Source organism: Onychomys torridus, chromosome X, assembly GCF_903995425.1.
Source record: "Onychomys torridus chromosome X, mOncTor1.1, whole genome shotgun sequence".
Lineage (NCBI taxonomy): Eukaryota > Metazoa > Chordata > Mammalia > Rodentia > Cricetidae > Onychomys > Onychomys torridus.
In genome coordinates this window covers 92,701,326-92,989,683 of record NC_050466.1, presented here as the reverse complement: position 1 = coordinate 92,989,683, position 288,358 = coordinate 92,701,326, and the positions used below count along the sequence as shown (strand labels likewise).

At 38.6% G+C, this 288,358-nt stretch overlaps 2 protein-coding genes and 2 pseudogenes across 4 annotated transcripts in view; all 4 read left to right on the top strand.

Annotated features, from left to right (window-relative positions):
* The window catches only part of Abcb7 (ATP binding cassette subfamily B member 7), a 147,180-nt gene extending 124,727 nt beyond the window's left edge, over window positions 1-22,453 (top strand). The window contains exons 10-16 of the mRNA XM_036174684.1: window positions 519-676; window positions 1,608-1,771; window positions 1,929-2,058; window positions 6,704-6,875; window positions 8,045-8,148; window positions 10,422-10,529; window positions 19,129-22,453. Of these exons, the coding sequence (XP_036030577.1) occupies window positions 519-676; window positions 1,608-1,771; window positions 1,929-2,058; window positions 6,704-6,875; window positions 8,045-8,148; window positions 10,422-10,529; window positions 19,129-19,344 (1,052 nt within the window). The 3' untranslated portion in view covers window positions 19,345-22,453. The remainder of the gene's footprint in view (window positions 1-518; window positions 677-1,607; window positions 1,772-1,928; window positions 2,059-6,703; window positions 6,876-8,044; window positions 8,149-10,421; window positions 10,530-19,128) is intronic.
* Window positions 22,454-36,283: 13,830 nt separating this feature from the next.
* LOC118574743 lies at window positions 36,284-37,142 on the top strand (annotated as a pseudogene).
* Window positions 37,143-115,539: 78,397 nt separating this feature from the next.
* On the top strand, window positions 115,540-261,660 carry Nexmif (neurite extension and migration factor). Of its 3 annotated transcripts, none has more exons than XM_036174413.1 (5): window positions 115,540-115,669; window positions 242,903-242,951; window positions 254,261-254,386; window positions 255,059-259,427; window positions 259,998-261,660. In XM_036174413.1, exons 3-5 carry the CDS (start codon window positions 254,308-254,310, stop codon window positions 260,089-260,091), a joined length of 4,542 nt encoding a protein of 1,513 aa, XP_036030306.1. In that variant the 5' UTR covers window positions 115,540-115,669; window positions 242,903-242,951; window positions 254,261-254,307; the 3' UTR covers window positions 260,092-261,660. The 3 variants fall into 3 exon arrangements, with proteins under 3 accessions (XP_036030306.1, XP_036030308.1, XP_036030307.1); XM_036174415.1 differs by lacking the exon at window positions 242,903-242,951 and adding an exon at window positions 197,610-197,673; XM_036174414.1 differs by lacking the exon at window positions 242,903-242,951.
* Window positions 239,205-241,528, top strand: LOC118574742 (annotated as a pseudogene).
* Window positions 261,661-288,358: the final 26,698 nt, after the last annotated feature.

Genomic DNA, 288,358 nt, shown 5'->3' with positions numbered 1-288,358 from the left:
TGCCATTAATTTGCTGTTTAGTTCAAATGTATTATTTTATAATTCAGTAGCCTTTTAGTAGGTTTTTTTCATTTACAAGTAATATCTGTGCCTGGTCTTCATTCATTCAGTTGGACATTAATGTGAGATGTATCATCTTTCTTGGTTATTATAACCATTCACTCCAATTTTTAATATATGTGCTTTTATAAATTTTCTTTTTTATACTGTATAAGAAGTCTTTGCTTATGCCCTAGAGGAAAAAAGGAAATATTCTTAACCTTCACTTCTATCATTACTTAAATCATTCTTTTTTGTGTTTTACACATAGTATGTTAGGTGTGCCTTTCCCTTTCCATGCAATATACACAAGGTTCCTACATTACCTAATTCATCCATTCATATGCTGTATAACTTGTGTCAGCTTAAATGTTGCTGATTATGTACATTTAGAACTATGTGTCAGAAATTGGCTATAAAACTCTATCTTAAGCTGGAAAGCTTATACGTTTTCTTTCTTTTCCCAACTGCATAATAAGGTGCCCTTACAGTTGGAGATCTAGTAATGGTGAATGGACTGCTTTTTCAACTTTCATTACCCCTTAACTTCCTGGGAACTGTATATAGAGAGACAAGACAAGCACTCATAGATATGAACACCTTGTTTACTCTGCTCAAGGTAGACACACGGATTAAAGTAAGTATAGTGTATAGTAGCCTTTTCTTTTCTTTTTGTGTGTATGTGTGTTTTCGAGACAGGGTTTCTCTGTGTAGCTTTGCGCCTTTCCTGGAACTCACTTGGTAGACCAGGCTGGCCTCGAACTCACAGAGATCCGCCTGCTGCTGCCTCCCAAGTGCTGGGATTACAGGCATGTGCCACCACCGCCCGGCAGTAGCCTTTTCAAAAGAACATGGAACACTGTCTTACTAATAGTGGGTTGTGCGAGGACAGTGGTTCTCAACCTGTGGGTCATGACCTCCCACAGTGGGTCGCATATCAGATATCCTTCATATCAGATATTTATATTAAAGTTCATAACAACAGCAAGATTATAGTTATGAAGTAGTAACAAAAAATAATTTATGGTTGTGCTCACCACAGCATGAGGAATTGTAATAAAGGGTCGCAGCATTAGGAAGGTTGAGAAGCATTGAGCTAGGAGAATATTCTTATATCACTAGTTTAGACAGTTTCCTCACTGTCATCTCTTCCCCAACTCCTCACCAAGAAAATCTTCCCTGGGTGGTCACAGCGCACACCTTTAATCTCAGCACTCCAGCACTGGGCAGGCAGAGGCAGGCAGATTTCTGTGAGTTCCAGACTAGTCTGGTCTACAGAGCAAGTTCCAGGATAGTCAGAGCTCTTGCTACACAGAGAAGCCCTGTCTTGAAAAACCAAAAATATAAAGACAGAAAGTCTTTCCAGCAACCAAAATATATAGGAATTTCTCACCTGCTCATTTTTATGCAGTGAGTAATGAAAAACCATACTTGGAAATGGCCTTGTTTCATTTGCATAAACCTCCTTTCCCATATTTTTCCTTGTCTCTCTGTTATTTAAAAGCATTGTCTAAAGAGCTTACTGTAAGTATTATGTTAAGTTGTTTTTCTTTTACCTTCCCTTCTAGGACAAAGTGATGGCATCTCCCCTTCAAATAACACCACAGACAGCCACAGTGGCCTTTGATAATGTGCATTTTGAATACATTGAAGGGCAGAAAGTCCTTAGTGGAGTATCTTTCGAAGTCCCAGCAGGAAAGAAAGTGGCCATTGTAGGAGGTAGTGGATCAGGGTAGGTAATTTAGTTATTTATAAAATTATACATTATCGACTGATAATTCTGGATGTGAATTTTTTATCATAGTGAAATAATTACTATACTTAAATGATACATCTCATATACTAATGATGGCAGATGCTGATTAACCTTTCCTCATCTCCAATTTCAGAAAAAGCACAATAGTGAGGCTGCTGTTTCGCTTCTATGAGCCTCAAAAGGGTAGCATTTACCTTGCTGGTCAAAATATACAAGATGTGAGCCTGGAAAGTCTTCGGAGGGCAGTGGGAGTAGTACCTCAGGTATTTTTTAAAAAAATGTAATTGTTAGAGGGTTGGTGGATATATTACTATAATAATTTGAATCAACATGTACTAATGAAGTGGGTAATGTTAGACCTTTCAAGTGAAATTCTGCTACCAAAAGGAATTGTTTTGAGATAGCATCTCACCATGTACATGGAATTTACTATGTAAACCAAATTGTCCTCAATCAAGCAGACATAGCTCCAAGACAAATCAGTTCTGTGGCACTAGTCTCATTTCCCTCATTTCTAAACTAAAGATACTATTTATAAGAAATAGTTACTGTAGAGAATACACATACACATATATTCAGCAGACATAATACCCACAATATAAATGTTCAGAAAATGAAAGCTAATAACTTTGAATAGCTTTCAACAGATACATTTATAATTACAAAGTAATTTATCTACCAACTTCAAGTTTTATGCCTTATTTGCTACTATGTTCTCTTTACTATTAGACATATAGTGTCTGACTTATAGTAATCATTCAAAAACTTTTGATGATTGGCATTGGAACAGGGAAGTAAATTCAAAGTAAAGCCTGAGAAAACAAGAAGTAGTCTTATAGCATGTATGGTTTTATCTTGAATGTCTACAAAGGAGTCTGAAGCTGTACCTTAATGATAGAGTACTTGTCTGATGTCCACTGGTAATGTTGATTCATGAAACCAGTATCAGATCTCTGGGAGAACAAATCATATGAGGAAGGAGCAGGAGGAAACCTACAAGAAAGTCATCAGGAAGGAAATGGTTACCACACCTGTAATCCCAGCACTTGGGAGGCTAGGATATGATAATTGACTTAAGTCTGAGGCAGCTTGGGCTATAGTGCATTCCAGGTAGGTCTGGACTACAGAGTGAGAGTCTATATTTTAAAAAGCCAAAACAAAAAGAGTGACCAGACAGGGATATGCCAATTATAAAAGGTCCCTAAGTATTCTAGTATAATCCTGTTTTTTACTGAGAATCCCAAATTTTCGTGGGTCTGAGTTACCTAGGGAGACTGTGAAAATTTCATTTCTGTTCCTTATGGAGTACATTGTGAGCCCAGAAACCTGTTTTTTTAAATATGTATCTTAGACAATTCTGATAGATGGTTTCTAAGACTGACTATATGTTAAGAAGCACTGACCTATACTGTTTGCCAAGTAAACTGCATTCTAGATTGTGATTTCATATTATTCTTTGTTATAATACATGTAAGTCTTATTTCTGCCATTCTGTTGGGTTATATAATGGTTTCACTCATCCTCTTGAAAAATAAAGCATTAAATTCATGAATGAAGAAAAGCTGTTCATCTTATTGGAGACATTAGTAATATAAATTGTGAAAATGAAATAACACTTCTACCTATTATATTGATAAACATAGTTGTTTCTTTTTTACTCTATGGGGGGGGCTGCCACCTAGCTCCCAGATAATCACACAGAGACTTATTCTGACTTATGAATACCTGGCCTTAGCTTGGCTTGTTTCTCTAGCCAGTTTTTCTTAAATTATCCCATGTATCTTTTGCCTCTGTGCTTTTGCCTTTTTCTATTTCTGTATATCGCTTCTTTCTTTCTTACTCCATTGCTGGTTGTGTAGGTGGGTGGCTGGCCCCTGATGTCCTCTTCTCTTCCTTTTCTCACTCTTTCTTCTCTCTTTTCCTCCTTCTATTTATCTGCTTCTCTGCCTAGCAGCCCCGCATATCCCTCTCTTGCCTAGCTATTGGCCATTCAGCTCTTTATAGACCAATCAGGTGTTTTAGGCAGGCAAAGTAACAAGGCTTCACAGAGTTAAACAAATGCAACATAAAAGAATGCAGTACATTTTTGCATTATTAAACAAATATTATACAGCATAAAAGAATGTAACACATCTTTAACTAATATTCCACAACAGATAAAGATTCTGAAAATCAGAATATCCAATTTAGACATAACCCTATAACATGGTCAGCGTTGATCTTCTGAGGGAAGAATATGGCTTGCAAGTTGGCAATACATATAAAGTTCTGGGAAAGTATTCTAATAAGTCTGGCCCTAGAAAATTTTAGTAAGAAATTGAAAGATACAAACATGGGTCTTTATATACAATGTTAACGACAACATTATTTATCATAATGAAAGGTGGATGCAATATAAATATTCAATGATAATTGAATGCTTGAAGTCTTACAGGATCAAGTGACATGTAGTCATTTTTTAAGCATTAAGCTTTTTCAAATTATATTATTATTGTTGTTTAACATATATGGGTATTTTGCCTGCATATAAGTCTTTGTACCCCATGCATCTTGATACTTAACGAGACCCAAAAAGGGATTTGGATTTCTTAAATCTGGGCTTACAGATGACTGTGACTGTGTACTGGGAACTGAACCCAGGTTCTCTGGAAGAGCAGCCAGTACTCTTAACCAGTGAGCCATTTCTCCAGCCTAGTATTAAAGTTTTAAAGAATATTGAGTATCATGAACAGTATGTCAATACAAAGTTTACTGAAAGAAGGATTGTTGTGGAATATTACTTTAACTGTGTAAAGTAATTGCTTTGTAAAGTGTTGCATTTGTTCATGCTGCATTGTCTAAGTATGTAAGGATGCATTACATTTGTTTATCATGCATTTGTTTAATGATAATAAAGATGTGTTGCTTTGCCTGCCTAAGGTGCCTGATTGATCTAATAAAAAGCTTAATGGCCAATAACTAGGCAGGAGAGGGATAGGCAGGGCTGGCAGGAAGAGAGATTAAGTAGGAAGTGGAATCTAGGCTTGAGGGGAGAGAACGAAGCAGAAAGAGAGGGAAACACTCAAGGCCAGCCAGCCAGGTAGTGAAAGTAGGCATACAGAATGAAAGAATGGTAAAAAGCTCCAAGGCAAAACATAGATGAAGACAAATAGGTTAAATTAAGTTATAAGATCTAGTGGGACAAGCATAAGCTAAGGCCAAACATACATAACTAGTATTAAGTCTCTGTGACTTTATTTAGGTGCTGGTGGTCTTAAGAAACCATGCTACAAAGGATATCAAAGTTTTCCAGCTATACAACATAGATTAATACTTCCAAGTAGAGAAAAAGATGGAATAAATACCAAAGTATTAATGTTTTTTTCTAAGTTATAAAGTTAATACATTATTTAGTTTCTTAAAGTTGTGAACTGTGCGTGTGTGTGTGTGTGTGTGTGTGTGTGTGTGTGTGTGTTACACACCATGTTATATCATACAGATAGTTCTGTGGTTATTTAAACTAAATTAACAATTGCATTATTTCACATAATTACCTGTATTTATTGTGTAACAAGAGTCTTTAGCAAAAGTCTTGGAAAAAGATCATTTGTGTTTTGTTTTAGGAAATAGGGTTTCACTCTGTAGTGCAGGCTAGCTAGCATCAAACTCATGATGCTCCTACTACTGACTCCCAAATCCTGGGATTTCAAGGGGAGGCCACCACCCCTGTTTACTTAATTTTTATTTTATCCATTTTTGTTGTATTTTTCTATTTTTCAGTTAGCATTTATTATATTTTTACAGACTATGAGATATTGTAAAGTAGTTCTGAGCATAGAATTTTGAGCTTATTTGCCACAATCTCATTATGAGAAATTTATGTTAGTAGTAGATATATAAATGATCAGAATATTACTTGAAATAATATCTGAAATTCTGAGCCTGAAAATTATGTAAAAGAAGACCTTTACTGGGTCTCCTGGTGAACATTAACAATTAGAGCCATTTTATTTCCCCTTACTTTCAACCATTCAGACTGAAAAAAGAATAGGAGATGAATGCTCACTTGAAATAAATTATCTTTAGTATGCTATGTCAGAACAAGGTGAATTATCAAATGAAAGCTTGCAATGAACTTCCTGTAATAAATACATACATGATACACAAATTCTGTATTTGCTATTTCAAGTCCAAAGTGAAAGCTTCTTATAAACACAGGGGAATATATTTAACCTCATCAGTAATTAAGGAAATGCTAATATAAACAAAAAGTACATTTCACTCTAGAAGTCACAGATGAAAATGAGTAAAACTATGGAGCTCTAGCACCCTTACATGCCACTAAGTCAAACATACTCATACATTACTAGCTGCTGTTTTTCCAGGACAACTGAGCAATAATATTGCAGAATAAGTATAAACTTATATTTTGATCTATCAGTTAACATCTAAGACTTCTTACATAAATACTTACTTGTTTAAAGCCATTTATATAATGCTATTTTATTTCAACATGTTAATTATATTAATGTACATGGAGGAATAAGTTAATTATGCCTATAGTATGAAATGTATAACTATTAAAAGAATGAAGTATGTTTTTATTATCCAGAATGGACAATCTCCAGCGTATGTTAAATAGAAAAAGCCATTTACAAAATAGTATGTATAGGCTGGGTTCCCTTGTATTGGAAAAAAAGCATATGGGTAAGCATATAAATGTCTAGAAATAAGTCTGGAATGAACATAACAAATTATACATGGTATTTAGCTCCAGAAAGGGACCCCAAGACTGCAGGACACTCATCTAATAAAAGGGATTGTCATGGTTGCTATTTACTATTACTTTATGTCTTTATATATTTTACATTTTGTATAATGACTACATATATGCATACATACATGTGTGTCTATACAAATCTGTTTCAGGATGCCGTCCTCTTCCATAACACTATCTACTACAACCTTTTATATGGAAACATCAATGCTTCACCAGAGGAAGTATATGCAGTAGCAAAATTAGCTGGTCTCCATGATGCAATTCTTCGAATGCCACATGGATATGACACACAAGTAGGGGAACGAGGACTCAAGCTATCAGGTGAGCAAAGATTGTAAATCTTCTGCTTGTATAATCTCTTCAAACCAATTGTTGGACTGTTTATATTATTTGTGGGATCTCAGGTATACCAGTGTTAAAGTATAATCCACAACCTTTATATTTAAGGAAAGCCAAGACTGTTACCTGGAATATGAAAGTAGAGTTAAGTAGTTTAGTACTGAATAGTGAGTGTATTTCTCATCTCATTTCCTAGGTGTGGTTCAGTTGTCTAGATATCCTTACACTTGGTGCTGTTCATTTTCTTATCCTTTTAGTTAGCTCACTGGTGAGAGAAATTTTGAAGCTGGTATGTTTCTATGTAAATGTTTAATCATGAGATGGTATATTTAATAATAACCTTAAAATGACTGAATTTTTAAAGAATTCATTTATTTTATTTACAAGATTTATTTACACTTGCATGGCTCCTATGCCAAATTATTTATGAGTAGTTGGGCCTGCTGTCAAGGAATTTGTGGTCAATTACACATTTTTATTTAGGTTAAGAATATTTTAAGCAAAGATTTTTCCAGTTTAGTTGGTTTGTGATCAGTTTCGTCATAACTTTGTAATAGATGTTTATCATTTCAGTCTACCTTACAAAGGTTTATATAATTTGCCATTGCAGTTAAAAGAAGGTAAAATGTATCAAGTATACATTCTTATTTTGAAAAATGCTATGAAATAACAGCTTATCTCAAAACATTCTTAAATATTAGTAGGTTGGGACCTTTTTTATGTTGTTATAAATTAGATATTCGTAGTTTCATGTATTTAAGTTTTTTAGTTTCAGATATTGGATTTGTCTTTTGCTTTGTTGATTCTTTGCTAATGAATTTTTTTTCTAAGCTTGTTACATATTTGAAATATCTGTAATAGAAAGTAACATGATAAACGTTTCTGGTAAGAACAATTGGAGAATCAAAGTTGTTACTTCTCATTTTTATTCATTTCACTGACATCAATCAGAGATTCATTAAGATTGCATTTGTATTCCATGGACTATAATTTGTCAAAGGATACCATATGTAGACTTAGACTGAACAATTTAGTAAAATGAAGAGTGATAAAGAGTACAAGTATAACTTGATACTTGTAATCAACAGAAACACTAGAAACAGAATATTATGGTATTATGTTTCCTTAAATTAAAAAAATTTCTTTTGCAGGAGGAGAAAAACAGCGAGTAGCAATTGCAAGAGCCATTTTGAAGGACCCTCCAGTTATTCTCTATGATGAAGCTACTTCATCGTTAGATTCAATAACTGAAGAGGTAAATGACAATGAAAATAACAAAACAAACTTCTTTCCTTGGAAGCTTCAGTACAATGTCTTCATTATTAGAGCCGTGGCTCTCAACCTTCCTAATGCTATAACCCTTTAATACAGTTCCTTATGTTGTGGTGACTCCAACCAAAAAAATTATTTTCATTGCTAATTCATAATTTTGCTACTTTTATGAATCGTAATATAAATATCTGTTACACAAGATATCTAATATGAGACTCCTGTGAAAGGGTCATTTGTCCCCCAAAGGGGTTGTGACTCACAGGTTGAGAACTACTTACTGACTTAGTGTTTTGAATAAATTTCACTAGGAGGTATTATAAAGCAAAATACCTAACCCCTTTCTTCCAAATGGCAAGTGTTAATGAATACTACAAAAGCCAGGTTGCATTGAACCAGATAATACACTGTTAAATCTGTTCACAGATGTGCTTCCTTTTGGAAGTATGTGATACCTTATGCTGTTATTACATTACTCTTGCATCTTGCAAAGCTGTACATATTACCCAACATGCTAGTGAGAGAAGAAAGTTTTAATAACTGTCTTGTCCTTAATAGAAGTCATGTAAGTGACTCTGACACAGTATGTACCAGAATGCCTTTCACTTAGTATTGAAGTGCAATTTAGGCACATACAACCCTTAGGTTGGTGCCATTTGTGTTCATTCACAAAATTGTTGTGTAACAGCAAGAGTTTTGTGACAATGATGTCATGATATTACCCCAACTAGTTCATTGCATCTTCTAACATCTCATTACATATAAAAGTTTTAGCAGCAATGATAATTTCATGTAGATTAATCTACAACTAAAAATTGGCAAATGCTACTTTTCACTGAGTATGTAGTATAAACCTAATGTTAAGGTAGAGGTCTACTTTCAGCTTTACAAGTAATGTTTCAGCTTTACATGTAGTATTTACATGTTTGAGTTAAATTTTAGGGAACATTATTATATTATTAGCAGCCTACTTAAAACAATTCAAAATAGATTCATTTGAGAATTATACATTAAACAAGACTAGATCCCACAAGTTACAAGCTAACAAGATAAAATTTGTAACAGCAGTTTTTAAGTCACATAACATTATGCCAGAGAATATAACCCATTAAGCATTTACAAAGAATTCCTCAGAGGAAAAAGTTGTGATGGATTTCAGTGAGCCTTTTTAATAGGTTCAGAGAAGGCAGAATTTAAATTTTTATAGGTAATAAAGGAGAGAGACTTCTACAAACATCAGGTTGATCATTTGTCTGTCCTTTTCAGAAAACTGTCTGCTGCCAGTAATTTTCTGCTTTTAAAACATGAAATGTTTAGAAATACTTGTGGGAAGCCAGTGAGTACATCCCCATTACCCACACTGTTTCTTTAGCCAACTAGCTCTAAAGATAAGTGAACACATATGTAACTGTCTTACACTTTATAGGCAGTAAACAAAATCTGTTTTCTAGAATGCATTAAGAACTCAAAATATGAGCCAGGCAGTGATGGTGCATGCCTTTAATCCCAGCACTTGGGAGGCAGAACCAAGCAGATCTCTGTGAGTTCAAGGCCAGCCTGGGCTACCAAGTGAGTTCCAGGACAGGCACCAAAACTACACGGAGAAACCCTGTCTCGAAAAACCAAAAAAAAAAAAAAAAAAAAAAAGAACTCAAACTGTGGCCAGGCATACCTTTAATGCCAACAGTTTAAGGCCAATTGGATCTACATAGTAATTCTTGTACCAGCTTGTCTCAAAAAAACAAGAACTCAAAATGCTTTTGGAAAAAAAAGGGGGCTTCCTCAAGTTAAAAGTACTTGGATCTGTTTTGCCTTTGAACTAAGGAATAACAAATGTTCCTGCATGCTTCCAGACTCCTGTCTTTATTTGAGATTTTTTTTGTATTTTCTCTGTGTCCTATCACTTGAGTACTTCCTCATTTTAGTTTTGTTCTTATTGATAAGATTATATATGACTATGCTCCTCATATCACCAGAGTTTGTCTTTTTTAAAACATAGAAAATATATCGTTGTCCCAGGTATTTTAGTGACATGCTGCCTATCTAAGTGATAATTTTTTATTACAGTGTACTCATGTTTAATTACCAATTTTCATTGTCTTTTGTCTTCTTTTTATTTATTTCAATAAGTATTAGAGGTGAAATATTTAGTGTTGATATAAATTCCTAAGTTCCTTTAGGAAATATATGATTGTTTTAATTTACATTAACCTAATGAGAGCTCTGGTTTGGTTTTCTCTGCTCTTGTCAAACTTGTAGACTATTCTTGGTGCCATGAGGGATGTGGTGAAGCACAGAACTTCTATTTTCATTGCACACAGATTGTCAACAGTGGTTGATGCAGATGAAATCATTGTCCTTAGCCAGGTAAGAGATGAACTTTAAAAGTTAGTATTCATTGCTACTCAGCCTTAGTTAGGGAAGTTTCTCTCTGCAATGATAGGCAGTGAATTTAGGGATTCATGGCTGTTAAGGTGCATAAAATAACTGACAGTTGAGTGTTTAACCCTAATCAGCACATTTATACCATTCCCTCTAATGCTTACAGGACACAGAGGAATAGGTCCGGGGGTGGCGGGGGTTCGGGATAGGGGATAAAGAATCAGAAGATAGGAAGGAAGGCTGCGAAATGCTGTTTTCTGGCCATAACACAAACATTGTAATCATAATCTTACAGCAGCTGCAGCTACCTGCAGTGGGTTTGCACAAGACTGAGCTAGTCAGCAGTCCAGTCATGAATACAGGAGAGAGTCACAGGGCCATATCCTTCCCAAGGAACTATTGACTACTTGTGGATCCTAGGGGAGGGCAGTCATTGTCTGCATTGTGTACCCAAAGGTGAACCCACCAGACTCCACTGGATATTCCTAAACCAATGTTCATATAGACTATCCTGGTAAAAAAAAAAAAATCAGTGGATCACAAAACAAAAAGACATGAATGGAGGAAATGCACTTATAGGGAGGAGCGGGTGTAACAGGGGTGAAAGGAAGACAAGAGAAGGTAGGGGTAAAAGTAATCAGTAAGTTAATTTATATATGTATATACACATATATGACCTTATCAAAGAATAAATTCAATAGAAGCTATAAAAAGGAAAAATGATAGTATTTGAAGAATATTGAAATAGCTATAGCTAACTGAAATTTAATGATTGTATCTAATAAAATGTTACAGAATTTGTGTTCTTTAGATGAGACTGAATCCTAATAGTATTCTGGCTTTAGTCACTTTTGTATGAAATTTCCAAGAAGGATAAACTATATTAACTCACTCTTTATTAAAGAACTAAAAGCAAATGTTTGATCAGGAAAGTATTAATTCTTCAAGATTGAAGCATATTTTTCAATGACTGTCTATATAAAATAATTTTTCTGCATTCATTTTTGCCCTGAATAGATTTTTTTCACAATGTCTTTGATGTACTTTTATTGTTCTAATGCTATATAACCTTAATGTCTTAAAAATTACAGTAAAATAAAAATGATCTTTTTTAAACACAACCACTTATATTTTTTGTTTTCTTTATAGGTAAAGTAAAAAAATCCTATTTTATCACTTTTGAGAGAATTACTATCCACGCTTACTATCCATATGTTCTCAGCAATCATTGTTGTGATTGGCAGACTTGACAATTTTTAATAATTGTCCTCTACTCCTTTCTGTAAAGATCTCTTTTCCCTCACCTCTTACTTAGCATTTGATTATTTCTAACACTGTTCACTTTTTCATATCACATTCAGAGCCTTTTCATCATTATCTTTCTGTTCTGATCAATACTTCTTTATTGTTTTAGAAGCTTGCATACTGAGAGTTAAGAGACAGGAAGCAATTGTGTGCTTTCTATAGTTTGAGTTATTAAGATGGACTTTTTTGTGATGCTGCAGATTGAACGTAGAGCCTTGTACATGCTAGCAAGTGTTCTACTGGTGAACTGTATTCCCAGCCCACAAGGGTTTTTTTTTTTTTTCATTCCACTAATACTTATACAGTATTCAGTATTGTGATGTCTATACCCTTTGCTCTATAAGGGATGTGTTTGCTTGTGACTTTAAACATGTTAATTTGTTCATAAATGTTTACACTCTTTAGAAAATAAGCTGTTTTTCCCAATGTAGTTTTACCAGAATATCTTAAATGGTAACTTAACCTTACTAAAATCTGATATTTTGTGCCTTTTAAACTAAGCTTACAAATTGTATGCAGTCATGCTCTCAGAGCTTTTACTCAGTAATAAAAAATGTTGAAATTTCTTAGCAAATAATATATTTACATATGTCCATGCAGATATGTCACAACATTGCCCTGTGGGTTTTGAATTACAATTACAATTAATGTATTAGTGGTCATAGCATTTGTTTCTATATAAACCTTCTTGGTACTTTTGTTTGTTGGCTCTCTAATTACTTAATTATGTGACCTCATTTTCAACTGGTGATTTTTCTGTCACCTCGGGCATTGTCAAAATTTGCTTATGATATTTCTGTTTAGATGGCATGTCTACAAGTCATTTGATTGAGTATGGAAGATTAGACACACTTACTCTCCTCCTCCATCCAAACTAAAATGAAAGTGAAGGAATAAAATGAGTGTAACTACAAATCAACAAAGATACTAGAAGAGGAATTAATACTGGACAAAGAATATCAGCAAATGTGGGGAAGATGTTAAGTAGATAGATTAGAAGGACTGAGAAATTTGGATACTATGATGTGCCAAAATAGAGAGAAAACAATTTAAAAAGTGACTTGATTCACACTGTAGAAACCAGAAATGGCTCAGAATTGGAGGCATCAGGGTATTATGGAAAGTGAAAGCTAAAAATACCAGAATTCATGTTTATGTGAGAAACAGAAGCCAGGCCTGTTGACACAGCTCGTAATCCCAGGTGCTAGGGAGGCTGAGCCTGGGCAGCTTAGTAAGACCTTGCCTCAAAATAAAAATGTAAAAGAGGGCCTGGGATATAGCTTAGTGATCTCATGTGTGAAGCCCTGTGTTCAATTCCCACTACTGTAATATAGTTTCAAGGTTTTTACTTACCCCTTATAGCCTGGTGTTTACCCCCTGCCAGCCTTAGCAAGAAGTTTACCAAACAGTTATTTCCACCATTACCTTCCTTCATCAGCAAATAATGGGAGGATTCTTCTCTAGAGAAACCAAAGTAGCCCCTCAAAAAGAATATTAATTTTAGTTGGTTGTCTTATTACTCTTTACTTTTGGGGGGCCTGCCACCCAGCTCCCAAATAAATACACACAGAGGCTTATTCTTTCTTATGAATGCCTGGCCTTGGCTTAGCTTGTTTCTAGCCAGCTTTTCTTGAATTATCCTGTCTATCTTTTGCCTTTCTCTATTTCTGTATACCTTTCATTATTTCTTACTCCATGGCTTGCTCTTGTTCTCCTCCTTCTTTTCTCATTCCTTCTTCCCTTTTCCCACTTTTCTCCTTCTGTTTATTCTCTCTGCCTGCCAGCCCTGCCTATCTTTTTTCCTACCTTGCTATTTGCCATTCAGTTCTTTATTAGACCAATCAGGTGTTTCAGACAGGCACAATAACACAGCTTCACAGAGTTAAACAAATGCAACATAAAAGGAATGCAATAAATCATTGTATCATTAAAACATTTGTTTATACTGTGGAATATTTGTAACACATCTAAAAATAATATTCCACAATAATTAATGTTTGGGGCTGCAATAAGATGGCCAGGTATCCAAATGATCACCCAACCACAATACATGCCAATTGAGAAAGCCATTCCCATGCACACAACCTCCAGATAGCCTTTTAATGTTCCATTCTTTGGTGTTAGAAGAGAATAAAGTGTTAAAAGAGAATAAATGAAGATGTTGAAAGCAAACAGAATGAAAAGGGTTCAATAAAATATATGAACAATGCAAAGAGCTGTAAGAAATATTTTCAAATATAATATCCCTAGAAGTCATGAAAAACAAAACATTTCTAAAATAATGACAGGTGCTATTCAGAAAAGGAAAGGAAGCATATGGCATGATTTCCAGGATATAGGATTGAATGAAAAAAGTGGAGTGCAAATGACATGTTGTATGCCATCTTTTGCAAGGAGGATGAGGGAAAGAATGTATGTTTATGTGCTTATTCTTCCAAAGAGAAATTCAAGAAGGATAAAATAGAAACTGAAACAGTTGACTATCCATAGAATGGAGATGAAAAAGGTTTGCAAGACATGAGAAAATAAGATTTTCCTGAGTATATGTTTATGTTTAGTTTGCTTTTGGCCTATTTTATATATTAAATAATTTTATACACACATATCTATGTATGTATGTATGTATACACATTCCCGAACATATTGATATGGTGTGAAAGCTAAAGAAACTACCATTTGATGGCCTGAAAAGGACTAGTTGGAGAGAAAGAATGTGGAAGAGAGTAAGATACATGTGTTAACATGTCATAGTGAAGCTCATTATTTTGTGTACTAACTAAAAACACAAAAATAAATCAAGGATACAAAAACATAAAAAATAGAACACATTTTAACAGGAAGCAAAACTGTAACATTGATAACCACACAAAAAAGAATAGAACCAATCCAAGTAAATTTTTAACGCAATACTCCAATTATGTACTCTTATTAAATGTCCTGATTTTCTTCTCTGTTACTATGATAAAACACCGACCAAAACCAACTTGGGGGAGGGAAGGATCTACTTGGCTTACAAATTACAATCTGTCATTGAGAGAACCTAAGGCAGGAGCTGATGCAGAGGCCATAGAGGAATGCTGCTTACTGGCTTGCTCCCCTTGGCTTGCTCAGCCTGCTTTCTTATACACCTGAGAATTATCTGCCCAGTGATGGTACCACCACAGTGTGCTGGGGTCTTCCACATTAATCAATCAAGTAAATGCCCTCCAGACTTGCCTACAAGTCAATCTTATGGGAGCATTCTCTCAATTGAGGTTCCTTCTTCCCATATGTGCCAAGTTTGTGTCAAGTTGACAAAAAACTAACTAGGATATTAAATATATCTTTATTATATTTATTATATCATATAACCAGGATATAGTTCTAATCTACCTACTGAACTACTTCCTCATGTATTATATAATATACAGGTGTATTATAAGGATAAATAGTCCAAAGGAAAGAGTTAGTAATTGTTTTTTGGTTTTGTTTTTTTTTTATTTCCTAAACAGGGTTTCTCTGTGTAGCTTTGCGCCTTTCCTGGAACTCACTTTGTAGACCAGGCTGGCCTCAAACTCACAGAGATCCACCTGCCTCTGCCTCCCGAGTGCTGGGATTAAAGGCTTGCACCACCACTGCCCAGCAAGAGTTGGTAATTTTATGGAAGTACCCATTTTGAAATTATTCTGTGTGTAAGACAACAGCATATACTGAGTAAATATGCTGCTCTTTGAACAGAGATCTTATTGGGAGAAGAAAGTTGCAAGTAAAAAATCATCAGAGGAGTGGAAGACTCTCACAAGGTTGTGCTTTAACAGAATTATCCATATAAGTTCCTTATACAAAAAGTATTCTAAGTCTGTCTACCGAAAAAGCCTGGGAGCAATGAAAGTCTAAAAGTAATGAGCATTCCCAGCACACAGATTTGGGGCACTAAATTACTATTTCTTACTAAAAGGAACCAACCCTTCTTCGATAAAAGCTGATCTGGGGCAGGCAAACTAATGAACACGTGTCACAAGGACATAGGAACCACTTGGAATGCCCTCCCACTGGCCAAATGTGGGATAATTAGAGCAGGAAAATGAATAATGGCACTAATGAGTTGTAACACACTGAATAAAAAACTAATTTCTGCATCCATGATAATACTTTTAAAACAAGAAGTGCCAAGGGAAAAAGAAAAGCCCTTCTTTAAGAATACTGTCAGCCAGCTGTAGCAGGAATGCTATATTTAGAAAATCAGATTTTGCAACCACAATTGTAATAATTGTTTTAGAAAACAGCCATCACTGGCTGATAAAACTATCAAGGAATAGATTGTTCAATCAGTTTGAACGCAAAAGCCATGGATTACTTCTTAATTACAAGGATAAAACTTGATGGTTAAATAGAGAAATTTTGTAGATACCCACAACCACAAGATCAAATTTCGTATCAGTAATGGAACAAACTAACTTCCTTACCTCCTCATGTGATGATGCATAGAAGACCTATTACCCTTTTAAAATTTTATTTTTACTTTTAATTATGTGTGTATGTGTAGGTCTGTAGGATAGGGGACTCTGCACATGAGTTTAGTGCCAGAAGAGGCCAGAAGAAGGTCTTGAATGCCTGAAGCAGAAGTTACAGACCATTATGAGCTGTCCAAGGTGGATACTAGGAACCCAGCTCAGGTCCTCTGAAAGATGAGGAAGGACTCTTTTTTTTTCTTTATGCATATGCAGCTTTGTTTGTATTGTATATTAGTCAATGGAGATTAATTGCTAATTATCCAAACATTTCTGTGATAGTATTTCAAGCTCTCTTGTAGCAGATGTGGCCTAAACTATATTTGAAAGAGAGATGATATTATCTTTCCTTTTTTTCATTATTATTATTATTATTAAGATATTTTTCTATTCATTTTACATACCAACTACAGATTCCCCTGTCCCCTCTCCTCCTTCCCCCTCCAGCCTACCCCCCCAACCCACCCCACATTCCCTCCTCCTCCAAGGCAAGGTCTCCCATGGGGAGTCAGCAGAGCCTGGTACATTCAGATGAGGCAGGTCCAAGCACCTCCTCCCTGCACCAAGGCTGCACAAAGTATCTCAGCATAGGCACTAGGTTCCAAAAAGCCAGCTCATGCACTAGAGACAGTCCCAATCCCACTGCCTGAGGGCCCCCTAAAAACAGTTCAAGCTAAACAGTTGTCTCACCTATCCAGAGGGCCTAGTCCAGTACCATGGGGGCTCCTCAGCTATTGTTCCACAGTTAATGCATTTCCACTAGTTTGGCCAGTCATCTCTGTACTTTTTCCCATCATGGTCTCCATGTCCCTTATTCATAGAATCCCTCCTCTCTCTCATCGATTGGACTCCTGTATTTCACCCTGGTACCCGGCCATGGATCTCTGCATCTGCTTCCATCAGTCACTGGATGAGGGCTCTATGATGACAGTAAGGGTATTTAACCATCTATCTGATCACCAGAGTAGGCCAGTTCAGGTACCCTCTCGACTATTGCCAGTAGTCTACGGTGGGGTTATCCTTGTGGATTCCTGGGAACTTCTCTAGCACCCAGTTTCTCCCTAGTCCCATGATGTTTTCATTTATCATGGTATCTCTTTCCTTGCTCTCCCTCTCTGTCCCTGTTCCAGCTCAAATCTCCCATTCCCCTATGTTCTCATCTCCATCCCTTGCCCTCCATTACCTGCCTCACCCCCAGTCTGCTCATGTAGATCTCATCTATTTCTCCTTCACTGGGTGATCCATGTGTCGTGAGGAAGAACTCTTAACAGCTGAGCCATCTCTGGCCCCACATAACCTAATAACCAGGAACAAATAGATAAATCCAAACTGAAGGGCATTCTTTATAAAAAAAACTATAAACCATTTAGACCTGGACATTTAAGAAATGTCAGTGCCACAAAGAGAGAGAGTAGGACACTGATAGAAATTCCGTGTGTAGATGCAAGCAGTATTCTTGTTAGTGCTCAGACCACAGCTCCTTTGTGTTGTACTCAATAACCTCTTCTTTAAAAAGTAAAACTATTTAAATTCAATATGTTAGTTTTCTTCAGATCCTAGATGGAAAAAAATAAAGGGCATTATTGTAATAATTGCTGAAGGTTGAAAATGAAGCATGTTAGATATGAGTATGTCATTGCTAAATTTATTTTAAAAGATATATATTAATTAAATATTTAGAAGTATAATGTAATCAGTATGTACAGCTCATTCTCAGATTGTTTGACCAAAAAAATAGTATGATTTTATGTACAGGTAAAATATCCTTATTGCATATAATATATGAGAGAGAATAAGTATAACATGAGACAAAGCAAGTATGGAAAGCAAATGAGGCAGTTACCAAGTCTAGGAAGAAAAAAACTATAAGAAAATATATATAAAATGCCAGTATCTATGTGATTCAATGGGAAATGCATAGTCTTAAAGTAAACAACACAAAACACTTGCATAGTCATAACAAGGTGATACAAGAGCTTGTTAGTAGAGTGAAGAATGCAGCAGAGGAAATGAGTTGATAACTAATGCCAGAAATCAATAAATCAAGAGGCAGTATAAATGAATATGTATATAGCCATATATGTGTACAAATCCAGTACTTGGGCATTGGCACATACAAACTTCACTCATATTACAGAGAGAGTATATTTGGAAAATCTTGTCAATAGGAATGCCCGTGAAAGTGACAAATTCTTATTGTGTCCCATCTTGTTTACTAGTAACCATCAAGATACAAATTAATTCTGGATCAGAGTTTGGAATACATACCAAATCAATGAATGCTGTGTTTAATAGGTATTGTTAATAAAAAGAGCTACTGGAAGAAGTAAACTTCATTTTCATGAAGTCTTTATTTCATGAAATTTTATTTCAAAATTCACATGGATTTAACAATATTGTGTTTAAATCCTTTAAATCCCTGCATAAATAACAATGCTTTTGATTTGAACATTTGCTGATTACAGAAAATATCACCTTTTTAGAATTGTAATCTTCCCTTTATGCATTTCAGAATGAAAAGGAAAACAGTAAAGCTTTATTTCTCTTTCTCTAAAATGGTGTTTGTGGTACTGGAAATCTTATGGTTTTGTTTACTGAGTCTGGGTGGTTCAGCAGTGGAGAAGCATTCCTATCTCAGTTTTTCCCGCTGGGGCTATGGATGAGGAATTAGAAGAGGTATTTAATGACTACAGGTCCTTCGAATCTTTCCTTATAAATTACTGTCTAGTTTTAGGTATTATGCTGGTTAACTGACCTTGCTCCACATGTACATTGTGTTTACTTTTTAGGGGAAGGTAGCTGAACGTGGTACCCACTATGGTCTGCTTGCTAACTCTAGCAGTATCTATTCAGAGATGTGGCACACACAGAGCAGCCGTGTGCAGAACAGTGATAACCTCGGATGGGGTGCAAAGAAAGAAGGCCTCTCCAAAGAAGAAGAAAGGAAGAAGCTCCAAGAGGAAATCGTTAACAGTGTGAAAGGCTGTGGCAATTGTTCCTGCTAAGGCACAGAAGACGTTTTCTTGTTTTTCTATTTGTTGTCTTGTTTGCACTGAAGCAAAACTAGTTCATAAAAATGTAAATCATACATACATTCCCATTCCTTTGATCCTATTAAATAAGATATATTTAAAGGAGGGTTTGATTCTTATATCTTTCACCATCTTTTGAATGTGACATCTATAATTATCCCCAAATGATTTTCTTGTTCTTGCCCCAGTTGTGCTCAGTGTATAATTTTTGTTACTATTTGATTTTACCCTATAACTTTTTTGGAGTCTGATATCCATTTATTATAGATAACGAGATGAAGTAGAGTGGTCTGAATTTATGTAGTTTTTAAAACATCCTTTATGCTGACAAGTTATAGGGAGGGTGGTTTTTTTCTCTCTTAAAATTAAAACAGGAATAAAAAGAGAAGAGTGTAATTTTTTTCTCCTCTTTCCTCCCTCCAATTATAGTTCCTTGTCAATCTGAAATTAGTTTGCAAACACATTTAAAGTTGGAGCTTAACCAAAATGAACTGTGTTTATACTTTGGGCATTTTACTTTTGGACACTTATAATAAGAGTTTTTATTATGCCCTTTTGGGTGGAAAACTCATATTGGTGTATTGAATATTATTGTTAATCACCACTGCAACTCTTCTCTAGTGATTGGACCAAAATTTCTTAATTTTTTTTAAAGTCTCAGAAACCCTGATGTCCTTTGAGAGTTATCATACTGGGAATGATCCCCAAAGCTTAGGGAGTTAATAGTTAATGGTCTTTCCTATTTCTGTCTTAAATGCACTGCTTTTTCTATCTGAAGTTATACAAAGAAATAAGTAAACAGGATGTTGTACATCCACAGATGTCCATGTCTGTGTATATGCTAATACATGTATATAAATCAGTGTCCACTTAAAATTATTAAAAACATTTGGTAAATAGGAAAGGTTTCCATATATAGGTATACTCTTTAGATGACCACATCTCTTAATCTATATTGACACTTCAAAATTACTATGTTTATTGTAAGGCTTTTCTTACTTATTCATAATTTAATGAGTTCTGTTAAGTGTAATGTAAAAAAAGAAACTAAGTGATATGGTAAAGCTTTACTTAGAAAAAATTGAAAAACATTTTACCTGTAAGAAATAATTATTAAAATGAAGATACACATTCACTTAAAAAGATGTTCTCTTAAGCTAGGCATAGTAATATGCACCTAGAGTCCCAGCATCAGGAAGTTGAGCCTAGAAATTTGAGGCTAGCCTGGGCAATAAAACTGAAAGTTCTTCTCTTGTTTCAATATGAATTTAATTTGTTTGATAATACTCTTTCATTTTGAAACACGTGTGTATCTCATGAATGGCCACATAATCATATGTAATGTGGAAAAGTCCTAAACTGCTTGTAATATCATGGTTTTAATGTGTTTTAAATGATAATTTAGTGTAGGAGACATTAATTTTTATTTGTATTATTGGTACTGGTGAATAAATATCTTCTGTTTATATAATAGTGTGCTAATCTGAGGCCAATATTTCAGTTAATTTTTGGTACCAGAGTAATTTTTGCAGAATCTTGCTTTTTAAATTAGAGGTAACACTGAAAAGTAGGTTTTTGTTTTGTTGGTATTTCTTGCTATCAATATGTAGGGATCAGTGCTATTCTCAGGAAAGAAGCACATCCTTTGAATAAATCAGTTACATTACTGCAGCTGTGATTAAAGTTAGATCAAAATTTTATATTGCTGTTAATTCTTACATTTGCAGCAATGCTGATGGAAAATGAGGAAACTCAGTTACACAGACAAGCAGAGTGTAATAATCATTATTAGGAATTCTTCTTGAAGTGTTCATAGCAGTGTTCAAAGTAAGTTTTTCTGTGATATAGGGAACAGTAAGAATATTTTCAGGGTAGGGCTAATATTCACACAAAGATTTTGAAACTATTTTTTTTTCATATGATTGCAGGTGGTCACTAGGCAATAGTAGTCATTAACCTATCTTTCAGCTAACAAAACTTAAATTATCTGAAAGTAACAATTAGTGTCGAGGCAATAACTAAGTCTTAAAGACATCTTTTTTAAGACTATTTCATCTTTAGGTGGTTCTTTAGAGGGAAATAATAGACAGATGAAGACGAAAGAGACGCTCTCTGGAATGATTCAGTCATGGGAAATGCCAAGAAAAGGGCATTTAATTATAATGCACTAATTTCACATCACAATATTACATAATTACGCAAAAGGATAATGTGTATAAATTTTAAAAGATCAGTGTTGCAGCAATGTTTTTTAATGTATTGGGAGGAATAAACTATAGTTTTAAATTTTGAGCTCTGATAATGGGGGTTCATTTCTTACATCTCTTTATTCTAAGGTTTAAAAAATTTATTTTCTTCCTAAGGAAATCCCAGTTTACAAAAATTAACTTGAAGCCAAGGTAATTTGGGAATCATAAAAACTGGGCCAGATGCCTACTGACATAGAACTGTCACTGTCTTGTTGTGTAGATGGGCTCATTTGGAAATTTTTAACAGCTCAAGCCAGGGTCACTTGTGATAATCAAGGAAACCTTCACATCTGAACATGAACAGTCTCGTGCACACATCTGCAGGGATTTGCATCTTTTATATACCTTAGGATGAATACTCTGACTTTCCCTTCTGTTGACAGATCTCAGTTTATGAGGATGGCTTTTTAAAAACTTGTCAGACTCTTTGTTTCTAGATCATTTTTTCCACACCACCATCTTCTTTCTATCCTTCCTACTTGCTGAATATATCACCAAGTAGCAACCTTTTCCATATATATCCCTAATTCCCTCATCTTGTAACTTGATTACATGATATTCTGTTCTGAATTAGCAGTTAAGAGTGTTTAAATATGTTTGTAATTACAGTTGGTTTTTAATTATAGAAAAATTCCTTCTTGTCCCTTCACTGAGTGTATTGCTTTGGAATGTAAACTGTATGGCAAATCCCAACATTGAGTGAGACGTTCTGGATAAAGCTGATTAAGACAAAAAATCTCAGCCAAGGATTTATCTTACCACAATTCTCATGTTTATAACAACCTGTGCAGATGATCATTACTGAATAAACATGCTGTCTTTATGCCTAGAAATGAGTGTCTAATGGAAATAACTTTTCTGCAGTGCTCAGGGAAACTGACATTTTGTCCGTTATACACTTGGAATAAATACAGGTAATTACTAAGCTCTCTGGGAATATGGCCTTGCAGCTCTAGACAGCAGGTAAAAACTTGGCATTTTTTTCAGTAGGAAAGTAAATGTTTGCAGAGTTCATAATGTAGGTAAAATGGTGGCAAATTATAGTGGTTTTATTTAGCATTGAGCTGTCATATTTTTGATAGCCAACCAGTGAGAAGTCCCTAGTTTCTTACTTGTCCTCAGTTTCTCAATTGTAATGATTAGGAGGGAAGCCTTGGGGTGGAGAAATGTCTTGCCTGTGTTTTGATTAGCTAGGTAGAATTGGAAATGAAATGTGTGTTCTAATTAAAAACAGATTCGAACTTTTTGAAAAAAATACAGATTGTTTCCCTATTTCATGTTCTCATATAGCCACAGTAAAATGTTCACTGGTGTTTTTCTGTTTCTAGTTCATAAAATCATAGGGCTTTAAAGCTGGAAGGGGTTTAAAGGTCATTTAATACATTTTTTCTCATTCTATAAATGAGGAAGCTGAACTTCCATAGAAACTACTCCACTGGAGGCTAAGCGGGGATGAAAACCCCAGTTCCTTATAGTCCGTTCTTGTGTTATACCACATTTCCACTCAGAAATGACATTTGAAAATAAATTGAAGGGTCATAATTGAGAATGGAGAATTAAGAACCTCCACAGGCCCACTCTCCAACAAAGCAACAATTTAACTGCTTCTTTTAAAGTGTTTCTAAGGGCTGGAGAGATTGCTCAGTGGTTAAGAACACATACCTACTCTTACAGAGAACTCAAGTTCAAATCCCAGCACCTACATCAGTTAACTCCAGTTACAGAAATCCAACACCCTCTTCTGGCCTCTGAAGGCATTTATACTCATGTGTACATACCCACACAGACACACATGCATGCATGTAATTTTAAAATATAAATAAATCATTTTTAAAGTTACTTAAAAGAAAAAATAGTCTATTGAAAATGTCCTAGGGGCTTATAGGAAATGGAGAAACATTTAAGACAGTCTGATCTTAAGAACAGCAAGAGACTGTGGCCTTTAAGAAATGCTATGTCCCATATGCTCTGTGCTGGAAGCTCTACCCTGGGCATTCTGCTCTGAGCAGGTGTGGTAAAGACATGTAGTGGGGGTACATGGGACTTCCTCATCCCCAGTTCCCAACTTGAGGCTGCAGTTTTATTCTGTCATTGAGAGCTGCCAGCAGTTTTTATCTACATCCTGTCTCCCCCTCCTCTTTATGTGTGCTGTAACCCATTTTCTGCTGCTATAGCAAAATATGAGCAAGTAAGCTATAAAGATTTGAATTTTATTTGGCTGTGGTGCTAATCATATGGTGCCAACATCTGATCGGCATTTGATGAGTGCCCTTTTGCTATGTCATAGCGTGGTAGAAGGTACCGTAGGGGGGAACAGGAAGCATGCTAGCTCATGTCTCTTATAAAGTCAGTAGTACCATCATGGACACCCCACCATCATGATCTCATTTTACCTCCCAAATACCACTACCAATACCATTAACATGAACTTTTTTTCAATACAGGAAAATTTGGGGTGTACATTTAAACCACGGTTGAGTAGAAGCTCTTTTCCATATGTAAGAACAATGAGATGCTAATTGTTTTCTTCTCCAACTTACTCATGGGGTAGAAATTTCACTTAATATTGGCCTTGCTCCAGTGCAGTTCAGTATTGCAGAATGTCTGGTCAAGGGAAAATGCATATGATTAGGGAAAAGAACTCCATGGCCACCTGTGGGAACTGACTTTATTTGAAAGATGGAAAACTCCTTTAGTAAAGGCATTATCAAAAGTAGTGGAGGTCTTGGAAAAGTTCAATTAGGACAGGACCTTCCTAATGCTGCAACCCTTTAATACAGTTTCTCATGTTATGGTGACAACCACCCCCCAAACATAGAATTATTTTCATTGCTACTTCATGACTCTACTTTTGCCACTGTTGTACTGTAAATATCTGATAGGCAGGATATGCAACCTCTGTGAAAGGACTGTTTGACCCCCAAAGGGGTTGTGAGCCACAAGTTGAGAACTGCTGCCAGTTAAGAGGAGCTGGCAGAGGCTCAGTCAAGAATATTCTAGCCAGATGTGTCCACTGGCATAGTAGAGACATGACTTCTATGGAGGTAAACAACTATCTTATAATTCGACTTAAGGCTCATTCCATGAGAAGAAATTCATACCAGATACTGTAAACTTGTACAAAAGCCCATAGCTAGTTGATATCATAGGCCCTAGGGGGAGCTTACTGTTATTGTTTTGCTAAGTGGATATTCTGTCAAATTGCCTTCTAGGTATTTCTAGATATCTGTGGTGTTCTCATCCTTGGTCAGAGAAGCTTCTTTTTACAGTGGTTAGTGGTTGATAAGAAGACTCATAACTAGTCATAATGCTGAGAATAAGTGACTGAGTGCTCATCTTTAAATGGGACATCTAAAAAAAACTCCACCACCCTTACACACACACACACACACACACACACACACACACACACACACACACACACACACACATGCAAGGCTCAGAGAACATTGTGGAAAGGGGCTTGGAAAGAATGTGAGCTGGGAGATGAGTGCTATGCAATGCTCTTCCACAAATGACATGACCGTTGCTCTCATAAACTCATAGAAACTGGTGACCTTCATAAGATCAAGCCAGTCCAAATTCCCACGTGGATGCAGGAGGGGATCCTGAGGCCCTAACCTAATCAGTGAGCTATTGATAATGGCTGCTGGAAAAGGAAGAGTAAGTTTCCTTGGGAAGTGAGGCTACTGGTAGGTTGTCCATGCTTCTGTGAATGGCCTATATCCATGTGTATATGGGAAGTATTAATTAGAGTTGGTGTGTTATAAAGAAAAAGACATGAAGTGGGGACGGGGCGGGGGGGGACTGGAGGAAGGAAATAAATGCATTGAATACATGCATGGAATTGTCAAAGAATAAAAAGACAAAATATTACTTGTAATTTTACCCAAAACTATCATTTGAAAATGAAGATGAAATCAGTCCAGACACCTTGCATTAAAATATATTGTTAATAGACCTGCAAGAAATACAAATGAACATTTTCAGGTCCAAAATGAGCAGCCCAGGGAGTAATTTAAATCCATAGGAGAAAAACAGCACCAGTAAAGGCAGTCTAGTAGGTTCTTAAAGAAGATAGTATAACATATTTCTTCTTTCCTTGATTTATAAAGTAACTATATAAAATAATCTATATCATTCTTTGGTTGGAGTGAAAATAAAGCTGTCTTAGAGTAAAGGGCTATTAATGGTATCTCAGAGCTATAGGAACAGGTGGAGAGAGTCATAAATCTTACATAGCAAGTTAATATCACAAGCCTATCTTTACCTTTCTTGCTGCTTTTTTAAAAAGTGCTGATTAATTGTATTGATTTTTGTGAATGTTTAACAATAATATAAAAATGGGAGTGTGTAAAGGAGCGATATAGGCATGCGTTTTGTTTTATTCAGAATACTTAGTGTAATCATGAAGTGCATTCTCAAGTTATAGTGTATATTAGAAGTCTGAGAATAGAACTAAGAAAGTAATTATAAGCATATATTTAAAACACCATTAAAGGGATAAATTACTATACTGTCTATGGAATAGTAGAGAATTCTATAATTTTTTAAAAAATAAAGCATATAGAAAAATAAAAATAAAAGTTTAAATGTTTACTCAACAATGTCAGTAACTATTAAGTCAACAATTAAATCAAAGGATAGATATTACCAATTAGTTTGAAATATCAAGGTCCAACTATATGTCATCTTTAAGAGATGCTACCTAAATGTGTTAAAGGTAAAAGAATAGGAAGGTGTTCCATGTAAATACCAACCATAAAAGTCAGAGTGGCTACCCTAATATCAGACAAAAATAAAATAAAATATATTTTACAACAATAACCAGAAGTAGTGACTTCATAATCTGAACACTGTATCAACTAACTGAACACTCTACCCCAAGCCAAGAAATTCCATCATCTCATGCACATGGAACATTCTTCTGCATAGGGCATGTGGTAGGACATAAAATAAACCTCAGTACATTGAAAATAATTGAAAACATACAAAAAATGTTCTGTGACCACAATAAGAATGAAATTAAAAATCAGCATTACAGGGAAACTTGGAGATTTCTGAAATATATTGAAATTAAACAATGTACTTTATAGGCCAAAGAAGAAATGGCAAAAAAGGGCGGGGGAGACTTTAGAAAATACTCCAAAAGTAATAAAAATGATCAAATGTAGCAAGAGTTCTTGGTTCAGGAGAGTTCATAATTTTGAGTGCCTCTGTTTTTTAAATTTAGAAAACAAAGATGACTAGACTGCTACACAACTCCAGGGAGGCTACCTAGAAAACGGGACCCTAGGAAAGACACAGGGCTCACCCAATGACAGAGAAATGGATGAGATCTACATCAACAAATAACCTGGACAACAGTGGGGGTAATAAAGGGCAAGGTTCGAGGGAAAGAGAGCTTAGGGGAGCAGGAGATCCCAACTGGATCAAGAACAGAAAGGGAGAACAAGGAATAACAGACCATGATAGAATGAATAAACTTCCATCTTAAGAAACTGTATATTACAAAATGAGCAATCATAAATGAATTATCAAATATTAGAGCAGAAGTTAATGAAATAGAACAGAAACCTACTTAACAAAACCATGAGTTTTTTTAAACTTCATGATGTATATTTAGGTTCTGCTATTTGCTGTAACATGAGTGAACTTACAGAACAACAAGATGCTTAAATGAATCAGAAACAAATAAAAATATTCCATGTTCTCATGTGTGGAATTTTAATGAATGACAAAGAATAAAACTAGTGGACACAGTCAGGAATGATGGGAAGAAATGAGAAGGTATAGATCAGAAGATACTGATGCAAGAAGAAATATCCAATATGAATAGATCTATACCAAATGGAGATTGAGTAATGGAAACTACCCACTAAGAAAAACAAGGTCAAGGCAAGCTTCACCACTTAGTTCCACCAAATGTTTAAAGAAGCAATAACTAGTACCAATACTTTAAAAACTTGCCCAAAAATACAAAAGAGGAAACTCTTCACAATTCATTTTGTTATTCTGATACACAACCAACGAACACACACAGAATAGTGTCTCTAACAATAAGTAAAGAAATTTATGAAAAAATACTATCAAATGAGCCAGTATTACTTTTGCATTGTTATGCGTAAAATAAATTACAGAAACAAGAGCTGAAAAGTGAATTTTTGCTCACAGTTGCAGTTGGTTTCAGTCCATTGTGCCAAAAGGCTTACATGACTGCTCACATCATAGCAGAACAGAACTCCAGGTCTGGAACAGTGACTAGGCTATAATATTCAAAGGCTGGCTCCTAGTGACCTGAAAAATCATATGTAACAAACGATGTTAATAGAATAAATGACAAAATTTATATGGTCACTTCAGTGAATTCAGAAAAAGTATTTAATAAATATAACACCCTTTCATGAAAACAATGCTTAATATACTAGGCATAAAAGAATTTTTTCTTAACCTGATAAGGATCATAAAAACATACCTAAAAACTTTTTAAGATTTATTTTTATTACTTATGAGTATGTATATGCCACATGTGTGGTTGCTCACAGAGGCCAGAAGAGGGTTTTGGATTCCCTAGAGCTAGAGTGGCAAGTGGTTGTCAGCCACCTGATGTGAGTGCTGGAAAATGACCTCTGGAAGAGCAGCAAGTGCTTTTAACTGGGAGCCATCTCTCTAGCCCCTGGAGTTTTATTTATTTATTAGTATTGAGTTTGTGTTCATGATGAGGGCAGAGGAATGCATAAAGAGGGCAGAGAACGACTTTGTGGAGTCAGTGCTCACCCATATTTGCATAAATTCTAGGGATTTCCAGGCTTGAATGACAAGCACCTGCTGAGCCATCTCTAGCACTCCATCTTACTTTATGGTGAAAAGCTAAATTCTGAGCTCCTAAGTTGGGAGCGAGACAGGAGTGTTTATTTCTACTTAACCATTTCTATTAAATATTTTCCTGAACATTCTAGTTACAGCATTTAGAGAATGAAAACATGGCTGGAGAATGCTCAATTCCCAGTTGGAAAACTTACTCCCAAAATATGGTATTGATGTACAGCTAGAAATATAGAAATTACTGTAATAAAATGTGGAATCCAAAAATAAACCCTCACATTAATTGTAAATTTGATTTTTGATAAAGTTGTCACAATCATTCAATGAGGAAAAAAATGTGCTTATCTACATGCAAACGAATGAGGGTAAAGTCAACATAATATATGAAATTTCATCATCAGGATAGATCAGAAACTAAAATGTAAAAGCCAAAACCATAAACTCTTAGAAGAAAATGTGAGTAGATATTCCTGACCTTGGGTTAAGCAATGGTTTTGGGGATGTGACACCAACAGTAAAATTTATCCAAAAGAAAAATTAATGACCAAAATTAATTTTGTGTATTCATTAATGTAGTCCATGTGTGTGTTTGGGTGGGGAGGGCGGGTGCACATGTTTGTACAGGTACATGTGGTAGCCAAAAGAAAACTTAAAGTGTTGTTCCTAAGATGGCATCCACCTTCTTAGTTTGGAGCAAGGTACTTTGTTGGCCTGGAACTTATTAAGCAGGCTAGTCTGACTAGCCAGTGAACCACATGGACATCTGTGTCTCCATCTCCAAGACTTGGGATTGCAAGAGGGTACCACTAACTGTGGCTTTTTAAAAACATAACTGAGGGTTGAACTCAGGTCATCATGCTTACAAAGTAAGCACCTTACTGATTGAGTTGTCTCTCCAGCCCCACAAATAAACTTCTGTGCTTTAAATGATACTGTTAAGAATGGAAAAAGACAACCCCAGAAATGAGAAAAAGTTATAACTCATATGCTATGGGATTTCTTTCTGTATGCTGTGAATATATGTTGTTATGATTGGTTAATAAAGAAGAGGCTCTGGCCTATGGCAAGTCAGGATAAAGCCAGGCAAGAAATCCAAGAGAGAGATGGGAAGAAGAAAGGCAGAGAGAGAAGAGATACCATCCCGCTGTCCAGGGATCAGCTTATAATGGCACACAGGTAAAGCCACGGAACACGTGGTGACACATAGATTAATAGAAATGGGCTGAGTTTAGTTATGAGCTAGCTAGCAAGAAGCTTGAGCCATAGGCCATGACCATACAGTTCATAATTAAAATAAGTCTCTGTGTGCTTATTTGTGTCTGAGCAGCTGCGGGACCAGGCAGGACACAGGAAAACTTCAGACTACACTCGTGTGTGTGTGTGTGTGTGTGTGTGTGTGTGTGTGTGTGTGTGTGTGTAAAATACAAGATTGCATATGCAATATATAAATGATGTATAAAAGAACATTATAACTCTAAAAAGCCACATGTCCCGATTAGTCTTGTCAATTTGACATAAGAAAGAGTTACCTGGGGAGAAGAACATTAATTGAGAATATGTTTCCATCAGATTCCCTGGAGGCAAGTCTGGAGGGCTTTTTCTTGATTAATGATTGATGTGGGAGGGCCCAGCCGACTGTTACCCAGGTTTCTGCCTTGAGTTCCTCCTGTGATGGACTGTGTTATGGAAGTGGAAGTGGTAATGGAAATCTCACAGCAATAGAAAGCAAACCAGGATTTCACCCAAGAAAAATGGGAGAAAAAACTGAATAGGAATTTTCTAAAGAAGATATGTAAATAGCCAATAAGCACATGAAAAGATGTTCAGCATTATTAACCATTATGGAAATGCAAATTAAAACAATAGTGAGTTGCTACTTCAGGCTCACTAGGATGGCTATAATCAAAAAGCAGATAATGAGAATATTGGCAAGAATGTGGACAAATTGGAACCTTTATACACTGCTGGTGGGAACAGAGAAGTGCAATTGCTTTGTTAAACAATCTCAAAAAAATTAAATGCAGTTATGTTACAACCCTACATATAATTATTTGATAATAGAAAAAGAATGGATCACAACCATGCAACACATGCTAAATCAAAGAAACTAAGCACCATTGAAATGCAGCTTTCTAACAGGTCCAGTTCTTATCAATCTTGGAGTCAGCTTCCAAGGTCACCTGTGTCCCTGCTTTGCCCAGCCTGGCTGGCAGAGCTGCATGCTTCCATCCTTTTTGATTCTTTCATTTAATGCCACAGTTAAATCAAAGACATTTTCCCTTTTTGTTGTGTTTCAGCTGTCTGTTCTCCAGCTGTGCCAAGCTGCAACCACGGCCACTGTCATCTGGCAGGGCCACTTGTGGCTCAAGGTCTCTGGGGCTGAGGGAAGCTTGGGCTCTTTGGTTTCTTTATGGCTTTTGCTAATGGAAAGCAGCATACATGTGTTTTAAAGGTGTCAATTGTTTTGAAAAAAGAGGAATGTGTAATTTTGTTCCTTAATACTTTGGTCTAGCAACTTGTGGTACATAAATGGCAATTCTGTGATCTTTTCTAATGTATGTACAAGTTTTTATATCATTTGTAATTGACTCATACATACTCATCTTGTATAGTTCATAAAGACTGTGAAGGGGACATACCCCAGGTAGTTGTATGGCTCCTGGTCCTTCAGCCAGGCCTGGGTAGTGCTCCCATGACTTTTCATCTGAGTAGTGTCTTTCCATTTGGATTTGGGTCTGGCTAACCCTCTGCTCACTCCACCGTTTGTCACCATGACTATTCCCATCCTCTTGGAATGGAAAAACTTCCTTATCCCCTGCCCACAGCTACTCAAAACACCCTCAGTCACAGCCTAACATGTACTGCTGCTGGAATGCTGGGACTAAAAGAAGAAAAGGAAGTGAGAAAGAAGGAAGGAAAAGCCAGCCACAAAAACCCACATCCTGTATTTTTCTAAAATTCTAAAATATACAGATCTATGGAACTGGAAGATAGCTTAATGCTTACCTCTGGCTGGGGATTGGGTTAGAGTGTGTTGTGGAGAATGGAGAAATTAGTGCTAGTGTATATGATGGCTTACTGGCCCATGATGCAAAATATGTTTTGTGCATATCCTGATACTGTAATGTTGTTACTATTTCTTTTAAAAGTCATGCCATTGAAATAAGAAATCAAAGTTCCCAAATAGGTTATCCTCCTTATTTTAATCATAAGAGTCTCTAGATGCTACATCATGAGGTTTGTTCACAATGCTTAAAATTGTCATATAACTGGGTGTATGGTGGTGGTGGTATGGGGCAAGACAGTGCAGAGGTTCCTCCATCTTGTATTCTTGCTGAAGCTGTTTCTATCCAGGTTTAACTGATCTCCTTGTTGGATAATTCCATGGAAAACTACCCAACTCTATTCTAGGATGCCCTAGCTAACTTATCTTAGCCTTCGTTAAAACTGCTTGTTTGTGCTGGCCCCCTCCAGTTACCTGTTATTCTTAGCTGCTTGTTTGTTAAAGAACTTCCTCCAACTAACCTCCACCTAACCTCCAGCTAACGGCTTATCTTAGCTTCTGTAAAACTGCTTGCTTTAAACTGTTTATACTGCAATGTGTCCCCTGCAGCTGCCATGCGAGATGCCTGGGTGTGGTCTCTGCCCTTAAAAACCAATGGGCCACACCGAGGTCCCCAAACACTTGGGTGTGGTCCCAGCCAGTTAGAATAAAGACATTGTATATGAGTGGTCATCTCTGGTGAGATCCCTGTAACAGTGTGTACCTGTGATCCCAGCATTCAGGAAGGTAAGACAGGGCCATAGCTAGTGTGAAGATAACCTGGCTACATAGTAAGACCCTGTCTCAAGAAACAATTAAGATCAGAGTATAATAGCACACACTTTACAGATCTTTGGAGGTTAAGACAGGAGGATTGTGAATTCAAGGCCAGTTTGGGCTATATAAACAGTTTGTGACTAGCCTGAGTCACATAGCAAGACCCTATCTCAAAACAACAAGCAAAAAAAGAAAAGAAAGAAAGTGTAAGATGATGAGGGGTATATGAGAGAGTTTGGGCAGAGAAAAGGGAAGAGGGAAATGATGTAAGTTTATTATTATAATCTCAAAACTATAAGAAGTAATAGAAAAAAATCTCTAGAGATTTTTTTAAATCATACCCTTTTTACAGTAGTCATGAAAAATGAAGAACAAAGCCAAGTTGTCTGTAAAGGAGAGCGATTGCATAAATTAGAAACAAATTTTATGCATAGAATGCAGTTGTAAAGTATATAATATTTGCATAGTTGTGTAAACTATCACAGTAGGAAGAAATCTATGATAGCTTAGTTAAGGGCTCAAAAACTTCTGCTAGAAGGGAACAGGTAATACTGAAGCTTTACTGACCAGCTAGCTGGTCTTTTCCACAACTACTTGATTCTGCCTTTATAGTGCAAATGCAGTTGTAGGCAGAGTTTTTCATTGGGACCACAATCAACTCTGTTCCACCAGCCACTTCACAAATAACCACTCAGAGACTTACTATTAATTATAAATCCATCAATAGCTCAGGCTTATTACTATCTTAAATTAACCCATTTCTGTTCATCTATGTGCTGCCCAAAGGCTCATGACTTTTATCTCTCCTACATGTCCTGCTTCCTTTCTGTCTTGCTGGTGATTCTTCCCAATCTGTCCTCTTCCCAGGATTCTCTCTGCCCCAAAATCCTGCCTAGCCATTGGTCAGTCAGGTTTTATTAACAATGAGAGCAACATATATTTATACTGTACAAAGATTGTTCCACAGCACAGTTATAAACAATATAGAAATGAATAAAAGTTAATGTATTCCAATAAAACTTAATTTACAAAACACACTTTCAAATACCTTCAAAGCCCCCACTTCCCTTTTTAGGAAACAAAGGCAAATAGAAGAGAAGTATACTTCAACCCAGGTCACAAAGGAAATTGAGAGTGTAAGTTCTCTTGGAATCCCTTGGCAGAGGGCTGTTATAAATGGAGCAAGTCTGGCCTCTGCTTCCTATATCAAGGTGGAATCTGATGACTCCAACAAAGGCTTCCACCACTGCCATCCACCATGATATATCACACATAAGCTTCCTCCTCAGTACTGAGGCAATACAACCATCGTGCCCTTGAACCTCCCAAACTGTGAGCTAAATAAACCTTATATATTTATAGAGGTCACTGTCTTCATTAGAGGCCAGTATTTCATTCTAGTAATGTAAAACTGACTAATTTGGAACATTTAATGAGAAAACTTTTTGTGTTTTTAATAATAAAAGTAAGTAACTTGCAGTAGTATTTTGGACCTTGGTAGTGGGTTTCTCCACCGATGCAATAAACCAAATGTAGCCAAATTAATAAAACCAAGTTTAATCTGAACAAAGCACTCCTGGGTGATCTCAGGGGAAGGAAGGAAGAGAAATCACATGGCAAGTCTATGAACCAGAGCTTAAATACCCTGTAGGTGAGGTATTGAGCAGCTCCTGGGGAGGAGCTGCCTCTTGGTGGGCTTTCTGAGGGGCAGGGTTTGGAGGGGGTGGAAGTGAAGCTTCCAACAGAACAGTTTGTCCTTGCTGTCCTGTTATATCTTGTCAAAGCTTTCAGATATTATACTAAGTGTAAGTACTCACGGCTGTCACACTCAATTTTACACCCTTTAAGATGGGGCTAAGTAAGTTATTTCCAGGTACTGCTTAATTGGCATCAAATTAATACAGCCTAGGTGCTTTTTACCTATTATAAATGAATCTATTTTCATTAAAAGTTACTAATGTGCAACACTGAACACTATTGTGTTATGAATATATAAGAAGCCTGATTGCCTCCCCCTTTTTCTCTAATCAGATTTAATATAAAAAGTACTTATCTTTATCTAATGCTTTTCTCAGAACATAATCTGATGTCTTATTTGTAGGAAACCCATCCAAATATATAATGCCATGTTTATCATCCTTATAGCTTATATGTCTTCTAGCCATACATGTTGTTTCCTTTTAATGTGGTATCTCAAACATTTATACAGTAATAGTGATTACAAAAGCAGTTATCAGATGAATTCATGATACTTAAGAATCCTGAAAGACACATGAAATTTATAAATAGCGATTAAGCTTCATTCACCAATCAGAGTTACTAACATAAAAAAACTACTTCCCCTTCCTGCCTTGTTTTTGCTTGTTTGTTTGTTTATTTGGTTGTTGTTGTTGTTGTCGGGTTTGCCCATTGGCAGAAGTGGGCTGCACAATGACCAAACATCTAAAATCTAGAGAAAAAAGTTGAGGCATTAGCAACCTGGGAATGGAACTTTTATTTATGCAAATTAGAATTTCCAAAAAGAAACTTTACTTGAGCAAGTTGGTTTCTCAGCAGACATCCCCACCTGATAAACCTCTGCTAGTAAGGTGTTCTTAAGAAGATATACTTTGTTCCAAATGTAGACTTGTTAGGTTGAGTACTTAAAAAAAATGTAAATACCTTTCTAGATTTATTGATGAATGTTCTTTTCTTTTTTTCTTTTTTTCATTTTTCTTTATTAAGAAATTTTCTACTCACTCTACATACCACTCACAGAACCTCCTCCTCCCTCCTCCCACCCTCTAGCCCTCCCTCCTTAGCCACCCCACATCCCCACATCCCCCAAATCAAGGTCTCCCATGGGGAGTCAGCAGAGCCCGGAACACTGAGCCTAGGCAAGTCCAAGTCCCTTCCCACTGCACCAAGGCTGCACCGGATTCCAGAAGCCTGCCCATGCACCAGGGACAGATCCTGATCCCCCTGCCTGGGTGTCCCCCAAACAGTTCAAGCCAAACAAACCATCTTCCATATCCAGAGGGCCTAGTCCAGTCCCATGGGAGCTCCACAGCCACCAGTCTACAGGTCATGGGCTTCCACTAGTGTGGCTGGTCATCTCTGCATGTCTTCCCATCATGATCTCAATGTCCCTCGCCTGCAGAATCCCTCCTCTCTCTCATCAACTGGATTCTCAGAGCTCAGCCTGCTGCTTGGCCCTGGATCCCTGCATCTGCCTCCATCAGTCACTGCACAAAGGCTCTGTGATGACAGCTAGGTTATTCGATAGACTGGACACCAGAGTAGACCAGTCCAGGCACCCTCTGGACCACTGCCAGCAGACCAAGGTGGGGTCAACCTTGTGGATTGCTGAGAGCTTCCCCGGTACCCTGCCTCTTCCTATTCTCTTGATGTCCTCATCTATCATGGTATCTCCCTCCCTTCCCTGCCATTCTTTCTCTGTTCCAGACCCTCTGCCCCCCCCACTCCCAGTCCACTCATGTAGATCTCATCCACTTCTCCTTCACAGGGTCATCCATGTGTTGTCCCTCCTAGGGTCTATCTCTGTTAGCTAGCCTCTCTGGAGTTGTGGGTTGCAATCTGACCATCCCTTCCCTCACATTTAGTATCCACTTATGAGTGAGTACATACTATGTTTATCCTTCTGAGTCTGGGTTACCTCACTCAAGATGATATTTTCTAGTTCCATTCATTTACCTGCAAATTTCATGATATCATTGTTTTTTACTGCTGAGTAGTACTCCATTGTGTATATGTGCCACATTTTCTTTATCCAGATGAATGTCCTTTTCAAAAGTCATATTTTAGTGCAGAATTTTGGTTTTCCTACAGTCCTGCCATTTCTTTCAGTCTGAGTTTAGGAAAAAGAAAAAGTAAGAAGTATAATAACATGTTCAAGTGAAGCCTTTCAATTAATTTCAAATGGTCATCTACAAAAGTCTTAGAGGTCTTATATTGCTCTTCATATTTTAAGATGACTTAAAATGCATTAATTTCTCTCTTCCCCTTGAGCTTGTCATCGATGACTGACACTGTCAGAGGTGATGCTTTGTTGGCCAGGAAGTTGCCATCATTTGTATCCTGCAGGTGCAGCTTCAAGCCCTTGAGCATCTCAAGCTGCACCAGGTTGAGGTAATCTGCCTGGCTGAGCACCCCAGGCTTCAGACTGCACACTAATCCCTTCAAGTTGCCATTGTCCACAGTAAAATAAAAGCTCCCAGAAGAACAACTTGGCTGTGGCTGGGACAGCGGTCCTGGACTTCATTACTTATTGACAACATGATTCTGCTCATCACAAGCAATTTTCACACTGGTGTTCAATTGCTGAACTTGTGCCCAGGTGCCACAGACACCTGCAGAGTTCTAGAGTGACATTCTTGCCGACACACCCCTGGCAGCTTTTTTCCAGGACTATATCTCAAAGTAAGACCTTGATGAGATGAGCAGGATCTATCTTGAGTTCTACAAATTCTGTAGTTTATTGGATGGGACCAGAGCTGATGCCATATGTCATATCTTAGATTTGAAGACTACCACACCTTCATCATCACTATCTACTCTTTTGACATAGAGCTGTTTAAGAAAGATCGTCCCAACCACTTTCCACACTGTGGCCGACTCTGCCCTGAGGGCTTGGCTCAGCTGGCTCGGGCTAATGACTGTGAACGGGTCAAGAATGTCACTGGTTACTACCCAGAATACAAACTGCTTTTTGAGGATGCAGGTAGCAATAAGAACCTGGGGGACTGATTCTTTGAGCATGGCTGAAACTGAACAAGTTGGTTTTCCTGAACCAGTTCCATTTTGCTGTCTTTTATGCCTTTGTAAAGCTTAAGGAACAGGAATGCACAACACTATATCTCCATCTTCTAGCATTCTAACCCAAGGTTCCCAAATGCACTATGTGTGTCTTTGTGTGCTGTGGTGAAGCCCGTAGCTCACTTGTCTGGCCTGGTGAGGTATAGCACATTGTCCTGTGGTTGCCCAGCTTCCATGACCACCTCTGGGACTGCTCTCAGGCCTAAAAAGGAATTAGGGACCTCTCCTCTGATGAAGAATTGTCAAAGATCCCCTCCAATGCAAAGAGCCTCCCAGCCCTCTGTTTACAGCCACTGACATTTTTAAGAAATATGTCACTTGCATGTCTCTGCATAACCTGAGAACCCCTGGGGCAGTTTGAGCCTTCTTTCTTCTCTGTGAGTCATCCCCAAAGCCAAGGCCCATGGGAAGAAAAGAGTACGTGTGTCCTTGGAGTATGGGAGAAGTAGCTTTGCAGCCCTCTCCCTCAGCTCTGCTCCTCTGTGACAGTAAAATTGCCCTCTTTTAAAAGGCCAAAAGACAAAAAAACAAAAACAAAAAAGAAATACATTAATCTATAGCTCAGAACACAACTTGTTTGTGTTGTCTTTGCATCTCTCTTTATAGCCATTTTAATTTAATGTTTGAAATTGTAATTAGTAGTCTTAGAAGTGATGGTTAACATTTGACTCTTTAGAATATTTGTGCAAATTAAGTGTCATACTAATTTTATTGACTAGATACAACATGAATATGGTAGAGATTTCCAATAAAATTCTTCCTGATTAACTATGAGCTGTTTTCATACTCTAGTAATGGGGGCTTTTGTGATGACTTTTCAGTAATATCTCTCACTTAATAAATATCATGGAGGAAAAAAATGTAAAGATAAACACAAGAAATGCCTGTGGCTATGAAGAAGCTGAGGACATAAGGTCTTGTTCCTACACACACCTTGGCTTTGGAGATTTGACAGACTAGAGGTCGAGAGTGATTAAGTAACAAGCCCAGAGCCAGTCAACTCACACTAAGGAGATGCAGGATCTGTTCTGCATTTCAAGTGCCCGCTGGACCTTGAGTTTTGTAGGAGTCACAGAATGTTTTTCAGCTTCTTAATTCAAACTACATAGCTGAAGAATCCAGGAAGGGTGAGAAATCTTGACCTAATGTTAGGTCAAGATCTCTCAAGATGTGATGAAGATGAGAAGAAACCACTTGAGGATTCATTCTGTTCAGATGGAACCAAACCACAAAGCTAACTAGGTTACATAATTACTAGGATATGAGACTATCAGTTGGAATGAGTGATCTATTATGCTCTCTTGGGCTTTATTTCATTGACTATTTTGGAGTAATTACTAGCTTATACAATTTAGCTGTCCTGTGACAATAAAGCTAAAAACAATCCTAACAACATCCCCAAAATTCCACGCGCAACTTTTCGTCTATTTTCATTTCTCTTACTAAGGCCATGTGGGAACTACTACCCCACATCTGACAACATGAAGTCTTTCTTCTATTGTAGTTTTGATTTGTTATTGTTTTGAAACACTATCTTACTATGTGACTCAGGGTAGCTTGAGACTTGCTATGTAGGCTTCCCTCAAGCTCAAAGTCCTCCTGCCTCATCCACTGAAGTTCTGGGAATATAGTTATGCTGCCACCTCAGACTCATAGGATCTTTATGTCAGGTCCAAGAATTACAATGAAATTCATCACACTGTGTATTTGCAGAGGACAAGAAATCCATAAGATTTACACTGACCAAGTAACATAATGAATCCTAGTTGGTCTCATCTATGTTCAAATTTGAAACAGGTTTACTAACTATGTGTGATGTTTAGTCTTGAGTGTCAACTTTAAAGGAGCTAGAATCATCTAGCAGACAAGCCTTTGGGCTTGTGAGGGAGTTAAATGTTATGGGATAATCCTTTTGTACATTGTGAAGATATGTTTCTGCCTAAGGCAACTTATGATTGGCTTAATAAATAGCTGAATGGCCAATAGCTAGGCAAGAAGAGGTAGGCAGGACTTCTTGGGAGAGAGAGGGGGGAATCTGGGAAGAAGAGAGGTGGGATTTCAACAGCCAGACACAGAGGGAGTCAGATGTACAGAAATGAGGAGAGGTAAAGAGCCATGTGTTAGAATGCAGATTAATATAAATGGGTTAATTTAAGTTATAAGAGCTAGTTGGGAACAAGTCTAAGCTAAGGCCAAGCTTTCATAATTAGTAAGACATCTTTGTGTCATTATTTGGGAACTGGCATTACCAGAGAGACTGGCTACATTTAAGATTGTGTTAGTGGAGGTAGGAAGAGCTGTAGATTTGGGATGCAGCATTCAATGGACTAAGGTCCCCATCTGAATAAAAAGGAGAAACCAAGCTAAGCACCAGTATTCATATAGTCTCTTCTCTCTCTCTCTCTCTCTCTCTCTCTCTCTCTCTCTCTCTCCCCTTACTGAATACAGATGCACAGGACAAGCTTCTCCATGGTCCTGCTGATAGGCCATCTGGCTATTATAACTGTCCTCATAGTACTGAAGATATTTAAAGAGACCCTCGTGCCCCAACTTTTGATTATAAGATTATTGATCCAATGGGCCCAAGAAACTGGAAATTCCTCCGAGAATTTCACGTTGGGAGAAAAAAAAATTCTGAGGCCCTGGGGTCACCAGGCTGACTTTGTCTCCTGGAAAAAAGATTTATAGTTTGTCAGATGACCTTTCAGGAGAAATTAGAGCTGAGACAATGGTGACAGGTGGAATCACACTTTGATCTAACTGCTGAGTTATGCATAACTCTGTGTCTTATTTAAATCTAAGCCTCATGTTAACACCCTGAATATGGACTTGGGGGTTGACTACTGGGCCTCTTTGTTCCTCTTTGTTCTTTATGTGGCCACGTTGAATAAATCCTTTTCTGGTTTTTACTATTGTGTCTTTAATTGGCTTAAGGAGGACAGATACCTGCTTATTCCTTACTATACTGTCATTCCTCTCTTATTGAATGGAAATCTTTACTCTGTGACTTGTTTTTGATGCTTGTAAGGGCTCACAGTTGATACATTTCTGAAATCTTAGAAGAAATGTGTTGGAACTGTTAAATACTATGGGGACTTTTGAAGTAAGACAATGTAGTTTTTGTTTGGTTTTGGTTTTGGTTTTTTGAGACTGGGTTTCACAGTGTAGCCCTGGCTGTCCTGGAACTCACTCTGTAGACCAGGCTGGCCTCAAACTCACAAAGATCTGCCTGCCTCTGCCTCCCGAGTGCTGGGATTCAAGGCATGTGTTACCACCACCTGGCTTAGACAATGTGTTTCACTCTAGAGGTTGGCCATGAGCCTATGGGACCAAGGAGTGGAAGTTTATGGCTTAAAAGTGATATGTTTATATGTTAAGTTGACAGAGGATGGAGTCATAATAGCTGATATTGATTGTCATCTTGACAGGACCTAGAATCACCTACGAGACAAGCCAGGGCAAGTCTGGGTTCATTGAGATGAGAAGACCCACCCTAAATCTAGACAATAATTCCATGGACTGGGGTCCTGGATTGGATACGAAGGAGAAACTGACCTGAATGCTAGCATCCTCTTTCTCTGGCTCCTAAATGTAACTACCATGTGACCAGCTGCCTTGTGCCACTGCCGCCATGCCATCTTGCCACAGGAGACTGTCCTCAGACTGGGCGTCACCATAAATCCTTTCCTCCTAAGCTGTTTCATTAGCTCTTTCGTTATAACATCATGAAGAGGAAAAAAAAAACCAGCCTGTGTCACTTGTTTCCTGGAGTCAGAAGGTAGCTTCCCTGTGGTTGTAAGCAAATCAGGAGCCAAGAGAATAAAATTATGAAAAAAAATAGAATCATCAAAAGTACAAACCAGGCATGTTGTCTCATGACTGTAAATCCCAACATGGAGGCAGAAAGGGTGCCACAAAAGCAAGGCCAGTGTAAGATACATAGTTCCAGCAATGATGGGATAAATAGTAAGATCATGTAGAAAAGAAAAAAAAAAAAACAGAAAAGAAATTTACAAAGAAAGTATGATCTAATTGCCTTCAGCAATACTATGCATCAGCAATAACCAACACCATGCAAATTATATCCTTTTATTTGTTTACTTGTCTTGAGGAAGGGTTTCCATATATAGACCTAGCCTGGAACTTTCTATGTAGATCAGTTCAGTGGCAGTCCTCCTTTTGCCTTCTAAGTGCCAGAAACATAGGTGTGCAGCATCATGGTATGTTTTGTTTGGTATTTGGAAGCAAACTCTGTTGTTGAAGAGTTTCTCTCCCGGTCCCACCAAACCCCTGAAGTCCTGCAGCCCACTTATAAAATAAACACACAGACATTCATATTATTTAAACTGCTTGGCCATTAGCTCAGGCCTACCATTGTCTAGCTCTTACTCTTATATTTAGCCCATTTCTATTAAAATATACTTTGCCACATGGCTTGTGGCTTACTGGTATCTTTACATGTTGCTTCTCATAGCAGCAGCTGGCAGTTTCTCCCCCCAGCCTTCCTTTTCCCAGCCTTCTCCTCTTCCTTGTCCCACCTACCCTATCCTTCCTGCCTGGCTACTGGCCAATCAGCACTTTATTTATTTTAACCAATCAGATCAACACATTTGACATATAGAACATCGCACAGCAAAACTCAGGGTTCCATTTATGATAGATAAGCACTCTAGGAACTGAGCCACAAATTACATCTGGAAGTATAAAAACTGATAAGGAACTGATCCTTAACAATTTTATACTCTAGTCCCTTCCCTACTTGTAGATTGGCAGTGATACTTTTTCTTAATTTTAAAGTTATATAAAATAATGGGTTTGTGAGATTTTCATTCATATGTCATTACATTTGTCTTTATCCATCCCACTCCCTCTGTACACTCCCCAGCCCTCTTTCCAGCTACAGTTATCTGCTCTTCCCTTGTCAGTTCCAATGTTTTAATTTTTTTTTTTTTTTACAATCTCAATTTCCTTGCTGAATTGTTATTCTATTTTACTGACTGATACATACTGCTGATCTCTCATCCCTTTTTCTTCACTTTTCTTCTATGTTGCTAACCTTCTTCTTCAGGTCCTGGATTGAATTCATCTGCTATTTTTTAAGGTCAGTGATGATTTTGACTAGCAAACTTTTGAAATATTTACTCAGCATCATATCTATTTCAGAATCTTTCAATTTAGTAACTGAGGCTTTCTGGTTTTATGGGAGAGTCATGTTACCTTACTTTTTCATGTTCCTAAATTAAAATTTGCCTCTGTTTGTTTGTTTAGACATTTATTCTTATTTTGTTTATTATGTTGGTATTGAGCATCCTACACTTGAAGGCTCAGTTTTCAGTATGATCCTGAGAGGAGAAACTGCTATAATAGCAACATTATCCATGCAATTTGTAGAAATACACTTAAATTGATTAAAGCCCACCAATATAATACCTTAGATCATAAACCAAATATGGTGAAGCTAACTCAAAGTGACCTGTGGGATTAAAATTTGTTTAGTATAAAAATGGAAGAGAGATAAGGGTAAATAATAAGTGATCGGAAAAAGAATAGGAAAGAAGAATGTTTTGGAAAGGAAAAGGAAAGAGCAAGAAGTTAGAAAACAGAAGGGTTTTTCCAATAATGAAAAAACATGGAAACCAAATTAGGTAAATGCAAGAAGGGAATAAACAAATTAAAATGTGAGGGTTTTTTTTTTGTCTTTTTATTTTCTACTTTATGCATGTGGATGTGCTGTGTATATATGTGTATGCATTTTTATGTGTATGGGCAAGTGCATATGTGCACATGCATGTAGAGGTTCAGGATTGAATGTCCAGTGTCTTCCTCAATCACTCTCCACCTCATACAGAGCCTCTCACTGAATCTACCGCTCCTTGATTCAGCTAGTTTGGCCAGCCAGCCTGCTACAGAAATCCAGTTTGCGTCCATTGCAATTGCAAGTGGGCTGCAATCCCACATGACTTTTTCTGTAGGGTGTGGGGATCTGAACTCCAGATTGCATGGTTGCTGGGCAGGCACATTATCAGCTGAGCCTTCTCCCCAGCCAGCTCCCCATAAAAGTTTTCTTAAATATGCAAAATAAGAACATGAATATAGTACTAAATTTATGTATAGTAGAAAGAACAAAAAGTGGAGAAATCTGGAGCAAAAAAAAGGGAAAAGAAAGAAAATTATGCAATGATGAAAATATGTACAGAAATTAAATGACCGTAGGAGGGGGAATAAAATTAAAAGACAAATTTTAGTATGATAAAGAAAATTTAGTATGATAAAAAGAATAATGGTGGGAGGGTAAACATAGAAAAAGGAAGAAGAAAATGAAGTGTTGGAGAAGCTGTTTTTCCCGTGTTCCCAGCAAGTAGAGACTGCCCATTATATGCTGGGCACAATGTAATCGACTGGTCTTGTGGATACCTGTCTTGAGAGTGGTATATGTTGTTTTATGAGACTTTATTTCACAAGTGTCCCATGTCTACTGAGCTATGCTCATTTTATAAACGTCCCTTCTTTGTGTGCCAGGGGCCTCTGCTGGTCACAGTTAGCTTTGCAGTCTATGGACTGGGCAGGTGATCTCACCCTTCAGAGACCACAGATCATACCATCTGGAGTGCTGAATTTTCCAGCTGGAGTGATGTCTTGTAAACCCACTGGAAATGTGGGAAGCAACCAAGGAGGTAAGATCTGTTCAGGTAGGAGGAGAGCTGACAACATTTGGAAGAGCTCACTAGTATTTATCACCATTCTGGGCATGCAGTTGAAGTCTACAAGGCTGCTGGGGCTAAAGTGGTCTTGGGCTCTGCAAGAGATCTACAAGTTCTTGGACTCTAGACTCAGGTTCTTGGTCACCCAAGCCTCAATAGATATGAGTCCCATCTCCTGTAATGGGCCTTAAGTCAATTCAGATATTTGTTGATTACTCCCACAGCTTTGTGCTACCATTGCACTAGTATATCTTGGAGGCAAGACACCATTGTAATTCCAAGAGTTTGTAAATGGGTTGGTGTGTACCTTTCTCCTTTGGTAGCATGAAGAGTACCTTCTGGTACCAAGAACACTAGCCAATAAGGGTAAAGGTTATAGGCAGGCACCAGCTCAACTTCTCCATGTTCAATGAGTTATATAGGCGTTGTTTTCAGCTTAAGGGCCTTGCCATCAGTTTGTGGAGAGCAACTTTATAGTCTTGGCAACAGCCTGGGTTGTTTGGGAGTTCACATGAGACCCCTTTGGCCAACAGCTTGATCAGATGTAACCCATTCCCAGTACTGAAACTTCATGTGGTAATGAGAGATGTCCAGTTGGGGTTCTGTCTCCTCCATTATTTTGGTGATTTCATTTAGGTGACCTTCATATATGTATATATTTTAGGAAGCTTCCACTGTAATAGGTTGCCATACAACACTTCAAATGCCCCTTAATTTTAGATGTCCCTCTCCATATTTCCTTCTTCCCTCCGTGTGCTCACTTCATCTGACTGTTCCAGTCCGCACCCTTTGTCCATTGATAACTATCTATTTTATTTCCTCTTCCTATGGAGATCTGTCCCTCTCCGAGTACCTTATTCTTTACCTAAAAGCTGTGGTTTTTATGGACTGTAGCTTGCTTATCTTTGACTTAACAGCTAATATCAACATATAAGCAAATACATATAATATTTGTATTTCTGGGTCTGGGTTACCTCACTCAGTATGATTTTTTTTCTAGTTCCATCCATTTACCTGCGAATTTAATTTTTTTAAATGTTGGAGTAAAATTTCATTGTATTTTTTATCTATCCATCCATTGACAGACACCTAGATTATTCCCAATTTCTGACTATTATGAACAAAACAGCACTGAGCATGGTTGAGGAAGTGTCTCTGTAGTAGAATGAAGCATTCTTTGAATATGTATATACGATTAGTGCAACTGGAACTTGAGGTAGATCAGGTGTCATCATCCTGAGTTACTACCATACTTATTTTCATAGTGGTTGTACAAATTTGCACTCCTACCAGCAACAGATGAGTGCTCCCCCACTCCATGTAATGTCATTTATTTTATTGATCTTGGCCATTCTGACACATGTAAAATGAAATATCAAAGTAGTTTGGATTTGCATTTCCCTGATGACTAAATTTAGGATGTTGAACATTTCTTTTAGTGCTTCTCAGCCACTTGAGTTTCCTCTTTTGAGAATTCTGTTTAGATCTGAACCTAATTTTTAAAATTGGATTATTTTGTTCTTAATATTTATTTGATATCTTGAGGTTTATTTGAGTTCTTTATATGTTTTCAACATTAGTCCTCTATGAGATGTGTAGTTGGTAAAAATCTTTTCCTATTCTGTGGGCTGCTGCTTTGTCTAAATGACAGTATCCTTTGCTGTGCAGAGAATTTTCCGTTTCATGAGGTTCCATTTATTAATTGTCCATCTCAGTGCCCGTGCTATTATTGGTATTATATTCAGGAAGTGGTCTCCTATGCCAATGTGTTCAAAACTATTTCCTACTTTCTCTTCTATCAGGTTCAATGTTACTGGATTTATTTTGATCCATTTGGAGTTGAGTTTTTGCAGGGTAGTAAGTACAGATCTATTTGGATTCTACAGGCAGACATCCAGTTTGACCAGCACTATTTGCTGAAGATGCTGTTTTTTTCTGGTGTGTATTTCTGGATTGTTTTAATCAAAAATCAAACGTCCATAGGTATGTGGAATTATGTATATGTCTTCAGTACTATTCCACTGATCAACATGACTGGTTTTTTTATACCAGTATCATGCTGTTTTTATTACTATAGCTCTGTAGTACAACTTGAAATCAGGAATAGTGATACCCCCAGCAGTTCTTTTATCATTTGGGATTATTTTAGTTATCCTTTGTGTGTGTGTGTGTGTGTGTGTGTGTGTGTGTGTGTGTGTGTCCTCATACGAACCTGAAAACATTTCTTTCAAGATCTGTGAAGAATTGTGTTGGAATTTTGATGAGGATTGTATTGAATCTGTAGATTGCCTTTGGTGGATAGGCACTTTTATTATGTTAATTCTACTGATCCATGAGCATGGGAGACCTTTCCATCTTCTGATATCTTCTTCAATTTCCTTCTTCAAAGACTTGAAGTTCTTGTCATGCAAGTCTTTCACTTGCTTAGTTAGAGTTACCCCCAAGATACTTTATATTATTTGAGGCTATTGTGAAAGATATTGTTTCCCTGATTTTTTTCTCAGTTCATTTTGCCATTTGTATAGGAAGACTACTGATTTTTGTGACTTAATTTTGTATCCAGCTACTTTGCTGAAAGTGTTTATCAGCTGTGGGAATTTTCCAGTGGAATTTTTAGGGTCACTTACATATACTGTCATATCATCTGCAAATAATGATACTTTGACTCCTTTCATTTCAATTTGTAACTCCTTGATCTCCTTTAATTGCCTTATTGCTCTATCTAAGACATCAACAGGTATGGAAAGAGTGGACAATCTTGACTTGTTCCTGATTTTAGTGGAATTGCTTTGAGTTTCTCTCCATTGAAGTGGATGTTGGCTATGGGCTTGCTGTCACCTGCCTTACTATGTTGAGGTATGTGCCTTATATTCCTAATCTCAATGGGATTTTTATCATGAAAGGTGTTGGATTTTGTCAAACGTATTTTCTGCATCTAATGAGATGATCATGTAGTTTTCTTATTTGAGCCTGTTTATATAGTGGATTACATTTATCAATTTACATAGGTTGAACCATCCCTGTATCTCCTGGATGAAATCTACTTGATCATGGTGGACCATCTTTTTGATGTGTCCTTGGATTTAGTTTGTAGTTATTTTATTGAGAGTTTTTGCATATATGTTCATAAGGAAAATTGCTCTGTAATTTTCTTTGTTGTTTTTGTGTGGTTTGGGTGTCAGGGTAACTGCAGCCTCATAAAATGAATTGGGCAATGTTCTTTCTGCTTCTATTTTGTGGGCTAATTTGAGGAGTATTGGCATTAACTCTCCTTTGAATGTCTGGTAGAATTCTGTGCTAAAACCATCTGTCTCTGGTTTGTTGGTGTTGGTGTTGGTGTTGGTGGTAGACTTTTAAAAAAATTTTTAATTGACTTTTTTGAGATAGGGTTTCTCCGTGTAGCTTTGGAGCCTTTCCTTGAACTCACACTGTAGCCCAGGCTGGCCTCAAACTCACAAAAATCTACCTGCCTCTGCCTCCCGAGTGCTGAGATTAAAGGCATCTACCACTTGGCTGCTGTTAGTAGACTTTTAATGACTGCTTCTATTTCACTAGAAGTTATAGATCTGTTTAAATTGCTTATCTGATCTTGATTTAACTTTAGTAGAAAAATATCCATTTCTTTTATATTTTCCAATTTGGTGGAGTACAGGTATTTAAGGTAAGTCCTAATGATTCTCTGAATTTCCTCTGTGTACATTGCTATGTCCCCTCTTCATCTCTAATTTTGTTAAGTTGGATGTTATTCTCTGCCTTTTAGTTAATTTGGCTAGGGAATTGTCAATATTACCGATTTTCTCAAAGAATTCTTTGTTTAATTGATTCTTTGTATTGGTTTTGTTTGTTTGTTTCTATGTTATTGATTTCAGCCCTAAGTTTTATTGCTCCTTGCCATCTACTTCTTTTGGATGTGATTTCTTCTCTTTTGTTCCAGATCTTTCAGGTGTGCGCTGGTAAGTTCCTAACATGAAATCTCTCCAATTTCTTGATGTAAGCACTTAGTGCTACAAACTTGCCTATTAGAACTGCCTTCATTATGTCCCATAAGTTTGGATATGTAGTGTTTTCATTTTCATTCAATAATTGAAATATTTTCATTTTGTTCTTAATTTTTGTCTTGACCTATTTTGTCTTTGACCATTCAGTAGTGAGTTGTTCAGTTTCCATGAGCTTGTAAATGTTTACTGTTTTTGTTGTTGATATCCAGTTTTAATCCATGGTGGTCAGATAGGATGCACAGTGTTATGTCACTTTTCTTGTATCCGTTTGAGACTTGCTTTGTGTCAAAGTATGTAGTCAATTTTGGGAAAGTTCCATGAGCTGCTGAGAAGGTATGCTCTTTTGAGTTTGGGTGAAATGTTCTGTAAATATGTGTTAGGTCCCTTTGGCTTATGATGTCAGTTAACTAACTCCAGCATTTCTTTGCTTAGTTTTTATCTGGACAACCAGTATATTAGCAAAATGGGACATTGAAGTCACCTGCTATTCCTGCAAGAGGGTCAATATGTGCTTTAAGCTGTAGTAGTGTTACTTTTATGGACTTGGGTGTTCTTGTGTTTGGTATATAGATGTTAAGAATTGCACCATCCTCTTGGTGGATTTTTACTTTGATGGGTATGTAGTGGCCTTCTCTATGTCTTCTGATTAGTTTAAAGTCTATTTTGTCAGATATTAAAAATGGCTATGCTGGCAGGGCAGTGGTGGCGCATGCCTTTAATCCCAGAACTCAGAGGCAGAGACAGACAGATCTTTGTGAATCCAAGGCCAGCCTGGTCTACAGAGCGAGATCCAGGAAAGGCACAAAGCTACACAGAGAAACCATGTCCCAAACAACAACAACAACAACAACAACAACAAAATGGCTATGCTGGCTTACTTCTTGGTTCCATTTTCTTAGAATATCTTCCCCCATCCGTTTACCCTGAGGTGATATCTATCCTTGATGCAAATCTTACCAACAGAATAGAAGAAATGGAAGAGAGAATCTTGGTTCCATTTTCTTTCTTGGGTGCAGCAGAAGCCATAGGTATTGAGAGTTATCAATGAGTAATGTTTGGGGAATTCCTGTTATTTTGTTGTTATGGTTGCCCCCCTTTGATTAGTTTGTTTGGGATTATTTATTCCTTGTGTTTTCTTGGGTGTGATTAACCTCTTCAGGTTGACATTTTCCTTCTAGTGCCTTCTATAATGCTGGATTTGTAGGTATGTTTTGCTTAAATTTGGTTTTATCATGAAATGTCTTTTTCTCCAATTACTATGATTGAAAGTTTTAGTGGTTATAGTAGTCTGGGCTAGCATCTATGGTCTCTTAGAGTTGCCATTGCATTGTAATACAGATATCACATCACTAAATTTTAATTGAATCAAAAGCAAGTTGTATTGAGAAAAAAGTAAATCTGGGGAGTCTGATGAATAATATATATATATATTTCAAGACAGGGGTTTTTTTTTGTAGCTATGGAGCCTGTCCTGGACTAGCTCTGTAGACCAGGCTGGCCCGAACTCACAGAGATCTGCCTGCCTCTGCCTCCCGAGTGCTGGGATTAAAGGCGTGCGCCATGACTGCCTGGCTGAATAATCATATTTTTAATCATTCACTTTCATGAGGTTTCTAAGCAATTTCAGAACATGGCTAATTTTTCATTTTACCTATGAAATTCACTTTTGTTTTCACAAGTATACAGTGAAATTTTGCATAAGCTACATGGTAAAAGATGGTATAATTGTTCTCATAATGTTTTCTAGAATTTTCTAAGGATGATAGGTTTAGATTTATGGTTCAAATATGGATAAATATGGGTATAGTCATATATATATATATATAATTCCATTTTTCTTAGCATATTTACTATTTTATTAGCAGATACCTATAGTTATAACTATAGATAATCTATAATCTTTTAACCTCCTTAATAACTGAATCAGTGGTTTAAAATTTTTAAATTCTAGTTTCTCTCATATTCATGTTGACATATAAGACATACTTTGTGGGTTTTTTTTTTTTTTTTTTTTTTTTTTTTTTTTTTTTTTTTTTGTCGAGACAGGGTTTCTCTGTAGCTTTGGAGGCTGTCCTGGAACTTGGTTTGTAGACCAGGCTGGCCTTGAACTCATAGAGATCCTCCTGCCTCTGCCTCCCGAGTGCTGGGATTACAAGCCTGAGCCACCACTGCCTGGCTACTTTGTCTTCTTTTACAGTAATATTCTTTTGATTTTTTTCAAAAACTCTAAATGCTTGCATTTTAGCTGAAATTATTTTAGAATTTAACACTATTTTATGCTGTTGTAATGTTTTATATATACATTATTTTCTTATATTTATGTATAGCTCTCTTGCTTACTAAAGTAGTCAAGAAGAACCAATTTCCTAATCCATAGCTGCAACCAACAACTAAAAATGTTTTTAAAAAACTGTTTCAGGGCCAGGCAAGGTGGTGCACACCTTTAATCCCAGTACTCAGGAGGCAGAGGCAGGAGGATCTCTGTGACTTTGAGGCCAGTCTGGTATGCATAGCAAATTTTAGGTCAGTGAGACATGTCTACCAAAACTGTTTTCATCTCACAACTGATATATTAGAATACAGTTATTTGATTCAAGTAATAAAGAAAAAGAGAAAGAAAAAAAAGAAAGAAAATTATGAAATTGGAAAAAAGTATAAATTAAATTATAAACACCATATTTTTCTATTGTATTTTATACAACAGAGTATTTTTAGATAGAATTATTATCCTAGTTAAATTTGATATCATTTTGAGATTAGCCACTTGAGTTTATAGAAAAAAGAGTAAATTTTTAAGACAAGGTCTTATTCAGCCTCAAACTCATTAAGTAGCTGTGGTTGATCTTGAACTATCTGATCCTCCTGTCTCTATCTTTAAGTGCCAGGCTTTTAGATGTGTATCACTAGATCTGGTTTATGTGATACTGGGTATTGCACATAGGGTTTTGTATATTCTAGAGGCAACATGAATGAGAAGTTAGTAAGACATTTTTCGATGATACAGTAACTAATCCAATTGAACATTTATCCATGAATATGAAGAATGACATCCAAAGAACCCTTTTCACTTACAAATGGAAAAATCCAAAAATTATCTGAAGTTGATGTTACTGCTTGGACATAAATACACATGCTGCTGGAATATGAATGGTGCTGAACTCTTTGAACCTTATGGTTTATCCTGGAAGAACTATGTTATCATTGACAGTATGATGATGCAAAAGCAGCGGTGGGAAATTTTCTGGTCCTTTAGTCAAGACAACTGCCCCACTGTATTTTTCACCCCCATGCACTTACAGCAAAAAAATTTAAATTATAGTTTTGTTCAATAATGTCCTTGATAAAAACAATAGACATTTGTGCTGGTTAGTTATTGTTCAGTTGACACAAGCTAGGGTCATCTGGGAAGAGGAACCTCAATTGAGAAAATGTCTCCATCAGACTGGGCTGTAGGCAAGACTATGGAGGCATTTTCTTGACTAATAATTGATATGAGTGGGCCCAGCCCACTGAGGCCAATGCTACTCTGAAAAGGTAGTGCTGGGTATTATAAGAAAAGCAGCTGGGTGGTGGTGGCGCACGCCTTTAATCCCAGCACTCGGGAGGCAGAGGCAGGCAGATCTCTGTGAGTTTGAGGCCAGCCTGGTCTACAGAGTGAGTTCCAGGAAAGGCACAAAGCTACACAGAGAAACCCTGTCTCGAAAAAAAAGAAAAAAGAAAAAAAGAAAAGCAGCCGATCAAGCCATGCAGAATAAGCCAGTAAGCCAATTTCCCCATCACCTCTTCCTCTGCTCCTATCCTGTCATCCTTCAATGATTGACTGTGATTGGAACATGTAAGCCAAATAAACCCTTTCTTCCCTGAGCTGCTTTTGGTCATGGTGTTTATCACAACAATAAACCAAATTAGGACAATGCTATTTTATTAAGTCTTTACCTTTCAGTAAATTAAGAAAAAAAATCTGTGGGATAACACTTTTACTATGTACTGAAATATGACATAGATCTTATAAAAAGCACTTGTTTGATCAGAGAGCTGAGTGATAGCCACATTTTTTTTTCATGAAACACCATTTTCATTTGAACAGAGAACTGGCAAAAGAACCATGACTAGTCAGCAGGCATTGCCTCAAAGTTGAATGATGTAGCCATGTTACCGTGCGCCACCACCCCCCAGCTGCTTTTCTTATAATACCCAGCACTACCTTTTCAGAGTAGCATTGGCCTCAGTGGGTTGGGCCCATTCACATCAATTATTAGTCAAGAAAATGCCTCCATAGACTTGCCTACAGCCCAGTGTAGCAAGGAAAAGAATGGGCAATATTTGTCACTAATGATAACATTTAAACTTTCAGGGAAAAGTGGAACTTTGAAAAACCTGGATCTACCTCTGTGAGTCTGACTTTTTTTGAAGAGATCAGTGATGGTAACCATATGATATTCTAGATATTTTACAATGGAATGCATCAGAATTTGAAAGACCTGTCCAAAGCCATGAAATATTTTCTATACTATGAAATATTTTCCATATAGTTAATGTATGTCATTCCAAATTCACATATGGTGGAAGTTCCACTTAAGACACAAGATAGACCAATGTATTGAATTGTAACAGAATCTGAACCATGCATTGATGGGATATCAGAGTTCATGCTGTAATCTTAATTTAAAAACCATTACCAATTGCTAAGTTTGTTACGGAATCAAAAAAGAATACCCAAAATTATTAGAAAAAAAGCTATTATAATATTTCTCCCTTTTCCAACCATATAGTCATTTAAATCTAATTTTTCTTCAAGCAAAACAGGAGGTTATAGTGTGGAACATTAGGTGGAGATGTGTTACATTCATTTATGCTGTGGAATATTTGTTTAATGATGCAAAGATGTGTTGTATTATTTTTTTTAAAGATTTATTTATTTATTATGTATACAGAAGAGGGTGCAAGATCTCATTACAGATGGTTGTGAGCCACCATGTGGTTGCTGGGAATTGAACTCAGGACCTCTGGAAGAACAGTCAGTGCTCTTAACCTCTGAGCCATCTCTCTAGCCCATGTTGTATTATTTTTAAGTTGCATTTGTTTAACTCTGTGAAGCTGTGTTACTTTGCCTGCCTAAAACACCTGATTGATCTAATAAAGAGCTGAATGGCCCATATCTAAGCAGGAGAGGGCCAGGTAGGGCTGCCTGACAGAGAGAATAAATAGAAGGAGAAAAAGAGAAGAAGGAGGAGCGAGAAAAGAAAGAGAGGAGGATGCCAGGAGTCAACCACCCAGCCACACAGCCAGCTACAGAGAAAGAAGTAAAGGTATGAAGAATACAGAAAGGTAAAAGCCCAGAAGCAAAAGGTAGATGGGATAATTTAAGAAAAGCTGGCTAAAAATAAGCCAAGCTAAGGCTGGGCATACATAAGTAAGATTAATTCTCTGTGTATTTATTTGGGAGCTGAGTGGTGAGCCCACAAAGAGTAAAAAAATATATATATAGAAAGTTGAATTCACAAGTAGACATGAAGTTAAGCTACACATTAAAAGATATTTGAAAAACTGTAAAACACTAGCACTCTTCTTACTAATATGTTGTAAATGATCATTTTCCCATTAAAATGTCATGTTTAAATGTTTAAAAACACTGTGTCTTTGTTAGATTATAGATGTACTAAAATTTTAGGTAAAGTAATAAACAGAGGTTAAGTTTTCTAAAATTCAATTTCCAATACAAACAATATTGATCTATCTATACAATCAAGTGCTGTTTGGGATCTTCAAGAAGACTTAAGACTATGAAACGGGTCCTGGGTACAAAACATTTGGGGACTGTAAGATGCATATTTGTGACTTGAAGCTCCAAGCCTTGTTAGAAAGTTAGCCTCTTGTCCAATGTGGCAGAGACAATTATGGTCTCAACTGGGACTTTGAGTATCATGTATGAGTGCTGTGTAAATGCAAGCTCAATCTTGAAAATAAGTATATTTTCCTATTCTTACATGGCTTCATCATTTTATGGCAAAACAAGAGTAAATATAATTCACTTATACCAGGAAAGACATATCATTAATAATATAAACATTTGGATAATTTAAGATCCACACACTAGTCTTTTATCTATATAAGTATAGAGTGTATACCTCTTCTAGAGAAGAAAAAAAAACCAAGAAAACATATACTTATTCTCCTTCTTACTTGGAATTACTACTTGGTTCCGTTCAGTCTTATTATGTCTGTGCTTTACCAATATAATCATTAGAAATAATATTTCAAGTATTATTCAATTGTACTTCAATTCAATTTCAAGTATGCATATTCAATTATACATATGCATATATATACCTATAAACATACACAAATTATAACCATGAACACATCATGTTCAAGAACTGGCAGCCTAAGAAAGGGTCAAATGTTCAGTAACCCAGAGGTAAGTTTCCTATTCCTCTTTGATTACTTGTCTCCTATCCAAGTTATAATTTCTATCATGCCCAGAAGGTAATAGAAACTCAATTTGTTGTCTGAGTGAGTAGTCTCATAGGAGCATGACCAACAAAAGCATCTGGACAATAATTCCCTGCATCAAAATGGGATCCAATTTTTAAGGGAAAACAGCTGTTAAGGTCAGGTTTTGCCCTGCCCTTCAGTAAATTCACAGAGAGTGTCACACACCTCAGACTTTTAAAAGTCCCTGTTAATAGTGGAACTTGTTGAGAATTTAGACTATAGACTTTGTCAAGGCTGCTGAGGCTCAGGTACCCGCTTCCAGTGAATTCTGAGGTAGTATCTATCTTTTTAACTGTTTCTGGAAATTTAAAGGTTTGGAGCAAATCAACTGTCCTAAACAAATTAGAGTCAAGAGTTCATAATGGCAATGGTTTGACTTAACTTTTTAAAAGTGTCTTCTACAAACATAATGGAAGTGGATTTTGAATTGGGAGTGAAGAAACGTGCATTCCAGTCCTGGTTCTGCTGTTGATTGTTTCTGAGGATCCCTGGAGAGATGACTTCATTGCATACTCTGGATCGTGTCTGTTTCCTGGAGCCTTACAGAACTGGCATAAGAGAGTGAGAATGTGTGCAAAAGCATATTGAGCTTCTTAAGATGAAAAGTTTAATGATCCAACTAGACTGGAGAATAAAGTTCTCTCTTATTTTCTGATACATAATTTATTTTCTTTACATAACTTGAGAGCTATTCAAATAAAGTATAAAGTTTAAGGCAGTCAAGAAAGTATGGCTGTATACCAAGAGAATCAAGTGATCTATATGAAAAACAAATGGAGCTTTTTTCTTCTCTCTATTAAAGCATCAACCGCCCTTCCAGTTTTCCAAACTTGCATGCTGCATTTTCTATATGTATTGTTTTGTCCACTGCTGTACCATCTTGTAAGGCCCTTGCTATGGCAGTCAGTAAATGCATGTTACATGAAATAGGTTCCCAGTGTAATATTGATGGTAGAGTTCCTTACCTTTTAATTCTTGTAACAGCCTGTCAAGTGGCTTCCCTACCTCTAGTGAACAAATAAGGCTCTGACCTGTATTTTAATTCCTGTTCTCTTTCCAGCTTGTTCTCTTTATTGCTATATTTAAGCTTAAGAGATAGTCAGAATTTTACTCTCATAAATTGCATGGAGAACTGTTTTAAAATATTCAAACTTAGCAGAAAATCATCCTGTGGAGTAATTGTAAAATGAAAGATTTAAGAAAAACCAAGAAGTGCCTGATTAACACTGGTATGAAGCTTGTCTTATTTCAAACTCTAGTGCCTCATGTTACTCCACTATTGTCCAAAGACCTGTTCAGAACAGGACATATTTGGAACTCTGAAAGCAATGTTTTGCATTAGATATGTGAATGATTCACAAGGCAATTCCTTCCTTTATTTTTGACTTGGTTAAAGTCAGCCCCATTGTCCCACTCTCCTTTAGACAGCTTCAAAATCACTCAAAACACAGTATTTTGTCAAAGTAGTCCATTAAATGAGCCTTGCTTATTCATTCAGACACTTGCTCTCGGGAGACCTCCAGTTTGTCCTTTCCTCTATATTCTCATTGTGCTTCCATAATTTAAGCTCTTGTTAACTGAAACCCTGAACTACATTCACAACTTTTCAAGTGGAAAAATCCTGATGTAGTTCCTACCTCTTCTTCCTTCTTCCTTTAGAAAATTGCAAACTAAATATAACAGAGATTTTATTTCTTTTTAGGATAAGAATGGAGAGAATCATGAAAGCTATATTCAAACAAAACTTACTTTAAAAAATAAAGAGAGACAAAGATAATCAAAAGCTGGTCTACAAGAAATGCTAAATTCAAATCTGAATGAGACATTAATGAATAAGAATGAAATATAGGAAAACAACAAACAATATTTCAGCAATTATAAAATGTCTGTTACTTTTCCATTGATGTGACAAAATACCATGACCAAAGCATTTAATTTGGGTTTACAGTTCTAGAGGGTTAGTCCATGGCCATCATGGTGGGGAACATGACAGCAAGCAGGCATGGCATTGGAGCAATAGCTGAAAGCTTACATCTGATATACAAGTAAGAGACAGAGAGTGTGTTAACAGGGATTGTGGAAGGCTTCTGAAATCTCAAAGCCCATTTCCAGTGACACACCTACTCCAACAAGGCCACACCTTCTAATCCTTCCCAAACAATTCCACTAACTGGGAACTAAATATTCAAATAAATGAGCCTATGGGGGCCATTCTCAATCAAACTACTACAGTAAACAATATCTGTCATTAGTAACCTTAAATGTAAATGGCCTCAAGTAATCAATAAAGAAATGCAGACTGGCTAGCTGGATTGAGAAAACTAGATCCACCATAAAACAAACACAAATGGGTGTAAAATGTCACATAAATCCTAGTACAATAATCAGGGGTGACTTTATTACTCCACTCTCATCTCTATTTAGGGATTCAAGATGGTTCAGTGGGTAAAGGCACTTGCCACACAAACCTGATGACTTGAGTTTGATCCCTGGAACCCATGTAAAGGTGGAAGGAGAAAACCAAATACAAAGCTGCTTTCTTTTCTCCACATGGAAGCAGTGGCATGGCTACCCCTGACACATCACACACACACACACACACACACACACACACACACACACACACACACACACAATTTAAATAATTTAGAAAATCAAATGAAAAGTGAAAGTAGAGTTTACCAGAACTCTGAAGTACAGATAAGGCATTTCTAAGAGGGAAGTTTATAGCAATGAATGCTTGCATTAAAAAAATAAAATTCAGAAGCAAGACTTGATGGTCCATGCCTGTAACCCCAGAACTTAGAAGACAGAGACGGGATAATAGGAGCACAACCAGTTTTGAGGCCAGACTGGACTGCATGAGATCCTGTCTCAAAGAAACAAAAATCAGTTAGATCACAAACAAAATGTAATAATGTATTTGAAGGTCTTACAAAATTAAGAAGAGTAGATGAAAAGAATAATAATACCAGTGCAGAAATTAAAATGGATTAAAAGAGTAATAAATAAAATCAACTAAGCAAAAAATATGGTTCTTTGGAAAGATAAACAGTAATATATAGTTAAACTAATCAGAGACAAGAGAGAGAATACCCAAATTAATAAAATTTCCTTTTTGACTCAAAGTATTTTGTGTTTGTCATTTATTATAAACAATTTTTAAATTTCTTTTTTAATTGAACAAGTTTAGAGATTTAGAGATTTATTTATTTTCATCTTGTGTATATGAGTATTTTACCCATGTGTATGTATATGCACCACATGCATGTCTGGTGCCTGTGAAGGCTAGAAGATGGCACTGAAGTTACAGTTGGTTGTAAGCTACCATGTGGGATCAGCCAGTGCTTTCAGCCACTGGGATAGCTCTCCAGCCTTTTTTTTTTTTTTTAACATTTTTCTCTCTTCCTCTCCCTCTCTCTCTCCATGTCTCACACCCCACCCTTGTGTATGCATGTGTGTGTGTGTGTGTGTGTGTGTGTGTGTGTGTGTTTGAATGGATGTACCATGTTTGTACAGGTATCCATTCAGACCAGAAGAAGGCATTGGAGTTTTCCTTTGTGATGTATCTGTTGAGGTTGCTGGGAACTGAACTCAGGTCCTCTGGAAGAGTAGGAACTGCTCTTAACCACTAAGCTACATTTTAATAGGTTAGTTTATGGTGTTTATCTTTATAACTGGTTATTCTTTCCTATAACTACTGACAATTTAGTATATTAGTTGTTGAGCTGCTGTGTCTTCACTTATATCTCAACAGAACAGACCTTCATGATTGTACCTCACCAAAATATCCTCTCCTCTACTTCCCTGTCATCATAGTATTAATGACAAATACCACTGTGTTTTTCTCGTTTTTCTTTTCCTCTACACACACACAAATCCCTACATAAATACAACCTGATCTGTCTCTATGATGCTACTTGTTTTCAGAGTTGACCATTTGGTACTGGACAACCAGTTGGTGTACTCGTCTCTGGGAAAGACTATTTTTTCCCAAGCTCAGCATTCTTTAGTTGCCTACAGTTCTATGTCTAGGATTGAGGCCTCTGAACCTTCCCCTGCCTATGTTAGCCTGCCTATGTTAGCAAGTACATTGATGTTGTCCTTGTTCAGGTAAAGTTTAGGTAACCGTATCAGTTCATGTATGAAAATTCTGACATTTCTAGGAGATAAAATTTCACAGCAAACTCCCTGTTCCTCTAGGTGTTTTTTTATGTCCCTTTTTAAAATAATAATTGTAGGAGTTGTGTTGTAGATGTATCTATCCATTGGGACTGGGCTCCACAACTTTGCATTTTGATTAGTTGTGATTTTCAGTAATAGTCTCCATCTGTTTTTAAAAAGTTTCTTTGATGAGTGATGAGAACCACACTTACCTGTGGGTATAAGGAAAAGTAATTAGATGTAATTAGTGATTATGCTGGTTTCATCAAGTGGTGGTTGTAGGTTCTTATCCAAGTTCCATAATTTCACTAGCCCTGGATAGTTGGCTAGATTTCTAGTATCAGGCATCATTTCTTTCTTGCTGAGTGAGTCTTAAGCTCAATCAGAGAGCTGTTGATTACCTTCAAGGTATGTGTGCCACTCTTGCCCCCTTAAGGTTATCATGCCATGCCAATAATTGTTGTGATTCATAAGCATCATAGCTGTATAGGACTATTGGTTGCTTCCTTCCTTTGGAAGCTTATATGGTACCTTCTGGTGCCATGAAATTGAATCGTCAGGAAGGAAGCTTTCAGGTTAGCTCCAACTGTAAGCGTCTGGGCCCTGTGTCCAAAGCGTATAATGTCTTCAGCAATAATGACTTACTTTCCACATCTGGGGACAACCAAAGACAATAGCAATAGCCTACAATGTTTTGGGAGTTTCCTGGACATTCCTAACCAACAACTCAAAAGAGAACTCCTCATGCCTACTGTTGGGGATTATGTTATGTGATCTATTGCTTTGTGGGGGCTGGGGGGGATTCATTGTCAGCCCAGATGGGAAAATTTCATTTAAACTATGTATGTCTATTACACACTGACTCACATGTATTATAGGTATTAAAGGTAGATTGTTAATAGTATGATTCATTATGAAAATTTTAGACATCCTTAGTGTTATTTTACCTCATCCTTGCTTATTTTTTTCACTTATTCCCCCTTCCAATTAGCTCTCCTCCATTCTTCCCACTTCCTGCTTCAGATGACTTGTGCTAGGCTGTTCCCCTCTCTAGTTTCTCCTCCTCCCAGAAATAGTCCCCTTTTCTTTCCTGGTTTCTGTAGTTACTCCAGGTCATGTAATCACGTCTGAGCATTTGAAGCTAGGAACCTCAGATGAAAGAAAATATGCAATGTTTATTTTTCTGTGTCAGGGTTACTTCACTCAATATAATCTTTTCTAGTTTTATAAATATACCTGAAAATTTCCTTATTCTTTATGATGAGTAGTATCCCATTGTGTATACACACCACATTTTCATTATCCTTTTGTCAGTGGAAGGACATTTTGGTTGTTCCTATTTCCTAGTTATTCTGAATAGAGAATACATGAACATGGCTGAGCAAGTATCTGTGGAGTAGGATATTGGTAATCTGGGCACATGCCAAGGAGTGGTATATCTGGACATAGGCTAAATCTAGTTTTAGCTTTTTAAGGATTATCTAAACTAATTTTCATAGTGAATGCACTAGCTTGCAATCCCACCAACAAGTCAATGAGGATTCCCTTTTCCCCAGGTCCCCTCCAGCAACTCACACACATCTTAGTATGTAGCCGGAAGGTTCTTCAGAGCCTGCCTGGCCCGCGGTCCTTCAGCTGCTTATAAAATAATCATTCAGAGGCTTAATATTAATTACCAATTGCATGGCTTATGGCAGGCTTCTTCCTAGCTAGCTACTATAACTTAACCCATTTCTATTAATCTATATGTTGCCATGTAGCCGTGGCTTACTGGTACTTTTACATCTTGCTTCTCCTGGCAGCAGTTGGTGTCTCTCTCACCTCTCCTTTCTCCTTTCACTGTCTCTCTTGGATCTTCCCACCTGGCTCCATCCTGCCCTGCCATATACCAATGCAGCATTATTTATCAACCAATCAGAGCAACACATATTCACAACGTACAGAAAGACATCCCATAGCACTAGTATGTTTATATTCTAAATAGTACCCTGCATGTTTGAGGTATGTTGAATATCACAATAGCATGGACTCCAATAGAGAGATATCAGATCTAAGTTCTTAGCATATTTCATATTGGTTTGAATAGTTTGTTTTGGTATTTTTCATGTCATGCACACATGAAGTGACCTGGACCCAGAAAGACTAATGTCACATGTTCTGTCTCATCTGAAGTTCCTAGCTTCAAATCTTTAGATATATGTGCATAACCTGGAGTAAACACAGAAACATGACCTTTTCAATGTCATGCACACATAGGAAATTTCAGTATTTTCACAGCTTCCCGAAGTGTGTAATGCAGATTACAGTTTGCTCCTGGCTTAGGAGTTCATGTCTCTGCAAGTTCTGATCCATGTTCCCAAGGGCTGTAAGCGAAATAACTTTTGTGGGATCTTATTTGTTACCTGTTGAAAGCATCTCATGGGAAGCTATGTTATGTTTTGTTCACCTTTCAATCTAGATGGAGAATTAGCTACTCAAAGGATTTAAAAAAGCTGGCTTTGTAATAATAAATTTCTTTAATCTGTTTTTAACATGGAAAGTTTTTTTCTCCTTCCATTGCTTTAATTTGGGTATTAATAGCCTAGATTGACAGTTGTGGTCTTTCAGGACTTAGAGTCCATCTTTCTAAGCCCTTTTGGCTTTAAAGGTTTCTGCTGAATAATCGGGTGTTATTCTAATAGGCCTGCCTTTATAAGTGACTTGACCTTTCTCCTCACAGCTTTCAATAACATTTTTTATTCTGTGGTTTTAATGTTTTGACTACAATATGTCATGGGGAGTTCCTTTTCTGGTCCTGTCTATTTGATGTTCTGTAGGCCTATTGCAGCCAGATGGACATATCTTTCTTTAGCATTATTGAGGCCAGGAGCCTATGGCTAGACAGATCATAGGTCCTAGAGAAGAATCTACTACTATTATTCTGCTAAATGGACATAGTATTAAAAAGACTTCTAGTGCCATGTCATTATACCCATAAATTAAATGCATCCATCAACCTTCAACAAAGAATTTTCTTTTTGCAGTGAATGGCGATTAACATAGAGACCCATAAGTGGTCAGGGTAAAGAAAATAAGAGACTTTGAAATTCTCAGCCCTAAATCAGACATCTGTATCACACCCCTCCTCCCAAAGTTTAAGATCATTGTGGGAGAAGGTGTGAGAAGACTGTAAGAGCCCAAGAAAGTGGCTGATTACAAGAAAACAATTTTTTTGGACATGAGGGCAATTGCTTATATGAATTCATAGTATTTGAGACAGCATACACAAGACTGGTAGAAGCTGAAGCCATACAAAATTCCAGTATGGAGACAGGAGGAAGGACCTTAAGTCTCACCCCTATCTAAGGAACTATTGACATTGATATCAGCTGTGAAAGGGAAAGTCAGATTTCCCTAGTGAAGGCCAGACATCCAAGAGTATAGAGACACTATAAGTTGGACTCGATGGGTCTAAAAAAAAAGGATACAGTTGGGTGGGATGGGGAGGATGGATCTAGGAGAAGTAGGGGATAGGGTGGGGCAATGTGATCAAAATGCATTATACAAAATTCTCAAAGAACTAATAAATGAGAGATGGGGAAAGGATTTAAAAGGAAAGAAAATGTTGGAGTATGGCGGTGCATACCTTTTAATACTAGCACTCCAGTGCCAGAAGCAGGCAGATCTCTGTGATTTCCAGGTCAGCCCAGTATACATAGCAAGGATGTATATCGGGGTTGGTTGCTGTTCCCTTCAAGTACATATCATATATAAGATCTCCAGAACTTGGGAAATGATAAATCTTCCTCTTGTGATTGGGTTATAATCATGTGGCACATCTGATTTTAGGATAGGGAGATAGTGGGCCTGTCTTAATTGTTTGAATGCTTTAAAAATAGTATTTTCTCAGACTGGGGGTAGGAGGGTGAAGAAGTAAAAAAGATGTGTTTCATCTGGCCTGGAATAAAACAACCATCTATATTTTGAGTTTCTAATGGAGATGGACAGCCTGAAGGAGCTGGGAACATTTCCAGCTTACAGCTAGCAGGAAAATATGGACTTCTGTCATACAGCTGCAAGGAAATGAATTCTCCAATAACCTGAATGAGCTAAGAAGCAAATTATTCCCTAGAGTCCCCAGAAAGGCATGCAGCCTGGCCAACATTCTTATTTCAGTCTCATGAGACTCTGAGCAGAGAAATGCAGCTCCCCCATGCCTGGACTTCTATAAATCTAGGAAGTGATAAATAAGTGTTGTTTTCAGCAGTTAAGTTTGTAGGATTTTGTTGCTGTTGCTGTTGTTATATTGCAAGCAAAAACTAATTTAGTCTTTTCTCCTGCAGTTTAAGTGTATAGAGAGGAACTTCTTAGTGATAAACCAGTGAAGACATGCCCTGCAACTTATAGTCATTATTACTTCATGAAAGTCTATAGTAGGAGAATTTAACATAGCCTTATGCCACTACTATATTAATTACTACTAGAGGCTTCCCCGACAAAATAAGAATATTGGTTATGTTAACCACCACTTACTTAGACTAAAAACTCAAATGAGAATCCATACCTATTTAGGATTAGAGGTGTGAGTACTTGATGGAAGAATAGAAAGAAAGGAACAGTCGTTTCACAAATAACAGGAGATAGATTGGCACCTTCAGAGAACAATTAAGCTGCCAAGTGTCTAAGAAGTTGTAAAGGCAGAAGGCAGGGACTGAAGGACAAAGATCTAAGAAAACAGACTAGACTGTCAGACACAGCTTGAGATTCTTGTAAGCAAGTTAACTAATGTGAAATGAGAAATAAGGTCTGCAGAAGCTTGACGTGTGTGTGTGTGTGTGTGTGTGTGTGTGTGTGTGTGCGCACACACACGAGTGTTGTATTTTATTGTCTTTGTATTCATCCTTCATATATGTTTTCAACTCTTAAAAATATTAAACATTTATTTTACATATTTTCTAAGGCAAACCAAACAATGAAGAAACTGTTCCCACTTGTGCCAGGGACATAAAGGAAAAACCATGCTCTTCTAGAGGCCAGCTATGGCTGTTTAAACTAGGAACATAGCTTCAAGGGAGTATTTCCTGATGGAGGCCACCACATCAGAGAGGATAAAACTTGGTTCAACTTGAGTACTCCTGTTGAACCTGTTTATAAGAGGAAAGGAGGCTTCTTTCTGGTGATAAAATGGTTTTTGTATCCTGATAATGATGATAGTTACATGGGAATAAAATTTCATTTCTAAACTAGAGCTCCAAGGGTAACTGGTAGAATACTTACTATTATGTGTGAAACTGTGTTATAGTCCCAACATTTTAAAAGAAATATACCCCATCCAATCAATCTGAATGATGTCTATAGTTTAGTTAGTAGTACTATGCCACTGTCAATGTCCTGGGTTTGATTATGTCCTATGGTTATGTTATTATCGAAAAAAGATGGGGGAAGGGTATGACATAACTATTATTTTTGAAATTCTGTGTGAGCCTGGATTTATTTTACAATTAAAAATATTTGGTTGAAAAAATCTGAATACTCTTAGATTTCCATACCAGAAATTGCTAGCCTGATGAAGATGAGAAAGCAAGTGAAAAGTGTTTTTACAAAGTTGTAACAACTATGAGACACCCACTAAACCCCAACCCTGTGAAAGTAGCACAGGGTACTTAGCTGTATCTTTAACTGCTTTGTCAAGATCAGGGCTGTGGACATATTCTGAAGAAACCCTAACAAAGTCTCTCAGTCTTCTAACTCATCTTTCCCTTCCATCCCTAAACCAGTCTACTCTGCTAGGGGAATTTATACTCAGAAGTGCAGAACAGACTGTTAAGAAAAGACCACCAGATTCATAATTGAGCTGATTGTAAGACAAAGCCTTCAGGCCTCTGATTTACTATCCTGCTGGTACATGGCTTTGCTTATTATCATCTCTCTTCTAATCATCTGGGTGACTTTATACTATGATATACTGTCTCACAGGCTACTGCATGAGGTAGAAACAATGAGAGAACCAAACAGCAGAAGGCTTTGTCTGCAGTAAGCAGCTGTTTATGAAGTCCACCTCCCTCCCCTGAGAGAACACAGACACCTGACAAACCAAAGTGCGCCAGTATCTGCAGATGCCAGCATTTTCTTCTTCCTTAACTCCATTTGTGTCTTCTTTTCAAAAGAAAGCAAACCTCAAAATACTATCCTTGCTCTTCCAAGAATCCCAGCAAGCACATCATTCACCTTGGGATTTAAGCAAACACAAATGAAAAGTGCATCTTAAAGGAGGACCTGGGTGATATCAGTAAGAACCTTTTGCCTACACAAGTATCAGTGCAAGGTATGGGTTTTTTCCCCTTTAAAAAAAAACACAGCTTGAGTTCTAAACTTAACCAGATGGAAATGTGCCTGCTGGAGAGTTGGAACTAATTCAGAAAAGATTGTTAGCCAATAGATGAGCCAATTTAGACCAGCATATGCCAAAAATGGTCAATCAAGTTGTCCCAAGTGTGACTCCCCCATAGCAGATGTCACTGTCTCTCTAAAGGGTTTTGAGTGCCATCCTCTAACAAGGAGGTGGTTTTTATACTTGCACACATAGACATAAATAAAACCTGGGCTTGTAGCCACTCTTCATTTTATAGCATTGTGGCCTTATCACTCAAACAGCAAAGAGCATAAGCCCTTTTTTCAGAGTTTTTAAATGAACACAGATTTTTAAATTAAACACAAGCTAGGAGTTTACATACTTAATTCTAAGAAACTGTTTTCACTGTTCTAGTCATTATGTTTCTCTGTCATAAAAACAATAGAAATTTAAGACCATGATTGCTTATGCATCAATTAAAAATTCAGTATTTTGTTTGACTACATTACCTTCTACTATTTGCCTCTTTGCTTGTTCAATTTTGACATTTCTAGTTTTTTTAAATGTACATGAAAAATAGAAATTTGCTCATCTGAAAATAATCCCATCTTCAAATGTATCTACTTTGCTAAACAATGACGGCACAGTTTAAAAAAAAAAAAAAGCTGGCAGGCTGATAGAGCTTTAGGAAACCAACTAAAGTACAGGCTCTATTGTTTTTTTCCTGTCCCTGGCCAAACCATCATAAAAGCGCTTCCTGTGCCAAAGGTCAGTATGAAGAATCTTAGATACACAGAGAAGGCTGAAGTCAATTCTAAGCAAACTGAATGACATTTGAATTGGAACTCAGAGGATAGGTAACATTTGGACCTGTTGAGGTAGCAGGAAAGAAAACAGAAGGTATCACCACCAAGACAGAAAGTTAGGAAATTATTTGACATAGCAAACAAACTGTTGGCTGAAGCACAAGATTCATGAAGATAAAGCCTATGGAGCAAAGCTGGGGCGATAGGCTGGAACCAGATCATGGACACTCTCAAGTGACACATTTTTTTTTAGTAGGCAATATAGTTTTTAAGAGGAAAAACATATCATAGAAATCCCTTTCAACATTTGTTCTGTCACCAACTAAAGATGTGGCTTTTATCCCTAATCTGGGTACACTGGTATTTACCACTTTAAAGGCTATGAGACTTGGGAGAACAGAGCCAATAAATGAGGCAGACTAAAGTCTCATGCAGTAGCCATCTTTACTCAGAGTATCATACAATTTATACTCTGAAGAGTCATGTGAGTAAAATGTACAATCACGGTAGGCAGTGGTGGCACATGCCTTTAATCCCAGCACTCGGGAGGCAGAGGCAGGTGGATCTCTGTGAGTTCGAGGCCAGCCTGGTCTACAGAGTGAGTTCCAGGAAAGGCGCAAAGCTACACAGAGAAACCCTGTCTCGAAAAACAAAACAAAACAAAACAAAATGTACAATCACAAGGACAAAGCAGCACATGGCAGACAAGCTTCATGTGGAAAAACATGTTTTCCACAGAGGCAGATAAACAAATAACAATAGCCAGTTGTAATGAATAGTCTGGAGTAAACTCACTCCTGTCTGCTACACATGGGAGGGGCAGGGAAGCACATTCCAAGAACAATTCCATCTTTTGAAGAAACTGAGATCACAAGGCTCTTGTCTTGGTTTCTTGGAGTTTTCTCGCAAGCACTCAGAATTCTCCTCACATGACTCCATTCTTGCACCATGTTCCAACATCTTCCCCCTGCCTTTTTATTTTTTAATAGAAAGATACTCAGAATGACTTTGATTTGAGATGCTGTAGACAAATCTAGTTGTCATTAAGCTTGTGTGTAATACTCTGCCACCAAGAACAGAGATACAAACTATGTCTGGTTCTATTGGTTACATTCTTATAGAGAATAGCTTGAAAAGAAACCCATATGATTAGTAGTTCTGGTATCTTGTAGAATGTAATCCCATATTTGCCTTTAATAGGAGCACAAATGTTATGATGTCTTATGCAAATGGGAAGTGATTAAAATACTAAGGAAAGGGCTGGAGAGATGGCTCAGAGGTTAAGAGCACAAACTGCTCTTCCAGAGGTCCAGAGTTCAATTCCCAGCACCCACGTGGTGGCTCACAACCATCTGTAATGAGATCTGGCGCCCTCTTCTGTATACATAATAAATAAATAAATAAAATACCAAGAAAAATTAGATGCAGTCCCTTCTTCAGATGAACGAATGAGTCTATTACAGTCCCAAGGTCCAGGCATAAACACAGGGTCATTAATAAAGATAACAGGAACTGGATCCATCCAATCTTCAAGTTGAGGCAAAGGAGGATGAGGAACATGAGACCAATACACATGCCCAGAGGCATTCACTGCAGATGAACGGTCAAAGCAGCTAGCATCACCAGAATGAGATTCTCGTGTGACATAGGGCTCTGTGTGTTTCATAGAATGATTTCTCCCTTGGAGCATAGGGCCCAGGTGGGCAGACTTGACTTCTGATGATATGGTCCATATCTCTTTTTGCCTTTTGGCTGGAGGTTTGCTATCTTTCTGGTGACTTCCACTGTCTTTTCATCCTCCACTTTTCATTCTTGATGGCCTGAGGTAGGAGGAGTCAAAGAGGAATCCATGATGTTTCAGTGGATCCATCTGCAATGACAGATGCACACCCCTTCCCAACCTTCCTCTGAAGAAGTAAAAATAGGGCAGGTTAATGAATGTATTTTATGGCCTTGTGGTATACATAAATCTATTTCTGTAGGAGAGAATTTAGTGGGAAAAATTAAGGACCCATAGGATACACAAATGATTCCTTTAGTTGGAATTCAAAATAGAATCTTCCCCCTGCCTCTCAAGACAATATTTGAGGACTGTCCAATGCTGCCTCTCTTAGAGTTTTAAATAGATTGGTTACTGCATAAAGTTAGCTATTTTATAGGCTTTCCTAAGTCCTCATCAGGAAGCGGAGGGAATTTAAGATTAGATTGAATATCAGATTTCTCACCCCATGCTTCAGGGTCATTTTCAGGCAATGGAGGATATGTATTTAAAGGAGGCTCCAATAAAAGAACTAAGGGAGTTGTCACCAGAATAGTTATTGGTGGTACCGTTTTTTGCTTTCAATTTTGCCTGAATGGGGAAAGCGTTTTTGCCTCTTTTACCAAGTTTAAAGTTTGATTATCCAGTTTATATTTATTCAGTGAATTAGCCATCTCTTCCTCATGATTAATAGCTCCTTATCTTCCTTCAGTATTTTAATAACTGTGGATTAATGCCCAAGTGACCCAAAATTGAATGAGAATATTTTCCCCTTGTTTATATGTCTTTACTATATTCTTTTAGACTCTATTCCATAGTTATTCATGTGAATTTCCTTCTTTTGGAAACCAAGATTAAAATCATAAATAACTTGCAAGAAATCGAATAGTTGTGATTTTAATACTTGTGCCCCACCTTTTTTGAAAAAATTGTGCACAAGTTTGACATAAGGCAAACCTTCCCTGGTTTCTGCTTCCATTATTCTCATTTGGCTCCTTCTCTGAGGGTCCCCATTCCCCTATCTCATAGCTGACTTTGGGACACCACTTGTTTACTGCTCTAAAGGGACCTGGGAGAATGGTGCTGATAATTGAGATGGACTACAGTCTCATGCAATAGTCAACTTTATTCAGAGCATCAGACAATTTATATTTTGAAGGTTAAAAAGAGTCACACCAGTAAAGTGTACAAACACAAGAACAAGTTGCACATGGCAGACAAGCCGCCCATGGCAGTCAAGCTGCACATGGCAAAAATACATTTTCCATAGAGGCATATAAACAAATAACAATAACCAATGGTGATGAATAATGTGAAGGAAACTCACTCATATCCTCTATGCCTGGGGGGCCTGAAAGCACATTCCAAGAACAATTCTGTACTTTTGAAGATGTCACACAACTCGTCTTATTTTCATGGAGTTTTCTCACAAATACTCAGAATTCTTCTCATACAACTCCATTCTTGGACTGTGTTCTGACACACTAGTACTTACACTAGGAGGTTACCATGGGGATTAAATACGACAATGCACATCAAGCCCTTCAGACAGTGCTTGACATACAGTTCACAATCAGTAAACTTTACCTGTTACAACAACAGTTCATCTCTGTCATTTGGTTGGCTCTGTTTTCTCAACTCTAAAGTGAGAAAGTAGGACTATACAGTTTTAATTCCTAGAACCCTTTGGTATCTTCAATATTGTTTATCATCATCATCTTCTTGAAGTCTCCTGTACTATACTATACAAATCCTACCTTTGAACTGGTTGGAATTTTGTCTTTCATATAGAGGAAGGTTAGAAGTAATTCCTAGTCTCTTAAATATTTCATTCAGATGTGCAAACTGGAAGCCTTTAGCCAAAAGTCTATAAGCCCCATTTAGGCTACTCACAACCTCAATTTAATAAAGAATATACCTATTTATGCTGGGCATAGTGATGCATGAATTGAATCCCAGCACTTGGGAGGCAGAGTTATGTGAATCTGAGTTTGAGGCCAGCTTTGTCTATATGGTGAGTTCCAGGCTACATAGTGAGCCCTTGTTTCAAAAGAGAGAATAGAATTAATTTAGGTAAGAACATAAATGATATTTTAAAACATCTGATAAGAATTAATGTCTAAAATATATAAAGAACACAACTCAATAGCAATGTCTTAGGGGTTTTATTACTGTGAAAAGACACCATGATCATGGCAACTCTTATACATAAAACATTTAATTGGGGTGGCCTGCTTACAGTTTCAGAGGTTCAGTCCATTATCATCATGATGGGGAGCATGGCAGCATGCAGGTAGATGTGGTGCTGACTACATCTTGACCAGAAGCAGGACGGAGGGCTAGGGAGAAACCTGGTGCCAGGCAAAGTCTCAGGAATCCACAAGGATGATCCCAGCTAAGATTCCTAGCAATAGTGGAGAGGGTGCCTGAACTGGCCATATACTGTAATTAGATTGGTGACTACCCTAATTGTCATCAGAGAGCCTTTATCCAGTAACTGATGGAAGCAGATACAGATATCCACAATCAAGCACTGGGCAGAGCTCTGGGAATCTTCCTGAAGAAATGGAGGAGGGATTGTATGAGCCAAGGGGGTCAAGGTCATGATGGAGGAACCCACAGAGACAACTGACCTGAGTTCATGGGAGCTCATGGACTCTGGACCAACAGTTAGGGAGCCTGAATGGGACTGACCTAGGCCTCTGCATGTGTGTGACAGTTGTGTAGCCTGGTCTGGTTGTAAGACTCCTAGAAGTGAGATCAGGACCTGTCTCTGGCATGTAGATGGCTTTTGGGAACCTGCTCCCCATTCTGGATTACCTTGTCTAGGCTTGATGCAGGAGGGCTCGGTCCTACCTCAACTTGATGTGCCATGCTTTGTTCAAGCCCATGGGAGGCCTGCCCTTTCTGAATGGAGATGGAGGAGGAGTGGGTGGATGGGGAGGAGGGTAGATGAGAGTGGGGGTGGGAAGTGGAGAAGAAGAGGGAGAGGAAACTATGGTTGGTATGTAAAATAAAGGAAAATGTTAATAAAAGTAGATAAATAAAAATAAAAAGCAGAATAGTTGTAACATGGGACTTACGTACAGTATAATGGCTATAGTAATCATTTACACTTGGTTATTGCTAGAGAGTAGTCTTTCAATGTTTTCCTCTCAAAGTGAGAAAAAGCAAAACTCTGTGAGGTCCTGGATAAATTGGCTTGATTTTGGTAATCATTGTATAACATATGCATATATAAAAATATCACTTTGTATAATACCACATAAACTCTTTCTTTGTTTCTTTGTTTCTCTCTCTCTCTCTCTCTCTCTCTCTCTCTCTCTCTCTCTTTCTTTGTTTATCAAGCATATATAAATAAAATCAGGGCATAAGCCAATGATCGCCAAGTGTGCTAGGGTGGAGATGGTCAGCTTACTCTAAAAATCAGAACACTTTCAATCTCCATACATAATTGTATAGACTATGAGGAACTTTCATAAATTTAGTCTCATATCAACTCTATAAAATTAGTATCACTATCCCAATTTTGTTCTTTTACTTAATTAGTATAGTGTGTGTATGCATGTGTATGTGTGTGTGCTGCAATGTGGATTCTTACTGATCTTTGTTTTGAGGCAGAGTCTCTCTTAGTCCTGTTATTGAATTGCACTTTCTAGGTTATTTGGCCAATGAATTTTCACCTGATTCCCCTGCCTCTGCTTCCTGTCTCACTGTAGGAGTGCTGGGGTTACAGATGTGCACCACTGCATCCAGGTTTTTGAAGGGACACTAGCCCACTTGAGCTTGTGGCTCTAATATGTCTTGCCCTTCTCCCCCATCCCTTCTTTCTTGTTAAAAACCCTTAGATTACATCCCTGAAGCTAGCCACCAAGGTCTATTCCCTTATTCGGCCACTTCTTTCTCCTGAGACTGACTACCAAAGTCCAGCAATCAGAAGCCCCCTTTGACTAACCTAATTAACATGTCCAATTAAAATTAAAAACCTTGGGCTGGAGAGATGGCTCAGTGGTTAAAAGCACTGGCTGCTCTTCCAGAGGACCCGGGGTTCAATTCCCAGCAACCACATGGCAGCTCACAACTTTCTAACTCCAGTTTCAGGGGACCTGACATCCATAGCAAAACACCAATGCATATAAAAATAAATAAATTAAATTAAATACCTCATCCTAACATGGGGTTTCACTCTTTACCTTTGTAAACCAACATTTGCCTATGTGCCATATCTGTCTCCTCTCTATCCAGAGCCAGTCCTTTGTCCCTTCAGACAAAATCCCTTCCCCTTTCCCTTGTCCCCTTCCCCTTATCCCTCATTCCCTATCTCCTTTACCACTGCACACTATCCCATTCTAACACAAACCTCACTTTCTCCTCTTAAAAATTATACCTGCAAAGTCATTTGCTGATATTTTCTGCCTGAGTTAGAAAGCAGCCACCTTAACTTTCTTCCCTGAAGGGTCTCTCTGTGAAAACAGGTGTTTGGGTGTGGTTTGTGCCTCATCCTGGATCCAGGAGGAAACTTCCACTGTTTGAGATTTTTTTTCTTCAGTTTTCATGTGGGTTCTGGGGCTCAAACTCAGGCTGAATGGTTTGTCAGGCAAATGCTTTTATCTACTGTGTCATCTCAGCTGGTTAGTGATAGAATTGGTACTTAAACTTATGTCTCCAATTCTGTGTTTGCCTTTTTGTAGCAAAACTCACCTTTTTGGCCATTCAGAGACCTAGAAATGTGTTAATATGCTCAAAGTAATAAAAAAGAGAGGAATACTAAACCTTCCAGAGAAATGGAACACTGTTTGGCTCTCTGTTGAATAATAATGTTTAGCAGAATTTTGTGTGAAAGCATTTAAAACCACTACAAAAAATGGGACACTGCTTATTTGAGGACTTTCTGCTTTCTTCATTAGCATGGAAGACTAAATTATTTTTGTTTTTAAGTAGATGGTAGAGAAAATTTAGGTCTTTAGTTAGGATGGACATTTTAAATGAAACATTTAAAGAAAACCTTTGCTATGTCAAAAACTATTTCCAGACAGTAGGAAAATTTGACCATTCTTTGTGGTTACTCTGTTTGTTGTTCAACACATAGGAGCTGCCATTTAGTAGTGTTTTCTTATCTCACACTTCATTGAACTGTAGGATGTTTTAGAGTAGAAGGGGATTTTTTAAATATTTGGGTCTTCTGTAATAGGAATCTGCCTTGCACTTAAAAAATAATAGGTACAATATTTGCATAGCACAGACACAAATTGAATAACTACCCATCCAGTGAATTAGCTGGCTCTTTTCTTAAGAATGAAAATTAGACTAGAGAATTTCATCCTGTTTTCTAGTTTGGGATATGTGAAATGAGGTTATCTTGTGTAGTTGTAAGTTTTCTCAAGTCCAGCCTGGCTCCCACGGCCCCATAGTCCCGCAGCCGTTCAGACCCAAATAAACACAGAGGCTTGTATTATTTACAAATTATATGGCTCAGGCTTCTCACTAGCTAACTCTTACATCTTAAATTAACCCATTTCTATAAATCTATGCTTTGCCATGTGGCTTGTGGCTTACCAGTACTTTACATCTTGCTTCTCCTGATGGTGGCTAGCAGCATCTTCTCTGCTCTGTCTTTCTCCTTTCTCCTCTCTAGTTAGAAAGTCCCGCCTAACCCTATTCTTCCCAACCATTGGCCAAACAGCTTTATTTATCAACCAATCAGAGCAACAATCTGGCACCCCCTATAGTGAAAAGCAATCATATGCTGAAATTTGATTTGTAAATCTAGGTGATCAGTTAACATCTCCAGAGGCTCTAACTGAGTATCTCTTGAGATCTTTAAAAAAATCCCTGTACTTAGAGGTCAGTGGGTGTAGCTTATGGTCAGTAGGAGAGCATTTACTTAGCTTAGAGTTCTGTAATGGTTTCCTCCCAGATCAAAACACTCCATCCTGTCTGGAAACTCTGTAAGACAGAAAGTAAAAAACTCAAAATGTCTTCAGGAAGTCCCTGGAATGAATTAGATTCACTAGGTGCTTGCCTTCCCAGGAGTAAACAAAGAGAGTTGAGAGTTAGTCTTAGACAAGTCAAGCTGCAAATAAGACTCTGAGACCAGACTTGCTACCTAGAAGAAGCAGAAACTAGCCCAGGAGCCCAAAGGAAGCAGAGATCAGCCAAGCTGCCTGAAAAGATGGCAGACACCAGCTGAACTGCTTAGAAGAGGCTCAGACAAACTGAAGCACCTGGAAAGGACACTCTCCAACCTGTTGAGCTGCCTGAAGGCTGTGAACTGTGCTCCAGGTTCCAAGCTTTTGTGAGCTGGGGTGGGCTTTGGTGATGCAGCTGTCTTAGTTTTTTTTTCTGTTCCTGTAAGTTATACCTCACCCACATTTCTGTAAGTAACTCCAGTAAAACTCATTGGTTTACCAAGTTGTGGGATCTGTACTTTGGTCTATTGTGGGTTTCCTGTCTGTGGTGAATAGGAGTGTGTGTGTGTGTGTGTGTGTGTGTGTGTGTGTGTGTGTGTGTGTGTTGTATTTCCCTAGGAAAAAGTCTGTCACACACACAAAAATGACTTTAAAATCCCTATCCTTGTAGCAGCTTTCTTTTGGGCCACCAACCAGCTCCCAAATTATGACAAAGAGACTCATTATTAGTTGTGAATACTTAGCCTTATCTTATGTTTGTCCCACTAGTTCTTATAACTAAATTTAACCTGTTTCTCTTCATTTACATTTTGCCTCGGGGCTTTTACCTTACTTTCATTCTGTATGTCCTACTTTTCCTGCTTCCTGTGTCTGGATGGCTGGTTTCTGGTGTCTCTCTCTTTCTCCCTTGTTCCCTTTCCATTCTACCTCTCTTGTGTAGAGATTCTTCCTCCAACATATTCTCTCTGCCCGCCAGTCCCACCTATCGTTCAACTGCATAGCTGTTGGCTGTTCAACTTTCTATTAGGCCAATCAGGTGCCTTAGGCAGGCAAGGTGAGACAACAACACATCTTTACATGGTTAAACAAATACAGCATAAACAAATGTAACACATCTTTCATAATTAAACAAATATTCCACAACAGACCCTATTTTGTTTTCTCTTTATGCTAGAACAGGAGGCAAAGTTTCTGCATGAAAAAGTTAAAAATGAAAAAAAATGTAAATTAAAAGAGCATTGATGAGAATTTCAAACAGCTCTGTAAATTAATGATCTTATGTGTACTACACCCAAATAAATACTGATCACATTATTTGAAAAACAAATAATTTCATTTAATTCCCACTATAATCCAGTTTATAATTAATGAAACTGAACTTTAGTTAAATTAAGGAGCCTGCCTAAGACACAGGGGACTTTAAACCCACAAGATAATTATCAAAGCCAGTGAACTTGACAATGAATTGTGCTTCTTAAAGCTTTGCTCAAGACAATTTCTATGTCTAAGACAAAAGCATCACGAAATTATCTCTAAAAGAAAACATGAACAAGGGATGACCCTTTCAAAAAGTGCCCCGACTGTATTTAAAAAGAAGGTAACTTGAAGTTACAAACACTTTGAAAATCATTGCCTGGGGTAGGGGTGGGGTGTTGATATGACTTCAATTTTTGGAAACCACAACCATAATCCTACCCATATTTTGGCCTTAAAAGTATATTTAATTGCTTTGTTGATATCTAGTTTCCTGTGTTCTTTATGTATTTTGCAAATCAGCCCTCTGTAGGCTGACGTTTTGTCCCGTTGATAGTGTCCTTTGCCTTACAGAAGCTTTTCACTTTCACGAGGTCTAATTTATTGATTATTGATCTTAATGCCTGTACCATTGGTGTTATATTCATGAAGTAGTCTCCTGTGCCAATGTGTTCAAGGCTACTTCCCACTTTCTCTTTTCTCGGGTTCAGTGTATCTGGGTTTGTCTTGAGGTGTTTGATTCACTTGGACAGGGTGATTGTGCAGGGTGATAGATATGGATCTATTTGTATGCTTCTACATTTCGACATCCAGTTAGACCAGCACCATTTGTTGAAGATGATTTCTTTTTTCCAGTATGTATTTCTGACTTCTTTATCAAAACTAAGGTGGCCATAGGTGCATGGATTTATGTTCTGGGTTTTCAGTTCGATTTCATTGATCAACCTGTCTGTTTTTATTCCAATACCATGTGGCTTTTATTATTATAGCTCTAAAATAGAGCTTGAAATCAGGAATGGTGATACCTCTGGAAATCCCTTTATTGTACAGGATTTTTTATAGCTATCATGGATTTTCTGTTTTCCATATAGAGTTGAGTATTATTCTTTTCAGGTCTGTGAAGAATTGTGTTGGGATTTTAATGGACATTGCGTTGAATCTGTAGATTGCTTTTGGTAAGATTGCCATTTTTACTATGTTAATCCTACCTACCCATGAGCATGGAAGATCTTTCTATCTTCTTATATCTTCTTCAATTTCTTTCTTCAAAGACTTGAAGTTCTTGTCATCCAGGTATTTCACTTGCTTAGTTATAGTTACCTTCATATATTTTACATTATTTGTGGCTATTGTGAAGGGCGTCCAATTAAAAGTGGAGTACTGATCTAAACAGAGAATTCTCAACATAGGAATCTCAAATGGCTGAGAAACACTTAAAGAAATGTACAACATCTTTAACTATCAGGGAAATGCAAATCAAAACTGCTTTTGATATTCCATTCTTATACCTGTTAGAATAGTTAAGATTAAAAAACACAAGTGACAGCTTATACTGGCCAGGATGTGAAGCCAGGAGAACACTCATCCATTGCTGGTGGGAATGCAAGCTTGTATAGCCACTTTGGAAATCAATGGCAGATTCTTAAAAAATTGGCAATCAAGACCCAGCAATACCATTATTGGACATAGATCAAAAGGATGCTCTATCATACCACTATGTTCATAGCAGTTTCATTCATGATAGCCAGAAACTAGAAACAACCTAGATGTCCCTCAACCAAAGAATGGATAAAGAAAATGTAGTACATTTACACAATGGACTATTACTCCCCTGTTTAAAAAAATGACATCATGAAATTTGCAGGGAATGGATTGGACTAGAAAAAAATCATCCTGAGTGAGGTAACCCAGACCCAGAAAGACAAACATAGTATGTACTTCCTTATAAGTGGATACTATCTGTAAAGGATAAGTAAAGGATAATCATGCTACAATCCACAGACCCAGAGAGGCTAAGTAACACAGAGGACTCAAGAGAGGATGAATAGATCTCCCTGGAAATGGGGAATAGAATAGATTTTGCAGGTGGCCTTGGGGTGGGTAAAGATGGGAACAGGAGAGATCAGGTGTGGGGAACAATGGAGGGAGACACTACTGAAATTGGGGGCATTTCTGGGGTGAGGTAAAAACCTAGTGCAATGAAGACTCCCTGGAATCTATGAGGGTGACCCTGGTGAAGACTCCTAGTAATGGGGGATAGAGATGCTGAACCAGCCATCTTCAGTGGGGGACTGGGGCACCAACCCAGCCACAAAGTTGTTGTCCTAAAATTTGTCCTGCCTATGAGATGTGCTGGGGTAAGGGTGGAGAAGAACTTGTGAGAGTGGCCAACCAATGGCTGGTCCAGCTTGAGACCCATGCATGAGAGGGAGCCCATGCCTGGCACTGCCTGGAGGGCCAGGAACCAGAAGCTGCATAGCTCAGAGACCTAGGATAGAACCAAACATGACTGGCAAAAAAGTCAATGAAATGATTCCTAATGATATTCTTCTATACTCTTAGATCAATTATCAATTTATCATCAGAGAGGCTTCTTCCAGCAACTGATGGGAGCAGATACAGAGACCCACAGCCAAACATTAGACAGAGCTCAAATAACCCCATAGAAGAGGGAGAGGAAGGATTGTAGGCACCAGAGGGACCAAGAACATCACAAGAACACAGACCACAGAATCAATTAAGCAGGGCTCATAGGGGCTCACAAAGACTGAATCAACAATCATGGAACCTGTATGGATCTGAGCTAGATCCTCTGCATATACCTTATGGTTATGTAGCTTGGTGTTTTTATGGGACTACTAATAGTGGGAGCAGGGGCTATCTCTGACTCTTTGCCTGGTTTTGAGGCCCTTTTCCCCTATTGGGTTGCCTTGATATGAGGTTTGTGCCTAGTCTTATTGTAATTTTTGCTGTGTTTGGTTGATATTTCTGGGAGACCTGTTCTTTTCTGAGTGGAATTGGAGGAGGAGTGGATCTGGCAAATAGGGACACTTACAGGGATCTGGGAAGAGTGGAAGGAGGGGAAAATTTGGTCGGGATGTAATGTTTGAGAGAAGAATAAAAAGGTATATTTACTAGGGGTGGAAAATGGTGATATACATGTTTAAACACAGCAGTCAGGAAGCAAAGGCAGGAGGATGTCTATAAATTTGAGACTAGCCTGGTCTACACTGAGTGTTCCAAGCCAGCTAAATAGTGAGACTCTGCCTCAAAAACATTTATATACTAGAGCTAAATAATCTCTGAGCTGGTGCCCCCTTTACCAATGTATGATACCACTTGTACTCTTTTCTTTTTATTTTCCTTTTTGTACCTTATTTTTCTGAGACAAGATATCACTGTAGTCTAGTCTGGCCTGGAATTCAGTAGGTAGCCCAAACTAGTCTTGCACTTACAACAATTCTGCTGCTCCAGGCTTTGAGATACTGGTAGTATAAGCCTGCACCATCATGCTCAGCTATGTTTCTACCTTTTTACCTATGTGGATAATTATCAACATTTTATCAGAAAAATGGTCTTCAGTTCCCACTTTTAGCTCTGTAATTTTAAGAGTTCCCATATGTTTGTGTGTGTGTGTGTGTGTGTGTGTGTGAGAGAGAGAGAGAGAGAGAGAGAGAGAGAGAGAGAGAGAGAGAGAGATGTTTGTATGTGTTCCTGTGTGTGCATATTTGCATGCAGATGTATATAAGTATGCATGTGCTTGTGTGTTGAAAGGCTAGAGGTTGATGTTGAATGTCTTTCTTAGTTTCTCTCCACCTTACATTTTGACTCAGAGTCTTCCACTGAACTTAGAGCTCATCTATTCAGCCAGATTGTCTAGCACATGAGATCCCTGCCCCAGTGTTGGGGTTACAGATATGTCAACCAGACTAGCCTTTATGTAGGTGTGAGGATCCAAACTCAGGTCATGGAAAATACTTTACCAACTGAACTGTCCCCCCAGTGCCATATTTTTTCCTGAGGCAAGGTTTCACTCTATAGCACAGGGTAGCTTGGTTCTCACTATGTAGACCACATAGGCATCAAATTTGAGGTGATCCTCATTTTGCTGCCTCCCAAGTGTGTAAGATGAATTGCTCAACAGTCTTATTAATAAAAAAGAAAAACACCTGGAGCCAGATATTGGGGTGAAAACTGAGAGATCAGAGAAGCAGAAAGAAGCAAGCCATGTTCTTAACGCTAGGAAAATCTCAGCCAAAGAGAGAGCTAGTTCCTGTATACTCATACTTATGCCTTTCTGTGTCCTGCCTTCTATTCTTCTCTCTGCCCAGCTACATCACTTCCTCTTTCTGCCCAGCTCTATCACTTCCTGTCTGTCTGTGCAGACCTCCAGACCTCTATGGTTAACTAGTGCTGGGAATTAAAGGTGTGTGCCACCACTGCCTGGCTCTGTTCCCAGTGTAGCCTTGAACTCACAGAGATCCGGATGAGTCTCTGCCATCCAAATGCTAGGATTAAGGGCCTGTGCCACCACTGCCTGATTTCTATGTTTAACACAGTGGCTGGCTTTGGCCCTTGATCCTCAGGTAAGCTTTATTGGGGTGCACAAATAAAAATAACACCACACAAGTGCTAGGATTACAGATTGGAGCCATCACACCTGGCATGTGTGTTTTTTAAGACAGAGTCTCTCTGTACAGCTCTGGCATGCTTAGTACTCATTGCATGTAGTCATAAACTCGGAGATCCTCCTGCTTCAGCCTTCTAAGATCTGAGATTATAGGTGTGTGCCACTGCATTCATTTCAGTGTTCTACATTCATCAGTGTATATTCTTGTGTGTGTGTGTGTGTGTGTGTGTGTGTGTTTTGCTGGGTATGAAACTCTCTGCTATGTGCATGCTTGCCAAGTGTTATACCACAGAGATCTCCCCCACCCCCACCAAGGCCCAGTGTGTGCTTTAAATTTGTCATTTGGTTCTAATTCCTCTTATTATGAAAAGCATCTTTGGTTTTAGTTTTGTAATGAAAGACATTAGAAATGTGATTTGATTAGCAAATACAGTTTGTGGTAAGGCAGATTTTATTTAAAGTAAATATATTTAAATCACAGGTTAGGAAGATTTGATTTTATAGACCATAAAATACTGGCATTGAAATGGAAATTAGAGGTCATTGAGACCAACCTTCAGTCTGACTCATGAATCAGATTATTAACTCCAACAGTCCTGACATTTTTTCCTGGAAAAGTGCCTTTTTGTTGTTTGCCTTAATGCAGGTTCTTCACCTCAGTGGTAGATGCAGGCTTCATTTTAGAAGGTACAGACTAATACACCTTAAAGCAATGACTCATTTTTTATTCTTTTCATATTAATTTCACATCTACATAAGGAAAGTAAATAATGAATTTTTTTACAAAGCTAATTGAAGCAGATACTTGTGAGGTCATCCAAGGAAAATCAGCTACTATTCAGCAGGTTAATAATGAATAATGGTGAAGGGTTCTTTTGCCAGACTATATTTAAAAAGAAAATTAAGATATTTCATATGATCAAAACAACCAACTTATTATGGAGTTTTTTTCTTTGCTAAAACATATATAATTACTTTAACAAGATATGAATATGAACTCTCAAATTGTTTACCTAGTGAGAAGTATGTGTGTAGTAACCATAATTTTGAATAAATCAAGTTCCTTGTAATCCCTCAAATTAAAAATATTTTATGTAAAAATTTCAGGGCTCACCCACAGCTTTCTTTTTTGTATATTTGAAGGAATGATTACTATTTTTCTATTTTTTCAAAAGAAATTATCAGTTAAAAATAAGTTTCTCAGTCGGGCGGTGGTGGTGGTACACACCTTTAATCCCAGCACTTGGGAGGCAGAGGCAGGTGGATCTCTGTGAGTTCAAGGCTTGCCTGGGCTACACAGTGGGTTCCAGGAAAGGTGCAAAGCTACACAGAGAAATCCTGTGTCAAAAAAACCCAACCAAACAAAAAAGTTTCTCTGAGCAAGATGTTGTAGCCCATGCTAATCCCAACACTCTGAGGTAGAGACAGAGGCAGAAGTACACGAGACTATATCTTTTAAGAAACATTATGGGAAATGTGGTAGTTTGAAGGAGAAGTGTACTCTATAGTCTTGAGCATTTGAATTCTTGGCCTCCAGCTATTTGGAGTAATTTATGAGGTGTAGCCTTGCTTGAAGATACATGTCAGTGCAGTTGGCTTTGAGAGCCTAAGGCTTTGGCTTACTCTTAGTATGCTCTCTCTGCTTTTTGTTTGCAGTTCACAATGTGAGTCCTCAGTTTCATGTTCCTCCTGCCTTCATTCTTCCATCATGGACTCTTATGCTTCCTCTTTTAAAAGTTGTATTGGTCATGGTGATTTATCACAGCAATAGGAAAGTAACTAAAGCAGGGAAATAGTCCCTTTATTTATATATAAAATTTCCTAGTATTAAATCCTGTATCCATCACTGTGGGCATCTGAAAACAGGTGTTCATGACATGTCCATCCATTTGCCAGTGTAACTTTGTTGAAAACCTTAACACGACTGTATTAGTGAAGGATTGAACATCAACAAGTATTTTCAGGGTATCTCATCTTTAGTGGCCTGGTGATGTGAAGATTATTTCAATCTGGATCCACTCCAAAACACTGAGTTTAGTGAAAGTGTCAGATAAAAAAACGATGATACAATATATTATCATTGAAATGTATGCAACCTAAAAGACAAATTGCCTACTTCTTCTGCCTTAGGAAATCATGAAGAAACTGACTTGTGAATTGAGAGGGTGGATAAGTAGGTCTTCACTAGACAAAAAGAATGGAAAGGGCATTCTGAGCGAAGAGAACAAAATGTGGAAAAGCATAAGGACATTCTGAAATATATAGCCATAGATAAGAGATGTATGAAAGAGGAAAAGATGATTCTGGGGTTTCAGGAACACAGGGTAGAATTGTAACAAAGATAACAAATGCAGTCTGGTATGTTTGTAGGAAACAGGTAAAGAGTTCATGTTGGTATGTTTAACTGGTTCAGAAATACATTTGAGGTAGTGTTATAGCAAGTACTCACAGATGTCAGTGCCAGAGTCTGTCTTTCACCTTTGCTAGGATAAACTATTCAGAAAGAACAAAAGATAAATAGAACCAGCCACATGTTCCAATACTTTACAAACTTTTGAGAACTACTTATTTGTTAAGAAAGTATTCTAATTTGTTCCACTTTAGATAATTAGAAACTATCATTTGTATTCCATGAATCTTAATACACAGTCAATGCATGTACACTGGTTAGCAGTGGCCATGAGGTAAATGCCTACTCTTTAGTCCAGGGCTTGAAAGGGTGCAATAGGGACAGAATTAAGATCTAGTCCTCCAATTGATCAGGACTTATTTAAGATATTTCTGATATTCTCTTAATCACTGAAATCATATTTTTATTTTTCTGGAGTTTTGCTCTGTTTTAAAGAAAGGCTGGGTTAGTTTTGAAAGGCAAAGACCATCACCTTTTTGTTTTAATTTAAGTTCACACCAAGGTAAAATTTTCACACATAAAATCTTTGGCTTCATCAGATTATTTTGAAAACTCAGTACAATGTACACCGAAATCCCCTAGGGACTCATCTACTTGGTGAGGACATGGGGTCCCTCTAGTTCTTCCTGATGTCAACTAGCCCACCTCCAGTCCTTTTTTACTCCACAAACTCATGGAACTTCTTTTTGACCAGGGATCCCACAACCATCACACTTGACTATGACTCAGATTGGGCAACAAAAAACAAAGAACGGAACACCCACACCTAAGGAAAGATCAAATATCTTTACCAAGAAACACCTCAAACATCATAACTCCAGATGTACAGATGTAGTACAAAACATCATAAGTCCAAATGCAGTACAAAAGCACATGAGCAACCAAGACAATATGTCTCTTCAAGAAACCAGCAACCATACTGCATTAGGCCCTGAGGAAAGCAATTTAGTCAAAACACAGGACAATAACTTCAAAATAGCATGAATATGTTCAAAGACTAAGAGTATATTAATAAATGCCTTAATGAAGACTGAAAACACAAACAGTTGAGTGAAATGATGAGAACAATTCAAGACATGAAAGTAGAAAGTGGAATTTAACAAAGAAATAGAATCACTAAAATAAACCTGAATTGAAGTGGTAATGAAAAGTTCAGGATGTCAAACTAAAACTTCACAGTAAGCCTCACCAATAGATTACAAGATATGGAAGAAAGAATTTCAGATATCGAAGAGAAGGTAGAATAAATGAATAGCCCAGTCAAAGATTAAACCTGAAAAAATTCCAGGCACAAAACAGCCAGGAAATCTGGGACACTATGAAAAGCTCAAACATGAATAACAGGTATAGAGGAAGAAGAAGAAATTCATGTCAAAGGCACAGAAAATATTTTTAACAAAAATCATAGAAGAAAATTTCCCCAATCTAAAGGAAGAGATGCCTGTCTAGGTACAAGAAGCATACAGGTTACTAAGTAGACAGGATCAGAAAAAAAAAAGCTCTCATGATACAGAAGCCACTAAATGTATAGAACAAAGAAAGGACATTAAAAGCTGCAAGGGGAAAAGACCAAGTCATATATAAAGGCAGGCCCATTAGAGTAATACCTGACTTTTCACTGGAAAGCCATAAGATCCTGAATGGATGTTCTACAGCCTCTAAGAGATCATAGATGCCAGCCTAGACTACCATATCCAGCAAAACTATTGATCATAATCAACAGAGAAAGAAAACCATTTCATGATAAAAACAAATTTAAGCAATTTTTGCCTATTGATGCAGCTCTACAGAAGACACAAGAAGGAAACTTTGTTCTGAAAACAGGATTAACTGTACTCAAGAGGACATAAGTAATAAATAATCCCAGAATGCTGTGGGATATTGTTCTGTATGCTGTGAATATGTGTTGCTCTGGTTGGTTGATAAATAAAATGCTGATTGACCAGTAGCCAGGCAGGAAGTATAGGCAAGGTGAGCAGATGAGAAGAATTCTAGGAAGAGGAAGGCTGAGTCAGGAGTCACTATCCAGACAGAGGAAGCAAGATGTCAAGGCAGAACTGAGAAAAGTTACCAAGCCATGTGGCTAAACATAGATAAGAATTATGGGTTAATTTATGTATAAGAGCTAGTCAGTAATAATCCTGAGCTAATGGCCAAGCAGTTACAATTAATATAAGCTTCTGAGTGATTATTTTATAAGGAGGCTGCAGGAGTGTGGGGGCCTGGCAGGACCAGAGAAAACTTCCAGCTACAAATGGCACCCAGATGTGGTGGCAAGAGTTTCCACCTAAAACCTGAGAGAGCTTAAGAAGAGATTATAAATGCAGCTAAGAGCACCTTCCTAGTTCATGTCACTCATGGCGGGCTGAGGTATGTGTCTCCCCCACCCCCATGTGGCGGGTTTGCAGCATGCAGGCTGGAGCTACTGCATGGCAGATTCCCACCAAGTTACACAGAGGCATCTCCAAGCCATGCAGCACACTGCATGGCAGATTTAGCTTTTGCTAGTACAGACAAAAATAATGGTCTCTGTGTTACATGCTGCTTTGATGAAGGCATAGACCCACTGCTTCCAAGAGTTGGTGGTGCACATGGCTCCCAGAGCTGGCAGTAAATATACCACTGCCATATTTGGAAACTGAAGTGGGTGGAGTCAGCAGCCAAAGCTTCTGCTTCAGTACTAGACACTGCAGTTTAAAGCAATAGATTCACAATAAGGCAGATTCAGATGGAATAAGACTTTAAATGGCTCACAGTGTGTGTAAAAATATATGTAGGCTTGGAAGAGAGAAGAAAATGAATATAGACAGTTATATAAAGAAATAGTTTTAAAAAGTCTTTAAAGAGACAGTAAAGGTAATATAAAAATAAGCCACATAAAGATGGATATTACACAGAGAGTCTGGATTATATTGTCTTTGGGACTGCAGAAAGATATTTGATTGTAAAGGTTGCTGATTTAAATCAAAATATATATATATATATATTTTTAAAGGTATCTTGACTTCAAAATTTGTGTCTAAGGATGTATTGCTTTGGAAAAGAGGTTCTGTTTTTGTTTCCACAGCAGATGAGAACCTATGGATTGCTTCCAAGCTAAGATGGTTTGATCAAGGAAGACCCCCTGAGAGGTCTCCAGATGTTCCAACATCCAGATCAGCTTCAATGCAACTGGCTCAGACAATGCAGCCTTACAGACTACTCCAGTCATGACTTGACCATAATTCTTAATTTTCTCAGGATCCCCATGAGATTGCCAGCACCCCCATTCAGCAGGTAGTAGTATGAGAAGCTATGCCCAAATTCCCAAAATATTGTTTACAAATGTTTATTTTTATTTAAAGGGGATGATTATAAATGCAATCTCTTTCTAAAGAAGAAAAGGGGATAGCATAGATATGATAGGGTAAAAGAGTAGATTAATGGACCTACTTTTAAAGAGTAACAACTTGTTTAAAGTGTTTTACATTGCTATGGATTTTAGTTTATTGATACAAATTTAAAGTTAATTTTGTTATGCCATATGTATGTTTCTACTCTTGTTTAAAGTATTTTGTTTGTGCAACTAATTTGAAATTATAGTGTATAGTTGAGAAATAGAGATTAATAACTAGTCATCTATGGTAATCAAACTTATAGTCATGTTAGTTAAGTTTTCTAGGTGTGCACAGATATATTTCAATTAGGTAGGTAATCTTCCAACACTTCAAAGACCTACAGAATATGGCATTTAAAATGTTTTAAAAGCAGACTTTCCTGGTCAGTGAAACATGTCTGCTCCTGGCAACACCAATTTACTTCAGAGAGGAAGATGGGCACTGAAGGCACTCCATATAGAGTTTACCTTCTCCTTGGCAAAAATAGCCATTTGGTCAAGAATGTTCTTGCATAGACTGTGTGACAAAAATGTATCGAGTGAACATGCAGGACCCATAGGAAGGTGATCACTGAACTTTGCAAGACAAGATGGTCCTTCAGGTTCCTGCTTCACAGAAGAAACTGCCAGATATTCTACAGGACACAGGAAGAAGCAATGGAGAGACTCTAGACCTGTGGGCTGAAGATGGATGTCCCAACATTACAGAGGAATGACTGTTCAGGCAGACGGCTGTCTCTATCAATTCCAAAATTTTGAAAGTTGCTTACAATGCTCTTCCTCTTTACTTAGGCAATATTATATTATATCTTTCTGGCATCTTTGATGTAGTTGAAGACTAGATAATTATAGTTTTCCTTGGTTATGATAAAAGATAAATTAGATATGAAACTTTAGACTCACAAATGTAGGATAGATGATAGAATATTTTATTTAATTTTGCCAAATACAAATAGACTAGATATTATAACTGTAATTCTTGCTTGATAATTGTTATATGTAATTTTACTATATTAAAGTTAAAACCTTTCCTTTCGATTAGACAGAAAAGGGGACGTGCTATGTGCTGTGAATATATGTTGCTCAGATTGGTTAATAAATAAAGCTGTATTGGTCTATGACAAGGCAGTTTAGAAGCAGATTAGACAAAAAAGGGGAAGTTCTGTATGCTGTAAATATATGTTGCTCAGATTGGTTAATAAATGAAGCTGTGTTGGTCTATGACAAGGCAGTTTAGAAGCAGGCAGGAAATATAAGCAAATAGACAGGAAGAGAAAGGCAGGGTCTGGAAGGAGACACCAGCCTGCCACCCAAGAAACAACATGCTACCAGACCGGTAAGCCAAAGAACATGTGGCAAAATATAGATTAAGAGAAATGGGTTAATTTAAGATATAAGAGAAAGTTAGCAAGAAGTCTCAGCCATTAGGCCATCCAGTTAGTAATTAATATAAGTCTCTGCATATTTACTTGGGTCTGAGTGTCTATGGGATGGGGGTGGGAGAGATTTATCCTGACCACGGGGCCAGGCAAGACCTGTGAAACCTTCTGACAGTTAGTCAAGGGGGCACAACACAATACAATAACAAGAATTAGCAAACAGCTTATTAACAACTCTTTATAATAATGGTTTCAGTTTCTTAATAAAAATACATAAGCTAATATGTTTGGTTAAAAAACAGGATCCTTCTTTCTGTTGCATCCAAGAAACATACCTCACCATCAAGGACAGGCATCACCTTAGGGTAAAATGACAGAAAAGGATATACTAGGCAAATTAAAGGAAGAAGCAAGCCAGTGTAGCTATTTTGATATCTGACAGAATAGACTTCAGACCAAAACTAATCAGAAGAGATAGGGGAGGGTACCACATATTCATTAAAGAAAAAAAAAATCCTCCAAGAAGATACTGTAGTTTTAAATATTTGTTCCCCCAAAACAAGGACTACTACAGCTAAAGTCACATATTTTCCTTAATACAGTGATAATGAGTGACTTCAATACCTCACTCTTCCTAATAGATAGGCCATATAGACAAGAACTAAAAAGAGAAATGTTGGAGTTAAATAACATCATAAATTAAACAGATATAACATACATCTATAGAACATTCCACCCAAACACTAAAGAATATATTTTCTTCTTAGCAGAACATGGAGCTTTCTCCAAAGTTGACCACACACAAAAAAGTCTAAGATGATATTTTAAAAAACTTCAGTAGCACCCTATATCCTATCTGACCACCATGGATTAAAGCTGGATATCAGCAATAGAAACAGTAGCAAGCATACAGATTCATGGAAGCTGAACAACTCACTACTAAATGAAAATTGGGTCAAGACAAAAATCAAGAAGCAAATTAAAAACTTTTTGGAATTAAATGAAAATACAACATGCTCAAACCTATGGGACACAATGAAGACTGTTTGAAGAGGCAAGTTCATAGCACTAAGTGCCTACATTAAAAAAATTGGAGAGATGGCTTATTAATAACTTAACAGCATACCTGAAAGCTCCAGAATAAAAAGAAAAAATAACAGTCAAAAAGATTAGATAAAGAAATAATCAAACGTAGGCTTAAAATCAATGGAATGGATGAAAAAGAACAATACAAAGAATGAATGAAATCAAGATTTGATTCTTAGAGAAAAATCAACAGGATTGACAAACCCTTAGAGCAAAAATCAACCTAAAAAACAGAGAAAGGGGCTGGAGAGATAGCTCAGTGGTTAAGAGCACTGGCTGTTCTTCCAGACGTCCTGAGTTCATTCTCAGCAACCACATGGTGGCTCACAACCATCCGTAATGAGATCTGGTGCCCTCTTCTGGCCTGCAAGCATGCATGTAGGCAGAACACTGTATACATAATAAATTAAAAAAAAAACTATTAAAAAAACAGAGAGAGAAAATCCAAGTTAATACAATTAGAGATGAAAAATAGGCCATTACCAAAGTCACCAAGTAAAACCAGAGAATCTAAGGACATACTTTGAAAATCTGTACTCTTGCCGGGCGGTAGTGATGTACGCCTTTAATCCTAGCACTTGGGAGGCAGAGCCAGGCGGATCTCTGTGAGTTCAAGGCCAGCCTGGACTACAGAGTGAGTTTCAGGAAAGGCGCTAAGCTACACAGTGAAACCCTGTCTCAAAAAAAAAAAAAATCTGTATTCTGCCAAATTGGAAAACCTAAAAGAAATGGGTGAATTTATCAATATATGCAACCTAGAAAAGTTAAATAAAGATGAAGTAAAGAGTTTAGATAGTCCTATAACCCCTGGTGAGATAGAGGCAGCAATTTAAAATCTCTCAACTAAAAACAGCTCAGAGTTTTATGGATTCATTGTAGAATTCTACCAGATCTTCAAAGAAGAACTAATAGCAATATTCCTCAAATTATTCTGCAAAATAAAAACCGAAGGAACACTTCCTAAATAATTTTAAGACATCACTGTTACCCTGATACAAAAACTACACAAAGCCCAACAAAAAACAGAAGTTATGGAATAATAGATCAATATCCCTTATAAATATAGATGCAAAAATTCTCAATAAAATACTTACAAACTGAATCCAAGAACACATCAAAAGGATTATCCACCATGTAGAAACCTGGCACAAGTGAATCCTCCAGGAACCTACAAGGATGATCTCAGCTAAGATTCCTAGCAATGGGGTATACATAGCCTGAACTGGCCATCTCCTGTGACCAGGCAAGATTTCAAATGGAGAAACTGGGTCACCAAACCAGCCACATTACCTTCAGCCTATAGTCTGCCCTCCCTATTGGATGTGCTGGGGTAAGTGGCCTAGAGATTAAGAGACTGGCCAATGAATGAATGATCTAGCCTAAAACCAATGCCAGGAGAGTATGGCTACCCCTGATACTGCCTGGAGTGCCAGTACTCACAGGCTGGATGACCCAGAGACCTTGTATAGAACTAAATGTGACTGAAGAAAATAATGTCAACATAATGATGCCTAACAATAGTCTACTATACTCATAGATTGGTGCCTAGCCTAATTGTCATCAGAGAGGCTTCACCCAGTAACTGATGGAAACAGATGCAGAAACCCACAGACAACATTAGGCAGAGCTCTGCGAATCCTGCAGAAGAGGGATAGAAAGGATTGTAGGAGCCAGAGAGGTCAAGGTCACCACAAGAAAACTCACAGAATCAACTAACCTGGCCTCATAGCAGCTCACAGAGACTGAACTGACAACCAGGGAGCCTGCATGGGACTGACCTAGGCTCTCTGCATATAGGTTACAGTTGTGCAGCTTGGTCTTCTTAGGAGACTTCTGACAGTGGGACTTTCTCTGACTCTTTGGCTGGCTTTTGGAACCAGACTCCTCATGCTGGGTCTCCTTGCTCAGCCTTAATACATAGAGAAGTGCTTAGTCGTACAACTTCATATGCCATGTTTTGTTGATATCCATGAGAGGCCTGACCTTTCCTGAACAGAAATGGAGGAAGAATGGATTGAGGAGTAGGGACAGAAGGGAAGTGATGGGGAGGACCTGGAAGGAGAGGAGGAAGGGGAAACTATGGCCAGTATGTAAAATAAATAAATAATAAAAAAGATTATCCACAATGGTCAAGTTGGCTTCATCCCAGAGATATAGAGGTGGTTCAACATACTTAAATTAATAAATATAATCCACCATATAGACACACTCAAAGACAAAACCACATGATTATCTCATTAGCTGCAGAAAATGCCATTGACAAAATCCAGCATTCTTTCATGACAAAAGTCCTGGAGAGAACAAGAGCACAAGGAACATAACATAATAAAGGCAATTTACAACATGCTCATGGACAATATTGTCACAGAGGAACTCAAAACATTTCTGCTAAAATCATGAGCAAGACAAGGATGTTCATTCTCTTCATACCTCAACTCCAAATGGATTAAGACCCCTATGTAATACCAGATACCCTGAACCTCATAGAACAGTGGTTCTCAAATGTGGGTCACAACCCCTTGGGGGGGGTTGAGCAACCCTTTCATAGGGGTCACATATCAGATATCCTGCAAGCATATATTTAAATTATAATTTATAATAGTAGCAAAAATACAGTTATGAAGTAGCAATGAAAATAAATTTCTGATTGCGGGTCACCACAACATAAGTAACTGTATTAAAGGGTCATAGCATTAGGAAGGTTGAGAACCATTCTCATAGAAGAAAAAGTATAGAATAGGCTTGAGCTCATTGCCAAAGGAAAGGACTTTCTGAACAGAACTCTGATAGTACAGGCATTAAGAACAACAATTAATAAATGAGACCCCCCATGAAACCAAAAGGCTTCTGTACAGTGGAGGATACCACCACAAAGCTATCACTATAGTTCTTGAAACCTTAGCTAGAGCAATAAGACAACAGAAGGAAATCAAGGGGATAAAATAGCAAGGGAAAAGTCAAAGTATTTTTATATGCAGATGATATAATAGTATACATAAGCGACAATAAAACATCCCCAGGAAACTTCTACAGCTGATAAACACTTTCAGCAGAATAATAGGATATAAAATTTATGCACAAAATATCCATAGCCTTTCTATATACAAATGTCAAGCATACAGAGAAAGAAACCAGAGAAACAGTACATTTATAATTGCCCCCAAAATAGCTTGGGATAACCATAACCAATCAAGTGAAAGACTTGAACAGTAAAAAACTTATAAGATATCAAAGAAAGAAATTGAAGAAGATAAAGAAGATGGAAAGATATCCCATGCTCATGGATATGTAGCACTAATATACTGAAAATGGATAACTTACCAAAAGCAGTTTACAGATTCAGCACAATCCCCATGAAAATTCCAACACAATCTTTCACAAAATTATAAAAAAACCTCTTCAACTTCATATAGAAACACACACACACACACACACACACACACACACACACACACACACCACCCCCAAAAAGCTGGATAACAAAGACAATCCTGAATAACAAAAGAACTGCTGGAGGTATCACCATCCCAGATTTTACATTGTATTACAGAGCTACAGCAATCAAAACCAGTCACTGGATTGGGGATTTAGCTCAGTGGTAGAGCGCTTGCCTAGCAAGCACAAGGCCCTGGGTTTGATCCTCAGTTTAAAAAAAAACCAGTCATGTTGATCAACAGAATAAAAAGGGTACATAATTCCACACACCCATGGACACCTGATTTTTGATAAAGAAGCAAAAAAAAAAAATACATACTGTAGAAAACACACCATCTTCAGCAAATGGTGCTCATCAAGCTGGATGGCTGTATGTAGAAGAATGAAACAGATCCATTTCTACCACACTGCATAAACTCAACTCCAAATGGATCAAATACCCCAATGTAATTCCTGATACCCTGAACCTGACAAAAGAAAAAGTAGAAAAATGGCTTGAGTTCATCGGCAAAGGAAAGGGCTTTCTGAACAAAACACTGATAGCACAGGCATTAAGACAAACAATTAATAAATGAGACCCCATGAAACCAAAGAGCTTCTATATAGCAAAAGACACTTTCAAGCAAAGGAGTAAACTAAAGAATGGGAAAAAAAACTTTACTAAGCATACAGCTGATAGAAGGTTCATACCTAGAATATATAAAGAACTAACACCCCCTTGAACTTCAAGAAAACAAATAACCCAATTTAAAAATGGAGTATAGAACTAAACGGTTATCAAAAGGTGAAACACAAATGGTTGAGAAACACTTTAAAATGTTCAACATTTTTAGTCATCAGGGAAACACAAATTAAAATTACTTTGACATTTCATCTTATCCCAGTCATAATGGCCAATATTAATAAAACAAATGACAGCACATGCTGGCTAGGATGCAGAAAAGGAGGAAATTTATTCATTGCTGGTGAGAGTACAAACTGGCATAGCCACTATGGAAATCAATGTGGCAGTTCTTCAGAAAGCTGGAAAAAGGTCTATCCCGAGATCCAGCTTTACCACTCTTGGGCATATACCCAAAGGACTTTACATATTACTACAGAGATGGTTGCTCATCAATGTTCACTGCTGCTCTATTTATAAAAATAAGAAATGGGAATAGATTAGATGTCGATCACTTGATGAATGGATAATGAAGATGTAGTGTATTTACAATGGAATATTATCCAGCTACTAAGAAAAATGAAATCCTGAAACTTGCAAGTAAATGGATGGAGCTAGAAAAAACATCCTGAGTTAGGCAAATCAAACTTGTCCTAAAATACAAATATGGTGTGTTTTCCCTTATATGTGGATGATGGTTTTTAAGCTTCATATATGCATGTTTCAATACAAATAACCACAGAAGTTAGGTTACAGGGAGAGGGAAATATGGGGAGCTTCCAAAGGAAGTGGAAATAGAGTGTAGTTTTATAAAGAGATAAAGGAGAAACTAAAATAGGGGACTTAAATGGGGAAGAAGATGGGATTTCATGGTAATGGAAGGAATAACAGAGTGCTCTTTGAAAAGCCATAAAGAAAATTACTACCATAGAAGCTTCCTAAATACATATGTATATGAAAGGAATTTAAATGGAGTCATCATATAGTAAGAGAAATAATTCCTAAAATTAGGTATCTTTTGCTACAAAGTAAAATCCCCAGTAGTAGGAATGTGTTACATCTTGTGGAGTTGTTGGTCAAAGGAGTTTAATAGACCACTCCCCCAAACATCACAGGATATTGCCAAGGTCCTGATGGTAAGGCCCTACTACTGACTCCAAAACTTACTTATGTCATCAAACAAATAGAAATCTAGCTGTTGCCCAACTGTAAAGATTCACCTCAAAAGACTAACACTCATGGTGCTGGAAGGTAGTTAGAACTGTACTGGAGTAATCATCAGTTTCACTGAGGTACAAAACCTGTGATCTACATAGAAACTTGTCTGCAAGATATTCTGGTGCAATATTGGATTTAAGGCCCATATCATGAGATGTAATCCCCACATTACACTACTAAATTGGCCAAGAACCTGAGACAATATACTTCATGTGCCTACAGAAAAGCCTACTACTATTATTCTGCCAAAGGAACAGCAATAAAATGACTCTTGATGACATATTGTTATATCCATAGAGCAGAACATTACTCAATCCTCATCCAAAAGATTGGAATTAAAAAGAGATCCACAACTGGACAATATGCAGAGAGTGACAGACTTTGGATCAATCATCTCTAAATGAGATGTCTTTATCAAACCACTCCCCTCAGTGTTCTGAGATTTATGCAGAAGAGGAAGTGGAAAGATTTGAATACCTAGAGGTGGTGGATGACCCCAAGGAAAATGTCTTTCATGCACAACAGAAATGATGCGCATGTGAATTCACAGAGACAGTGAAAGCACAAACAAAACCTGCACAGGCTCACACCAAACAAAACCTCAGAAGTGAGAATGCGAAGTGGACACAAAGCCCCACATCTAACCAAGAAACAATCTGTAGAATGGGAAAAGCAGTTTTCTCCAATGAAATGTCACTGGATATATCAACCATTTTCAAGGGTAGGCACTATGGAGTAGCTGGCCAACACTGGTATTTTTGTGGACTTTATATTTTGTTTTGGAGTAGATGGCATAATTTGGATGAACCTGGAATATATAGTTTTTTTTTTTTTTTTTTTTGCTTTTTTTCTTTTTTTTTTTTTTTTTTTTTTTTTTTTTTTTTTTTTTTTTTTTTTTTTTTTTTTTTGCTTTTTCAAGACAGGGTTTCTCTGTAGCTTTGGAGCCTGTCCTGGACTAGCTCTGTAGACCAGGCTGGCCTCGAACTCACAGAGATCCACTTGTCTCTGCCTCCCAAGTGGTGGGATTACAGGCATGTGCCACCACCGCCTGGCTGGAATATATGTTAAATGAAAGAAGAAAGTCACAATATAGCATGATTATCATGTAAAAAGTGTTGAATAGGCAAATCTACAGATTCAGACCCCACAGATTCACACTTGCCTAGATTATGTGTGGCCAGAGGACAACTTTTGGAAGTTGGTTCTCTCTTTCATTGTGAGATCTAGGGTTTGTGACTTTGCAATGGAGACTCTGAAAGCCAGAAGGTTCTGGACAGATGTAATGCAGACACTAAGATACCACAGAAGGCAGCCCAGACTACTATACCCAACAAAAATTTAATCACCATAGATGGAGTTAACAAGACATTCCAAGACAAAACCAGTTTTAAACAATATCTATCTACAAATCAAGCTCTACAGAAAAAACTAGAAGGAAAATTCCAACCTAAGGAAGTCAGATGCACCCACAAAAACACAGGCAATAGATAACTCCACAGCAGCAAATCCCAAAGAATGGAAATACAAACACTATCACCAATATAACAGGAATTAACAATCATTGGTCATTAATATCCCTTAATATCAATGGACTCAATTCACCTATAAAAAGACACAGGCTAACAGAATGGATACGAAATCAGAATCCATCCTTCTGCTTCATACAAGAAACACACCTCAAATTCAAAGACAGATACCTCCTAAGAATAAAAGGCTGGGAAAAGACTTTCCAATCAAATGGTCTAAAGAAACAAGCTGGTGTAGCCATCTTAATATCCAGAAAAATAGACTTCAAACTAACATCAATAAAAAAAAGATTCGGAAGGACATCAAATATTCATCACAGGAAAAATCCACCAAGATGAAGTCTCAATTCTGAACATTTGTGCCCCAAATACAAGGGCAACCACATATGTAAAAGAAACATTACTAAAGTTTAGATCACACATCAAACCCCATACATAAATTGTGGAAAACTTCAACACACCACTCTCAGCAATAGACAGATCTGCCAGACAGAAACTTGACAGAGAAATAAGAGATCAAACAGATGTTATGACTCAAATGGACTTAATAGATAACTACAGAACATTCCACCCTAACAAAAAAGAATATACCTTATTCTCAGCAACTCATGGAACCATCTCTAAAATTGACCACATACTTGGTCACAAAGCAAATCTCAACAGATACATATATACATACATACATACATACATACATACATACATACATACATAAAACAGCCTCCTGATTTTATCTGACCACCATACCTGAAAGTAAGATTTCAACAACAACAAAATTACATAAAGTCTACAATCACATGAAAACTGAATAATGCTCAACTGAATTATCAATGGATCAAGGAAGAAATAAAGAAAAAAATTAAAGACTTCTTAGAATTCAATGAAAATGAGTGTACAATATACCCAAACTTAAGGGACACTGTGAAAGCAGTGCTAAGAGGGAAATTCATAGCACTAAATGCCCATATAAAGAAGTTGGGGAAATCTTACACTAGTGACTTAACAGCACACCTGAATGCTCTAGAACAAGAAGAAGCAAACTCATCCAGGAGGAATAGACACCATAAAATAATCAAATTGGGAGATAAAATCAATAAAATAGAAAAAAAATATAATACAAATGATCAATGAAACAAAGAGTTAGTTCTTTGAGAAAATAAACAAGATAGACAAACCATTATTCAAATTAACCAAAAGGCAGAGAGATAATATCCAAATTAACAAAACCAGAAATGAAAAAGGAGACATAATAACAGACAATGAAGAAACACAGAGAATCATCAGATCATACTTCAAAAACCTGTACTCCACAAAACTGGAAAATCTAAAAGAAATGGACAATTTTCTGGATAGGTACCACATACCAAAATTAAATTGAGACCAGATAAACAATTTAAATAGACCTATAACCCCTAAGGAAAAAGAAGCAGTCACTGAAAGTCTCTGAACCAAAAAGTTCCAGGACCAGATGGTTTCAGTGCAGAATTCTACCAGAATTTCAAAGAAGAGCTAATACCAATACTCTTCAAATTGTTCCACACAATAGAAACAGAAGGAACATTACCAAACTCTTTTAATGAGGCTACAGTACCCCTGATACCTAAACCACACAAAGATGCAACAAAGAAAGAGAATTACAGACCAATCTCCCTCATGAACATTGATGCAAAAATATTCAATAAAATACTGGCAAACTGATTCCAAGAACAGATCCAAGAAATTATCCACCATGATCAAGTAGGCTTTATCCCAGAGATGCAAGGATGGTTCAGCATAAGAAAATCTGTCAATGTAATACATCAAATAAACAAACTGAAAGAAAAAACACATGATCATCTTATTAGATGCTGAAAAAGCCTTTGACAAAATCCAACACCCTTCATAATAAAGGTCTTGGAGAGATCAGGAACACAAGAAACATACCTAAACATAATAAAAGCAATTTACAGCAACCTAACAGCCAACATCAAAGTAAATGGAGAGAAATTCAAAGTGATTCCACTAAAGTCAGGAACAAGACAAGCCTGTCTGCTCTCCCCATACTTATTCAATATAGTACTTGATGTTCAAGCCAGAGCACTAAGACAACATAAGGAGATCAAGGGGATACAAATTGGAAAGGAAGAAGTCAAGCCTTCGCTATTTGTCGATGACATGATAGTATACATAAGTGACCCCCAAAATTCGACCAGGGAACTCACACAGCTTATAAACACCTTCAGCAAAATAGCACGATACAAGATTAACTCAAAAAAATCAGTAGCCCTCCTATATACACATGATAAATGGGCTGAGAAAGAAATCAGAGAAACATCACCCTTTACAATAGCCACAAATAATATAAAATACCTTGGGAGTAACTCTAACTAAGCAAGTGAAAGACCTGGATGACAAGAACTTTAAGTCTCTGAAGAAAGAAACAGAAGATATCAAAAAAATGGAAAGATTTCCCATGCTCATGGATAGGTAGGATTAACATAGGAAAAATGGCAATCTTACCAAAAACAATCTACAAATTTAGTGCAATCCCCATCAAAACCTCAACAAAATTCTTCAGAGACTTGGAAAGAACAATACTCAACTTCATTTGGAAAAACAGAAAACCCAGGATAGCTAAAAGAATCCTGTACAATGAAGTCACCTCTGGAAGCATCACAATCCCTGACCTCAAGCTATACTATAGAGCTATAGTAATAAAAACAGCTTGAAATTGGCATAAAAACCAGCAAGTGGACATATGGAATTGAATTGAAGACCCTGAAATTAATCTATACACCTATAAACACCTGATTTTTGACAAAGAAGCCAAAACTGTACAATGGAAAAAAGAAAGCATCTTCAACAAATAGTGTTGGCATAACTGGATGTCAACATGTAGAAGATTGCAAATAGATCCATATCTATCACCATGCACAAAATTCAAGTCCAAGTGGATCGAAGACCTCAATATAAAATCAGTTACACTGAACCTGATAGAAGAGAAAGTAGGAGGTAGTCTTGAATGCATTGGCACAGGAGAGTACTTCCTAAATATAACACCAGTAGCACAGACACTGAGAGCAATAATTAATAAGTGGGACCCCTGAAACTGAAAAGCTTCTGTAAGGCAAAGGACACTGTAAATAAGACAAAATGATAGCCATATCTGACAGAGGGCTGATCTCCAAAATATATAAAGAACTCAAGAAACTAGACATCAAAATACCAAATAGTCCAATTAAAAAACAGGCTACAGAGCTAAACAGAAAATTCTCAACAGAAGACTCTTAAATGGCCAAAACATTTAAGGAATTGCTCAACATCCTTAGTCATCAGGAAAATGCAAATCAAAACAACTCTGAGATGCCATCTTACACCTGTCAGAAGACAGCTTATGTTGGAGAGGATGTGGAGCAAGGAGAATACTCCTCCACTGTTTGTGGGAGTGCAAAATTGTACAGCCTCTGGAAACCAGTATGGCAATTTCTCAGAAAATTTGGAATCACTCTACCTCAAGAATCAGCTATACCATTCTTGGGCATATACCAAAGGAATGCTCAACCATACAACAAAGACACATGCTGAACTATGTTCATAGCAGCATTACATGATGAACTATGTTCATAGCAGCATTATTCGTAATAGCCAGAACCTGTAAACAACCTAGATACCCTTCAACTGAAGAATGGATTAAGCAAATGTGGTACATATACACAATGGTATAACATCATGAAATTTGCAGACAAATGGATGGAACTAGAAAATATCATTCTGAGTGAGGTAACCCAGACTCAGAAGGACAAACATGCTATGTACTCATTCATAAGTGGATACTACATGTAAAACAAAGGATAACCAGACTACTACCTACAGCTCCAGAGAAGCTAGCTAACAAGACCCAAAAAGGGATGCATGGATCTCCCTGGGAAGGGGAAGCAGATGAGATCTCCATGAGTAAACTGGGGGTTGAGGGGTAGGCAATGGAAGGTAGGAGATGTTAGATGAGAGCATAAGGGAATGGGGTGACCAAGCTTTAACAGGGATGGAGTGGGAAAGCAATGAAAGAGATACAATGATTGATGGAGACATCATGGGGATAGGGAGAAATAGGGTGCTAGGCAAGTTCCTAGGAATCCACAAGGATGACCCAACCTTAGACTACTAGCAATAGTGGAGAGGGTGCCTGAACTGGCCTACTCTAGTAATCAGATTGGTGAATACTCTGTCATCATAGAGCCTTTCTCCAGTAACTGATGGAAGCAGATGCAGACACCCACAGCCAAGCACCAGGCAGAGCTCCAGGAGTCCAGCGAAAGAGAGAGAACAAGGATTCTATGAGCAAGGGACATCAAGATCATGATAGGGACACCTACAGAGATAACCAAACCAAAAACTGGTGGGAACTCATGAAATTTAGACCAACACCTTTGGAGCCTCCACAGGACTGGACTAGGACCTCTGTATAAGTGAGACAGTTGTGTAGCTTGATCTGATTAAGGGGCCCCCTGGCAGTAGGATCAGGATCCATCCCTGGTGTATGAGCATGCTTTTTGGAGCCCACTACCTATGGTGGGACACCTAGCACAGCCCTGAGGCTGGATCTGCCTCTACTGAATGTACCAGGCTCTGCTGACTCCCCATTGGAGGCCTTACCTTCTTGTAGGAGGGCATGGGGGAATGGCTTTGGGAGGAAGAGGCTGGAGGGGTGGGAGGAGAGAAGAGGGGGAACTGTGGTTGGTATGTAAAATGAATAAAACAATTTCTTAATTAAAAAAAAAGATCTAGGCTATGAAGCTAGGTCTTCAGGTCCATGTGCCAAGTGATCTTACCCTCTGAGCCATCTTGCTTTCCTTGATTCTTTTAGAACACTGTTAGGAAATGCATTCTCAAGCACAGTTTATCATCTACCATATTCTGTGCCTCTATCTTCAAACTTCATTTAAAAAGAAAAGAAAGAGCTCCAAGTAAGTCTACCTGGTGTTTTGGGATTTTTTGTTTGTTTGGTTGGTTGGGTTTTATTTTTTTTGGCCTGTTCTCATTGTTATCCTTCATGTCACATTTTCTTTCATGTCCCCAAATTTGTATCAAAGAACAAGCATAATTGTAAGATCCTACAACCAGTGCTTTTGTGAATTTTACCCTCACTGTTTATCTCTTTTTCCAGCCATGTGGGCCTCCACAGTTGTCTTAATGGCATTCTTCACCAGAAGGCTTCTTAGTCCTTCTTCAAAAAACATCCCTTAAAAGACCATTCCATAACTTCTCTATGCATGCCCAAATTAATAATGATCAGTAAGTGTTTGAGCTTAAATATCCTGTTCCAGTGAGTAGCTGACTCAATCATGCAAGACAGGCTCTGTTGTAGGCACTGGCAAATGAATGCAATCCCTGCCTTCAGGGAACTTCTGTTTTGAATGTCAAAAACAAAAAACAAGCAAACATATGATTTATTTTTTAGTTGTGTTTCATCAGGAAGGTAAAGGCTTCTATGGCAGAGAATCTTACCAAAGCTAAGGTGTAAGACTCAGGAAAGTCCTTAGAGATGTGATGTGTCAGCTATGGAGAAGTTAGCCAGGTAAAGGAGGTTGAGAGAAAGAAACATAATTCTTGGGCAGAGTGAACAATATTCTTTGATTTGTTCACTCCTTCAACAACTATGTATTTAGTATCTACTATGAATTATGCATTGTTCCAAATGATAAGGATACAATATCGGGAAAAAAACTTAAATCATATTCTCCTGTTGCTTACATTTTTATGAGAGAGGAACAGAAAATAAACAAATATGTAAAAAAAAACCCAGTATGTTAGACAGTAAGTGCTGTGGATATTCTAATAAAAGGAATTAAGGATGGTAGAGGATACTGATGTAAGCCAGGGGTTAGAATGCAGTCTGTGAAAGCCTAAAGTAGAGGCTCCAAATCCTTCCTGTCATCTGGAAGTAGGCAAGCATAGCTTTGCAACCAAGAGTGGATCCTTGTCCTGTTGCTAACTCCTTATACTCTTTTCTATTTATGTATCATTGTTTTTATGTACATCATTTCACTCTGCCCAGTCTTACCCAGTCCTTGCCAACACAGCAGAGTTGACCCTTATTCACCAAAAGCTTTTGATTCAGTGCGTTTTGGGGACAGTTTCCATGGGAACACGCCTTCAACTTTATAACAGGAGTCAATAGAGAATCAGAGAATTAGGATGCTCTGAACAGAAATATGCTTTTAGCAAACTTTGCTGTTTTGCAAATGTTTTTATGGACATTAATATCTTAGAACTTTAAATTTTAGTTGATTAGGTCAGACAAAGGTTAAAACATGTTGGTGGAATGACCAAATGTGCAGAAGAGAATTTTGATGTCTGTGGATAGGCACTATTCTGTGACTTCTGTTAGACAGGGAAGCAGTATACCTGGCTTTCATAGGAAGGGAAATGCAGCTCAGTGTTCAGAAGGCACATCTCCTTTAACAAGCATGTTTATTGAGATTGGATCTAAACTGCATATCTAGAATGAGTTCCTGATACATTGTATGGTATTCAAAGAAAAGACTGAGAAATAGAATATGTACCAGGGCTTAGAGTGGAAGACAGGGCAACACCAGGCATGGTGATGTTTGCCTGTAATCCCAGCACCCTGGATATGCAGACTTTTGACAGCATCATAATAGTAGCTATCATTTGTTGACTGTAGTGCATTTACTAAGTACTTCATGCACAGTACCACTAATCTTCATAATGTAGATAACCTTACATGGTAAATATTATTATCCTCATGTGACAGATGAGAACCATGAACCTCAGAGTGTAACTTGACAATATCACACAGCTCAAGGTTTAAATCCTAGCATCAACACAGAAAGAGGAAGAGAGAGGCTGATTAGGTAATTTACTTAATGTTCCACAGTAAGTGGTAGAGCTAAGATTAAAACTCCAGAAGTTGTGCTCCTAACTCTCATACAGCTCTGCACAGGTAGTAATTTAAATGGAGGAGGGAGTTAATTTCTCTGAGATGATATGAAATCCAGCTAATAAACAGAAGAAACAGAGTTCATATAATATTTGATTCCAAAGTCTGTGATTTTTTTTTGTGCTGCCTTCTGACAGCATCATAGTAGCTATCATGTGTTGACTGGATATTTACTAAGTACTTCATTGCAGTTCCACTAATCTTCATAATCTAGAAAACCTTACATGGTAAATATTATTATCCTCATGTGACAGATAAGGGAAAGGTGCCTCAGAGAGTGACTTGACAGCACCACACAGATCAGGATAGAAATTCACATCTGCTTCACCCCGTGGCCTGTGTTTACTGCACCCCGCTACCAATTATCTGAAGTGTAAGGAGCACAGGAGGTCAATGCCAGTACTGAGTGGGTAAGAGTGTGTGACTAAAGGCATCAAGTGGAAGTTCAGTTGATATTTTACATGAAGGTGACACCTTCAAACTCCTATGATGTCCACCTTATGAATTAAGGAGGTACACCTGCCACTTTCTGGTATCCCTTCTAATTCTTTCTCTTTTTCCATTATATCCATTGTTGTCTCTTTACTATTTCCTTTCCTATTTTCCTGTCTTCCCTTCATGGTTGCAACTCTAAACATTCTCTATTTCTAGGGCCATCTGAATTCAGGCAGGGAGACATGAGAACATCTTCTGTGGTATGAGTTGCCGTCAGGGTCACATCAACCCCGAAACTTAATGAACCTCTTACAGAAACAGTGGTCCTGGTCAAAGTGACCTCATATTGAATGAAGAACCTGGCCATTGTCCCAGATTTGTCAATTTTTTTATTAATTTGTTGACTGAGTCATGTACAAGGAAGAACTTGGTGTTCTTTAGAGACATCTCTTAAGAGCAGTCATCTGTGGGCTATTGCTAGTGTAAGAGTGTGCATGAAATCCTCAGTTCATTCATTTATTTAGACACCATTTTCTTGAAATATTTCTAATAATGTCTGAATAATGGAGAAGTAAAAAAAAATTAGGAAGCAAGGTCCCTACTCTCAGGGAGCCAGGAATTCTTAGTCTAGAAAATATGACCAAATGCATAATAGATATTTATAGTGTGCATGATGGCCTAAGAGCCCTGAGGAAATAGCCACTCATTGTCCTATTTTCAAAAACCTGAGCATGTTATTCTTTTTTCTTATTTACTCTTCTTGAGGGTGTAAGAAGTCAAAGGAAGCTTCACTGAGGCAGTGGCATTCAAACTAAGCCTTGACAGTGAGCAGTAGATCATCAGGAGGGAAAGACTTTACAGGCAGAGAAAAGTGCTTATACAAAAGTATGAAAGAGCATGCAGCTTCTGGCAGCAGCAGTTCCATACTTCTGGTAAAAGTTCACCTCTATCACTTATCAACTATGTGTCTGGGTACAAATCACTTGCCCTTCTTGCTTCCTTTTCTGTTAACTGGTAAGTATAATAATGATGTTGATGATAATAATTTTGTCTGCATTATATATCACATAAAAATTGTATAGGTAACAAATACGATGGTTAACATGGAATTTTAATACTGTATGAAGGTGTGGATTTCTCTATTCTTTCCATCTTTTAAAAGCTACGTGAAAGTAGGTGTGGAATAACTATAATTGGAAAGCACTATGCACATGTGCACTGGTAATGCTACAGATCTTCTGGGCCACAACCAAAGCCCCATAGGAAAGTACACAAACTCTGTTTTCAATTTCTTGGCTCCAATCTCTTCTTGCCTAGTGTTGGGACTCATCACTCCATACTCTCACCCCATGGGTACTTTTCTTCAATGTATGTTGGAGAATATGTGAACAAGTCTATTTCCCTTCTCCTGTCCAAATATTCTGTTCTTATTCCTTTCTTACTTTTTTGCATAAAAACTTGAACTCTCTTCTCTTTGTTCTACCATCCTCTATCTGAGAATTCCAGGAAGCCTTTAACCTACCTTTTATTCAAGTGTCTTAATTCTGGCATCTGGAATTCCTATGGTCAATTCCAAAGTCCTATTCACAATGTTGCTCCAGACTTTTATGTGGATGCTATGGGTCTGGCAGACAGCATCAAATATACTGCCTGGTGGTCTTCTTTATGCTCCCATGGTTTCAGTGTAGAATGAATGGTTGGGTTATTCTTGTGTTTAAACAATTGTTATTGGATAAAATTAGCAAATACGTTTTCTGATCCATTTAATGGGTGTGGAATGTGTACCTGTAACACAAATTCCTACATGGTCTTTTAATTAAAAAAAAAAAAGGAACCAGATATTGGGGTAAATGCTGAAAGATCAGAGAGACAAAGGAACAAGCCACAGATACCTCTTTCCTCTAGGACTCCTCAGTCTGAGAAAGCCTCTAGCTGATGCTTCTGCCGAAAAAGCCTTTAGTTTCTGTCTCTTCGTACCTTATATACCTTTCTCCACTCAGGCATCACTTCCTGGGATTAAAGGTGTGTGCCACCACTGCTTGGCTCTGTTTTCTCTCCTAGACTGAATCAATCTCATGTAGTCCAGGGTGGATTTAAACTCACAGAGATCCAGATGGATCTCTGCCTCCCAAGTGCTAGGATTAAAGGTGTGTGCCATCACTGCCTGGCCTCTATGTTTAATCTAGTGACTTGTGGCCTGTTCTGTTCTCCAATCTTCAGGCAAATTTTATTAGGGTACAACAATACATCACCACACATGCCCTAACTAATTAGTATTTTCATGGGAAGCCACCCCCCACAACGTGGATGCTGTTTTAGGAAAAAATGGTAGGTATTCCTGACAAACTCTATGGTTCTAAGTGCTACTGGAACAATGGACTTTCCCATTTATCATTGACAGTATTTCATCTTTTTTTTTGAGGTGAGGATCCAACCAAGGGCCTTGCACTTGCTAGGTAAGCACTCTACCACTGAGCTAAATCCCCAACCCATGACAGTATTTCATTAGTGGTACCACTTGATAGATGATCATATATTTCTCAAGAAATATCATATGCTTTTATCCTTTCATAAATGATCATTTCTATAACATATATGCATCTTCTTTCTGTAGCTATATATGTAAATAAACACTGAAAGATACACTAACATTCAAAGACAGGATAGTTTGAGTTGGGGATATTCTTGAAACCCCTCCTATTTGGGTTATAATATTATGGGAAGTTAGAATTGCCTTCTATAGAAAATCTACTTGGTTTCCACAAACAGACACTGAATTCTATATGATAACCTGGCACATTATTGTTACTTCTTGCATGTCTTTAAAGCTATTTCCTTCTATCCTGAAATGGGAAGGAAAGCCAACCATTTTAAAATTTAAACAATAATTAACATCCACATGTGTCAGGTACTGAGATTGGCAATGTGTTCTATGGAGATGAATAAGATAGTTCTTGCTTGAAGGGCTTGATATGTATGAGAGAGAGAGAGAGAGAGAGAGAGAGAGAGAGAGAGAGAGAGAATTCACACATCTGTAATGAGGAAAGGATAACTAAATGAAAATCTTATGAGCAAAAACATGTGCTGTTAGGTCAAAAGAGAAGAATATGAATTTGTTCTGAGAAGAGTAATAAGTTGAATGGTGAACATTTAAAAGTTTTGTTCAAGTTCTAATCCCTGGCACTTTGGATGCAAACTTACTTAGGAAAAAGATTTACAGATATAATTAAGTGGATATTTTGAGATAAGAACACCCTAGTTTAACACAGTAGTGCTTATATCCAATAAAATGCCAATATAAGATGAGAAATTCAGAAACACAAAGAAGAAGGTCAGGAAGATGAACTGTGAGATCGTAGTTATGCTATCTTAAGTAATGGAATAGCAAGAACTACCAGAAGCTGGATGGGTGTATGTAAGGCTTCTTCCCTAGACACACTGGAGGAAGTGTGGCCCTTCTGGCAACTTGATTTAAGATTTCTGACCTTCAGAACAGAAATAATAAATTTTTGTCATTTAAAGTCACCAAGGTTGCAGTAATTTGTGACAGCAGCCCTGGAAATATCAAAGAAAGGCCATAGAAAGGATGTGATATTTCAGTTAAAAATTTTCATTTATCCAGGTTTATTTATTTGTTTACTTCCTTTTTAGTTAAAATTTTTTATTCATTTCACATGCCAACCACATGTCCCTCTCTCATCCTCTGGCTCCCCCAACCCCCGCCTAACCACCCCTCACCCACACCTCATCTCCTCCTCCAAAAGGGTAAGTTCTCCCATGGGGTGATAGCAAAGACTGGTACATTCAGTTGAGGTAGGACCAAGGTCCTCCACCCGCCTCAAGGGTGAGCAAGGTATCCAATCATAGGTAATGTGATCCAGAAAGCCAGCTCATGCACCAGGGATAATCCTTATCGCATTTCCAGGAGCCCCTCAAACAGACCAAGCTACACAACTGTCTCCTGTATGCAGAGAGGGTCTAGTTTGTGTAAAGTTCATGAGTTCCTATAAGCTTGATTCAGTTGTCTCTGTAGATTTCCCCATCATGATCTTGACCCTTGTTGCTCATATAATCCCTCTTCCCTTGAATTGGCACAGAAGACCACTTCCTAAATATAACACCAGTAGCACAGATGCTGAGAGCAACAATTAATAAATGGGACCTCCTGAAACTGAGATGCTTCTGTAAGGCAAAGGACACTGTAAATAAGACAAAAATGACAGCCTACAAAATGGGAAAATATCTTCACCAACCCCACATCTGACAGAGGGCTGATCTCCAAAATATATAAAGAACTCAAGAAACAAGACATCAAAATGCCTAACAGTCCAATTAAAAAATGGGCTACAGAGCTAAACAGAGAATTCTCAACAGAAGACTCTCAAATGGCCAAAACACATTTAAGGAATTGCTCAACATCCTTAGTCATCAAGGAATGCAAATCAAAACAACTCTGAGATACCGCCTTACACCTGTCAGAATGGCTAAGATCAAAAACACTGAAGACAGCTTATGTTGGAGAGGATGTGGAGCAAGGGGAATACTCTTCCACTGTTGGTGGGAATGCAAACTTGTACAGCCACTCTGGAAATCAGTATGGCGGTTTCTCAGAAAACTGGGAATCAATCTACCTCAAGAATCAGCTATACCACTCTTGGGTATATACCCAAGGAATGTTCAATCATACCACAAGGACACATGCTGAACTATGTTCATAGCAGCATTATTTGTAATAGCCAGAACCTGGGAACAACCTAGATGTCCCAAAACTGAAGAATGGATAAAGAAAATGTGGTACATTTACACAATGTATTATTATTTGGCAGAAAAAAAAACACAAAAAAACCCCACAAAAACCCAATGACATCATGCAATTTGCAGGCAAATGGATGGAACTAGAAAATATCATCCTGAGTGAGATAACCCAGACTCATAAAAACAAACATGAGCCTTAACTGAGTAACTGATGGAAGCAAATGCAGAGACCCACAACCAAGCACCAGGCTGAGTTCCAGGAGTTCAGTTAAATCTTAAAGGAAGACAGTATTTTAACATGAGAAGGGGAAGGGCATTCTAGACTGAGGGAATAACCAGAGCAGAGACATAGAGCTAGAAAATGGGGAATGTCCCTGAATTTGGAGAACCAGCTGTGTGGAGCAGGAAAAACAGGCTAGAGCTGTTTCATGATTATTAGCTTAGGGATTTTGACATTTGTTTTTCAGGCTTTAAAGAGCCATTGAAGATTTGGGAGGCATGAAATAAGAAAAAGGAATTCCCTGTAACTTAACCAAGTTAGAGACAAGTACTGACTTTTCTGAGCAGATAGTCATATTGGGTATGTGTTGACTCCACACACCTTAGATGCCAGTAGGTTGGCCTGTGTATGGCCAAAAAAAAAGGTTGCATTTGTTGTAGATGAATAAAAACATCTTTGTCCTCACTTTGTCCTGCACTTACTCTTTTGAATCACACTCTTCATTCCTGGCAGGAGTTTCTTAGCACATATTTTGCTTTGTAATACCTAGTGTAAGATTCTTGGGACTTTGGCTTGAATGCTTATATGAATGAATCTGGGAGGCTAGTTCAGGAAACATCAGACCTCAAAACTAGACAAAAATTCTGTTTCCTTTGTAACATAATTGCTTCCTGTCTTTTTACCTGGTATCATTTATTCCATGGTATGAGGCAGTCATTATTCCCCAGACTACCCCATCATTATTATCCCAATTATCAACATCAACAGCTACTAACAGAGTAAAAGAAGAACAGATTAAGAATTTTAAGTGTAGATAGAAATGAATTCACACCTTCTGCACAAAAATGTTGGGGAGGCCTTCTTGCAAGAAGGGAGATTTCAGGAGCCTCAAGAATTATTGTATAAATAGACATATTTATTATATGCACATAGATTTATGTGAGTTCATATGCATGTGTGTGTGTGCACGCATGTACATGTGCTTATGTGGGTGTATGTAAAGATCAGAAGTCAATATCAAATATTTTCTTCACTCTCCATTTTAATTTTTTAAGATTAATTTTAGTTTAATTGTATATACTTATGGGGTGTGGGGGATATTACACATATGTGAAGATGCCCACAGAATCCAGAAGAGGGTGTTGGTCTTCTGGAGCTGGAACTGAACTTGGGCCTTCTACTAGAGAATTATGATCTTTCAACTACTGAGCCAACTCTTCAGTTCCATCACCATTTTATTTTTTTGAGACAAGCATCTCACTAATGGATGACTAACACAGAGCTCATCAATTTGACTGCCAGAAAAATCCCAGGAATCTTCCTGTTTCTGCCTCTCGAACAGTGGGATTGCAGGTGTACATTGCCCTGTGCTGATTTTTGTGTGTGGAATCCAAACTCAGGTCCTTATCCCTTTGTGCTAAGCCCTTGTGAGATGTTTTATACACCTTAACTCACGAGCTTCCTTTACAAGTTCTCTTATATGTAGAGATTATTTCTGTTGGTCCCATTTTACTGGTGGAAGGACTACATAGCTTTGGGAAGACTCAGTAAATGCCCAAAAGTATATTCGTAAGGGGCAGAACTCTGGGTTATTTGATTCCAAACTACTAAACCACAGCTCATTCTCCTTTCCTTCATGTGAAGTGTTGGTGTAAAGAAGGCTGAGGTATTTTTTGAGGTGTTGGTTTTTACATCTTCCCCAGAACTGCAGTGCCAGTGAGGCACAAGGCTGCATGGTGGCTGAAGGTTCCACTTGCTTTTCAACTTGGGAACTGGCTAATAATGCCCGGTGATCTCTGTCCATGGTCCTGGCCTGGGTCTTAATAGTCCCCCTCACCCCACCCATGCCCCTGCTCCTAAATTTCTCAGTGCTGCAAGGCCACAAACATCTTGGACAGTGTCTAGAGCTGTGAAACAGGGCCCAGCATACTGAACTGCTTGTGCTGGCTTCACTGGAGGATTCTCTCAGTGGCCATTTGCCACTGAAGATGGAAATTGTTTTCTCTGTACCTCAGTTTTCTAACTTTGAGTCACTCAGACTGCTCCAGTATGTTTCAAAATTCCACCCTGCAAGAGAAGAGTTTCAGGTACCAGGATCTATTCTTTCTCAAGCTGATTTCGAACAAAGGTTTCAAATCATCTAAGAAAATGGGGATAGGCATTCCAGACACTTGATAAATACCATTGTTTTTCTTACCTGGCTTGACTTGTGGGCCCTGCCATTGTCTCCCTCTCTGGCAACGCAGATTTAGCAGCTTAGGATAGTGAGCGCAACCTAATAATTATGGCTGTTGGTTTCAAGGAAGCAGGAGGGAGGGGATCAGAGTATCTGCTGCAGGGCCTTTGAATAGATAGCATCATGTCTGAAAAACACATTATAAGTCACAAAGTTCTTCATTGCTATTATCTGAATCCTAAAGGCCACTCACTGGCTTAACTACCAATCTAGTGTGTGGCCATGGCCTTTCTTTTACACATTTATAAAGCAGAGAGAGAGAATTTAAGGGTAAATTATTTTAGGGTTGAAAAGTCTCACCAAGTGTGCCTGACTTATCCCCTCCAAGTTTTGCTTATTCCCTGGAGCAAAACCTTGGTTTCCACCATGCTAGAAATGTCACTGATTCCCAAACACGTTGCTCACCATTCTAACGCAACACTTCCTAAGCCTATGCTTTTTCACATGCTCCATCTGCTCTTCTCAGTATGTACCATGCTTCTACTTCCCTGGGGCTATCATATTTGCTGTATATTCAAGGATCTTGAAACATCTTTGTTCCCATGAAGTCCTTAATTACTCTTACTTCTCAGTTAGCCCTCTTTCTGTATAGCCCATTCTGTAGCTTTCTTGTGTTTATATATCCCCCACTAGAATATAGGCCTCTTTGAAGCAAAAAGCATGCTTTTAGTTATTTATTTCAACTCTGGAGACCAAATACCAAGCCTCAGACAAATAGTAGCTGAACAACTCATGGAGTAGGATACCCTGGCCAGTCCAGGGGATGCTGAAAGAGAAAAAATGAAACTTTTGTCCATTGGGAGGAGGTCAATACTTTTCCAATACTGTTTAAAAGAAAGAAGGTGGTAATGAGGCAGCTTGTTGGTTCCACTATATTTAATAGAATCTCTCAACACATTAGGTGTTTCAGCTTAAGAAACTAGAAGATTTGATGTTAGTCTCAATTTGTTGACCTCTCAAATCTGGATGCCTTTGAGTTACTTTGTCTTGTTCCTTGAAATTAACCAAGGAAAGGTCAAATAATCCCCTACCCAGAGGCCATTATTATGACTACTATATAGTCTCTGGGTACCATGGCAGTACATTGTATGAAAAATAATATGATGATTCCCTTCCTTGTATATGCATATGATAGCAAAATAATGTTATTTCTGCCATTAATCTTCTATCTTTCTGGCATAATATTAAATTGGGCTGAATAACATCCTGTCCTCAGCATGATAGAAAGATGCTTCTAGATTTATCTCCAGGATGGCAGCACCTCTTGTGTCCTCAAACATTTCCAGACACTGCACCTCCCTTTACTAAGAACCGGTGGTGTGTGGGACTGTTGGGGAGGTGATAAAGCCAGCAGAAAGTCATAGTACTCATGGCTTTTGGTTAGCACTCTGAAAGGCTTTGACTACTTTGGAATACTAGTTACAGAGTTACAGAGGCTCAGAATCACCTAGATCTGCATTAGGAAATTAAGAAAGGAGTTAAATAATTTTCCCCAAAAAGAAATCACAGTGAAGTCTACATTTTGTTACCAACCTCTAGTTTTTAGTGAATAAATAAATTGTGTTCTCTACATTCTTCATAGACGAACACAGGCCCAATGAAGTTTGATTAATTGAACATGGAACAGCTTGTTTATGACAGAATTAAGGTCAAAATCCAAGTTCTTACAGCCTAGTCTCATACTCTGTTTATCCCACCTAACCCGATATATTATTGATGGTTCTTAAACAACAGGGCCCATTTGCTCAGAAATGAAACTATCTTGGTTTGCAGTATTACCATGATTCTATCTGATTTTTGATATGCCTTATAGGAAAGATCACTTTATAGGAGATTCTACTGATGGGTGATGGTGCTCTGCACACTGTGAATGTGTTGTTCCCATTGGTTGATAAATAAAATGCTGATCGACCAGTAGCCAGGCAGGAAGTATAGGCAGGACAAGCTGAGAAGAGAATTCTGGAAACAGAAAGGCTGAGTCAGGAGTCACCAGCCAGACATAGAGGAAGCAAGATGTAAAGGCAGAACTGGGAAAAGGTGCCAAGCCATGTGACTAAACATAAATAAGAATTATGGGTTAAATTAAGATATAAGAACTAGCCGGGCAGTGGTGGTGCACACCTGTAATCCCAGCACTTGGGAGGCAAAGGCAGGTGGATCTCTGTGAGTTTGAGGCCAGACTGGTCTACAGAGCTAGTCTAGGACAGGCTCCAAAGCTACAGAGAAACCCTGTCTCGAAACACCAAAAAAAAAAAAAAAAGATATAAGAACTTGGTAGCAAGAAGCCTGCCATGGCCATACAGTTTATAAGCAATATAAGTCTCTGTGTGTTTACTTGGATCTGAGTGGCTGCAGGCCTGGGCAGGACTGAAGAAAACTCCAGCTACATTCTACATCACCCCTTCAGTTAAAAAAAAAAAAAAAACAGGGAGAAGGATGAATGGTGCAAAGACTGGCCTGCTGTAAGTTCCATCCTAGGCAAAGCAAAGAACATGGTGAAAATTCACACAGTATCTTTATATTTAATATTTTTGTTGTGCTGGGCACTGTACTTAGACATGAGCATTGAAGATTAAAGTGCTTGTCTCCTCTCTAAAAAGGAGCAGTTTATAAAGGGAGAAACACAAGCAGTATTAATATCCCATGTAAGTGTGCAGATTAAGGTAAACACAAGATGTTATGTAGGCCCATAGGAGGATACCCAGGCTATTCTATAGATAGGGATCGGGTTGCATAAGTTTGCTTGGAGTATCATTTAAATCAATTCCAACATTATTAAAACTTAATAATTAACATATTAGTTGCTTTTCTCATCACTGTGACCAAATACCTTACCAAAACAAAAATAAAAACACAAAAACAAACAAAACAACAACAAAACCTCAGGGAAAGAAGATTGGCTCAATTTTAAGGGGATACTCTGTGGAAGACCGGGAAAGATTATGAGGTCACATTGTGTTTATAGTTAGGAAGCAGAGAGAGATGAATGTTGGTGCCCTGCTCCCCTTTTCCATTTTCATTCTGCCTGAGACTCCAGGCCATGGTATGGTGCTGTCCACATTTAGAGTGGGTCTCTTTCTCAGTGAAACTCATTTGGAATACACATATAGACATATTCACACATGCGTGTCCTAGGTGATTCTAAATCCAGTCAAGTTGATAATCAAAATTAACCGTCATTGGCTATTATTAATAGAGCGATATACAGTTTCCCTGTTCTCAAAGAGTTCACAGCCTATCACAGAAGAAAGTATCGATATAGAAGTGTAATCATGTAATTCATGCTATGATTATCTGTTCAAGAAAATAGACATAGAAAATAGCTCACATTTAATATAGGCTGGCTATGTGCCAAGCATTTTTCTAAAGACTATGTAGTCCTTAGAATATGTATTTATATATAAATTTATAATACAAATGTATAGTAGACAATATATGACTAACTGTATCCTATGATTGTATTCAATCATTCAGCTCCCATAACCACCTAAGATTTATTTTCCCCTCAATCATGGATGAAGAAATCGAGGCACAGAGAGATAAAAAGAACTTGCTTAAAGCCACATAGCTAATGGATGGTGTAAGATGTCACAAGTGAGGAAGAAGCAAAAGTAACCCCTAACATCTTTTTTAATTTTTTTTTTTTTGGTACTGGGGGTTGATTGAGCCCAGGGTTCTGTGCATGTGAGGCGCACACTCTACCACTGACCTATATCCCAAACATTCCTTTTAGGTTCTTTTTTTAAAAATTTTGAGACGGGGCCTCAATAATACTTTCCTCAAGCCATTGCTGAACTAATACTGTAGCTGAAGCAGGTCTTCACCTTTTGATCTTCCTCCCGAGTGTTGAGATCACAGGCTTGTGCCACCATGCCCACCTTGCTCCTGGCACTCATGGTTTTCTGCTGGACAAAACAATCTTTAAAAAATAGCAACATTAGATGAAGTTCCTCTGAGAATACAATAAAAAGAGACAAAACAAGGCCACTTCATAATGTTGTCAAGCACAGATGAAAAGGTCACTGTGCCACCATAGCCTTATTCCCACTTTAGTCTGACCTCTGTATAGATAACTTATTAAAATGGCATACTATACATTTCCCTTCCTTTATGATGGAACAAACCCCCACTTCTCTTAGACCTCCCTCCAGTTCATTTGACCAAAGTCCAAATTATCTAGTAGACTCTTTATTCCAGCCCTTTCCTGTTACCCCATGGTTATCAACTGTATCAGCTTGTCTGCGGTGCCATAACAAAATACTACAGACACAGTAACTTAAACAACAAAAATTTATTTTCTCACAACTCTGGAGGTTGAAAGTTTGAGAGCAAGCTGTTAACAGGTTTTATTTCTCCCAAGGATGACTTCTTCTAATGGTGTCTCACATGCTCTTTTTTTTTTTCCAATGTGTGAGCTCCTGGTATCTGTGTGTGTGTCTAAATGCCCTCTACATAAGTACACTAGTAGGATTGGATTGCAATTCACACTAATGGCCTTATTTTAACACAATCACTTCTTTAAACACTCTATTGCAAAAATGGCCATGGCCATGTGTATATTTTTCTTGGCTCAATATTTTTGCTTGTAAATGACAGTAATAAAATTGTGTTTGTTATGAGGATTAAACATAAGAATTTGTGTAGGTTGCTTTCCATACAGTGGTTGGCACATAGGTAAGCACTCACTAAGTTTGGATTCTTTGAGGAATGAGCCCTTATTTGTGGATGAGTTTCTGCAATATAAACGAAGGGGAAGAATAAGTGTATCAAAGCAGGTGGAGTGGTAGACTTTAGCTAAGCCTCCCTGAAAACAAACGCAGAAGTGTATCTCCTAGGTGAGTCTGAGATGTAAAAGCCTGTCCCAACCTCATACAGACACTCTATGGCTCAAGAATAAAAGAGCCCTGGACGTGTGCCTTTCACTTGACACTAACCTCTGTGTCTTTTACTTTGCCAGGAAATACATCGCCCCCACCCTATTCACACTATCTCTGTCAGGGCTGTTTCTTGGGAGGAGTTAGGTGACAGGTTAGAGGCTCTGTGAAAGGTTATAGAAGTTACACACTGCAGATCTCGAAGTCTGACCTTAGAAAATGAAGCTGTAGCAGTGGAAGCAGAGAAATCAGCAATTGAGCTCTGCGTGACTGGGGAAGCTGGGTTGTGGAAATGACTTGCTGGAGCAAGTGCACACAAAGTAGCTAGCTTTATTCTCTCTGTTCTAGCGTCAACATTTAGTCTTTCACCCTGGTTTCTAGTGGCGATGATTGTGGCTTTCAGGCCCCAACCTTACTTACACCCAGGGCTTCATGAATGCTATGTGTTCCCGGTGGGTCGCTTTCCAATCCTGTCCTGTTTTCTGTTGGGCTCCCAGAACGTCAGAAGGGAAATGACCACCTAAGGAATTTTCCAGTGACAGCAGTCAGACCCCATTTCCTTCCTGGCCATATTCAGACTCCCTTTTTCTCTCCTTCATTTCCTAAAAAACTCATCCCTCTCCAATTCTCTCCCTTGTTCCAACCCTCCCAGCACAATCCACCTTCCCGGGGCTTGGGCCCTGAAGTTAAGGGTAGGTTGGATGGATAAATGCTTAACGCATAGAGCCATTCAGATATTCTTCCTGAAACTTCAGAGCGCCCCTCTCTGAACAACATAACTGCCCTCAAAGGCGTGGGAGAGTGGTGTCCGGCTGCGTGTCTGCCAGGGGAAGAAGGAGCCAGTGGCGCGGTGGACTGGGCGGGCTGCGAGAATGTGAGTGGGGGGGGGGGGGGGGGGGGGGAAGGGGGGTGCGCGCCCTTTATGACAGGTGGCCGCGCAGTGCGCGCTCCCGGACGTTTGAGGGGACGGCAAGAAGGGACAGAGAGACGGGGGGGGAGGGGGGCACATGAGGAAGGGACCGCAGTGAGGGTAAGGAGAGAACAAGCAGAAAAGGGAGGGCTGTGGTGGGGAAGGAGGGTAGGGAGGGGAACGCGTCCAACAAGAACAGCCGTGTTGGAGGAAACAATGGCAGGGGCAATAGCGATGGTGGCAGCCGAGGCAGTCCTACTCTGGGCACCTTTCTGAATGGGCAGAGGCAGCTCTGGAAGCAGAGGGGAGCAGGCAGCGCCCGCAGAGGCTCTGAGCCAAGCAGCCTAGGGAGGAGAGGGGGGAGGAGGAGGGGGGGGAGGAGGAGGAGGAGGAGGAGGAGGAGGAGGAGGAGGAGGAGGAGGAGGAGGAAGAGGAGGAGGAGGAGGGGGGGGGGGGGGGGGCCGAGGCAGGGGGAGAACCCGGGAAGGAAAACCAGTAGCATCAGCAGCAGCCGCCGCCGCCGCCGCCACCACCACCAGCACAGCAGTGGCAGGAGCGGCAGTGGCAGCATTTAGCAGTAGCGTTCCCAGCGCTAGCGGCAGCCGCAGCCGCCCTCCGCCTCTCCCGCTAGCGGACGGCCGCCGCCAGCGCGCTGAGCCGGCTCCCGGCGCGGCGCGTGCAGCCCGCGGAGCAGGCGGGCGAGCGGGCGAGAGGAGCGGCGCGGCGAGAGGAGCGCTGCCCCGGGAGGCGGCGGGCGGCCGCGGAGGCTCTGACTTCCCGCGCCCGAGCCCGACAGCTCTGACTCCATCTAGTGCGGCGACGGCTGCGGCGGCGGCGGCGGCGGCGGCGGCGGAACCTGAGTGAGCGAGGGGAGCGAGGCGCGTCCACCTGGCGGGCCCCGCGCATGGAGCAGAGGCGGCGGCGGCGGCGGCAGCAGCAGCAGCAGTGAGCGGGAGCAGCGGCGGCAGCGCCAACAGCTGCAGCGACGGCGGCAGCCCAGCCTTGACTGCAGCCGCCACAGCTCGGGACGCCGGCTGCTGGACCCGCCAGCGACGTGCGCCTCGGGGAGGCGGCCTGTGAGGTGAGTGTGAGCGCTGCCATCCAGCTTGCACCCCTTCTTCCCACCCTCCCCGGCCTGCTCGCTGGCTCCCAGGCCGGCGCGGGGAGGTGGCAGCTGGAGGGGGTGGTGGTGGTGGTGGTTGGAAAGGGGGGGGGGGGGCGGTGCGAGGAACTGAGGGAGAGCCGCCGAGCGAGAAGCTGGGGAAAGGAAGCCAGCGGGGAGGAGGTCTGTGTGCGAATGGCGTGCGTGTGGTGTCTGTGTGCGCGAGGGAGCGAGGCCGCCGCCGGGGCGAGGGAGCCCGGCTCGACCCGCCGCCAAGCGAGCGCTGCAATCTAGGAAAGGCCTGTGTGCAGCCGCCGCAGCCGCCGCCGCCGCCGCCGCCGCCGGGGAAGGGGGAGGGGAAGGGAGCGGGTCGGAGCCAGCGCTTGCACGCACGCCGCAGGGCAGCAGGAGCCAGCCGAGTGCCACCTCCCTTCGGCTCGGTGACCCTGGGCTAGCCCCGACCCGGGAGCCCAGCACGGCCGAGGCACGCTTCTTCGGAGCGAGCGGGAAAAAGCCACGAGGCGACCTCGGCTGGCGTCCCGGCCCGAAGCCGCAGAGGTGCGAAGCCAAGGGTGCCGACGCCTCCCCCCCCAACCCACCCCTATACCCCCAACCCCCCGGCCGGCGCTCCGGGCGCCTCTGGTCACCGCTGCTCGGCAGCAGCGCCACGGCGACCCGCAACGCCCAGCCCGAGGCGCCCGCCCGCCCGCCGGCGGCCAGGAGAAGTTAGGGACCCGACCGAGCCTCGCCCAGCTTGTCACCTTTGCGGAAATTGGCCCGCTGCCCCTTCCCGCTCTCCCGGGCGCTCGGATGGACGCTTTGCTCCAGGGCTTCGGGAGCTCCTGGCTGCCGTGCCTGCAGGCATGCTGTAGCTCGGTCCCCGCCAGCCGGCGCCCGGGAAGCCGTGGAGCGGCCCCGCTCCCGGAAAGTGTGCAGACCGCGCGGTTCAGCTGAGGAATCCAGGGGTTTCAGCATGACTGCCCCTGTCTGATTCGTGAGGGACCGAACCACTCGCGCAAGGCTTTTAGTCTTTTTTTAAGTTTAAAAAAAAGGAAAAAAAAAATCAGTTGAGACCCTCATTTTGATACCAGCACTCCAGATTTTTCTCTACCTTCTGGTAGCGTTTTGAAATGACTGAGTCTCATATTTTGCTTCTGGGCTTTGGCTACTAACATGTTGAATTCTGGGCACAACAGCACACTTAGCTGTGTGGCCTTTTCTAACGTTCCATTTTCTAGACTTGTCTGAGAATACACAATAGTGTGTGGGGTTGGCAGGACTTTTTTTTTTAAACATCTATAAAATACTTTAGCGCTGGGATTTGAAAAACTGTTTTAGTTGGAGAAGCAGAGTGTGCTAACAGTTCCTGGAATATTTTGCTTAGTGAATAAAAGGTGTTCCAATGGTTTTCTCGGAACTGCAAGAGACCATTTGGAGCTTGCGGGGTGAATATGCACATCTTTACATAGGGGTAGCATGACCAAACATTTTATTTACAGCAGTGACGTTCTCATGGCTGAGGAGAATTTACACTTATTGAAAATATATTTTTAGAAAGAAACAAAAAAGCCCTAAGTAACTGTCATTTTCCATATTAACTAGAAAACCGGCTAATCAAATAAAACTGGCTGAGTGTCTGAAACTCTATCCCAGTGAAATATGTGGCTGTGAATATAATTAACCATCTGTCTAGTGAGCAATTTAAATTTGGGCTGGTACATTTTTATTACAGTCTCTAATTTCTGGAAGACTTGTACATTTTACCCAGCACTAACAACAAAAGCGTATTTGCTTACTAGGTCAAAAATTTCCTTGTGTGGTGGTGGGATTTCCCTTCTCTCCCACCCTTATTTCTTATGTAGTCTCCACACTCCTGGACCCGAGAGGTCAAAACAAACCTCTTGTTTTTTGTAAGTAACATATCTGCAATGAGGAAATTCAAAGCAGCTCTGGCAGCTAGTGATTAGACAGTTTTGTTTCTTGGAAATACTTTGCAAAATTTTACCTCCCACAGAACCTTAGATAGATTGCATGCATTGGAGTTGAAAAGATATACTTTTTTTGTGTTCAAATAGGGTAGAGCGATTTAACAAATTTGTAAGACTTGATATTTGATTTCATTTGCTTTGTCTTCTTCTACTTAATTCTTTTTGTAGGTTCCCCTGCCCTTGGCTATTTTTACTGTCTTCATATCCCCCATACCCCACAGAAATAAGCTCACAAAAATCATACCCTTTTGTCTCTTAGGTAGTTTTTACATGAACAGTATCAAATCTGTGATTTTAACAACGTCAAGACACTGCTTTTTTTTGAGGACCAAACATTCAAAATATCAAAACATAAAAGGATATTGTGCATATTTAAATTTTTCCTGTAGTGTGATTTTAATTGAAAGTAGTTACCTGAAAAAGCTGAAGAGTTTTGGGGGAAAGATTAGATTTCACAGACTCCAACCAAATAGCTATTATTAACATAATTAAAAAGAACCACAGAATGATTGTGCAGCAGGCCAGAGAAAGCCATTTAAAAGAAGATACTTTTCAAACAAATATTTGCCTAAATTACAGCTCTGATAAATGGGTAACAATTATATAAGCACATGGCAGAATTTGACATATGTCAAGTCTGTTAAATAAATCAGCCTGTTCAATGAATAAATCTTCGATGCATCAATGCTTTTTCACACACACATGCACATATGCAGGCACACACGTGCAAACCTGTAATAGCCCTGTTGCCAAAGTCAAACAACTGCAGAACACTGCTGCTTTCTGTTTTACTCACTGTCTTTCTCCCGTCTTTTTCTTTCTTTTTTTTTCCACAATCTGATTACCTGTAAGCTACCCAGAGAGCAGAGAGAACTAAAGATGTGCTGTCGCTTCGCTTTGCTTGTGTTTACGAAGGTAGAAGAGAGAAAGAGAAAGCGATAGCGGCTGGATGTAAAACACTCAATGACAACAAGCTCATGGAACTCTTAACACAACCACTGTGAAGGTTCTAGTCCCACTCAAGTGTTTGCTTAACCAAAGAAGCATGGATTGCAGTTTCTCTGTTCCTAAATCCAGTACTAGAGTTTGGTTTTTTTCTTCTGCAAGCCCCTTCCTACTTAGTAGTAGGAGAGACTACTTGGCCTTTGACTGTTACATGTAACCTTTTTTTTTTTTTTTTTGATCTGTTGGGGCGAGAGAGAGAGAGAGAGAGAGAGAGAGAGAGAGAGAGAGAGAGAGAGAGAGAGAGAGAAGGATCAAAAGGATCAAAAGGAAATAATTCACTAAGAAGTAGGGCATTGTTTTTCCCATCTTGGATTTCAGATTTAAACTTTAAATTTTATTTCCTCTGAAAATTTGAGCTCCCCAGTTAACAGTTCCTCACCAGAAGCACCTTTTCAAAACCAAGGTCATAAGGTTAGACACCAAGAACTTAGCTGCTTGTCCAGGATGCCTATCCGGAGCTGTTTGAAAACAGAACAAAGAACCTTGAACAAGAGCACAACTTCAGCTTTCCTGAAGTTCATCCCTCACTGCTGTTCAGAGAATGTGTTTTCAGGCAGAGATGACAACCCGTCATATCAAACAACATGGACATTAGACAGCAGTATACACATTACAACTTGGGGAAGGGGCCATTAGGGAAGCTACTCCAGGTAGAGGCCAGGCCTTTTGTCTCTCCTCTCTCTATACGCAGTGATTCACAGACTTTGTAAGTGATCTAATGTCTTTCCTTTCCTCGTCCTCTAGTAGAAAAGGAGACCTAGCGTTTGCGTTGTCTCTGTTGTGTTCTATTCCATACTTTTTTCTTTTTCCCATGCTGAAGGTGGAGCACAGGACCTTGTACATGCCAGACAAGCACTCTACCACTGAACTACATTCTCAGCCATTGGTGTTTGGTTTTTGTTTTTCGTTTTGAGACAGGGTCTTGTTTGTTGCCCAGGCTAGTTTTGGACTTGTGATCCTCCTACATCCTAAGCACTGTCGTTATATACATGTGCCACAAAACCTGGATGAATTCTTGAGACCAGCTACTATGCACGTGATTTTTTCCCTAAATGGTATGTCTATAGATTATCTTATTTTTCCCATAAGATGACTTTGATTTAAGCAATTATGTACCATTTTCTCAAATACCCTCAAATACTATTAAAAATGTCCACTCCATTCTCCCAAGGATTTTTCTAAGTGTCACACAAACTAGCCTAAGAAAGAAACTTCTGATGTTTATCTGGAGAATGTTTGGGAACAAAATTTGTACACTGAACCTAAATGTTGTAGTAACTTTGACCCACCCTCCATCAAACAAGAAAAAAGCCAGATGTGATATAATCCCTCACTCAAGAGGCAGAGGCAAGAAGATCCTGAGTTTGAGGCCAGCCTTGGAAACAGAGAGTTTAAGGCAGTCTTGGGATATGTAGTGAGACTCTGTCTTATTTTTTTAAAGGAGGGGTTGCATAAAGCCCTGTGTTCAATCCTTAGCAACATCTAAACTGGACATGGTGGTGTAATCCCAATACTCAAGAAGAAAAGGTAGGAAGACAAGAAGTTTAAAAGCATCATCAAGTAGATAGCAAGTTTGAGACCAGCCAGGATACACAAGATCCTTTCCCACAGAAAGGGAGGGAGGGAGGAGTGAGAGAGGGAGGGAAGGAGAGCGACAGGGGCCTGGAGGAGGAGGATGAGGACGAGGATCCATTTCATTTGGATGAAGTTGAAGTATTTCCTCTGCTTGAGATTATCAGTAGGTTAACATAATGTTGTGGCATACTTGTTTCATTCTTAAAAATTTCTATGATTACTTGAAGTATAAGACACCTTTAAATTACAAAACTACATTTCCTAATTTGAGATTATATTTAATTTGCAAGGCTTGGTAGAATAATGAGCTTCAGAGATACAATGGCTCTTTAACCTAGTTCATTCTACCTTTGTCAGCCAAAAGGTCTTTCTATAGAACAGCCTCAGAAGGAATGATGCTTTTGTCCACAGAATTGGAATATTGGAATATTCAAAGATATCACTACAAAATGGAATTCCGTGTTTGCACATACACATGCACTCAAAGAGGTACCATCTACACACTGGAGAGTGCCTCCTCTTACTTTCATGAAAGCCTGGTAAGAGCTGGATCCCATAGAGAGGCTTAGAGGTTAAGAGCACTGACTGTTTTTCTAGAAGACCTAAGTTTGATTCCCAGCACCCACATGGCAATTCACGACCATCTGTAACTCCAGTTCCAAGGCCTCCTAGGGCATGTACTTAGTACACAGACATACATGTGGACAGAACACCACACCCATGAAATAAAATACTTCTTTAAACATTTTAAGAGATAACAAGCTTTAAGTTTTTGAAAAACTTTAGGGTTAGAAAGTACATCCTGACCACTATATTGTTGAAGAAAAAAAATGTAGCATTAAGGGAAGTATGAACAGGAGACAAGATGATCTTTTAAACTGTCTGCCTCCCAGTCCTAAGTATCTGTGATTTGCGTGTTTGCTCAGGGGCTGGAGTGAATGAAACTGTGGTTCCCAGTCTAAATATGACCTACCTATCATGGAATAATAATGTAAACAAGAAAGAAAAAGCAAAGCCAGTTAGAAGTGCTTTTTGTTAATATTTTCAAGCTCCTATTACTTAGTTGAGCATTACCAGATTCATTGTTAAAATCAGTTTATCTTCCATACATCAACTAATATCTAGAGCTTGAGAGATTAACCAGAACCAGGAAGAATGGCAGGGGGATTGCCTAAAAAGCAAAATTTGTAAGTGAATGTTTGTTTCAGTCAATGTGCCAATAATTATCTTACCTTTCTTTCCTCTGCAGTAACCTATATTGTGTGCTACTACTGTGTTTTTTCTGCCTCTTTTCCCAATATTTGCCATGGTTTCACAGGTACTCCTGTGTTTATAGTAACCTAGAAGTCAGTCTCAATGACTTGTCTGAGCAGAAACTCACTTTCTCTTTAGCTATTAAGTAAATGAAGCACATTTAAAAGATATGTTGCCTTACTAAGTAAAGGGATAGAAAAGGGGCCATCAGTATTTAACCCAGTGGTCCCTTACTGGGGTATGAACTGGTATGAAAATTTGATGGACACAAAGTGTATCCTCTTCAGAGAACTGCATATTTATGTACACATACACAATATGCATACATTTCAGGAAGTCCAATCATGAATTGTGAGTTAAAAGCCTCTGCATGACCAGTCAGTGGTGATGCACGCCTTTAATCAATCCCAGTACTCAGGAAACAAAGGCACGTGGATCTCTGAGTTTGAGACCAGCCTGGTCTACAGAGCGAGTTCTGGGAGAGCCAGGACTACTCAGAGAAACCCTGTCTTGAAAAACAAACAAACTAAAACAAGCCTCTGAACTGCATGTTTCCCAGTTGTTGAAGAAATCCTCTTGCGTGCCTGTCATGGTCACAGTAGCTTGAAATGAAAGCCATGAAAAGGACTCTCAAAAAACCTTGTTGTTACTTTACTCATGGTTCATAGTTCTCAGCTACTGTTCTAAATATTTTTCTGATTAACCCTCATAGGCATTTTTATTATGAAGAAGAACTACTTAATACTTGCTTAAACATTACTATTCTTACCCTAAATAAGTTGCCTCATTTCAACAAATCCTAGACTTGTTAATTCTAGGGTTCTTAAAAATTCTGTTTCATATACATGTATGTAAAAACAATGGAAAAAAAGAAGCTGTGAATGTGAAAGAGCAAGAAGGAGTATAGGGGAAGGTTTGGAGGGAGGAAAGGTTGGGGAGAAATGGTATATTATAATCTCAAAAACAAAAGATAAAAGATGGAAACAAAATGCATGTTCAGCTCTCACCTCAACAAGTTACATATTAATATATTATATTCCATAAAAGCTCCATTATGTTCTTTATCACATACCCCTCTCTCTTTTGTGTTTTGCTGCCTGTATATTTTACTTGACCAAGAATAGAAAACTATTCTTGGTACCAATTGTTAGGTGTGGTGATGGGGTCAGAGAGGGAAATGACAGATACATTCATGAGACCCTTGGGATTCATGGGCCTTTTGGAGTATTAGTCATTCTGGAGTGAGTTAAAAGATTTCATCCTGGAACTCTAATATCATATACTAAATGCAAATCTCTGTAAGCACTGCAAAAATAAGCATATGCCACATCTGTGCCTTGCAGTTGCGATGGTAATATGTAGAATTCCTATTCATGAATAAATATTTATGGCATTTTGACTTAGTTTGGACTATATAGAGTATGAGGGTTAATAAATGTAATGCTTTGTGGATCTACTAGTTATCATTTATAATACAATTCATCAAATATTTTTGAGCATCTGTTATGTGATAAGCATTGGGATATTGGGGATAGAGAGACAAAAAGAATAAAATGAATTGTCCTATCATAGGAAATTAGGTGGTTACATCTTTTACTTACCTTTTTTCTAGTTCAGTGCATTTTTCTACTGTCTCTGTATTCTATGTCTTTGGAAAATAACTACCGTTATCTTAACATAGAAAATTCCTCAGCAAATATATCTCAAAACGGACTGAGACAAGATTCCCAGCTTCTGTGGTACAAATGTTTCTGTTTTTATACACTTTTTTGTTTAATAGGCCCCATTTAATCAAGAGCAACGTGTTTCTTTTCCTTGCAGTTCTGAGGGAAGATGTTCTATCATTGATTTCATTGGTGATTAGAGCAAATCATCATTATATATCGATGATTGCCAGAGAGCACAATCTATACATGCTGGTGTATTGCAAATGTGATTGCATGAGAGTGTGAATGTGTGAGAAGGCCAGAGATGGACATTGAGTGTCTTCATTAATCATTCTCCACCTTGTTGTGACTCAAAATTAAATGTGAAATTAAATTTTAATTTTTTATTTAAAATTAAGTCTGAAATTAAATTTATTCTTTGACAACTTCATACATATATAATGTGTTCTGCTTACTCTCACCCCCTCATCCTCTATTATTTGCCTCCCATCCTTGCTAAGGCCTCTCTACAAGTCCCTTTCCCACATTTATGTCTGTTTTGTCCACCTTATTTTTTGAGACAAATCTCTCACTGAACTAAATGGGCTTGCCAGCAACTCCCTGGGATCCTCATGCCTTCTCTTCTCTCATGCTCAGATTGCTGTGCCTGATTTTTTATGTGCATGCTGGAGATACGAACTCAGGTCCTCATGACTGTGCAGTAAACACTTCACCAACTGAATGCTCCAATGCCCCAGTGTCCCGGTTGTCTATCTTTGAGTGGGTTAGTTTTTAACTATTGATGGATGCTTTGGTTTTCTACTATGGCTACTATTTAAAAAGAACTTACCCCAAACTTAGTGGTTTAAAACAGTATGAATTATTATTCTGTAGTTGTGGATATCAGTAGTATGAAATCTGTTTCACTAGGCTAAAGTCAAGGTGTGAAAATAGCTGTGTTCCTTTTGGAGATCACAGGAGGAAACTCTATTTCCATCCATTTTATAGCACCTAGATACTACTTATATTTCATGTCATGTTGAAGACCTTCCATATTCAAAGCTTCCAGTGGATGATTGAGTCCCCACATCTCATCACTTCCATCTTGTTTATAGCTGCATCTCTGATTTTTACTCTTCCTCCTCCCTTTCCCACTTACAAATAACACTACAATTGTATTGAGTTTGCTTCAGTGAACAGTCTTCCCAACTAAGAGTTACTTGATTTGCCACCTTAATTCTATATACAGTCTTAATTCCTCTGATACCATATAACCTAAAATATTCACAGGTTCTGGAGTCAGGTGTGGACATTTTTGAAAGGCAACTTAATTGATCTGCCTATCACAGTTTTTCTTTTTAAGTTTTATTTTGCAATAATGAATAGATTGACAGGAAGTTGAAAGGACAGAGGGGCCTTATGTACTCTTCATCCAGTTCTCCCAATTGTTACATCTTGTGTAATCATAGTATAATTTCAAAATCATAAATTTGGCTTTGAAATAGTGACTATGTACAGTTCCATGCCATCATATCACATATGTATATTTGTATAACTACCAACAAAATCAAGAAAAAAGTATTATTCCATCACAAACTATATCCATTGTAGTTTTTGTACATTTACTCTATGCCATGCCAAATGTCCATGATCAGTATTCTGTTTCCATATCTATAGTTTCTTTATTCCAAGAATATTACATGAATGGAGTCATAGAGTATATGAGCTTTTCAGGTTGGCTCATTTCACACAGCATAATGCCCCCGCTGTTTTTGTTGTTTAACTGTCTGTTTAAGAAAGGACCTGGCTCTGTAGCCCTGGCTAGCCAGCACTCTATGTAGAGATCCGCCTGCCTCTGCCTTCTGAGTTCCGGAATTAAAGGTATGCATCACCAGGCCCAGCCATCCCATTTATTTTGTAGATAAAGAGTTCGTCCTTTCTTACTGTTCAGCAGTTTTGGATAATATTACTATCGCAGTTTAGTTTTTCACGTACTGAGAGACTTTACCTGTCTACACTATAGTCTATCAACAAACAAAGCTGCTGTGAACATTAATGTACAGGTTTTTGAGAGAACACAGAATTTCATTTTTCTGTGATAAATTTTTGTATGTGATTACTGGTTTGTATGGTAAGTACATGTTTAGTTTCTTAAACCAAAAACTAGTTTTGTACTTTTAAAAATAAACTACCCTAAGTTGGGCATGGTAGCACATGCCTATAATCTCAACATTTGGGAACATGAGGTAGGAGGAGCTGGAGAACAACCTGAGTTACATAATAAATTCAAGTCCAGTTTGGGCTACATAGGGAGAAACTGGTTTAGAAAGGGGAGAGAGAGGAGAGAAAGGGGGGGGGGAAGAGAGAGAGAGAGAGAGAGACAGAGAGACGGAGAGACAGAGAGACAGAGAGACAGAGACAGAGACAGAGAGAGAGACAGAGACAGAGAGAGGAGGAGAAACTATTTTCTACAGTGCCTGACTGTAACTTATTATAGCCTAATAAGATTGACATTTTGGCTGCTTTAGTAAATTATAGAAACCTTGCCTTTCTTAACTTACTTTACCCTTCCCTATTTATAACGAAATGATTTTTAAATATTTCTTCTCTATGTATTTATAACTACATCGGATAGTGTTAGAATTTTTTGCTTCAGCTGTACAATAATTGAGGAAGGTTAGCCTTCCTCTTTCTGTTCTTTCTTCCTGAGGTTCCAAGATCATGGCGTTTGCATTTTCCTTTCTGTTTAGAGAACTTCTTTTAACAATTCTTTCAATGCAGGTTTTCCAGCAAGAAATTCTAATTTTCTTCCATTTGAAAATTTCTTTATTGCTCTTTAATTCCCCAAAGTATATTTTCACTGGATCAAGGTTGACAGTTCTTTTATGAATGTGCTTGAGAAATTTGTCATCCCATTCTAGCTTCCATGGATTCTGACGAGAAATCTGCTGTCATTTTAACTATTTCCCCTTATAGATAAGGTTCCATTTCCCTCTTTACTGCTTTCAAGATTTTTTTAAAAGAAGTTTGACCATGATGTGCCTTGGCATGGAGTTCTTAGAATTTACCTACTTTGAAATATAGCTAGCTTCTTGAGCATGTGGATTTATGTCTTTTGAAAATTTTAAGACTTTTAAAAAATAGCTAGTGTTGCTTTAAAACCCTGACCCACCTCCTATCATTCTTGGTTTGCTCTGATCATCGGAAACTTTTTGCTTCAGTCCTACATTCCCAGATGCTCTGGACATTTACTCCAGCCACGCCCCCCCTTCCCACTGACTAATCCCCATCATTCTATCAAGTCAACTGATTCTTTTCTTAGTCCTCTCCAGTTTGTGTTATTGTATTTCTAAATACAATTTATTTTGTTTTTTATTATTTATTTCTAAAATTTCTATTGTTTTCTGTGTATGCTCTGTTTTTATACATGGTATTTTCTTTTTGTTCCAGAAGTATTTGTAAATGCTAACTGAACTGTTTTTGTCACAGTAGTTTCAAAGTTTTTGGTAATTCCATGTATTTTTATTTTTTCTTTTCTTTTTGTTGTTGTTTTGTTTTGTTTTCAGTACATTCCAATTGCTGTTTCCCCTCTCTTCTCTTCTCCCAGGTAATTCTTATATCTTAGCTATTTTGGTTTGAACATTGGATTCATTAAGTTGGAGATCTTCTGTTTCTTAGTATGAGGGATGCTTTTCCTTATTTTATTGTTTGGGTCTAGCTTGGAACTCACTATATAACTCAGACTGGCCCAGGACTCATGACAGTCCCCCTGACTTGACCTTATGAGTGCTGAGATTACTGAGCCATGATAATTACTGAGCTTGATAAATGATTTATTGTTTTTATTTCTTTTTATTTTACATGTATGCCTGAGTGTATGTGCACCATGTGTATATTGGTGACCATGTAAGACAAGCAGCTTCCCCTTCACTCCAACTTCAGTTTTCTTAAGTTGTAAGCTTGCATGATGGTTAACAGTTTCTATTTTGAAGAACTGAGTCTCAGAAATGTTCAAATAAGTTACTCAGAGCCACACTACGCATCAATCTGATCCACAGTGATGATTATAGGCCAGACATTAATCTTTTCTCTCGGATTTCCCTATCAATGGTCTCTTTAAACAGGAGATAATGGAAAATCTTACTTTCAAATGTGTGAAGACTGTCTTTATCCATTGTGTTTAATACTCTGCTCCACCTGATTCCCTTCCCAACCTACTGCTTCTCAATTATCAATAGAGCCTGTAAATAAATTTCCCTTTGATGTTGCCCAGGATCTGTATGTTGTTTGACTGAAACTGTTTTCCTGATCTATAGTGTGGCTGGAGCAAGGTCATTGCTGCCCTGAAAGAGTACAGCCTGGATCCAGTACTTCAGGTACATCAGACAAGAGACGCTTGAGCTCCTGTGTGTGAAAAGGGGTCAGAATGGGAAGAAACATTCAAAACAACCATTATATGATAAGGTACCCTCAAAAAGCAAAGAGTTTATAGCTGAGCAATAAGCAAAAGGGCATGACAAAAGGGGCCAGGGCTGGAAATTGGGAGACAGTGAGTTGATAAAAACAGATGGATTCAATGACTAATATACAGCAAAGAGTCCAAGATTATAGATATTTCTTCCCAGTTGAGAAGATAAAGATGATATTTTTATGACAATGGTATTAACTTGGGAGAGGGGATTAAGAGGGTGGGATGAAAAGCTTCTCTTCATTAGGTTCAACTTTCATAATAAGACAAAGTTTTTTTAAATAAGCTAGGTTACTGTGAGGGAATAAATTCAGAAAACCATGTTCCCTACATGATTTCTGGAAACCAGTATGACTTTAGTTCAGAAAAGCATGACAAAATAAATATCACTTTGGGGTGTGTAACTGATACCACAAAAGGGTAAGTGGTTGGAGGAGACAACCTCTGTCTGGAAAAAAAATCAGTTAAACAGAAGAATTTTAAATTGATATTATAGTAGAGGATGAAAACAGGGTCTTCCAGGATCCCTAATCTTGAAAGATATGCATTTGTTTGACTTTTGGCTTACAGACTAGACCAGAAATTTGTTGAGTTACTTTGGTAACCTTGATGTATCAAGGCTCTAGGACCTCTATCTTATCTCAGTGACTGTGTCTTTATTTTTCTTTCTCTTGTTATTTTTTCTCCTCTTGTCTAGTTCTCTAGTTTAGTTTTAAGGTTAAGTTTGTTTTCCTTGAAGGGTAGGAGTATAACTCAGGAGTAGAAAGCATTCGAAGTCCTGTAAAGAAGGAATCCATTAACATGTGACAAATACTGAAGTGTACAGAAAAAAAACCAACACTTTTCTTTTAAATGTATGTATGATTTTTGCTTTGAGTAATCAAAAGTATTGCAAAACACTGAGAATGAATTATATGACAAACATACCTGGATATATTCTCAACTTGACAAACTTTTGAATTTAGTTGCTTTCGATTTTTATCAGAAAGAGAAAATGAAACATAGCAGACAAGTTAAATTCTATCCCCAAGCCCAGTCTTATTTGTAACAACAATAAATTTGGTGTATATTTTCTAATTTGTTTTTATACCTTTGCACATATAGTTGTATCCATAAATAATATGTAGAACTGTTCAGTGTTTTTAAATTTTATGTAAGCAAAATCCTAAAGTATCTGCCATTCTCTTTTTTTCCTGTTCAACAATTTATTTGAGGATTATTTTACTTCTTTAAATTCTCCATTTCTTCTCTATATCTTAAAGTCAAAATTACATGTACATTATTTTTCATTATAAAAATATACAAATCATGTTACACAAAAATTGGAAAGTTAAACCAATTGATGTCTCAAGATCAGAGAGCTCAATGCCCCACTATAAATTTCAGCTGGCAGCTCAGTTAGCACAGTGGGCCTTGCAATAAAATACTGAAGATCAAAATCAGAAGGGTCCTGAGGGTACTTCCTTGCCAATCTCTTAACACAATCATGAAGGAACAAACAGAAGCCAAGAGAAGGAAAAAGAACTTAGCAAGAGCACACATCCAGTGTTATATTTGAGCCCCTTGGCTCCCTGTTTGTACTTGATACCTTTCCGAAACAAACAAACAAAATGATAGAAAGAGAAACCTAAAACTACAGTTTTAATTATAAATGTTTCATTTTTGATAAAATATAGGGAATAAAGAAGCATAGAAAAATAAAACCAAGGATTGCCTATATTTTAGTATTTTGATATTTTTGTACCTTTTCCTACACAGTTTCTATGTTCCTCTAATTGTTAATTTTTTTCCTAAATGGAAATAGGTTATACTTACTAATTAATATATTTCCTAATGGAATAGATTTTTAATAGATTATAATGTCAGAATACATTTTTCAGAAGTGTTTTTGTGCATTGAAATCTTTTCAACAATTTTTTTGGAGACAGGGTTTCATATACATCCAAATGACACTAAAAGGACTCAGAATGTTGTATGTGAGGCCATGAATTTGAGATGAAGCAAGGAGGTAGAGGGTGGGATTGGAGGGAGGGAAATGAAGGGAAGAAATTATGTAATTCTATTTTTAATTTTAATTTTAGAAGGAAAAGTAACAAGTACTCTCAATCCATTGAGCCATCACTCCAGCCCCAGATACGGTTCTTTAAAAATTAACAGCAACAAACCTTAGATTACTGAAGAATTCATTTAGGACAATTAGGTAGCCTTCTGGAGTGCTTGAGGTCTGACCACTGGACACCACACTAACTCTTTAGAACTCTAAGCCCAAAATTTACATAACATGTCTTCCTCAACCATGTTCCCCCTTATGTATTGAGGTAGGTTCTCTTGCTGAATCTAGAGCTCACTATTTAAGCTAGACTGGGTCATCTGTTTACTCCAGGGATTACTTATCTCCACCTTCTGTGTACTGGGATTACAGAAAAACCACCATGCTGGGATTATACACAGGCCATCATACATACTTGACTTTTACATGAGTTCTGGGAAATCCAGTCCTTACTGAGCCATCTCCCCAGGACTGGTGATAGATTTTTGTTTTAGGCTGTTCATCATATTGAGATAACAAAGCACAGAGATTGAACAAGTTGAGTATCACACAGCAAAAAGGTATGATGCTAAGGTTAAAAACAAAATAAGTGGGGGCTGGAAAGATAGCTTAATGGTTAAGAGTGTTTTCTGCTCTTAAAGAAAACTGGAGTTTGGTTCCCAGCACTCATTTCAGATGGCTCCCATCTATCTGTAACTCCAACTCCAGGGAATCTGATGCCCTCCTCTTGCCTCCATGTGCACAAACCCACCCTCAGACAAATACATATACATATAATTAAAAATACAATAGTAATTAAAATAAAATGAAAGTGCCATTATCCTTGATGTCTTAATTTTTTACATTTCTATTTGTCTGTTTATATCTCTACCTGTCGTGTCTTCAATGTATATGTGTGTTATATGTAACACATATGTGTTAGAGTGAGTGTGTTGAGACAATAGGATAACTTTTGGGAGTTAGTTCACTCCTTTCACCTTATGATGGTATGGAACTCAGGCTTGGCAGCAAGCACCTTTACCCAATAAACCATCTTGCCAGTCTTTATCCCAGCTCTTGGGTCTTGTAAAGCTGAATCTTAGCCCACTGAAACTCATCCATAGTTCTACTTTAATCAATTAAATCTGGCGCTGGTTTGCCCTTGCTGTCTTTAAATTGGCCAAATGTCAACTCACAGTAGTTGTTATGAAGCCTTGCCAATTTCAATTTTCAGTTCTCATCTCCATTCCTTTGTGCAGAGCTGAAAAGTCACTCAATTCATGCTAGTTGCTAGTTACATTTTGACCCCAAATTTGTCCAAGGATAGTGTGTGTTTGGAATGGGATGGTATTCAGTTGCCACTATGAATCAGTGAGGACTCCAGGATTAGGAACATTCCAGAATTATTTTACTTTTTAATAATTTATTTTTATTCATTCTTCTCTCATACATTACATCCACTTACATTACATACATTTAAATCAGAATAAACAAACTACTCTATAAAGAACCATCATTCCTATAAAAAGATTTTTCATTTTAAAATACCTACTTCTAAAATCGCATAGCTACAGCCACCTATTTTTGAAAAAGATGTCAAAAATAACATCAGAAGAAAGACAAAAGATGCTGAGAAAACATGTTATCCACATGAGAAGAAATGAAGCTAAATAAATATCTCTTATCCTGCACAAAAATCAATTCAAAATGGATAACACACCTTAATATTATACATGAATCTCTGAAACTTCTAGATGGAAATATAGACAAAACACTTGAAGATAAAGACATAGATAAAGACTTCATTAAAAGCAGAGTGAGAGACAGCCTACAGAAAAAGAAAAAATCTTTGCCAACTATATGTCTGTCTGTCTGTCTCTCTCTTTATCAACCTAGACTGAGTTAAGAAAATGCTTCCATCAGATAACCTATAGTCAGTCTGTAGTGGATTTATAAAATTACTGATGTGGAAAAGCCCAGCCCATTGTGGGTGGTGCAACCCCTGGACATTAGTTACTTTTCTGGTGCTGTGATGAAACACTATGACAAAGGCAGCTTATAAAAGTAAGAGTTTATTTGGGCTCATGGTTCCAGAGGGATAAGAGTCCAACACCATCATGGTAGGGAAACACGACAGCATGCAGCAGACATAAGGGCTGGAACAGCAAGCTAAGGGCTTACATTTTGAACCACAAGCATGAAGCAGAGAGCAAGCACTGGGAATAGTGTGAAACCTTGAAATCTCAAAGCCCACCCCCCAGGGTTATACTTCCTCCAGCAAGTCTACACTTGCTACACCTCCCTAAACAGTGCCACCAACTACATGAAAGACATTGGAAGGCATTCTCATTCAAACCATCACAGAAGATTCTTTAAAAGATATATATGACTTCCCTATAATGCAGCTATACCAAAATGTAGATACTTGCTCATCCATTTTCCCTGCTGTACTATATACTTAAATACATATACATGCATCAGCACATGTGATAAATTTGGTACAATAATTGAACAAATAATTACAATCAATTGATTTTGTTCTTTATTCATATTTATGTCAGGATTCCATTCAGTATACCACATTACATTTAGTTATTATATTTCCTTATATTCTTTTTGAGTGTAACAATGTGGTGGTTTGAAAGAAAATGGCCCCCAAAGGGAGTGGCACTATTAGGACGTGTGGCTTTATAGGAGGAAATATGTCACTGTGAGGGTGAGGTTTGAGGTCTCTTTTGCTTAAGTCATACTCAGTGTGACACACAGCTTACTTTCTGTTGCCTGCGGATCAAGATGTAGGACTCTCAGCTCTTTCTCCAGCACCATGTCTGCCTGTATGTCTGTTCACTATGATGATAATGGACTAAAACTCTGGAACTGTAAGCCAGACACCCCAATTAAATATTTTTCCTTTATAAGTGTGTCACTGTGGGGGCAGGCTTTAAGGTCTTTTCCTCAGGCTTCTCCCAGTGTGACTGTCAGTGGACTTCCTGTTGCCTCTGAGTCAAGATGTAGAACTTTCAGCTCCAGCACCATGTCTGCCTGCATGTGGTCATGCTCCCCTCCATGGACTGAACCACTGAACTGTAAGAGAGCCCCCTCAATTAAATGTTTTCTTTATAAGAGTTGCCATGGTCATGCTGTCTCTTCACAGCAATTAAAACACTACAACAGAAGTTAGTACTAGGGACTGGGGTATTGCTGTGATAGGCCTGATGCTTTTGTTTGAAGGAATATGGACCATGGGACTATAGATTAGAAAAGCCATTGTATGCTTTAAGTGCTGTTTAGTGGGCCATACTAGTAGGAGCATGGAAGGCAGTGGTACTGAGTGTGATTTGATGAACTGTGGGGGCTGGCTAATGAGGTTTCAGAGGAGAAGAATTTTAGTATGTTGCCTAGAAATCATTCTTGTGGCATTTTGGTGAAGATAGTGGCTGCTTTTTGCCCTTGTCTGAAAAGTCTGCCTGAAGCTAAAGTGAAGAGTTTTGGAAAACAACCTAGTTTTGACTCCATCATTTGTTAATGAAAAGGAGCAAGCTGAGAAAGTGAAACTGCAAAATGTGCAATTTGAGGAGAAAAGAGCAACAGGAAGTAGAATGAAGCTAAGTCTTGTGTTCAAGGAATTAAACACATTACAAAATGGAATAAAAGGTGCGGTGACCTTAGGGCAAGACCCCACCTAGCTAAGCTTCCATCTTGTGAAAAGGAATTAAAGAATAGCTTGGGTTCAGGTGTGGTGGGACATGTTTTTAATCTCAGCAGTCAGCAGATAGAGGCAGGCAGATATCTGATATTGAGGCCAGGCTGGTATACAGATCGAGATTCTGGACAGCCAAGCTTCACAGGCAGTGAAGGAAAGCATTGAAAACAGAAAACTAGTGAAGATGTAATTCAATGAGGGGCTCATGTTCTAGTCCCAGAAAGCAGCAGAACTTGGTAGCTTCGACCACATGGTTCTGGCTTTAGAGTAAAGGATATAAGAAAGGGATTATGGAATCTCCCTCCTCAACTAAGGAAAGCCACTGAGGCCAGGCATGTATCAGAGGTGTCCCTGAATGGAGGCCTAGAGATGCCATTGTGTGAAGCTGTGAAGTTGCAGGCTGGATTGCCTTGGAGAACTGAAGATGTTAGAGATGGCAGAGTTGTGGGATATCTGCCAAGGAAAACTGCTAACAGTGAGTATAACCAGCCCAAGAGAAAGAAGTATGTTGCAGTCAACAAAGCTGAAAGTTGGAGATCTGAAGAGTGCTTTGATAACAGACATGAAGATGCAGAGTTTTGGGTTTTCCCTGCTTGTTTTCAGTCTTTTGTTCAGTATTTCCTCACTATACACTCTTCTGAAATGGTAATGTATATACTGTGCCATTGCCATTGTGTGTTCAAAGTATGTTATCTGCTTTTTTATTTATTTATTTTTTTTAGGGGATTATGGTTAAGAGATTGCACAAATCTCAGAAAAAAACTTTGAAATTTAGACTTTTAAATAAGTTTGGACTGTTATAGACTATGGAGACTTTGAAATTGGACTGAATGCATTTTTTACATCATATAGAGGTACAAGCCTTTGGGGGTCAGGGAGTGGAATGTGGTGGTTTGAAAGAAAATGGCCCCCAAAGGGAATGGCACTATTAGGAGGTATAGCTTTCTTGGAGTAGGTATGGCCTTGTTTGGGGTCTCCTTTGCTCCACCTATGCTCAGTGTGACATACAGTTCACTTCCTGTTGCCTGAGGATCAAGATGTAGAACTCTCAGCTTCTTCTCCAGCACCATGTCTGCCTGCATGCTGCCATGTCCTACAGTGATGATAATGGACTGGATCTCTGAAAGTGTAAGCCACTCCATTAAATGTTTTCCTTTATAAGAGTTGCCATGGTCATGGTATCTCCTCACTGCAATAGGAACCCTAACTAAGACAGACAATTTCTCAGACTTTGTTTTTGATGCCCTTTACAGTTTTAATATTGCTGTTCAGGTATTCTGTAGAATATACTTATCTTGGGTTTTTTACTGGTGCTTTTCTCATGATTAGACTGGAGTCACATATTTTGATGAATAACAGAGGTAATGTTTAATGAAACATGCTGTCAACTTAACACTTGATACTGACTATGATTACCTGGCTGAGGTACTGCTTATCAGGCTTCTCCTGAGTAAAGTTGATTCTTTCCCCTTTTTATAATGTACTTTCTGAAAAGAATAAATTTTGATAGTCTACACTTTAAAGAAATGAGAGTTTTATACCTCCTCGATAGAATATCTATATGAATTAGTTGGAATTCTAGTGCAGTAGAAGTGTTTCTATTCTCATTTATTATTAATTTGTTTGTTCAATCATTGTTTATATCAATAGTAATTCATACATATTTATTTCCAACTTTGGGGCTGTGGCCCAATACTACTTTATTTACCTTGTATCTCAAATTATTCCAGCTTTGGTCTTTGGGAACATTTTCAGTTGGATCCTGTGTCCCTTTGAGATATATTTTGGGTATACAAGTTATTTTTTTTCCTTTGAGCTTGGATTTTGCTCTCCTAACTTCTTCCATTAAAAGCAAAACAAAACAGAACAACATATCTCTTGCATTTGATAACCTACAATATTTCTGAAAGCATCTATCATTATACCTTCTCCAGTCCTATCCAGACTGAACAATTCCCCGCCCATTCCATCAACATTGCTCCCATGACAGATTTATTGACTTCTTACTATCCTAGTTGCTTACTTCTAGAACATTCCATTTTGTCATTTACTTGAATTACTACTTCCCTTTACTCTCCATTTCCTACAAACAAGAAACCAAATATTTTTTTTCTAGAAACTGTGTATGGTGGTACCTAGTATCCAGGCTATGTCAGTGAATATGTAAATGACTCTTTGGTAATCACCCTAAGAATTTGAGGGGAAATACGTTCTTATTTTGTGAAAGTTTAATATTTTTCAAACTACTTCAAAATTCAGTCTTGTGACCTTCCTCACTTCTTCATGAAGTGGATAGCATAGGTTGTGGTGTGGAAAACTAAGGCTCAGAGACAGTGCTTTATCCAAAGTTGCTGTATGAGTTATGCAGAACTAGGTTCTCTTAACCTACTCCATTAACCTTTACATTTTGTTTAAACTTCAACTGTGTAGGCCATTAGTTTTAATACTGCTTATAGGTTGAATATCACATGTGATATAACCTATGTGGGAAAACCTCTGCAATGAAAGCACTAAAGAAATAAAACTCATTTTTGTATGATGGTAAATAGTTATTGGTTGGTCAAACCAGAGCCTGCAATGTGTGTGGTTAGCTTTGGGAAAACAAATGTGAACAGAACAAAAATGAATGTTTTTATTGTCCTTGCCTGCTGCAGATATTAAGCAGCTAGCTCTGTGTCTTTTTTAAAAAAAAAAAAAAAAAAACTACTTATCAAATACTAATGGGAATGTGCTGAGGTGTGGCTAATCCAAAACAGTGTATAATCCCCAAATAATTTATATTGTAATATCCTGTCATACATACACACCCCAGTGCCACATCCCTGCTCTTCTATTTTAGAAGATTCAGAGACTGCACTGAGAGATTTGGCAAATGGGGTCAACTTTTATTGCTGGGCTGTCTGTGTTCATTCACACACAGGGTAAGAAATTTGTAACTGTCTTGTCACATTTCCTTTATATGTGAGTTAGTGATCTGGGAACAAAAAAAAGATATAGAATTTTTTTTCTCTTTTAACTAGTTGGCCACTCCATCAATCTGAATATCAATTTTCACAAGGTATAAATTATGGTGTGCACAAAATATTTCAAATCACAGCTCCTTGGGATGAATGATTGCCGTACCCAAAGAGCATGAGACATTTAAAGTGTCTTGTGCAGAAAAGAAAAATAGCCATCTATCTGTGGTGCCACCTACTGGCCAGGATAAGATGGAAAAAGCAGCAAATAGGAAGGGCTGAATGTCAAGTCTATGCTAGGAAGAGGAGGAAAGAGCTACACTTTTCAACTTTAGTGACAAATTGTGGAAAGAAATAGGTGGATATGGACACTATCCCTACTTGTAGAGTTGAGGTTGTTGAGGATTGAGGGAACCTACTTATATTAAGTTTTAGCTTCAATGTATTATGGATCTCTAAGATAGAAGATGACTGGAGAACTTGGGAAGTGTCATGATATAATTGAGTCTACTAGAGAGGAAGGGAAAATTGAACAGATTTTTACTTATCAGAACCTGTGAACACTGTTTCTTTTCCAACATGTTTCTTTTACTAGAGAAAAACTAAGTCTTTTGAGAACATAGACATTTTACCCCCAAATGATTAGGTTTTATAAATATGGTTATTGTAGTTTTCCCCTAAATCAGGGGTATCTAAGTTAATGGCACAGCCAGATTCACTGTGAGTATAAATTCAAGTGGCCCTGGCTGATCTTGTGTTTAGGAAGCTTTACATAAATATAGGAGACTAGAATCTTTACAAAATGTCCAATGAAGTCGAGATGAGACTTTGAGGAAAAGCTTCTACACCATTTATAGATGCTATCAGATTATGTGTAGACATATGCTGAGTATTTAAAAATTATTCCAACTTGTCTGAATCTAGTTTTCATATCTGCCTCTTAGATGAAATATTTTCCTATCCTCTCTTCGATTTCTTCATTCTGCCTTATGTGTGTTGAATGCATGAAGTTAAATATAATAGTTTTAATTTTAATGATTTTATTGACATGACTTGCTTAGCTGTGTCTTTACAGCCAGACATGTGATAGCATAGGCAAGTCTTTCCTCTCTAATCAGATAGACCTTTTTATGTTTCTAAAGTGCATGGGGGTGAAAAACAAAATGCTTGGACTTTTAGTCTTCTATTTGCTTTGCAACATAAAGACTAAAAACTATGTACTTTATCTTCTTGAATGATGAAATAAAACACCTTCACTTTTTCTATTATCAGAAATCATCTACTTTTTGGATTATTCATTCTTCAGCTGTTTAGTGCCACTTCTAACAAAGCATATAGAATCCCTCTGATTCTACCAGAAGGGCAGTCATTGCTCTTAGGTGCATGTGTGGGTAGGGGGCACAAAAATTACAGGGGCTAAAAATCAATCAGTCCATTTCTGGTATTTTCATTCTAAGTCAGCATCGTTATTTAAAAACAACTGTCTGGCTCTCCCTCCTTGCCTACCCTCTCTCCTGTACATAGATATTCTCTCCTCTGTGTCCTTCCTTTCCTCCCGTACTAATACTGTGGATCAACTGACAGCTCAAAAATACTCTAATTCAGTCTCCGACATTCCATTGCCCCTGTGGTTTTAATTAGGTGTAAATTCTCCTATGCTTGCTTTGAAACATGCCTCAGGATCTTAGGGAGATGGCAGGCAGATGGGGTATTAATGCAGGGAGATGTTTCTCTCTTCATGGTGCCCATGCAACATTTATTGTCATTAAAATAGTGTCATTAAAATGAGGTGGCTGATGTTTGAAAATGAATGCAAAGTTGTTCATTGTTCTATGGATCTAAGCTTTGAAGAAGAGGTTGAATTGGAGGCAACACTTGAACCCTGCTTATGCAATATGTATCTATGTATCTATCACTTAATAGCAAACCCCTGACATGGGGACAAAAATTCTAAGGCTATATTAGGGTTGGGGGATAAAGATGCCTGTCTCTTCTGCTTGCCAAGTGAAAGGAAAAAGTGGAAAAAGTAGCCAGAGTACCTAAAAGGAAAAATGTAGATATTATCTGAGCCCTGTGTAAGATGCTTGGTTAATTCCTTTGAGCCCCACCAAGGCCTGGAAGCCCTATAACACATTTTTTCTTTCCTAATCAGGTTTTCCTCTGGTGCCCAGGTTAAAGAGAAATTGATTCCTTTATAGCTGGTGTTTTTAGCTTTTGTCCTTCTGCTTTCCAGCTTTGAATTGAGAAACACTCTTTTAGTCTATAGGACTGCCCACTGCTGTTTAGGCTTAAACATTAAACAATCTTACAGATCTAATTAGTATTTATGGCCTGTGGCCAAGTCAACTAATTTTGCTTTGTAGAATTTCTAAGAGGGAAAAAACCATACTTGGTGAAACTTCCTTCGAAATATTTCCTTGCAAATGGAAGTGTTGCTGACCCAGTGGAAATATTTTGTAGTGGCCTAGATTGGGCACGACCCCCACAAACATTCTTTTCTCTACTGTGTTCTTTATTACTTCACACTAGGTTAAGCTGTGAAGAAATGAGGATGATAGTGGCCATTTTTTGAAAAGTAGAATAGATTGAATCAACTGTCTAGAGAACACAGCTTGATTAATTCGAAACTGAAGGCCTAGCCTCCCCAGTCTCATGCTCCACAGCAGTAATTTCTTCTTGGCTAGAGGCCTAAGCATCTGTGTCCAAATCTCATACGCTTTCCTGGATGGATTCATCAAGTCAAACCTTGAGTTGCTTGGAGTTTTTTTCACCCTTCCCTAATTTCAGTTAAACTTAAAAATGAGAGCCATTAAATAGCAAAACAAACAAATTCAACGATAATAACAGAACATTTTGTCCTGGCCCTCAGAGGTCAATTTAATGTGATTAGCAGCATAAAACTTCACAAAGGCTTTCGCTGGAGGATTACCAGAAACAGCATCATTCTGTTTGTTGCCATGCACTGCTGTTCTTTCACTTTGGCATTATTTATTGATTGAAGCAGGAGCACAGTATTTGTACCTATTAAACCTTTTAGTTTCCTTTGAGCTTTGCCTGAGTAAAGTGGAATGGCAACCATTATTGTTGAACTGTTCTCAAGGCTAAAAACCTCCTGGATATTGTTTACAAGCATGGTTACAAAGACAAGGGCTGAAGCCAAATTGCTCTGCCTGATTTGATTCATATCAAAAATAATGCTGTGTGCATGTGTGCATGTGTGTGCATGTGCGCTCCTTTCACACAGGAGTGGTGAGAGAATACAGCAAGAGTTTTAAGGCATGGGGGCTAGAAGAAAAACTTTCAATGAATTAAAACTGCATCCTGAGAAGATTCTGAAATTTAATTAGCAAATGGTTGTGTTTTTTCTCTTACCTCCTCCTCTCTCTCTTTTCCTCTATCCTTCCCTTTCCAACATCACTGAAGTGAAATGAGACTGTCAGATTGAAGCTGCACAGCCACTGTAGGTCTGTTTTGAGAAAGGGAATTTTTTTCTCCCTGTATTTAGTTGGTAGCAGCAGGAGCAGCATATCTAATGATGACTATAGTGGCCGTGTGGCATCTTGCCAGTGCTCATTCCCATCTCTTCTGTGCTACTCTCTGGTTGGGTAAGCAGGGTCAAAGCTCTAAATGATTGCTGTGTCCACTTTTCTTAGTGTATCTTGTGGTTTCCCGTGTGTTCATTCAGTGTTCAAGCACTAACCCTCTTCTATATGGCCTGAAAAAGCTGCAGCTTTGATTTCTGAGTGTAGGAATGCTTGCGTGTGACTGTATACAGTGGATTTACCCTTGTGGCCATGGGGTCTGCTGGGAAATTTTGGAAAAGGAATTGTGGTGTTATTGTGTTCCTCAAAATATTGTGCACCCTAATAAATTTATCTGGGGTCAGAGAACAGACAGCCACTAGATACAGAACCAAAAATGGTGGCTAGAAAATGGGTCAGAGCAAGCTATAGCAGAAGCTAGGCGGTGGTGGTGCATGCCTTTAATCCCAGCACTTGGGAGGAAGAGCCAGGTGGATCTCTGTGTGTTCAAGGATACAGCCAGCATGGTGACAAACGCCTTTAATCCCAGAAAGCGAGCCTTTAATCCCAGGGAGTGAGCGCAGAAAGAGAAAGATTATATAAGGCGTGAAGACCAGAAACTAGAAGCATTTGGCTGGTTAAGCTTTTAGGCTTTGAGCAGCCCAGTTGAGCTGAGACCCATTTGGATGAGGACTCAGAAGCTTGCAGTCTGAGGAAATAAGACCAGCTGAGGAACTGGTGAGGTGAGGAAGCTGTGGCTTGTTCTGTGTCTCTGATCTTCCAGCATTCACCTCAATAACTGGCCTCAGGTTTGATTTTATTAATAAGAACTTTTAAGATTCGTGCTACAAGGAATAGAGCATATTTTTAACCTAAGGAACAATAATGTGTTTGAAAACATATACATAATTCAAATAATGTATTTTTTTGGTTTTTCGAGACAAGGTTCCCCTGTGTAGCTTTGTGCCTTTCCTGGAACTCACTTGGTAGCCCAAGCTGGCCTCGAACTCACAGAGATCCGCCTGGCTCTGCCTCCCAAGTGCTGGGATTAAAAGCATGCGCCACCACCGCCCAGCTCAAATAATGTATTTTAAAGTACAATCTCATGATTTAAAATTGGAAATTTAAAATTTTTTGTCTTTAGAGTGCCTGTACCAAAATCCCTTAATAATTCTTCAAGTCAGTTACCAGTTGCCAAATTATCTAAACCAGAGCTTTGGCATTTCCTTGGTCTTTTCTGGCTCCTGTTTTCTTTTAGTATGTGCTTGATTCTAAAAATTAAATTGTACCTACTTCATAATGGTAGATGGGCATTTGGCTTTAATACATTCCATGAAATCCTTCCTTCTGTGCACTACATTAAGTATAAGTTCACCATATATGATATATACCTCTCCAGCTGGTGATGAGAGACATAATAGGTCTAGGATCAAAATCTCAAAATATAATTGAGGTCACTTGATATGCACCCAAGATGGGAGAAGAGTAAGAATGTGAATGAAGATAGTGAGCTGTCAAGAGGAATTAAGTACCTGCTTAGGGTGGGAGGAGGTAGGTGTTGAATAGGAAAACCCTAGAACAGAGATTCTCACCCTTCCTAATGCTGTGACTCTTTAATACAGTTCCTCATGTTGTAGTGATCCCAATCATAAAATTATTTTTGTTGTTACTTCATAACTGTAATTTGCTACTGTTATGAATCATAATGTAAATATATGATATGCAGGATATCTGATATATCCCAAAGGGGTAATGACACACAGGTTGAGAATCACTGATCTAGAAGGAGCCAACAGGAAACAAAATTAAAACAAACTGAAAAACACTGTGTACTTAGTTATGGCCATCACCAAATATACTTGCTGCTTTTTGTTTTTTATCTCTATGATGTACATGATGTATATAACTCAATGCACAGAAGTTCTATACAATGTCAATCTTTTCATTCATTACTTTAATAAAATTGTATCACTTTCATGGGCTTTATTGGCTCTTTCTTGTTCATATCCTTTCAAACTCAAAACTAGATGTACCATTTTAGAAAAAAAAATTGAGACATTCTCTTGGAAGATGAATTTACCATTCATTCACATATACACCTAGCAGACTCATATTCTTTATGTTCCTTTGTGATCCTGAACTTTACATCTCTTAATTTGAGGGTTTTTCCTTTTCTGTTGAGCAGGATCTTATATTTGTAACTCAGGCTCATAGCCTAGAACTGGCCAAGTGGCCTAAGATGAACTTGAACTTGCACTCTTCCTGCTGCAGCCTCCTGAGTGTGAGATTGAAAGTGCATAACACCATGCCTTAGTTTTAAAATAAATAAATGTATTTATTTGTTTAGATCAATTTAGGAAATAATTACATACACAAAATAAAATAATGTCTTTGCTACAGGTCTTAAAATAGTCATTCTGGTATGTGTATTGTGACTGATACATTCCTCAAATCAATTTGCTGAAGGCATCTTTAGTAATACTTTGAGAATATTTGTTTCAAGGTGTGTGGATTGGGGATCATTATCATTGCAGTTCATAGACAGTGGATGTTTTAGGACACATAATATTTTATTTGTAATTATGGTTCCTATGCTCATTTGCCCTTTGCCTCTTCTGTACTCAAACAAAAGAAAACTTCTATCCCTGATGTCAGAACTTGGCTTCCTTCCATCTCACTGGTTCTCATTTTCAAAGCCCAACAATTTGCTTTCATATTCCATTCCTTTCTTTGCTACCTTTATTCTTTAACCCTCTAAATTCATATATCCCATTCTGATCCTCACAGAATACTCTGTCTCCCCTTCACAGACCTCAACATTAGTGGACATAATAAGCACTATATAATTTTCAGAGATTTCTAGTTTTTAAAGTACTTTTGCATCCGTTGTCTTATGCGATCCATGAGATGACCCTCAGTAGGTAATCAGTATGTGGTTATTCCATTCTAGCTCAAGGTCATGTAGCTAACTAAGGGTGGGGACAAGAATGTTTATAGATAAATACCTTCTACTGCATTTAGCTCACCATCAGTTCTCCAGCCTAATTTCCTTTCTGCTTTTGTGTTTTGAAATTCAGCACATATAGGAATTGCTTGGCAAATATGAGAATTTGCTGAGAGGGCAAATTTGTAAAATAGGAAATCACACATGCATATCCCTAGCTGGGTCACTTGGTTCTTCAGTGCTCCATGAGACGTTATGTTGAAGAAGAAAAGAAACTAAGACAATCCTTGATTAAGCCATCACCAAGAAGACTCATTCATTACTAGATAGCTAGGATTCTTTACTCTTGCTAAAAAAGGTTTGCTAATCATGAAAAGCCATAAACCCCTGGCTGTAGGTGGACAACTGGAAGGACCAGTAAGGGTAACAATTAGTCCTGCATCTGTTTTTCTAACATGCTTATTGGGAACACACTAGGGAAATATTTTTGTCATAAGTCACATAGTTTCAACATGGGAAAATTTGCTATTTGGGACATCTGGCAATGTCTGGAGACATTTTTAGTAATAATTGGGTTGGGAGTTGCTAATGACATCTAATGGGCAGAGATCAAAGATGCTTCTAAATCTACAATTCATCCCTACCTCATACATACAACAAAAAACAGTCGAACTCAAGATGTGAATAATGCCCAGATTGAGAAATTCTGGCCTGAGCCTCTTTTTTTACAAAATTAGTTTGTGGGCCTGGAGAGATGGCTCAGCAGTTAAGAGCACTGGTTGTTCTTGCAAAGGTCCTGAGTTCAATTCCCAGCAACCACATGGTGGCTCCCAACCAACTGTAATGAGATCTGGCGCCCTCTTCTGGCATGCAGGCAGAACACTGTATACATAAAAAGTAAATCTTTTTTAAAAACAGTTTGGTTTCCACTTTCACCCTGAGTATACATTTGTGGATATTTTTCTTAAATATCCATTCTCAAGTTTATCCATTTAAGAATAGCCCTCAGATAATTTAAAGAGTAGAACTATGCTCCAAAGAAATGATTGTGCTTGAAAGTGGACTTGATATTTACTTGGAGAACAAGTTCATGTGGGATTTTAGGTATATCACATATACTCAAGGACACAGGATCACCTGTTAACACTCATGTAGATGTTTTCTCTAGTTTATTTTTCATCGTTGTGATAAAACACTGACCAAAAGTGACCTGTGGAGAAGAGGGCTAATTTCCTCTTACATTCCTATGCCCAGTTCATCATTGAGGGACATCAGGGCAGGAACTGAAGCAGAGACCATGATGGAGTATTGCTTACTGACTTGCTTCCTGTGGTCTGCTCAGCTTGCTTTCCTATACAACCCAGAACAACTTGCCCAGAGGTAGCACAGCCCACAATAGGCTAAACCCACTGCCACATAAATCATTGATCAAGTGATCAAGAAGATGCCTCACAGAAACGCTCACAAGTCAATGTAATTAAGATAGTTCCTCAATTAAGGTTCCCTGTTCCTTGTCAAGGTGACAAAAACTAACCATCATAGTGCTTTTTATCTTGCTTTTGATTTTCTAATAATTCCCAGACTTCCTAAGCCTCACTTACTACCAGTGCAGTGGATAGAAGGGTATGTTGTCAGCTGTGGTATATAAATCTAGTCGGAATTGCCTTTAAACTCTCTGAATACTTTGGGAATCTGAAGATGATTTGAGTTCTTGCATCTAGATAAGTTGAACTGAGGAATAGTGAGGGACGGTGTGAACGGTTGTTGCCTGGGTTTTTCCCTACTGTGTTATATGTCAGAAACTATTTTAACAAATTCAGCCACTGCAGCCTTCACTGTGGGAGAATGTAAGGAGAAAGCCATGTGTGTGAGAGGACGAGGTACAGACATTTGGTGAGCATTCAGGTGTGTTTGGACTTTAGTATTTGGGCTTCAACTCAAGGTCCTTCCATTTGTATAATAAATAATTTCTTTCCACTCAATTTTTCTTGACTAAATAAATAGTGATTAAGCTTTTAAAATTTGATATTATAGATAATAAATGGAATTCATTCTTTTATACCTTACTATGGTACTGGTTTCTGAGTATAAACAATGGAAGGGATAAGAATTATTTGCATTTATGATGGTCCTGGAGTAATTACAAACTTTGTTAAACTTCTATATATTGCACAAAATTTTAAGGTTTGTGATATGAAGTAGGACTTTATGGAATTAAGAAATGTAACAAAGGGCAAGTATTGGTAAAATACTAAAAGCAAGCTTTCTCTTTTTCCTGTGGCTTAAGCCACCATTATAAGTTCTATTGCTAGTGGAACGGGGAGTTGAGTTTGTGACTTTCCTTGCAAAGTTTTTATTTCAATTTCTCCTTCTTTAATATCCCTTCTGAGTTTATGTGCTGTTTCCTACCTTGGGGGATAGGAAATGTGTTACCAGGGGAACTGAAGTGCCCTTGTTGGGTTCTTAGTCTCATTAATAGAAAAATTAGAAAAGAACTCCAAAGAAAGACTAAAACCAATTTCATTTAAGTTTAAGGTGAAAACAACAGAGAAGGCAAGCTATAAGTCCTGACAACTGCTCAGGTCAGGGAGATGGGGAGGAGAAGAGAGAAAGCCATGCCTTCCTTTTTAGGTAGAGTTGAGCATGTTAAGCAAGCAGCCACATGGTGCATAAGCAAACACATAGTAGAAGTGGGGCAAGCAGCTTCAGAGCAAAAGAACATCATGGACAAGCATGCCTAGGTTTTAGAAAAAGAGAAAGAAAAGGTAGACAGGCTTACCAGAGCTACATGACAGTGAGTCCATAAGGGACTACACTGAGAACAGGGTTTCTGGTAAGGAAAAGTACATTATCTCCTTAAGGGGATAATTATTCATCCCATCTCCTTACCATGACTTCACATTTCTTGGTGGATATGGACTCTTGATCAGACAATTGACAGTTCCAGCTGAATTAACTAACATTTTGGGTCTGCACCTAGGCCCAGAAATAGAACTTAGATTCTATTTTGTCACCAGAAGAAAGTATTTTTGCTTTAGTGGATACATCCATTTTCTCATATAGCAATTGAAAGGGTGGCAAAGCTGCTGTTTTACTTCTCTGCTGTTACCAGTAAAAGTGAGACCCAAAGCTTCAGTGGCTTCTAAGGCTACTGGAACATCCTGTCCCCAAACAAGGTAGCCCTAAAATCATTTACAAACCAATCTATTGATCAGAGACCCCAAATAATTTTGGCATTTGGAGCCTCCAGTTAATATAGAACCAAGGGCATTTCCAGCTCATGGCCAAGGACACAAATTCAGGCCCCTGTTTCTAAGATGCCTGTCCCATTTCTATTCTTACCTTCAACAAGTGGGGAACGTTTACTCACTATGGGTATAGGTAAGATTGTAGGGAAAAAGGCAGGACTCTTGCTGTAGTACTACTTGCATAGGAACTATAATTTTAAATATTTATATTTAAGTTCCTGAAGTTCAGAAATTGTGGTCGAGCCTGACATCCATTAGCAAATGTGATATAGTTTACTGATGAGTGTTCATACATTTATACATGCACATATAATGTTGAGATTATATCATTAGTATGTTTATTAGATAAAACATTTGGATATCAGTATATGATCATTTTTGACAATGGGGAGAAACAGTAGTATATATAATCCTAAACATCAGGCAATTTAAATATCTTTTTTGTTGAGTTCTAAAGTACATTATTATGGAACTTTGAGTGTCTCTCAGTGAGAGAGTGCTTGCAAGCACTGCAAAAAATAAATAAATTATTTTTGGTGAAGTTCACTATGTATGTCAAAAACTGAAGAAAGCGATATTAAAAAGAAAATATCAAGCTGGAAAGATGGTTCAGTGGTTAAGAGCTCCTGCTGCTCAATCATTAGGAGATAAGTTCTGATTCTAGCACCCACATCAGGTGACTCACAAGTGCTCCAAGGGATCTGATGCCCTCCTTTGGCCTCTGATGGCACCTGCACATATGTATGTGCATACATTCACACAAGCCTCTCCCCTACACACACACACACACACACACACACACACACACACACACACACAGAGAGAGAGAGAGAGAGAGAGAGAGAGAGAGAGAGAGAGAGAGAGAAGAAAGAAATTATCAAGGCTATGGAGATTGTTAAGTTGTCTTACATGCATGAGGACATGAGTCCTCAGAACACATGTAAAAGGCCAGGCATGACAGCATGTATTTGTAATCCCATCACTGGTGAGAAAGATATAGGATTCCAGGGTCCTATTGGCCAGCCTAACCAATAGACAAGCTTCAGCTTCAGTGAGAACCCTGTCTCAAAAAGTAAGGTGGAGAGTAATTGAGGAAGACACTGTGCACTGGTTTTCACATGCACATCATGTACATGTACGTATGCCCCCTGTGGTGGTGTGAATGAGAATGCCCCCCCCCCACAGGCTCATATGTTTGAATGCTTGATTCCCCAGTTGGTGGAACTATTTGGGAAGGTTTAGGAGATGTGGCCTTAGAGGAGGTGTGTCACTGAGGTTGGGCTTTGAGGTTTCAAAAGTCCATGCCATTCCACTTTTACTCTCTCTCTCTCTCTCTCTCTCTCTCTCTCTCTCTCTCTCTCTCTCTGCCTCCAACTTGTGTATAGGATGGAAGTTCTCAGCTACTGCCTCAGCACCATTCCAGCCTGCCTTCCGCTGTGCTTCCTGCCAGTGTGTTTATGAATTTATACTCTGAAACTGTATGCAAACCCCCAGTTAAATGCTTTCTTTGGTCATGGTGTCCCTTCACCGCAATAGAAAAGTAACTAAGACAGAAGTTAGTACCACGGAGTGCTGTATTTCTGTGACAGGCCTGACCATGCACTTTTTAGAATGTGGAAAACTTTGAGACTAGAAAAGTGATAGACTGCTCTAAGCAGGGCTTTAATGGCCCATCCTCATAGGAGTTTGGAAGACAATAGTGCTGAAAGCAATGTGGACTATGGAGGCCCAGCTCAAGTGGTTTCAGAAGGGAATAGTATTCGAAACTGGGCCAGAGACCATTCTTGTGGTATTTTGGCAAATAGTATGTTTAAGTTCTGTCCTTCTCATAAAAACCTGTTAGAGGCTAAACTGAAAAGGTTTTGATTAATTTCATTGACAGAAATGATTTAAAGGCAGCCTACTATGGACTTATGTGGTTATTAGTGATCACTCCTATGCAGATCTACAATTAAAAAGAGAAATCAAGATTAAAATGCACAATATGAGAAGAAAAAGAACGCCAGGGAATGTAATGTCAGAGCCAAGGCTTGTACTGAAAGAAACAGAGGCCTGAAGAGAAATGGAATAAAAAGGAGTGGTGCCCTCAGGGCAAGACCCTACCCAGCTAATACTGTACCAGGTAGAAAAGGCTTTAGGGATTATCTAATCCTGTCCAGCAACAACAAAGGAAAACATACACAAATGTAATTCAAGGAGGGGGGCAGACTCCATTCCAAGCAGACAGCAGAACTTGGCAGCATTGGCCTTATGGTTCTGACTTAAAAGTGGTGATGCAGACAAGAGTAACTACCCCTTACTGCAGTTAAGGAAAGCCTCTGAGTCCAGGCATGTGACAGGGGAGTCCCTCCATGGAGGCCCAGAGAGGCCATTGTATGGAGCTGTGAAGGTGAAGCCTGGATTGCCTTGGAGACCCCAAGATGTTAAAGATGCCAGTGCTGTGGGATGTCTCCTGAGGAGAGCTGCAAGCAGGGAGTGGAACCAGCCCAAGCGACAGAAGTATGTTGCAATATTCAAAGCTGGAATAAGTGGAAGATCTGAAGAGCAATCTAAGCCCTTTGACTTCAGACATAGAGCTATAGGATTTGGAGTATACCCTGCTGTATTTTGGTCTTCCTTTGGCTTAGTATAATGTATATTCTATGCCATTGTATGTTGGAAGTATGTAATTTTCTTTTTGATTTCCCAGAGGGTTACAGTTAAGGGATTGCCTTGAGTCCCAGAAGATTCTTTGGACTGTTATGAGACTGAAAGATTATGGGTATTTTTTTTAAAATTAGATTAAATTCATTTAGCATTATGATAATGGCTGCAAGCCTATGGTGGCTAGGGAGTGGAATGTGATAGTTTGAACAAGAATGGGCCCCATTGGCTCATATGTTTGAATGATTGATTCCCAATTGGTAGAAATGTTTGGTATGGATTAGGAGGTGTGGCCTCGTTGGAGGAGGTATGTCATTGAAGGTAGACTCTGAGGTTCCAAAAACCCATGCCATTCCTGTCTTTCTCTCTGTCTCCTACTTTCAGATCAAATGTAACCTCATAGCACTTCACTGGCACAGTGCGGGCCTACCTGCTGCCTTGCTCCCTGCTGTGGTGGTCATGGACTCAACCCTCAAAACTGTCATCAAGCCCCTATTTAAATACGTTCTTTTATAAGTGCCTTTGGTCATGGTGTCTCTTCACAAGAATAGGAAAGCAATTAAGACACCTCCTGCATATTCATACATGCATGCAAATAAAAATATTAAATAATCTCCAAAGGAAAAACAAAGAATTAACACAGGTAGTTCAATTATGTCATCTACAAACATTATGATCAATATTCAGCAGTTACCTAATATTAAATCACTATTCTAAATGTCAGTATATTCTTGAAATAAGAGTGCCTTTTACTATGTATGCTTTTTATAATTATCCTGAAATTTATTCCCATGTGTTTTCATATGTTGGATATCATAGTCTTGATTTTTAAGTGATAAATAATTGTCTTACCTTTTTCTACTTTTATTTTTTCTTCATTTTGCTATCACTATTCTCTTCTCTCCTATTTTTTTTTTTGAGAAAAGGTTTGTCTGTGTAGCTCTAGCTGTCCTGAAACTCACTCTGTAGACCAGTCTGGCCTCGAACTCAGAGATCCTCCTGCCTCTGGGATTAAAGGTGTGTGTCACCACTGCCTGGCTAGTCTCTCCTATTTTTATACCACCATCTAAATAAAGTAAATCCAGTTGAGTTCATCAGAAATACCATGTATCTTGGTGTGGATATTTTTACGTTTATGCTACTTGGAGTTTGTTGAGCTTGTATATGAACATAACTCTTTCTATTAAGTTTGAAAATACATTGACTATTATTTCCTCAAGTATTTGTTTTGCTTCTTTTTCTTCTTTCCATTTAGGAATCCCACTGTGTGTGTTAGTGCAGGTGATAACTTTCACAAGTCTCTGAGGCTTTCTTGATTTTTCTTCATGTTTTCATGTTTCTCTAACTGGATAAACTCAGTTGGCTTGTCTTGAACGTCATTGATTCATTCTATTTGTTCGGTTGCACAATTTTGCCTTTTTAGTGAATCTTTCATCTTCTGTCCTTTGACTCCAGAATATCTATTCAGATAATTTTTATAATTTCCATGTCTTTATTTATAGTCATTGTTGAGACATTGTTTCTACACTCCCCTCTAGTTCTTTAGATATAATTTTCCTTTAGTTTTGTAATATAGTTATAATTACTTTATAGTGGTTTTTCAATAAGTTCACCATTTGAGCTTCTACAGGAGCAATTTTGATTGGTTGCTTTTATCCTATGTATGCACCATATTTTTGGAGATTTCTTCATGCATTTATTTTCTATTTTAAATGGGAGAGCTTAAATAATATGAATATTTAAAATAATAAGCAGGATACTATCTAGAAATCACATCATTTTCCTACCTTCACAGGTTCATGATTGATAATGTTCAGTACCTTTCAATAATTAAAGTTACATGTGTCATATGTGGCCAATGAAGTACCCTTGATTAGCTTAGTAGTGAGCAATGAACGGATAGAGATGTCCTTAAACACCTGCAATCAATACTTTTTTTAGTCTTTACAGAGGGACTTTGTGCACATTGAGGGGCATTCTTTTTTAAATAATATATTTATTTTTATTTTGTGTGCATTGGTGTTTTGCCTGCATATATGTCTGTGTGATGGTATCAGATCCCCTGCCACTGCAGTTACAGACAGTTATGAGCCACCATGTAGGTGCTGAGAATTGAACCCTCATCCTCTGGAATAGTAGCCAGTGCTCTTAAACACTAAGCTAGCTTTCCAACCCCAGGGCATACTTTTAATATTAACTGTGTGTTGTCACTTTGTGTTTGTGTAGAGCCTCGGAATAAGAAATGTGTAGTGGCTACAGATGTAGCTCAATTGATGGAGTACTTGCCTACCATGAATAAAAGACTGGATTCAATGCCCAGCACTGCCTAAACTGGCCATGGTGACACAAACTTTTAATCTCAGCACCCAGAAGGTAGAGACTGGAGGTTCAGAAATTCAAGGTCATCCTTGGCTACAAATTGAAAGTGAGCCTGGATGAACTCCAGAGGTCCAGTCGATGAGAGAGAGGAGGGATTCTATTAGCAAGGGACATCAAGATCACGGTGGGGAAACTGTACAGAGACAGCCAGGCCAAACTAGTGGAAACTCACAACTGTGGACCAATAGCTGTGGAGCCCCCATGGGACTGGACTAGGCCCTTTGCATAGGCGAGACAGTTGTTTAGCTTGAACTGTTTAGGGAGCCCCTGGCGGTGGGATTGAGACCTGTCCCTACCTAGTGCATGAGCTGGCTTTTTAGAACCTAGTGCCTATGCTGAGACACTTTGCTCAGCCTTGGTGCAGGGAGGAGGGGCTTGGACCTGCCTCAACTGAATGTACCAGGTTCTGCTGTCTCCCCATGGGAGACCTTGCCTTGGAGGAGGTGGAAATGGAGGTTGGGATGGGGGAGGAGGAAGGCTGGGCAGTGGGAGGAGTGGGGAGGTGAATGAATAGAAAATTTCTTAATCATCATCATCATAAACAAGATAAATTTTTTAAAAAGATGTTCTAGGTCATTCTCAGCTACATAGCAAGTTCAAGGCCAGCCTGGATTTCACAAAACTCTGTCTCAAGCAGAAACTTCTAAGTTAGATGGTAGACTAGAAGCTGTATCTGAGTAAGAAGATTAATTCCGTCAAGTAAAAAGTATAATGGATCATAGAAAGACAGAGAGGTGAGAGGAGAGGAGAGAGGAAAGAGGGATGGAGGGATGGAGAGAGGGTAAAGTGCACAATACTTGCACAGGTTCAAGCCAGATTGGGTTTCCGAATGAGATGAGAAAGTGGCACAGAGTTCCACCTCCAACCAAAAGTCCATTTGCAATGGATAGCAGCTGGCAAAAGGTAAGTCAGTTTTCTCCAGTGGAGTGTCACTGGGTGTACCAAGCACACTCAAGGGCAATCCCCGAACTCAGTAGTAGTTTACCAACACAAAACAAACTCCATGTTTTGTTGTTTGTTTGCTTGTTAATTTTGTTTTGTATTTTTGTGCGTTTTTTTTTTTTTGAAAGAAGGAGAGTGAGAAAGAACATAGAGTTGGGTGGGCAGGGAGGTAGAGCAGATCTGGGAGGAGTTAGGAGAAGGGAAAACATGATAAATATATTGTATGGAAATTTTTTAAATAAAAAGAACTTTTTAGGGGGTGGGAGAAAGGAGGAGGGGGATCTGGATATTATGTGGAGTAGAAATTTTTTTAATAAAAATGAAAAAAAGAAAATTTAAAAATTAGCATAAATAGAAGGATTGGGGATTTCGCTCAGTGGTGGAGCACTTGCCTAGCAAGCACAAGGCCCTGGGTTTGGTCCTCAGCTCTGGCAAAAAAAAAAAAAATAGCATAAATAATATTTAGCAGAGCTATGTATTTTCTTGAACAATTTAGCACACATTGAATTATTGATTTTACATTATTGACATGAGATCTTTGAAAAGATACAAAGATGAGTTGCAATCTATTACTAAAGAAAATACTACCAACTAAACATGATAAAGTAAGATTTTGCCATGTTAAAAAAAAAAGAACTTTTAAAAAGAGAAAACAAGTGAGCCTGGGATACATAAAACTGTCTCAAATAAATGAAGTGAGAACTTGGATCCTTTTCAAGTGTTTCCTAAACATGCACGCAAACCTGAACATAAGCGTAGACTTACACATGTGCCCACAGAGATATCCAGGAACAGGTCAGAGTTTCTCAAATCCCCCTTATAAACACTTTACTATCCAACTTTTCCTTTCAGACCCTCTTCTTAGCCTGTTATTTTTACCTTCTGTTAACTCATTCCACCAGACAGCCATAGTGTTAAACAATTGCCATTGGTTGTTTTCAACCACGGCCCCGAGGAAGAGGCCATTCACACTGGGACAGCTCCCAGTCATGACAAATAAAGACAAGTTTTGTGAATAGGATATTCCAGGAAACCACCAGACAAGTCAAGTAACGGCAGGTCTCTGAAAATAGGTTATTGTGAGACCTCCAAATCCATTCTGCCTCTCCAACGACTGCTGACTTCATTGTGTTCTACTGTTGATTTTCAGTGTCATTGTGGGCTTTTGATTTTCAAAGCTACAGCACAGATTGAAAAGAGGAGGAGCTATGGAATGAGAATAAGGAAAATTAAAACACCTCCAAAGCTTACTCTTATTGCTGAAACACAGTCATGGTTTTGCATAAATGCTCCTTGAATTACTGTCTTTGGTTAATTTCCAGAGTTCTGAAAACATCAGTTTGACAATTTTTCAGCATTCTTGAAGATTAAAGGGCAAGATTTTTTGAGAGCACTATTATGTCCTTTCTTCTGATGTCATCCTGATAATGTCATTCTGATAATTCTAAATGGTTTCTTGATATTAGTATGGTGGAGAGTTGGAAGTATTGGAAGCATTTTTAGCTTTAAAATTTTTGATATATTTTCATTTATGTGTACATTTATGTGCCTGATTGTCTTTATGTGTACCTATGCAAAACAGTGGTGACAGAGGCCAGAAAAGGGCATCAATTACCCTGGAGCAGGAATTATAGGCAGATATGAGCTGCCCAACATAAATGCTGAGAATTGAACCTGAGTCTTCTACAATGGCAGCAAGTGTTCTTAACCAGTGAGCCATCTCTCCAACCCCCATTTTAAACTTTTTAATTGGAAATAATTTCAAATTAACAGAAAATAAACAACTATACTGAGTAGTTTTAAATGTCTTCACCCAAATTTACCCATTATTATTTTGACTCATTTGATTTATGATTTTCATTACATTTTTCCTGAACCATTTGAAAATAAATTATATATCCAATAAGGATATATAGGTCATATATAATAAGGTTATATAAGTGTTATGAAGATATTAAATACTTCAGTATTGAAAATATATATCTTTCTACCACAAGAGGAACGAACATAAATACCAAGCCAGCTATAAAGCCTTTGATCTACAGGGGTGTCCTGCCTGCAAGATATGCTAGGGCAATGGTGGCACAAAGCTCGTGGGAGTAACAACCCAGTCTCTGATTTAACTGAAGGCCCACTCCATGAAATGTATCTCATGCCAGACACTGCTTAGGTGATCAAGAACCTGAGACTAGATAGTCCAGGGACCTAGGGGAAAACTGAATACTATAGTCTAAAACAAGTATAGCAATAAAATGACTCCTAATGATATTCTGCTATATTCATATATCAGTGCCTTTCTCAGCCATCATCATAGAAGCTTCCCTGAAGTATATGGGAGCAAATACAGAGATCCACAGCCAGATATTATGTAGAGAATGAGGAACCTTGGGACACTCAGCCTTAAACACGATGTCTCTATCAAATTCTTCCCCTCAGGGTTCGGAGAACCCGGAAGAAGAGGAGATAAGAGCCAGGGGATATGGAGAACACCAAGCAAACAAGGCCCTCAAAATCAACATGATCAAAGCTCATATGAACTTACAGGGGCTGAGATAGCATGCACAGGGCCTGCAAGGAACTAGGTCCTCTGCGCTTATATTATACCTTTCAGTTTAATGTTTTTATGGGATTTCTGAGTGTGTAAATGAGTGGGCCTCTGATTCTTGTGCCTTCTCATGTGCACTTTTCCTCCTAATGGTTTGTCTTGTTCAATTCTGATGTTAGTAGTAGGTTTTCTGTACTCCCAATAATAGGTTTTTCTGTTGACACAGTAAGCCAGATCAAGCCAAACTGAAAAAGTAGAACCGGTTTATTTGAGCAAAGCAATTCCCAGGTGGGTTCTCCAGTCCCAGAGATGAGACTGGAGAAGCCACACACCCAAACTAAAGCAGGGAGATTATATAGCCTGTAGGCGAAGGGTGATGATGTGTCAGTCACAAGTTGGGTTTGTGCCCAAGTATGGTCAAAAGCTGGAATGCTTAGGTGGGGACTTGGGAAGTGTTGCAATTGTCATCTGGAATGTGGAACTGGGCTTTTTGGTGCACTTTCTTTGTTGCAGATTCTCTGAGAGGGTGGGATATGGAGAGAGAGAGAGAGAGAGAGAGAGAGAGAGAGAGAGAGAGAGAGAGAGAGAATGGGGCTTTCTGGATCATGCAGGGGCAAGCTGGAGGTTCCAACAGTTAGTGTTTGTTTTGTTTTATTTATTATGTCATATTATATTTTATGATCCTTTATATGCCTGTTTGTTTTCTAATGAGAGACAGAATTGGCATGGATTCCGATGGGAGGGAAAATGGGAAAGAACTCTGAGCAATAGAGGGAGGGGAAACAAAAATCAAGATATATTATGTGAGAAAAAATATTTTCATTAAAAGGAAAAAATAAAAATATATATCCATATATTCTCTCTCTCTCTCTCTCACTCTCTCTCTCTCTCTCTCTCTCTCTCACACACACACACACACACACACACACACATGGTTGTCATGTGCCTTTAGTCGCATAAATAGATCACCCTATTTGCTTGCAAGTTGATTAGAAAAAGCTATAATAATTTTTTCTAGGAATAACATTTTAAAAGAAAGCTTACAGATGGGGTTATAAGAATAGTAGAATACTTTCTTGGTGTATATATAAGGTATATATAAGGCCTCAGCACTAAAAGAACAGATCAACTTAAATGGTTGCCTAGGAAATGGACTCTATTTCTCCTTCATTTTAAAATATATCAAAAACAAGTTATCAGGTTAGTTAAAAAGGGAAACTATATAGTCCTCTGAATTCAGGTATATTCTCAGACTCCTTCCCAACACTAGCATTCTTTTGATTGTCTCCTTTAATGAATGTCTCAAGCCTGTCTCCTTTTCTTTCTGAGTAGTATCCCTTTGGTACCTAACATGTGACAGCTATGAAGTGTTTGGGTTTAATCTGTCTAAGTATATCTAAGTGAGAAGCATCACAAGATAGCTGGGGACCACAAAGAACTTTCCTTGCAGGAAAGGCCCTGTTAATTAAATTTTATATAAAGGCTCACCAAATATATCTTTTTCTCCAAGTCAAATGTTGTAAGTATTTCCCAGAGAGACCTCAACTATGGGCTTTTCTGTGAAAATCAATTAGTCTTATGATTATGAGATAGTGTAGTTAGAGTTTTCCTGCCTGGCCCACAGTCAGGACAAATCTCTCTCATCCTCCAGGCTCATAGGTGCTCAGACCCAACCAAGTAAACACACAGAAACTTATGGCTCGTGGCTTACATCTTCCTTCTCATGGTGGTGGCTGGTAGTATATCTCCACCCCAGCCTTCCACTTCCCAGAATTCTCTTCTCTCTTGCCCTGCCTATACTTCTTGCCTGGCCACTGGCCAAACAGCATTTTATTTATACAGAGCGATATCCACAGCACTTCCCCTTTTCTTTTTTTTTAAAAAGGAAGGTTTTAACTTTTACATAGTAAAATTACATATAACAAAACAATTATCAAGCAAGAATTACAGTTACAATATTAAAGAAGGTATCCTATCTTATATTTGTGAGTCTAAGGTTTTATATCTAACTTATCTTTTATCATAATTAAGGAAATTATAACTATCTAGTCTTCAACCACATCAAAGACCTCAGAAGGATATAATATTACCTGAGAAATGGGAGAAGGATAAAAGCAACTTTTGGGAATCTTGCAGGGTAGACAGAGACAGCTGGCAGCCTGGACAGTCATCTAATGATCCTTTGTAAATGTTTCCATTAGATTGCTTATAGGCAAGTCCACGGGGCATTTTCTTGATCAATGATTGATGTGGGAGGGCCCAGACCACTGAGGGTAGTCCCATCCCTAGACAGATGATCCTTAATAGTTTAAGAAAGCAAGCCAGCATTCTTCCATAGCCTCCACTTCAGTTCCTGCCTTTAGGATCCTGCCTTGAATTCCTGTCCTGACTTCCCTCAGTGATGGACTGTAAGCTGTCAGATGAAATAAACCCCTTTCTCCCCAAATTGCTTTTGGTCAGAGTTTTATCACAGCAATAGACAGCAAACTAAAACAGAAATTGGTGCGAGGATCATGAGGTATTGCTGTGACAGACATATCCATGTTGTTTTGGAGAGGATTGTAGCAGGAGTTTGGAACTTTGGGCTGAAAAACCATTGACTGTTCCAAGCATAATGGGCTATTCTGTTGTGGCTTGAAGGATACAAGTATTGAGAGCAATGCAGACTATGGGGGCCTGGCTTGTGAAGTTTCAGAGGGAAGCAAAGAGTCTATCAGGGCTGTGTGATACATTGGAAATAAGAATCTGCGATGTCCACTCAGCTGGAAGTGAAGAATCAACTGTGATTAACAAGAGACCAGCGTCATTGAAGTGAAACCTTTGCTGCACTGGGACAATTGACGCTGGTTCACTGGGGCTGAGAAATCAGCGGCTATTAAGAAGAGACTAGCATCATTGAGAGGAAATTTTCTGGGAGTATTTCCTCAGGGTCCGCACACAGAAGCTGTATTTCAGAGGGGACCAAGGCTGCAAATATAATGCAGGCAGAAAAGCTTAGTAAAATGTAAGGGAGTTTCCCACAGGGTACTAGTTCGGAAGGCATAAAGGGGTCATGGAGAGCATCAAAGCCTTAACACTGAGAGGCAAGAAGAGGCTAGTGGTAAATGTGCAGCCTAGTTCCAGTGGAGACCCCAGAATACTGGAGATACCATAACTGTGGGAAAACCACCAAGGACAGCAGTAGCCAACAAGACAAACTGTGTGTATTGTGGATGGGAAAGTTGCAGAAGTGGGGCTACTCAGGACTTTTGGAGTTCAGAGGAGGGTGAGTGGGTCCCAGATGCCAAGCATTGAACTTTTTACACTGTTGAAGTTCAGTTTGCTTTGATTTGGTTGTGACTGTGCCCTGGTTTTTCCCTCTTGAGGAAGAAATTATATAACTGCATTTTCATTTTTACAGGATCCCTCAGTTAAGAGATTTTGAACTTTAAAAGGAACTTGGGTGTTTTAAAAAGACAACTTTTTAGCGTATTTGAACTTTTAGACTGTGAAACTTTTAAAGTTATCTGTACTTTATATTGTGATGTTAATATTAATATGAGATGTTGGGGACGGACCAAGGAAGGCTTAATGCAAGTGGTTGTGTTCTTGTTTATCCAAACTTCTGTATCCCTTTTACATTCCAGGGTATTGTGTTTTAAGTTGCTTTGAACTTGTTCCAGTATTAGTTTATATTCTGTGGCAGACCAGCCCCTAAACTTAATTTACCCCAGGAACTCTTGAGGATTGAGGGATAAGAGACTTAGTTAGAAATAGAGTGTAAAGAAACAGAGAGAAACACAGGATAGACTCGGGTGGGCCTGGATCCTTCTACACCAGCCCAGAACTTTATTCCAAAGGTCTATTTATAACAATGCCAAGGGGTGGAGCAAAAGACCCCCCTCCCTTGCTAGTTAGACCCTTCCAAACACCTGGTACGCAGGCCCGTGGTCCAATCAACCTCTTATGCAATCCTGCTGGGTACAGCCATTAGGAAACCTGGTGGGCTCCAACAATACTCTGTTTTTTTTAAGTTTTGAAACATTTTCCTAAGACCCCCAAATCCATGTAAGAGTTAAAAGATCTCCTGGGAGCGGGGGTTGTAGAGATGGCTTAGTGGTTAAGAGCACTTGCTGTGAAGAGGTCCCAAATTCGGATCCTAGCACCCACAAGGCAGCTCACAACTGTCTGTAACTCCAGTCCCAGGGAATCTGACACCCTCTTCTAGACTCCACAGTCACCAGGCAGACATGAGGTGCACAGACATACATGTAGACATTCACATAAATATAAAATAAATCTTAAAAGAAAAAAATGAAATCACAATATAAAAAAATCATTCTCCTAGATTGAGTCCATTAAAAATTTAAAACTTTTCATAACAAATTGATATCAGTTTAATGGACATAACTTTTAAAATTTAACTGACATATCATCTACAAATCAATATTAATCACTGCCAGAGTGTGACAATCTTAGCATTAGTTTATTAATATTTCTGTGTTTTAAAGCATGCAAATAGTTTGGAATGTGTTCTTATGAAAGGAATGGGAATGGAAGTTTGTGTGTGTGTGTGTGTGTGTGTGTGTGTGTGTGTGTGGTGTGTGTGTGTGTATTCCCAGTTGTTTAACTACTTCCAACTTATTTGCCACAATTCAAAACAAACTATTACAAAAAATTGTTCTGTATATGATAGCATATAGTTATAATCTCAACATTCAGGAAGATAAGACAGGAGACTTAGGCTCCATAATCAGACTTGTCTCCAAATTTTGTAAAAAAAAATGTTTTATAAATCAACCACCTTCCTCAGTTTCTTATAGGTAGTGGAAGCCTTCTATTTTGCAAAAGCCATGGACTTGTTCCTTTATTGAATATCTTAGTACATATTAAGATTGAGAATGGGTTCAGAAGTATGTTTATTTGGTAAAGAAGAAAATGACTATAGTAAAAGGAAGCATATCATTAATCACCCATGCTTTTTTTAGGCAGTTCAGATTTAAGAATGTGTTCACAAGGAAACTGGACTCTTTTAAAATTGCCATTATGTCCATACTTTTGAAAAACCTTAATTATATGGGCCACCGTTTTTGAGACCTTTGTTCTACAACATTTGGCATACAGTGTTTGCTGAGTACTCTAAAGAAATGGATAAATGGCTATATTTATTAGAACTGTGGAATGGATGAATACTAGGAGTATTTTTATGCTGACTCATCATTGCCAAAGTGTGTTGAAAACCCCCACCATATTCAACCTAAGATGATGAAAGTGTCATCTATGATAAGGAAATATTTAGAGCAAAGATGCTCCAGATTCTTTCTGATTTCAGTACTTATATCTAGCATGCTTCATTGTCATAATAATCTTTCATTTGAAGTTATAATTTATGAGCTTAAACTTGTTGTTTTAAATATACTTACTGTTTTAAGTTGCACCATTATTTTAAGCAGATGTGCCTGAACAGACACAATTTATTTACTGTGTTAGGTTGGGTTACTATAAAAATTTATCATAGGCTAGGTGCTTATAAACAATAAAATATCACTTTCACAGTTCTGGATGCTGGAAATTCTCAGATCAAAGCCCCAATATGTTGTATGTTTGATGGGTTCTTATTTTCTGGTTCACAGATAATTCTGAAGTATACCTTGTTTGGAACAAAAGTCCTTGCAGGTGTAATTAAACAATATCAAAATGAAGAGATAATTACAGATTATTTTGTGGGCTCTGGATGTGTGTGTGTGTGTGTGTGTGTGTGTGTGTGTGTGTGTGTGTGTAGTATAAGGAAGGAAGAATCCCCTTAAAGGTCTACAGAGAGTGCAGCCCTGCTGCTGCCTTGATTTTTGACTTCTGACTTTTTGAACTGTGAAGAATAAATTACCACCATGCTTTAAATCCATGATAATTTGAGGTCAACATAGATCCAGTATTGAACATGGGGCTTTTTAGTCAGCTAGCTTGAATTTGATCTATTTATCATGAAAGATTAGTTAGTAGTTTTGGTAAAGATATTGCTTTTATTGCATTTTTATTCATTTTATAGGAATGGGCACACATTGCAGATAAGTAAAAGTCAGAAGACAACCCACATGAGTCAGTTCTCTCCTTCTACCATGTGGGTAGAGGAATAAACCCAGGCCGTCAGGTTTGGTATAAAGTGCTCTAACTATTAAGCTATCCCACCAGCCTGATATTATCATTTTTAAATAAGTGAGAGCATTTTTCTTATCATAAGAAAAAAATTAGAAATAGGAAAATAATTATAATCCCCAAATATTATTTAATAGGCTATGATGTTTTGTCTACAGAAGAAAATTTGGTAAATAAGTAGTCCAAGCTATACATGAGCTATCTATTGGTGATTGTAAAATGAATAATTCTTCATTTTACATAACAGAGTGCATTCAGTTGAAAGGAGGAGGGGGTCAGTCAAGCCTGTAACTTAATTGTCTTGACTATTTTAGTTGACTAGAGAGTCATTTCATGAGATGTGTAAAGTGAATTTATATCTTACCAAATGTCTGACAAGTAGCATGTACTCAAATTTTTATTTTGTATTATATTAATATATTCTTATTATATACTGTTACTGTAAATAATGTGTAGCCTTGAATATTTTTTGAAAGATTGTGTGTGTGTGTGTGTGCGTGTGTGTGTGTGTGTGTGTGTGTGTGTGTGTGTGTGTGTGTGTATGCGCCTAGATGCATGTATGGGAGTACCTGTGCAGGCCAGAAGAGAGTGTCAGACTCCCTAGGGCTGGAGTTACAGGCTGTTGTAAGCCACCCAATGTGGGTGCTGGGAGCCAAACTCCAGTTCTCTGAAAGAATAAGTGCTTCTTATGGCCAAGCCCACCCCACTCTCTGAATACATTTTAAGAGCTATGAACTATGTGATACAGGATGTGTAGAGTGCCACCTTAAACTGTATTACCCAAAAGGTATTTATAATTGAGGAAGTGAGACAAGGCCTATGAACTGTGATTTTAAAATGACAAATACTTGGCTTTATAAATCAGCATTTACACATTAAAATGAATATTGTCTTCTAAATTGGTTGCTTTAGGAAATATATTAGCCTCACAAAATTGGCATTACTTAAAAGTGTTTTGGAACTCTTCTAGTAGTATTTTCTTCAGAGCTTGTAGTATGTTGCTCAGAACTTTATGGGTAGAAGTTATGTCTCTTGGAACCTAGTTGGTCTTTTAAGTTAATTTATTTAAAGTAGAACACATGTGTGTACAAACTCAGATTTGTTTTAAAAGACAATTTTGTTTCATTACTTTATGAACATGTTTTATAAGAATTGAAATGGGACATTTAGAATTTTCTAGTGCCATTTCCCTCACCCAGCATGAATTCCTTGCTTCCAAGTTCTGTTGAGAAGAGTTGATTAGAAATTGCTATGGATCAATAACTTCTACATGTCTCCTATTCTCTTTATTTTTAAATGAAAGTTCCTGCTGGCATCACACCACTGTATATTGAGTATGTGTATGGGTCACATATTTTGTGTGATTAGGCAAAGGTCTCTGGATCAGATTGTTTCTGAGGAGCTGGGTTGGCAAGACCTGATCTGCATACAGATTATAATAGCATCTTCTTTGTCACTTTTCCAGCCTCTGTCCCCTGCCTGATCCTAAAAATCAGTGTGACTCAATTCAAATTTTTGTTATGACAACACTTTACTTCTAGATACAAATTTCTGTTTCATTTAGTCTTTGTTACACAAGAAACCAGCCCCAAGACTGGACCTGCCTGTACTGAATCCACCAGGTTGAACTGAATCCCCAGGGGAGTCTTGGCCCTGGAGGAGATGGGAATGGAGGGGAGGGGAGGGGGGAAAGGTGGAGGTAGGGGTGGGAGGGGGGAGGACAGGGGAACCCATGGCTAATATGTAAAATTAAAACACAAATATAACAATAATAATAAAATAAAAAAGTAAAAAAAAAAGAAACCAGCCCCAAACACATTCATTTAAAATAACAAAACAAAAGAAAATTGAATAGCTGATAGTTTCTGAAGACACACTAATCCACTAGTAACTAATTATTGTTAGATAGTCTCTATAGCTAAATGAGACAAAATGTAGACATGGCCAATATAGTACATGGAACATAGAGAAAATACTCAATAAATATTTGGGTATTTTTTTTGTTTGTTTGTTTTGGTTTTTTGAGACAGGGTTTCTCTGCAGCTTTTGAGGCTGTCCTGGAACTCGCTTTGTAGACCAGGCTGGCCTCGAACTCACAGAGATCCACCTGCCTCGGCCTCCCGAGTGCTGGGATTACAGACATGCGCCACCAGTGCCCAGCTCGATAAATATTTGTTATTGCTTCTGTATCTTAAAATGAAGTTAATGTCTAATTCTATCCAATAGTGCAACAAAGGTGAATTGTTAGTTTTTCATCTACATCACAAAGCTCCATTTATATAAAAATATTTTTAGTTTATATGCACTTGAAATATTTCTCCTCCAAGATCAACACATTAAGGTCCTGTTGTCATCCTCTCACATCAGGATTTAGAGATGATGTATAAAAAATGGAGAAATGAGTGTACCAAAAGCTAATTATAGTCCACAGGCCAGATATCCATATGGCACAATGATCTTGAAAAGGTTTTGTGATGAAGGTAAAATCTACCCGGGCTTAGGATTCAAGTAGAGTTTGGATGGACTGAAAAAGGACATTAATGCATGCTTTATATGAGCTGAAAGGGGTTTGACTAAGTCATGTGCAATGATGAATGTGTTCATTATTGACTATCTGCCTAGCAAAAGAGGGTTTTTTTTTTCCAGAGGGGAGGTAGTTGTAAATAAACTTGAAAATGGTTTCATTCTTTAAGGTTGTGCCCCTTAACCAGCTCCTGTAGCAGCTACAGTGGCTGAGGATGGCTGGGAGGAGAACCAGTAGATTCTGCCAAAGTAGCTCCTCTTGCCTTTGGAAAAAGAATACTAATTACTGTGGATGCTAATTGTTTCTATTTGAAAATTCTTATAGTGGTTTTTCTGAAACACATTAAGTGAGCATTAGGTGGGTAACTAAATCACTGCCAGTAAAGAATCTTTACTACTAGTGTGGAAAGACTTAGTTGCATAAGAAAATGAGCTTGGCACCTCCTCTTCTATTATACTGTTCTAGGAGCTGATAATTGGAAATGTTTTAAGAGAAAAGGTTATAATTACTGTTCTGGAGTTGTGGCTTTTAGTTCTTTTCCATTTGAAATTTTATGTTTACTTTTTAAGTGACTCACTTGGAGGAATATCAGTTGCCAAAAAACCTCACTATACATTATTCACTTGTGTTGAGTTATAACACAAATGGGCTGGGAGTGACAGCACATACCTTTAATCCCAGCACTTGGAAGACAGAGGCAGGCAGATCTCTACAAGTTTGAGGACAACCTGGTCTACATAATGAGTTCTAGATCATCAAGAGCTATATAGTGAGAGTCTGTCTCAAAAACATCAAACAACAACAATATATTTGTATGGTGTTACAATAGCTCTGTGTATACTGAGAAGAGTAGATTGCAATTTTTTTATTTGACTGGCCATACAGACCCATAAAGTTAGCATCTTCACTCTGTCTCTCCCCCAATCCCCTTGCTCACTTTCTCCTCCTTGCTTCCCTGCTCAAATATACCTTGAGACATTGGCATATTAGCTAATGAAAGTTTTGAATCCCATGGGATTTCTAGCCTTTATCTCAAACAAAGTCGAAGTGTGTGAGGTTTTTGAACATCTCAAGTAAGACCTCTATTTTTTAGTTTTTTTTTTTAAAACACCTTTACTTTTGTCTATTTTTCAGCTTATGTGTCTCCTCATAGTAGATTGTTCATTTTCTGAAAGAGAAACAAGATAGAGGAAAAGGCATAGATTCTTTTATATACCATAGTGAAAATATTATTTTATTATTTTCATTTATCATAGCTTCTACTTTTATGTGTCTCTCCTTCCTCTAAGTACTGGTTACTGAGGTATGCAGAGTGGACACTCAATTTCAAAATGTCCATTTTAAGGTTCTTATTTCCTAAAGCTTGGGAGCACCTATTAGCTAACAGATGCTACAATGTATATAACCATTAATTCTCCATAATAAATAGCTACCATGTTTGATTGGTTAGTAAAATAATTATTAACTATATTTACTACTAAAAAAATGTGAACAGTAACCAATCAGGGCAAACTCTGACTCATTTGAAAAATGAATTTCCAAATGGTTTCACCAAAACCTAGTTCAGGACTTATTGCTAGATCTTATTTAAAGTGATATCCTAGATTTCTAGTATTTATATTCCTCCATACTTTACCATAAAAGGGAGTCTAAAAATGTTGAATTAATTAATTAAATCAGAGGTCTCAATAACTGCTAAATCATTAGCAGCATCTCTTCCAAAATGTTTTCTGTCTATGATGTAGCTATAGCTAAAGTATAGAGAGGGTATATTTTTATGGTTGATAAAATGACTAAGGCCCTTTAGCTCATTTAAGGAGAAATAAAGCATGTCATCTAGAAATTCACTAGAAATCTCAGTCTCTACTCCCTAGCCCCCTATGTTAAATGTTCATGAGGTTCGCCAGGGGAGTTGAGGAGGTGTCCTGTAAGCAACCATTCATTCCTTGTTATGTTGAGATAAGTAGTGTGAGAGAAGGACTTAGGAGACAGGAAGAAACACCAAAGATCCCAAACATAGCCCACTGTCCCGGAGTATTTATTTCTTATATTTTTGGTTGTGAGCCTAGCCTTTAACAGCTGACCTATCCCTCCAGCCTGAATATTTATTTCTTAGAGACAGGATTATGCAGCTATGTAGCCTAAGCTGGCTTGGATCTCACAGTCCTCCTTCATCTTCTGAGCGCTGGAATTCTAGATGTGTGCCACTAGTCTTTACTTAGTTTGGAGAGTTTAATGATTAATGATAATTTTAAGTTGATAAATTATAATTTAAAATCCCAACATATGCAATGAATAATGTTCTAAAGTTGTAACATTAAAAGGCTTTTCAGTCATGTAACAAAGAATATTGGGCTGGGGCATTTCTGTTGAGCCACTAGGAGAGCAGTCAACTGTCCATTCTTAACTAGACACTGAATATTTACTAAATATAAAACTCTGTGGTAAATGCAAAGATGAGCAAGATAAGCTCTGGCTCTTTTTTAAAAATTACATCAAACTTGTGTCACTGGAACAAGATAAATAGGATCCCAAGCCCTTACTATATACTAGTTGTAATATGTAAAGAGGAATAAAGTTAAATGTTAACTGGTCTAAATGCTACAAAGAGGTAAGCAGAAGTAATAATGACTTGTAATGATTTAATAAATGCCATCATCATAGAGAAGGGGGGATGTGTATATTTTTCCAGGACAATTATTTTTAATGGCAACGGAACTGAGTTTATACTGACAATAGACAACATGTCACTGGGAGAAAGATAATTATATCCTAAAGTAAGGACTGAACAGGTTACTAGAGTTTTGCCATAACATTCACAAAGGAATTAAAATTATATGAGTATATATGTTTAAGCTTATTTAGGTTTCCATCAGTTTAGGGGCATGCCATAACCTCTTGATATAATGATGAATGATGATACCAAATCACATATGAAAACTCTTTTCTTCATAACTGGGTATGTGTGATAGAGTTTAGTAGGTGTAGTCCTTCAGTTTCATTGTGATTTAGCACCTTAGTCTTAAAACCCAACAGTTTAAAACCCAAAAACAAATGCTAGGGTAGAGTAAAATCTTTGTCTACTTTCTGATGCTTTCAAAGGATACCCAAGTATTGTTAACGTGTGCCAATAATGTCATAATGCCCATGTAGCAAACTGGCTGAAGGGGGCTGGCCAGTTCAAATATATAATAATCTCCATTGAAAACAGTGAAATACATGCTTGCATTCCCACCAGCAGTGGAGGAGAGTTCCCCTTGCTCCACATCCTCTCCAGCATAAGCTGTCTTCTGTGTTTTTGATCTTAGCCACTCTGACAGGTGTAAGGTGGTATCTCAGAGTCGTTTTGATTTGCATTTCCCAGATAATTAGGGATGTTGAGCAATTCCTTAAATGTCTTTCAGCCATTTGAACTTCCTCTGTGGAGAATTCTCTGTTTAGTTCTATAGCCCATTTCTTAATTGGACTGTTGGGCATTTTGATGTCTAATTTCTTGAGTTCTTTATATATTCTCAATATCAGCCCTCTGTCAGATGTGGGGTTGGTGAAGACCTTTTCACATTCTGTAGGCTGTTGCTTTGTCTTGTTGACCATGTCCTTTGCTCTACAAAAGCTTCTCAGTTTCAACAGGTCCCATTGATTGATTGTTTCTCTCAATGTCTGTGCTACTGGTGTTATATTTAGAAAGTGATCTCCGGTGCCAATGCGTTCAAGACTACTTCCTACTTTCTCTTCTATCAGGTTCAGAGTAACTGGATTTATGTTGAGGTCTTTGATCCACTTGGACAATAGTCTACTTAGCTTGTCTGTGGGATTTGCAGGTCTGCCTTTGTAGGTGAAAAATACTTTGAAAATGCATAAATAGTAGGAAGAGCAAGGCAGTGAAGAGGTTAATCTGTCTGTTGGGACAACAGAGCTGTAGCATGTGACAAAAGCAAAAAAAAAAATGTGTATGATCTTTATTAGTTAATTAATATTGTCTTACCTCTTGGCTATCTAAGATGAGTATCTGTTCTGTCCAAGGAAAAATAAAATTGTATTTCTTATGTTTGCTGGTATCTAGAACTATTAAAATGTGTAGAAGAAACTGGGTGTGCCAATTTCTGTCTTGTTTAGTGCTATTATCTATTACCTTTTCTAGATAATTGTGCAAGGTGGATTTTTCAGCATGTATAGTTATTATATATAATGAGTGCTCTAGTTTAGATACATAGGAGAAAATATGGCTCCTAGTGTTCATTGTTAGATGTGGACCCATAGTACAAGTAAAGAAATTAATTAGAATGAAGATTTCAGGACAGTACTAAAAGTGAAGATTTTATGTTCTTTTTTTGTGTGCTGGGATAATGAAAATGCCTGAGTAACACTGCTTTCAGGCAGTTACTTGTTCTACATATTGTCTCACAGCTGCTTGGTAAACAAGAAGACTACTAAACCCAGAATCAATCATAAGTTATTTTATTTGTGAGGTAAGGAGGTATTACTGTTTTGGAAGTCCACTATTTTTAGGAAATAGTATGACAAGAAGTAAAGGCATGAGCTGAAATTAGAAAGCAAATTCACTCATTTTATGTCAGTATCAACATAGACTTTTACTTCCATTCCTATTTTTGAAAGCCTATAGTAGAATAATTGACAATTACCATGAATGTACTAAATACCTGCAGCAGAACATGAGAATTGGAGGGGTTTTTTTAATGTATCAATTGGTCCCTCATGTTCCCATCCCCATTGGGATGGCCAAGTTGGGAGAAAGAGAGGGAGGGAGGGAGAGAGGGACAGAGAGAGAGAGAGAGAGAGAGAGAGAGAGAGAGAGAGAGAGAGCAATGAAAGAGATATCTTGATAGGGGAGGCCATTATGGGGTTAGAGAGAAACCTGGTGCCAGGGAAACTCCCAGGAATCCACAAAGATGACCCAGCTAAGACTCCTAGCAACAGTGGAGAGAATGCCTGAACTGGCTTTCTCCTGTAATCAGATTGGTGACTACCCTAATTGTCATCATAGAGCCTTTATCCAGTGACTGAAGGAAGCAGATGCAGAGATTCACAGCCAAGCACTGGGCTGAGCTCCTGAAGTTCAGTTGAAGAGAGGGAGGAAGGAATAATATGAACAAGGGGGACAAGATCATGACAGAGAAATCTACAAAGACAGCTGACCTGAGCTCGGGGGGGGGGGGGAGCTCACGGACTCTAGACTGACAGCCAGGGAGCCTACATAGGACTGACCTAAGCCTTCTGCATGTGGGTGATAGTTGTGTAGCTTGGTCTGTTTGTGGTCCCTAGCAGTGGGCCAAGATCTGTCCCTGGTGCATGAGCTGGCTTTTTGGAACCTATTCCCTATGGTGGGATGCCTCGCTCAGCCTTGATGCAGAAGGGAGGAGCTTGGTCCTGGTCCTGCCTCATCTTGGTATGCTGTGCCTTGTTGACTCCCATGGGAAACCTAACTCTTTCTGAGGAGTGCATGGGGGATATAAATGAGGTGGGAGAGGGAATAGGATGAGAGGAGGGAGGGGAAACTGTGGTTAGTATGTAAAATAAATGAAAAATTAATAAAAAAGAAATATATTACTTGGAACTGTAACTGTACATATTTCTACAGCTACTCTTATCTACTGCAACAAAATTCCCCTGATATGTTGCACTGTAGTTTTTAGTTATCATTTTCTTTTTCTGTCCTCATTGGAGATTATTATCTATCATCCTTCTCCTCTTCCCCCTCTTCCTCTTCTCTTATCCATACTGTCCTTCATCTTCATCTTGTCATCCTAAATCAGTGGTGGTTTGAATGAGAATGACCCACATAATCTCTTACGTTTAAATACTGGGTCTCCAGTTGGTGGAATAGTTTAGGAAGGAGTAGGGGGTGGAGTCGTGTTGGAGGAAGTGTGTCACTGGGATCAGACTTTGGGGTTTCAACTGACTCGTGCCATTCCCAGTGTATTCTTTGCCTTCTGTTTGTGAGTTCTCAGATGTTCCTTTGCTCTGCCATCATGCACCCTAACTTTATGGAACCATGATCCCAATTAAATGCCTTTCTTTATAAATTGCCTTGGCTGTAATGTTATGTTATAGCATTAGAAAAGTAACTAATACAGAAGCTGGTACCAGAGAGTATGCTGTTTCTATGATAGATCTTGCCATGTGTTTAGTGTTTTGTTTTGTTTAAAAATGTGGAAGTCTTTGGGACTTTGTACTAGAAACATAGTTAAACAGTGTAAGCAGAGCTTAATGAGCTATCTTAGTAGAAGCTTGGAAGACAGTAATAGCCACCAGCTAACCTCAGAGGTAGCTGGGCTAAGAGCCAAGGAGATGGCAGAAAAGAAAGGTATATAAGCCTGGGTAAACAGGAAGTCGCTGCTCCTTGGAAGCTGTGGAGTTGGTGAGGTGAGCTTAGCTGGTGACTTTCCATATTTCCCTAATCTCTCTAAGGCTTTAACCAAAATTTCTAGCTCCATGTTTTTTTATTTAATAAGATCATTTAGAAATTCATCTACAATTTTCAAGAGACATATTTGAGTTTTATTATTGGGTTGTGAATATTCTTTGTATATTCTCAATATATGCCTATTATCACATATGTAACATGCAAATCTTTCTGATAGTCTCTGAGTTGTTTCCTTCTTTTGGGTGGGGTCCCTTGCCATACAAATGGTTTTAATTTTGAAATTCAATGTATTTTTATTCTATTGCTTGTTTTTTTTATTTTAATTTTTATTTTTTGTGGAGCTGAGGATCGAACCCAGGGCCTTGTGCTTACTAGGCAAGCACTCTACCACTGAGCTAAATCCCCAAACCCTGCTTGTTTTATTTTTTAAAAATTGTTGTTTAATAGGGCTTCATTTAGTCTAGACTGGCCTCACACTTGCTGCATACCTGAGGACGACCTCAAACTCCTGATTCTCCTGCCTCCATCTCCCAAGTGCTGGGATTGCAGGAATATGCCACTAAACCCAGACTATTATATTGGTTTTTGCGCTTTTAGTGTCATATCTAAAAATTTGTAGTGAAAACAAAATCATGAAGAGTTCCTTCTATGTTTTCTTCTGAGGATTTTATTTTATATTTTTTGTAGTGTTGGGCATCAAACTCAAGGCCTCAACCATGGTAGGCAACTACAGTATCACCAAGCTGCCTATCTCCACTTTCTTTATAGGATCTTATAGTTTTATTGTTTTATTTAGATATTTGATTCATTTTGTGCTAATTTCTATGTATAATATGAGAAAGGGATCAAAGTTCATTATTTTGAATATGGCTATCCAGTTTTCCAGACATTGTTGTTTTCTTTCATTAAATGGTTTTTGACAATCCTATTGAATCATTTGGGCATGTATATAAGGATTCATCACTTTCTTAATTTAATGAGATCCTATTTGTCAATTATTGGCATTATTTTCTTTTTTTGTATATCAGTTGGATTTTTATTTATTTATTTTATTCATTTTTCTTTATTAAGAAATTTTCTACTCATACCACATACTATCCACAGATCCCCCTCCTCCCTCCTCCCAGCCCAGCCCTCTTTCCCAAGCCACCCCGCATCCCCACATTCCCCAAATCAAGGTCTCCCATGGGGAGTCAGCAGAGGCCAGCAAACTGAGCCTAGGTAGGTCCAAGTCCCTTCCCATTGCACCAAGGCTGTGCAAGATTACAGAAGCCTGCCCAAGATTCCAGAAGCCTGCCCATAGACCAGGGACAGATCCTAATTCCCCTGCCTGGGTGCCCCCTAAACATTTTGAGCCAAACAACCATCTTCCAAATCTAGAGGGCCTAGTCCAGTCCCATGGGAGCTCCACAGCCACCAGTCCACAGTTCATGGGCTTCCACTAGTGTGGCCGGTCATCTCTGCACATCCTCCCATCATGATCTCAACATCCCTCACCTGCAGTATCTCTCCTCTCTCTCATCAGTTGGATTCTCGGAGCTTAGCCTGGTACCTGGCCATGGATCTCTGTATCTGTCTCCATCAGTCACTGGACAAAGGCTCTATGATGACAGCTAGGTTATTTGCTAGGCTAGTTACCAGAGTAGACCGGTCCAGGCACCCTTTGGACCACTGCCAGAACTCCAAGGTGGGGTCATACTGTGGATTCCTGAGAGCACCTCCCCAGCACCCTGCCTCTTCCTATTCCCATGATGTCCTCACTTATCATGGTGTCTTCCTCCCTGCCCTCCCACTCTGTCCCTGTTCCAGCTTGATCCTCCCATTTCCCTATGTTCTCATGTCCCACTCTTCACCCTCTGCCACCCCACACACACCCAGTCCACTCATGTAGATTTCATCCACTTCTCCTTCACAGGGTCATCTGTGTGTCCCTCCTGGAGTCTTTCCCTGTTAGCTAGCCTGGAGTTGTGGGTTGCACTCTAGCCATCCCTTCCCTCACATCTAGTATCCACTTATGAGTGAGTACATACTATGTGCTTCTGAGACTGGGTTACCTCACTCAAGATGATACTTTCTAGTTCCATCCATTTGCCTGCAAATTTCATGATATCATTTTTTTTTTACTGCTGAGTAGTACTCCATTGTGTATATATGCCATATTTTCTTTATCCATTCTTCAGTTGAGGGGCATCTGTGTTGTTTCCAGATTCTTGCTATCACAAATAATTCTGATATGAACATAGTTGAGAATGTGTCCTTGTGGTAACATTGAGCATTCCTTGGGTATATGCCCAAGAGTGGTATAACTGGGTCTTCTCAGAAGACTTATTCCCAATTTTCTGAGAAACCGCCATACTGATTTCCAGAGTGGCTGTACAAGTTTGCATTCCCACCAACAGTGGAGAAGTGTTCCCCTTGCTCCACATCCTCTCCAACATAGGTTGTCTTCAGTGTTTTTGATCTTAGCCATTATGACAGGTGTAAGATGTTATCTCAGAGTTGTTTTGATTTGCATTTCCCTAATGACTAAGGATGTTGAGCAATTCCTTAAATGCCTTTCAGCCATTTGAGAATCTTCTGTTGAGAATTCTTTGTTAAGTTCTATAGCCAGTTTTTTAATTGGACTGTTAGGTATTTTGATGTCTAGTTTCTTGAGTTCTTTATATATTTTGGATATCAGCCCTCTGTCAGATGTGGGGTTGGTGAAGATCTTTTCCCATTCTGTAGGCTGTTGTTTGATCTTATTGACTGTGTCCTTTGCTCTACAAAAGCTTCTCAGTTTCAGGAGGTCCCATTTATTAATTGTCACTCTCAGTGTCTGTGCTGCTGGTGTTATATTTAGGAAGTGATCTCCTGTGCTAATTAGTTCCAGACTACTTCCTACTTTCTCTTCTATCAAGTTCAGTGTAACTGGATTTATGTTGAGGTCTTTGATCCACTTGGACTTGAGTTTTGTGCATGGCAACAGATATGGATCTGTTTGCAATCTTCTGCATGATGACATCCAGTTGTGCCAGCACCATTTGTTGAAGATGCTTTCTTTTTTCCATAGTACAGTTTTGGCTTCTTTGTTGAAAATTATATTTTCATAGGTATGTGGATTAATGTTAGGGTCTTCAATTCAATTCCATTGGTCCACATGCCAGTTTTTATGACAGTACCAAGCTGTTTTTATTACTATAGCTCTATAGTAGAGCTTGAGGTCAGGGATTATGATGCCTCCAGAGGTTGCTTTATTATACAGAATTCTTTTAGCTATTCTAGGTTTTTTGTTTTTCCATAGAAAGTTAAGTATTGTTCTTTCCAAGTCTGTGAAGAATTGTGTTGGGATTTTGATGGGGATTGCATTGAATCTGTAGATTGGTTTTGGTAAGATTGCCATTTTTGCTATGTTGATTCTACCTATCCATGAGCATGGGAGATCTTTCCATTTTCTGATATCTTCTTCAGAGACTTGAAGTTCTTATCATACAGGTCTTTCACTTGCTTAGTTAGAGTTACCCCAAGGTATTTTATATTATTTGTGGCTATTGTAAAGGGTGATGTCTAATTTCTTTTTCAGCACCTTTTTCGTTTGTATATAGGAGGGCTACTGATTTTTTTGAGTTAATCTTATATCCTGCCACCTTACTGAAGGAGTTTATCAGCTGTAGGAGTTTGGGGGATCACTTATGTATACTATCATATCATCTGCAAATAATGAAAGTTTGACTTCTTCCTTTCCAATTTGTATCCCTTTGATCTCCTTTTGTTGTTATTGATCTATCTAGAACTTCACGTACTATATTGAATAAGTATGAGGAGAGTGGACAGCCTTGTCTTGTTCCTGATTTTAATGGAATTGTTTTGAGTTTCTCTTCATTTAATTTGATGTTGGCTGTTGGCTTGCTGTAGATTGCCTTTACTATGTTTAGGTATGTTACTTTTATTCCTGATCTCTCTAGAACCTTTTTCATGAAGGGGTGTTGGATTTTGTCAAAGGCTTTTTCAGCATCCAATGATATGATCATGTTTTTTTTTTCTTTCAGTTTGTTTATATGGTATATTACATTGACAGATTTTCATATGTTGAACCATCCTTGCTTCACTGGGATGAAGCCTACTTGGTCATGGTGGATAATTTTTTGATGTGTTCCTGGATTCATTTAGCCAGTATTTTGTTGAGTATTTTTTGCATCAATGTTCATGAGGGAGATTGGTCTGTAATTCTCTTTCTTTATTGCATCTTTGTGTGGTTTGGGTATCAGGGTAACTGTAGCCTCATAAAAAGAATTTGGTAATGTTCCTTCTGTTTCTATTGTGTGGAACAATTTGAAGAGTATTGGTATTAGCTCTTCTTTGAAAATCTGGTAGAATTCTGTGCTGAAACCACCTGGTCCTGGGCTGGTTTTGGTTGGGAGACTTTTAATAACTGTTTCTATTTCCTTAGGGGTTATTGGTCCATTTAAGTAGTTTATCTGGTCTTGATTTAACTTTGTTATGGGGTACCTATTCAGAAAATTGTCCATTTCTTTCAGTTTTTCCAATTTTGTGGAGTACAGGTTTTTGAAGTATGACCTGATTATTCTCTGGATTTCCTCATTGTCTGTTGTTATGTCCCCCTTTTCATTTCTGATTTTGTTAATTTGGATGCTCTCTCCCTGCTTTTTGGTTAATTTGGATAAGGGCTTTTGATTTTCTCAAAGAACCAACTCTTTGTTTCATTGATTCTTTGTATTATTCTCTTTGTTTCTATTGTATTGATTTCAGCCCTCAATTTGATTATTTCCTGGTGTCGGTTTCTCCTGGATGAGCTTGCTTCTTCATGTTCCAGAGCTTTCAGTTGTGCTGTTAATTCACTAGTGTGAGATTTCTCCAACTTCTTTATGTGTGCATTTAGAGCTATGAATTTTCCTCTTAGCACTGCTTTCATGGTGTCCCATAAGTTTGGGTATGTGGTACATTCATTTTCATTGAATTCTAGGAAATCTTTAATTTATTTCTTTATTTCTTCCTTTACTTATTGGTTATTCAATTGGGCATTATTCAGTTTCCATGAGATTGTAGGTGTTCTATAATTTTTATTGTTGTTGAAATCTAACTTTAAACCATGGTGTTCTGATAAGACATAGGAGGTTATTTCAATTTTTTTGTATCTGATGAGATTGCTTTGTGATGAAGCATGTGGTCGATTTTGGAGAAGGTTCCATGGCATTATTTCTGAGTGACTGGAATATTATTAACAAAGTCCTTACCACTTGGAGGGATCAACCTGGAACTGACTTGGAAGCCCCTCCCTAAGGACTAGCTCTAGTAGAATCCAGAGGTGTTATACAAGCTGACAAGGAAGAAAGGCAATTAAAAGACCTAGCCATGAACCACAACAATGATCAGCATGGAAAGATATACCCAGCAGTGCAATAGTGACACTTACATCCCAGTGGCAACCAACAGCTGTCTAATTGGACTTTAGGACTGCTCAATAGGAGGGAATTTGTGTCTGATACTGGAAACCTAGCCAACTGCCTATGGCTGGTATGGTCATGAACCCTAAAGGAGAGCCTACTGCTATGTTCCTACACTACTGTCATTCCCAGCTACATTCTAAATCCCTTTTTTAAATCTCCATGGGTAAATGGAGAGTATTGCAGAAGCCCACAACTGGTCAAGATGCAGAAAAACAACAGACTGGGATATCCAACTTGAACTGATATATCTACAATACAACCCATACACCCAGGGCTCAAGAAACATCACAGAAGAGGGTGCAGAAAGACTCTAAGAGCCAGGCTACAGGAGTCTATTGTGAAATAGTGTCTTTTATATATGACAGGGAGTTGGACCCATAAAATCTTAGCAGTATGATCACCTAAACAAGACCTACATAATGACAACACTAGTTGATGTGCCAACATGGATGGGGGAAATCTCACAAGGCCCCACCCCTAGATGAATTGCTACAAGAAATTAATGAATGCTAAGAGATGGAGGATCAGTCTTCTCCAGGAATGATGGATTCGAAAGGGAGGAGGGGGACATGGGAACAATTGGAGTGGGAAGAAAATGGGGTGGAAATGATGTAAATATAGTAATACAAACATTTGTTATGTTATGAAATTCTCAAAATAAATAAGTAAATATGTAAAAAATGAATTCCTTGCCTATGCCTGTATCTTGAAGTGTTTTCCATACTTTTTCCTCTCAACATTTTTCAAATCCATTTGGTATTGATTATTGTGCAGAGTGAGACACAGAACGCTAGTTTCATTTTTCTAGATGTATATATCTAGTTTTCTCAGTACAATTCCTTGAAAAGGCTATTCTTTTTCCAATGTGTATTTTTTGGCATCTTTGTCAAGATTCATATAGCCCTGTGACCTGAGCTTGATCCCCAGAACCCACAATGGAAGGAGAGAACTGACACCTGATAGTTGTCCTCTGACCTACACACACACACACACACACACACACACACACACACACACACACACACACACACACACACACACACACACACTAATATACTAAAAAGAAAAAGAAAATGTGAGACTGAATATATAATTAATTCCCTGCATGTTAACTCCCTGTTGGTTCATAAGTTACACCCCATGTAATTTTTTTATTGTCATGAAACCGCAAGAAACTTTCTATTGACTTTAATTTCTAAACAAAATTACCTGAGCTCTGGGATTGACTTGGCAATATTCCAGTCCTTGCTGTCAATGAGTTGCTTCAACCTTCCATATAGATCCCCAGAAGGTATATAACGTTTGCATTTAAATTCCATCCATTTAAGTCAATAATCAGAAAGAGTCTATTTAAGAAATTTTCTATAAAGAACACATACTTGTTTGAGTTGTTGCTAATAAATATCATTAACAATTCAGACAGATGTAGGTTTTATGTTTAGAAGATATATGGGTACAAAGCTAAAGTAGTGATTTATATTTTATATTTCTATGTCTTCAGCTTCATCATGAAAATAATGAATTTTTATTTTGTGTATCAAAATAAACAAATAAATATGTAAAAACAAAGTCTAAAGCTAACAAACACTTTCAGGATCACTGGAGAAGATCTAAGAATTAAAGCCAGTGTCTAATTTTGTCAAAAGCATGATGATTTCAGATCATCAAATAAAGTGACAGGGAGTAATTCTTAAAACATTTATTGTGCCGTAACTGTAGTTGCACTATCCACTGTAATCTATTGCAATTCTAACAATACTCTCTGTGAATCTCCTATTTCATAGTTAGTTTAAAGCAGTTGCTTTCTATCTTCTTTCCCTGCCTCTAAGACATTTCCTACACTGCTAACAGACCATTCCTTTGAAGTATATCCTCTTTGTACACGTCCTTATTTCTCTACTAAAAACTACCAATGATTCCAACTAGCGTTAATGACCACTAGCATTAGGCACTTCATGATCCAACCCTAGTACATTTTAACATCCTCTATCACTATTCCTTCACAGGAATTTTTGCCCTCTAACAAACTGTTCCATTAACTGTTACCCCATGTGTCTGTATTTCTATTTCCGTCTTAACTTCATCCATTAACCACAGATGGAATTCAACTTTTACTAGTTTTCTTTGGCTAGCCTATTCAAGTCCTACCATTTTCAAAGAGCTTTCTTCAACTACTATAGCTCAAATGACCTCTTTATTTAAACTAAAATGTACCCTCTATTTTTTATTCTTTAGAAATGTTTATGTATAGAAATGTTTTGCCTGAGTGTATGTATGTGCACCATGTGTGTGCCTGGTTCCAAAGAAAGTCAAAATAAGGCATGAGATCCCCTGGAACTGGAGTTACAGATGGTTGTGAGCCAACATGTGTGTGCTAGGTATTGAACCCACCTGGGTCCTATGCAAGAGCAACAAATGCTCTTCACCACTGAGCCATCTCTCCCAAACTGCTTTTGATTCTTATCTACAGTAGCTACTCTAAATTGTTTCAATTTTTATGTAAGTAGAATAAAGTAGAATATCTATACCTGGACAAATACTCTACACTACTGGAGAGGTATCGCAACACATAATTTCAAGTTATACTACAGAACCATAATGATAAAAACACCATGGTTATGGCACAAAAACAAGCACACGAATCAATGGAACAGAATAGAAATCATATATATATATATATATACTCTCTTAGCCATCTTGCTGGCCCTAATCTCACAGTTTGTAATTGTTTGTGTCAATTATATATGTTATGGTGTGCTGTTAGCTAATTAGTTTGTATTAGTTATGTAGCATCTTATGTCTGATAATCAGAAGCCTCCCCAGGACTGAGACTATACTTCTCTTTTTATTCCCACCAATAAGTATCATGAAACACTTATGACTGAAATAAGATATTTCTGGATATTTGAGTCTGGATCCATTGTACTATAGTGGGCCTCTATAACACTTTATATTTCACAATAGTACTGTGAATGTTGACTCAAAACAACAACATGATGTTTATTCCTTGTAGCTAGGGTTTTTCTCTCCGGGTCCCACCAAACCCCGGCAGTCCTGTAGCCCACTTATAAAATAAACATATAGATGCTTATATTATTTAAACTGCTTGTCCATTAGCTCAGGCCTACCATTGTCTAGCTCTTACTCTTATACTCAGCCCATTTCTGTTAATCTATATGTTGCCATGTGTTCCGTGGGTTTACCTGCCGCCTTAACATGATGCTCCCTGGATGGCAGGCTGGCATCTCCTCCTCTCTGCCTTCCTGTTCTCTCAATTTTTCTCTCTGCTAGTCCAGCCTATACTTCCTGCCTGACTACTGGCCAATCAGTGTTTTATTTATCAATCAATCATCCACAGCAATTCCTAATAGAGTTGTATCTAGAGGTATTGTTAGAATGCTACCATTCAAGACTCAAACTAAAAAGCAGAAACAAATAATTATCTGCAAAACGAGATATGACTGGCTAATGGACTATTCTTGGCTTTTCCACCTGAGTCTTCCAATTAAACTCTCTGACCTCAAAGTTTCCTACATGCAAAATGAGACAGTAATTCATACATTGATAATTGTCATGATGATTAAATACAGTTACATGTCAATATCACAGTACTAATTCATTGAAAGAATAGGTAACCAATTGCCTGTTTGAAAGGGGGTATGCTAGAAAGATGACAATCTCTCTTTCTGATAAAGCCATTCAAAAAATTTAGCCCTGTGTAATAGCAGCCATACCTGATGATACTCAAGTTACTGTCAAGCTCTAAAATACTGTAATTATAACATCATAATCCTTTTCATGTGTATTGAAATTTATGATAAAAATGCATTCACACTTACCTCATTGGAACCTCAAACTGAAAATAAAAGCTTGAAAATATTTAGTTATTGAGCCTCTGCTATATGCTAGAATCTAGCATATATTCTAACAACTAGATGAATATATGTGCTCAATAAGACCACTAACTGCTAGTACTGCTGGTGATATATTAGAGATACATACAAATGAAAAATCTTGCCCCCATGGAAGTTACATTCTGATAGATTGAATTCTGAGTGAAGCAACCTGAATTCTAGTTCTGATGTAGCTACTAACAATATTGAGAGAAAAATGTGTGCGTATTTATATTTGTATATGTTCTTATCTGGATGCTTTCATGAGGTATGAGTTGTTGTAAATAAATTATAGTTCAATCCTATTCATTCTCAAAGCTCACTTAGAATACACAGAATTTCTCTGATCTCTGTACGATAGCACCTGCAGGTGTCTCTTAGAAAATCATTTTATATCAAGGAGAGACCTGGGAAAACTATTTACCCCTTTCAGCATGTTAGTTTATTCATCTGCTGTTAGTTTTGATTTTTTGTTTTGTTTAAATCTTGAATTTAGTGCAGAGTAATGTGAAGTCTCTGAATTGTTTGCTTTCTGTCTGTTTAATCAAGGCTGTGCCTTCTAATTATTATAACTCTTTAAAGGATCCTTCAATGAAAGGAATATTTCCTTCTAATGTTTTTCCCACCTCTTTTCTCACCTTCACATCTTCCCTGGGAATATAGGGCCTATTAGTATGATTGCTGTTTGGCTGCAGGAGAAACTAAGATATAAAGAAAGTAAATAGTTAGGCCTATATTCCTGGAATTAAAAGTAGTCAGTGTTACTCTTGGACTTGGATCTTATTCACTACCCCAGATTTCAGCCAGTTCAGCCAGCCATCACATTAGAAGAAGAAGCTACATTTGTTCTGAACTTGGAGTCAGAAGACTTGCTCTTTGTTCCTGGTTCTGCCTCTTTCATGACCTTGAACAAGCATCTAAGCCCTCTAGATTTCTCTAAAATTAGATAAATGATAGCTTTTCTTAAGACTCATATTTTCCTATTCTTCAGAAGTCTTTCCCTGTCTTATCTTACTTTCTCTGGTATTTTTAATCTCAGCCTTTATTCTTTTTCCTTCTGAGAGTTCTACTCTCTTACAGTCCTGACTCCTAACATCTTTGACCAACCTCCTATTTATTTTGGGATTATATTGTCCTATGTAATTTCCTGAATTCTCCTTGAGCCTAATTTGCAATATTTACAAAGGATACTATATCTTGATTTATTACTTATTTGAATATCATCAAGCACTAAATACAATGACAATTAAAAATCCTAAATAGCTGTCTTACTTTAAGGTGCAAACAAAGAACTTCATTAAAATTACTATCAAAAGCCATGGAAGCTACATGTTGGTTTGGTGTGGAGGAATGGATCTGTGTGTGTGTGTGTGTGTGTGTGTGTGTGTAGTTAAGTAGTTAAGTTTGGATAGTGCTTGGATCTGATATATTAATTGTGTGTACCAAATGAGTTATTGCTCTTGATTAATAGTGAGTAAAATTGCTTCTGAAATGTGCTAGTTACTATTTACTGATGCCGAATACTAGAAATACCGATAAAATGAAACTTTCCTTCCTAATTACTCCCAGAGTCCAATTCTTCCTTTTTTCTAATCTTCACTAACTCATAGCAGCATGCTTTTCAGCAAATTATGATTTAGTCAATTTGTTTGGGGAAGGAAAGAATAATTGAATCATGTAAATTTTCTCCTTGAAGCTAGATTTTTTTTTCTGTTATGTTTATACGGGAATATATCATACGTGCCCCACACCATTACAGTTTTTTCTCCAAAGAAAATGGGCACAAAAGTTATCTTGCTGCATCGCCCAAGAGTTTAGCATCCTGGTGCTCTATGAGGAACAAGAGAATCCAGTTAATACCCCATAGGAAGCAAATAAAGTAGTAGGCTAGCTGTATAATATAGCTAGTCTGCTCTTCAAGTTAGGAGGGTGTGGGATAGAAGAATCCTAACTAACTATGCCTAAAGGTTCAGAGAAATGGTTAAGTAACATCACCTCTTTTAAAGGAATAGATGACTTTTGTTAAGAACAAGTGAACATTCTTAACCCCTGTTTACTAGTCTTTTCAGTCTACAAGTGAACATTCTTAACCCCTGTTTACTAGTCTTTTCAGTCTACAAGTGAACATTCTTAACCCCTGTTTACTAGTCTTTTCAGTCTACGCTAAGTGACAACTACTGCCAGCTGAGAAATATAGGTGCAAAAGAATACTTGGGCTAATAGAGGATTTTAATTTGTCTATGGATTGTGCTGAATATATGAATTGTAGTTTTAACACTAGGTTTAAGAAAATATCATCAATGAGACCTTGAAATGGATGAAAACATAAGTAGAATACTTTCCTGTGTGCTTCTTGTGGGAAGGAATGAGGAAGACCTATAGAGAGTGTATGGGTTGGAGTTTTCCTTCCAGTACTTTCTGTAGGGCTGGATTCGTGGATAGATATTGTTTAAATCTGGTTTTGTTATGGAATATCTTGTTTTCTCCATTTGTGGTGATTGAAAGCTTTGCTGGATGGGAAAACCACAGAAACAGCTGACCCAAGCTAATGGGAGTTCATGGACTCTGGACTGACAACTAGGGAGACTGGATAGGACCACACTAGGCCCTCTGAATGTGGGTGACAGTTGTGTTGCATGGTCTGTTTGTGGGTCCCCTGGCGATGGGACCAGGACCCATCCAGGGTACATGAACTGGCTTTTTAAAGCCTATTTCCTGTGGTGGGATACCTTGGCTCAGCCTTGATGCAGCAGGGGAGGGACTTAGTCCTGCCCCAACTTGGTATTCCAGCCTGTGTTGACTAACCAAGGCAGGCCTTACCCTCTGAGGAGATGATGGGGGTGGGATGGAGGGAGGTGAGGGGGAAATGAGAGAAGGGAAGGGAGGGGGAACAGTGGTTGGCACATAAAATAAAATAATAAAAAAGAAAATGTATGAAAAGGAAGGTAAAATGAAAATGAAAATCATATTTGGAGATGATATTGGGAAGGTAATCAGTAATAAGCCTTATCTTGGAAGACTTCTAATGCTAGACTCAATGGACTAAAGCTTTATTGTGAATAATACAACTAGAGAAAGTTTTATGGTCTTTACCAAAAGGAGGCAGAACAATACAGCTTTAGAATTTAAACAAACCTGACTTTGAATTACTTTTCCTAATGCTTACTGTTAGATCTTAACAATACTGCTGCTTTCTTTTTCATGCCTCACTTTTCTCCTTTCTACAGCATGGATAATAGTAATTGTCTCATACAATCTTCAGTCTTAAATGCTATAAATACAAAGTGAGATGATATATATAAAACTGAGTATCTGGCTATTCAATAAATAGGAGATGTTATGAATAATCCCCAGACCTCATATTATAGCCCTGTCATTCTAGTTTGATAACTGGGCTTTGGAAGAAGCAAATGAGACTTTCTCTGTGTGGCTATTATATCATTTTCAATGTGTAGAACAATTTGCTAACCTCCATATATTATTTTATTTCATTTTCATAATGACCTACAGAATTCATTAGGACTGTTACACAAGGGAATCATGCCTAGGCTGAGGAGTAAATAGTTTCTCTAGTTATAAAATAACGTCATAGCTAGGAACAGAATCCAGATCACTTAATGTTCAATTCAGTATTCTTTTTATTTTACAATACTCCCCCGACTGGGTTTGAATTACTTTTACTTTGATTTACTTCTGATAAACTTTTGGTAAATTGTATCAGATGATTTTGAAAGTTATATCTACATGCTAGGCATGGTAGCTCATGGCCATAATTCTAGTACCCAAGGGAATAAGACAAGAAAAATGATTGCTATGGATTCAAGGTCAGCCTGGGCTAGAGAGTGAGACCCTGTCTCAAAATAATAAATAAATAATTAAATAAATGCACAATTAAGTAAAAGTACTTGAATGGAACAAGGTTGTTACAGACATATTCACATACCAGTATTGTATATAATTTATGGTAGCCTATTAAAAAGTACCTACACCTGAATCTATCCCTGGCATACCCTTGAGATCTAGTATTTATTAAAGATTAAGTGAACAAAATGCCTCTTGTTTTTGAGGCAAGCTTTCTGCAATTGTAGTTTTCTTTTTTAAATCCTGATTAGAAAGGATTGTAGCTTTTAAGCAATAGAAGGCTGGTTCAGTTTATAACTGCAAATCCATATTTATATATTTTCTTCCTCTTGACATATCCCACTACCAGTAGTGGACTTAGCGTTTTCTGAGTTCCACTGTTTATTATTTAGCTAGGCTATTTTTTTTTCCTTCAGTGAAATACTACTCCATGTAAAATATCACACAAGAACCAAGCGTGACTGGCACAAGAATCCTATGGGTTTGTGGATTGTTGTGTGTTCTCGTTGCAGTGACAGAAGGGAGCTTAAGGGAGAAAAGGCTTATCTTGGCTCATAGTTTTAAGGGTAGAGTGTGTCATGGTGGAGAAGGTGGACATCAGGAACTTGAAACAGCTGCTCATACTGTGTCTACATTCAGAAAGCAGAGACACATGAACAATAGTGCCCCCTACTGGCTTTCTTTACTCCCACTCCAGGACTCCAGTCCATGGAATGTTGTGCAAACTACATTCAGCATGGGTCTTCCCACCTCATTTAAAGTCCTATGGAAGCCCTCACAGACATGCCTCTGTCATAGGTGACATTTAAATGCTATCAAGATGACAATTAAAAGAAATCATCGCTGTATGTGTTGCAGGGGCTGCAAAAAACAGTGTTTTATAGTTCACTAGGAAAATATGGATTTGGCATTAGAAAATCTGGGTTCACGCTTAAGCATGTCTGTCACATGACTCAAGTTTCCTTCCTCTGTTAAGTGAGGACAGTGAACTCAGCCAGTTTCATCTCCATATTTGTGGAACAATGTTCCTCTACAATTCTTAGTTGGGTGCATCAAACTTTTAAGCTAAAAGTTGTGAGGTGATCCATTCTACAATTTTTTTCATTATCCTAAATTTTTCATTGTAGAGATTCTTTCATCTCCTTGATTAAAGTAACCCTAGGGGTGTTTGTTTGTTTGTTTGAAACTATTGTGAAAGGGATTTCTTTTCCTTGATTTCTTTCTTGGAAAATTCTTATTAGTATATAGAAAGGCTACTGATATTTTTTTCTTTTCTGCTAAGGGGAGACTTTTCAGATTAGTATACAAAATGATGGTTTTCACCCTGGGCTACTGGTTTCCATATACTGATTTTGTACCACGTTGTTAAGCCTTTAAGTGTTCCTTGCACCACGATTTTATGGTGGAGTCGTTAGGGCCATTTAAATATGGGATCATGTCATCTGCACATAGAAGTACATTCACTTATTCTTTTCCTATTTGGATCCATTTTATTTCTTATTACTGGAGCTAAGATTTTTGAGCATTTTTATCGGATAAGAACAGTGGCAGTTCACTCTAGCCTCGATTCTGATTTTAGAGTAAATGCTTTCATGTTTTCCCCACTTTGTAAAATGTTGGCTGCAGGTAGCCTTTTTATGCAAGATATGTTTCATCTGTTCCCAGTTTCTTCAGGACTTTTATCAGCAAGGGATTTTGAACTTTGCCAAAGGCCTTTTCTGCATCTGTTAAGATGATTCTCTAATTCTGTCCTTAATATTTATGTGTTGTATTACATTTATTGATTTGCATATTTTGAATCAATCTTGCATCCCTGGGAGGAAACCAACTTCTTCATGGTGTATGATCTTCTTAATATGTTCTTGAATTCAATTTGCAATAATTTTAAAATTTATGTTTACCAAGTAAATTGATACATAATTTTTCTTAACTTATAAAGTTCTCTAGAAATGAAAGATCAAAGGGCCTATCTGGCACTCTTGCTGGCAATAATGCTGCTGAGAAGAATAAGTTGGATAGTGTTCCTTTGCCTTCTGTTTTGTGGAGATTGTTGAGGAATATTAGTGTTAGTTCTCTTAAAGGTTTTGTAGAATTCAGCAATGAAACTGTCCAGCCCTGGCATTTTCTTTGTGGGGAAACTTTACCACTTGAATTTAATTATTAGGATCTGTTCAGGCTGTTTGTATGCTCTTTATTTAATTTTATTTTCCTAGGTCGTAAATGTCCAAGAGTTTGCTCATTTCTTCTATATTTTCCAGCTTTTTGGATCATAAGTTTTCAAAGCTTTCCCCTAACAGTCCTGTAGATCTCATCAAAAATGTTGTAACATCCCCCTTTTCACCTCTAATTGTATTAATTTGAATCTTTTCTGTTTTTCTTTCCATTAGTTTGGCTCTATGGGCTTGCTTATTTCCTTAACTTTCCAAATAGGTGAAAACTGGTTTGTGTTGAAGTCCCCAAGATATGGGAGATAACAAAGCCATGCCAAAAAGAGCTCCAGACAGGGAGTGGAACCAGCCCAAGAGAAAGAAGTGTGTTGTAGTCAACAGAGCTGGAAGGAGTAGGAAATTGGAAGAGCCATATAAGTCAGGATTTGGAGTTTCCCGTACTGGGTTTTGGTGTTGCATTGGTCCAGTATTCCCTTTTGGAATGTATATTTTGTACCATTGTATGTTGGAAGTATATAATTTGCTTGTTGATGTTACAGGCTATTACAGTTAAGAGATTGCCTTGAGTCTCAGAAGAGACTTTGCACTTTGCACTTTGAAACAGTCTTGAGACTATGGGACTTTTGAAGTTTGACCAAGTGCATTTTGTATTATGATATGGCCACAAGCCTATGGGGGGTGGTCTAGGAAATGAAATGTGATGGTTTGAATAAGAAGGCCCCTTGACTGAATCTACCTGGCTGAGCTGAATCCCCAGGGGAGTTCTTGCCCTGGAGGAGATGGGAATGGGGGAGTGAATTGGGGGGCGGGCGGGCAGGGGGAGGAGGGAGGGCAGGGGAATCCATGGCTGATATGTAAAATTAAATTAACTATAAAATTAAAAAAAGAAGGCCCCCATAGGCTCATATGTTTGAAAGTTTGGTTCCCAGTTGTTGGATGGTTTAGGAAGAATTAGGTAGGATGGCCTTGTTGGAGAAGGTATATATTAGTTAGGGTTCTCTAGAGAAACATAACTTACTATATATATATATTCTGTTAATTCTAATAAATTTAAAAATACATATAAGGGGGATTTATTTATTATAATGGCTTACAAGCTGTTGTCCAGCTAGTCCAACAATGTTTGTTTATCAACAGAAGGTCCAAGAATCCTGTAGTTGTTCAGTCCACAAGGCTGGATGTCTCAGCTGGTCTTCAGTATATGCCAGAATCCAGAAGTAAGCTCTAATGCCAGTGAAGAAATGGACTTGCCAGCGAGAACAAGAGCAAGCAGGCAGAGATCAAGCTTCCTTCTTCCATGTCCTTTGTATAGGCTGACAACAGAAGGTGTAGCCCAGATTAAAGGTGGAATCTTTGCACCTCAAAAGATCTGGATTAAAGGCATATCTTCCCACGTCAGAAGATCCAGATGAAAAGTGGGTCTTCCTATTTCAAATGATTAAATTTAAAAAAAAAAAAAAAGTCCCTCACTGGTGTACCCAGCCACTTGGGTTTTAGTTAATCTCAGATGTCGTCACGTTGACAACTAAGAATAGTCATCACAAGATGTGTCACTGGGGTTGGGCTTTGAGGTTTTAAAAGCCCATGCCAGGTTCAGTCTTGCTTGTTTTCTGCCTGAAGATTAGGATATAAGATCACAGCTACTGCTCCAGCGCCATGCCTACCTGTCACCCAATTCTCCACCATGATGATCATGAACTAACCATCTAAATATTAAACGCTTTCTTTTGTAAGTTGTCTTTGCCATGCTATTTTGTCACAGCAATAGAACAGTAATTAAGACACTGAGTATATACAGAGTTCTGGGTTCAATGCCCAGTACCACGTAAACTAAGCATGGTGGTTGTATGACTGTAATCTTGGGAGATGGAAGCAGTGGGGTTTGAAGAATCAAGGTCATCCTAAACTACACAACTAGTTAGAGATTAGTCTGGACACATAAGACCCTGCCTGAAAGAAAAAAACTGCCTAGGCTGTATTCCAAAGGTTCTGGTAGGTTTTGCTTTCATTTTTCACTTGATTCTAGGAAGTTTTTCAATTTCCTCCCTAATTTTTTTCAGTAACTCCTGGTCATTTGGTATATTATTCAGTCTCTGAATATTTATTACTTTTTATAGTTTCTCTATTAGTTACCAGTTTTGTTCCACTATGATAAGTTGTAATTAAAACAATAATTTTGATTCTTTTTTCATTTGTTAGGACTTGCTATTGTGATCTAGAATATGATCTATTTTAGAGAATGAACTGTGGGCTGCTGAGAAGAATGTATATTCTATTTCTATTGAATAGAATATTTTGTAGATATCTGTTAGGTCCATTTGATCCATGTCTAATTTATTTGTTTTGTTTTCGTTTTTGGAGCTGAAGATCGAACCCAGGGCCTTGTACTTGCTAGGCAAGCGCTCTACTACTGAGCTAAATCTCCAACCCTGTTTTTGTTTTTGTTTTGAGACAGGATTTCTCTGTGTAGCTTTGCGCCTTTCCTGGAACTCACTCTGTAGCCCAGGCTGGCCTCGAACTCACAGAGATCCTCCTGCCTCTGCCTCCCGAATGCTGGGATTAAAGGCATGTGCCACCAACGCCCAGTCCATGTCTAATTTAATTCTGACACATCTTTCTTGATTTTTAGTTTGAATGGTCCATCTAAGGATGAAGATGAGGAATTTGATACCACTCACTATCATTTTATCTGAAACTAAAATATCTTTCATGCTTATTAGTGTTTGTTTTATGAAATTGGGGAGCCCAACATTCACTGTATGTAAATTAACAGTTGTTACATCTTCTGATGAATTGTTTCCTTTGTTAATATGTAGTTTAACATCTACTTTATCAGATACCAGGATAGCTATGCCAGCTGATTTTTACGTCCATTCACTTGATAGGTTGACTTCCAGCCTGTGATTCTCAGTCTGTGCCTGTCTACAGTGTGGTGACTCTTTAGGATAACGTATTGTTGGATTCCATTTTTAACCTAGTCTCTTTATTCATGAGTTGAGCCATTTCAGTTAACATTTAAAAGATATGTTTGTTAATTGCTGCAATCTCATTTGTTGTTTCTCTGGTTGATTAGATTCTTCTTGGTTCTTTTCTTTCTCTGTTAGTATTTGGGATTTCCTGGTTTAGTGTGCTGGACAAGATGGAGTCTTTCATAAAGTTTATTTTCCATTTGCTCTTGTGTTTGAGACTCTTCTTCATCTGTGTATTCCTTTAACATTCTTCTACTGTGTCTTAGTTCATGCTTATCATGAAGTGTCCTTATTTCTCTGCCAATTTTAAAAGATACTTTTGGTGGATATAGCAACCTTGGTTAGAAGTTATTTCTTTCAGGGCTTAAAATATATTGTTCCATGATTTCCTGTCTTTTAGGTATGCTGATGAGAGATACGATGTTATTCTGGTATGTTTACCTTTGTAGGTTAGTTGGCATGTTTCTTTTGTAACTTTTAAGTATTGTTTTTTTGCTGTGTATTTTTTTTTGCTTATTTTTGACAGTTTGGTGCATTTTAGAGTGAATTTTAGTTATTTTCACTCCCATTACCTTCTCTCATACACCTTCCCTCTATAACCATTCTTCTTCCAAAAAAAGTCATTTTCTGCTTTCGTGTCTTTTTTGTGTGTGACTTACTGAGTTTAATTAGGGGTGCTTTCATGTGCACAGATAGGAGATACTGGATCATGGCTGCTTTTTAGTGGGAATGTCACTGAAAAAAATGGCACCCTCTTCTGCAACCATTAACTGCCAGTAGTCTCTCAGGAAGGTTCAGTTGGCCTTCAAGATGTGGGAGAAGCAGCAAATGGGAAGAATTCTGAAGAAGGCATACAAAACCAACACAGAGTGAAGAGTAAAGGAATGGAGGCCTTCAAACTACACCTAGACACATTCACAAAGCACTATGTTATCCATAGAGTCAACTGTACCAAGTTGCTGTTCCTCTGGGGTGGTAATAAGGGAAGCAGGAGGCCAAGTTGGATGTGTTGCTCTCCTGTTTTCTAGAAAATTCTACACTTGCCTGGTACATCTGCTGAGACTGCACTTGAAACTCCCTCCTGGAACTTGATTAAAGTCAGGCTGTCCTTTCACTGGGTCTTGGTTTCTGGGTGGTCCCCCTTTCCATTTGGAATGAAAAGTTGTAGATTTATTGAGAGGCTGAAGTTATTTGAGAATGCAGACCACACCCATTACATCTCACACTTGGAGGCCTCCATCTGTCTTTACTTGCTGCAAGTGACAGACTCCAGTAAAGAAAACTCCTGCCAGAGAAACTCCCACCAGCCATCACAGGAAGCTGGACCTATTGTGATTCCAGCCACTTGGCCATAAGATCACACAGCATAAATCATGGAACAGCGAGCAACAGGAGGAAAGAATAGAACACAGGTCTCCTCTCTTTCTGAGCAAATGGCACACAGCCTGTTCCTTAGTTACCTGGTTGCTGTCACAGTAGACATTGCTAAATTGATCCCAGTTCTTCTCAAGTGATAGCACTGTGAGCCTCACTACCTTAAACATGGGGCTCTAAGCATATGGCACATGTCACAGAGCCTGTTTTGCATTTCTGGCCTGAGGACACTCTCATGCCAGACACGACCAGGGAATAGTGCCAGCACAAACATGGGCACAGTGAGCTGGGAGGGCCCTGTGCAGATGCTGCAGAGCTGCAGTGTCTGGAGGTCTAGATGAACCATGTGAGAATTACTGCTTGAGCTGTTGGAAGAAGCAGTCTCTGTTGTCATGGATACTGGAAGAACTACATAGGAAGCAGTGGAACTGACGTGTAAAGTAGAGACTAAAGCAAGTGTCAGTCATGAAGTAAGAGTCTGAGTGTCATCTTTACAGGCTGTCCTTACAGGAATGTCTTTCCATTCTACCAACATGAAGAATATGCACACTGCAAAACTATGTAATTTGAGAAAAATTAGAAGATGCTTTTCTTTTTTTAAGGATACATATTCTCATTCTCATTCTCTCTCTCTCTCTCTCTCTCTCTCTCTCTCTCTCTCTCTCTCTCTCTGTGTGTGTGTGTGTGTGTGTGTGTGTGTGTGTGTGTGTGTGTGTGTATAGAGGACAACTTGAAGGAGTTGGCTCTTTTCATCCACCATGTAAGTTTTGAGGATGGAACTCAGGTTAGGACTTAGCTGAAAGCATCGTTACCAACTGAGCTATCTAATGGTCCTGATGACACATTTATTCCACCTGTGTTCACACCTTAGGGTGATGGTATGTGGGTTGTCTATGTCTTGTTGCAAGTATTTAGGACCATAATGTTTTGCATTGAGGATTTCTTCCAGATTTTCTAATATGTAAGGAGATGTCCTGGTGAGGAGTCCCAATGTACATACACAGTTCATTTCTTTTTTATATACACACAGCCTGAAGGTTATTTTATATTATTTTTCTTTGTTTTTTAACTTAATATGCAAAATACACATTTTTTTAAATGTTGTGCATGAGACAGTTTTTCTTTCATTTGCTGTTTTATTTTTTTATAATTTAATTTAATTTTACATATCAGCCACGGATTCCCCTGTCCTCCCTCCTCCCGCCCTCCCCCCAGCCCATCCCCCATTCCCATCTCCTCCAGGGCAAGGACTACCCTGGGGATTCAGCTCAGCCTGGTAGATTCAGTCGAGGCAGGTCCAGTCCCCTCCTCCCTTCACCCAGGCTGAGCAAAGTGTCCCTGCATAGGCCCCAGGTTCCAAACAGCCAGCTCATGCACTAAGGACAGGTCCCAGTCCCACTGCCTGAGGGCCTCCCAAACAGTTCTAGCTAATCGGCTCTCTCACTTATCCAGAGGGCCTGATACAGTTGGGGACTCCTCAGCTATTGGTTCATAGTTCATGTGTTTCCATTAGTTTGGCTATTTGTTCCTGTGCTTTTTCCAATCTTGGTCTCAACAATTCTCGCTCATACAATCCCTCCTCTTTCTTGCTGATTGGACTCCCAGAGCTCCACCTGGGGTCTGGCCGTGGATCTCTGCATCTGCTTCCATCAGTCATTGGATGAGAGTTCTACCATGACAGTTAGTGTTTGGCCATCCGATCACCAGAGTAGGTCAGTTAGGGCTTTCTCTCAACCATTGCCAGTAGTCTATTGTGGAGGTATCTTTGTGGATTTCTGGGGACCTCTCTAGCACTTTGCTTCTTCCTATTCCCATGGGGGTCTTCATTTATCATGGTCTCTTATTCCTTGTTCGCCCTCTCTGTTCTTGATCCAGCTGGGATCTCCCGCTCCCCTAAGCTCTCTTTCCCTCAACCCTTCATTACCCACCACCCCCCATGTCCAGTTTGCTCATGTAGATCTCATCCATTTCTCTGTCAGTGGGCGATCCCTATGTCTTTCTTAGGATCCTCTTTTCTAGGTAGCCTCTCTGGAGTTGTGAGTACCAGTCTAGTCATCCTTTGTTTTACATCTAGTATCCACCATGTTTGTCTTTCTGAGTCTGGGTTACCTCACTCAGGATGATTTTTTCTAGATCCATTCATTTGCCTGCAAACCTCATGATGTCATTGTTTTTCTCTGCTGAAAACATTGTTTTTCTCTGCTAGTACTCCATTGTGTATATGTACCACATTTTATCTATCCATTCTTCAGTTGCCCAACAGTTCAATTAAGAAATGGGCTATAGGGCTAAACAGAGAATTCTCAACAGAGGAAGCTCAAATGGCTGAAAGACATTTAAGGAATTGCTCAACATTTCTAATCATCAGGGAAATGCAAATCAAAATGACTCTGAGATACCACCTTACACCCGTCAGAATGGCTAAGATCAAAAACACAGAAGACAGCTTATGCATGAGACAGTTTTATGGTGTGAAATTTTAGATAGATTTTTTTTAAGACAAGATCTCATTGTACAGCCCTGGCTGGCCTGAAAGACTCTTTAGACCAGGTTGGCCTCAGACTCACAAAGATCCACCAGCTTCTGCCTCTCAAATGCTTGGATTAAAGGTATACACCACCATACCAGAAATATTTTAGTTTTTAACTAGTGATGCTCAATGTGCACTTCTGTCAGCATCCGCACTTATTTGTGTTGACCTTCAGCTTGTGGCAATGCACCTGCCATTGCCTCCTCAGTGCTGGAAATACAAGTATACCCTACCGCACCCAGAACACTCTGTGTGTGTGTGTGTGTGTGTGTGTGTGTGTGTGTGTGTGTGTGTGTGTGAGTGTGTGTCTGTTTGTCTGTCTGTCTGTTTGTCTGTCTGTGCACATGCATGTATAAGGTGGTACATGTTTCCATGGAGGCTAGAGATTGTTGATACCTGGCTTCCTCATTGTTCTACACCTTATTTTTGAGATGGTCTGTGTTCTGGCTTGAATGAGAAATGTCCCCCACAGGCTTATATAAGTATTTGAATAGTTGTCCCTGGTTGGTGGCACTGTTTGAGGACTTTATGGAACCTTTAGGAAATGGAGCTGTTGTGGAGTAAGCACATCATTGGGAATAGACTTTGGGAGTTTCTAGCCTTATCCCACTCTGAGTTCACTCTCTCTGCTTCTTACATGTGGGTGAAGATATGAGCTCTGAGCCGCTTGTCATCACATCTGTTGCTTAATGCCATGATCCCCACTGCCACCATTGTGGACTCTCCCTTTGGAACTGTAATCTAAAGTAAACTCTTAACGTAAATTAAAAAAATAAAGAAAAAGTAAAGTATGATAAACAAGGAGCAAAAAAGAAAACAATCTAGTGTTAGAGCTGTCTGAGTATTCAAAAATGAAGCATTCAGTTACATGTGCAAGGATGGGGAGCAATTGAACTTGTGGAGTCTTATCCCTTCTATGGCTTATGCATAGCAAAGGAAACTATCAACAGGGTGAACAGGAAACGTATAGAATTGGAGAAAATCTTTGCCAGAGGTACTTCAGACAAGGGATGAATATCCAGTATTTATAAAGAATTATAAAAATTAACGACCCCAAAACACAAAACTGACATACATAGATGGGCCAATGAATTAAGCAAATAGATCTCAAAAGAGGAAATACAAATGACCAACTAGTATTCAAAAAAAAGTGCTTAACTTTTCTAGCCATCAGAAAAAACACAAATTAAAACTACACTGAGGCTCTATTTTTCTCACTCCAGTCGGTAAAAACAAATGTTGACGAAGATGTGATGAAAGAGGAATCTTTATCCAGTCATCCACTATGGAAATCATTTGGGGTGAGGCTCCTCAAAGAACTAGAACTAGGACAACAATGTGACCAGTGGGCGTGACCACTCCTAGGCATCTACAAGGGACTTTTGAAATCTTACAACAGAGATACTTTTTTTAAATCTATGTTTACCACTGTTCTCTTCATAATAGTGAAGACATTGAATTATCCTAGACATCCATTCATAAATGAATGAATAATAAAAATGCAGTATATAAATACCATGGATCTTATTTAGTAATAGAGAAAATTGAATGGAACTGGAAAGCATCATATTAAGCATGGTAATGCAGGCTCAAAAAAACAAATATTGTATGTTCTTTCTCATATATAGATCCTAGATTCTAATAGTTAAATATGTGTATCTAGGTGGGAATAAATATAAATAGAGGCCAAGAAACTAAAAGTTGGCCCATGAGAAGGGCTATGTCCTGTGTTGTTAGGGTTGTATTCAGAAAGGTGTTGCCTATACCTATATCCTGAAGTGTTTTCCTTTTGAAATTTCAGCATCTCTTGTTTTAAATTAGCATTTTTGATCCAATTTGAAATAATTTTCGTGCCTAAAGAGAGATATGGATCTAATTTTATTCTTCTGTAAGTACATACTGAGTTTTTTTCAACACCAAGTATTGAAAAGGCTTTCATTTTTCCAGTATATGTATTTGATACCTTGTCAAAATTTAAGTGTCAGTACCTGTTTAGGTTTATTTCTGGGTCTTCATAATGTGCCATTGGTCTACATGTCTGTTTTTATACCAGCATAATGCTGATTTTGTCACCATGGCTTTGTAGTGTAATTTGAGGTAAAATAATGATACTGTGTTCTTCAGCTGTGCTCTTTCTGCTTAGAATTGCTTTCTAAATCTGTGGTCTTTGTGTATCCATACAAATTTTAGAATTATTTTTTCTGAGTCTTTGAAAAATATTACAGGATTTTGATGGAGTTTTCATTGAATTTGTATATTGCTTTTGGTAGTATCTTTATAATATTTGATCTTCCCATCATGTAATATCTTATTCAATTTCTTTTTTCAGTGTCTGAACAATTTTCTTCAGTGCTGGCTTGCTTGTCATAAACTGCCTAAATTTATGTTTGCTTGAAATAGTCTTACTTTTCCACCTATTTTTTTTTTGAGATTATAATTACAACATTTCTTCCTTCCCTATGTTCCCTCCAGCCACCCCCCATATGCCCTTACCTTCTCTCCTTTAAATTTGTGGACTCTTTTTTCACTAATTGTTATTGCATGCATATATATATATATATATATATATATATATATATATATATATATATATATATGATATGTACCATGTATGTCCTAAATATATGTGTGACATATATCATATATATTCTAAATATAACCTTTTAGACCATGTAATATTACTTGTATGTTTGATAGATGATTTTGCTGTGTTTAGTAATATTTGTTTTTAATTACTTACTTTCAAGGCTTGAAATATATCTTTCTGTGATTTTTTTTGGCGTTTAGGGATGCTGACAACAAATTTGATATTCTCGGGTTTCTGCTTCTAAATGTTAGTTGGCATTTTTCCTTTACAATTTTTAGTAGTTTCTCTGTTTTTCATTTTAACATCTTTACTATATTTACGTGATGGTTTGAATAAGAATGCCCACCATAGGATTATATATTTGAAAGTTTAGTTATCAGGGAGAGGCCCTATTTGAGAAGGATTAGAAGGACCCAATTAAATGCTTTCCTTTTTTCTAATAGTTACCATGGTCATGGTGTCTCTTCACAGTGATGGAACAGTGACTAAGACACTATATGTTGTAGACAATTTCTTCTCTTGTCATGTGTGTTTGGATTTTTAAAATGCTCCCTCTATTTGGATGTATATTTCTGTCTCTGTGTTTGGGAAATTCTCAGCTATAATTTCACTGAATAGATTGTCTAGGCTATTTGACTTTGTTTCAGATCTGTCTTCTATCCTGTAAATTCTTAGATTTAGAGGTATCCCAGACTTTCTAAAAGTTTCAATCATGCTCATTGACTTGTTTTTATTTCTGTATGTCTATATGTGTTATTGTCTAAACCTTGTCCTCCATCCTTGATATTCATTCTTCTGCTGTGTCTTATCTCTTGATGATATATTATGCTGTGTTAATAGTTGAATAAATTAATTCTTTCCAAAATTTCTGTTTGTTTTTCATTGCCTCTATTTCCTTGTTGAATTTTTTTCTCTATTTTTATTTTCATTAATTTTTATCCCGTCAATGTATGTGTGTATATATGTGTGTGTGCACATGTGTGTGTTTAGGGGGTCACATATGAGCCATATTGTGCATATGAAAGTCAAAGGAGAACTTGTGGGAATTAGTCCTATTATTTATAATATCTGTGTGCCAAGAGTTGATCTCAGGTCATCAGGCTTGGTGCCAAGGGAAGCGCCCTCACCCATTGAGCCATCTCACCACTCCCCACCACACTTTTCATCCACATTGGTAACATGCTTATCAGTCTTAAATTTATTCATTTATTTTGTAGGTCTCAAGTTAAATTTTTTGTATATTTATTTGATTCCTCTATGTAGTTTTTAAACCATTGGTGTGTGTGTGGGGGGGGGTGTGCACATGTGTGCATGTAGAATGAAATGCACTTGTCCGTGTGTGTGTGTGTGTGTGTGTGTGTGTGTGTGTGTGTGTGTGTACACAGACCAAAAGTTGAAGTCACCTGTCTTCTATTACTTTACACCTTATTTTTGAGACATTGAACCCCCCCACCAAACATACAGCTTGCCATTTCTGTTAAACCAGCTAGCTAAGAAACCTAGAGCTCACAGGATCCACCCAGAAGGTGGAAAGAGAAACCCAATTCTCCCAAGTTGCCCTTTTACTGGCACACACATGTGCGTGCCCCCCCCTCCACACACACACAAATATAAGAAAATTTCAAAAGTCAAAAAAAATTTTTTTAAACAATGTATGAGCATAAACAGCAAGTGGAAGTAGGTTATATATGCTCAGTCACTGTTTCTTCCTGGTTCAGTGAGAGCCTCTCCTCTGCATTTAACTTAGGTCTGTCCTTCAGGACACTGCACTGGTACAGTCATAATCTTTGTATGTTGGCTTGGCTCCTTTCTGCTATGGCATGAATGGGGACTGTTGGTGATCTCTCAGATCAGACTCCCTTACCACCCTTTTGCTAGCTCCACAGACTGTGTGGTTTGGGGCCTGTTGCTTATATCCAGAAGCAGGACCATATTCCCCATTCTATCTGCATACTTCCATTTCTCTGGAGTTGTGTGGGTTGCTTGAGCTGTTCATCTTTGCTGGAGACAACTGTGGTCAATTCCTAAGGAGCTGTTATCCCCAGTTGCAGGCCTGTCAGATCCAGCAGTGTCATGGGCTCATTGCTTGTTCCTCAAGGTTGAGATATCTATCTTCTACACTATATGGAGAGCCATTTCAGCACTTTTCTATAGGGTCACATATAGGATTGCACATAGAACTGGGCTATTGGACGCCAAGCCAGAGGCATTTTTTTCTGCTTGGGTAGAAGGCTTGGTGCAGCCTTGTGGGGTGTGTGTCTTTGTTATGCTTTGCTTAGGTATTCTTTCACTTCTTTTTAAATGTAATGTTTGTAATTGTTGTATATTAATTCTTTGATAATGTCATATGATTTATTTTGATCATATTCACCCTGTACCCCACTCCTCCAACTCCCAAATCAATCCCTCACCTCCTCTCTCTTTTTAATTCTTTTTCTTTCATTATTATTAATTATTAATATTATAAGTATATACATACAAAATATAAATGCAACTTGTCCATCCAGTGTCACTCTTATGTATGTTTTTATTTTAATTTTATTCATTTTTTTTTAATTAAAACATAATTACATTATTTGCCATCTCTTTTCTCCCTGATGTTCCCAACCCCTTCCTTATAGGCCCTCCCAAATTCATAGGGCTTCTTATGTACATTCATGTGCTTTTAAGGAAGCTCTTCCTCAATCTCTCACTTTGGAATATTCTCTTATTCTTTTGTGACTCTCTACTACTTCACAGCCCTCACTGAAGCAACCTCTAGTCTACCATCTTACCTGGAAGTCGGTATTTTCTTATTCTGATTGTTCTTTCCTCCAGGTAACACTGACACAGCTTAGTCCACAGCTTACCTGGGAAATTGTTTTTTAGTGTTTTGAGATTTGGGTATTGAGTGTTACTCTGTAGCTGAGGCTAGACTTAAATTCACTATGTAGCTCAAATTGGCCTCAAATGTGATCACAAGCATGCACCACAAATTTCTAGCCCATCCCTTCTATATAATGCAATACTTGGATGAGTATTTGTGTTAGTTCTTTTTTTTTATAAGACTGATAGTATTCAGCAGAGTATCCATCTGGTTCTAGGCTTCTGTTTGCTCAGTGCTCATACGTATTTCTTATATAGATCTGTTTAAGTTGTTTATATCCTCTTGGTGTAATTTTGGAAGGCCATATGTTTCTTGAAATGTATCTTTTTCTTTCAGATCTTCCAATGTATTGGAATACAAGTTTCCCTGGTATTCTCTAACAGTCTCCTGGATTTCACTGGTATCTGTTTTAATATTCTCATTTTCATTGCTAATTTGGAGTTCTCTCTTCCTCCCTCCGTCTCTCCCTCTCTTTCCCTTTCCTTCCATCCCTTTGGCTGTTATTTAGCTAGTTAAAAGTTTATAACTCTTTTTTGTCTTTTTTTAAACTAACTCTTTACTTCATTGATTTTATTATTTATTTACTCTCCATTTCTGCAATGATCTGTATTTCTTGCTTCCTACTGAGTTTGATTTAGCTTGTTCTTATTTTTCTGACCTTGAGGTGTGTCATTAAATTATTTGTGAATTCTCTCCGAATTTTTAGAGTAGGCACTCATACTTGCAAACTTCCCTATTGGAACTGCCTTTGCAATATCCCAGATTTTCTGATAAATTAGTGTTTCATGTTAATTTGATTCTATGAGTTTCAAAATTTCCTTCCTCATTTTTTCAATAATCAATTGGTAATTTGGGGGTATATTTTAAGTCTCCATTTCTGTATATATTTTTGTAATTATACTCCAAAAGACAAAAACAATATTCTAAAAGTGAAAATGGGCAAAGGAGAAAAGTGAAAAGTGATGGGAGAGGATGAAGGGAAAGTATAGTAACAGCACAAAAATAAGAAAAGAAAATCATTACAAATACAAAATGAAAATATGTGTGCATAGACATGCATGCATGTGGGCATTACAGGCCAATACCAGCACTGTAAAAGTAGAGCCAATGTGGCCTATGGAATGATTTCTAAGCCAAACTTGAGCTATGTGGTTAAGACTTTGTCTCCAAAAACAAGTTTTAGGATTTAAAATGTTGTGTCCTCTTGGTAGTCATGGGAGCAATAATGGATGTCTATGCCTATATGCTTCTTGGAGAAAGCAAACACAGCGGATAGTCACCTTTCCTTTTTTGTGTTGTTAACCAATCTGACAATGTGAATGTTTTTGAACCGCGTATGTTGGAATACCTTTGTTTCCCTGCCTGCTAGTACAAGGTAGCAGGAACCAAAGCTCCCTCAGTCAGAGTTTACTCCAAACATACTAGTTAAACATACTTTCCCCACCCCCCACCCAGGGCCTCCCTGATCCTGAGATTTATGGTATGTTCGAATCATTGGCTTCCCAGTGAGTCCCACAGAGGGGATGGGACAAACTACACAAGGTAGAGTGGTACAGCAAATACCACTGTAATTTTCTGAGTCCCAGTCTGCATGCAATCATATGTGCTTTCTCAGTCAGTTTTCATCTGTCCACTGAGCTGCCTGTCTGAAAGAGAAAGGGAGCTCTACTCCATTTCACATCTTCCACCTAAATGTACTGCATATATTTTTCAATGAGCTTTCTTTAAGCAACAGGCTGCTGGGGCTACACTAGATCAGGAGGTAGATGCTGGAAGGAATAGAGTGGAAAAATTCATTGCAAGTTCCATGGGGGAAGGAAACTGTAGGGGTGTATTTCTCAAAGCAAGCAGCTTGGACATGACTTTTTAAAGAATCTGGCTTTTGCATTGTGAAATGCAGAGCCCTTCCCAAGCACCAGCATGCTGTGCAGCTCCCAGGAGCTCTGTCTCTGTGCAAGTTTTGCCCACTACGTCTTTTTCCCTTTTTGAGAGTACCTCTGCCCTGCTGCCGAGCCACCACAGGCTCAGTGCTGATGCACTCTTTTCACCTTCTGTTCTAGTAGCCAGAGGCTCTGCATTTCCCCAGGCTGTGCCTGTCTAATAATGACTTCAGTGCATTCTCTCACTCACTTTCTGAAGAAGCTACTTTCCGACTGTTTTGATTTCTAGCAGGGGAAAGCTTAAAAATTCTGCTGGCTTCTAATACACAATCTTGGTGTGTGTGTGTGTGTCCATATTATCATATGACATCAGTAATATATGATAAATTTATTAACAATAAAACATGTATTTTTATTAATTATTTTTCCCAATCTGATCACAGTTTCCCCTCTCTCCTCTTCTCCCAGTTCCTCCCCCCCCCCCCCGCCACGTCCACTCCTCTTTTCTCTTCAGAAAAGGGCAGGCCTCCTATGTATATCAGCCAATTATGGCATATCAATTGCAGTAAGACTAGGCACCTCCTCTCCTGTTATGGCTGGACAAGGCAACTCAATAGAGGAAAGAGTCCCAAAAGCAAGTAACAGAGTCAGAGACAGCCCCTGCTTCCACTATTAGGAGTCCCACAAGAAGACCAAGCTTCCCAACTGTCACACATGTGCAGAGGGACTAGATAAGTACTATCTATGCAAGCTCTAGTTGGCAGTTCAGTCTCTTGGAGCCATTATGAGCACTGCTTAGTTGATTCTGTGGGCCATGTCCTTGTGGTATCTCTGACCCCTCTGGGTCCCATAATCCTTCCTCCCCTTCTTCCACAGGATTCCCTGAGCTCCACCTAATGTTTGACTATGGGTCTCTGCATCTATTTCCATCAGTTGCTGGGTGAAGCCTCTCTGTTGACAATTGAGCTAGGCTATGAATATCATTAGGAATCATTTCATTGACTTTTTTGCTAGTCATGTTTTATTCTATTCTTGGTCTCTGGGCTGTCCAGCCTCTGGGTCCTGGCCCTCCAGGCAATGTCAGGGGTGGGCTCTCTCTCATAGTATGGGTCTCAAGCTCGACCACTCATTGGTTGACCACTCCCATAATTTCTGCACCCCAGCATATCTTATCGGCAGGGCAAATTGTAGAGCAAAGGTTATGTGGCTGGGTTGGAGTCCCAGTCCCTCCACTGGAAGTCTTGCCTGGTTACAGGAGATGGCTGGCTCAGGCTCCATATCTCCCATTGCTAGGAGTCTTAGCTAGGGGTCACTCACCCTCATAGATTCCTTGGAGTTTCCATTGCACTAGGTTTCTAGCTCACCCAAGAGATGCCCCTGATTCCAGCTGTCTTTCCCAGTACCATCTCCCTCCTTCTTCCCTGACCTGATCCTTCCTGTTCCCATGCCCACCCCACCCCCATCCAGACCCTTTCCCCTTCACCTGTGATGTCTATTCTATTTCCCCTTCACAGTGAGATTCGTGTGCCTCCCCCTTGAAACTTCCTTGTTGCTTAGCTTCTTTGGGTCTGTGGATTATATCATGGTTATTATCCTTTACTTTGTGGATAATATCTATCTGTAAATTAATACATACCATGTTTGTTTTTCTGAGTCTTGGTTACCTCATTCAGAATGATCTTTTCTAGTTCCATCCATTTGCCAAGTGACAAATTTCATGATGACATTGTTTTTAACAGATAAGTAATACTCCATTGTGTAAATGTACCACCTTTTCTTTATCCATTCTTCAGCTGAGAAGCATCTAGGTTATTTTCAGTTTCTGGCTATTATGAATAAAGCCACTATGAACATTGTTGAACAAGTGTCCTTGTGATATAGTAGAGAATCCTTTTGATATATGCCCAGGAGTAATATAGCTGGGTCTTGAGGTAGGTCAATTCCCAATTTTCTGAGAAACCGCCATATTGATTTCCAAAGTAGCTGTACAAGTTTGCACTCCTACCAGCAATGAAGGAGTGTTCCTCTCATTCCATATCTTAGCCAGCATGAGCTGTCACTTGTGTTCTTTATCTTAGCCATTCTGACAGGTATAACATGGAATCCCAGAGTCATTTTTATTTGCATTTCTCTAATGTCTAAGGATGTTGAACATTTCAAGTGTTTTTTAGCCAGTTGAGATTTCTCTGTTGACAGCACACATACACCCAGGACTCAATGTCCCAGCCCACATGGTTGCTTTAACAGAGGTCAAGCTGGTCCTAGGTATCCCAGGAAAAACTTGTATTTTAAAGGAGGTATAAACAACCCAAATGTTTTTTGGTGTATGATGGATAAATAAAATGTATTATATATTTATAATGGACTAGTATGCGGCTTCAAAAAGGAGATCCAGTCACATGCCACAGCATAGATGAACCTTGAAGATATTGGGATGACTGAAATACCTGGGCAATGATAGGATAAAAGAATGATGGGGGGGGGGGGGGGGGCAGATAATAGGGGTAAATAATAATGTTCATGGTATATATGTATGAAAATGATATAACAAAGCCATCATTTTCTATGTGAACCTTAAAATTAGTGATAATAAAAATACTTAGTCACAGTGTAATTATATTAAAAGGAAATAATTCCACTGTATGGGCTCTACCTATATGGGTCAAATTAGTGCTCTTGCAAATCAAGCTAGAACTGAGCTAGAAACTTCCTCTATGCTAGATAACTTTCATAGTGCCAAAAGAGCTATGTAGCTGCTAGAGGAGACTAGCATGACTATTCTTACATAGCTATGGGCTCTGCATGCTACACTACAGACCTGCAAGACAAGCTGTGCCCACTGGCGCAATAGTGGCAGGACTGTTGTGAGCACACCCAGCCACTTTCTCATTGGATTTGAGGCCTGATTCATAGGAGGGAATTCATACCTGTTACTGTAAATATGATAACAAACCTGTGGCTGTGGAGGCCATAGGCCCTAGAAGGTAAGCTACTAATCTTGTTTTGCTAAATGGACATGTTATAACCCATCAAATTGCCCTCTAAATATTTCTAGTTATGCACATATATGAGTGCTGTCCTCTGCTTTGGTAAGGGAAGCTTCCTTGCAGTGAGCAGCAGTTACTGCACAGTATCATAAATAGTCTAAGTGCTGAGAATGCCTGTGATGGTTTTGAAAAAAAATGGCCCCCAAAGGGAAAGGCACTATTAAGAGGTATGGCCTTGTTGGAGTAGGTGTGGTCTTGTAGGAGGAAATGTGTCACTGTGGGGGCAGGCTTTGAGATCTCTTTTCTCAAGCTTCACATAGTGTAATAGTCAGTTTCTTGCTGCCTTATGGTCAAGATGTAGCCAGCACCATGTCTGCCTGCATGCCACCATGCTCCCTGTTGTAATGATAATGGACTGAACCTCTGAAACTGTAAGCCACCACCACCTCAATTAAATGTTTTCTTTGTAAGAGTTGCCATGGTCATGGTGTCTCTTCACAGCATTAAAACCTAACTAAGACAATAAGTGACTATGGATTACCCAGCCCTAAATGAAGCATCTTATCACCTGCTCCAAGGCTTGAGGAACTTTGCAGAAGAGGGGACAGAAAGAATGTAGTTGTTAGAAGAAAAGAAGGAATGTTGTTAACTGCTCTCTTCGGGCTATGGCATGGTTGTTGTACTGTTGAAATGTAACTGCTTACATAAGACATGCATTAGATTGGGCCTATCAACAGTCGATTGTGGATGGGGGAAGGGATCACAAAGCCCCATCCCTCCTAAAGAATTTATTGGTAGTTAACAGATGCTGGAGTGAGGGGACAATAAAGATTCACCCCCACTTTGCAGTACTATCAGCAGTTTATGATTGCTGAGGGATGAGAAAACAGTTTCTTCAGTAATGTAGCCACTGGTAACTTGCCAATGCTCCTGTAAGTAACCCTTATACAAACAGCCCTAATTAAAGCCATTGTGACACCCCAAAACAAGAAATGAAAGTAGAAGAGGGACTGGTTGGAAAAAGGAAGGAGATCACTAGAAATAAGAGGCAGATAAGAGGAGATAATAGGGGTAAATGTGAAATATATATATATATAGTTTTTGTTTTTTTGAGACAGGGTTTCTCTGTGTAGCCCTGGCTATCCTGGAACTCACTCTGTAGACCAGGATAGCCTTAAACTCAGAGATCTGCCTGCCTCTGCCACCAGAGTACTGGAACTAAAAGTAAGCACTACCACTGCCCAACAACAAAATACATTTATACATGTATGAAATGTCATAAATGATACACATTATTGTATATAACTAATATATAGTAATTAAAAACAAATTATTAAAAACAACTTCAAGCATTGAGTTCATCCCTTAAACCCTTCTGTTCTACTATGTCAGAAGCAAACAACAAACTATCATCTATTGAACAGAAGTTAGCCTTCACCAGATAGTAAGTCCAGTTTAGTACCTTGATCTTAAGCTTTTCATCTCCCAGCTCTGTGAGAAACAAACTTTTTTTAAAATTTAATTTATTTAACTTTATTTTATGTGCATTGGTATAACAGTGTCAGATCTCCAGGAACTGGAGTTACAGACAGCTGTGAGCTGTCATGTGGGTGCTGGGAATTGAACCTGGGTCCTCTGGAAGAGCAGTCAGCGCTCTTAACCACTGAGCCATCTCTCCAACCCCGAGAAACAAACTTTTATTACTCACAAATTACCCAAGGAATTTTGTTAAAGCAGCATGAAACACTGTAAAGAGCAAAATCCAAAAATCCAAATTCTGATGAAGAATAGGAATTCGTGTTCATTGCTGGTGATGCAAAATTGGTACAGCTATTTTGGAAGATAGTTTCTTCATAAAACTGAATGTACTCATACTATATAACCTAGTAATAATGCTATTGTACTTATCCAAATGATTTTTTTCTTTTCTTCTTCTTTTTTTTTCTTTTCGAGACAGAGTTTCTCTGTGTAGCTTTTGCACCTTTCCTGGAACTCGCTTTGTAGACGAGGCTGGCCTTGAACGCACAGAGATCCACCTGCCTCTGCCTCCCCAGTGCTGGGAGTAAAGGTGTGCGCTACCACCACCGGCTCAAGTGATTTTTTAAAAACTTAAATCTATACAATAATTTGCATCTTATTCAGCCCATCAAGATGTCCTTCAGTAGGTAAACAAACAATGTATTGGATACACACAACAGAATATTCAGTCCTTAAAAGAAATTGGCTATGAAGCCAAAAAGACACAGAGAAATCTTAAATACATATTGCTGAGTTTATTAAGTTAGTCTGAAAAGTCTGTATATTATATAATTCCAACTAATACAATATTCTTGAAAACCAAAACTATGATGACAATAAAAGTGATCAGTAGTTGCAGGGTTGTGGGGGAGGAAGAAATAGAGCATACTGAATTTTTAGGACAGTGAAGTTGTGTGATACTGTAATGGTGGATCCATGCCATACATTTGTCAAAGCTTCAGAGGAGGATGGCCTTATAAGTTGGACATAGAGTGTTGTTTTTAAAAAATAAAAAATAAAAACTTTTATGTGAAGTTGCAGGGGAGGGGCTGGTGGTTCTGGAAGTTGTTGAGAACAAGTGTGAATTAATTAACACAGTCGAAATACATTGTATGGATAGATGAAATTCTAAAAAAATTAACATTATTTTAACATATAAAATCCCTGGCATGTTTGTGCATGCCTTTAATCTCAGAAATTGGAAGGCAAACACAGGCAAATCTATGTGAGTTCCAGACCAGTCTAGCCAGTCTAATCAACAGAGTGAGTTTCAGGCCATGCAGGGCTATATAAGGAGACCCTATCAAAAAAAAAAAAGTAACAACAACAAAAGAACACCTAAATAAATAAATGAATGGAAGAAAGAAGACATTTAGAAGTCTGGAGAGATGGCTCAGAGGTTAAAAAGAGAATACTTGTTATTATTTCAGAGGACTAAAGTTGGGTTCCCAGAACTCACATCGGGCAACTCACAACTACTTGTAACACCAATTTCTTCATTGTTCCTTAGTTTATCAGTGTGTTTGTTTCTTTTGCTTCTTTTTTTCAATTTTTCATTTCATTCATATGTGTGCATTGTATCCATGTGTATCTGTATGCAGCTTGCATGTGTGAGTATTGGTACAGGTCCTTATGTGTACATATGTATGTGGAGGTCCAAGCTCAGTGTCAGAAATTATCGTCAATGTTCTTTCCATAATTCATTATGGTCTCTGAATCCAATCCAGAGCTCGTAGATATGGCTACCCTCATTAGCCAGCTTGCTCTAGGGATTATGATCACACCCACTGAATGTTTATGTAAGTTCTGAGAATAACCACTGAACCATCTCTCCAGCCCTTTTTAAAAAATTATTGTTGTTTGACAAGTTCATACGTGTACATAATATATTTTTGATCATTTTTTTGCCCAAATTTCCAGATTTATTTCTATTTTATTTTCCCTGGTTTCTCCTTTTTTTTTTTTTTTTTTTTTTGAGCTGAGGATCGAACCTAGGGCCTTGTGCTTGCTAGGCGAGTGCTCTACCACTGAGTTAAATCCCCAACCCCTGATTTCTCCTTTTTGTGTAGTATTCCATTTGGCTTCTGATTGTTACAAACCGGCATTGAAACTAAATATTTTAAGTTAATATAATTATGGATTTATTATTAAAATAAAAATGCATGTACATTTAAAAAATTTTTAAATTATGTACAAATTGAAACAATATACTATATTGCCATATGTCTTAGTTTGCTTTCTCTTGTGATAAAACAGCATGACCAAAACCACTTGGAGAAGAAAAGACTTATTTGGCTTACAGCTTTGTAGTCAATCATCCAAGAAAGTCAGGGCAGGAACTCAAAGCAGAAACCTGGAGGCAGGAACTGAAGCAGAGGCCATGGAGGGGTATGACTTACTGGCTTGCTTCCCATGGCTTGTTTAGCCTACTTTCTTATATAACCTAGGACCACTTCACCAGGAGTGGCACTACCCACAACGTCCTAGTTCCTTCCACATCAATCATCAATAAAGAAAATGCCCTCACAGATTTGCCTACAGGCCAACCTGATGGAGACATTTTCTCAGTTGAGGTTCCCTCTTCCCAGATAACTCTAGCTTGTATCAAGTTCACAAAAAATAACCAGCACATCATATGATTGGAGTTTCTGCTCTGAAAGAAAATGTATTTGAAGAAAGTAAGCGAAAAATACATTGTGAAATAAGTTATAATAACTGGGCCTAAGTGCTCTCCTTGCTCTTTATTAGAATTAGGTAAATATAAATATGCATACAAGACTCTTCCTTAATAAGCAACCTCTGCAGAAAGACCCTTCAGTGTCAAATTCATGAACTCCTGGTGAAATGGGAGCTTCTGGGCTTGTCTGTCACACTTAGAGAACTGTTACAATTTCACTGAGGGAAACATGAAATATAACTGTAGCTATTAGGTCTAAGCATTACTCAGTTAAATGGGGTAGTAATAACCTTATTCCCTTTTCTTGCTTGTCTCTTTCCTTTCCTTTAAGATATTATCTCACTATGCAGTCTAGGCTGGCCTCTAACTCACTGTGTAGCCCATACTGTCTTCAAATTCATGGTCCTCCATTCTGAGTGTTAGAATTATAATTGCATTCCACCATGCCACTCTCTCTATATAAGAGCCTCTTTAATTCTTTTGCAGGCTGATAAGATTTGGACACCTCTGCTGAATTTTAAGTTTATTTCCTTTTCTAGTCTAATCTGACTATGGGCTATAGGCAGCTAGAATGGGCTAGAAAACTTTTGGTTCTTTAAATGTTGTTCAAGATGGTGACCTAGCCCTTTAGTTTTGAGGTTGGTGTACTGTGTGTGAGTATACATATTTATCACACACAGTCACCATCTTCGAAAGTGAGGGTGCACATTTTTCTCAGCCATCTCTTTCTTATTAAGCCATTAATGTAATGCTAACATCTGAAGCTAGTGCATTCTGGTTCTAGAAGGTCAAGAGTTGTTTTCTTGGAGTAAAACTGAGTTTAGACTGAGCAAAGAAAAACCTTCATTTTTTAAAGTGTGTGTGTGTGTGTGTGTGTACACAGCAGCCAAAGGAGGACACCAGGAGGCCTGACCTATCAGTCTTTGCCTTGTAAGGTCTCTCACTGAACCATAGAGCCAGGATGACAGTCAGAAAGCCCTACTGATCTCCTTGTCTCTGTCCACACGGGTTTCTGGCTTCCTCACACTCATGTCTGGCTTTTTACATGGATGATGGGGGCTCAAACTCAGATCCTCATGCTCAAGCAGCAGGCAGTCTTACTGAGCCAAAGACCATCAAAGATAAGGAGTATTAATAATGTGATTTCTTCAACTGGGTCCAAGTTTCTTCTAGAACATTACTTGTCCTCAAATATTACCTCCTTGTAGCTGATAATAGGCATTTTGAAAGCATTTTATTTAACTAGCAATCTGTCCTTACTCAAGCACCATGGTTGATACAAATTTAGGTTAGGCCCATTTTCCATTCTTAAACCCCACCTATATTTTGGCTTTCACACTGCCCTCATTTCCTGAAGAACACAAAACACTTCCCAGATTGGAGACTGACACCACATATTCATTCTGGTTCTTAACTGAAACCATCTCTATAGGATTCCTAGTGCCTGGAAGGCAAATTGAGCATTCCACTTTGATCTTGTATTAGTAAAGCAGATGGTTTTGTTAAACAACCCCCTAAGGAAGATTTGGGTCTCTGTTCCTGCTTCCCACTCAGCCAAAAAGAATCCCAGACTGGATAGAGCTGAATGGACCTTTGAGACAATTTTGCTCAATCCCTCATGGTACATACTGAAAACTCAAGCCTAGAATTAAATAAAGAAATTTGTTCAAGGTCACAATTACATAATGAATTTCTGGCTTCAGGAGAGACTATTCTCTCCTATGTTAAGGAGAAATCTAACCGATACCATTTAAACTATGAACTCTGTGAATGAGTATTTCATGTATGCCTTTATAGTTTAATTGTTAAAAATAATTGGGCTAATTTTATATTTACAGAAAAATTTGAAATGTAGTCAAATATTTTCATATATTTATGACAAGATTCTCTCTTCTCTTACATTGCTGTGGTATAGTTTCAAACTGCAGATTTCATCAGTGTTCTATACTAGCATCTATGTGTTAAAAAATCGGGATAATGATAACTCAAAACATTTGATCTTCATATTTCCTTAGTCTTCTCCAACTTGAGTCAGATTTTTGTACAACTCCCCTCAATTTGTCAGTCTGATATTTTTCTTGTAGTTGCCCAAGGTTAATGAGTTTTAGAGAAAAGCCCTTCCCTCCCCTCCTATCCTTCCCCTCCCCTCCCCTCCCTTTCCCTTTCTTTTTCCCTGTTTTCCATGCTTCAGACATCCACCCACACCAGCTCAACTTCCTTGAAAGGGAGAATACTTGTATATATTTACATATGTAGACATATAGTTCAATTATTTTTCTGAGACAGTGTCTCGCTGTGTAGCCCTGGCTGTCCTGGAACTTATTGTGTAGGCCAGGCTGTCCTCAAACTCAGAGATCTGCCTGCCTCTGCCTCACAAATGCTGGGATTAAAAGTGTGTGCCACTATAAAAAAAAGTGTGTGCTTCATATAATGCAATTTATAAAAGTAGATATACAATTTGGAGTTCTTCTTTAAAGAAGATCATATTTAGTTGACTGTTTAATCATTTACTTAAATGTGTATGAACTTATAAGTTTTAGATGTTGGGTTTTTAAGCCAATACTGCCTTATCTGTTTTGTTGCTCAAATTATTCCTACTTTGACCATTAGGGATTCTTTCCGATTAGTTTCTGTACTCTGTTGACATGAAGCATGAATATTATCTTTTTAGCTCCCTCATTTTCTAGTTTTTCAAAATACTCCAGACTCACATTGTATTTTTTCTTCCATAGACCTAGAATCTGCAATTTCTCCAAAGAACCTTTGTTCCTTTTGTTGGAGGGTGTATTTGAAAACCAAGATCAGAGAGTATCTGTTCTTACTAAACTATCATTGTTTCTATACTTTCTCAATTGACAAGTTAAGCAATATACATTCATAAACTAATATATATATATATATATATATATATACATGCTCATCCGCAATTTTATATATATATATATATATATATATATATATCCATTTGTATGTATATTAAGCTAAATATGACTGCATACCAATATCTTGAACTAATCCAGCACTAATCTAGTATTCTGTTCCCGTTTATCTACAGATTTTTTTCTGACTTCTACTACCCATTATCCATTTACTGATTTCTTCAATCCCAACACATGCAAACCTGTTTCAGAATTGACCCACGAGAAACAAATTGACTGACAAGAATGTTTATGTTTAGTTCTTTATCCTTACAGTTTTGAGTCACAACATAATTTTTTCAAGTTAAATCTGCTTTATAGCATATGTGTGTGTGTGTGATAAATGTTTAATATAGTTAGATTCATTTATCACATTTTACATTTCATCTTGTGATCCTCTAACATCTTGGTCAACTTTTAAATTTACATGTACTAAGGCTATCTCTTTGTGAATTAGAGGTGTATGATTTTTGACAGTGTTATGTACTCATTGCCCTAGTACCATACAGAAGAGTTGTATCGCTTTCAAAGTTCTTCTGTCAATCCTCTTCATTACCAGCCAGGACTTCCTCTCCTAATATCCAGACACTACTGATGGGTTTCCATGTCTATATTCCAATCTCTTTTCCACAATGGCATATTAATATAGTAATAGACTATGTAGCTGCTTGGGTATAGTTCCTGTTTCTTAGAAAAAGTTGTTTAAGATTCAGTTCATAGTATGTGAATTGATAGTGCCTTTAAAATAGTCCCTTTTGGTCTTTGGCCATATGACCCGAATATGCCCAGTCTCATCAAGTAATTACTTTTACTACTGAGTACTTTTCTATTGCAGGAGTAATTATGCAATATCTTGTTAAAAGGCATCTTGACTGTTTCTGACTTTGGGAATTATGACTGTAAACATGTATTTGTGGATTTTTTGTGTCAAATACACATTTCTAATTTACTTTGGTAGATTCCTAGCAAGGTACTTGTTGGATCATACTGTAGGTCTATTTATGCACAATCGAATTTTATTCATTCATAAGGAAAAATGAATTATTAATTAAATTTTCAGGAAAATTGATAGAGCTAGGAAATAGATTAATTGAAGCAACCCAGTCTCAAAAAGGCAAAAACTTCACATTATGCTTAAAATTTAGATCCTAGCTCCTAAATTTTATATGTATATATAGTTACATAATATATATGTATATATAATATATATAACATAATATATAGTTACAGTATGTATACGTATGTGTGTGTGTGTGTGTGTGTGTGTGTGTGTGTGTGTGTATAGTTACATTAAAAAGAGTGTGTATAATTACCAGGAAACTAGAAAGGGGTTCCTGAGACGAGAAAGAGAGCTGTAAGGCAGAAGGATGAGAAGGGTATCAGAATGCATGAGTATCCAGTGAGAAGAAGAATATTGGTGTCAACCGAAACTAAGTATGTAACAAAATACCATAAAGAAACCTACTACTTTGTGAGGTAATTAAGAATAAAATAATAAACAAGTGTCTGTGGGGGTAGCTCAATTGGTTGTAGAGGTATCCATTAGGAATGGGCTTTGCAACTCTGCAGTTTGATTGGTTGTGGTTTTCTGTAGTGGTCTCTATCTGTTACAAAGAGAAAATTCCTTGATAAGAGGTGAAGACAACACTTATCTATGAGTATAAAGGCAAATGTGTATAGATTATTGTTGGGTTATGTTGGTTTAGTATATTCTCCTTCAAGATTCATGATTTTACTAACACTGGGCAGTTGGGTAGGTTTCCAGTACCAGGCATGGTCTCTCCTTCTTGTTGAGAGGACACTAAATCCAGTTAGTGATACTGACAAGGTATGTATGCCACTACTAACCCTATAGGGTTATTGTGGCATGCTGGTCATTGATGTGGTTGATGGGCATTATGGCCTAGAGGGAGTGTTGGTTGCCTCCTTCCTTTGAAAGTTTGAATGGTGCCTGCCTTCTGGTACCACGAAAGCTAGTCCTCCAGGAGGGGTGTTCAGGTAAGTTCTAGCTCAGAGTTCAGGGGGTTCTGGGACCTGTTTCTGAAGTAGATGGTGTCCTCAGCAATAGGGACTTACCTTCTACCTCTGGGGGATAACCATGGAGCTAGATAAGATTTGATTATGTCATGTCAAGTTTATCCTCCTTGCTGACCTCATTGCAAAGTAGAAGCTTTGAACCATGTTATCTGGGTTATAATGCTAACTATCTGGTACTTGTAGTAGAGTCAAAGAACCATAGGAACATCCGTTGGCCTGGGAGGCCCAGTTCTGTACCTTTATTTTACAGTTGAGGAAAGTGATAAAGATGATAAAGAACTCTAATTCGCTAAGTAATTCTTTGTTTGTGACTGATCACATCACATGAATTTTAACAGAAGCAAGTGTTGGTATTAGTCAAGTAGAAAGGGAGTTCCGGAATGCTTGTGCTTTCATCTTCAGCCTCCAGAGAAAAAGATTTCTCCTAACTGAAAACTACTGATGCAATGTACAGAATGGGAGGGATGTGTGAGTTTATGTACAATACTGTTTTAGATTACCTGCTTCCCTCTGAATTCTAAGTACTCTTTCCTCTTTTCCTATCAAAGTCAGTAAATTGTTTGTTTTTAAAGTTTGTAAATAGAGACTGGCTTGAAGAATGTCCTTAGTTTCTCAATGTTATGTTCATATGACTATGTGCATGTGGTTGTTGGAGGAGGGTGTGTATTAGATTCTTAATAGTAATCATTTATCAAACCTAGAATTCTTATTTGTATGCATGTGTGTGTTTGAAACAGTGTAAGCTGTTATCAAACTGGCTATGAAACTCAGGCTGGCTTTGAACACATACTCTTCCTGCCTCTACCTTACAAGTGCTGAGATTTTAGGTCTATGACAACACTCCCAGCCCTAAAATTGGAGGAATCTGCCTGTTTATTTATATATTTTGTGAAATAAGGTCTCACTCCATAGCCTAGGCTGGCCTTGAACTCAGTTTGTATTCCAGACTGACTTTGGAATTGTAGTCATTCTTCCTCAGCCTTCTAAATTCTGGGACTAAAGGTGTGAGTCACCATGCCCAGCAAGAGCTTTTTAATGACAGCAAATATCTACCTTTTTCTCTTGCCCAGGCCAGGTTTTTTTTTTTTCCTGCTGTGGCATTTAAATCTAATTATAGCACCTTACCATTCTTTTTTTCTTGAGCATCACGTTCTTTTTTTAAATAGATTTTTAAATACAATATATTCTGATTATTGTTTCCCCCAGCTCCACCCCACTTCTCCAGCCACCCAAATCTACATCCTTTCTTTCTCTCTGTCTTATTAGGATATAATGTGACAGGTCATGTGGTAGCTTTTGCCTGAGAATATCTTTGTAAATAATTGAGCCATCTCTACTTTCTCCCTAGGTGTTCCCTGTTGTGTATGACAGAGAAAAGTAAACCTACGTTAACGTCCATTTCTACTAATATTAATTTGTGAGAGTTTTATTTACCTCTAAAAAAGTGAAAATCTTCCCACTCTTGCCTACTATACAACTAACCCAATATTGTCTGCATCGACAAATAAGTTTCTTTTATAAGTGATATAAATCTGTGAAAATATGCACACGTTGTAAAAAGGATAAGACTTGCTGATGCCAAACTCTGAGAGGTAAAGCCCTCTAGGAAGCTATTGCAAGATACAAAACTTATTTCTACAAGGCTCCTATCTACCCATCTGCCCAGCTCACTGTAAAATTTTGCCCATGCCAAAAAAATAAAAGCTCAGCTCAGGGCCTTGAAATTCACACAATATGATTTTTATTTGTTTGTTTGCTAATTTGTTTTTGAAACAGAGTCTCTGCATAGCTCTAGCTGTCCTGGAACTCACTATATAGAACAGGCTGGCCTTGAACGCATAGAAATCCACCTGCCTCTCTCTGGAGTCCTGGGATTAATGGTGTGCGCCACCATGCCTGACCCACACAATAGGATTTTAATGTTGAAGACAGAAGCAAAGTTTCATAATTCATTGATTGTTGTTCTCTTTAAAATATAAAAAATTGGCAAGGGACATAGTTTAGTAGTAAAGTACTTGCCTGCCTTCCAAAGGCCCTAGAATCAAACCCCAGTGCAGGATATAAATAAATAAGCAAACAACACACACACACACACACACACACACACACACACACACACACACACACGCGTGCGCGCATGCGTGCACACCTTATTGCATACATTTTATAAATGCTAAACTGTGTAGAAAAGTTTATTGAATATGTTTGTCTATTTTGCTACCAAGCCTTGTCTTCACAACTGTCAGAACATAACAGCATAATCAGTAAGAGACCACACAGTGTTAAGGAAGAAAGTCAGTCATTTGGAAGTTTGGAGCAATGCAAGGTTATTATAGTCACATGGTCAGGCCAGGGAAGGCTGCAGATTCTTCCTTCCATTCTTACTCTAGTAACAACATTGAACAAAGCTAACCAGACTCTTTCTCAAACTTGTGTAAAGTTTTAGTTCTCAAGAACAAGATAGACCACTTTGGGAAGATATATACATAGCATAAGTAGTCAGTGTTTAAATTGTAATTTCTTTCTTTGGCCATATATTCTTGTAAAATGTAAGTATAACCTCAAACACCTTGAAATGGGGGTGAATGTATAGAATAGGAACAGAGAAGTTCAACTTTAGTCAGGTAAACTTTTCATTTTTAGATATGCAACTACTTCCTTTTTTCTTTTTTTCTTTTAAATGTGGGCTTTGGGACATACAGTTAATGACTATCAGATCTGAAAGTCCAGGCTCTATCATACTATTTTATCTACTTCCTAATTTCCATAAAATATAACATGGTGAATATTCTAGTGCAATAGAACATGAGATTCATAAAGAACATAAGATTTATAAAGAATTGAATTCTAGTTTCAACTCAAGTCATTTGATTTTCCTGAAACTCGGTTTTCTTTAATATAAAGTAGAGGTGATAATCCATAGTGACATTGTGAGACAGTATACCCAATACCAGTTCTACATTTGACGATTTACTAAAAGTACTCAGAAGTCATTATAATAAGATCACTATTTGTTATAGCAAAGAGATAGAAAGCAGCACCTATAAAGGACAAAATGGACATCAGGCAAAGCCTTGGCAAGCCCAGGAATGAGTTTCCAAAGTCTTCTCAGTATTAGACTCGCGCAGGACATACTTAATCCCTAAGCAATGAACACAGAAACAGAAACACAGGGAAGGTAGTTTTCTCTGGAATACTCTCTAAAAAGGAAGCCTAGGCTTTAGTAATTGAGTGGAATTACCCAAACCCCGGATCCCAAAATAAAAAGGACAATAAATTATATTTTGTAAAAGCTGTCTAAGGCTGGGTGATGGTGGCACATGTCTTTAATCCCGGCACTCAGAAGGCAGAGCCAGGCAGATCTCTGTGAGTTCGAGGCTAGCCTGGTCTACAAAGAGAGAGAGGTCCAGGATGGGCACCAAAACTACACAGAGAAACTCTGTCTTGAAAAAAAACAAAAACAAAACAAACAAACAAAAAAGCTGTCTAGACACGTTTTTATTGCATAGTTCAAGATTTTAGGCATTCACAATGCCCTTGTCAGTTTGTAGCACAGGGATCGTTCTCAAGAGCCAACTGAGAACATAGGTGAGCACTTTGGAGAATATATAGGATTTGAGAAAGTTGGGCCTGCTGGGCTAACTTTTCCTTTCACAGATAGGTATTAAATTACTGTATGTAGCTATATAATATGATGTGTGTTAATAATATAGTGTGTGAGAATTACTATCACAGCTGTATAATAAGAACTAGAGTCGGTCTAGGATGTTATTAAGTACAGCAAGAATACAAAATTGCCTGGGAAGTTGCCTTGAAAATTGAAAAGCTGCTTTTAAACAAATCCTACTGAGGATTTTATTTTTCTCTGTGATTACAAATAATTTTATCACCAGCATCATTCTGCTCCTTACCAGTTTCACATTGTACTTTCTTATCAATAACTATGTATTTCGTGGTGGGTTGTGTTTTAGGGGTTTTGTTGTTAATTGTTTGTTTGTTTCAATTATTTTTGCACAAACCACATTGTTCAATCACCCAGGGGATTTTGGCAAAGATGTAGACCTCCCAAAGAAAACACAGAATTGAACCACTGGAGAAGAGCATATCCAGATGCTTCCCAGAAAATTGTAGGCAAGTCTCAGTGAAGTACTTTTACTTATGGTGCCCAGTACCAATGGTAAAGTGGAATTGGAATGGAAATGAATTCATATGAACCTGACTATGGCTGCAGTTAGTGTACCACTTTTTTTTTTTTAAGATTTATTTATTATGTATATAGTGTTCTATCTGCAGGCCAGAAGAGGGCACCAGATCTCATTACAGATGGTTGTGAGCCACCATGTGGTTGCTGATAATTGAACTCAGGACCTCAAGAAGAACAGCCAGTGCTCTTAACCGCTGAGCCATCTCTCCATCCCCCAGTGTACCACTTTTGAGCTAAGTACTGAACTTGATTTCCAGCCCAACCTTGATGTTTCTTCCAAAGGGCAGGGTTGGGGAGGCACTCTAAGGATGAAGAAAAAGAACATAAAAAGAAAATCCATGCATTTTGCATAGTGATAATGTCCATGAATAGACGTGAAGATGATGATATTGCACATACTCTTACCTAAAACATGCCAAAGGATAGTCTGTTTTCTGTCTGAACCCCGAGTAGTAATGGTAAACAGTAGACTGATGAACAGCTTAGAAAGGTATATCTTGTAAAGGAACCACATGTATCCTAGTGGAACTTTGTTAGGAAAATGGGTGGTTAAATATATTTTATCTACCTTTAAGCTCTTCCTCTAAGCCCCATTCCAAAAGTGGGACCTGAGGCAATTGCCTTTATTCTGTATATGAACTTAAGTTGGCTCACTTGTTTTGCTGGTATATTAATTTCTCTCCTTGTCTTGGAGCAATGCCAGTGATTCTCCTTAAATTGGCCTTCTGCTGCCAGTCCTTCCTGGCCTGGAAAGTTTTCATATATAATGTAATATAGTCTCTTTAGAGTGCTGGAAGAAAAGGCCAGAGAAAGATGGAGAGCCTGAAGTCAAGGGAACTCATAACTTCTTTTGAAGGAAAATATTTGGAGGTTGTACATAAAGAAACAAGGGAATGCCAGGCGTTGGTGGCGCACGCCTTTAATCCCAGCACTCGGGAGGCAGAGCCAGGTGGATCTCTGTGAGTTCGAGGCTAGCCTGGGCTACCAAGTGAGTTCCAGGAAAGGCGCAAAGCTACACAGAGAAAACCTGTCTTGAAAAAAAAGAAGAAGCAGCAGCAGCAGCAGCAGCAGCAGCAGCAAGGGATTGACTCATCCCTTGCTTTATTACACCACCTTAGAAAACTTTCTTCTAAACTTTTATACCAGTTAAAATACTAATCCTAGCATTTGCATAACTTTTTATACTTTCCTATGTATTTTTTGTATCCTTGCGTGATTTTTATTGATGCACCAAGGCCAAACTCAAATTTTTTTTACACACAGACATTGAATTTAACTTCTTGTGACCCTAGAGGAATTTTTTTGTGATGCTCTCTTGATATTTAGTCACTGTTTTTCTATTTTTAGATTCTAATTATTCATATATGTATATGTTTCATTTATTAGATTCAGAAATGCTCAGTGGCGGAATCAGGATAGAATTCACTCACAATTGACATAGTAGGCAAATGATGAATAATGGGAAAGAAGTAGAGTAGAAAAAAAAAACACTCAAAGCTCAGATAACATTGATAATCCTTTAGTTACTGACAGAATTTCAATTTGGGTATTTTTCTAATCTTGTATTACAATTTTTGTATAATTATTTAAAAATTCTCCGACACATTGTTTCCCAGAGCACACTTACTCTTCACAAAGATGGAGATGATTTAAAGAAGTGGTAGACCATGATAGATTGCCATAAAGTCACTAGATAAAGTGTGTAGAATTGTTGTGGGATATGCAGCTTAGTTGGGAAAGTGCTTGCCCAGCAGGCTAAGGCTCTAGGTTTAAAATTGGTGTTGCGTAAACCTGGTGTACATCTCTAACCAACACTGGAGAAGTGGAGGCAAGAAGATAGAAGTCCAAAGCCTGACACAAGAGACTCTATCTCAAACCAAAACAAAATGTATACAGGATGCTAATCTGAGCAAACAAATCAGTGAAAGCACTTAATAAGGAGGGTAGGAGGACATGGTTTTTTGGAGTAATGAGGCCATGTCTAATAACCAGGGTTCTTTGGAGCATGTATTGAAAAGTCATGCAGAAATATGGGAATATTTAGTGGAAGGAAATAAGGCCTGTGCAGAAGGCCTTCTAAGAGGGAATGAGGGAGGGGCTGGAAGCACACTTACTGTTCTTGTAGAGAGAAGCTGGGTTCCTTTCCCTCTAATGTGTGTAATCCCAGTACTTCAGAAACTGAGGGAGAATGATCAGAAATTAGTGTGGGTTATTACCCTTGTCTCATAAAAAGTTTTAACTTGCTCAGTTAGCATAAAATATTAGTTGCCAAATTTCCAAACCTCAGCTTAGAGAAAGCCCTCTTTCAAGTTTAAAAGCTTTTAGACTCTTTGCCATGATAATCAGAATTTATCCTAGCCTAAGAGAAGCTGCCAACTTACTATGCCCCCTCTGACTCTCAAAATCAGAGCAATTTAAAGTAATTGGAGCTCTGAAGAAAAAGCGTGTCCTTAACCTACCCTACTCTCATTCTTTTTATCTGAATCTGTCCTAAGAACACTATCATTCGGTCAGCATTTGGTTCAGGGTTCTCAGGTTCTTTCCTGCTGTTCCGGCCCTTACACATCTGTGTTATCTGAAAGGTTTCCTATATTGCAAAGACTTATAAAATTTTCAGCAAGGCATTCCCTGTCCCATTCTCAAGACTAGCAAATATGGAAAACCAATTGACTTCGTTAAGCAAGATATATTACACCCTGATAAGAGGACTTATTAATATAAAATTCACAAACCCAAAGTCCAAGGCTTCTGTCTTGCTCCTCTTATGCTCCTTAGTTCCCTCTCCTTCTATCTTTCTCTAATTTCCTCTCTCAAACATACTTGTTACTGTTTGCGCTTTGATACCAGCCTCACATTTGGTAAAGCACAAAAACAGAACATTGTGGTCTTCATCTCTTTCTACTGCTAACCTCCTAATTCAGTTCTCTCAGCAGGAGAGCTCAGCAATCTCTCCTAATATTCCTTTCCAACAAATATCCTCTTATTTCTGTAGAGAGCAGCACAACTTCACTAAAATCGACTTTATAACTTCCCATCCAAATACTAACCTAGTTTCCCATCCGAGTGCTAACCAGGCCTGACCCTGCTTTCCTTCAAAGAGCAGACATGATAGAATACATTCAGGGTGGTATGGCTGTAGACCGCTTTATAACTTCCAAAAGCCTTCCTCTGAAAGACAAAGGAAGAAAGTAGCAAAGTAGGAGCCAGATCCTTGAACCAAAGCTGTGGGAGGCATGATAGATCAGTTAGTACTGATAGAAGGAGTATAGGTCTTGAAGACCTTAGTTTGGACTTAGTTTCCATTTGAATGATAGTTGCCCCACCTTTACTTATATTTATCATAAATTAATGTACCTTTAAGGTAATAATGGTCATCCCTGGGGCAGGAGAGCTGACTCAGCCATTAAGAGTGTTTGCTGCTCTTACCAAAGACTAGAGTTCAGTTTACAGCACCCACATCAGTCAGACAGCTCACACTCACCTGTAACTCCATCTCCAGAGGTTCTGATGCCTTCTAGCCTCTACACATACCTACCTTCTCTCTCTCTCTCTCTTTCTCTCACTCTCTCTCACACACACATATCTATCTATCTCCACATTTGCACACACACACAAATAAAATTAATCTTTTTTAAAAGATAATTGGCATTCTTACTTGTGCCATCTAACAATAACTAGCATATACTTTTAAAACATTTGTAGATTCACATACAATGTAATGGGTTTCATTATGGTATTTTCATAATACTTGGTTCTTATTTGTCCCCCTCTCCTGTCCCTTTGCCCCTCTATTGCTTGTTGTCTTCTGCTTTTTTACCTTCTGTATTCTGTTACTCTGTCTTTCCATGACCCCTTCATGCTCACTAAAGATCTCTTCCTCCCTAGCTGGGTGATGGTGGCACACGCCTTTAATCCCAGGACTCGGGAGGCAAAAGCAGATGGCTCTCTGAGTTTGAGGCCAGCCTGGTCTACAGAGCAAGTTCCAGGACAGCCAGGGCTGTTACATGGAGAAACCCTGTCCCCAAAACAACAACAACAAAAACATTTCCCTCTCCTTTCATGGTTCCCTTTATAATTTCATGGCCCACATTTATATTCACACACATGCCTACATTCACACAAATTTAGACTAGATTCCATATATGGTAGAAAACATATAGTATTTGTCTTTCTGAGTCTGGCTTATTCGTCTTAAGAGAATTAAGTTATGTTGAGTCTTAACAATTTCCAGTACTATGTATTTTCCTGAAATGTCATGATTTTGTTTTTCTTTATGGCTGAATAAAATTCTACTGTGTATGTGTACCACAATTTTTTTATTCATTTATCTGTTGATGGCTATTTAGGCTAGTTCTGTTTCTTAGCTCTTGTAAATAAGGTGACAGTAAGCACGGATATGCAGGTATCTCTATAGTATAACTTGAAAGCTTTTAGGTATATGCCCTACCATATATTTAATGTTCACTTGAGTCACAAAGCGCCCCCCCCCCTGCCCCCCCCCCCCCACGATGCTGTCCCTTCTCTGTCCAAATTCTCTGTCCTGGAATCAGATCTTGTTTTTACTACTTCCTAGCTTTACCTATTTGGTTGGTTTCTTAATTTATTTGATTCTTAAGATTATTTCTCTTTCCATGAAAGAAAGATAGTGCCCAATTTATAGTTCTATTGCACAGACCAAATAAAATAACAGATGTGACATATTTATAGCCTATAAAATACTGTGAAAATATAAAGTAATTTTATCATGTTAGTCAAGAAATGTCAAAAGGCACAAAATTTTATCACATCTGTGAACCATGATTTTCACTAGATCATGCAGTATATTGTTCCTGGCCTATTTATAGACCCAGATTTGCTTAAGTTCAGTTCACTTGGATACCTTAAGTAAAGTTAACATTAGGGGGAAAAAATCTAATCTTTTTCTCTTTGATACAAAGGCCAGTAGCAATTACATCACTTGAATGTAGCTAGATTTCTTTTGCAGTAGGTATCTTGGTGAAATCCCTAATGAATGCCCAGGAGTGATTAAAACAGACTGCCTTTAACAGAGGAAATATGCTACAGACAATTAGTAAAATGTAAGAAACTTAGATGAAAACTGAATCTACATTCCCCTAGCTGCTTCTAAGTATGAAACAAAAATATATATTCCAAATTCCCCTATATGTAGAAATATCCTTGAGCAGGTGACAAGAAAGTAGTAAATGATTCTTCATCGCATACCATTGTAAGAATTCCTTCTCTGGGGAGATGTAGGCAAAGCATTACCCTTCTTTTAACACCCCCACCAACAAATCAAGGTATTATTCCATTGAAGTTTAACTTAGGCAACCACTGAGCTTATTGTGTTTACTTACAGAGAATAGGTGACTTCAGAAAGTCTCACCCAACAAGGATGATGGATTCTTCATAGATACATAGATGGAGGACCCTCACACATACTTCATTTAACCTTTCCCAGTCTTATAATCCCAAGACCCTAATGACATGTCCAATTAAGTAGAATTTCATACAAATGACTGGGAGGTGCAGGAAGGAGCTGTGGATTCTCCAATGAGGATGCAATCACTCTCCCTATTCCCTCCTTCTTTGAGGGAATATCACTATTCAACAGGCTAATCTTGATATCTTTCTGGTCTCCTGCAAACAGGCATAGCGCATCTGATGAAGGCAGTAACTGTTTTCTTTGGAGTACCACATTTGAAACATATATTCAGATCACTTTGTAGAAGCTTAGTGTGGTAATATATGTAAAAGCCTAAGGTAATGTAGCATGTATTAAATGGTGTGGAACAGAAGCCGTTCAGAAAAGGTGGAGATCTATGTAGGCCAGAATAGATGTCAGAAGGCCAAGAGAAAGACAGCAAGGATATTTTTGTGTATATTGGGACAGGAAGAGAAAGAGTATCTTCCAGATAGAAGGATCATGTCAGGTACTATGCATGATGCCAATTAAGGTTCTTGAGATATGGCAGGGACCAACTACAGAAGTCTTTGAAATCCTGCCAGAGGAGACTAAACTGGATATGGTAGGCAGTGGTGACCCTTTGCAAATTACTGAGTCAGAAACCTTAAGAGAAAGTAATGTGTTAAGCAATACACAGGGTATATTATTATATACATAAGCATCCACTACAAAATTCAATTGTTAGCATTCCTTGTGTGATGTAGTGGTAGGAATGGAGAAAGTAGCATGCATTGAAAGCAAGATATGGCCAAAAAGAGAGAACAGTAAGAATGCTGGGGACCAGAAAGTTCTTATCAATCAGTCAGAAGTCTGGCATAATAGAGAATTTTAGAGGAAAATATGCTTATCCATTGGAAATCAATTTGATCAGCAAATGACTAATTTATAGATAGACCTAAAATGCAATACCTTCCCAGAGCTAAATCAGTGAGTGGCTTCTGGATTTATATGATATTTCCAGACTTTCTCAAAGCTTGTGGACTTAACATTTGTATTAGTGTGACTGGGTCAAAATGACCTCTGTTGTCTGAAAAGAAAAAAGTGTCAAAGACAAATTGAACAAACCCAGCACCAAAAGACTATAAAAACAAAGGAGAAATTAAGTATAAAACAAGAAAAATGTCATTTAAGTAGCAAGCTGGTTTTAGTTACTCGGGAAAATGTTTTTCACTTTGACACACATAAATATACACAAGCATGTGCATCTCTTTTCTACCCTAAAATACTGATATACGACCTGAACATATTGCCCTGGAATTGGTAAAGCCGTGTGGCTTTGAGATGATTACTTAAAACTCTAAGAAACCCTAGTTTTCTCATTTGTGAAATAGTAATACTAGTTCCTACCTACTTCAGGGGTTTTCTGTAAGGATTAAATAATATAAATCAGCCAAGCGGTGGTGGCGCACGCCTTTAATCCCAGCACTCGGGAGGCAGAGCCAGGCGGATCTCTTTGAGTTCGAGGCCAGCCTGGGCTACCAAGTGAGTTCCAGGAAAGGCGCTAAGCTACACAGAGAAACCCTGTCTCAAAAAACCAAATAATTAATTAATAATATAAATCAATATAAAGATTCTAAAACATGGTATGTATTTGGTAAAGATAGTATAATTATTAGACATCAAGAGGAGATTGGTCAGCTTACTACTGGATCTTAAACTTGAAAAAAACTTTAAAAAAAAAAAAGCTAACATTTCTCCCATCTTGCTATTTAAGTGGTAGCTAATGGGTAGAATTTAACCTAATCTGGTAGCAGCTACTTAAAATAGTAACTGGATTTCAGTCTATGTGACTACCTACAGTTGAGTAGAGGTCATGTTGGAGGGTGGTCAGCAACTACTAAATTCATTATGTAACTTGTCTTGGTGGAATACTATATCTTTGCCCTTACTTACTGTAATCATATTCTCTGAATCAAATATGCCTAGTACTAAGGTAATGTGTGTCTCTAACTGGTACAAACTATGCAGTTCTCCATAGAGTTTGATTATGATATAGCTTCACTTGAAAGAACTTAAGAATGAAGATACCATATGGGAATCATTGAAAATAAGAGCTATTTATTGCCATTCACCTGCAATATGCTGTCTGTGGAGCCTGTTAATACATACCAGACACATGGATACTGTTCATTGATTTGCAGTATATGTGATGGTATGCTCATATTTTTGGTTAAGCTTGGGTGCTTGGATGAATTGCCTTCTTTGTTCAGAAGGACTGGGATTTAATCTAAAGAAGTACAAATAATACCATGACTTCTCTGGGTGAAGTTATATGTACATCTTCTTCCTTTGCCTTTGACCACTTTTATGGTTGTGTAAACAAATAAATAGTTCAGGTATAAATAAATTATACAAAAATAACTAAGTAAGGGGGCAGAGCCAAGATGGCTGAGCCGTGCAAGGCTCCCCTGCAGCCACCATGAAGGAGCTGTGGTAGCTAAAAGGCCAAGCCAGAGCTGGGGTACTGCCCTGCTGTGAGGAGTCCACAGAGCCCACAGTATCTCTGGAACAACTGAAAAAAAGGTAGGTCTGATGGGCAGATGCGTTTAAAAAGTGGTCTTACAAAATTGGAAAGAAAGATGGTGGAGCAGAGCGGCTCAGTCACAGCAGAGAATGGGGAAACTAGATCTAGATGTGGTGATGAAGGTTATGGGAGCAGTGTAGGAAAGTGCAGCCACAGTGGACAAAGAACATGACTTACTGAATAGGACTAGCACTCCACCCACTGGCTAGTCCACAGCATGGAACTTCTGCAGACACAGCCCCATGCAGCTACAAGCACAACGGACATGCTCAGTGAGCCTTGATGTGCAGTGGCCTGGAGCTCATTTGGATCCTGTCTCCAGACGCCTTGCCTAGCTACGTGACCATCCTGATGCTGGGCAACAGCAGGATATCTGAGACAAGTCTCTGTGATAACCTAGTATTTATGGTGCTTCAGAAACCAGAAACCTTAAACCACTCCCATGACTCCTTGCAATGAGTATTTGCATGTAAAGCTGTTTGTGGGGGGAAATATATTATGTGACACACTGCAGTTTGCAATGCCACTTCAACAAACAAATATGCAGGTGGGAAAAATGGAGGAATAGAGCAGCATGTGCACAGAGGAGGGAAGCGGAACTGGATAAGACATTGGTGACAAGTGTGGGAAAAGGCTGCTGTGGACAGAAGAACATGTTGTTACCGAGTAGGGCTGCCAGAGTGGCTCTGCCCCAGACACAATCGCCCTGGCTCTGAGCAACAACAGGATGCCTGAACAGTGGTTTATTTTCTGGACTAGGTCTGTGCTGCCCCTGGGAAGCCATGTTGACATCTGTCATCAGTGCTACAGCTGGGGATGTGCTATTGTCCGTGGTCCATGCTGCCCCCCAGGCCATGTTGATTCCCAGGGTCCATGGATGCCTGTGGTCTGTGCTGCCACTTGGCCTGTGCTACTGCCAAGAGCCAGGTGGACGATGGCCACTGCTACCACAGGAGGCCATGTTGATGTCTGTGTCCATGGTGCTGCCAGGCCCATGTTGATGTGGGTGACTTCTGCTGCCTCCGAGGATCATGTTGGTGTCTGTGGTCCTGATATGTGTGGCCCAGAGCAGTGTGGATGTCTGTGGCCCAAGTTACCACTGAAGGCCTTGTGGATGTTCATGGCCTGTGCTATCTCCTGAAGCCATATTAATGTCTGTGGTCTGTGCTGCCACTGGAGGCCATGTTGAGGTCCATGGTTTGAGCTGTGGCTGAAGGCCCTGTTGATGTTTGTGGTCTGTACTGCCTCTGGAGACCATACTGATGTCCATGGTCCATGATGACACTGGAGGCCATGTGGGTGTCCATGATCTGTGCTGTCACCAGAAATCACAGTTGAGGGCTTCTAGTGCAGGTGGGGGTGGGGATGGACTCAGTTATCTTTAAGGGGCTGGCCACTGGGAGTTTGACCATGCTCCAGTGAGTATATGGGCAACACATACTGGACTTAATATTTTTTTTCCAATCCTTTTTTTGTGGGAAGTGACTATGATTGGGGTACATAATGTGAAACTTCCAAATAATCGATAAAAATATTGTGTTGGAAAAATTAATTAGCACCATAGCTACAATTAGGTATTTGTGGATCACTGGATCTAAGATGCCACAATATTCTCTACAATAATGTAGCAAGTAATAAAATGTTTAGCCTAGATTGGCTTTCCACTATAATGGAATCAAATTACTATGGTACCTTGCATTACCTTGTCATCGCGTAGTTTCTTGATGACAATATTTGGGTAGTGTCAGTAACTATAGCTGCCACCTGAAGTGGCAGGACTGGACCCTCCTACTCAGGCTGAGGCTATGAGCAAAAAAAATCGTGGTCAACTTCATCATATTAACTCATCTGAAAGTTTTCAAATTTCTTCTCTCCATACCTACTTACTAGAAAAAAACCAGCTCCTTGGTCTCAGTTCTTCATATGACATATGATTGTTTCTCTGGCGAGTAAGCTCAGTACACGAGTAAGGCATTAGCAAAATTACCAACTGATTCTGTGATGTGTTTGCAATAACAAGGTACCTTTTGTTAAAAAGTCTCTGTAGGGGTTATGGCTCTTATATATAGGATCATACTTAGAGCACTGTCTTTATAATACTAGCTTTTACCTTTTCAATATCCAGCATCTTAACAAAAAAGCCTACCAGTTAAACATTGTGGTTAGGAGAGAGATAGGAATGCCTTGTCTGAATATTGTACAATTTTTCCAGAACTATATAAATACTGGAACATTTTGTGAACAGAAGTGGATGATAGAACAGAACTGATTGAGAAAACTAGAAAATTGGAGCAAAAATGAAAAGAAGCCAATAAAAGATGGAGATGGCTTCTCATGGAGGTGGGGTGGGAAAGGACTCAGTTTTCTTTAAAGGGCTAGCCACCGGAAGCTTGATCATTCTCCAGTGAGGATATGGGCAATACAAATTGGACTTGGGTTTTTTTTTTCTGTATTTATTTCCAGTTCTTTTTTTTGTGGGAGGAGTAAAAATAACTTAGGTCAGAATAATAGCCCCACCCCCAATTTTTTAATATATGTCAAAATAACTTGTCTATAATCCGTACGTTGTCTCATTATGTAGTAGATTCATTTGGTCTAGTAAGATTTTTATCTAGGTATGTAATGAAAGATAATTAGGCTGTCTCTTACACTAGAAAAAAACAAAAACACCAAAATGTGGATTTTTTTTCTCTAACACATAATGAAAGATATTGGGAGATATTTTGTTACAACTGTCTTTCCTGTGATTCATAACCCATATTCCTACCTTCTTACTGGTACCTTAGTCTTTAAGTGAGACTGATTCTTGGAGCCCTAATGGTCTTGAGTTCAAAGGAAATTACCTTAGTAATCTAAGAGTTATAAAGCATATTTTATGGTGAACAACTTTTATTTCTTCGTTGAGAATGATATGGGTCAATACACTTATGTATCATAAATGACAGTAGAATGAATGACCCACAGAATATTTATTTAAAATCTGTAACTACTTAATGAAAGTCTGATTTATTTCAAAAGCGCCAGTCACTCTGTGTGTGTGTGTGTGTGTGTGTGTGTGTGTGTGTGTGTGTGTGTGTGTGTGTGCATTATGGATCAAACCAAGCATGTCATGCATGTTAATCAAGCTGAGCTACTCTCTCAGGCCAAAGTATTTTTTATTTATTTTCTTGAGGTGCTGAGAGTTGAACCTAAGCATTCCTTCATCCATTGTTTCCTCATCTGAGCCCCAAACAGCCTCTAAATAGAAAAAGTAGGAATATTCATCTTCGTTTTACAGAACTATATACCAATCATGTGATAAAGCCATATTTTAAACTTGAGCCCTGGCTCCTAGTCCAGCATTTTTCTTGTCTCCCACTATGAACTCCTGTGATTCATTTTAAGTTGACTAGCCTAAAGTGCTACTTTGATAATTTTTCATCCCTACGAAAAACTGTATTGAATAAAATACAGTATCAAAGCCTTCAGGGCCCCAGCAGCCCCATCTCAACAACTTTATATTGTTTTATTGGCCTTTACTTTTTTGTATCTACAAACCAAGATGACAGATATTTTACTGACTCACAGTATGGTGATATTCAATTGCAAAAATGTATGTAACCATGTCATTAAATTGCAAAGCCCCCTGTAGTCAATATTCATTTATTAATTCCTTAGATTCAACTGGAAACAACACTGGAAAAACAGACTGAGACCCTGTCTCAAAACAAAACAAATTAAACAAACCACACCAGAATTTCTTCTGGGACTCTTCTTGTTGTATTTCTTTTGATTAAGTTTTATCTGAAAAAAAATCTTAATTATACTGCTCACTCTTGATTTCAGGTGTTCTGTAAGCTGAGAACCGACTGCAGTCCCCTCTACTATTTTTTACTAGTTTCCTATAACTAGGTATTTTATATACAGGATTAATTTACTATAGCAGCATTAGTTAATGAGTTCAAGATTGCTACTTAAGTCTTATAATCAGAGCACATATTTGTTATTAATCTTTTGATTGCCACAGAAAGAAATTATTTTCATTGTGACATATTCATTATAGTTTGTTTACATTTGCCCACCATGTCCTTCCCCTGTTCTTGCTTGTCCTCTCCCTCCACACAAGTAATCCCACTTTCTATTTTCATGGCACATGTATTCCAGTATCCTATTTTGTTCTCCCACCCCTCTCTTTAGATATTTCCCTCACCTTCCACAATGCCTTTTTACTTTCATGTAGTATGTGTGTGTGTATTTATGTAGAATAAATGATCAACCTAGAGAGGATCTATTTTATGGCCCCATCAAAGACTGAGCCCTTGCCCTCAGCCCAGTTACCTTAGCCCGTTATATGTGATAGAACTATGAGCTTTACCAGGAATAACTTAGTGCTAAATCTAAATCCTGCTTTCTCTCCTGCTGGTTAGGTGGACTTGAATGAGTTAACTTTTTCTGAGATTTTCCCTTATTTATTAAAAGAAAGAATAACAATTGTTTAACATAACTGCTGTTTGCATTAAAGTAATAAATATATTTAAAATGCTTAGTAGAGAGAGTATCACTCAATACATGTTAATCTTCTTTTATCACACTGGGAACGTAAAGTATAACTAGTTGAGCCTGTGGGCGGATCAGTGTAGAATACATCCCCACTCCTAGAGAAAGACCTTATGAGAACATATCTTAAGCATGGAGAGGGTTGCCAGCATCCTATCTGAATACTAATGGCAGCATTATTATAGATATACATGCAAGCAAATACTCCATCGTTAGCAGCTGTGTTTAGTTAAGTAACAGATTTAGAAAGTGCAGACTTTAATCTGTGTTTTCTCCTTGGATTTCATCACCATCTGATTTACTTTTTTTCTGGATAAAAAGTGTAATTGTAGCTTGATTTTCCCCTTCCCAATACACAAATTCCAGCTATCCTCCCAAGAAAAAGCTGCCTTTTTTAAAGCTTAAATGAGAAACTGTGTAAATATTTAAAAGACATGGCAATAAGTGGATACCTGAAGAGGACTTTAGAGTAAAAACTTTAATGACTAATGCCTTTTTCCTGAAAAGTTGTTTCCTTAATGTCCATGAAGAATAGATAACTGTAGAGACACCACATCAAAGCTTTATTTCTCCTTGTTGCATAGATGGTTGAGTTAAGAACAGCCAAGAAAGAAACTATCATTGAGGGCAAGAGGGTGAGAGCAGTGCTCGTGGAATTGGAGGCATCCCTTTCCTCACAGAGGGGCTGGAGGACAAAGCAGCAGAGGCTTTTGTCATCAACTTTCTGGGACGGAAACTATTGGTTCCTCTAACCTCTCTCTTCCACCTAAAATCTTTGGATTATGGAATCTACCTTGGGGTTTGAAATTTGATAGCATAGGGTTGTCAAGATCTAGGGAAAAGATCAAATGTGGTCCTCAGGGTAACTCTGGGGTTAGAGCTAGGTGCTAGTATACTAGGACTGTGTGAAACCATTAAGGCAATAGTCGTGAAGAAGCTCCACCACTGAGAGGGCAAAGGTTTTCAACTCATGCTTAGCCATGTCGCTCTGCGATCCACAGCTTCACCTCCCTCACCACTCTGAACAACAGGCAGGTCTGTAATCCCAGTGCCCCAGAGAGGGAGAAGCAGAGACAAGAAAATGCCTGGAAGCTCTCAGGCCAACTAGCTTGGTGTACACAGTAGCAAACAAGAGATTCTGTCTCAAAGAGTGGAAACTGAGGACTCTTGTCCAAGGTTGTTCCCTGACCTCAAATTGAAGCTGTGTGTACACACACACACACACACACACACACACACACACACACACACACACACATATATATGCCATTCCCCTCTCATAGTAAGTGTGTGTATGAGAGAGTGGCACAGCTGAGACTCAGAAGCCAACCTGCTGCCTCCATTCAAGACTAATTCCTTGTTCTCCATACTCTTCCTTCTACCTACATCCAAACGTAACACTACCCAAGTATTATCTATGGTTATAGCTTGTGAAATAGTTGGGGCAGGGAGAAAAAGAAGTTAAATATATTTTCTAAGCTGTGTACTCAGCACTAAAGAGATGTAACAAGTAGCTGTTACATAGCCTTCTAAAGTTGGTTTGAGATCTTTGATTCTACAGCTCAGACTTAATAGGGTTATGAAATCAAGAATTTAAAACCAACCAATCCTAATTAGGAAGGCTTCATATTGGAGCCCTTCCCTGGGCCACAGAGTGCTCCTAGTCCTGTCAACACAAGAGCTGATGCTTGTGAACAGAATTTTCTGGATAGATAATGCAAAATACATTTGTTGTCTTGGAAACCTAAAGCAGTCATGTACCATCAAATAAAATTTGTGGCATCACTGTTAAGATACCTTGATTATAAATGTTAAGTTAAGACAAACAGTATGATGTAAGTATAGACTATGCAGCTGTGACAATGATAGACTGTTACAGGGTTGAGGACGCATAGCTGAAACAAAGAGCAGGTTCTTCTATTTTTTCTTTCTGCCTTTATTTCTTCATGATATCTGAGGAAGCTTTCAGTTTCTTTTCATAGGGTTGGCATTTGCTTTTCGTTTTCATTTTCACAATATGTTTGCACTTAATTGGTGCTGTCCCAGGTTGACTGTCTGCTGTTTGCTGTCCACAAAACTTGATTGGAATCTAGCCTAGGTTAAAAAGGCAATTGTAGAGGGCCACAGGCAATAATAATAATACTATCCAGCCAAGTGGTGGAGTGTCATTTTGTTTAGCTTTCAGACTCTGCACAGATACCTAGAGAAATGTGTCTGAACATTCCTGAAAAGGCATGCTTTTCTAAAAATGGGGGAAATACAGGGCCAAGGGGCCCAAGGCAAAGCATACTTGTCTGCCTTGGCCAGTTTACATGTATTTTAATTGAAAAACCTTGTGACTTTCGCTGAGGAAAAAAACTATGGATTGGCTCTTTTAGAATTTTTTTAACCGGATGCATTCCTCTACTCCCCAAAGCTCCTTGTCTTTGACAGAATTTCTGTCCTTCATAAAAAATGTAAGCCAAATGTGGCAAAGTGAGTGAACGTCTTCTGTTACTCTTTCTCATGTATGACTGAGTAACTTGAGAGGGGCCGAATTTTATTGAACTTGCTGTGTTTTCTTGTGTATCTTCTTATAAGTTGACCAAATTTATTTTAGATTTATACAGCTGATTCTCTTGATGTCACATGAAGCTATCTAGTCTACTTTCTCCATCCATTACTTAAATTTATTCTTCAATGTTGTCAGATTCTTACCCAGCTTCTTGAATGATTCCAGTGACAGGAACTCACTTTTTTCCTATGCTTCTCCCTTAGCATTCATTTCATCTTAAGACTTTTCTCTTAGTATTCTAAGCTAGCATACCTCCCTCAAGTTTTTTCCCATCATGGTCTAACCATGTCCTATTTCAACCTTTTGTGGTGGATAGATTTAAAGACAAAACATGCATTTATTAAATTTCCTCCCCACAAACCAAACTACAGTTTTGAGTGTTCTTGTTCTGGACTTTTCTGTCTTAATGATTTTTAGTTGGCCTGCATTGTTGCATTACATAGAGAAGCTGATTAAAACAAAATGCATTCATTGCCTTTCTCCCACCTTAATGACAGCCTGTGCCCCTTGTTTAGTTACTTATTTGTGTATCTATAGAGTGTTTTGTGGGTTTTGTTTGTTTGTTGAAACAGAATCTTATCATGTAACCCTGATTTGTCTGGAACTTTCTATGTATATAAGACTGACCTGAACTCAGAGTGACCATCTGCCTCTTCCTCCTGACTGATAGGATTAAAGGCATGTGTCACTACACGACTCCTATCCTAATTTTTTAATGTATTCTGTAGATTGTTAATACTTTTAATGTTAGGTCATTAGCACTGACAATGATTTTAATTAAAGCACATACCATCAGCGTCTTCTTTCTACTCACCCTCTCCCCCTCCCTCCCTCAGGAGATAAACATTCTAATTTGGCCTGACATTATCTGGCCTCACAGTGCCTAAAGGTCATCTTCCACTGTTTTAGCCTTCCAGAGGAGTTGAATTAAGTTCAAACTCAGGATGTTTTTGAAATCTTGAATCTCTCTGGGGATGTTATTCATAACATCTTTGAACTGGATAATGCTACAATAAATGAAATATGCTGCACTGGATTAAAAGGTTATTTCCCTGGTGTGTCAAGTTAACAGACAACATGAAACTTGCCATTAGGCCTTGGACATCTCTAGCTGTCAGTGGAGTAACCCTGTCTCCATTAGGTCTCTAACCCCTGCTGTTCTGTAAAAACTTTTAGCTACCTGTCTGAGTGAATGTTCAGTGGCAGCAAGGCCAAGAAAAGAAGACAGAGAAAAGTCCAAAACAAACACAGGATATGAGAGACTTCATAAGTTCAAGATCTGAGTCCAGGGAATCAGAGCTTACGACCAGTGGAATCCCATTATTTGAAATTAATAATAGGAAAGAAACTTCATTCCAGACAAACAAAATTGACAATGACGGCAATGAATAATACCAATAAATTAAAATAATAAAAGACAGGACAAGTGAAGTCAGGAATTTCCATACCATGCTAGGCTGTGTATCCTGCCTGCCAAAATGAAAGTAAATCTGTAAAATGTGGTAGGTATATACCATAGAGCATTATATAACATATAAAAATTTTAAAAATGAAATATATGCATAGAGGAGTGAACAAATCTTACAAATGTGGTATATAATAGGAACAATTAAAATAATGAGGACTAGCATGGTCATGCACTCCTGTAATCCAGTACTTGCAGGAAAGAGGACCACTGCAACTTTGAAGTCAGCCTGACCTACATAGTGAGTTCCAGGCTGGCCAGCACTAAGTACTGAAACCTTAACTCAAAGAGAAAAAAGCTTAAATAATAAAATATATAGCATTATACCAATTACATGTAAACCTTAAGTATAAACACATAACAGTACTTTAAATGAGTGTAGAGACATGCTTGTTTACCACATTAGAAGGGTTACCTGTGAAAGAGTATAGGAATAAACAAGAATAACTGAGAGCAGTAAAGTAATAAACATTAGGCAGGCATGTACAAATTTTTTAAAAAAGACTAGATGATTAGGAATTATGAACAATAATGCTGTCTGATTTACATTTCTGTGATAGTGAAAATGTTCTGTATTGGCTACATTGGCCACATGTCATTACTAAACATCAGAAATGTGACTAGAATGACTGAGGAGCTGGTTTTAATCTATATGTAACTTTGAATATTGACAGCTGACTAGTAGCCACTGTATTGGAAGGTGAAATTTAAATGTTCCAAAAACGACCAAATATTTGCACAGAAAAGGTAGATGGACGCTATAGGTTTTTTAAAACTTGGTAATTATAATATTTGGCTCTACTGATAGATGAGAGAATAGTGAAAGAACGTAAGAAAACAAAAAAAAAAGAATGTGATTGCCCTTGTCTTCTTCAGGAACTATTTTTATCATTAATAAGTGACCTTCCATAAGCCTGGTCCCTCAACAGTCTTCCCTACTGTGAACTTGGATGATAGAACTGGGAAGAGTCCTACATAACCAACTGTTGCTGTTCAGCACATGAGCACTTTGAAACGGAAGAATGCAATTAATGGTTGCTACCCAGATTTTAAAGCACACAGGGCCCCAGAATGCCATCCATTTGGCTTTGGTTATCATCCAAGATTAACTTGACCTGGATGCTGCAGAAGATACCTCAGGGAGTTACTTTTGATTATGTTGTTCTGAGAATTTGTTTGTTTGTTTGCTTGCTTTGGTGTGAGTGGTAGTAATGAAATTCAGTGAGTCAAAACAGAGATATAGAAAGTGATAGATGATAGCTAGAAAGTTAAAAGAGCTCTAAATAGAATGACTGCAAAATTATTTTTCTATCTAACACCTCTTCTTTTCTGATGTACCTTATCTTCCTTATCCTTTCCCTTTATTGTTAGGTAGCCTGTTCATAGTCCCATGTACAAAATTAAAAGAATGTGACAGAAATGGTTTCAAGAAAGGGGATAATAGGAACATAAGCTTATGAATATACTAACACTAAGACTATGTGAGGTTAGTGAAATTTTCCATTCTTACCTTGAATACAATTCCATAACAATTGTAAAAGTATTTTGAAAACATTCAAACTCACCTTAAAGCATTTAGTCACATGTAAATAGTTCATAAACAAAGAAATCCTCATGGAGTCAGCTTACAAATGGAAGATGTTGGGTTCTATGGCTTTGGTGGATACAGGTGTTGTGGCTGTAAAAAGGTTCAGACCTCCACCATCCTATCAGTTTGAAAGGAACTACTGGGCTCTACTACAAGCATATCCAGAAAAGAAATATGGTAAGGATGGAGTAAGATGTGAAACAATATATCACAACTTGGTATCAATTGCCTAGCATCTGTGTTGTGATGGCTAGTTTTATGTCAACTTGACGGAAGTTAGAATCATTTTAGAAGAGAGAACCTCATCTGGGAAAATGCTCCCACCAGATTAGCCTGTGGGAAGGGCCCAGCTCAATGTGGTCAGTGCTGTCCCTAGGCTGACGATATTGGGTGCTATAGTAAAACAGGCTGAGCAAGCCTTGGGGAACAAGCCAGTAAACAGAACCGCTCCATGGCTTCTGCTTCAGTTCCAGCCTCCAGGTTCCTGTCTTGAATTCTTTCCCTGAATTCTCTTGATAATGGAAGTATAAGCAAAATAAACTCCCCAAGTTGCTTTTGGTCACTTTTTTAAATCAGCATAGAAACCCTAATCAAGACATGTGGGTTTAGGGAGATTTCATGGAAACTCAAGTGGGAAATTATACCTTTCTTTATGAAATGATCAATGATGGAGTCTTTCCGGGTGGGGGTAACCTAGGCATATGGGCCTTCATAAATTAAATCCAAAGTTGAACTATAATCTGGGGAGCCTACCCTGAATATTTGCAAACCTACTATATTAATTTGAAGCTAAAATAAAAATACAGAAATGAATATTTGAGTCAACCTAAGATCCATATCAAAGGAAGACTTGCTTTGGAAAATACACACCTACATCATTTATGCTTGTTTATAGAACTTATTTCTCATCTCTGTTTGGCTCATGGCATCACCTAACATATAAACCAGATATTTAATATATGTAGAATATATTTGTCATATTTCCATACTCATCTGGCCTTCCAGATTTCTATATAACCAATAGAACTAAGGAGATAGGTTTCTTGGAGTTTTCTCACAAGCACTCAGAAATCTCTTCACGTGACTCCATTCCTGGACTGTGTTCCAACAACCACTGAAAACCTTTAACATTTCTTATTTGTAATGTTGTCTCTCGTCCTTCTTCTCACACCAAAATTTTTCCAATGACGTTTTCACTCGGCCTTACTAAATAATTGAATTCATTTTAGCACTTGGAAATTAAATGAATCCCTAGCTCCAGTCATCTTCCAACTTCTGGTCCTTTGTATAGCAATCTGATTTCACACTGGGAAATAAAACACACTGTGCTTTTTTTTCAGTATATGCAAGTGTGTGTGTGTGTGTGTGTGTGTGTGTGTGTGTGTGTGTGTGTGTGTGTGTGTATGATAGGGACTAGTCTGCTTTATGGTACAACACAGAACTCTAAAATCTGAAGTCTGGATTAGCAGAGCCCTTCACCCAGGTGAATGTGAACTTTTTTCTCCTACCCCTCTCTATTCCATCTTGAGATAAACAAGGACAGCTTTTGGATTTGTAACTCTACTCCTCCAATAAAGAAAAATAAGAAGTTAGAATTCTGATTAGTGGCTATTTTCATTTGTAATTTATTTTACCTAGCAAAACTTGATACAGCTGGGGATACTTCTGGACTAGACACTAACACACATCCAGTATGTCATAATACCAACATACATTGTGTTACTGGAAAATAGTTTCCTCTTTTGGAACTTGGTTACTGAAGTGAGGAATGTGGGATTAAACTATCTTCCAAGATCTTTCTAGCCTAGAAATATAGTTCAGCAACTTGTTCTGAAAAGAATTTAATAACATTTTTAAAATGTAATTAACAGGAGATATCAGTAATAAGAAAAGAAATTAGAAAACATGGAGAAAGTAAAAAAAAATAATTCACCCTAAAGCTATTGAACTTGGGCATTAAATATAACTCGGTGATGCCTGGCAACAAAGGCACTCTGTGGTTATGTCTTATATAAAGTCATCCTCATAAAGTACCACGCTCAGTGATGAGGTCCTTTGAGGGGCAAACCAATCTGTACATACCAATAGGGATATATAGGCTGGTTTGTTTCAATGTGCCATTAATACTACCCATATGGGTCTACAGTCAAGAAGATAGGGACACACTTTAGAAAGAACCATCTGACAAACTGTGATTGGACTTCTCTATCATTGGACTCCTCATTCTTTGGACCTGAAAGAAAAAAAGTAGAAATTCTGAAACTAAAACTCCTTTGTAAAGGCAAAGAAACTCTAGGATGTGCCAGTAAAGTTGAGCTACCTATAGCATAAATATTTAGAAGTGAAGTCTACTTCCTATGTTGATTCCCAAAGGTTCTTCTGCTCCTTCTTTCTATGTCTTGTTCAGATCTTAGTGAATATTATGCTTTCTAGTATTTGTATAGCCTTTGAACATAGGCAGTGCATTTTAACTCCTTTCAGATTGATTTCTGATCTTACAAATGTGCTCTACTTGGAAATTTTTTTCGAGTGATGTCACAAGATGGTGAAGATATGACTAGAGGAGAAAGGAAGTGATAAGAGTGGAAGACTCACATATGAGCTAAGATAAAAAGTAAGCACCATCATTTTTATCAGGATCCTCATCAAGGAGCCTTCCTACCCCAACTTTACTAGTAGTTGCCAAAAATGAAGGCAAGTGAACCATTCTGAGCCCTGTTACCCGGAGCAGCACTCTACATGCTATATTTAGTAGGATAAAAGTATGAATGTATAAAAAAATAAAAGGTTGTAGACAGGGACATGCAATGGAAAGGAATAAAGAATTCCATGATGTATATATTTATCTCATCTCAGTATCACCCCAAGTTTAAATGAAAAACTGCTTCTCGTGTCCATTTGAAAAAGTGAAATATGAGTTATTTAGAACTACATGAGCTCTTAGATATAATTTAGCTCATCTCCTCTATTTTATAGCTCATAAAACTTATATCCAGAGAGGGGAAGGAACTTGTCTAATGTTGCTTAGATGGTTAGAAATTATATTCTGTTCATCATAGAATATCACTTCTTTTACATGAATTTTGGGGGTGCTTCTTAAATTTTTGAAATATTCAGCATGAGATAAGATACTACTGCTTGGTTTTTTGAGATATATAGAATCCAGGAGGGGAAAATGAAGGTAAATACAAAAGAAGGAGGGGGAGTATTAAATAACACTAAAGATGTCTGAGAAAGTCATAAGGAATTGTGTTATCAACTATGTTTCTAAAAAGCCTATAGTAGATGTAATTCTGTATAAAAATACACATATATAGCTTCAATGGACTTTTCTTATCTGGCTGACATGCTTCCTCCAGAGCCAAAGACCCCCTAACAAAGACCCCAGTGCCAGACATAAGAAGCCCTCTTTTGAGTTTTGGACAGGACTGTCCAAGAGACTCCAAAAACATATAGCCTATGGTTGTTGCCCTTAATTGTCTTCCATATATGGAAGATAAATCTCTGAAGATCACGCATTTCAAAAACAGGGCCCAGGGGGCCCTGAGATGGCACTGATCTGAATGCCCTCTCTGTAAGGACTAGCTTTCATGTTATCAAAAGGCGCCATGCAAACTTCCAAAGGAGGGAAGCAACCCACAGTCCTATCCAGCCTATGAACCACAAAAATCAGCATGGCATGTAACCCTACAGGTACAGTCATGGCACAAATACCTTGATGATAACCAACAACTTTCTAGTTGGACTTAAGTCCCATGCAACAAGAGAGATACCATGCCTGGTACTGGAAACCTAGCCAACTACTAGTGAACCTAGCCAACTGCTAGTGAAATCATGGAGGATCTTGGAGGAGTACCTAGGAAGTGTACCTACAACCACCACTTTACTAAAGTGCCAGAATCCCTAACAACCTATAAACATGTCCTTATACTCACAGGAAAGTGTCATCTTCACCCATCATCAAGAAAACTTCCCTTTGCAACAGATGGAGACCATCACAGAAAACCACAACCAATCAAAATGCAGAACTGTGGAGCCCAGTCCCAACAGATATATCTAAAAAACACTCCCACATCTGAGGCCCATAGGTTAGTGGGGAATTAAGGGGTGGAAATATTGTAAGAGCTAGAGAATCAGGGAGTTTGCTGAGAGATTGTGTCGCCTAGTAATGTCAGAGGCTACACCCATAAAAATCTCACCAACATGACTGCCTAAACATGAGCTGCACAAGGAAAACAGTAATAAACATGCCAAGTTGGACCAGGGGAAGCCCATTAGGCTTCAGCCCTACACAAAGAAGTACAGCCAACTAAGGAATGCTGAGAGCAGGAGAAATAGTCTTCCCCAGGGAGAGCACACCAGTTGGTCACCCAATACTGTTGCGAGCCAAATGAACCCATTACTTTCTCAGAGGCCCTGATGAAAGGACAAAGGGAACATTAGTTCTGTGTCCTTCTCCAGGAGCATACTTGGCTAGGTCCAGCCTGGAAGGGGTCAAGTGGATGGTTTCTAGGAATCTGAATCTTCCTCTGGGACTGTGGTTATTAGTCCTAAGACAGTAGTGTCTTGAGGTATCCTGTATTTTCTTGCCAACATTAGCTGATTTAGCTCTCTGCTGACCTTGGCCATTTTCCCCTGGTCCCAACTATTGCTTTTATCTCTTTTATTCCTCACACCCTGGTCTTCCCACTTGACACCTAGCTGATAGAGACCCATATTCATGTGAGTTAAGGTCAAGTGGTACCCAACTTTAGGGAAATCAAGAGTACAGCATGCTAAATATATAAAAGGGGTAAAAGAATCAGACTATGAGACTGGCTAAAAATAAATAAGTAAAATGAAAAGTTTAACAAAGGGAAAGAACAGAAAGGGCTAGGAGTAACCCTGAGACTGCAGGATTCGAAAGGGTGCTCTCTTCCTTCAGATGCTTCTTTTGCTCCTCCTTTCCACTCCTTGTAATGTATCACTAAAGAGCTTAGAAAAGTTCTCTATTTTTATTTTTAAACACTTCCCTTGGCACCCTGAAGAAGGTGCTGTAAATTTAAAGATATGGGAGTATATAGGTAACAGTTTAAAGACAGAATGTCACATATGAGAGCCAAGTGAGTTTCCACAGTGGATCTGCACTATGGAATTTGATATACGAGATTGCTTCAACCCACAGCATAAATATGATTCAATTGTAATTCAACATCTCCATAAACCTGGGATGTGTGTGTGTGTGTGTGTGTGTGTGTGTGTGTGTGTGTGTGTGTATTAGAAAAAGAAAGTTAAATAATAAAGATAAAAAGCCCTGAGTTCAAAGAAGCATGTCAGCTCTTGAATTACATTCACTTTGTGATGCTTCAGAGAACAAGGGGAAAGTTTCTTTTTTTATTGATGCAATCATAAAATCACCTAAAATGGCTCCTACCCATTTAGCTGAGCCGAGTATCCGTACTACAGCAGGGGATTTTACAGACAAATGGAGGAGAAAGAATGCAGTGGGAATGCAGTGGCAGCAGCTGCACCAAGTCAGGAGCCCAACCTCAAAGGGATGTGAAGCCAGAAAACCCGGTGCAGAGCCCACCAGTGATATGTCAACATACAAGCAGGCCACACTGGACAAGGAATACCTGATGGACTCACTTTCTGCACACAACATGTACCCAATTGCCTTGCAGGTGAACTTCTGCAGCTCCCAGAGTAGCCAGGGGTGCTGGGTGATGCCCACCCCAGTGAAGAAGCAGCTAGTGGCTCTGGTGTAGCTTCTGACAACAGAGCAGGTTGTCTACCCAGCAACCCAAGACGTCCAGTACCAGACAAGAACAACCCTGGTATGTCTGAGGAAGACCTGAGTCTCAGTGGCCAGTTTCATCTTAAAGTCCATGGGCCCCACTGTAAACCCCTGCCAGGAGACTTCTTCAGCTATGTCTGTGAGGTCTGGATCAAGGCCAACCCTGTACCTGATGTCTACTCACATTGGGGGAGCTTCAGCAACCTGTGCAAACAGAACCAAGCCATAAAGTGCTTGCTCAGAAATTCCACTGCCAGCTTGAACAAGGCCCAAGGAAATCCCAAGTGTACAAGCATGTGTGTAAGAACACAATGAGTATTGAGGAGTCCAGGCCAAGCCCCAGATGGAGCTTACTGAAAACATTGGGGCAGGACTATCACAGGACCCTGGACCAAGGACAATTTTGAAGACATGCTGCAGACGATCACATCCCACCACCTACCCTCACCCTTCTCTGTCTATGTCAGTGTGAAGTCAAAGAAAGCCAACAGCAATATGATCCAAGTAGACCAGTCCAGCCTCAGCTTGTCCTCTTAGAGACCTGAACAAGGTGGAAAATGAGAAGGTGCTGACTAAATAGCTTAACTACACAGTCCATTGAGGAAAGCTGCTGGGCAGTAGGAATGAGGACTCCATCCAACCCAAGATACAGCAGATCATGGACTTTGAAACAGTGCTAGCCAATATATCACTATCTCCCAGGAGATGTGCCAAAATGAGGAGCTCATTTACTACAAAGTCACAAGAGCCTAGCTGCAGAGGTTGGCACCCCCATCAACTGGTTACCTTTTCTCAAAACCATTGTTTCAATCTGGTAGAGATTGATGAGTCTAAGTCCATCATGGTAAACAACAAATAATACATGGGACAGGTCTCTATCCTCATCAACAACACCAACAAATGCCTGCTGAACAACTACATGATGCAGAACCTGGTACAGTGCTCTCAGAACAATGATGAATTCGTGTAGATCATATATGGGTCAGAGAAGACCTGCCTTACCTGATGTAAGTTTTTATTTTGTGTGAGTGACACAGAAAACAATCTGAGCTTTGCCCTGGGCCCCATGCTTGTGAAAGCGACCTCCACTGAAGACAGCAAGAACATAACCAGTGAGATAAACTTGGAGATCAAGAAAGCATTTGAAGATAGCGTGAGCACCCTGAAGTGGATGGATGAAGACACCCAGAAATTGGCCAAGAAAAAGGCAGGTATCATCTACATGATAGACTATGCTATCTTAATCATGGACCCCAAAAAAGCTGGACAACCCCTAACCCAGGTACAGGAGTCACTGTATATACAAGGCTCCCAGGAGTTGCTGCTCACCTGCCATGGTGGCTCTGCTAGCGCCAACTGGAGGAAAAAGGCTCTGATGTCCCTGCCTGGGTCCTGGCCAAACCCAGTGAGGAGGTCACCTGTGTCCAGGGTTGGCCAACAGGCAGAAGAACATCCCAAGACCTCCCTCAAAGGCACCATCTCAGTGGGGATGTGGTTTCAGATTGTGGAACTCATCCTCCCTGCTTCAAGTTGAGCTCTAGTCCCAAAACCTGTTTCCAGATCTGACTTTTCAACATCTCATGAAGAGTCATAGCCACCCAGTTCAGGATAGTCCCCAACAGAGATCAGTGACCTCCACCACGCACCCACCAAAAGTGAGATTGTGTTTCCAGCTGGAATCCTGTAGGCACCATTCTATACCTACTCTGCACCCAACACCTTGAACTTCGGTGGCATTGGTATCATCCTAGGCCATAAACCAGGAATATGGCAAGGATGGGAACCTCCAGCCCTGATGGAAGAACTCATAAATGGAGGCCTTCAAGCAGTAGACCAAATGTGTGTCACAATACAGCAACTACATTGTAAACAATCTGCACACTGCTGGGGAGAACCACCCACAATGGGGGCCTCAAGGCAACCTACAGGGCTTGCGGGAACTGGATGAAGAATGGAGCTGGGCAGATACTGCCTACCCTGGATCTCTCCAACAACCAGCTCTTCGTCCTGGGATTTGAACAGGTCCGGTGCTCTGTCTGCATACCTGAAAGCACCCATGAAGGCCTCAGTACAGATTACCATAGCCCCCCTGCTTTCATGTCAATATCAAATGTTCAGCCCTGAAAACATGTATACAAGTAACATTGTACAGACTGAGCAGGTTGTATTTGGGAATTTATATAACAGTGAAAAAGGAGACCATGAATTTGAAAGAGAGCAAGGAGGGGTACATGAGAGTGTCTGGAGGGAGGAAAGGGAAGGGAGAAATGATGTGATTATATTAGAATATCAAAACTAAAAGAAAAAATAAAAATGAACTTTTAAGGAAAAATATGAAATTCGTGGTTCTCAACCTTTCTAATGATGCAACCCTTTAATACCATTCCTCATGTTGTGAGAGCCCCAACCATAAAATTATTTCATTGATATTTTATAACTATAATTTTGCTATTTTAATAAATCATAATATAAATATCTGTGTTTTCCAATGGTCTTAGGTGACTCCTGTGAAAGGGTCTTTTGGACCGCATGGGGGTCACAACCCATAGGTTGAAAACTGCTGCTTTAAAGTTTCTTTGTGATCATTTTTATGTCCTCATTCTTAATATTTTTTAAAGTTGTATGATTGGTTATTTAAGTATATTTTTGAACTTAAAATATTATGTAGGGGCTAGAGAGATAGCTCAGTGGTTAAGAGCACTTGCTGTTCTTGCAGAGGACCAGAATTCAGTTCCCAGAATTCATGTTGGGTGGCTCACAACCTCTTGTAAATCCAGCTCTGGGAATCTGTGCCCTCTTCTGGACACTATGGACACACACACACACACACACACACACACACACACACACACACACACACACTTTTTTAAAATTCTTGTCTCATATATTCCATCCTGACCATAGTTTCCTCTCCTCCTAGTCTCCCCTCCTCCCCCAGATCCACTCCTCTGCTTCCCTTCAGAAAAGTGTAGGCCTCCAAAGGACATCAACCAAACATGACATTATGTTGCAATAAGACTAGGTACATACCATTATATCAAGGCTGAACAAGGCAACTCATTAGGAGGAAAAGGGTGCTAAAAGCAGACAAAAGAATCAGAGACACGTCCACTCCCACTGTTAGGAGTCCCACAAGAACACCAAGCTATGCAACCATAACATATATGCAGAGGACCAAGGTCAGACCCATACAGGCTCCGTGATTATCACTTCAATCTCTATGAGCTCCTATGAGCCCTGGTTAGTTGATTCTGTGGGCCTTGTTCATGTCGTGTCCTTGACTCCTCTAGCTTCTACAATCCTTCCTGCTTCTCTTCCACGAGATGCCTTGAGCTTTGCCTAATGCTTAGCTGTGGGTCTCTGCATCTGCTCCTACCAGTTGCTGGATGGAGCCTCTTTGATGATGATTGGGCTAGAATCTCGTCTACAAGTACAGCAGAATATCATTAGGAATAATTTCATTGACTTTTTTTTCAGTTGTGTTTGGTTCTATCCTAGGTCTCTGGGCTATCCAGACTCTGGTTCCTGACCTTCCAGACAATATCAGGTATGAGCTCCCTTTTGTGTTGTGGGTCTCAAGGTTGGACCAGTCACTGATTGGCCTCTCCTACAAGTTCTGTGCCATGTTTACCCAAGCATATCTTGCAGGGAGGACAGATTGAAGGGTGAAGGTTTTGTGGCTAGGTTGGTGTCCTAGCCTCACCACTGGATGCCTTGCCTGGTTATCGAAGATGGCTGGTTCAGGATCTGTATCCCCCTATTACTAGGAGTCTTCCCTTGTGGATACCAGGGAGTTTCCATTGCACTAAGTTTTTACCTCATCCCCCAAATGTCCCCCAATTCTAATCATTTCTCCCTCCCAAACCTGATCTCTCCTGTTCCCATCCTGGCCTGCCCTCAGTCCACCCGAAAAATCTATTCTGTTACCCCTTCACAGTGAGATCCATGCATTCCCACTTGAGCCCTCCTTGTTACTTAGCCTCTCTGGGTCTGTGGATAGTAACACAGTTATCCTTTACTTTATAGCTAATATCCACTTTTGAGTTAATACATACCATGTTTGTCTTTCTGGGTCTGGGCTACCTTACTCAGGGTGGTGTTTTCCTAGTTCCATCCATTTGCCTGCAAATTTCATGATGTCATTTTTTAACAGATGAGTAATACTCCATTGTATAAATGTACCACATTTTCTTTTTTCCTTTCTTTTTTTTTAATTAAGAAAATTTTCCATTCATTTTACACACCAATCAAAGATCCCTCTCTTCCCTCCTCCCACCCCCCAGCCATCCCCTCCCAACCCACCCCCACTCCTCCTTCCACAAGAAGGCAAGTCCTCCCATGAGGAGGCACATCCAATAGAGGCAAGTCCAAGCCCCTCCCCCTGCCTCAAGGCTGCACAAGGTGTCCCATCATAGGTAGTGGACTCCAAAAAGCCTGCTCATGCACCAGAGATGGGTTCTAATCCCACTGCCATGCATATAAAGCTACACAACTATCTTGCCATACAGAGGGCCCAGACCAGTCCTATGCAGGCTCCACGGCTGTTGATCCAACTTTCATGAGTTCCCACTAGTTTAGTTTGGTCGTCTCTGCAGGTTTCCCCATCATGATCTTGATGCAGTGTACCATATTGTCTTTATCCTTTCTTCAGTTGATTGACATCTAGGTTGTTTCCAGATTCTGGCTATTATGAATAAAGCTCTTATGAACATAATTGAGCAAGTGTCCTTGTGGTAATGTGGACCATCATTTGGGTACATGCCCAGAAGTAATATATCTGGATCTTGAGGTAGATTGATTCCTAATTTTCTGAGAAACCACCATATTGATTTCCAAAGTGGCTGTTCAAGTTTGTACTCCCACCAGCAATGGAGGAGTGTTCACCTTGCTCCACATCCTTGCCAGCATGTGCTGTCATTTGTGTTTTTGATCTTAGTCATTCTGACAGGTATACAATCTGACTGTGACATCTGTCAACCCAATGATTGCCAGGTTGATTTGGCTGATCTGGCTGACTAGGCAGGTGTCCCCTTCCTCCTTCACTGCTCTATGTGTGAAGCCACACTAAGTTGAAGAGGATGACCTTCCCTCGATAGAAGAGGACCAGTCTTTGGTTAAACATATATGAGTAGTTGCGCTCCCCTGCTAGAACCTCCAAACAAGCTCTCAAGGTCCACACACACCTTTTTTAAATTTTAAAGCATTAAGTACATATTTCTAACCTACATCCTTGAAATCTTATGATGTATCAGAAAATAGAGCTAACAAGGCAGAATTATGGATTAAAATGCTATCTGCTACTAACTTTCTTCTGTTGACTAGAATTTGACTGGGAAAATGGTTATAGACAAGGCTAGCTAGACTAGCCTGGAACACCTTCTATGGACTTGTCTGGTACAACAGTACTGTCTTCTTGTTTCGTTTCAGTCTCTGACAAAACCTGTAGATTACCTACCATCAGTACCAGTTTCCTGGTTGATTGCCCATTTTCCACTGTGACATCTATGCCCAAGTTAGCTTCATTATCCATGTGGGTGGGACCTGACAGTCTTAATATTCACCTGCTTTATTCACATAAACATATTGCATAAAGACTTTTCTGGGGCTACTCTGGCCTGAAACCCATCTACTTACAATGTTCTTTTTACAACTATGTATTAACTTCCCTACCTCTTTCTGCTATATGCTGACTACTTTCCCACACCCAGTCTCTACTGCACATTTCTATAGTTCTGCTGAAGGCCAATATCTTCTTTCCATTTCTGTTTCCTGATCCCTGATTCTAGAGATTTTGGGTTTTTTTTTTCAGATTGTACACTTGAACTTTATTTCCTAAACTACCTCTTTGCTTTTTTTATGACAAAGTCTCACTCTATAGCCCAGGCTAGTCTCAAACTTGTGATGATCGTCCTATATCAGTTTCTTGAGTATTGGGATTACAAGCATGACTTACCATGCCTGGCCTTATCTCCCTACATTTGTCTCTACCATTACCACTGATCCTAAAGTTCTTCACAACTTAAAACTCTGTAGTGTCCTTCTGAATTACTCCACAGCATAGTTTCACGATATATTATCTGCTATATCTTCTTATACATACCACTTGGGCCCAGCATGTACTGTTACCCAAATTCTCTCTCAGCTTTTCATACCATTCAACATCATTTTAAAGCAAATTGTATAGAGTACAGACCACACTCTAAACCAGGCCCTTTAGAAACAAACAGTATCATACAGCCTTTTGGGTGATACCAGACATAAAAAAGTTATAGGTAAACATGAAAGAGAGCAAAGATTTTTAAGAGCCTAAAGGACAGAGACTAATTTTGTTAGGAGTGGTAAGAGTTAAGGTATATGTCAAAGTACAATTGACTAGGGAAAAGATAGAGAGGTGAAAGAGAGGATGGGAAAGAACTGAGAAAGGGAAAGGCACGCCTGGCAAAGAGAATCTCCAATGTAAAATACCTAGAAGCAAAAAAGCCACATATTAAGAGAACATAATATAGATTGTTCTCCACAAACTGATGACTCCGCCTCCCATGTTGCTGAAGACAACACCCACACAACTCATTGAACATGGAGAAGTTGAACTGGTGCCTCCACAGAGCCTTCACCCTACATTCTAGTGTCTTTGGTACAGGAAGGTACTCTGCATAATAAATACCAAAAAAGAAATATCAACACCAACCCACCCACTGACCATTTGATCTACAATGCTGTCCTTTCTGCAAGATATGCTAGGGCAATGGTGACACGAAGCTTGTGGGAGGAACCAACCAATAACTGATTTGATTTAAGGCCCAATCCAAGATGGAACCCACACCTGACACTGCCTGGGTGACCAAGAACCTGAAACTAGATGGCCCAGGGATGTTGGGTAAAACCAAATACTACTGATCTACTAAATAACATAGCAATAAAATGGCTCCTAATGATATTCTGCTATACTCATAGATCAGTGCCTTGATCAGCCATCATCAGAGAAGCTTCCTTCTGTAACAGATGAGAACAAGTGCAGAGACTCACAGCCAGGCAGTATGCAGAGAGTGAAAGACCTTGGAACACTCAGCCCCAAATGGGATGTCTCCATCCAATCCTTTCCCTCAGGGCTCAGGAAAACTTGTGGAAGTGGAGGTGGGAAGATTGTGAGAGCCAGAGGAGATGGAGGACATCAGGATAACAAGGCCTTCTATCTGAGCATGACTGAAGCTCATAAGAACTCACAGAGACAGGCAGGATGCACAGGGCCTGCATGGGTCTGCACCAGGCCCTCTACATAAATAATACCTTTCAGTTTAGTGTTTTTTATTGGGTTCCTGAGTGTGCAAACAAGTGGATCTCTGATGCCTTCTCTTGGGTTCTTTTCCTTCTGTTTGTTTTGACCAGTTCTGGTGTGTTAATTTTGTTTTATCATATAATATTACATTAGTTATAAAAAGAGAACATAACAAGAAGAATATTTAGAATATTGAATATAAAAAATTAAAAGCACAGTAAAAAGGAAATAAGACTTAAGAAGTTGAATTTTGATTTAGAAGAACATTATATGTAAGACTAATAGAATATTTTAAGACTAGTCGTCATACCTATGATTTTATAGCACTTCCTTAGATGATAGACTGGAATGAGAGATCCAGGAATGTCATGGAAGTTCTTTAGCCTGGATTGTCTCTACTCCACTTCCCTAACCACGGCTCCTGAAAGATCATTTTGCAAGATGAATCTCAAATGTTCTTGCTTAAAGCGAAGCCCTTCATGATTTCTCTCCTCTCCACAGGTAGAAAATTACGTTATAGGCTCCCATAGAAACATAGTACACTCTCCTAGTGTACTATGCCTATATTAGAATTTGTTCATATGTAGTTTCTCTAACTAGATATAGAGTACCTTGAAAAAAAGCTTCTAGTCTCATTCATCTGTCTCTTCTACAGTAGTGTCTGATAAAACATTTAATCATGGATAGCATTGAGTCAATTTGTGAACTGGTTTAAACTGGTGTTCCAGCAATTGTTACTACTCAAACTCCAATGACTTTGTCACAACTATGTCATTACCTTCTGTTTTGCTTTTTCCCCTGCCCACACTGACACACACACACTGCAACTAACACAAATACTGGTATGAGCCATTTACACCCTCAGATACAAGTCTTCAAGGCCTCTGGAGAGTAACATAGCAACCCAGTGAGACAGAATCTGTGAGCCTTCCTTAGGCCTAACCAAAGGGAAATGAAGGTAGGAGGGCATGCTTTTCCAGTTTTGATTCAAATTACCTGTCTCCAGCTAATGTTATTCCAATGCATTTCACTGTGTTATTTACTATTCTTAGAAAAGTGCTAATCAGTTTGTACTTAAAATAGATTTTTTTAAATCTCGCCAAATCTGTTGTCATAAATGTCTTATCAATGGGAAAAAGTAATAACACAAGCTCAGGGTTGATGTATAAAAAATTATATTCTCTCTCCAGAATAAACAGCCAAGATATGAATAAATAAATAAATAAATAAATAAATAAATAAATAAATAAATAAGAAAATTAATTAATGTATTTAGTTGTCTATCTTAAAGTTAGATTTGAAAAGTCATAAGAAATTACTAAAGGATTGGTATGTCATTCGGTTCTCCTTTTTGAAGAGAATGATAATTACTAAAACCAATTTTACAAAGTGGTTATACATCAAAATGAGATACCTTCTGTAACTATATCCAGCCTAGAAGCTAGTACATATTCATTATCTTTCCCCATCTCAGTTCATCAAGCCCCCACACCTTACCTGAATTTCTTTGTCTACTACCAAAGTATATTTCTCCTCTTTTATCAGCCTTATAACATTTGCTTTACTTCTGTGCTACAAATTCTGGGTACTGGTTTTTTGTAGTTGTTGTTAAAGGAAAGATTTTTCTGTTAAAGGAAAATTATGTCCGTAGAGAATTAATATCCCAGAGTAAAGTTAGAGTTGTTATACTATGTCTCGTCATGTCTGACATGATTGGATAATTGTTGATACTTATAAGTGTATTGCTCCTTTATATATTTCATGGAACATTAATTCTTGGTAATAATAAACACTTGTATGAAGCAGTGTTTCACTATTATGTTTTCCTGAACAGAGTACAAGTATAGGTCAGTAACACGGAAATTTGTACTTGTATAGCCTTCTTTGGGGCAAAGGTTGAAAATGGTACGAAATGGTAAGAAAACATTTTGGATTTTAAGATTAAAATATCTGATTTCTTTATCAAAGTTCTGAGTTATTCTCATGGATTTGCCATTATTTTCATTATGACATTAGCTATCATAGTTCCACTTCCTGTGTCTTGACCTTTCTGGTACTAAAAATAGACTTTCTTGAAATTAACTATAAGCATAGAAGACCAGAAGACACTAAGGATTGAAATCTACAAATAACAAATTTATTTATTTATTTAAAATATGTCTTAATTGAAATAGAATTACATCGCTTTTCACCCCCCCAACCTCCCTCCAGCACATCCCTCCAACCTCTCTCATGTCCCCACCACTCTCAAATTGATAACTTCTATTTCTTTATTATTATTACAAATGCATGTACACATGTGTGTGTGATGCACAAATATATAAATACAACTTGCTGTGTCCATTTTGTTGTTTGTGTGTATATAGTTTCAGACCTGCCATTCTGTATTGGACAACCAATAAGGGAGTTTATCCCTGGGAGAGGCTAATTCTCCTCCTCCAAGCAGTCATTAGTTACTTGTCATTCTTTGTCTAAGGATAGGACTCCACAAAAATTTTCCCTTCCTATGTTAATATGTCCATCTCAAAGTGGAAGCTATGAGCCCTGATACCTGCCTCTTCATTCAACTGATGTTTTACTTTTTTGTACAAAAGATTTTAGTTTCATGAGATACTAGTTGTTGATTGTTTCCTTGATTAGGTTTACACCTACAGAGGGGAGGGTATTTATGCTTGTGTGTGCATGTGTTCGTGCATGTGTGTCTGTGTGTGTGTACCTATTGTGAATGGAATTCCTTAATGTCCTTATGATTTTCTGAATTTCATTGTTCATTCTCTTTTCATTTATAATTGCTTTAACTTTAATTATTTAATTTTTAATTAATTGCAATAATGTTTGCATTAACTGTTTCTTCTGGCTGACTTTGCTAGGGATTTATTAATACTGTTTATCTTTCCAAAGAACTAGCCCTTTGTTTGATTCTTTTAATTGTTTTGTTGTTACTGTTGTTCATAGTTCATTAATTTCAACCCTTATTTTGATTATCTATTCTCATCTACTATCTTTTGCTTTTGTTTGTTCTTTTTTTAAATTCATACTTTTTTATTTTTATTAAAAAATTTTCTACTCCTCCCACCCCCCAGCCCTCCCTTCCAAGCCACATCCTCCAAATCAAGGTCTCCCATGGGGAGTCAGCAGAGCCCAGCACACCAAGGCAAGGCAGGTCCAAGCCCCTCCCCACCACACCAAGACTGCACAAGGTGCCACACTGTGGGTACAGGGCTTCCAAAAGCCTGCCCATGTACCAGGGATGGATCCCAATCTTTTTCTAAGACTTTAAGGTGCATCATTAAGTTATTAATTGAAGATGTCTCAAATTTTTATATAAGTACTTAACACTGTAAACTTTCATCTTAAGAGTGTCTTCTCTGTGTCCCATAGGTTTTGGTATGCTGTGTTTTCATTTTCATTCATTTCTATTCATTTTATATTCCCTTATTGATTTCTCTAGGGACTCATATATCATTCAGTACTAATATTGTTTAACCTCCATGAGTTTGTGTACTTTCTGTGATTTCTACTACTGTTGGTATCTAGCTTTATTCCATTGTGATTAGATAGATTATAGGATATTATTTCAACTTTCTCATATTTGTTAATACTTGTTCTGTATCCTAGTATGTGATCAATTATTGATAATTCTATGGGCTGCTGAGAATATGTATTCCTTAGTGTTTGGATTAAATGTTCTATAGATGTCTGTTACATCTATTTGATTAATGATATTGTTTAAGTCCAATGATTTTCTGGTTGTTTTTCTTTATTTAGATTAACCTGCCTGTGGTGACAATAGAGTATTGAATGCTCCCACTATTACTATGTCAAGTCTCATCTGTGATTTTAGACCTACTAATGTGTCTTTTATGAAATTTGGTGCACCTGTGTTTGGTACATATGTTTAGAATTGTAATACCCTCTTGGTGGATTTTTTTGTCTAGTAAGTATGTAGTGTCCTTTCCTATCTCTTCAGACTTGGGGTTTTTTTAAGTCTATTTTGTAAGTCTATGTCTGCCTGTTTGTTAGTTCCATTTGTTTGGAATACCATTTTCCATACTTTTACCCTGATGTGGTATCTGTCCTTGATGCTGATTGATAGATAGATCTTGTTTAATAATCCAGTATGTTAATCTCTGCCCTTTTAATTGGAGAAATTGAGACCTTCAATATTAACAGTTATTATTAAACAGTGTTTATTAATTCCTGTTATTTGTTGTGGCATTGCTGTCTTCTTATATCCCTTTTGATTAACTGTCCTGAAATTGATTATATTCCCTGTGACTTCTTGAGTGTATTTGTCCTTCACTTTAGACTAACATATTCCTTCCAGTAGACTTCATAGAACTGACTTAGTGGTCATAAATTTCTCTAATCTTTTTTATCATGGAAAGATTTTATTTTTTCTTCAATTTTAATTGATAGTTTTACTGAATATGATAGTCTGGGTTGACAAATTTAGTCTTTCAGAATTTGGAATACATATTTGCAGGCCCTTCTGGTGTTGAAGTTTCTGTAAAATAATCAGGCATTATTTTGGTGGGACTGCCTTTTTAAGTGACCTAACCATTTCTTCTTTCAGTTTCAACACCATTTCTTTAGACTGTGTTTTATCATTAACAATGTCTTGAGGATTTTCTTTTCTAGCTATGTCTATTTGGTGTACTATAGATCCCTTGTACCTGGCTTGACATCCCTTTCTCTAGGTTTAGGAAATTTTCTTCTATCATTATATTAAAAATATTCACCATGCATTCACTGTGGTATATTTCATTTATACTCATAATTCAAATATTAGATATTTTCATGGTATTTCAAAGCTCCCCTGTGTTTTGTTTGTTTGTTTTTAATTCTCAAGACCTTCACTGAGTGATACAATTCCTCTTTATCTTCCAGTCCCAACACTGTTTTCCACATGATCAATTCTGTCAGTAATGATTTCCAGTGGGATTTTTATTTGACTTACTAAGTTTTACATTGCCAGAATCATTTCAGTTTGGGCTTTATTTAACAATTCTTTCTGTTTATTAAATTATATTTTCATATCTTGAATTGACTTCCACATTTTCATTCAGCTCTGGTTCAGTTTGGTTCCCTTGGAATATATACCAATCCTCTTGAGTTGTTTGAACACAGTTATAATCATTCTTTTGAATTCTTAGTCATGAAGATCTCACTCATTTTCACTAGGGTTCATTGCTATGAGATTGGTAATGGTTTGGGGACAGGGTGGTATATTTACTAATTTTCTATTGATGTGATAAAATGCCATGACCAAGGAAACTTATAGATGGAAAAGCTTATTTGGCTTATGGTCCCAGAGGGGAATTGTGACAGCAAGCAAGCGTGGTGGCTGGAGCTGGAAGCTGAGAGCTTACATTTTTGAACTGCAAGCAAGAGTAGATTAAAAAATCTCAAAGCATGTCTCCAGTGAGTCCCCCCAACAAGGTGACACCTCCTGAAACCTATCCAAATAGCCCACTAACTGGGGACTAAATTCTCAAATATCTGAGCCTACAGGGGCCATTCTCATTCAAACCACCTCAGGGGACATGTTCTGTTTTGTCACTTTTGTTTCTGTACTAGAATTTGTGCACCTGAAGTAGTGTGTTAGTTGAATCCTTTTTTTCTTCAAATCACCTTTCTTGTTTCAGTGTGGGCATATACAACATCCATGAGAGAATTAAGCTATAGAAGATTGAGGTGTTTTGTTTTGTGGTACTGGTATTGGGGCTGAGGGCTCTATCACTAGTCCCCTTTTGAGAGTCCATTTTTGTCTCTGTAAACAGACACCATCAATGGTCAGTATAACCCTTGCTGGTCCTCTCCTCTGCAACCTTCTGGTGTGGCTCTCCCCATCTGTTGCTCTGGACAACCTGTGGTTGAGGGCAAGAGATCTCAGAAAGCTAGGTGTGTAGTCAGGAGGTCTATGTCATATAGAGGGGTAAGACTTACCTACAAATTCTGGAAAGCACTGGAGGAGCAATTTATAGGGTTGGAAGTAGTGGTCCTAGTCTGAAGTATGAGGATGGAAGATCCTGGAGGAGCTAGTTGGCCTGGAAGTGTGTGGAAGCAAGATCCCAGAAGAGCAGGAAGCCCCATGAAGTTAAACAGAGTGAAATCTACCCAGTCTCAGAGGAAAGGATACTCCATAGAATTGGAAGGAGAAGGGACTACCTGGGAAGATAGGGAAAGGATGTTACAAAGGAGCTGGTTGAAGCTATAGGATGGGAAGGAGCAGAGTCAACTGGTTATAGAAGAAAGGGAGTTCCCAGAGTAGACACATAGCCTATGGAGTGGAGAACAATAGGCCTACCTGACTACAAGGGTAAAGGAAGTCCTGGGGCAGCAGGACAGATCTGTTGGAAGAGAACGAGTGGGTCTACCTGGTGGGTACCAGAGTCAGCCAGGCAGGTCCATGGGGTTAGAAGTAGTGGGCATACCTGGTGTCTCATGGAAGGAATGTCCCAGAGGACCTCAGCAGGCCCTGTTTTATTTTGCTTTGTTTTTGAGTCAAGGTCTCACTATGTTGACCAGGCTGACCTCTAACTTGTCTCTGCTACTGAGAGCTGATATTACAGGCATGTGATGGCATATGGCCTTAGTGTGTGCTTTTAAATAAAGGGATGAAAACTTGATTGGGAAGAATGTTTAGGGGTAGAGGTTAGCTGAAATGAGTAGGGATTTATGGAGTGGCACATGATGGTCACCTCTATCTCAAGTAGACTCATCTATCATTTTCAATATACCTAATACCCAAGTAAGTGGACAAAAATGAAGAGCTATAGATGTTTGTACTATGTCTTTAAAGCACCACACAAGGCTGAAACCTTTTCATAAAATCTTGATCTTACTTACAGTCACATTTTAAAAATCTTGATGTTTTTAGAGTAGAGGAATGGCTATCAAAATTCCATTGAAATAATATAAATCAAGAAACTAAGGACTTCTCTATCCCTTTCAGCTTTAGAAATCAAAGTTTAAGACATAGAGAAAATAAGTGTGATATATAGCTATAGATATGAATATAGATGCAGATATAGATATATAGATATACATATATCAAAAAATGGGACCAGGAATTAGAGAGGGAGTGAAGCAAGGAGAGAGACATGGTAGGAGGTGGAGGAAGGAAAGGGGATGTAGGAAAATGATGTGATTATATCTTAATAATAAAAAGAAATTAAGTATGATATATATGAATAATATATGTGAATTGGTTTGTCTTTAAAGAGCTTGTGGCCATCAAAGTAGAAACAAAGTAAACAAAACTAACTTGCACATATATACACATTATTGAAAGTTATCCTAGACTTTACTTTGCATATTTTCTAATTGGGCTGCCATAGTTAGGCTGATTTTGTACACTTCCCTGCTTCCTCCAGTTTGGGTTTTGAATAGCATAGTTGTTGATAGGAAATATAAGTACCTTATATAGTAGATGTGAACTATAAACCAAAACCAGCAGAAGTGATGAAGCCAGTCTAGAAAACAGATCCCAGTGAGTGTTTTTAAAACCCTATAACTGAAATAACATGTAAAACACAAAAACTGAATGACTAACATTGTATATTTGAAATATGCAGGTTGGACGGCATTTGAAATTGGGATGAAACAGTAAGAGGCTACATTCATGGATAACCAACAAGATAAAGCTATTGCTGCCTCAGCCAATGGAGAAAACAGTCTGATTAATGGGGTCAAAGAAAATGGTAAGAGAGTTTACTTGTATACTTAATGTATACTTGTATGTATTATCTTTCCTGGTAGTCTTTTAAATTCATGTGGATTTTCAGTATACAGAAACTTGAGACAGGTTGAATCCAAAATATATCTAAAGTTGATGTAAATCTAAACTTTATTCTACCAAATCTTTAACTGAACTAGAAGAATCCCTGAGAGTTCTCAGATAAATCACCTTGCTCTGTCAAATCCATCTGCTAAATGATGTTCCTCAAAATTACTAGTAAATTACAAGTATGATGTGAAACTTTTGTAGACCTACTAGGAACTTCTCTAACGTAAGTTTTCAAGAACGGGTATGTGTCTCATAGCTGAAACCATGAACAGCACCCTATGCAGTTTCCTCTCTGAAAGCTTTGACTTTCCAATTGATCCATCAGTCCAGTTCTTCCATCATTTCTGAGGGGGCTCTATCTATCTTTTCCTGAAGAAAAATCTGAGCCTAAAAATGGTTATTTGTCACTTGTATGAATGTTCAGTATTAAATCAGAGTTGTTTTACTAGTGTTTAGGTGGTAATTCATAAAGCTAGAGAAAAAGAGGCTATGATATCCAAGCATTAGAAACTGACCAGGGAAAGAGAGTTGATGAGTCTTATCTAAGACCCTTACCTTTATTCCTGCCTTTTCACCTTTTTTCTAGACTCAGAGGACCAGGATGTGGCAATGAAGTCATTTGCAGCTCTAGAAGCTACTACACCAATCCAACCTATCCCAGTGGCACAAAAAGAGCCCTCGATGTTTCCTAGGGGTCTTCTGCCTCTACCATCTAAGAAGCCATGTGTGCAGAGTCCTCCATCTCCTTTGGGCCTGATCGAAGCACCTGATCATTCTGCTAATAGTGCTTCTGTGAATGCCATCTCCCTCACATCTGGAGTTGCAAAAGGCCTAAATACATGGTCACTGCCCAGTGAGTGTGAGAAAGCTCCATTTGCTATAATGGAGCCTGCAGGCATGTCAGCTCTGAATGGAGACTGCCTCATGCAGCCAAGCCGGACTTGTTTAGGTTGCTTCATGGAATCAAAAGAAGCAGTAGACCCTGAACCAGGGATCAGTCTGAAAGTCAGTGATCTAAATAGAGATTATGAAACTTGTGCAGTCTCTGATATAGGGATTCAATGCATTAATGCTGGGGAAAATATAAAATATGGAGAGCAGCTGCTTTCAGACCAGCTATTAGGCTTCCCTCTGCATAAATCAAGGGCAGGAGATAGACGAGAAACTGAAAAACCTGACATTGACTTGGAAGATCCAACTCAGAAAAGTTATTATGAGGCATTACTATTAGATAAGTGCAATACCGAAGAAGCTTTACTGGCAAATTCCAATCAGGATTGGGGTTACTTTGAGACTTTTATTAGTGAGAGTAAGATTGAACTACTTGACCTCTGTTCCAAGAATGAACTATCTGTTAACCTTTTCTCTGAAGAAGATGTGGATAACTATATGTTTGATGATGATGAGTCAACACTAGGCAGTGATGTCTGCTCCCTCAAAATTCGATATGAGTCCTTTCAGGACAATGTTCGAGACAAGACCACCCTTCTGATGCAGGAAGATGCCCAATTCAATTTTTTCCCCAGTGTCTTTACTACATGTCCCAAGAGGGAATCTAAGAGTGGAATCCTCAAGCAGAGCAGTGATCTTTCTCAATTCAAGGTCCCTGATGTGAGCATCATCTGGGGAGAGGAAGATAAAAACTTGGACAAGAAGAAAGGCAAAGAGGAAATACATGAAGACAAAAGTGTAGAGAAAAAAGATGAAAAAGATAATGAAGAAAAGCCTGAATTAAATAATAAACCATGTAGTGGGCTTGAGGTAGAGCAATTTAAGAACCTAAAGCCGGACCATCTTACTAATTCCCTGGAAACATCAGGGAATTTCAGTGATGACAGTTCCTTCATTGAGGTCTCATATGACGCCATGGGGGAGATCAAAGACTGTAGCCGCTATATGGCTCGGGACACTAATTCTGGAAGCTCATCCTCCCAGCAGAACTATGGGCTGAGAGCCAAGAGAAAAGTCAGATACAGCGAAGATTATCTATATGATGTTGACTCACTAGAAGGGGAAAAAGTAAATGAGAGGAAGGAATGGCCTCCAGGTGGTTCCAAAGAAGAAGATGATGATGAATGGTGTCCCAAGAAGAGAAGAAAAGTAACCCGTAAGGAGCCTCCTGTTATTATCAAATATATCATTATCAATCGCTTTAAAGGTGAGAAGAACATGCTGGTGAAGCTTAGTAAGGTAGATGCCAGTGAGACAACAGTAAATCTGAGTGAGAACCAGCTCAGTAAGTATGCCAAGTTATCACCTTTGAAGGGCTTTTGGCAAAAGAAGAAAAAGCCGAGAAACAGCAACACAGACTCCATCAAAACGCCCTTATGCCAAAAGCCAAGTTTTGAGCCAGGTAGCTTTGAGGTGTCATTCCTGCCACCTGCTCGTAAACGAAAATCTAAGCTTGGCAATAGACACAGGATTCAAAGGATCCAATCGATGGAAACTTCAGCAAGCAGTAAGCAGGTGCCACTCTGCAGTGATCAGAGACAAGCTAGTAATCGCAAAGAAGAAGGTGGCTTAAAATGTACATCAAAGTCAGCACCTCTTGCTGCTTCAAGCTGCACCAGTGGATCACATTTACGTGGCATCATAGTCCCTGACTCAGTGAAAGTCAAAACCCAAGACACAGAGTTTAAGGGGCCAGAGAGGAAAGTGCTCAACAAAATTAAATTTAAAAGTGAAGCTAGATTAAAATCCAAAAAAATAAAAACTGGACAAGAGAACAAACCAGCTCAAATGAGCCCTGTCTTAGAAGACCAACCCTCCAAGGCGAATTTAAAAAATGAAGTCATTCCTGGAACCTCAAACAATTCCCATCTGTCTGAATTTCACGAGACAAAGGTTGTTAAGAATTCCACTTTCTTGCCAACCACCTGCTCTTCTGAAATGCCTTTATCTTCTGCTAATGTTGCCACGAATATACCTGTTATCCCTGGAGGGTATTTACAAACACTGTTAGATGCTTCTGACTTGTCAAATAATTCTAGCATCTCATACTTCACCAACCATTCTCCAGAGCAAAATGAAGGCAGCCTTACTCAAACAGAAAAATCATTTGTCCCTCTCCAGTCTGCTCAGGACTGTGTGCTGCCCTCATCTTCTGAGTCTGAGCTGCAACCATCGTCTCATAACTTCAAACTGGAAGCAAGCAACTATGGAAGTATGTGGTCCAACAAGGCTACATCTGACCCCCAGGAGTTCATGACTGAAGTCTCAAGGGAGATAGCCACAAACCAATCCAGTGAATTCGAAGCCTCCCAAGTAGTCTCCATGGAGAATAACCTCACAACTATAACATACAGTCCTGTCTGCCTCAGTAGTGGTGGTAGTGGTTGCAACAAGGTTCTTTATGCCTGTGTGCAGGACACCCATCTCCCATCTGATGACTCTTATCAATTGTGTCACTTTAATAATGGAGAGATATGCTTTCCTTTCCAGCAGGCTCCAGTCAGTGCAGATGATGACGGCCGGCTCTTTAGCTTTGATTCCATGACTCCCCTTTCTGTCAGTTCAAGCAATTATTGTTCCTTAAGCTTGAAATCCTGTGAAAAGGATGGTGATGATGATATCACCGATGACTTCTTGGCCCACTGCAGCCCCAAACTGGTGATCCAGCAGAGCATTGATGAGATAGCACCACTTAAGGAGTCCACTGACCTCCTCGATATCTCCAACTTCACTCCTGACAAGTTCCGCCACTCTTCCCTCTCAGAAATGTCTCCACCGGACACACCCAGTCTTTCTCCTCAGAGTACCAGATGTGAGAGTATCAAAACAATGAAAGGATTCCAAGAGGGTGTCCCAGGATCATTGGGCAGCATGGAGAAAATCAAGTGGGACTGTAGTACCCTTTCACAACAGGTCCAAGCAGATGATGGCTTTACATTAAATAACCATCAGTTTCAGTTCCATATGTTCAATGATGAGGACTCTGTTGGCCTGCTCCAAAAAAACCCTTGCCTGTCAACATTTGATGAGTCAGCTGGGCAAATTAGTACCAACAACAAAGTGTCAAAATCAAGAAAGAAAATTTCACCTGGCAAGAGTGGGGCTGTGAGCCAAAGTTCTTCTCAGAAAAACACCAGGAAAAAGTCCCCAAAATCCAGCAACAAAGGGGTTGAAAAGACACCTAGCAAAACCTCCCGCCAGGTTCCTAAATCAGCAAAGAAAGGGAAATACGTGGCTGCTGTCAATGGAGAGAAAATGCAGATTGGGATTGGCCGTAGTGGGGGCCAGCCCAACAGTATATCCTCTAGTGGAAAGATGCTGACTGAATGTATTCAACATGGTGGTCCTGTTGCCCCTGTGAAGATGCCAAGTCAGAAGGGACTTTCTGGAGACTGGGCTTTGGGAAAGGAAAGCAGACCAGGCTGGAATGACATGAGTGTAGTCACTAATACCAACAACCTTCTGGATGATGACCAACGGGAATTTCAAGAGCCTTCCTATATCTTGTCCAACATTGCCTCTGGTATGGCAGATGTGCAGAGATTCATGATGGCCTCCATAGAGCCCCTTTGGGAACCCATGGAGCACCAAGGGGAGTCCACCACATTCTACTCCCCTGATTCCAATAGCCTAAAATTAAAAACCCTCAAAATACTCGCTGGGACACCACAAGAATCTAAGAAAAAGGTTAATAATGGGTCATCAGGAGCTACTAAGAATCACAGGTCAATCAAAAGTGTGAGCAAAAGCAATGGGAAAGGAGCAATTGCTGATCCTGGTCGTGCAGACATGCCTGGTTATAATGAGGACTCTCAATCTGCCTTCTTTGATAAAAAGTACAGTAACATGAGCACTTTAGGCAGTAATGGACCAACACACAAAAAATTATATCGTCACAAATCCAGCTCCAAGACCCTGCGAGATGAGAAATATAAGGGAAAGCGTGTGGAACGAGAACAGATCCACAAGGATGAGGCTGGGACAGCTTCTTTTGAAAAACTGAGGTAATACTGCACCAAAATGGCTGAGATGAGATGCGCCCTTGGCTTTCCTACTACCTGCTGAGCCTAGAGTTCCTCATTTTTCCCTCTTGAAAGCAGAAGTTTGCATGAGAGACTCTTTCCCATTCTCTTCCTTTTTCAAATTAAAAATAAAAGAAAAAAGTGCATGGATATCCCTGTGCCTTTTAAGCCACTCAAAATATCGGGTAATTTTGTTGTGGCTTGGCTAGGGATAAGCTCTAACCAAGGCTACGTTTTTCTCCTAGTCTGCGTTAAATTTTGCTTATTAAGAAAATAGAACTAAAATATGCTCTTGAATGATTTTTGGAATGGAAGGGCTTTGCAATAAAGACAGAATCTGAACAATATAATCAAAAAGTCAACTAGACAAAAAGCCAAGATCATTAAACAAGAGCATTAGTTGTCAACACATGGCAATTAGGAGTGCTTTCTCTATCTTTCTGCATCATACACCATCTAGTATGGTGTCAAAATATTTACATGGTGTGATCCCTTTGTGGGACATACACTAAAACTTGCTAAGATGGTATAAATTCTTTGATTTTTCTGCAGGGATTCCAACTATGATCTCCTAAAAGCAGAAACAGCATTTGGGGTTTTACCTGTGTTTGAAGAAGAGACTCACATTTTCCAGAAAGACATTTGATGTTTGTGTTTTATTTCTTTCAAAATAAGCTTTGTGGTATGTATGTTGACCTGTCAGTGCTTAAAGAAAAAAATTAAATTGTGGGAATAAGTCTTTGAAATCAAACTTTAATCTGATGTTCTGTGTAAAAGACTTTAAAAGTCATACAGTTGCACAAGTAGTTTATGCACTGTTTGCCCACAAGGAAAAAATGGAAAACATTGTGCCAAACTACAAATAAGTAACTGTACTGTATATAGTTTTACTTCTATATCAACATTTGGTTGTGAGTATTTGGGGGGACTTGTCCCTGTTAATTTACTAGAAACATTCCAGTGATTCTTGCTATTAACCACCCCCACTTTTGTGGATAGCACCTGTAGATCACAGTGGAAAAATATGTTGTGTTATAAAATTTACCAAAACAAAGGAAAATGTTTGAATTGTGCCAAATTTTCTTACCTCATCTCACACATTTACCCCATCATCAGTTTAAAGCTCATCAGTGATTATTAAATATATATATACACACTCACACGTGTATGCAATATGCATGTGTGTTTACATACATACACACATATACACATACATTCTTTAATGTTTTAAACTCTATTATCCTGTGTGGAAACATAGACAGTTAAACAAGGCACAATAAAGATTTGTTCGTTCCATTGACTAAGGATTAAAATGTTGGAAAAGCTTGAAGGTCACAACAGCTAAGTCCATCAGGGACAGAGTATGCACATTTACAGAACCTTGTACAAGGAAATAAAACAGCTGCTTTGAAAGTTTGTTTTCCAAAGCAAAATCTGTAACGGAAAGTAATTTAAAGTACAAAGTTATATTGCTGATACTTTATATCTCAGTTTTATATATTTTATAATAGCCTGGGATAAATTATAAAATAGCTATAAAATTGACACTAATAATAAATGAAATACATAGATTGCTTTTATTTAAGTAGTTTCCTAAATGTTTTATTCCAGTTTTGTCAAAAGTGCACTCACAACATGGCTTTAGTGTTCTTTAAATGTTAATCTTGCAATGCCAATGTCATTTTTCAAAATGGCATCTCAGATTGACAAAATTTTCCTTCCTATGATTAAATTCATATACTATCAGGTAAGCTGAACAATGTGTGGAAACAACTAATTTAGGCCATCTATACATAGTCTGAGGATGACTACTCTTTGATACCATACAATAAACATAAATCTCAAGTATTAATCATTTTTAAAGTCACATTTTTGGTTCAGCCCTCCCTTCCACTACATTTAAAAGACACTTTTTCACAGTTCCAGCATTCCTCACTTCTAGCCTTTTCTTCCCCTTTATTCACCACTTGACTTCTAACATTTGATCTCTTTTCCTTGCACAGTTAAAGGCCTATGTGCCTGATGACTGATGCATTGTGGCACAGATGAGAAAATGGATGTGAAAGCGCTTTGTAGATCATAAAGTGCTATACCAATATAGGGGATTAAGATTATTAATGTTGTTGGTTGTTGTTGTTGTACTATTCTTACTAATATTGTTACTAACCTATTAACTTGTGAATATAGAGGCTGGGGTGGGAGGGAGGAGGATAAGTGGGTGGGGAAAGGGGAACTTAACAAAACAGGGAAGATGTTTCAAAAGAATTTTTTGAATAAAATATGAACAACCTACCTAGTCATTGACACATAAATATATTCACAAACAGAGAAGCAACGTTTTCAAGTAGTCAGAGAGAAATGGAAGGGAGCTTATTATGTATATAAATATACACATTTCCCAGTCCATGATTCCTTTCACCAGCTTACTCTACTACTGACAGCTAGGTAGTAAGATGAAGAAGCCCATGATCTAGAGTGTGTGTGTTCATAGCATCAGTCTCTTTTGTCTGTGGGGATGAGTGGGTGAGGAGAAGTCTGTGAGGGTAGTTCAGGCACACTCCCGGGCTTTGACACTGTTCAGTGGGCCCTGGAAAATTACTTAGTAGAAAGGCACCAGATGAAACAAGTCTCCTGCCCTACAGCGGCCATCCAAAAGAGAGAATAATCAAACTAGAACACTTTCTTCTGTTTCTTGATACTCTGATAGCTAGCTGTTTGCTAAATGCTATGGCTATTTCCTAGGAACTGGTCTTTGTTTGGTTTTGGTTTTTGTTTGTCCTGTTTTGCAGCTAAATTTTTGCTTGGAATCACCAACTCAGCCTGTATTGTGATCCCCAAAACTCCATACCTCGAAGTCATCTTGCTGGCTTAAAGGAATGGAGTGCTTTTTATGTAACCAAAAAGTGAAATTTAAAAAGAAATAAAGAAAATGTTCTATGAGTATAATGTGTTTTTATAAAAGTAAATATGGGAGCAGTTGTCCCAGATTTTTTTTAAAGCATCATGATGTTCAGCTTTGGAGAGTGGGGTAAGAATGGGGTAGGATAGCTTGAAACTCTTGGAAACAATTTCCTCGTCAGAACTTCATGATCAGTCCTTTGGAGTGGATACTCTTTCAGTTGCTCCTATGGAGCCCACCAAGGGCCAATTTTAGGGCATGGTTCATATCTTTCTCCAAAGAGAACTGCCATTTTCAAGCACCTTCTTATCTGCCTGCCGTGCATTGTATGTTTTAACATATAAACTAGTGACTTGTAACCAGTCATTTTGTACTGAAACATAACAAGAAAGTGAATTTGAGAAGTGAGCAATAGGCCAAGGCAGAGATGCTTTTTAGCTTCATTATACTATTCTCTGCATTGCTGAGCACTTAGCATTCTGTTGGTCCTGTCTCTGCTCTCAGAATTCTTTTTCTTTCTGTCACAACATAGTCGGCCAAACTTACTGAAGATCTCTTATTCAACCAACTGCCTTAGTGGAGTGAGGACCAGTGTATGAAAATAGTGTTTTACCCTATCACTGATTTCTTCAAGTCAAAACTCCTGGATTTGCCTTGATCTGAAATTTCTGACTACTCTCTTTTAACCTTTCCCTTCTGAGAAGCTGCTTCCTATTAATGCCTCCTCAATAGAGTCTCCTTTAATCTTTACTTTCCTGGAAATTATATCCTCCATTATTCTTCTCCCTTAACTTCCATCAGTCTTAGAATTTTTCTTCTTGTGTAGTATTATATTCAGTCTCCCAAACTGATAGTCTAGGAACTTCAGCTAGAGGCTTGCTTCTGGAAGTTTAGAGGGCTACCTTCCCAGTCTTAGTCACTCAACACACACACACACACACACACACACACACACACACACACACACACACGCAATTGAGAAAAGTTAGAAACTGCTTTCTCTTGAAAATGCATAAGAACAGGTCCAATCTCCTATTGTGGTTAGGTGCTGTACTACATGGAACAAGGGCACAGATGCAACGGCCTAGCTAAGGGTCTTTAAAACTGTGAGGGTTGTGTTGGGACTAGAAGAACTAGCTTGAACCTGTGACCACCCTCTCTGCCTCTTCACATATGCTGCTTCCTCACAGCTTTCCCTTCTGACTTCTTGCTGCTCTGTGCAATTGTGTGTTAAGGCCTTATCTTTTCCTAAATCTTTTCAAACTTCCTGCACTACTTTCTCCATCACTCCTTTAGCCATCTCTCTGAAGTCCTTGGTGCTAGGTGGGCTTTGGTGACAACATTTTCACCTTCTCTGACTCTTTTCTTTGCTGGGAAGAATCGTTGGGGGGTGGGGAACACAAAGGAGGGTGTGTGTGTGTGTGTGTGTGTGTGTGTGTGTGTAAGAGAGAAGCATAAAAGATGCTTCAAGTGCTGAAATCAGCTCTCATCCTGTGTTATTTCACGTGAGGTCTTGCAGTTCTTGTGAATTTCCATTTTAGTGGGTTTGGATTAGTGTTGACTCCATAAAGGAGAAAAATATAGCCAAGGACCTCTTAGCCAAGCTTGCTCTTACCAAACTGAACTAGTGTAATGGAGATCCACAATGTATATTCTCTCAGAACAGTTCTGAGAGATGAAGAGAGTTAGAGCTGAGTTTCTATGCTGAAGAGGGAAATGGAACACTAGTCCTAACTGTTGCTAGAACTAGAAATGTTTGTTTTCTCCTGTATTACTGAAAAGTTGTCAAATTTAAACAGTTTTCACTTTCATTTAGGGATTTTTTAATGCTGCCAATCATTACAGAAATATCTCCTTTTATAAAATAAAACTAATGTGAGTTTTGTTTTCTAATCATAAAATTCACTAAGCCAATAGTTATATTTAGAAGGCTTAGTACCAAAATCAAACATTTTCATGACAAATAGAGATCTTGTCAACGTAATGTAGGCTAGGGATTTTATAGATTTCTCAAAGATCCAAGTAAAGGAGAAAAAAATAGTTGGGATGTTTAATTTGGGATACACTATTATCAGCTTGAGAGTCCTCAACCAGCATGGGGTTATTTTGATGGCTACACAGGCTACCCTTTAAGGCACATTTTCACTCAACAGTAGCTACAGTCATGAAGCAGAGATCCCATTGCATGATACTTGAGGTGTACTCTTAGTATGAGAATCATAGCTAAATGATAAAACACTGGGGCAGGACACTATAAGAGAGTGCTTAGTACAGAGTTTTAAGGAATGAATGAGGCTTTTCAAAATCAGTGTTTGAGTAAATAAATACTAAAGAAACACTCACTCATATGACATGGAAAGGATGTCTGTCTATCCAACAAGCTCAGGGCTTTCTGAGTCTCAAGGACAGCCCATTGAAAATGAAGAAAGGTTACCTGGCATGGTGGTTCATGCCTGTAATCCTAAGCAGGAGGATTGCTGAGAGTTTCGGGCCAGTCTGGTCTATAGTATGAGACCCAGTCTGAAAACTTTTTTAAAAATTAAAGAAAGAAGGAGGAAGAGGAAGGAAGGGAGGGAGGGAAGGAGGGAGGGAGGGAGGGAAGGAAGGAGGGAGGGAGGGAGGGAGGAAAGAAGGAAGGAAGGAAGGGGAAGGGAAGGAACGAACAAACAAAGGAATGGAGGAAAGGAAAGAAGGAAAGGAAAGGAGAGGAAAGGAAAAAGGAAAGGAAAGAGGAAAGGAAAGGAAAGGAAAGGAAAGGAAAGGAAAGGAAAGGGGAAAGGAAAGGAAAGGAAAGGAAAGGAAAGGAAAGGAAAGAGGAAAGGAAAGGAAAGGGGAAAGGAAAGGGAAGGGAAGGAAAGGAAAGGAAAGAGGAAAGGAAGGAAGGAAGGAAGGAAGGAAGGAAGGAAGGAAGGAAGGAAGGTAGGAAGGAAGGAAGGAAGGAGATACTGAAATCATTCTGCCTCTGTGAGAGATGCCTGGTTTTACAGCACAAAAGAAAAGGCTTGAATGGAAACTAAAAGGGGCCTTTGGTTTTCACTCCCAGGAGGCAGAGCGCTTCAGAGTCTCCACTGGGATAGCTGTAGCACCGACTGGAGTTTGCTGCCTCCAGAGTTTTGAATGTACTCACTAGTCCTTAGTTTCCATAGAACTGAATGCACCTCGTCAGTAAGTCAAATGCTTTATGGTGCTAAAGAAAATGATTATCCCCGTTTTTCTTCTTCCCCAAGCCCCTTAAGCATTTCAGAAAATTTAAAGTAAAAGTGTTTAGAGGCCCTTTTTATGAATGTAACCTGTTTCTGTTTGACATATGACACTGCAACTTTAAAGTTAGGAAATTATTTGCCTTTTTCTTTTAGAATTAAGCTTTATAAATAATCTGTAGAGTCCATTGAAGTATAAAGCTTAAGGATCACTCTTAAGACGCCTACAAAATCTTGTATATTTTTAAGTGTGCCAATTTGTAACATATTTTGTAAGTGTATATTTTTCTTAGAAAAGTGCCGTGAAGTGTCTGTATGTGAGAGTTCTCCTTTTTCTGCACCACTGGGTGCTAATGAAAGGATATTTACTTCAAAGTTTCTGGTTTTAGAAACCACAATACAAAGAAAATACACTTTTGTTGGGAATTTTGTAACAGAAAATATGTTGTGAAAGAGTGTAGTGATCTTGTGCAAAAGAAAATGAACATTTGTGAGCTTCTTGCTGTTTTATAGAATTTCTTGTAAATTATTCTTGTAACACCTCTGGTTTTGTTGTTCTTGTTGAAAAAGTTTTAAATATTTGTGACTGGATGTATGGTGAAACTGTCATAATGTTACCTAGATGAGTTTTGTTATTGTTTATGGAATAAATAAAAGAAAAGTTTAAAATACTGCTTTAGAATCATATGTAAACAGAATTGAAAACATTCCTAACTGAATTTATATCTTAAATAAACAGTTCTTCAATGTCTAGAGCAGTGTTTCTCAAACTATCTCTGGTGAGAGAGCAGTTTTTCTTGCAATCCATCCCAGAATGTTATAAAACAATACAAATGAATTTCAGATCAAGTAAAATGGAAAAATAGGCAAAATGAAAGCCCACGTGTATATAGGTCAATATGTAAAGCTATCTTTTAAAACAAGCAGCATAGAGAAAAAGAAAAGAATTACAAAAAGTTGGTATCCTGTTTGAGAATAAATACACTGATCAATGTCAAGTTGCTACAGGACTGAAACCCACTAACACTATGAATAAAACCAAAAGAATTATCATTTGGGAACTTGTTAGGAATGCTGAATGACAAGCTATTGTGCCAATTCTGCAGAATCAGAATATGAATTTCAACAAGATCCCTAAGTGAATTGTATACATGGAAATGTTTGAGAAGCACTGGGCTAGAATTTTCTGTGACCCTAAAATTTGGGAATTATTTTCTAGTTTGTCCCTTCTTCAAAGATGTTAAAACAAATGGTATCCTTCATTTGTGATCCAGATGGATTCTGCAGAGAAACAGTCCTCTCAAAATGTAAAATCTGTTTGTTGAAAGTAATAAATGCTGATTTGCCTGGTACCCAAGAATGTCAGATTTTCCATAATTCCCTACCAGTTTCCGTATTATCCTACTTTTCAGCCGCAGTCCCTAGTTCTTTTAATGAGGACTTCCCAGCTATGTCTCACTACAGTATTCCCAGGATGTTGGTACTTGCTGTGTCTAGAAAAGAAATTAGTCTTTACTTCTATGTCCCCACACATTTGAACTGCTCATCAGAGCCTAGAGCTCTGGCTAACCACAAGTCATTGTAGAGCACCCAAGCCAATAACCACTTCCTTGGTTTTGAATATCACTGCTCAAAGAAGCTGAAGAATGTGTAGGAAAGAGTGGCCCTCTTCTCACTGGAATATACCCACCTTCATCATTTCAACTACCCTTTGATTTTCCACAAATGTCTCCTAAGTATCCTGCATATACATTTCCAGTTATAAACTGGCCATCTACTTGAACATTCTACAACATCCTCAGACCAAATTATTCAAGATTATTTTATAATCTCTTTACCATCTCAGTGTGCTTTATCACAGTGAATTAATCTTGCCATCCACCTAGTAACCTAAGTCAGCAACTCTTTACCTTTAACCTCACATCCATCTTGTTACCTTAAATCCTTGCACCTTTTCTAGCTCCATTGCTACTACTTTAAGCTTTAATGGTCTTTTTGTTGTTGTTTGGTTGTGGGGTTTGTTTGGGTTTGTTTTTTTTTTGAGACTGGGGTTCTCTGTATAACAGCCCTGGTTGTCCCTGGAACTCTGTAGACCAATCTGGCCTTGAACTCACAGAGACCCGCCTGCCTCTGCCTCCTGAGTGCTGAGACTAAAGACATGCGCTGCCACCACCCTGCTGCTTTAATGATTTTTTACCTGAGCTATTTCATCATTGTCTTAATTCAGTGAGTTTCAGAGTTGGATTTTTATACCTAGAAATTCTGTAGAATCACAGAAATTTTAATTTGCTAAATAAGAATATTGAAGAATTAAACTATTCATTATTAGTTCAGAGATGATTTCAGCACCAAAAGATGATGAAGCAATCTATTTCAAATGCATTATATTGTCTTTTTTTTTTTTCTCTTCACCATGTGTCATGGAAGACTGAAACCAGAGTTCCAGAAGTTTCAGTCCATGGTCATGTGTTCCTATTATTGTGGGTTTTTTGTTTTTGGTTTCTTTTGTTTTTGTTTTTGTTTTTTTTCCAGAATATCATGTTGGAGAGGGTATGGCAGAGCAATGTTGCTCACCTCATGGCAGCCAAGAAAAAGAAATACAGAACTATCTGAAGATAAAATTTATCCTTCTGGGGTACACACCCCTGGTAACCTACTTCCTCTACCTCCTAGTTTCCACAACCTCCCAATAATGTAATGGAATGAATTCACTAATAGATGAATCCACTGATGAAATGTCATGACCCAATGACTTCTCAAAGGCCCATTAGCTAACAAACAAGTCTTTAATACATGAGCCTTTGGAGAATTCAAATTAAACCATAGCAGGTGATTGTGGTACTGTCTTAATAGTTTCACATTTGAAAATGTAGTCATTAAATCTTTCATGCTATAACTATCTTGATATTTAATCATATCAGTGTGTCTTATCCACAAAAATTAATGTACTCAGAATTTGATAGAATTTCAGATGTTTTACAGATTTGTAACACGAATCCCATAAAACACTTTCCTCACTTATAAGTTCTCTTAGTCAATCTACTCTTCCGAAATAATCCAAGACAATAACCATCCTTTATTGTCTACTTTTTTACAACTACGTGAATTACAGTTTCTCAAAACCGTGCAAAGAAGGCATCTTTCCTATCTTACATATAAGAAAATTGGGACAGAGAGTTACTTCCTCAAGGTGACATAATAATCTTCAAAGTACCCACTAAAGTTGGTAAGGTCCTTTGTGTCTGTCCCTTTATGACCCCAGGTTTCTAATTCAAGACATTTATTTCTAGCAGAAACCATATTGACTATATACAACATGTCACAAATAAGATAAATGCTAATACTGATAGTCAATGTTATGGAATAAATAACTGACTTTGTGTTGGATGTTGAGGTAACTTTCATGGAAATAAGGAATTTAAGTGTAAAGTGCATGGATTGTTCTCTTGGAGTCCACAAATGAAATATAGAGATATATATATATTTTTTTTTTTGAGACAGGGTTTCTCTGTGTAGCTTTGCGCCTTTTCTGGATCTTACTCTGCAGACCAGGCTGGCCTCAAACTCACAAAGATCCACCTGGCTCTGCCTCCCGAGTGCTGGGATTAAAGGTGTGCACCACCACCGCCCAGAAAGAGGTACAATTTAATATTTTAAATAGAGAAACATCTAATAGTCAGTTTGTTTATTGGTGTTATTTCATTTGTTTGGCAGTTCTGTTTTACTATTTTATGTTTATGACCATTCTGTGTGTGTGTATGTGTGTGTGTGTGTGTGTGTGTGTGTGTGTGTGTGTGTGTGTGTGTACTTGGTACCTATGGAGATCAGAGAGGGTTTAGGGTCCCCTGGAACTGAAGGTACAGATGTTTGTCAACCTCCATGTAGAGGCAGGGAACCTAACCCCATCTCTTGTAAGAGAAGTAAGTGCTCTTAACTGCTGGGCCACAGATTCAGCCCTTGTTTTAATTTTTCTAGTTTTTAAAATAGTTTTGTTTATTTAGATTTATTTGATGCATATGAGTGCTTTTGCCTGTATGTATGCATGTACTATTTGGGTGACTGATACAGGAAAAGGTCAAAAGAAGACATTGCAAACCCTAGAACTGGAGTTACAGGTGATTGTAACCCACCATGTGAGTAGTGGGAACAGAACCCAGGTCCTCTGGAAGAGCATCCAGTGCTCCTAACTGCAGAGCCATCCCTCAAGCTCCATTTTTATTTTTATTTTTTGAAAACTACATATATGAGCACTGCATGTACATCATTACTGCCCTTCTCTTTCACTTTCCAACTCTTCCCATATCCACCATCCCAAATTGATCTTTTCCCCCCCCCCGAGACAGGGTTTCTCTGGGTAGCTTTGCGCCTTTCCTGGAACTCGCTTTGGAGACCAGGCTGGCCTTGAACTCACAAAGATACGCCTGCCTCTGCCTCCCGAGTGCTGGGATTAAAGGTGTGCACCACTACTGCCCAGCTCCAAATTGATTTTTCTTTAGTTATTACTGTTACATGTATATACATATGTGTGTGTATATGCATATATAACCTACTGACTCCATTTAGATTTGCTTATATTTACATGTGTCCATGGCTGACCACTTGGGATTGGACAACCTATGTGGAGTTTGTCTCTGGAGGCAACAGTTTCTCCCCCCTCAGCAGCCATTGACCACCTGTAGCTCTTCATCTAGGGTTGTGACCATGTTGAATTTCCCTATCCACATTGACATGTCAACTTGTATTGTCATTATGCTAGTCTTGTTCAGAAATCCATATTGTTGAGAGTTCATGGGTGCATTTTCAGCTGGGTTGAACTACTGATTGCTCCCCTCCTTTGGCAGCCAGTATGGTATCTTCCTATACTATGAGAGCTATTCTCAAGTAGGAGACATGTAGGTCACTTCCAGCTTGATTCCTCCAACCCCCATGTGTGGTATCTTCAGCAGTAGGACCTTACCTTCAACCTCTGGGAAGCAACCAAAGGCAACAGCAATATCCTATATTGTTGCCGGAGTCTCTTAGACTCCCTTGACCAACAGTTTGAGAGGAAGTTTTTATTGCCTCATACTGGGATTTTTGTAAATAATCTATGGCTTTGGGGGAAACATTATTACCCCAAGTGATGTATTTATTCAAACTGTATATCTTTGTATGCATACGTGCATATATATAATTTTGGTAAACATTAAATAATATGGCTCCCTATGTCTTTTCAAACATCCTTGGTGTTATTTATCTGTCCTCCCTCCATCTCACCCTGTATTTCTTTCCCTCTCTCATCACCATTTAAAACCCTCCCTTTCTTTTTTATATCACTTGATTCTACTATCCCTCTCTCATGCTCCTTTCACACCCTTGGTCATTTTTTACTTTCTTGGTTTCTGTAGTTACTCCAGGTTATATACTCACATCTAAAGATTTGGAGCTAGGACCACAAAAAAATGAAAGAACATGTGATGTTTGACTTTCTGAGTCTGAGTTACCTCACTCAGTATAATATGTTCTATTTCCATCCATTCACCTGAAAACTTCATGATTTCATAGCTTCACAACTGAATAGTATCCCATAGTGTATATGTACCACATTCTCATTATCCATTTATCAATTGAAGGACATTTAAGTTGTTTCTGTTTCCTAGCTATTGTGAATAGATCAGCAATAAACATGGTTGAGCAAGTGTCTGTGGAGTAGGATGTTGAGTTCTTTGAATTTATGCCAAGAAGTAATATAGCTGGGTCATAAATTTATTTTTAGCTTTTTGAGAATTCTCCACATCCATTTCCAGAGTGGTTTCACCAGTTTGCAATCACAGCAGCAATAAATGAGAGTTCCTCTTTCCCCACATCCTCACTGGCATTTGTTGTTCATTTTTATTTTTATATGTAGAAGTGTCTGCCTGCTTTTCTGAATGTGCACCATGTATGCTCAGGTGCCTGTGGAGACAATAAGGAGGTGTTGGATTCCCTGGAATTGGAGTTACAGGCAGCTATGAGTTGCTCAATGTGGGTGCTGTAGCTGAAGCAGGTCCCTAGCTGAACCATATCTCCAGCATTGGGTTTTGCTTTGTTTTGTTTTTGTTTCATAACCTGAAGAAATAAACTAGGATTCCTCCTGCCTCAGCCTCTAAACTATTGAGATTACAGGTATGCACCATCCTATCTGATTGCCAGTAACAGTTTAAAATAAATAAATCACATATAAAATAAAATTCCCACTATCCTTCAGAACCTGGAAAGGAAAAATCTCTATCTATCAGTGTAGCTAGAGTTTTTCTGGTCCTGCCTGGCCCACGGTCAGGACAAATCTCTGTCACCTGCCAGTCCCACAGCTGCTCAGACTCAACCAAGTAAACACACAGAGACTTACATTGCTTACAAACTGTATGGCCGCAGCAGGCTTCTTGTTATCTAGTTCTTATATCTTAAATTAACCTATTTCTATTAGTCTATGAGTTGCCATGTGGCTTGTGGCTTACCAGTACCTTACATCCTTGCTTGTCATGGCAGCGGCTGGCAGTGTCTCTCTGCCTCAGCCTTCTACCTCCCAGAATTCTTCTCCTCCTTGCCCCGCCTACCCTATCCTTCCTGCTTGGCTACTGGCCAATCAGAATTTTATTTATTCACAACATACAGGACATACCACAGCATATCAGTGTCATAAAAATGTCACTCCAAATAGCAAATATCTTCCTCTTATTTGGGAATCGGCTGTCAGAGCATGCTTGCACCCATCAATTAATACTTGTGAGATTTAGGATTACTTTAATCTCTGTATTCCAACGTTTCTGCCCAAAAACTAAAGTATAGTGCTAGCAATATAGCACAGTGATTGTGCACAAGATCCTGGAATTGAGCCCAGCACAACACACACACACACACACACACACACACACACACACACACACACACACACACACAGATTGAGAGAGAGAGAGAGAGAGAGAGAGAGAGAGAGAGAGAGGGAGGGAGGGAGAGAGCACAGGTGGGGGAGTCTAACCAAATAACCTAGTGTTCTAGCATAACAATGCTATCCCTCTCATAGGCTTATCAAGAAGGTTGAAAAACACACTTGTGAAGTCTTGGTACCAATAAACAGTTAAGTCTTAACAATTATTATTTTTTATTAGATACATGCACATATCTTCACAGTTCTTATTTGGATTTTTAGAGGTCACTTCAGATGTTTGTTGCAAATAGTTCTCTTTTTATTTGGCTTCCAGCCAAGAAAATTAGTAAACTAACTCAAAGAGACTTGGTTCATCATTTTTAGAAAGATGACATTTTGAAGATAAAATTAGAAAAGCTGTTATATGAAACTTTATTATTAGAGCTAATTTAATGTTGGTGGCAAGGTGAGATAAAGCTACAAATTATAAATTGTGAAACCTGGACTCTACTCCTGGCTTTGCTACTAAATTAAATTTAAAACACAGACAAGTCATTTCCCTCTGTGCTTCAATTTCCCCATCTGGAAATGAGGTTGTACTACATGGTTTAGCATTAAGAACATAAAATGTGAAATCAGACAGCCTGGATTTAATCCAAGCTTCTTTTGCTAACAAGACTTACCTCAATTTCCCAACCTGCAATATGTACCTATAAATATATACACACATATATGTCACATGTATATACATATATGTTGTATATATGTATATGCCATGTCTACTTCATAGAACTTAAGTAATAATTGAGATAACACATATAAAACATTTGAGATGCTGACTGCTACATGTATAAATGCCCACTAAATACCAGCAATTATATTAGAGGGTCCCTCCTACAAATTAAAGCCTATGGTTTATTATCTAAGCTGCTGTGGCTGAAGTGCAATTTACTAGTAGTTATTTGTTTACAGTGGATATTTGTTCACTATTTGATTTATTCAATAAAATGTCATTGAGTACCTCCTATGTTTCGGCAACCATGTTATATAGTAAGGATGTAATGGTTGACAAAATAGAACTTTGTCTCTCCTCATAAAACAATAATACAAGCACTTTGGCTAGTAATGTATAATTTAAAAGTAAAATAAGAACCCTAAAGTAAAAGAACATACTTCTGTAGAAAGCATGAAGAAACTTGACCAGGGGCTGAAGAGATGGTCCAGCAGTTATGAGCACTTACCACCCTTCTAGAGGACCTGAGTTCAATTCATTGCCACCATGTCAGGCAGTTCATAACTGATTGTATCTTCAGTTCCAGAGAATATAATGTCCTCTTTCTGTACCTCTTTAGCACTTACGCGTGTGGCATATGCAAAAAGACATTCACACACACAAACATTTTTAAAATTAAAAAATAAAATAAGAAACTTGGCCTGATACTGGAACTAGACTGTAATAATCAATAGGATTTACTCAAATGAAGAAAATTGAGGAAGAGTTGCCTTTTGGTAGAAGAGAGCATTTGAAACTACAGAAATCTGACATGCAGAAGACAAAATGACTTTGACAATGTACTGATAAGGTTTTTGCACCCCGATAGTCCTCTCAGCCAACACAGCAATCCAAATCAAACCAAATCAGACTGAATTAGAAAAAGTCCCGGTTTAATGGATAAACATTCCCAGATGATTCTCCAGGCCCCCCAGAGAGGAGACAGAGATGAGAGACCAAAAAACCATGTGTCTGTTTTCTGGGATGCAGCTTAAATACCCTGTGGGAGTGGTCTTGAGCCTCTCTGGGGGAGGAGCCGTGTTTGGTGGGCTTTGAAGGGCGGGTTTAGGGAAAGAGATGGGGGAAGGGAGTTGAAGTGGACCTTCCACCAGAACATTCCAGACTCTTTAGGTATAGGGGCGCTGGTTCAAGTTCTTGCAGGCATGGGATGACTTGGGGGACAGGAGAGTCAGGAGTTAGTGGGCTCACATTCAACAGGAGGTGTAAGTGGAGGAGCATCTGGTTAATTGTCATCCTGGAGACCTCAGGCATCTGTTTCTTGAGGAAGCAAAGAAGGCAAGTTTCTAGGGAAAAATAAAATTAACATCTGCCCTAGTTGTACTGTAAAGATGAATGTACAGAGCAGAAGAGCAAATAGGCCCTTCATTGGGACATCTTGGAAAACTGGAGGGTGGAGGGTCTCAGCTGCTAGACAGACTGTGTATCCTGAATAGATGCTGGCTTGAGCCTGGAGAGCTGGTACTAGCATGGATGTCCCAGGAGCTTGGCAGCCGAGGGGCTGGTGAGGATCACAGTTTAAGGTCCTGTCCATTAGGGCTCAAGATACTTAAGAGCTAGCTGTTTGAGGAGCACTATGTCCCCTGGGGAGAGTGGGCCAGGCTCAGGGGCAGTTGGGTCCTTTGGTGTGGGGGCAAGGAGATAGCTGTCAGTTCGTGAACAGAGAAAAGACCTCAGAAGGGAGAGGTAGGGGAGGTACCCAGCCAGTGGGGGAGTTTGGGTCAGGAGGTGGTGATTGAGGAGGAAGGGCCTTCTGTAAAGGAGCTCAAAGGGGCTCAGGCCTATAGGAGAGCATGGGGTGTCCTGGAGGCAGGTAAGGGCAATGGGGAGAAGGGAGGGCCAGGATAACCTCAGTCCAATGGAGAGCTTGGTGAGCTGTTGTTTGATGAGTCCATTGGCCTTCTCAACCTTTCCCAAGGATTGTGGGATACATAGAGATAGAGAGAGAGAGAATTTGGAGCTTCCAGGAGATGTTGAGAGCTTCCAATAGGTGCTCCATGACATTGTGAATCCTTGCCAGGTTGGTGTACTCAAAGCTGGTGCAGGGTCTGACGTATCTAGAGGGACCCCTGTGAATGGACCTGTGAAATACTCAGAAGAGTGTATGGTGGCCAAGGTGAGTGTGGCCCCAAAATGGCTGAGAATATCATGACCAAGCAGAGGTTCAGGGCAAGCAGGTATAACTAGAAAAAAAATGTGAGAAGAGTCACCCTGCAAGAATGCAGGGAAGTGGCAGGGTCTTAAATGGGAAGGAAGGGGTCCCATCAACCCCCATGACAGAAATTGGTGAGAGAACTGTAAGACCTCAGTGAGATGTCCAAACGAAATAGTTAGCTCCCATGTCCAAAAGAAAGTCAATGGACTTACCCGCTACCTGCAGCAGCACCCTAGGCTTTGAGAGGGCAATGGCAGTCACTAAGTCTAGGCCGTGTCAGTCCTCCACCAGGCTTAGGAGTTCAAAGACTGGAAGAGTCTCAGTTGCCAATGTTGGTGAGGGTGGACCTCCATGGCGTGGCATAGAGGACGAGCCTACATGGGGGCATTCCGATTTCCAGTGCCCAGGCTGTTGGCAAACAGGGCATGGCCTCCTGGGTGACTGTTGGCCGAATTTGAAGCAGATTTCTGGTTGAGTTGACTAGGGCTGAGCTCCGGCAGGATGGAGCCTTGTGGCCGACTTCCCTTGGCCCCCTTGTGGGGGCCCTGGTGACCTCAGGACAGTTGCTAAGGCTTGGGCTTGGAGCATCGTCTTCTGTTGTAGCCTTGTCTGTCAGGTTGACTTGGCCATCTCTTCTTGAGCATTAAAAACTTTAAAAGCCATTTTTACCAATTTCCATAGGGGAGTTTGGTGACCCACCTCAACTTTTTAAAATTTTCTCTAATATCTGGCACTGACTGAGAAATGAAATGGGTGACCAGGACCATGGCTCCCACTGGGTCAAGACAAGTATATTGAACCATGGTCTCTTGTAACCTGTTTAGAAAAATAGCCAGGTTTTCATCAGCTAGCTGTGTAATCTTTTGACGCATATTAAAATTAACAACTTTGTCCAAGACCATTTCTATACCTTGGAGAAGGCAACAAACCATGGAGACTCAAACAATCCCATCGGCTCCAGCTACCTCTCAGAGAGGGCAGAGGAGGGCAGGAGTCTGGTGAGACCAAGTATGAGAAGAAACCAGGGAAGATTTGGGGGCACTAGGCCAGTGTGTAGAAGAGGACCAGGATGTAGGTTGAGGCATTGGGGAATGGGGGAGCTGGGGAGGGAGGATAAAAAGGTGGGTAAGGAGGAGGAAGAAGGGGGAAGGGTGGAAAGAGGGAGGAATGTGAGGAATGTTGGCCACTGAAGAGAACATGTGGCCCAAGAGGAGGGGGTTGGGTAGGTAGAGTTTGGGGGAAGTGAGGGAGGGACCAGTGTCTCTGGAGCCATGGTCAGGACAGAATTTTCAGGGTCCCAATTCCCAGACAGGCAGGAAATTTGGAGGCACCATTACCCTAGTCAACAAGACCAATGCTGTGGGACACTGGCCGCTATAGGAAGGGCGGGAACACAGAACCCACAAACCATGGACATAGGGCAGTTCTGTCCAATTATCTCCAAGCTGACAAAAATTTTCAAGATTGTGGAAGATGGAAAATTCTAAGGTTTTCTTGGGAGGCCACCTTGATTGGTTATTGAGAAGAAACTGTGGCCAGGCCTTAATGCTCAGAGAAATCAAGTGTTCAGGACAGATGGTATCAGATAACCCCAATTTGAATAGATTTTGTAAAGACAATGCAGGGGCCTTTGGGGATCAGGCTTTGAATTGTAAGTGCTCATTTCTCAAGTCTATGCAGGGGACCCGAAGCCTCGTGCAATGTGTCCACTGTAGTAGGCCCTGGGTCAAAAATGGTGTGGGAAATTCCCTTCAATAGAATGTCTTCTGGAGAAGGGGTCCCATGGAACAATGGCAGCCCTTTACTCTGGAACAGGTTAGGGGCCTGGCACAGTCATATATTTGGCAGGACACCCCAAAAATCAAAAGAGGCCCTGGGCCTCTTAGGCAATGGCTTGGAAAGGACAACTTACCTAGTCGAAAGCTGATCTTAGTCTGGCAGAGAGCAAGTGTCAGGGAGAAGGGTGTTTTCCCACCATGTGGTCCCAGGCTGGTGGGGGAAAAAAATCAACCCCCCTTTGGTGGAACCTCCAGATGAAAGTCTTTTTGCATCCCATTAAGCCTCCATGCTGATGCAGCAATCCAAGTCAGACCAAATCAGATCAAATTAGAAAAGCCCCGGTTTAATGGGTAAAATGTTCCCGGGTGATTCTCCAGCACAGCAGAGAGGAGACTGGAATGAGAGACTGAAAAACCACATGCCTGTTTTCTGGGATGCAGTTTAAATACCCTATGGGAGTGGTCTTGAGCATCTCTCGGGGAGGATCTGTGTTTGGCGGGCTTTGAATGGGCAGGTTTGGGGAAAGAGATGAGTGGGGAGTTGAGGTGGACCTTCCACCAGAACATTCCAGACTCTTTAGGTATATGGATGTCAGAGTGCCAGGGCTTGAGGTGGAGCTCCCACCCAAACATGTACAACTTTTTAAATAGTTCAAATAAGAATTGATTAAATGTAAACAAGCCCAATGAATTTCAACATAGCCAGGAATGTAAAAGATACATTTACATTCTTTGTGCCACATTTTATTTAGATACAAAATAGAAATATTCTCTGTCTTTTCTCAGAATTATACTAGTGTTGAATTATGCAAGTATGGTCCTCTCATAAAGTCCAGACAGATGTTAGTCATCTGTGGTTTTGAATTAAGCTCAATTGGTCTAATTTCTACCCTCCTGGCTCAGGCATTTTATAACCATAAAACATATAACCACTTTAATGCACAGTAACATATCACTTTAACTTAACATGCCACTACCCTAAAGCTTAAAATATTGAAAACATGAATCTGTTTCTTCTTCTGATTCCCTCAGTGCTACATAGGCAGCTAACTCATCATCTTCCATTTTATAAAATGCCCTCGGGAAAGTATTAGGGATTGAACTTGAATTTTCATGTTCTTAGTAAACAAATGTTTTCCTTTCTTGCTATTTTAAGCTTAAAATTAAAAGAGCAAAACATTGTCATTTCTTAAACATGTTAAACAATGTGTAAGCTTCCTATTGTTTATCCTTACTTTTATTATTGTTGGATTCATATAATAAATACCTGAGAGAATATAAATAGAAAAATGGGAGGATAGGGCTAGTGAGATGGCTCAGCTGTAAAGGGATGTGCTGTCAAGCTTGACAACCTGAGTTGTCAACCTGGGTCCCAACATAATAAAAGAGAATCAACTCCTTCTGACCTCCACACATATGCTGTAGCAGGTGTGTGTCCACACTCCCACATGCACATCATATGCATGCATGCAATAATAAATAAAATAATTTTAAAACAATTTTAATCAACTTTATTACTTAAAACTTGTAAATAAGAACATTAACACAAAAGAAACCAGATTCAAAGTTTATGCATCTCAGTGCTTTATATAGTTACATAAGGCATTCTGAAACTGTAGAAATAAGAGAGGAAAAATATTTCCCAACAAATGAGAAAATTTTTAACCAAAATTAGATAAAGTATAAAGATAAAGTAAGTGTATAGTATCAGGAGAATGTAAAAGATTTTAAAAAAAAAGAACAATTAGATGAAGTCAGAATAATACTAAAAATATAGTAGGAAAAAGAAAGTTGAAACACAAGAAAAGGAAATAGAAAAAGAAAAAAGATTGCCCACTAATAAAAAAGATATATAAATAAGGCTGGATTACACATATGAAGGAAATAAAAAATAATGCCATTAGTTTTTTAGTAAGATAAAGTAAAAATACTACTAAAAACATTGTGAAAAGAAAATATTTGAAGCCAAAGGAAAGGGGGAAATTTGAGTACTAAGCATCTCTCTAGTTCTTTGAAATGCAGAGAGAGAGAGAGAGAAGAGAATGGCAATTTCTAAATTTTCTCCTAAATGAATTGGGAATGGAGGAAGCAATTACAGCTCTGACTTATCTTCAGACTTTGAAAACCCATTAACTATTGATCACTCTGCTAGAGGGATGCAGCTATGAGCGTCAAGGCGTCTGGAGCTTCAGAGCTCCGATTCTACAACACACTGAAACTAACAGTGCTGGTACACCAGAGGATCTCAAGTTTAAGAGTGTCAGACTCCAGAGTTAGTCTCAATGAGGTCTTTTCCAGGCACTGAGGATGAAGCTGCTGTTTCCTATATAATTTACAACCTGGACCAAGCCTCCTGCCACATGAACTTTTTGGGTTATCCCAATCTACACAAGTGGCTCCCACAGTAATCTCTCATCCTGGAATGGTGACAGGTTCAATTCAAGCTCATTGACTTGTGATTGTTCCCTGTTCTCAGTCTCTCAGGAAGAAACTCAGCTTTTTAAAAAATGTGATTCCCTCTTTAGGTCAGGGGAGCTCTTCCCCATGGGTGATCTATCTTATTGAAGAAGTCACTGACTCAGCAAAAGCCACAACTAAAGTTGAAGCTTGTAAGAGTAGGACAACCAGTCTCTCTTCACCAGCCATAGAACTGGGGCTGCATTAGACTACGCTCCTTTTTTATGTGACATCCTTCTGTTCCTCTAGTTTTCAGCTGTCTGATTGTGTCTTTTTTGAATTTCTGAATTCTTCCTCTGTTTGTTTGGAATAGAGTCTATTTTTTCTTATTCTGACACTTATTCACTAGGACACATAGAGGCAACTTGTAGTCTGCCATTTTCTTTTGTGCTATTTCTTGAAGCACAAAATATTTTTGTTGTTGAGCATTTTAATTAAGTTTTATTGTTTGAGAAGTTCATACATGTATATAATATGTTCTAATCAAATTCTTCCCCTCTAAATTGTTTTGAACTCCTAGTATTTTTCCATCCCAGCTTTGTGTGCTTATTTTTTTAAAAAATGCAAAACAAAACACCAAGACTTATTGCTATTAGTATATGCACGGTTGTGGGATCATCTACTGAAGTGTGGATGGCCTCTTGGGGTCTCATTTCTTCAAGAAAACTGAATGCCTTGCAGACACTATGAATTGCCATTATATCCTCAATTTGAGGTGGGACTTGGTGACCCTCTCCCCATCCATGATGGGATTTTGTCTGGCTTAATCTTTTGCAGGTCTGGTGCATGCTGTTACAGCCACTAGGAGTTCATATGTGCAGCTGACCTGTTATGTCCAGAAGACAGGGGTTTTTTTTGTTTTTTTCTTTTTGGTTTTTTTTTCTTCATTATAATGTGTTTTAAATTTTATACATCAGCCATGGGTTCCCCTGTCCTCCCCCCTCCCACCCCCAGTCCCAACCTCCCCCCAGCACCTCCCATCCATTCCCATGTCCTCCAGGATCAAGGCACCCCAGGGGATTCATTTAAACCTGGTGGATTCAGTACAGGCAGGTCCTGTCTCCTCCTTCCAGACTGAGGAAAGTGTCACCGTGGAAGCCCAAGGTTCCAAATAGACAGCTCATGCACTAAGGACAGATCCTGGTCCCACAGACTGGGTGCCTCCCAAGCAGATCAAGCTATTCAATTGTCTCACTTATCCAGAGGGCCTGATCCAGCTGGGGGCTCCACAGCCTTTGGTTCATAATTCATGTGCTTCCATTCGTTTGGCTATTGGTCCCTGTGCTTTTTGCAATCTTGGATTCAACAATTCACGCTCTTGCAGACCTTCCTCTTTCTCGACAGTTGGACACCTGGAGCTCCACCTGGGGACTGGCTGAGGATCTCTGCATACACTTCCATCAGTTATTGGACGAGAGTTCCAGCAGGACACTTAGGGTGTTTAGCCATCTGATCACCGGGCTAAGTCAGATCAGGCTTTCTCTCGACAATTGCCAGCAGTCTACAGAGGATGTATCATTGTGGATTTTTGGGGACCTCTCCATCACTCTGCCTATTCCTGTTCTCATGTGGTCTTCATTTATCATGGTCTGTTATTCCTCGTTCTCCCTTTCTGTTCTTGATCCAGCTGGGATCTCCTGCTCCCCAAGCTTTCTTTCCCTCATTACTTGCCCTTCATTACTCCCACTGTCATCCAGGTTGTTCATGTAGATCTCATCCATTTCTCTGTCATTGGATGATCCTTGGGTCTTTCCTAGGGTCCCGTTTTCTAGGTAGCCTCCCTGGAGTTGTGTAGCAATCTAGTCATCTTTGTTTTACATCTAGTATCCTCCTATGAGTGAGTACATACCATGTTTGTCCTTCTGAGTCTGGGTTACCTCACTCAGGATGATTTTTTCTAGATCCATCCATTTGCCTGCAAACCTCATGATGTCATTGTTTTTCTCTGCTGAGTAGTACTCCATTGTGTATATGTACCATATTTTCTTTATCCATTCTTCAGTTGAAGGGCATCTAGGTTGTTTCCAGGTTCTGGCTATTAGAAACAAAGATGATACAAACATAGCTGAGCAAATGCCCTTGTGGTATGATTGAGCATTCCTTGGGTATATGCCCAAGAGTGCTACAGCTGGGTCTTGGGGGAGATGGATTCCCAATTTTCTAAGGAAGCGCCATATTGATTTCCAAAGTGGCTGTACAAGCTTGCATTCCCACCAGCAGTGGAGGAGAGTTCCCCTTGCTCCACATCCTCTCCAGCTTAAACTGTCTTCTGTGCTTTTGATCTTAGCCATTCTGACAGGTGTAAGGTGGTATCTCAGAGTCGTTTTGATTTGCATTTCCAGGATAATTAGGGATGTTGAGCAATTCCTTAAATGTCTTTCAGCCATTTGAGCTTCTTCTGTTGAGAATTCTCTGTTTAGTTCTATAGCCCATTTCTTAATTGGACTGTTGGGCATTTTGATGTCTAATTTCTTGAGTTCTTTATATATTCTGGATATCAGCCCTCCATCAGATGTGGGGTTGGTGAAGACCTTTTCCCATTCTGTAGGCTGTTGCTTTGTCTTGTTGACCATGTCCTTTACTCTACAACAGCTTCTCAGTTTCAGCAGGTCCCATTGATTGATTGTTTCTCTCAGTGTCTGTGCTACTGGTGTTATATTTAGAAAGTGATCTCCTGTGCCAGTGCATTCAAGAGTACTTCCTACTTTCTCTACTATCAGGTTCAGAGTAGCTGGATTTATGTTGAGGTCTTTGATCCACTTGGACTTAAGTTTTGTGCACGGTGACAGATATGGATCTATTTGCAGCCTTCTACACATTGACATCCAGTTATGCCAGCACTATTTGTTGAAGATGCTTTCTTTTTTCCATTGTACAGTTTTGGCTTCTTTGTCAAAAATTATATGTTCATAGGTGTGTGGGTTAATGTCAGGGTCTTCAATTCGATTCCCTTGGTCCACATGTCAGTTTTTATGCCAGTACCAAGCTGTTTTTATTACAGTAGCTCTATAGTAGAGCTTGAGGTCGGGGATTGTGATGCCTCCAGAGGTTGTTTTATTGTATAGGATTCTTTTGGCTATCCTGGGTTTTTGTTTTTCCATATGAAGTTGAGTATTATTCTTTCCGGATCTGTGAAGAATTGTGTTGGTAATTTGATGGGGATTGCATTGAATCTGTAGATTGCTTTTGGTAAGATCGCCATTTTTACTATGTTAATCCTGCCTATCCATGAGCATGGGAGATCTTTCCATTTTCTGACATCTTCTTCAATTTCTTTTTTCAAGGACTTAAAGTTCTTGTCATATAGGTCCTTCACATGCTTAGAGTAACCCCAAGGTATTTTATATCATTTGTGGCTATTGTAAAGGGTGATGTATCTCTGATTTCCTTCTCAGCCTGTTTGTCTACTGTATATAGGAGGGCTACTGATTTTTTTGAGTTGATCTTGTGTCCTGCAATGTTGCTGAAGGTTTTTATTAGCTGTATCAGTTCTTCAGTTGAATTTTTGGGGTCACTCATGTATACTAACATGTCATCTGCAAATAGGGAGAGCTTGACTTCTTCCTTTCCAATTTGTATCCCCTTAATCTCTTTATGTTGTCTTATAGCTCTGGCTAGAACTTAAAGTACTATATTGAATAAGTAGGGGGAGAGGGGACAGCCTTGCCTTGTTCCTGATTTTAGTGGTATTGCTTTGAGTTTCTCTCCATTTAATTTGATGTTGGCTGTTGGCTTGCTGTAGATTGCCTTTATTATGTTTAGGTATGTTCCCTGTATTCCTGATCTCTCCAAGACCTTTATCATGAAGGGATGTTGGATTTTGTCAAATGCCTTTTCTGCATCTAGTGAGATGATCATGTGGTTTTTTTCTTTGAGTTTGTTTATATGGTGTATTACATTGATGGACTTTCATATGTTGAACCACCCTTGCATCCCTGGGATGAAGCCTACTTGATCATGGTGGATAATTGTTTTGATGTGTTCTTGGAGTCTGTTTCCCAGAATTTTATTGAGTATTTTTGCATCAATGTTCATGAGGGAGATCGTTCTGTAGTTCTCTTTCTTTGTTGCATCTGTGTTTGCTTTAGGAATCAGGGTAATTGTAGCCTCATAGAAGGAGTTTGGTAATATACCTTCTGCTTCTATTGTGTGGAACAATTTAAAGAGTATTGGTATTAAGTCTTCTTTGAAGATCTGGTAGAATTCTGCAGTGAAACCATCAGGTCCAGGGCTTTTTTTGGTTGGGAGACTTTTAATGACTGATTCTATTTCCTTAGGGGTTATTGGACTATTTAAATGGTTTATCTGGTCTTGATTTAACTTAGGTATGTGGTACCTATCCAGAAAATTATCCATTTCTTTTAGATTTTCCAGTTTTGTGGATTAGAGGTTTTTGAAGTATGACCTGATGATTCTCTGGATTTCCTCACTGTCTGGTGTTATGTCCCCCTTTTTATTTCTGATTTTGTTAATTTGGATGCTCTCTCTCTCTGTCTTTTGGTTAGTTTGGATAAGAGCTTGTCTATCTTGTTGATCATCTCAAAGAACCAACTCTTTGTTTCATTAATCCTTTGTATTGTTCTCTTTATTTCTATTTTATTGATTTCAGCCCACAAATTGATAATTTCCTGGCATCTGTTCCTCCTGGGAGACTTTGCTTCTTCCTGTTCAAGGGCTTTCAGGTGTGCTGTCAAGTCACTGGTGTGAGATTTCTCCAGCTTCTTTATGTGGGCATTCAGTGCTATGAATTTCCCTCTTAGCACTGCTTTCATAGTATCCCATAAGTTTGGGTATGTGGTGTATTCATTTTCATTGATCTCTAGGAAGTCTTTAATTTCTTTCTTTATTTCTTCCTTAACCCATTGGTGATTCAGTTGAGCATTATTCAGTTTCCATGAGATTGTAGGATTTCTGTAGTTTTTTCTGTTGTTGAAATCTAACTTTAAACCATGGTGGTCTGATAGAACACAGGAGGTTATTCCAATTGTTTTGTATCTGTTGAAATTTGCTTTGTGGCCAAGTATGTGGTCGATTTTAGAGAAGGTTCCATGGGGTGCTGAGAAGAAGGTATATTCGTTTTTGTTTGGGTGGAATGTTCTGTAGATATCGATTAAGTACATTTGAGCCATAACATCAGTTAAGTCCATTATGTCTCTGTTAAGTTTCAATTTGGCTGATCTGTCCAGAGGTGAAAGTGGGGTGTTGAAGTCTCCCACTATTAATGTGTGGTGTTTTATATGTGATTTAAGCTTTAGTAATGTTTCTTTTACATATGTGGGTGCCCTTGTGTTTGGGGCATAAATGTTCAGAATTGAGACTTCATCTTGGTGAATCTTCCCTGCGATGAGTATGTAATGTCCTTCATCATCTCTTTTGATTGATTTTAGTTTGAAGTCTATTTTGCTGGATATTAGGATGGCTACACCAGCTTGCTTCTTAAGACCATTTGATTGGAAAGTCTTTTCCTAGCCTTTTATTCTTAGGAGGTGTCTGTCTTTGAATTTGAGGTGTGTTTCTTGTATGCAGATGGGTCCTGTTTTCGTATCCGTTCTGTTAGTCTGTGTCTTTTTATAGGTGAATTAAGTCCATTGATATTAAGGGATATTAACGACCAGTGATTGTTCGTTCATGTTGTTATTTTTATTTTTTGGTTTTAGTGTGTGTGTATTTCTCTTCTTTGGGGTTTACTGCTGTGGTGTTATCTATTGCCTGTGTTTTCATGGGTGTATCTGCCTTCCTTAGGTTGGAATTTTCCTTCTAGTGCTTTCTGTAGGGCTGGGTTTGAGGATAAGTATTGTTTAAGTCTGGTTTTGTCTTGGAAGGTCTTGTTCACTCCATCTATGATGATTGAAAGTTTTGCTGGGTATATTAGTCTAGGCTTGCATCCATGGTCTCTTAGTGTCTGCATTATATCTGTCCATGTCCTTCTGGCTTTCAAAGTCTTCATCGAGAAATCCCGTGTTATTATGATGGGTTTGCCTTTATGAGTCACTTGGCCTTTTTCCTTTGCTGCCCTTAATATTCTTTCTTTAGTCTGTACATTTAGTTGTTTAATTATTATGTGGCAAGGGGACTTTTTTGGGGGGTCTAGTCTGTTTGGTGTTCTATAGGCTTCTTGTATCTTCATAGGCATTTCCTTCTTTAAGTTGGGAAAGTTTTCTTCTGTGATCTTGTTAAATATATTTTCTGTGCCTTTGAGTTGGTATTCTTCTCCTTCCTCTATCCCTATTATTTGTAGGTTTGGTCTTTTCATGGTGTCCCAAATTTCTTGGACATTTTGGGTCATGACTTTGTTGGTTTTAGTGTTTTCTTTGACTGATGAATCTATTTCTTGTACCGTATCTTCAACACCAGAGATCCTCTCTTCCATCTCTTGCATTCTGTTGGTTATACTTACCTCTGAAGTTCCTGTTTGTTTACTCAGATTTTCTATTTCCAACATTCCTTCTGCTAGTGTCTTCTTCATTTTTTCTATTTCCCTCTTCAGGTCTTGGATTGTCTCCCTTGATTTTTCATGATTTTAATTCAAGGATTTATTGTTTTCTTCTGCTTTAGTTGTCCTTTCCTCTAGTTTTTTGTAACGTTCTTCCCATTTTTTGTTTGTCTGTTCCTCTACTTTATTTTTGATTTCTTCTATATAAGGCTCTAGCCTCCTAATGATGTTACTTATGAGGTTGTTTTCTTCTTCTTCCATTCCATGATGTCCAGGTCTAGCTGTTGGAGAAGGGCTAGGTTCTGGTGATGCTGTACTGCTCTTTATTTTGTTGTATGTACTTCTGCCTTGACGTCTGCCCATCTCCTCTTGTGTTCGTTCTTGGTCTTATCAGTGTACTTGGTCCAGAGAGAGTTGACAGATTTAGGGAGCCTCTCTCTGGTCCAGATGGAAGCTCTGGGCCAGATGGGAGCGCTGGTCCAGATGAGAGTGCTAGCCGGATAGGAGCTGGGGGGCTGGACTCTGAGTCTCGGGAAGTCCCTGGGGTCTCCTTATTTTGTCCAGAAGGGAGCTCCTCTTGTCCAGATGGGAGTTCCTCTGGTCTCTGGTCCAGATGGGAGTTCCAGAGCAGAATGGCAGCTTGGGGCTGGTCTCTGATTCTCAGGAAGTGGCTGGGGTCTCAAGCAGATAGGTGTGGGGGCAGGGTGTGGAGACTGCAGTGTCTGCCTGCAGTCTTGGAAAAGGAGAGCCTTCCTGCAGGGCCCACTGATTGGCAGAAAACTGGGGTCAAGTTGGTCAGGTCCTCCCAGAGAGGCCTGTGTCCAGTGGTGGGACCCAGGGGCAGTTGCCTCTCTGGCTATAACCCCAAGCACTCACCTCTGGTACAGATGGGAGTTCCGGGGCGGATGGGAGCTGGGGGTTGGTCTCTGAGTCTCAGGAAGTGGCTGGGGTCTGGGGCAAATAGGTGTGGGGGCAGGGTGTGGAGACTGCAGTGTCTGCCTGCAGTCTTGGAAAAGGGGAGCCTTCCCGCAGGGCCCGTGGATTGGCAGGAAACTGGGGCCAAGTTGGTCAGGTCCTCCCGGGGTGGCCTGTGTCCAGCGGTGGGACCCAGGCGCAGTTGCCTCTCTCCAGAAAACAGTTTTATAGTAGACATCCAGGCTCTTAAAATCTTTCTTTCCCTCCTCCCTAATGATCCCTGAGCCCTGGGAAGAAAAGGTATGATACAGACATGATTTAGTGCTAAAAATTCTACACTCGCTTATTCTTCCTGTTGACCAGTTGTGAGTCTCTGTGTTAATCACCATCTATTGCAAAAATAAGCTTCTCTGATGAAGGTTGAGAGATATATTAATCTACAACTATAAAAATAAATATTAGTGGTGGCTTCATACTATGTCTGTTTAGCAGAATAATAGTAGTAGGGTTTCCCGTAGGGCCTATGACTCATCTATCCATTAATGGTGACAGACATAAGTTCCATATTGTGCAGTGGGCCTCAGATCTAATCAAGTAATTTGCTATTACCATAATATCTGTGCTGCTGTTGCACCAGTGTGGATATCTTGTCAGGTCACTCTCTGTTGTAGCTGGCTGGATTCACAGCTGGGCAAGACTGTTATTTTACTTCCCTGATAGCATGCATAGAGCCTTCCAGTACTACAAAAGCTGTTTATTAGGGATGAAGTTTCCAAGTTGATGCCATCTTGATCTGTGTGTCTGTGATATGCAGTGTCACACTATTATAAGGTAGCTGTATTTAAACTCTTTAAATATATCTAAATATATTAGTACTTTAACTATATTAATTATATTCAAGTTTAATTATATTAAACAAATAAATTCTATTTCTTTACATTTATACTTAAATTTAAATGTATTAAATTCATTTACTTATTTATTTTAGAAAGCATCTATAGCAGTGGACTTCCATATGGACTTTTCAAATGCCTTTAGTATTAGTTACCACTCCCCATACTCTCTCCTTGTCTTGGCTAGTTTTTTGTCAACTTGACATAGGCTACATTTATTTGGAAAAAGATGACCTCAACTGAGAAAGTGCCTCAGTCAGATTGGCCTGTAGATGACTTTGTGTGGCATTGTCTTGATTAATGGTTGATGTGGGATGATGGCCCAGCTCATTGCGGGCAATGCCACCCTTGGGCAGGTAGTCTTGATTAGACTGAGTAGGTCTTAGAGATTGAGCTAGTAAGCATTGTTACTCCATAGTCTCGAAGATTCTGCCTCCAGCTTCCCATCTTGAGTTCCTTCTTTGTCTTTCCTCAATGGACTGTGAGTTGGGATATGTAAGACAAATA

Coding starts and splice junctions, on each gene's coding strand:
- Nexmif (XM_036174414.1), top strand. CDS start 254,308: ATGGATAACCAACAAGATAAAGCTATTGCTGCCTCAGCCAATGGAGAA. Junction 254,387..255,058: donor TAATGGGGTCAAAGAAAATG/GTAAGAGAGTTT, acceptor CCTTTTTTCTAG/ACTCAGAGGACCAGGATGTG. Junction 259,428..259,997: donor GCTTCTTTTGAAAAACTGAG/GTAATACTGCAC, acceptor ATTTTTCTGCAG/GGATTCCAACTATGATCTCC.